Consider the following 209,701-nt stretch of genomic DNA (forward strand, 5'->3'; position numbering starts at 1 on the left):
TCTTCCCCCAGCTTTGTACAGGGGTTTGCACACTGTAAGAGTTAAAGAAATTCATTTAAATTATTAATGGTTTGAGCATCTATTGTATCCCAGGCTCCATGCTGGGTGTGGGGACACAGTTAGATCTGACCATGACAATACCATGTGACGTGTGCTACAATACGGGTGTGGAGCAGAGCTTTGAGCTGCACCTAAAAGGACAGAGAGTCTGTGAACAGGCAGAAAGGGGGTTTCGGGGAGAGAACAGCCTGGGAGGAGACAGCATGGACAAGACCTTGAAATACGCCAGCTTGTCCAGAGCCTGGGTCCAGGCATCAGAGAGAGTGGAGCTCACTGCGAAGAATATGAAGTTGGAGAGGCTGGCAAGGATCTGCTCAGAACCCTCTAGCGGCTAAGATTTAAATCATCATGCTCAGCTGCAAAGACAGGAATCAGACTACCTGGGTTCGAATCCCACCTCCACTACCTAACAGCTTAGTGATCTCAGGCAAATTCCTTAACCTTTCAGAATCTCAGTTTTCTCATTTGTAAATGGAGATAACAGGCCTCCCGTAAGCGGTGGCACTTAGAACAGTGCCACACCTGGCTCAGGGGAGGCACGTGAGCTGCAAAATCCTGGGGGCTGCCAAAACCCCTTAGTCATGGAGCTTTACATTTAAGGGGGGGGGGGCAAAAAACCTCTAAGTGATCAAGATACATAATATTTTAATGCAATACCTTAAAAATGTCAAAAACATATCCCCCAAAATCCACGATGAACAAAAATACCAAAATTGTAAATAAACGCAGGATCTCCCTAGTGCAAGGGATGCAGCTCAAAATACATCAACGATTATCGGACTGGGAGTTCGCAGCCTTCAAGAGCCGTGGGCTTCTGAAAACCTGGAGAACCGGTGGCCCCTCTCCCCCAGAAGAACGCACAAACAGGCACAATTTGTGCAGATTTTCGGGTGTTCCTGCACTTCTGGGGCTCGGCCAGGTGGAGGTTAAGAGCGCAGCTTCAACGTGGACGTGCCGGGGTGGTTCCATGCGCCGTCCAGCTGCCTGCGGGTTCCCCAGCACCGCGCTGGGCCTCCCTCCTGGCAGTCACCGGTGCTCTGCCCCCTGCAGGAAGCAGCGCGCGGCTACGCGGCTTCTTTTTCTGGCTTGCTTGGCTCGAGCGTCGGCCCTCCCACCCCCTTCGGCTTGGGACTTTTCCTAAAGTTGCTGAAACCAGACACCTTGCTCGACCGAGCCCGCGTGCAGCTACGGTTTAAAAGGCCGCCTTCAGCGCCCCCTCCCCGCCCCCAGCGAAGACTTCAAAAGGCCCGGCGGGCGCCGCGGCCCCTGCACCTATGAACCGCCCCCCGCGCCCGGAGCCCGTGCCAGAGTCCGAGGACGCAGAGCGGCTGAAGTTCGAGCGCAGGCGGACCGGGCGGGTGGCGCAGCCCGGCGCGCCCATGCCCCTCCCGGTGCCGCTGCGCTCCGAGCGCCCGCGCCCAGTTTAGGGAAGGGGACCCCGCCCCCCCGCCCCCGCTCCTGCGCCCGCGCCCGGGGCTGCGGGGACCCATGAATACAAATGCCGTTAGGCGCCCGAGGAAGGACCGACCGTCCAGCCTCGCATCTAGGGACCCAGTAAGTGGCCCGGGGCTCCTGGAGCGCTGGGGGTACGGGTGTGTGTATGCGTAAAGGTGCGCGCGTGTGGGGAGGGGGTGCACGTGCGAGGAGTGAGTGTGTTTGTGCCCGCGTGCGATGGGCACTAGCGGAAACCTGTGTGCAAGTGGGGGTAGCGCGCGTGAGTGTGTGCACTTGGGCTGTTACGTGTGCACGTGAAGATGTGTATGAGAGGTGTGCACGCGGGTGTGTGCGCTGGGAGGATCTGGCTAGGCTAAACTAGTATGCATTTGTGCGCGTGTAAGCACTCATGTGCATGCGTCTGCGTGTGTGGAGTCCGGGTGTGCGCCAGAGTCCAGACACCCCAGGGTGTGTTTGTGTGAGCCCAGGAGGAGTGCGTGGCTGTGCCTGCATGTGAGTGAGTGTGAGTGTGTGTCTGAGTTTGGAGCAAGTGTAGATATGTGTGGGAATGTGTGTATGCACCAGGGAACAAGTCGTGGAAGTGGAGGCGGAGGGGGATTCTGATGCCAGGGCTCGAACTGGGGTTGTGGGTGTGCGAATTTGCCAGGTGTTTGTGGCGGCATCAAGGTGTGCAGTTCTGCGCTCCCTAGTGGGATCTGAGGGAGCCTTTGGTCTACTCTGGGGTGAGGAGGTAGGTTAAGCTCCCATTTCTTACTGCGTGGAGAGGAGGGAGAGAGGTGACCAACATTGAACAAACGCACCCACTACGTGCCCAGGAAAGTCTGTCCTCCAGGGCGCCCTGAATCTGGGAGGAAAATAGGTGTGTGTATGTGTGTGGTAGAACACTGGTTGTTGTTTTCATGAGAGTCTGGACACTAAGTCCTAGTCCCAGATCTGTCCCTGGAACTCCGGGTTCCTTTCAGCAATAGTATCTGTCCCTTTCCCCCTCTATCTTTGCCCCCAGCTCGGGGACCCCCAGTCTCACGATCTAGAGGTCCCGAATCTCCGAACTGTGGTCATCCTGCTGTACAGTCTTGGCCAACTCTTTCCTCTCTGTGAATCTCAGTTTCCCCATCTTTACAGGGGGGGCTGGGGGCGTGGAGTGTCTCAGCGGGACAGTCGTGGGCCCGCGGAGGCTGTGTCCCCGGCTGCGGCCGGCAGGGGGCAGCAGGGGGCAGCAGAGGGCGGCCCGGCGCGGGGAGGAGAGAAGGTGGAGAGCCACCGCGGGCCGAGACTTTAAATCGCCTTCATTTCCCCCAAATCCTTCCTTTTCCTCTCCTCCCCCAGGCCGGCGGGGAGGCAGCTTCCACCGCCCTCCGCGCGCCCTCGCCCGGCCTTGCTCTGCCTCCGGGGACCGCCAGCAGCCCGCCTCCAAAAGTTTGAATTTTGTTTTTTTTCCCCTGCTTCTTCTTCCTTTTCGGTGGAAGCAGAGAAGAGCGAGGCAGGGGCGAGCGCGGCGCCGGGACTCCTGGGACCATGGGCCTGGCGCGGGCGCCCGCGGAGCCCCGGCCGCGCTGCCTGCCTGCTCGGGCGCCCCTGGGAGCGGGGCTGCGCTGGGGGCGTGGGGGCCGAGCGCTCTGAGCCCGCCTGGCGCGGCGGGGCGGGGGGCTGGCGGCCCCATGGGGCGCGCCCACACTTGCCCCCCGGGCTCGGGAGCATGAAGTAGGGGCCCGCCATGGGAGCGGGATCGGCGCGGGGGGCCCGAGGCACAGCGGCGGCGGCGGCGGCGCGCGGGAGGTGAGTACCGGCTCGGGGACGCCCCCTCCCCAGCTTCTTGCGGCTCCGGAGGCGGGGGTTCCCCGCCGCGCGGGACGCTTCCAGCGGAACGTCAGCTTCCTGCTCCTTCCTTCACCCCTGCGAGGCGGGCCGCCAAGGGTTAAAGCGGGCAGCGCCCCCGGCCCGGCGAGGGTTGGCGAGAGCGCTGCCCGCCCTTCCCTGCCTGGCGCGGCTGCCCGATCGCCTTGGGTCGGGGGCCGAGCTGGGGAGGGTCCCATGCAGAGCCAGCCCCGGGAATCGGGATTGGGGGGTGGGGGTGGCGCCTGGAGCGGCGGGCGGGCGCGGGGGGGGCGGAAGGGGGCTTTTTGGATGCTTGGGGGAGGGGGGGATCTCCATTTCTGACTGTCTCGGTGTGTTCCAGTGTCCGTGTCCACAGGTCCCGAGCCTGTAAGTCTCCGTTTCTGTCGGTTCTCGGGAAACTTGTCTGCAAATTTCTAGGGCTGCGGGTCTCGGCTTCTGCTGCTGTCTCAGTGTCTGTGTGTCTTTGCACGTCCCCTGTTTCTGGAAATCTCCGCATGTGTGTCAGTCTGTTTGGGTCTGTGTGTCTCAGTGCTTCCCTGCTTGGGGAGGGGCGGGCGGTGGTCCTCAATGCCTGTCCTGCGTGTGAGAGAGGAAAAAGTGAGAGCCAGCATGTCAGGGCATAAAGGGCCCTGGGAGATGACTAATTCGAACCCCTCGTTGCACAGATGTGAGACTCAGGGCCAGAGAGGGGCAGGGAATCTCCAAGGAGGGGCTGGGACCCAGAGGCTCTGATTCCCAGCCTGTGGAGTAGGAGTTGTAAAGGAGTGAGCATGTGCCGGAGGGAGTCACCGCGTGTGGGTGTGTGTGGCAGTGGGCAGGATGGGAGCAGCCCCTCAGGGCCCTGTGGACTGTGGCTCCTGCTTACGGCCCAGAGAAGCGCAGAACTTGCTCCCTGTCCGTCCTGCCCCCAGGACCGGAGGACATTCCCAAGACGCTGGTCAGGGCTGTAGCTCCGCCCTTGGCCACCATGCCCTGCCCCCTCTGCGCTGGAATCAGGGGGGTGATGCCTCCCCCTCTCTTTCCCATGTCTTGGAAAAAGTGGGCTGGCTGAGATTCCCCCGCCCCTCACCGCCACACACACACACACACACACACACACACACACACACACACACACACACACAGCACCAGTAAGCACACTGCTGACTCATTTTCTCCAGAAGACCCTGTGCCAGGGCAGATGCCAGCGGTTGGGTAGAAAAGTGGTACCAGGCAAGCGCCCCACAGTGGGGCCCAAGCTTTAGGCAAGTGGGCAGTGACACTGCGGCCCAGCCCCTGCCTCCCCAACCACTGCAGTGCCCCAAACCCTGCGCCCTCTGGCCCGCTGCGTGCCTCCTAGCTTTGCTCCCAGCCCAGCTTCCATGACACCGTTAGGGAGCATCCCTGGCCTCTCTTTCCTTCCCCTTCCTCCCTGTACTCAGAACACTCCTCCTCCCTCGTGCTTCCATAAGCCTGCCATCCGCAAGGCTCAGCTCAACAGCCATCAGCAGCCCTGATGCCGCACTGGAGGGGGCTTGCCTTCCAAATGTGACCCACGGTCTGTCCCTCCCCGAGCACACTCCGCCCATTACTTTATTGGCATAGGCTCTTCCTCCCTCTCTGTGTTCAGGGACCCTCTGGATACCCCACAACCTGCCTGGCACACGAAAATGCCATTTCAGTTGATGGCGGAAATGGAAGCAAAACATAAACTCACACCCACGGGCAGAGAGGGTACTTCAGTCAAGCCGTGCGAATCCTGCCTCTGCCCTGTGAGCTGGGGCAGGCACCTTGTCTTTCTGCTTCTCCTTTTTCTCATCCCCCCAAACGGGCATCCTCATTCCCAGCCAGAAGGGTGTTTGTGAGTATTAGTGGGCCTGTGCTTGTAAAAGGCTTTTAGGACGGGGCCTGGCATGTAGTAAGTGCTCAATAAATGGCAGCTGTTACTTATATATCATTATTCACTTCATCTTGAATGGATGTGGGAAACAACTGGAAAATTCTGGGCCGCATCCTATCCAGACAGATGCCCTGTCTGTGTTCCCATGGACGAGGTGTAAGGTGTGAAGAAAGCCTGGGCGTGGCTGTCTGGGCACGTGGGGCCTGGCCAATCCATGGAGGCAGGTGGGACAGGTTTGTCCCCCTTCTGTTTCCTGTGGTCCTCTGGCTGCATCCTTCCCAGCTTACTCCATGGGGTAACAGCTAAGCCCAGAGACCACGGGGCTGCTTTCCTTGTGTTTCTGTGCCCTGGGTCTCAGCTCTGAGCTCACAGTGGATGTTCAAATTGTGTGGGTCTCTGAGCGCCTGTATGTTCTCAGGTAACAAGGAAAGAGGAAAAACCATGCACACCAGCTGCAGGCTCTGGCTGGCCTCGTGGTCCAGGAGTAACCACGCTAGGTGCATTGGCAGAGGGCTTTTTGCAGGAGAAAGGGACACCTGGGTTCCCTTCTTGGAGGGCCGTGTGGCCAGGCTGTGTCCTCAAGGTCAGGCTCCCTAACTCGTGGCTCCCGTTTCGGCCGCCTTCTGCCGTCTCTGGCCGCTGAGCTCTGGTCTTCCCGACATTCTGGAGCCCTGGCTTCGCCCAGCCAAGGCCCACGAGTCAGCGGTGAAAACAGAAGTCTGGAAGAACAAAGCTCTGAGCCAGTGCAGGCACTAAACGTTATTAGCAGTAGCCTAAACAGGATTGGAACGGGAGCAAATGAATCGGCAGGGCCTCCCTCTGGGAGCCAACTTTCCAGGCCTGGAGCTTACTTAGATGGCTGTTGGCTCCCCAGGCTGCATCTCTGTTCCTGTTGGTGAAGGCTGGGACTCTGGTGTCTGGCAAGTAGGAAGTCCCTGTAAGTCTCCGATTTCTTCTCCACGGGAGACGAGTCAAGCGAAAAGGACTGTCTTCTAGGTGGTGGAGTCAGATGATGTGGGTCACTGACATTGCTGTGTGGCTTTGGGCAAGTCACTTCCCCTCTCTGGGCCTCAGTGGCCCATCTCTATAAAGAGGGGCTGGGACTAGAGTCTGGCCTCTATACTCCCGTGCTATACTTCGGCAGTTTCTGGGTCAGGTGCACACAGAATCCAGGTCTGAGAGGGTCAGTTGCATTTGTTGAGGTGAATGAAAGGGAGACAAATATTTTTGTAATAGGCCTTTTCAGGGCCGAAATTCTCGAGTCAGAAACCGCGGTGTTAGGAAGCTTAATTGAAGAGAAGATTCCGATCCCATCTCCCCTGTGAGTCTTCTTTCTCCCGACCTTTAGGGATGACAGATATTGCCCCCAATACGTCCTCTTATTCTCTAGAGGGTGGTCACCTTGGCATAACCCCAGCAGGAAAAACTGACCGAGAAGGATGTGCGTCGTTCTTGCACCTTCTCCTCTCCACCTGGCCTCTCTTCATCAGCTTGGGGAGCGTCCTAAGAAGGGTGGATGTGACGACACAGGGAGAGACTCAAGGAGTGAGAGCTGGTGCCTGGAAAGGGCTGGGAAGAGAGGAGACCGGAAGGAAATGGAACAGAGACTAGTAAGGTTGCAGGAACACTGGAGAGCTAGGGGCGGTGTCTTCTGAGGAGGCGTTCTCAGGAAAAATGAGTTCCCTGGTCCTCAAGTTCAGGCACTGCTGATCGACGGAAAGTGCAGTGAATTTCCTTATCGCAGACTTCTCCGAGCCTTTGCTATGCAGCTGTGCTTTGGAACTACCAAGACTGGGATGTAGGAGATGGCTCTTCCCCACTACATCTGGCCCCAGTTTCCTGAGTAGCTACTTGGCGGGTGTGGGAAATAGTACTGAAGAGCTGTGTCCCCAGAGTCTTCCCATGGTGACCTTGAGGAAGCACCTACCGTCCCTAGGCCTCAGTTTTTGTCAAATCAAACAAAGCTGCCTATTACTGTTCATCACAGCTGATGTGTCTGCCAATTTGCTTCAAGCGGGCAGGTCATGCCAGAAGGGTCAGCCTCTACCCTTCTCCCGAGACAAGACCAGGGCCGCTAGGCACTGACCTTTAGTGATTGCTAGTGATGCGCTGGAGGTGAGGCCCATGGAGGCAGGGAGGACAGGCCTTGTGTAAAAGGCATTCTCACAGCAGTGGCAGCAGATTGGAGAGGATGAGGAGGGAGCAAGGATTATCTAGAAGCATCCCTGGAAAATGTCAGAGGTGGGGTGGGCCTGCTGGAGTTAAAGCTTTGGGAAGATACTTTGTGAAGTCCAGAGTCCTGTAATACCAGGTAACATTCATTCCTTCTGCAAAAATACTCTGAACACTTACTACATGCCTGCCAGGTGCTGGGAAAACAAGAGTGAACAAGACAGATGTGGTCCCTGCCCTGCAGGGACTTGGGCTAGAAAGGGAAACAGAGAAATAGACAATGACCATACATGGGATACCTGGTGACGTATGTGCGGCAGGTTCTGGGAAATGACACCAAGGCTAGAATCTAACACATGAGTGGAAACTGACCAGGCAAAAGAGTAGTGTCTAGAGCACTTCAGATTAGCATGTGCAAAGGCCCAGAAGCGGGAGAAGGCTTTCAAGGGACCGTCAGCGTCTGAGTGCTGTTTGAGCTAGTTCACCTTACGCTCTAACTCTCAATTGAACAACGCTTAAACAATGAGGGGAGTTATTACCTCCCATATCAAGAGGCCCAAAGGAAAAGCAGTAATAGGGTTGGCCAATTCAGCATCTCAAGTGTCATCAGACACCCACTGTTTTTCCATGCTGTCGTCCTCACATGCTCGTGCGCCTTGTTACCCCATGTGCACAAAATGGCTGCAGCAGCAGGTCCTCACTCAACAACATGCACAGGCCAGAGGAAAACCTTTTCCATGTCCCTTTGAAATTCTTTCTTAGAGGCCCTGACAGGCATCCCTCACACCTCATTGGCCACATTTGGGTCACATATGCACGCCTAAGCCAGTCATTAGCATGGCAGATTCCCAGAGTGGGCTTAGACGTATCCAGATTCATCCAGTATCCTCTGAAGTTCAGGTCTCCCTGAACTAGCAGAAAGGGGGGTGGCTGTGGGAACCATCAGTGTCTTCCACAGTGTCCAGGTCAGGATTACCATCGATCCTAATTGCAATTAAATTGGAGTACTTGGTATTAAATCAGAGGGTGTTTTCCAAGGCTCCCAGGGAGCTGGGAAGAACCCGGGACTCCAGACATCCACCCTGGCAGATGGGTTTCCTGGATTACGTGATTCCCCAGAAGCACATCATCCTAGGCTTTCTCTTGGAAATGGATCCTGGGCCCACGTGTCCCAGCCTTTGCCCTCACCACCCGCCTGTCGGGGCTCTCTCTGCCTGCATCCTAGCTGGCCGACTCTGGCCACGTGCCGCCCTCCCCTTTGCCTGCCTCGGGATCAGATGCCCTGGTGGCTTCGGGTGTCGCCAGTGGCTGCTCCCACAGGAAGGTGAGATCGGATCACTGCCTCTGCCCATCTTGGCAGGATCCCCTGAGCAGAGCATTAACCCTTCCGGGCCCCAGAGTGCAGGGACAGCAGGGTTGGTCTAAGAATAAGAAGCACTTTGGTGGCTGGCAACAGGCCGAGCCCTTGACATGCATGAGCTCATTTAATCCTCACGCCTGACTTGCGAGATAGGGAGTGTCAGCCGAGTTGCAGAGGAGGAGACAGGCTCAGGGAGGCGGAGGGACTCATCCAGGGTCATACAGCTGGTAAGCAATGGGGCCAGGTCTGCACCCGTGGGGGCCTGACTCCCCGTCGTCTCCCCTTCTCTCCTTCACTCTCTCCCATTTCCTATCAGCATGAAGCCAGGAGGCAGATTCCTTAGCACACACTGGTCCTGGCTAAGGGGTCTTCTCCCGCCCTCCGCCGTGAGTCGAGATTGACTTCTCATCTTTCCTGCCCTTTGCAAAGTTTACCCGTCATCTAAGCAGAGCAGCCTGGTCTTCCCACTGACCTTTCAGCCCTGGCTCTGCTGCCCGCTGGGCCTCAAGATCTTGAGGCCACAGGACAGATGGAGAGACTGAGGCCCAGAGACGGGGTGCGGCAGGGGCTGTTCCCTCATTGCCCAGTGAGTCAGCGGCAGATTTTGAGCTGGACCCTGGGTCTCCTGACGGCCCAGGGCAGGGCTTCCTGCCTACTAGTTTCCGCCCGGTGACCTTGGTTTATTGATCTGTGGAAAGCGAGGTTGTATTCGTACTGTGTAAGCAGGTCCTACCCCAAGAGGCTGTGCCTGGACCCCCGGGAGCGTGGGCTGGTCCGACAGAGCCCTGAAGCCTGTGCCTCGCTTCCTGCCTCCCCTGGGCGGGACTGGGGTGGGACTGGGGCTGGGTGATCCACTCCCAACTCCCTGGCTGGACCTGGACCTGGACGTGAGAGGTGGAAGCTGATGTCACATCTGCTTGTGTCTCCTGGTCTCTAGGGGGTTTCTCTTCACCTGGATCTTAGTCTCCCTTGCCTGTCACCTGGCTTCCACCCAAGGAGCTCCTGAAGGTAATTCTCTCTTCTCTTTGTCCAGGGGGAGACAAAGGAGGACAGAAGGGATCTGAGAACGCAGGGGTAGGAGACATCAGTTCCCCTAATTGGAACTCAGTGCCTCGACTTTCTCATCAGTAGAATGGAGCCAGTCATTGGCAAATTTCTCTCTGGGCTTGAGAGAATCATGTTGGATGTTTTGTGAAGGGTAGAAAGGGCTCAGTGCAGAAATGTGGACAGGTGATGCTTTTGTTCCTCTCCAGGGCAGAATGTAAGTTACTTTGGGTCAGTAAGCTGCAGTTGTCCCTCTGTCCAATGGGTACCCCCAAGAAGTGCTGACCAGAGGCACGAAGGCCACCGCCATCACTGCCCACGCCTGTGATCCGCCCTCCCCTTCCCGTGAGATGCCGGCCGCTCTTTCCAGCTGTCCCTGAGGAGCTGTCCAGAGGGCCCAGGCAGCGGGAGGCTGGCTACACCACTGCCCACGGAAACTGACGTCTCCCACATCTGTTTGTCAAGCGGCCACAATGCCACTTAAAATAGCAGCCCCTCCCCCTCCTCCACGCCCGCCCAGCACGGGCAGGCGGCCGGGCACTCCCAGAGCCCCTGTGGCCTGACCTGGCCACCGGGCAGGGATTGGGCCCCTGGAAGGGGAGGGCTGTGCCCGGAAGAGACTCCTGCTGCCCAGCAACATTTTGTGCAAATGTCATATTTTCCGAGCTTGCTCTTTCCCCCACAGAGTAGGTGAACAGCTGTCCAGAGTCCTGAGTCAGGCACTAGGGGGGTGGTGAGGAGAGGCTGGAGCAGTGTGGAGCCCGGTTTACGTAATAAAGGGATCTTGCTGTGGCCAGCTGGCCGGGTCCCTCCATCTTGGTTTTGGGCTGAATTCATTCCCCTGTGCCCCAGCTCCTCTCCCCTGATGGGATTCTGGATGTGTCTCCACCCTGCCTTCCAACCAGTCTAGGGGCTCCAGCGCAGGATAGGATAGCGTAGTGACGAAGGAAGGACAAAGACCCGGGGGCCAGCTGGGCCTTTTATTATAAGCTGTGTGACCTTGGGCAAGTTACTATCGCTCAGTTTTCTGACCCTCCTCTGTAAAATGGGGATAATCAACAGTACCCGCTGTATAAATGATTGAGAGAATAGAGAGAGAGAACCCATGTAAAGCACATAGTAAGTGCTCAATAAATGTTAGTTCTTCTTCTTATTGTTAATTATATACTACCTGACAAGTTTGGGCAAGAGCGGCCCTTCTCTATCCCCGTGGAGCCCACAGTGGTCAGAGGCTCCCAGAGGCTTAGCAGTGACCACCTCTGTCAGTTCCAGGTAGCAGAGTTGGGGACTTGGCCCCTGAGCTGCAGGTAGTGTGCAGGGGAGGCCTGGAGACTGCCTGGTGTCAGCTTAAAAACCCACGTGGAGGGCTTCCCTGGTGGCGCAGTGGTTAAGAATCCTCCTGCCAATGCAGGGGACACGTGTTTGAGCCCTGGTCCGGGAAGATCCCACATGCCGCGGAGCGACTAAGCCCTTGCGCCACAGCTACTGAGCCTGCGCTCTAGAGCCCGTGAGCCACAACTACTGAGCCCATGCGCCACAGCTACTGAAGCCCGCGTGCCCTAGAGCCCATGCTCCGCAGCAAGAGAAGCCACCGCAATGAGAAGCCCGCGCACCACAACTAAGAGTAGCCCCCGCTCGCCACAACTAGAGAAAGCCCGTGTGCAGCAACGAAGACCCAATGCAGCAAAAAAAAACAAAAACAAAAACAAAACCCATCTGGAGAGGATGATAAGGGAAACCTCCTCGGTGCCACCTGGCCCGGCCGGTTGTCATCTTCCCTGAGGGAGCGCAAGCGGCTGTAAGTTGCAGGGTGCAGGGAGAGATGTGTGCAGGCCTGAGAGCCTCTCAGGGGCTGCCGAGGTGGGACAGGGAGCAGTGACTTTCTGTCATTACAAGTGGCTCCTCCCTTTTAAGTTGTTTATAGTGAGAAGTATCTTACGATAGTAAGAGGCTTTCAGTGATTAAACGTATAAAGTATGCTACTACTCACAGTCCTTAAACAGTGTGGTTTATTTTACCTTAGGACTTGGGGACAGACAGGTGGGAGAAAGGAGAAATTTGAAGGGAAGTGAAGGCCCTCGGGTCCTAGGGAAGAATAAGAGTCTTCAAGCCAACGTGAAACAGCAGCCCACAGCTACGGAGTTCTTAGAACATTCTTAGCACTTTGTGGCCACCTCCAGGTCTGGTTTCCCTTGTCTTTCAGGCAGGGGAACTGAGGCCTGGGGGGCAGGAATAGACTTGGCCAGAGGTACCTGATGCAGGGGTGGGTGAGGATAGATAATAAGGAAGACCTCCGTTTCATCTCCCAACACCTCGATGAGGTAGGCACTCTTTGCAGCCTCGTTTTACAGCAGAGAGAACTGAGGCTCAGGGTCTGGACTCACAGGTGGTCTTGTCTGGCTCTGAAGTCCAGCCTTCTGACTCCAGAGCCTGCTACCATTATGCTGCCATGTTACCAGCACTCGGGTTCTCAGCTTTTTCCAGCCCATTTCTCTCTCTGTCCATCCACCTGTCCATCTCACAGTGGTTGACCTAGGGTCTACTAAGAGCTGGTTGCATTCAGCCCCGTGCACCCCCCTCTTGCTCCAGGCGATGAGGGAGAGAGCATTCCACACTCAGGGGTTAGGATGCTGAGCTCAGAGGTGGGGGCCTGAGGACCTTTCCCAGAACCCAGTTCCGGAGGCAGCCTCTCCTTTCCTGCTGAGATGGAGCTCCTGAGCAGGCTTCTGCAGACCCTGGCAGCTCAGCCAACTGGGGGAGGTCGAATGACCCGACGAGAGGCAAGGTCAGGAAACCTTTCCTGGAAGCCCTCCTTTTGCTCTGGCAAGCCCAGTCGGCATAATTACCAGGCGGATGTGACCTGGCCAGACCACGGTCCCATGTCCAGACGCTTCGCCAGAGGACAGAGTTTGCAGGGATGCCTTGATTACTTCCTCTGCTCTGTCCAAGGCCACACAGGGAGGAAGGGAGTCATTGGAAATGTCCTCTGCCTTCTGTGTAGACAGCAGCTCCCCCAGTCTGCTCCAGCCTGAGGAGACTTCGGGGGTGGGAAGGAGACTGGGTGAAAACGATGGTGAAACTAGTCAGGTCCCCTGGACAGCCTTCCCAAGCTCTGGTGACATGAACATTCCTGTCGTTCCCTCACTTATGGGCCAGCTTCCTGGAGGATATGGCTTTCAAGGAAGAGAGAAGGGGAAACAAACCATGGTGGGCAGGCTCTTATACCCTTAGTTCTAGCATTTGGTGATTATCATGATGTTTAATATTAATAGCTCCCCTTCAAAAGTGCTTATTTTGTGCCAGGCATTTTTTTCCAAGTGCATTCTCATTTAATCTTCACAACGTCCTTCTGAGTTTGGTATTACTATTACCCCATTTAAAAGATGGGAAAACCGAGGCACTGAAGTCACAAGGCTAGTAAGTCATGGGATTTGAACTCAGGAAGTTTGGCTCCAGAGTCTGTGTTTTTAGCCGCTACAGATGGTCCCTAACTTACGATGTTTCGATTTTATGATTTTTTGAGTTGATGATGGTACAAAAGTGAAACCGTACTTCGAGTTTTTGATTTTGATCCTTCCCCAGGCCAGCGATATGCAGTATGATACTCTCTCTTGTGATGCTGGGCAGCGGCAGCCACAGCTCGCAATCAGCCACGAGACCACGAGGGGAAACAACCAATACACTTAAACCATTCTGAACCAGTACAACCATTCTGTTTCTCGCTTCTAGTATTCAATAAATTATGTGAGATATTCAGCACTTTGTTATAAAGCAGGCTTTGTGTGAGATGATTTAGCCCAACTGTAGGCTAATGTAAGTGTTCCGAGCCTGTTTAAGGTAGGCTGGGCTAAGCCGTGATGTTCCGTAGGTTAGGTGTATTAAATGCATTTTTGACTTAGGATGTTTTCAACTTACCTTGGCTTTATCGGGACGTAACTGTATCATAAGTGGAGGACGGTCTGCATATGCAGGATCACGTAGCCAGACGAGGGATTGCTTCCAACTCTGTGCTGTCAGCCACAGCCATGGGGCAGCAGGTAGCAGTGGGTGGACTGTCCTCACCGTCTGTGCAGCCGGAAGCAGGCCCTGACTGTGTCCTCTCCCCCTCTGCCCTCCCTCTCCAGATGTGGACGTCCTCCAAAAGCTGGGCCTCAGCTGGACGAAGGCAGCGGGCGGCCGGAGCCCCCCGCCCCCAGGGGTCATTCCGTTCCAGTCAGGATTCATCTTTACGCAGCGGGCCCGGCTCCAGGCCCCCACGGCTGCCGTCGTCCCTGCCGCCCTGGGCACAGAGTTGGCACTGGTGCTGAGCCTCTGCTCCCACCGGGTGAACCATGCCTTCCTCTTCGCCGTCCGCAGCCGGAAGCACAAGCTGCAGCTGGGCCTGCAGTTCCTCCCCGGCAAGACAGTCGTCCACCTGGGGCCCCGGCGCTCCGTGGCCTTCGACCTCGACGTGCACGACGGGCACTGGCATCACCTGGCCCTGGAGCTCCGCGGCCGCACCGTCACCCTGGTGACGGCCTGCGGGCAGCACCGGGTGCCTGTCCCGCTGCCGTTCCACAGGGACCCAGCACTTGACCCTGAGGGCGTGTTCCTTTTTGGGAAGATGAGCCCACACGCAGTCCAGTTTGAAGGTGCCCTGTGTCAGTTCAGTATCTACCCCGTGACGCAGGTCGCTCACAATTACTGTACCCACCTGAGAAAGCAGTGTGGACAGGCTGACACGTACCGGCCCCAGCTGGGACCCTTCCTCCCCCGAGGCTCTGGCACACCCCTCACCTTCCAGACCGACCTTGCCCTGCTGGGCCTGGAGAACCTGACCACTGCCACGCCAGCCTGGGCGTCACGGCCAGCAGGCAGGGGGCCCAGGGTGACTGTGATGCCTGCCGTGCCCGCCAAGCCCCTAAGGACTAACAGCACAGGCCCGCACCAGCCCTTCAGGGGTAGAGGCCCAGCCCGGACCCTCCGGCCACCTGCCAGGCTGTCAGCCAGTGAAGGGCTGTCTCCCGTGCCCCCAGCCTCTCCCGCCAGCTCCACCAGGCCTGTCCAGCTACTGCAGAAGAGCACAGCCACCAAAATCCCCAAAAGTCACCCCACCAAGCCTTCGGCCCCTTCTCCTTCGATGGCCCCTGTCAAAAGTCCCCGCCCCACCCGGAAGGCAGCTCCGCCTTCCTTCACAAAGGCAGCGCCCCCAACCAAGAAGCCGGTGCTACCCACCTCCCACCCAGCTCCTGACAGGGTCTCCTGTCCCACAGTGAAGCCTATCCAGAGGAACCCTGTGACGCCCAGACAGCCAGCACCCAGCACCCGGCCCCTACCTCCTGCTGCCAGCTCCTCTAAGAGGTCTTTTCCCCCAGTGGTCCAGGCGGAGGCCAAGACGAGCAGTCATGTCAGTGAGCTAGCCCCTGCCCGCACCAACACGCACACACCTCCCCGACCCCCCGGCCTGCCCCCATCACCTGCCCCCAGTCCTAGGGCTTCCAGGACTGCTCGGCCCCAGGCCACAGCGATGCCTCCCACCCTCGCTCCTGGTTCAGCCCCCACTGGAAGCAAGAAACCCACTGGACCAGAAGCCGCAAAGAAAGTCAGATCCAAGAGCAGCCCCTGGAAGGCCGTCCCTCTCAGACCTGGGAAGGCAGCCAGGGATGTCCCAGTTAACCATCCGACAACTGGGCCGAGCCCCAGGCAGCTGCGGCCCAGCCAGCAGACCACCCCGGCCCCGGTGCTGGCCCCGGCGCCATTCCTGTCCTCCAGCCCCCAGCCCATGAGCACTGGCTCTTCGTTCTTCCACCTGGTGGGACCCACACCTTTCCTGCTGCTGATGGGACCTCCGGGGCCCAAGGGAGACTGTGGTTTACCGGTAAGACTGGGTGGGGTGTGCCTGCTGCCTGGAGCTTGAGCGGGTGACTGGGGCAGGTAGGCAGTTGCTCCTGTTCAGGGCAGAGGAAGTGAAGCAGCTTAGAGCAGGGAGCTGCTTACAGGCAGGGCCTTGACTCCAACCCGGGTCCCCCATGCCTCCACCTCGGCTGTATTCATGACTGCACATCCTGCCCCAGATGTGTGATCCCCTGGGGTGGACTTGGGTCGGGTGGCCCTCTCCAGGTAAGAGCAAACCCTGGGCTTTGGTTAACCCAGGCCCCAAGTCCCTCTTTGCTAGCCTCACTGTAAAGGTTGAGCGGCTTAAGGAAAACCACGAACTGACTGGCCCCAGGTTACGCAGTCCCCAAAGGCCTGAGCCCTGGAACAGGGTTCCTCCAGCTCACCAGCTTGTCTGCGAGTTTCAGGCGAAGGTCGCACACGGGTAGGGCTGAGTGTGTTTTCTTTTGCACGTGCAGCATTATTTAAAAATGTTTAATAAGTTATTAATATTTTTTTAAATGTGAGAGATTTCTTCTAAAAGACTGGGTGACCGGCTTTTCTTGGAAGAGGGAGAGATGCAGTGGCCCGTGGGCTGCGGCTGTGTCAGGGCTGCTGCTTTAGACAGGACAGGCCCCCTCCTGTGTGTGCCTGTCCACACGTCTCCCGCTTGGCCTTCAAATCCAGTCCTTTCATCTTGTTTCTGTTACCTGCCTGGCTCCTGTAGACATTTGATGTGTGGCCCCTGGTAGAGGAGTTCGGGGTGAGGAGGGTCAAGGAAGAGAGAAAGAACCTTCCACGTGCAGGAAACGGTCTCAGGGTCGATGCCTCCGGCATGCCTGGGACTGTCTCCAGGGGCAGCGACCTTTCTGCAGCTGGAGGCCAATTCCTCCGGGTGGGGAATGATAAGATGGAGTTTCCAGAAAGCTCGGGCCTCTGCTCTGTTCTCCTTCCTTGGAGATGACCACCGTGTGGGTTCCTCCTTCCCGGGGCCGGATCGCCCACCAGGCTCCGTGCTTGGGGTTAGGCTCCCCACAATGTGGAGACAGTGGCAGATACTGGGAATTCCCAGGCCTTACAAACACACTTAATGAGTTTTAATAATCATTAGGAATAATATTTATTCAGCCTGTCTCCAAGGGGACCGAGAGCCCGTTTTTATTATAACCATATTGTAGAACTTACGGAAATTGTATGCATTGCTTTGCAATTATGTCAACATTCTGCTCAAGTCCCGTGCTCTGAACTTGGCAGGGTATGGAGTGGGGAGCTGAGCGAAGCAGGAGAAACCCTTTTCACCCCTCCAGGCTACCCAGTCGTACTCGGGCACCAGGTACCTTTGGCCTGTGATAGCTCAGCTTCCCAAGCTGTGGAGGGGTTGGCCTCACTGGCTGTGAGGTCAAAGGGGGTGAAAGGTCCCCCCGCCGAGTGGAGGAGGCCAACCCTGTCCCCCAAGGCTGTGTGTGACGTGGAATGAGGGAGGCCGTGTCCAAGCCAGCAGAACTGGAGCAGCAGCAGGCTTTCAGGGTGTAGACTCTGCCACTGGGCCTTTCGGGTGCCTGAGCCTCCTGGGCTTTGGTGATGTGGGTCAGCAGGAAGTGAGGCCTCCCGCCAGATCTGGTCTTGAACTTCGCCCCTTATCAAAGAAGGTGCTGGAGTTGACCTGTTCAGGGGATGGGTGCTCAGGGACCATTCAGTTCACCCTCATCATTGGGCGGGTAAGGAGCCTAGGCACTGTGTCCAGAAAGGGCCAGGATTCGCTCAGAAGCCACACAGCACGTGGGAGGCAGAGCTGAAGTGTACGCCCCAGCTCCAGACTCCAAGATCAGCAGATTCCAGTCCCCGCCGCCCCCCCCCCCCACCCCAAGTGTCTGCTCTGAGACCCTAGGACTCAGGGCTGAGAGGCTGAGGGCTTCAGCGCTGTGTCAGGCCCTGTCCTTGGTCTCAAGTGAAGAGTTCAATGTCTAAAAAATCTTCTGTTTCTGTACCTATCACGTTCATGAGTTACTTCCACACACGTGGCATCTCCCTTTAGGACCTTGTAGAAACTGATCCAGACGGGTAGGATGTGTGCACTAACCCCTCCTCTACAGATAAGAGGACCAGGGTTGGGGAGACAAAAGACTTGGCCAAGGGCACGCAGCATGTTCTTGCAGGAGGAGCTGGGATGCAGCTTCAGTGAGGACCATGGCTCTTCCTCCTTCTCCAGCCCAGAACAGATGAGGGCAAGAGGGAAGACATCAGTGTGCCCGGGTGCCATGCTGCCTCATGTCCCGTGCTGTCCCCTAATCCCACCCTCCCCCCGGCTCGGAACCTAGTCTCACTCCAGTAGGAACCAAGAAGCTTCTAGAAGCTTTGTCCAGTCCGCTGTGGCAAACTGGTGGCGAACTGGTCATTTATATTTCACCAGATATCAGAAATTATTCATTGAGGTGGCATCTTTGAACAGCAGTGACAAGAACTCGTGTTTCTTCTGTTTTCTCTTATCCCCGCCCCAAACCCTCAGATACATTCAGGATCTAACCCCAGCAGAGCAGAAGCTGTGCTGCCCGGGACATGGGGCTTAATTGTCCCCAGTCTGGGCACACGCAGACCTGGGTTTAAATCCTGGCTCCACTCCTTACTAGCTCTGCGGTCCCGACCCACTCTAAGCTTTGGTTTCTGCAGACGGTAATAGCTCCCAACTCCTGTGAGGAAGCCGGTTGAGGAATCTCCAGGGCTGCCTTGGAGTTTTCGATTTGCTGGGTGATTTGGGGAACTTCTTTCCTCTCCCTGGGGCTGTCTCCCCGCTATGACCCAGTGTTGGGAGAGCTCCCTTCTTAGAAATGACTGCAGGACCTTTCAGAGCCTGAGAGGGTTGTTCAAGGCTGTGTCTGGCCAGTTCTGCATGGTTCTCGAGGGGCACGGGACAGACTGGCAGAGGCTGAGACAGAGCTGTGGGCCCAGGCCTGCCAGGAGTTGTAGCACTGCGGGAGGGAGCTCTGTGGGAGCCCCAGGAGCAGGGGGAACATGGAAAAGCTGAGCTTGGCCCCGGGTGACTAGGGGCGGGGAAGCTGTGGTTCACAGAGGCTGCACAGAAGCTGCACAGAAGCCCCACGCCCAGGAGGAGGCGAGTCAAGGCCTTATTTATTCACGATCAGGCTGCTGGCATTTGCACACCCTTGCACTTTTTCCAAGCGTTACCTCGGGGAGACCCGGCCGAGCGCCTGGCCCACAGCAGATGCTCCATGACTATCTGGGAGATGAATGAAGGAATTTGATCCTTACGGAAAACAGGTTGTCCTGACACGCAGGCCAGGCTCTTTGAGGTTACACAGATCTTTGCTGCCGGTGCAGTAAGGAGGCGCTTGTAGTGCAAGAGCACACAGACTTTGGATTTGGAATGACCTGGGTTTGAACCATTCCCTTATCCAGCCATCTTTTCATTCTTTCAACAAATGTTGAATGAGTGCCTTCTAGGTGCTAGGTGCTGTGTGACCTTTGGTAAGTCACTTAACCTCTCTGAACCTCAGTTTTTGGCCTCTGTAAAACAAGGGTATGGTACCACCTACCTTTCCAAAGTTGTGTGGGTTGTCTGAGATGAGAGGCGTAAAGCACCCAGCTTTAGAATATGGGTTCCAGTGGATGTGTGTGGCTGATTGTTGATGTGCAAATGGTTGAGGTAGGGGCATTGTTGCCCTAAGAGAACCAAGAGGTTCTGGCACAGGAGGGCCTTCATGCCGTTGGCAGTTAGGAATCAGGGCTAGATCTTGAGCAATTCACCCCTTACACTGGTATCATCTAGAATCCAAGAGAACGGAGGGGCATTTTGCTTTGTCTTTGCATATGATTTTTGAGCTCCTGCTGCGTGCCAGGCTCTGTGCTAAGCAGTTTGTGTGCTGTGTCCTGTGACCCCAGGCAGAGAACAGGGTAATCGAGGAGAGTTTAAGGAAGGCATTATTTACAGAGGTGTTGGCATCATCAAAGGAATCAACAGGGGCTGGAGAAGCACATGGGGTCCAACGTGAATTACAAGGGGAGGGGAAGGTGTTGCTAGAAGCCAGTGAGAGTTAAAGCATGAACAGGGGTCTCGAACAGGAGCTGGGACCAAACTATAGCACAGCAAGGAGGGAGCAGGGAGAGAAATAGCCCACCCGCCCTCTCCTTCTACTGGAAGAAGAAGTTTCTTGCTGGGGTCTCCCGTTGACCAAACTCAGCCAGAAGCAGAGAGCGGGAAAGCCTGGCAGTGCAGCCTGTAGAGGTCAGCTTCCCAGGGCACAGAATGGATCTGGGGAGCAAATGGAGAATAACCAGCACGCGCATACATTATCTTGGGGAAAAAAAAAAGGGGGTATTGTATTCCTATTTTACAGCTGGGAAAACTGAGACCCAGAGGCATAGGGAGATGAAGTAATCTGCTCAAGGCCTGTCCCAGTAGGCCCTTCCCTAGGACAGAGACTGGGGAAAGCTCAGTGCCCTTTGGGCTAACCTTGGGAATAATCGTGAGCTCAGATGGTTAGAGATGGGAGGGCCTTTTGAGATCTCCTGCCTCCCCCACCAGGCAGCAGGCACTGAGCAGAGACCCAGAGAATGAAAGGTCATTGCTCAGGGTCACCTGGCTGTTAGCAGCTCACTCAGGACTGGACTCAGGTCTCCCAGATCCCAGGCCTGCGAAACCTCTCCTTGCCTGCTGCCAGGGGCCATGCCAGCCAGGACTTACTTCCTTCTGCAAGGCTTGGCAGGCGGGCTATTGCAGCTGGACACAAGGGTGGACTTGTTCCGGGGGATGGGGTTCCCCTAGGCCTGACTGTTGGAGGCCAGGACCCTTGGGGGAAGCCCAGAGCGGCTGCCTGGTTGTTTCCATGGCTCTGTTTGCGTGAGCCCCGAGCCCAGGCCTCGTCCACCTCCCCCAGACAGGCCTGCAGCCCCCGCTCCCCTCCCCCTCAGCTCCAGGCCCTCTCAGAGGCCCCGTTGTTTGCAGCGTGGAGTGGAAAAATCCCACCCTGGCCTTGTGAATCATCCCGGAGTCACCCGCTCAGGCTTCGGGCCCTGGAAAGAAATGGCAGCGTTTTTCCACTGCACGGTGAGCAGGCAGGGTCTCGGATCAAGCGAGAAGGGCAGGGGGCACCCAGCCTCACTGCGTGTGGGAGGGTCAGGCCTGCCTGGGGCCGCAGCTGGGCTGCTGGGCTGCCATGTCAAGGAGTCCAGCTGTGAACTGACATCACCAGGCGGGGCCGTGGGTCCTGCCTGGCACTTAGAGTCTGTTTTGCAGATATCAAGGATGAGGTCAGAATCCAGGCTGGATGCCAAGAGGGTGTGTCCAGGCCACTGCAGTGGTGGCTGTCCCAGGGCCCACCGGGGAGCTACACCCCACGGAGACTGCCTCTCCCTGGAGCCCTGCACCATCTTTCACCCCTCCGGGCCTTGGCCACCTTCTCTGGGAGACGGACGTGATCTCACCGTTTCTCTCCCACTGGAAAACCTAGAGGAGGACATCACCACAGAAATTCAGGGAACGCCAGTGTTGGGAAGGTTCTGGGATGGTCATTTCACAGATGCCCACACAGGGGAAGGGACTTACCCAAGGTTGCGCACCTGGTCACGACGCACCTGGCCGAGATTGCCTGTGAGGAAGCTGCCCAGGATAAGAGAACCAGTCAAATGATCCTTGGTTGAATCCAGGCCCTACCTGTTAGCTGTGTGGCCTTGAGCAAATCACTTTGCCTCTCTGAGCCTCTCTGTGGTTTCTCATCCGTGAAGAGGGTTCAGTCATGATAAAGGTACCTGCAGTAACGCTTGGCCTCAGCACCCCGCACTTCCCCTTGATTCTGGGTCACCTGGAAGAATAGGGCCGAGGAGGACCTTCTAGGAGGGGAAACCTTTGCTCTCCCCCAAACAGATGCTGGGGAAGGTGACTTAAAATTTTGAGTTGGGGAGTTTCCAGCAGCTTGCTTAACAGAAACAGCACTAACTTTCTGGGCGTTAACTGTGTACCAGGCACTAGGATTTGCACTTTTTACAGATTACCTGTCAGCTAGGTGCTGGTACAGCCTCATTTTACAGTTAAGGAATGAAGCCTTGGAGGCTGGAGGGAGCTGGCCCAAAGCCACACAGCTAGTAAGTGAGGGCGCCCAGTGTGGACCCAGGCCCCTGTCTTATACTGCATTCTACTACTTCCCAGGGAGGAGCAGAGAGTAGGCTGGCCCTGAATCTCCAACCCCCAGAGGTAGATAAAAGACTAGAAACTGTCCACCCCGCCCCTGGGCTCTGGATGGAAGGAATGCTGCCTGCTGCCAGTTTGGCCAGAGGTACCTGGAGGCTCAGATGGCCAGGACTTGCACTAGGTCACGCAGAGCCTCCCTCCCTCCGGCCGGGGCTCTTTCCAGTGACCCCGGGGCCTTGGTACCCATATCTGCCTGTCTGGATCTCTCTTCTGATTTTTATTTATGGACAAGCAAGCACGTGGTGTTCACAGACCAGAACTGTGAATCAAGGCTGCCCAGCGTGAGATCTGGATTAATTACCAGCCAAATCATACTGGGTTTTCAACACTGATTTTAACTCTGGGCAGGAAACCTGGAATCTCGTTGATGGTTATTTGAAACAAATGAATTCCCCAGGCCTCACACATCCTTGAAAGCCTGGCTTCCTTTGAAGGCTGTGTTCAGTTCTTTACATCAGGCACTTAGTTAATCCTCATTCACTCCTTTGGGGTAGACAGGGCAGTAGCTGTGGTAAAGGAGAACTGTGGAGACTCAGGCTGAAGGCCTTGCACCAAGTCTCCAGCTATTAAGTGGCAGGACTAGGATTTGAACAAAGGTCAGACTGCGGTTTAGTAAGTCTGCTGGGCTGACTTGCTTCCTATGGGAAGGGAAGAGAGGTGAGGCCAGACAGGTGCTCCCTGAATGCCACGATGCGGGGTTAGGCCCGTCTTATGTGGGAAATGGGGAGCCATTGAATGTTGTTGAGCAGGGGAAATGCCTTGGGAAGGTGAACCAGGCTGTGTGGAGGAAGACTGGAGGGGGGAGAGGGCGGAGGCAGGGAGACAAGTGAGCGGGCTGTTACGCGTTCTCAGGGCGTGGTGATGAAGGTTGGACCCGGCTGTGACCACTGGAATAGGTGCAACATTTGACTGACGATTGCATACTAGGCATTGTGTTATATGTTTACCATCTCATTTCATCCTCGCGATAATCCAATGAGGAGGGCATTATTACTGCATTTTATAGGCACAGGCTGGTTAAGGAACTTGCCCAAACCCAGCTGGTAGGTGGTAGCACTGGGATTTGAACCCAGGCCTGTCTGATGTAGCAGTCTTTGCTTACACCCTTGATGCTACACTGCCGCTCCGTGGTGCAGAGATGCTGGTGTGACCTTGGACAAGTCCCTTCTCTGCTGAGGCTCTGCAGATAACTTGGCTGAACTCTGAGATCTCTTGCTGAGCCTTGGGGAGAGAGAGATGACTCATATCCCACTAGTTCCTTTGAGAAGACCATGGTCTAGTGGGAGCAACGGGCTTCTAAGCAGATAATTCCCCAAATATAGTACAGTGGCCTTTAAAGCAGAGGGAAAGAGAGGGCTTGGCCCAACTTAGGGGAGGGATCAGGGAAGGCTTCCTGGAGGAGGCGACACCCTAAGTTAGTTGAGTAATAAAAGATGAGCGCTTCAAAGACCAAGAAACAGCAGCTGCAACGGCCTGAAAACCCCAAAGAGCATGCATTCCTCAGGTAGGTACCTCAAGGGATCCCTCTTCTCAACCATAGGGTTTCCATGCCCAGAGCTCTGGATAGGTTTGTTGAATGACTACGTGATTCCATTCTCTTCTGCCACTGGGCACTGATGCTGTCTTCTTGCTTTTTATTCAGGGTCCCCCTGGGCTGCCTGGGCTCCCTGGACCTCCTGGTGCACGGGGTCCTCGGGTAAGTGATCACGCGCTGTCCTTTTGAGTTCTGGTAGGCTCTGTGTCCTGTACCCCATCGCCCCTGAAGTCTCAGCTTTGCTGTGTGTCCTTATGCTGCCTGGCACCCGTTTTCCACTTTGTCCATTGGAGTGGACGTAGGGCTCTTAGGGGGCACTGTGTAGCCAGACGTGGCATGGGACAGTGAGAACCTCTTGAAGAGTCTATGCTGTCTATTGTGGGTATCACCCTTGGCAGCCTGGAGTGGAGAAGGGGTTTCTGCCCATCCCCTCAGCTGATGGGCTTTAGTGTTTGTCCAGGAAAAAAGCTGACTTGGGAGAGCCTGACACTTGCATCCATCTTCCCATCTCTGCTGGGACAACCTGGGGTAGCGATGCTGACATAGGCAACCAGATGGGCCGTGCCAGGGATGGGGTGAGCTTCCCATGCTGAGAGGTTCAACCAGAGTCTGGAGAATGGCTTGGCAGGGCTTTGGTGGCTGGTAGGAGCTAGCCGGAACCTCGGAGTGAAAAGCAGCTCCGGTCTGTTATGCCTGGCATGTCACTTAATGCTGTCTTATTTTGATCCTCTCTCCTTCCAGGACCCCCATGGGCCAGTGTGACCACTCTCATTTTAGGGATGAGAAAACCGAATTACTAGGAAATGGAAGAGCTAGGACTGGAACCCAGGCTCTTAACCATATAATACTGGGACTCTTAGGGGTCCTCTTGGAGAGAAATCTGTCGTTTTCCCAAGAGGGCTCAGACCCATGGCGCCTGGCATCTGTGCCCAGGCTGAATCAGCCTTTCCCACGCTGGGGGCCTGGCGAGGCCCTGGCAGAGATAGCTGCCTGGGGCATATTTTTAGCTCTGAGCCCAGAGGATGGTTCTGGTTATGCAATTACTCGAGCCCTAGTTCCCTCCAGCCCTGGCCCTGTGCTCCCTGGGCCCAGGGCTCTGGAATCTGCTGTCTGAAGTGGCATTTCCTCCTGGCTTTGGAGTCTCCATGGGGCACTTGCCCAGAGCTGGGGACCACAGAGGTATCATGGACAATGCTGGCCAAGGGACCTTGTAGCCTGGGACCAGGATGAGGCCCCTGGACGTAGCAGTCTGCCTGAGCCTCCAAACTCCTCCTGAGCCCCTAGCCTCTGTGCCTTTGTTTGGACTGTCCTCTTGACCCGGCATGTCCTCCTTGGCAAATTCCTCCTCCATCCATAGCTCAGATCAGATGCCGCCTCCTTTTCTGATGATCACCTCCTTCCTGGCGCTCCTGCGGCACTTAACTGCCCCTCTGGCTGGCATGGGTCCCTTGTAAAAGCTCACACTGGCCACTGAACTCTGTCACCTGGGTGGCGTATGCAGGATCTCATCCCATCTTCCCAGCCTTCCCGATAAGTAAGTTCCAATACTATCCCCATTTTACAAGTGAGGAAACTGAGGCTCAGAAGTGTTCAGTTGCTTTCGATAAGTTCAAACACAGAGTAAATGCCAGAGCCAGGATGGAACCCGGACAGTCTGACTCCACAGCAGCAGACAGTCTGACTCTTAAACTACCTGTTGTGCTAATTTTTCCAGTCAACTCAACTGAGCCTCTCTGGGCCAGAGACAGGCGCTGTTGACTTTTCTTTTTCACCCAATGCCTAGCAGAGTACCCTGTGTGCAGAAGGTGCTGAGCAAATGGTTGCCGATGGGTTCTAGTCTGGGAGTCAAGAGCATTTCCCCCAAGAAGCTGTGTGACCTTAGGCAAGTCCCTTCCCTATTCTGGGCCTCAGTTTCCACATCTGTAAAACACTGGATCATGGTAAGGCATTTCCATCCAAAGTTCCTACCAGCTCTGAAATTCCACAAGTGAGGGAATGACTCTCCTGACATCCCTCTCAGGCTTTCGGAGTACTCCCCACTCCCTGCTGCCCGTCACCCTGTTTCTAGACTGGAAATTCCATAGATCATAAAATGCCAAAGATAATAGAATGCTGGGATTAAACAATCCCAGTTCCTCTGTACAGATGGTGGTTCTGGGGCTCAGGGAGGGTCAGGGCTTTATCTGAGGTCATCCAAAGCTCTGTGGCTGGCCCCTTTCCACCTCTGCATACTCCCTCGACCCATCGAGGGATGCTGGGGAATCCCTAGGCCCTCCCTCCACTCGGCTTTCTGGGCTGCAGCATTTGTAGAGTCGGTCTGCTTGGCTCCCAGTCAACTATGTGATTCATTTCTCTGCAAGGCAGTGGCTGGAGAGGAGTGGAGGAGTGGGGATGGGAAAGCAGGAAGCCCTCACCTTCACAAGCTGCAGATGGGGTAGCCGAGCGCTCTATCCCTCCATCTTTAGGGCAGCTGGGGGCACAACTGGGGAGAGGTAGTCAATCTTGACATTGCCCGGCACAGCCCATGCCTGGTTCTAGGATGCTAGATGTGAAGGTCCCCTCCTCAAACACCCCCGTCCAACCTTTTCCCAATTCAGGCTGAGCTCTAAAGTTAGAGCCCAGGAGCCCAGGCTGGGGTGAAGCTCTGAGGTCTTCCAGATTCCTTAGACACCATGAGTCCCTGTCATTCATGGAACTGATGGGGAGACTGAGGCTGGAGAGGGGGAAGGCTCAGAACTGGGACCATATTGCATCTAGGTGCCAGGAGACAGCGTTTGGTGAAATATTGGGAAGGGGCTGGTGGGTTGATTATTTTGGAGGTCACCCATGACACCGTTATAAATTCCCCAGACTGAGTGAGCCTCTCAACTCTGTTCCTCCTCCACATGGATGGAGAAGGGGAGGGTCCCAGCTCAGGCATGGAGGAAGAGGGAGGTGCCTTGGGCAGAATGTGACAGGCTGCAGCTGGGAAGTTGGCCTTGAAGAGAGAGGAAGGAAGCAAATTCATACACAGCCAGATGAGTCAAGAGGGGGCAGGGGCAAGGGCAGTGTATCTAGAGGCTGTTGTAGTAGGGGGCACCCCTCGAGGTCCCTGTCTCCATCCCCAATGCCTCAGATTATTCCTGTTGGACAAAAGACCTCCAGAAAGTACTCAACTCTTAGGACTCTGTTTATATTACTGGGCTGCAGGACGCTAGCCCAGGGCCTTTGCAGAGAAAGTGGACATAAGGCCGCAGCTGTTGTAAGGGAGATTCAAATATGGCCTGAGAAAATCCAGTGCCACGAATAAGCCTTGGACTTGAAGCCAAAAAAACTGGGTCCCGGCCCTCTCTTGGACGCTACTCTGCTGTGTGACCTTGGCCAAGACTCTGACTCTCTGAGTTCAGTCTTCCCAGCTGCTTCGTGGTCCCTGGGGGACCCTGTAAGCTCAGAGCATGTAGGAATCTAAGGGAGAGCTCTGACTACGTGTTGGGGCCACAGGAGGGATGCCCGTTTGTTCAGAGCAGCCAAGTGCTCCCTTGACTGGGCTCGCAACTCCAGAGGCTCATACAGAGTCCAGTTGGAGTCTGAAGTCTGGAGAGGTTCCCTTTAGCAGGAAGAGTCCCAGAAGGTTCCTTGGAGGAGGTGGCATTAAAGCCAGGCCTTGAAGAATGGGTTGGATTTCAGCTGGAGGGGATGGGTGGGAAAGGCATGCCAGATGATGGGACAGCATGACAAAATGATACACAGGGCTTCCCTGGCGGCGCAGTGGTTGAGAGTCCGCCTGCCGATGCAGGGGACACGGGTTCGTGCCCCGGTCTGGGAAGATCCCACGTGCCGCGGAGCGGCTGGGCCCGTGAGCCATGGCCGCTGAGCCTGCGCGTCTGGAGCCTGTGCTCCGCAGCGGGAGAGGCCACAACAGTGAGAGGCCCGCATACCGCAAAAAAAAAAAAAAAAAAAAAGTGTTACAGAGAGGAAGTATCCATACCAGGCATTGTCAGGGCAGCAAACAGCTAAGTGTGCTCTGAGCCTGAGGAAGCGAGTGTGGGAGGGGCTCATGGGGCCAGGTGGAGAGCGTACAGAAAGGTGGTCACATTCAGGGGTTAAGGGCTTGTGCTCTGAAGCCACGCATCTGAGGTTGAGATCTAGCTTTGCCCCTTAGCAGCTGGGTGACCTGAGAAAGTTATAAACCTCTCTGAGCAACAGCTTCCTCATCTTGAAAATAGGAATCGTGGTAGCACCTACCTTGTGGGTTAATAGGTTAAAGTGAGATAATGCGCGGAAAGTGCTTAGCACGGGGCCGGGCGTCAGGGGAGCCTCTCTGCAAGCAGCTGCTATGGCCAGACTGCTGAGACTTGACTAGGGAAGACCCAGCAGATGGGTGGGCGGAAGTGCCAGGCCCTGACCCCTATTTTCCCCTCATCTCTTTTTTCTTTTCCCTTTCAGGGTCCTCCTGGGCCTTATGGAAATCCAGGCCTCCCGGGCCCTCCTGGAGCCAAAGTGAGTGTTTGCTGTGGGGTCTGGAGGGAGAGCCGTGGGACGGATGCTGAGGTTAGGGCTGCATTGGGGGAGCTTCTCTTCTTAGAGGCTCCTGGTGGTTGGGCCTCAGGGTCACTGTGGAGGCCTCAAGCACTCCCTGGAGCCTCCCAGGTGCCAGGCCCTGTACCGGGCTGGAGACACAGTGAGGAGTTAAGAGTTTAGCTTCTGGTGGGGAGGGGTTGAGGGGGAGAAGGGCAGCTGGAACCTAAGGCCCTCAGAGGGAGTGGAAAGAAAGGTCATTTGCTGCTAAATAGGGAGGGCTGTGAAGGTCCAGCTCGAATGTACGTGTTACTGGGTCATAAGACACACCCTGGGGAGGCATGTCAAGTTTTGAGCTCGGGAGGGACGTGGAAAGATCATGTTTGAGAAAGACCCCGGATGCCATGTGGAAGATGGACTGGGGGGTGTGGAACCAGAGCAGAGGCAGGGAGACCTGGGGTGATACAGGCCAGCGTAGGGGTATGGGAGGAGGGGAGTGGGCACCTTGACAATGTGGAGGTGAGGTAGGGAGGACTCGGTGATGGGCGAGAGGAGAGAGATGGTGACTCCCTGGTGTTAGCCTAGGTGACCAAATTGAGGAGCCAGAAGAAGGAATGTTGCATCTGGGAATCTGTAGACCGGCCCGGTGGAGATGATTCGCAGACATTCTGAAACTCAGGAGACTCTGAGCTGCAGATAGAGCCCTGGGGGGTGGCCAGCACAGAGAGGCCACCTCTGGACTTTAGATGGGACCAGAAACCCACGTGACTGGCGCTCTGATGAGTGTCGGGGGCTCCAGCCCCGGGGTGCCTTGGTGCCTTCCAGGAGCACCTGCAGAGAACAGAGCTGTCCAGGGTGGCGCGTGGAGTGAGAAGCACGAGGAAAAGTACAGGGCCAGCATTATTTAGGTTACAGGGAGAAGGCTCGAGTGATGGCTGGAGAAATAGGAGGAGAGGAAGGAAGACACAGGCTCGGGGAAGCCAAGAGCACAGCAACCGTGCCGAGAGAGTGTGGGGCAGGCCAGGACAGGCAGAGGGTCTGCCCCGCTGTCAGCTGTGGGGTGGCCAGGTGAAGAGCACCCGTGGGCCCTGGTTGGCCTGGGCTCAGGGTCCTTCTTTGCTAACGCATTACAAAGGGCTAGTGGCTTGAGGAAGGCCATTAACCGACTGGCCCCAGCTCATGCAGCGATTGATGGTTGAACATCCTCCAAAGGCCAGGCTTGACTCCTAGGGCAGAGTTCCTCTGCCCACCGTGTCCGGAAGTTTGGGACAAATGTACGCAAGTGGCCCTGGATGTATGACGCTGTGGTACCAGAGCGCCAGCGCAGAGCCCTTGCGCACGGCGGCGGGAGCCCCTGCCTCCCCCCTGTAGGTGTGTGACTTCGGCCAGGGCTGGACTGGGGTCCTAACTTGGAAGGCGAGCACAGAGGCCTCAGCTGCCTAGGGGCCAGCAGCTGCCTGGAGGTGCTCTGGGTTTTAACAAGGCAAACACTGATGGTAGTAAGCACCGTATATTGGACCCTTACTGTGGGCTAGGCACTCTGCATGCACTTCATGTAGCCTGTCTCATTTGATCCCCACAAAGACCTAATGACCTCATTATCATCGGATGATAGGTGGAGATATTGCACCCATTTACAGATGGGGAAACTGAGGCTCAGGTGGATTAAGACACTGTGTAAGAAACGGCAGTGGCACCTGCCCCCATGGGTCAGGCAGAGAGGGGGGAGCTCCTTGGAAGACTTCTACTTTGCAGAGGCCTCCGGTCTCCAAGGCCGTGGCGTACATCGAGATGCTGAGGATTGGCCGCTGTTTTGATTGCCAGGTTTGCTCAGGAACACGCCTGTCTTGGCCTGCCCCGGGCCTGTCTGGTCCTCCCTCCCTGCCGCCCCCAAACGTGACCCCCTGCTTCTGGGGCAGATGCTCCATCAGCTTCTCCCCGGTCCAGGCTGCCCCACACTGCAGCGCCTCAGCTCCAGTCTGGCCTGCAGCCCACCCCCATCCTGCCAGCAGATGTGCAGAGGCCGGAGGAGGACCCACCAGCTGCTGTTCTCGCCACCTTCAGGAGCAGCTCTGGGTGTGGTGCGTGAGGTTCAGTAGTCCTGACACTCCTGCTGCCACATGGAGCTGGGACCTGTGGACTCAGGGCCTCACGGATAGGCTTCCAGCTTGCTTCTGTGTAAACGAGTAAGGGTGAGGGTTCCAGAAAGCACACTGGAATGGGCGTCTTCTTCTCCCATTAGAACTTGCATAACATGCCAAGGGGAAAAGTCATGCCCTTTGCCTGGACACTTGGTTGTGAGTCTAAGGAGTGAGCAGAGGTGGATCCAGGACAGATCAGTTGGATGGGAGGCCCAGTCTGCTGGGCTTTGGCCCTGGGCTGCTCTCAATCTGTGGCTTGACCAGGACAGGGTTAAAGAGAGGCTCTTCCCGGATGGAATTCCTGACTTATCCAAGATTGGAAGGGAATGTCGTGGATCTGCAGGAATAGATGTGATTCTGGGGAGAGGGTCCTCGCTGTTTACCAGATCCTTTCTGGGTCTGGGAGGAGACCCGGTGGGATTGTAGGCCTGGGCTCCTCCAGGCTCTGTGCTGGTTCCTCCTCTTCCGCACGGTGTTGGCTTCAAGAGCTGCCTCTGGGGCCCCCATCCATTCATCTTCCTTCAATCAACAAACATTTATCGAGCACCTACTATGTGCTTTTGTTGGAAAAATCAGCCAAACAAGCAGGGTCTGCGTGGTGGCAGGGAGCCTGCCCTTCGTCCGGCTGGGTCGCTGTGTGGTCGTTCCTGTGCTGTATTTATTGAGCCCTTGGGAGCTTATGGCCTTGTGGGTTAAAGATCCCCCTGCCAGACCAAGGATGGCAGAGATTGGTGGATTGAGGAATCAAAAAGGGGAGACAGAGCAAAGGTGAGGCACTTCATCCCTCTTGAGGTCACAGAGGAGCAAAGACCCAAAGGGCCAATGCCTTACTGGGGTCACTTGCAGTGACCAGCAGTGGCGGGGCTGTATTTCTGGTCCTTGGGTTTGCCAGTCAGAAGACACTTGTCAGGGCTGCACAGCTGGTACAGACCAGAGCCAGGCTTCAACCCCACGCGCCTGCTCCAGAGCCCAAGGCTTTCCCCATGTACCACATACCCATATGCCCCACGTTCAAATCAAGAAGAGGGTTTGTCAGGTCCCGCAGGGAGTCAAGATCAAGGACTTCGAGAATGAGGCAGAGAAGCCAGAACCCTGGGTGGATGGCATTAGCTGACCTTGGAGGCCCAGCGTTGAGTCATGTGTCCAACCGACCCATAGTTATTGCTGCGGGAAAGCACGGTGGTTAAGAGCACAGACTCTGGAGCCAGACGGTCGAAGTTCCCGTCCCAGCTCTGTCACCTTTTAGTTGTGTGACTGTGAGCAAATTATTTGAACTTCCCGTGCCTCAGTTTCCTTATCTGGAAAATGGGGTAATAAGAGTAGCTGCTCCCTTGGGTTGTCATGAGGTATAACTGAGTTAAGAGCAGTGCTGGCCTGTGGTAAGTGGTCAGCTGTCAGCACGTTCAAGGTGCCCGGCCTACAATGGGGCACAGACAGGGACGGTCGCTGCCGTTGTGGAAATAAGCTGACCACTCCCTGAAAAGGGCTCCACGTGAGAGGCACTGGGTGCTCAGAGACCCCACAGAATGGCGATTAACCTGGTCTGGGAGGTGAAGCCTGACTTCCCAGAGGGTGGGAAGGTTGAACCAAGGTCTGAAGAGCAGCAGGCGACCAGGCCAAGGGGCGGGAGGAGGCTGGGGAGGGCAGCAGTCCTGGTGGGTGTGCTAAGACTTTTGGACTTTATCCAAAGGGCAGCAGGAAGGCATGAGGTTTTTAGCAGACGTGACACGATCAGATGGGGTTTGTGAAGGCCACTCAGGCAGCTGGAGAAGCTTGGTCGGTGGCAGCAAGTTGAAGGGTGACCAATGGGGAGGCCTGGAGCTGCCCCGATGGTGATGCTGATGCTGAACCAGGTGAAGTCAGATGGGATGCAGGGCCCAGGTGGGGTAAGAAGCTCTGGACCAGAGGCGGGCAGGGCTCCAGCTGTGCCTGTGCTGGGCGACGAGGCACCTGGCCCCACTCTCCCTGGCAGCCGGCCTCCTCTTCCCTCCTCTGGCCTGCTCGGTTTGCAGTGAATTACCCTAGGATTACCCCTAGGATTACTAGGGGCCCTTGGGCACCCGGGGAGAATAGGTGGGCAAGAGGGGCCATGCTCAGTAACCCAAGTGACTGTTAGCAGAGCTGCTAGAAGCTGAGGTGGAGCCAGCCCTTACAGGATTCTCGGGCCTCGGGCCCCAGCCTCCCTTTCCCCTTCCTCTGATGACTGAGGTAGGGCATACTCATTAAAGAAAATGTGGAAAAGTCTAGAAAGTATCAAGAGGGAAGCAGGCCTCTTGCAGTGGCCTTGCCCAGTGATAGGCACTGACTGCATTTTGAACAGCCTGTGGTCCAGGGACTGGCCAACAGCTTTACCTGCTTTGCAGGGTGGATGTTATTACCCCCATTTTACAGATAAGAAAACTAAGGTCCAAAGTGGCTAAGTAACTAGCCTGTTTCTGATAAGTGTCAGAGACAAGATTTGAACCCTCTACCGTCTGACTCCAAAGTCCATAGTTTCAGCCACAAGTCTATTCGCTCCATAGCTCTTTAGCAATGTTGGTTAAGCAATATCTATCTATCTATCTATCTATCTATATATAGAGAGATATATCTATATATTTATCTATATATCAGTATATATACACACACATATATACACGCATACATATATATATGAATAATTTAAAATATGCCTTGCCCGTAAGTGCTATATAGTGTTTAGCTGTAATTTTATTAACAATTGCCTTCTAGAAAGATTGAACCAATCCATGCCACCGCTAGCATTAGAGGAGGTTGTTTGAAAAAGATAATTCATTATTGTTTTCAATTCACTTCACTGCATTGATCATCTTTGAGAAGAATGTTTTTCTTACATTTGTTTTCCATTTGCATTTCACCATTTATGAATTTGTTTATTTTTGGGGTTGGGATGTTATCTTTTTCCTAAAGATTAATTAATTAATTAAATTTATTTTTGGCCGTGTTGGGTCTTCGTTGCTGCCCACGGACCTTCTCTAGTTGCAGCGAGTGGGGCCTACTCTTTGTTGCGGTGCGTGGGCTTCTCATTGCAGTGGTTTCTCTTGTTGCGGAGCACAGGCTCTAGGCATGCGGGCTCCAGTAGTTGTGGTGCGTGGGCTCAGTAGTTGTGGCTCACAGGCTTAGTTGTTCCGTGGCATGTGGGATCTTCCTAGACCAGGGCTCGAACCCATGTCCCCTGCATTGGCAGGCAGATTCTTAACCACTGCACCACCAGGGAAGTCCCAGGATGTTATCTTTTGTTATTGACTTGTAAAAATTATTTGTGTTTATATATGAAGGTTTATTAAGCCTTCATCTACCTTACAAGTATTTTCAAATTTATTGTTTGCCTGTTAAGACTATTCATGATGATTTTCACAAGTGAGAGTGTTACCTATTTTTTTTTTTTTGGACTAACAATAATAACTAACACTTATTAGGAACTTACAATATGTCAGGTAGTATGAAGAGAGCTCTACCATATGTAGAATGTATGGTTCTTTACTTTAATACTTAGACATTTCTTTCCCATAGTAAGAGCAGAGAGGTATTCACTTATATTCCTAGTCATTTTATAATATCATTTGTACTCTTAAAATTTTAAACCATCTGGAATTAATCTTCATGGGAGTGGGTATAAGGTATAACTTTATTTTTCCCCCAGTAGTTCATCATTTATTAAATAACTTATCCTGCACTAACTATTATATGATAGACCAGGGTCTCTTCCAGGCCATTCAAATATGTTTCATTACTGCGTTTGTATATTGCTAGTAAAATACTGTTTTATGACATTTATTAGCTTTATGCTGTGCGTCTCCCTCGTCCACTTTAAAAAAATTGTTCTGGCTATTTAATATGTCAGATAAAATTTATGCCCATCTTAATAATCTCCTTAAAAAACTCCCTTGGGGTTTTTCTTGGAATTGTATTAAATGCGTTTATTAATTTGTGAAGAATTATCATCTTTAAAATATTAACTTTTCCTATCTAAAACCATGGCATATCTTCCCATTTGGCTGAGTTTTAAAAACATCTCATAATAAACTTCTATAGTTTTTATTGCATAAATCCTGCACCTTTCTTCCTAAGTTTGTTCTTAGAAATTTTATATTTTTCTTGCTGTTATGAATGGAATATTTCCCCCATTATATTTTCTAGCTGGCTCTCAGCTATTGAAAAGAACTATTGACTTTGTATATTTGGACTTTTGTGTTTATCTTATAACCATGCCCTTTACTGAATTATTTTATTAGTTCTAACAGTATTTCAGTTAGTTCTCCTGGGTTTTCTAGACAGGCACTCATATTACTTGCAAAAAAAGACATATTTTTGTCTCTTTTTCCTCAAATCTTAGTAATCTTATTTGTTTTTCTTGCCTTATTGCCATGGCCAGAACTTACAAACACATGAAATGGTAGTAGTGATGGTGAAAGAAAGACCTAGTGAATCTTCAGAGGACCTTCCAGGGCTGGGGACAGATCTGACCCAATCCCAGCCCTGGAGTTGTCTCTTGAGACTCCATTCATTCATTTTCTCACTTGAGAAATATTTGTATGATGCCTCCCCTGGCCTATGTACTTGGGATCTTGTGTCTTGCAAAAGATGACTTGCACAGAGGACTTCTGGCCCAGAATTTTCCAGTCCTTCATGATTTGTTCCTTCTTTGTCTCAGCCCCTCTCGAGGCCTCATCTACCCAAAGCCTTCTATTCTCTCCACCTTCCCAACCCTGCCTGCAGGAAAGGAGCTCATAGTTTCTATCCCTGCTATATTTTGTAGCATTTACGGTTTAGGATATACCTTCCCCACCATCTTCTAGTTCCTCAAGTCTCTGTTAACTACTCCAGGCAGAGTCTACTCTTCTGTACACAGAGAGGGAAAGGGGCTTGTCCAAGATCACACAGGCTCGTTGGCTGGAGAGCTGGGTCTGGCACCCAGGTTCTCATCCTCACCAATGTGTAAACAATTAATTAGGCCTTATTATTCCTTATATCTCTCACTGGAGAATTTGCAGGAGTCTGGCTGGGAAGACAGATAGTCTTCTCCATCTCAGAAGTCACACCTTCACTTGACCAAGGGTGCCTTGAGCATTTCTGGAGCCCAGACGTCATCTGGCTCCCTCCTTGTCTTCCTCCAGCCTTAGCGCGGCTGATTTACCCTCAGTCTGGGTCAGGTGCCCCCCTACTTCCTCCTGTACTCCACTTATCACTAGATCTTAGTTGTTCATCTGCAGTGTATTGAAATGTAAAGCTCTTAGGCTCTGGAAGCAGACCTCCTGAGTCTAAATGCCACTTACAAATTGTATGACCTTGGACCAATCACTTACCCTCTCTGTGCCTTAGTTTCCTCATCTGTGAAATGGGGAGAGTGATCATTGCTACCTCATAGATTTATGTGTTGAAGGCTTAGAAGAGCACTCAGGAAATGCTAGTGCAGATTATCATTACTGGTCTCTGGTTTCTCCCTTGATTGGTCCCCACAGGCATGAGCTGTGTCTTGATCCCCACCGTGGTATTCCTTGTGTGCACTGAAGATGTGACTCATCGTAGATGTTCAGTAAATACCTGTGCTTGTTGATGTTGTACTGGGGCAGGGATTACGTCCCAAGCACTGTGCTGACTGCCGAGAATGCAGAGAGCAGTGCATAGTAACTAAAATGCCTGGATACGGACTCTGGGCGAGGGAGCCACTCTGGCATCCCTTTGGGTCTCAGTTTCCCCTTTTGTAAAATGACAGAACAGGATGTAGACCGAGGTGGGCAAGGTCAGGGTGGGGAGAAGCTGCTGTCCTTTTTTAGCCATTGGAATCCTGGGTAGCCCTGGGCCTGACCTTGCACATGGACATAAAAGACATTGGAACTGGGTTTGTGAACAGCCGAGGGTGGGAGAGTGTCAGCAAGGGGCAGCTGTAGCGTGAGGCAGTAGATCACAGAGGCGAGTCCTGCAGAAGTGACCTGGAGGGACCCAGCTGGACAGAGAGTTGGGGTCCTAGCAAGGAGGGGCTGGCCTGCAGCCTGGGGCAGTGGGAGAGCGTATGGGAGAAGTATCTAGGCTTCCCATTTGTAAACGAGGGCTCTGGAGTCAGATAGACCGGGAACCTAGTCAGACCTAGTGAGACCTTGCCTCTTATCTGCACGTCACCCCGGGCTTTGACTGAGCCTCCCTGAACCCCGGTCTTGGTCCTACAGTTCCGTAAGTGGGTGTAAGACGACTGGTGAGGTGCTGCATTGAGTGGGCCTGGCACAGTGTTGGGTGCATGTTAGGTGAGCAGTGGAAGGCCGCCCTCCCTCTTTAAGGCTCTTTCCAGTTTGGAACGCAGTGATTTCTCATGGAGAGTGACTGAGTCAGGATTTGGAAGGTGTGGGTCCTGACGCAGAAAAGAAACAAATGGGAACTAAACTTGGCCAAAACAGCCTGCCTGCGTGTCACGTCCATGATCCCACTGGCTCCTTGCCAAGGAACCTGGATGCCAGCGGGTATGTGTGCTCGTGCCTGTGTATGTGTGTGTGTGTGCGCGTGCGTGTGTGTGCGCTTGCGTGTGCATGTGTGCATGCCTGTGTGTGTGTGTGTATGAGCATGTACCCATGTGCATGTGTGTGTGCGTGTGTGCGTGCGCGCTGTGCAGCCCACATTTTAATGGTGAGGAAACAGAGGCTCAGAGAAGTGAAGTCACTTGCCTGAGGTCCTACTGTGAGTCCGTGGCTTCACCCCAGGACTTCTGACTCAGGACCCAGATTGGGGAGGGAGCTTGGGAGTGAGGGTGAGGGACAGGGATCAGGGGCTCGTGGAAGTTGACAGCAGGGGGACTGACTTTCCAAGGGGCTGTCTCCTGAGTAATTTAATCAGATTGGTTCAAACGAGTGGGCCCACAGCCAGGAACCCTCTTCAGCCCTGTATGAGATGTGGTTGTTGGGCCCTTTCCTGAGCACGTGCTCTTAGGAGCCAGGATCCTTGTGATGGGGACGCCTCCCATAGGCTTGGCACAAAGAATGCTTATCTCTGACTGGGGACACCCTGCTTGTCGGTGTCTTCCCTACTCACTGCCTATTCTAACTTGTCGGGTCCCGGGACGTCCTGGAACGCAGAGCTGGGAGTCACAAATTCAGGGTCTTAGCTCTCGTCTTAGCTCTGCCGGTGCCTCAGCTTGGGGCTCTGGGCAGTCCCTTTCCTTCTCCCGGCCTCAGTTTCCCCGAATGTGTTCATGGGGTAATAACACTTCCGTTGCTCCCTTCATCGGGCTCTTCTGGGAACCTGGTGAAGTGAGGGTTATTGCAAACTGTGAAGGCCTGTACACAGATTAAACGACTGCTGATGCACTGGTCCTAGGTAATTAGAGATGGTGAGGTGAGCATCAGGGGACAGGAAAATCAGAAAGAATCAAGCTTGCCTCTGGGACACATGTCTCAGAAGGTCTCTGAGAGCCCCGGGGGAACACGTCACCTGTACGTTGGGCCCAGGGACCTACAGGTTGGTTGGGGGGGATGCAGTCAAGCTGTATCTTGAGAATGCTTATGGTTTGGCTAATGATGATTGAGAAGTGGTTTTCTAGTTGAGAGTGACTGCTTGAGCAAGGACCCGGCGGTAGGGATGTGCAAGGTCTGGCGAAGGAAGGACTGTGGTCTGGGGGTGGGGCAGAGGGACCCTGTCTGTGGGTTGGGCTGGTGGAAGGAGAGCAAAGTCTGGACAGGATGGCTGGGACCAGATGACGGAAGACTTGGGACACCCAAGGAGGAGTTTGGACTTTGTCAGTAGGCATGGTGGGGAGCTATGGGAGGTGCTGGAGCAAGGAAGGGATGGGATTGGAGAGGACCCTGTGGAGGAATGTGAGTGGGGTAGGCGGGGAGGGCATTTAAGCAGGGGACAGGGAGTTGAGCAGAGTTGGTGGGGAGACACCCTCTTTAGACAACATGGCGGCCAAAGTAGAATTGTTTTTGTTTCAGGGACAGAAAGGGGACCCCGGGCTCTCACCAGGAAAGGCTCACGACGGGGCAAAGGTAGGTTTCCAGGGACCCCAATGCTCAGGGAAGTGGGGCAGTGGACAGCAGGGAAATCACCGTGCTCTGGGGCGCACCCTCCCGACAGAGGTCACTGCGTGACAAACGCTGGAGGTGGGAAGTAGAAAAGGATGGGGTCTGTTTCTCCCTCAAAGCCCTTCAGCTCTCCCTACACCAAACCCAAAACCATTCCCTTCTGCCTTCTTCCGGTGTGCAACCAATAAAGCCGACAAAAAATGTTGCCTGTGGACATACCTTCGGTGAATGTCCTTTTGCCTAACGCCCTGAGTGGGTTTTCTGTAGGGCCTGTTAGGTGACCCTCGACATCCAGAAGCTTCTTGGTAGCACATGCCCAGGAAGCTTCCAACAGACATTCGAAGGCCCCTCTGAGGTTGTTAGTACGAGCAGACAGGTCTGTGAACTTCCAGGACGTGGGAAGGCAACGGGCTGGAGACTCAGGGCTCCCTAACTCTGAAGGGCTGAGACCAGAAGGATCTCCCATGGAAGAGAGAACGCTTAGGCCAAAGGACTTCATCCATCCCTGAAGCGTCCACCCTGTAAATTAAACAAGGGGCTTGGAGGGAGTGCAGGACCGGCCGGAGCAGGGGAACCCAAAACTCCAAGTAAGGTCATCCAATGTCCCGGACATCCGTACGCTGGAAGGAATCCTCGAGTCTGTCTGGCTTCCTTCTGGACGCAATCCAAGAGCCCTCCTGACAGGCAGAACACTGCTTCTCAGCCCAGCCTCCAGCGCGTGGGTCCTCAGAGGTGGCGGCTCCGGCTGATTCCTCTGAGGCACAGGTGGCTCGTTCACGCACATCTTCATGGGAAGTTCTTTCACTCAGCAAAGTCTTACTGGGCGTAAACATCCACATGCACCCCCATTGGATCCTCGCTGGAAGCTTCTAGGCCAGGCAGCTAGGCCTAGCTTGCCCAGGAGAAAGCAGAAGCTGCAGCTGCGGGCGGCTTGCTGGAGGCCACGCAGCTGCTCCGATGCAGAGCAGGCTCTGCAGCCGGGCCTGACGACATGCAGGGCCCGGGCTTCTCTCCTGCTCCTACGTTGTCTGCTTCTGGGTCTCATGGTGGTGGCAGGAATGCCCCCTACTGGGTAGCCGCCATGCCCAGCAAGGGTGAGAAGGAGGGTGTCAGGAATGCAGAGACGGATTCCTGATTGGAACGGGCTGCATGTCCTTCAGGGCTGCATGTCCTTCAGGGCGATGGTTTTCAAACATGGTTTTAACAGCGGAACCCATTCCCCAAATGGTACCTTTTGCCAAAGTCCAACATATAAAACAGATTAAATGGAGTGACTGAGTTAAGTGGGGAGGGGCTGGGTACCCTGCCCGCCCAGCTGCCCTCAGCCCGCTCAGAGGCCTTGAGTCTCCTCTGAGTCCTCTAAGCCTCCATGAATGCTGTTTGCAAACAACTGGCCGTGGGAGGCCACACTTGCAATTTAATGAGTGTCCGCTCCCGTTCCCCCACCTCACCCCCTTGTCTGTGTTTTTCAGGGCGACGAGGGCTTGCCTGGGCTCTCTGGGAATCCAGGACCTCTTGGACGAAAGGTATACCTTGTGTCGATGCTTTGCCTTGCCTGGTGGGCTTCCTAGCAAGCGGGGTCTTCATGCAGGAGTGCTGTGTGCCGCCCGCCTGCCCACCTGCCTCTCCCCAGCTCCCTCAGCAGGGGGCTGGTGGCCGGAGGTGAGAGAGGTTTCCGAGGGTCCGTGCTTGCCAGAGGGTGCGAAGCACCTTGGCTTGGAGGAGGTCCCGCCACCATGGTTAAGGAGGTGTGACAAGAAGTGACCCTTCCTCTCAGGGCCCAGCTGCTCCAGGGAGGCCATCCTAGGGGTGCTCGTGCTGGTGGAGGGAATACTGTCAGAGCCGGGAGCCCCCACTGGCCCAGCTCCTCCTCCCATGGGCGGGATGGCGGGGGCCCGACGCATCCCCTCTCTGAACCTGAGCCTCCTCCCATCTGGAATGACCATGAGCCCCCTGGGGCTGTAAACCAGGAGCCAGGCCTGGAGCGTGGACGTTCAGAGAGTGGGCTCTGGGGTCGGTTGAATCTGGAGTCTACCCGCGGCTCCACCATTTCCTCACTGTGTGACCTGGGGCAAGTCTGACCTCTCTGGGTCTAATATCATCCCTCTGATATACCGCAGGCCAGTGTTCTATAGAGGCAGTGAGTTCTCTGTACGTTCTGAGCTGTTGTCATCTGCCCCCACCCCATCACTGCTTCAGTCAGGCAGGGGGAGTTACCTCTAGTTGCCTTTGGGGGAAGGTCTGCCATTTTCCTAGGTGGTGGGTCTCTGGCTTGTAGTGCCCCTAGATTCCTCTCTGGCTTCCCAGCCAGGGTGTTCCATCCTTCAGACTCAACTCTAGTTGTGTCCAGGAAGCCCTCTTGGAACCCTGACCTTCGGTCTAGGAGACCCTACTCTGCTCAAGGACCCATAGGCTATCTTAGCTGAGTTATTTCAGCCCCGAGACCAGCTTCACCAACAAGGATGTGTGAATCTGGTTCATCACTCTCCCTACAGAGCCTAGCACAGGGCTTGCGCATAGTAGGTGTTCAGGAAACGGGGGAGGACAGTGCAGGGCCAGGGTCAATTGCTTTTTGCAGGAAAATACCCCATTGCTGATGGGTTTTCCGTAGATACATTGGCCTAGGGCCACGTCTTAAGCTTCTACCCTGACTCCCAGCTGTGGCCACAGCTGCCGTCTTTCTCGGCCATCTGGTCCTCATCTGGGCAGCTGTGGCTTCTCCTGGCTCCATCCTGCTTGTGCTCTGAGGGTCCCTGTGGCACAAGGGGACTTGGAACATCACTCCCCCCCTCCCCTTCCGCTTCTCTTCCACCCTCCGTGGCCAGAGCAGGCCACACTGCAGACCTGAAGAAGCGAGACCCAGACAGGAGTCCGTGGCTACCTGAGCTGGGGAAATGTGGTTTCTTCTGCCTCAGAGAACGCAGAGGGACTCCCTCTCCCCACTCACTTCCCCTCTGGGCTCCAGCATTTTCTGATGGATGAGGTGTGGAGGTGTGAGTGGAAAAGTCTCCTTCCAGTCATGGCTCATAAAGCAGCCAGTGGTGGTCTCTGTACCAGTGTACGGTGGTGGGCTGTGTACCAGTGTACGGTGGTGGGCTGTGTACGGGGGTAGCAGTCCAGCAGAGGAGGCGGGAGAGGGAAGAACAGACTGGACCAGCTCCTGCCTGGGGTTCCAGGCCTTCCTGCTCTCAGCAAATGTCCAGGGAGGCCGAGATCCCCCAACTCAGGGGAACCAGCTCACCTGAACAGGGAGAGACATCTTTTCTAAATTAAGGAAGAGCTTCCACGTGATAGGAAAGCTATCTGGCAAAGCCATTTCCACCAAGGCCCTCTGGCCCCGGCCTAGGCAAACATGGAGGAGTTTGGCGTGTGGCAGGCCAGTGTCACCTGCTCACAGAGGATGGTGGGCAGAGCATGGGGTGCTCAGGTCCTAAGGCAGGGACCCCTGACTAGAGGTGGGGGTCAGGGAGGAGGACCAATGGGGCGGCAGCCGGGCCTGGAGTTGTCACTGTTCGTCAGCAGTCTCTCCTCCCACAAGTGTCTTTGGTGACAACAGTAGCCACTTTGCCCTGATCCTGTTGGGTGGTTTTTCTGCCTCATCTCATGTGGGGGGGCCTTGAGCGAGAAGGAACATTGGTGGGTGAGAGGCGAGGTCTGTGTCCCCTTTGCTCATCAGCACATTGAATTTTGGTGTCACCTCAGAGTGACCCCAGTAACCCTATTCATTCATTTATTCAACATAACAGATTGAATGACTATTGTGTGTCAGGCACTGTGCAGACCTCTGAGCTGACACATAGACGAAAATCCCTGTCTCCTCAAAGCTTGCAGTCTCGTGTGGGGAGACAGACAATAAAAACAGTAAAAATACGAGGTGTGTTAGAAGATGAAAAGGGCCATGGAGAAAAGTAGGCAGAAGAAAGGGAGTTTGGGTTGGGAGTTTCCCATACTGACCAGCGTGATAGGAAGGTTTACTGTCCCTCATCACATTGTTTCCTAACAGTAACCTCTGGGAGTTAGGCAGTATTATGCCCATCTTACAGCTGAGAAAACTGAGGCCCAAATAGGTCTCATTCATTCATTCACTCTTCCAGTCATTTCACAAAGATATACCAAGGTACCTGGCCGTGTGCTGACACTGGTGTTAAACGCCAGTGAGATCACTGGGGGCTCACGGAGAGTGAAGTCTACAGCCCCAGTTCACAGCCCCGCTGTGCGTGAGAATCAGCGGGGGAGCTTGCCCACCTCCCCACAGGGGTTCTGGTTCAGTTGGTCTGAGTGGGACCCAGGCAGTAGATTCTCATGTGCAGCCAAGGCTGAGAGCCACTGGATTAATAGCTGTCGGGGTCACTAAATGGCAGAGCTGGGATTTGAACTCAGGTCTCCTGACCCTTCGTCCCTTTCCCTTTCCCCAACACTGATTGAAACAGCTTCTTAAATAAAGTGGGCCCATCAAGTGGAAAAGAGCCTCCCCGCCTGAGAAGGCTTCTTTCTCTGCATCTGCCTGCGATGCTTGCTAAGGGACTTTGCTGAGCTGATTCCAGATGGGGGAGCAGGTGCACAGACCAGGTCAGACACGCCTGGATGGAATCCCAGCTGTGTCCCTCTCCTGCTGTGTGAGCTTGGGCAAGTGGCCTCAGTTGCTTCATGCAGTGGTTGGGAGGGTTAAATAAGATGCTCTGTCCTCGGCACCCAGCACAGGGCTGGCACGGGGTAGATGCTGCGTACGTATTTGTTGAATGAATGAATGAATGAATGTGTGATCACGATGAACATGAAGAAGCAGTGCTGCAGAAGGTCTTGCCCGCCTGGTCCCATCACTCATCTTGCTTAGTTACCAGTTAACCACCCTCCACTAACCCAGAAGGCTACCAGAACCCTATTTGTACCTTGTGAGGGCAGAATCCCATGCTGCCCCTAATCTAACCCTCCTGCCTTCTCTCTATAGAGCAGCGCTTCTCAGCTGCCCCCCAGGGAAGAGTTAACAATGTCTGGACACATTTTTGGTCATCACAAATGAGAGGGGGCGCTACTAGCTTCCAATGGGTAAAGCTAGAAATGTTGTTAAAGACCTTACAATGCGTGGGACAGATGCTCCACCCAGAGCAGAACCTTATCCAGCCCAAGGTGTCAGCGGTGCCGAGGCCAAGAAACTCTGCTGTATAGAACCCCTCACTCCATCCAATCCTGTGTGCCCTGGGCCTTCCTGCCTCCCTGCATTTGCTCCCGCTGGGCCCTCTCCTGGCATGCTCAGACCACTCATCTTCATGGATCTGTCCCTTGATTCCATTCTCGAAGGCCATCTTTTCCAAGAGCATCTCCCCAGCACCTCCAGGCAGAATTCATACCTCCCTCCTCACACCAGCCCATTTTCTCAGCCTCTTTAGGACTCTGCACTTTCTGGCCAGCTGACAACTCACTGGTGTCCTTGGCACATTTGTCAGACGAGAGCAAGTGCACAGAGGAGGACCTCTTCTTTATTTCCTCATGCGGGGCTTAGCACAGTGCTGGCCACAGACATCTGCTCCGTCGTCCCTCACCTCCCTGCTTCCCCTGCCTCCTCAGACATCACTAATCGCTCTTTCTTGCCAAGCCTAATTCAGTCTCAGAATCTTTCTTATCACATTCTTAACACATAACACATTAGACATGACTAATGGAATGAAGTTGGTACTCAAGTTGAAACTTCCTCCTGGCTCCCTCCTGCAACCCTCACCCTGCCCACGAGCCCTCCACATGCCATCTGAGTTGGCCACTGTCTGTGAGATCTGTGCTAAAATGGGAGGGCAGAGGGGGTCATCTGGGAATTTTTGCAGGGAGTGTGATTGACGCTGCCTGAAGCGATCTCCTGCCTTTCTGCAGAACTGCCAGTTCTACCTGGATGTAGCGCCCCTACTGAGAACCTTCTCTGGGCTCCTCTGCTGAGCTGCTCTGGGTTTCTGGGGTCCATACCCTCTCCATTTCTGAGCTCCTCTGTCCCTCTGTTCTCCAACGTGGCTTCTCCTTCAAGCCTCAGCTCACCGTGCCGCCTCCCCTGCTTGGCGGTCTGCTCTCTCCTAGCACTCAGTGCTCCTTTGTTCCACTTCATATGTGTTTAATGGCCACATCCCGTTCTAGAAGGTAGGGAGTGAGTTTGCTTTGTTTATCAGTGTATTCTCAGTGCTCAGATAGGGTCTGGCTCATTGGTGGGGGCTCAGCAAACCTTCGAATGCATGAATAACCAGATGAATGAATGAGCCATACCGAAACTGTACCTTCCTGCCCTGACCTGTCTCAGGTACCCACTAAGTAGAGTTTGGCGTCAGATGCCTAGCTATACTGTGAAGGACCGTGCTTCTGGACAAGCCACACATCACATTTCAGAATCCTATAATTTTTGAGCCAACAGGATGCTTTGAGAGGCCAGCTGGGGAAACTGAGGTCCAGAGAGGAGCAGGGACTTGGCGAGTACGCCTCACTCTGTTTCTTGGTGTGTGTTTCTTCCTCCTGACCCTCTCTGTTGAATGGGGCTCTCGGTCCTGCTGACTGCCCAGTGTGGCCTAGGGGCTGCCAGGGTGGTAGAGAAGTCCAGTGGGAAGCCTCACGGAGTGCTGAGCGAGTCTGGTGAGCTCCATTCTGCTGCGAGAGAAGCCGGGACCTCGTGCAGGCCGAGGTGGAGCCTGCAAGAGCAGCTTGCAGGGGGGATCAGCTGAGGTCTAGGTGTACGTTGGTCCTCAGGACCCCCAGGCAAGGACAGGACCCCCCTCCTCTCCCTGCCCAAGGCCCAAATAGCATCTCAGCCGATGGGGAGACTGTCTGCAGCAACAGTGAGGTGATGTCTGGTTTCGCCTTGTGCGTTGTAAGCAGTGATTAATCTGGCTCCCAAACCAAAATACAGCCCGAGTTCTATTATAAACATGGGTGCTGTGGGGACCCGCCTGCCCGGCAGCCAGAGGCCCCTCGCAGATTGCGTGGTCCCTGGAGCTCCCCTGAAGCATCTGCTCTCCCCTAGTCCCAGTCAGGCACTTATCACCCACGGGGAAATCACTGCCCGTGGGTCTGTCTACCTTGTGGTCAGTGTCCGCCCCGTAATTACCCAGGGCCCTGTAGAAGGTGATGGTTTAGATTCTTCCAAGTCCTGTCATTTGAAGCTACTTGGCTATAGCCCCAGCTTGGTAAACACTGTTAAGGTGCCTCCAGGGAACATATGAACCTCCCCCCACCGCCCCATGCCTTGGCTGTGCTCAGTCTCAGCGGCTCCCAGTCTGCTAAGAGGAACAGGGGTTCAAGGCAGTGTTCAAGGCCCTTCAGGGTTCATGGTTTGGGAAGGACCTAGGAATCGTGGCCTTCTAGACAAAGCACAGTCCAATGGGTCTGGAGTCGTGCGGGACGGTCTGGGCTTGGCCATAACTTGCTAAGTAGCCGTGGGTAAGTCCCTTCCCTTCTCTGAGCCGCAGTTTCTCATTCTATCCAGTGAGAAAGGAGGTTGTCAAATTGACAGCTTAGGCTCCTTCCAAGTCAGGTAGATACTCCGGAGTTCACGATGCTGCTGTGATCCATAAGCTGAGACCTGGTGGCGTGTGGTCTGTAAGGTGGTCCTCGCCTAGGTGGCCCTGTGGCTCTTCTAGGGGGGCCTTGGGCCTCAACAGTGTGTCTCATCCACGATTTGGTGGTTGAGGACACGAGGATTCACAGCTGGCTTCCTCTGGGAAGCTGTGTGGCCTCAGGGGAGTCTCCGCCTCTCTGAGCCTCAGTTTCCTCATCTGGCAAATGGGCATGGCAATTCCTACCTCTCGGGTGATTGCAAGTTGTTGACGAGTTGATGTATTTAAGGCTTTAGTGCCGGGCCAGGCACAGGGCAGGTCACTGTCCATGTCCCCGAAGGTCATTTGTTTCCTTTTAGCTATACCCTGAGTAAAGGATTTACTTGAAATCTCCTTCTGGGATTTCACTGGCTAAAGCGCTGGTTTCTAGCAGGCTTCTTTGTGGCTGCACAGGAAGCCAAAGGAGCAGGTGATGCTCAAGGGCTCCCCGGACCCCTTTCACGCTTCTCTTGGGATCCTTGCTCCATTATTGCATTGGCTCCATTATGGCACTGAGGCAGGCAGAGGATGGCAGAGAGAGGCTCAGAGAGGGCAGTCACCTGGGCTGAGTCACACAGCCTAGAGCTCAAGGCTCCGCCCAGCTCTTCATGGGAAAAGGCTTTGCTTGTTCTTCCTCATCTGCAGGCTTCAAGTGGAGAAAGGATAGTGATGGCCATTATATGCGTCCTGTCCATGACACATCCCTGCTCAAAACCCTCCTGTGGTTTCCTATCATCTTACTGCCTGGCATGCTCTGGCTTCCTGCTTCTTCTCTGACCACACCGCCCCTCTGCCCCTTACCGCTCACTCGTTCTGCTCTCGTCACACGGGTCTCATTATTCCTTGAGAGCATTCTTGCCTCAGGGCTTCTGCACCTGCTGTTCCCTCTGCCTGGAATGCTTTTCCCCGGAGAGTCCGCCCTGTGTCCAGCTCCCTCACACAGAGTAGCCTCCCCTGCCTGACCGCCTGCAGTCACCACCCTCCCCAACACTGTCATTCTCTGTCCTCCAACTCTGCTCACTTTTCTTTGTAGAGCTAGTCGTTGCCACACATTATCTCTTTTTAAAATTTTATTTTCAGTGATGGTAAAAAAACACATCACATGCAATTTACTATCTGAACCGTGTTCGTGTGCAGTTCATTAGTGTTAAGTATATTCACATTGTTGTGCAATCCATCTCCAGAACTTTTTCATCTTGCAAAACTGAAACTCTACACCCATGTAAGCAAATCCCTGAGACATTACCCTTTTATATTTATTTGTCTTTATATCTACTTAATTAGACTGTAAATTCTGTTAAGGCAAAGGATGTTGTCTTCTTGTTCATCCAATGCCTAGAATGGTGCTGGAGCATAAAATTTCAGTAAATGTTTGTTGAATGAATGAATGAAATATAAAGATCACGGTACCAACAGCAGCTAGCCTTTACGGGGCCTTGAATTCATTGCCAGATACGGTGCTAAGTGCTTCACACATTATACCATGTAATCTGTACACCGACCCTTAGAGCCCCATTTTACAAGCAGAAACCAAAGCTCAAAGAGGTGACATCAGTGGCCCCAGGTATACAGCCAGCCAGTAGTGAAGCAGGATAGGGATCCAGATTAATTTGAAACAAGAGATCTTAACCACTCTGCATGCTGGCTGCTGGCTGTGGCCTGTGCCTCCATTTGCCCACTGGGGAAAAGAACACGCCCCCGGGTAGAAGAGTCTCAGCCAGCCGTAATGCGTCAATCTCATGGGCCCCAGGTTTGAGATGCAATCATAATGCTGGGCTGTCTCGAGGCGTGAGTAGGTGCAGAAAGAATGCTTGTAAATTCCCCAAACCTCTTGGATCAGACCAGCGCTGCTGTTTATGATTAAGAGCGCTGCTTTCTGGGGGTTTGCGGGGGTGCCGAGTGTGTGTGCCTGTGGGTATCTGTGGACATGCATGAACTGTACATGCCTGAGGGCAGGGGACTGCAAGGCTCTCCATGTGGCCTCAGGTGTCAGAAGGACCCAATGGTGGGCGTAAGCCTGCTGCTCCTTAGCAATGGGATTTGGGGCAAGTGGCTTCCATTCTCCGAGACTCAGTTTTCTCCTCTGTAAAATGGAGATGATAACCCTTAACCCCCTTTCCCCACACCTGATCTGGCTGTTGTAAGGGCTAGAGGACGTCATAAAGGTGTAATCCCATGTTATTTATTTGTTTGTTTATTTATTTTTGGCTGCATTGGGTCTTCGTTGCTGCGTGCGGGCTTTCTCTAGTTGGGGCGAGCGGGGGCTACTCTTCATTGTCATGCGCAGGCTTCTCATCGTGGTGGCTTCTCTTGTTGCGGAGCACCGGCTCTAGGCATGCGGGCTTCAGTAGTTGCGGCGTGCAGGCTCAGTAGTTGTGGCTCACGGGCTTAGCTGCTCTGCGGCATGTGGGATCTTCCCAGACCAGGGATCGAACCCGAGTCCCCTGTATTGGCAGGCGGATTCTTAACCGCTTAACCACCAGGGAAGTCCCTGGTGTAATCCCATGTAAACAGCAGTGCGTAGAGGGGGCCCACAGGCATCGTGTGTGTGTGTGTGTGTGTGTGTGTGTGTGTGTGTGTGTGTGTGTGCGCGCGTGTGTGCGTGTGTGTGTGTGTGTGTGTGTAGTCTAGAGTCTCATTTATCAACTCCTGGAGGAGCCCTAGAACTCTTGAGTTCCAGAACACCAGAGCTGAAGGGGACTTGGAGTTCTAACTCCCTCATCTGAGGTCCAGAGAAGGACAGTAACCCATCCAGATTTGCACAGTAAGTCAGAGACCGTGTCTAGGTCAAGTGTAGGACTCCCCTTGAGAGGGGGTCTAACGGAGATCACCCCGTCTCCTCCACCCTGTCTGAAATGGAAGCCCCTGCTCCATCTTATTTCATAACAGCCCTAAGCTGATGGAAGCTTGAAGTCCAGGGTTTCCCTTCAGAGAGCTCCTAACTCCTATGAAATGGCCCAGGTGGTCATCCCAGCACCACCTGAAGGCACACACTCGTTCTGACTCTCTTGATCTGGAGACCTGGCTTTGGGGACCATGGGAATTGGACCAGGGTGACAGAGGGTCACGGTCAGTACTGGAATGTTGCCAGAGTCTTTCTCAACCATTGAGTGGCCTCTTTGCCCCTGGAATCCTTGCTGGGACCAGTGGGAAGAAGGAAGGCAGCTATTTTCATTCATACATTTGGTCGATGTGTGCGAGATCATTTCCGTTAGGGGGTTAATGAGGAGGTCCCGACAGAAGGTCCCAGCATCGCGTGGTGGTTGAGCATAACCCAGACCTTAAGGTCCTAATCAGTCTACCCATCCACTAAGACATCCCTCCACCCCTGCTTCAGACGTTCCCACCTTCGCTCTGGATTTGGAAAGAATGGTTTGATACAGCATCACCCTCTCGCAGTTGCCGTATCCTAATTTAGCTCCCAAACCCTGCCCAAGGAGTGATCAACCCCCAGCGTCTTCTGGTCTAAGAACCATTGGTGGCGGAGAGGGAACCACAGGGACCCCGATGTGCATATATCCGTTCTGGGAGTATTTATTGAACACGTCCCCGCCACAGTGCATGCAGTGCTGAAAAGGCAGGCGGGGAGGCTGGGCCTCTGCGATCCATGGGCCCAGATGTGTCTTCCCAGCCTGATTCAGTCTCTTCCCCCCGCAACAGGGACACAAGGGCTATCCTGGACCGGCGGGGCACCCCGGAGAACAGGTGAGGGCTGCAGCCTCTGCCCCACCCTGCTTGCCCTCCCTCACTCCAGCCCCTGCCTGTCCCTGGCCTCCTCCCTGGGCCCAGCTCCATGAGTGAGCTCCAGAGCCAGGAGGTTCTGCCTCCCATCCTGCTGGGGCCCCCACTCTACCCCACCTCTCAGCCAGCCACATCTGCCGCCTGAAAGGGCTGGAGTCCATGCCGGCCCGGTGTTGGCATGAGCCACTCGACTCCAGTTAGAGCCATGAATAGCTGGCCTGTTCCGGGCGATGTTAGGGGATATTATACACGCCGCCACGGGGTTTGCAGGAATTTTGGCTGCCCCGGCCCAAGTCAAGCAGCAGCTGCTGCCAGCATGGGAGAGCCAGCCAGCCAGGCCTCCTCTGGGCCTTATTCCTGGGCTTCGAGCACAGAAGGTTTTGTCCCTCCAAGCTGGTCTGACCGGTTTCTCAGAGGGGTGGGCTTGGGGGCCCAGCAGGCCGATGGCCTCCCCTTCCTCCCATTTCATCTCACATTCCTGCCCTTCTCTTTGTCCATTGTAAGCCCTGGTCCCCCCCAACCCCCCAGATCTGGAGCTGGGCAGGGTCTCTCCTTTCCTTACGTTTCTCTTGTTCCTTTGCAGGGGCAGCCGGGACCCGAGGGCAGCCCAGGGGCCAAAGGTTACCCTGGCAGGCAGGTGCAGTATATGGCTTCTGGAAGCTCTGTGGCCGTGGTGGTGTGGAGCTGGCCACGGGTGCCCCCAGGCAGAGGGAGGTGGCAGGCTGGGGGCCAAGCAGCTACACCTGCTGGGTGGGCCCTGAAGAAAGGGCTGTTCCAGGGGGCTGTACCGAGGAACCTTCTCTGAAGGCAACAGGGCAAGGATGCCAGGAAGAAACAGAAGAAAGAGGAGTTCTGGGGCTCTGGGGGTGGGGCTCCAGAGGCTCCCCCTGAGCCACCTCCCTGGGACCCTGGGGTAGCTGGGGGCTCAGTTTGAAGACCACGAATGTAACCCCACTCCCATTCTACAGAAGGGGCAGCTGAGGGCCAAAGGAGACAGGACTTGCCCTGGGTTGTTGGCAGCAGGTAGCACGTCTCCATATGTCCTTGCCCCTCTGTCTTTTGTGTTTCAGGGGTTACCTGGACCTGTAGGAAACCCTGGCCCCAAAGGCAGCCGGGTAAGTGGGACTTGGCAAGCGCTACCCGGCTGGAGCCCGGTGGGCATTAGCTGTCCCTCCAGTGGGCCTGGCGGGAGATCAGGGTTGCAAAGCCTCCACCCAGGGTCTGCTGGGGGGGTTGGGGTCGAGGCCTCCCACCTGAGCACTCCCTGGACCGCAGAGGGGCAGCAGGATGGCCATGTGGTAGGGAACCCTTAAGCCAGCTTGGTCCCCATGGCCAAGTAATTGGGCAGCAAAGGTCTGCTGGGGGCTCAGCCATGGTCTGGCTGCTATAATCAGGCATTTGCTTGCCGTGTCCCCCAGCACATCCCAAGCGCTAGGGAACTAAAGCCTGGGCCAGTTTGTCCGTCACTGGAAGCCTCAGAGGCCTCTCTCCTGCTCTCACCTGAGGACGGGGTGGACCACCCTTTTGGGAGGGCAGTGCTGCCCGATGGGTGAACATTGCCTGGGCCTGGAGGCTGAAGGAACATCTGCTCTCCCCCTCCATCAAGGCCCCTGGAACAAACCCTGAGTAGCTAGCAGCCTCAGTTTGCCCATCTTTTCAATGGGAGTGATGTCCATTCCAACCTCTGGCATGGTTATGGGGATACCAGGAATTTGGAAGCAAATAGTGCTGAGGAGGGGCCACCAGATGGGGCCTCCTGGGTGGGCTGTGGGGCAGCAGAGAAGGTTTGGGCGAAATGAATGGGGGTAAATGGAGTTTGGAAGACTAAGAAATGATCTGCTGGAATTCTCTCTTCTATATACAAGGAAACTGGGTTCACGGTGGGGATCCGACAGCCCCAGTTCCCACAGCACGCCTAAGGTGGGGATGGGATGAGGACCCAGGTACTTTGAGGGCTGGGCTCTCTGCCTCTCCAAGAACGCTCAGCAAGTGGGTCACACAGTCCTGCGTCAGGCCAGGTCAAGTGTGACGCGTCCTCCGCGCCTGAGCCAAAGCTATTTATGGCTGCAGTCTCCGCCCGAATCCCTGGAACTGATGGGCGGCTGTTAGGAAACCGACTGGGAGGTGGGGAAGTTCCCCAGGACATCATGATGGTGACGTTGATGATGATGATGATGATGATGATGATGGGGTGGGGTAGGGGTGGTGAAAGGCAGCGCCCGAGGAGGCTCCTGTCCTAGGATGCTGGGCCTGCCTCCTTTCCTTTATCCAGCTGTTCCCACAAGCTATGGCCCCAGAGGGGCCTCCTGAGCCCAGGGAGAAGGTCTTCCCAGTTCAGCCCCAGGTCTCTGATCTGCCAGGAGGACAGGAGGAGCGAGACAGGCTAATGACATCTGGGGCTGCTTGCAGTATGCCATGCTGTGGCATCCTGAGGCCACATGTGGGGAGATTGCTGGTCTGGCCCCAGCACACCCGTCTCCAGGGTCACAGGGTCCTGAGCAGCCTGGGTGAGCCGGGGCCACTCAGACTGCCCTCCCAACTGTGCCCCCACCGGCCTCATGTTTATGAAGTAGGCAGAGCGCAGACTTGGGGGCAGGGTGACTGCCTTTGAGACCTGCTCTGCCATTAACCCGTCATGGGAGCCTGGGCACATCACTGGACCTCTCCAAGTCTGTCACCTGCAAATCTGGGATATAAACCCTTCTTGGAAGGATCGGTAAATGTCACTTGTTAAGATGATGCTGAGAAGGAGGCCCTATGACCTCTTGAACTTCTAGAGAAGGAGAAATGGTTGTGAGCCTGCGATGGTTGCTTGTTTGTGGGAGATAATGTAGCAAAGTGGTTAGGAGCCGGACTGGGAGTCAGATCACTTGGATTCAAATACCACATTCTGCTGCATTCCAGCTGTGTGACCCTGGGCACATCACTTCACCTCTCTGGGCCTAAATGGTCTCACCTCTACAGGAGGCTAATAATTCCTACCTCCTGAGGGTGTGATGAGGGCGCAGTAAATGCACTAATGTTTGCAGAGCACTGAGAAGTGGGCCTGGCACATAGTTTGTGCTCAGTCAATGTTAGCTTTTGTTATAGCTCTGAGTAAGTCATTTCACAAACATCTAGAGAGTACGGTTAGGGATAGGCACCCTGGGCTAGGCCCCTGCTCTTGAGAAGCTCCCAGGCTAATGAGGCCATGAAATGTGGACACCACTAATGAAGAGACAGAACAGGAAGTGGTACATCTGTTAACTGAGGTGCAAATATGGCGCTGGGGTGGAGGGAGGAGGTGACTTCTGGTTTGGGGCGTCAGGGATGCTGGCCAGAGGAGAGAGCCTCAGAGCTGGGCTTGAAAGCGTTCGCTGTGCAGTCGTGGGGCTGAGAAGGGCCTGCCTGGCGGAGGGCACCGGGTGGATAAAGGCTGGAGGCGGAAAAGCTGGACTCCACTCCTCACTAGTTGTGCCGCTTTCTCTCCAGAGCCGTAGTTTCCCTTGCTTAGTGAGGGGGAGGGTGGGCAGTCGGCAGGGTCCTCGGGAGGGTTGAGTACAGTGGCACACATGCTTGCGGGATACCAGCATGCCTGGGTGACAGCTGCTGTCACCACCGGACGCACTCAGGGGCCCAAGGGTGGATTCGAGCCCCATGTCCATGGGGAGCCTTCGAGGCCTAGAAGGAGGCACTGCAGAAGCCGAGAGCGCCCGCCAGCGTCCCTGGGTGTGGGTAGGGCTTGGCGCCACCCTAGCATCTAACCCGGCAGAGAGCTTCCTTCCCGCAGGTCCCAGAGCCCCCGGCGCGGGGCGGGCCTCCCCCTGCGAGCGCCCGCGCCCTTCCCTGGCGTGAGGGTATGTGCCTTTGGACTACATCGTGGAAGCCAGCACCATGCAGTCCATGGGCATATACACTTGCCTCAAGGCCTATGTCATCGAGGAGCTGCCGGAGCCGCCAATGCCTCCAGCGAGGAAGAGGAGCCGGGCGCCAGAGGGCAGCGAGGGGGGCTGGGCCGGGCCGGGCCCGCCATACCCCGCCACTCGGCCCCTCTGACCTCCCCTCTGCTCTTTCCTAGGGCTACATTGGACTCCCAGGGCTCTTCGGCCTGCCAGGGTCCGATGGAGAGCGAGTGAGTATGCTTTCTTTGTTTACCTCCCACCCGGCCACCCCGTCTGCCAGGTGCCAGTCTGGAAAAGTCACGGAATGCCTCCTGGAGGAGGTGCCCCGGAGTTGGATAAAGGGACAAGTCAAGGCAAACGCCTTCCTGACACAGGGAACAGCATGTGCAAAGTCCAGGACATATGCTGACTTGGCGAGTTTAACAGCACGGTCAAAGCGCTGAGTGTGAGGCAGGAATGGGGCGAGACAGGCTGCGGGGGGCACCTGGGAGCAGTTATACGGCACTCAGGGGCCAAGGTCAGGAGAGGGACTCTGTTCTGAGACCGTGGGGAGCTTCTGAAGGGCTTTCAGAAAGTGAGAAACGGGCTCATTTCCTATTTCCGATCAAGTGCCTACAAGCTACGGCCCGTGGGCCAGATCCCGCCAGGCACCAGTTTTGTAGAGCTTTCCGGAACACACCACGCTCATCTGTTTATGTGTGTCTGTGGCTGCCTTTGCTCCCACAGGCCTCTGGACCTTCCTCTCTGTTCCCTCCCCGCCTGAGCCCGTATTTGGGAACTCAATAATCTCATCAACAAGCTGGGTAAAGAGGATCTTAGGGAAACAGAAGGAGCATTTATCGAGTGTCTGCTGAATACCAGGGCACTGGCTGCTTTCCTTAGGAATCCTCCCAGCTCACGTCCACGCGGGCCCCGACTCTATAGCCTCTGAGGACCGCCCATCTGGTGTGCAGATAACTGGAGCCTGCTGTGTTTGTGGACCAGACGCCAGGCCCTCTGTGACGTCCTCTTGTGGGTGAAAGAGGGGCTGGTTTGGGGCAACACTGCTTGTCTCCCGCTGGAATCCTGTCTTGACTTCTTCCCTGTTTCCCCCTACAGGGTCTACCCGGCATTCCTGGCAAGAGGGGCAAGATGGGTAGGCCGGTAAAGATTTTCCGTGTCTATTACGCAGATTCTATGGGTGAACCTGACCTCCCACTGGCCACGCGGCCCCGTCCACCCGCGGCCTGGGCATTCTTCGCTTCTCTCTGCTCTGCCCTTGCTCTGCTTTGAGTGTGTGGGTGTGCGTGGGGGGCTGTCTGGGCCTTGTGTCCTGCTGCCAGAACAGTGACTGGGGCTGGGGCTCCCGTGGACACTGGGCCGCTCTGGGATGCAGCCTCTCTGTGCATCCAGCAATTGCCCTGCAATGTAGTTCTGTCTGGGGGCGGGGGTCGTCTGGGCCATGAGTGTCCTTGCTGGGGGGCCTGCTCTAGACGGGGTCTAGACTGGGTATCTGCGCTCCTGTGTCAGAGAACACTCCGGCTCCGTGTTGTCCTGGTGTCACCTGTTTTACTCGTGTACACACAAGGTCAGAGAGCAGTGGGGTGTTGGGTAGACCCACAGGAGGCATGACCACAAGAGGGGCTGAGCAGGAACCCCGATCCACCAGGTCAGGCTGAAGGAGACCCAGGACTGTAACTGAGGCATCTTTCTTTCTGGCCCGGCCCATGCTGGTGGCTTAAGGCTCTCTGCTGCCGCCCTGCAGTTCAACTCCTAGGCTTGGAACCATCCTCAGCTCCGGGTCTGGGCGTCCCTTTGCTTGTGGTTGATGGAGAAGGGATGGCGAGGGAGGAGGTTAGACGGTGAGAGGCAGCTGGGAGGGAGCCAGGAGCACCCAGGGTGGCCCAGAGGGGGTTGTCTGTGATTCTAGGGTTGGCATGCGTGTTCATGGGCACCTTACCTGTTGTAGTCTAGGGATCTGGGTCCTCTGGGGGCCAAGTGGGGGATTCAGAGAAAAGCAAGATCCAGGTCCTGGCCTCAAGGAGCTGACAGAGGGGGTACCTAGGACAGTCCGTGGCTGACAGCCCCCCTGTGCCTGAGGGCTGATATCTGACACTTAGATGTAGACAAGGAGCAGCACCTGATGCTTCTGGCTTCAAGGCAAGGACTTGCCCAAGGTCACCCAGCAAATTGTGAGGGCTGGCTTGGCCTCTGGATCTCTTCCTCAAGCCAGGAGACCTTTGGCAAGGAAACTCATTCATTCATTCACTGAAGCTGAGTGTGTGCCATGGACCAGGCACTGTGCTCGGTGCTGAGCAGGGAACAAGACGAAATTCCCATTCTCAGGGGCAGACAGACAGACAGACAGTGACTGAATGGGGGAATGGAGGGTGAGTGGTTGAACGTCGGGTGGTGCTGAGTGTTAAGATGGAGTAGGGTAGGGGGACCGTGAGTACTTGGGGTATGGGATGTTGGATAAGTTGGCCCAGGAAGTCCTCCTCTCTTCTTGAGAAACCTGAAAAAGGTGAGAATGGGAGCCATGTGGCTCTCTGGGGAAGAGCATTCCAGGTTGAGGGAACAGTGGGTGCAAAGGCCCTGGGGTAGGAGCGTTGCTGGCTCTGAACTGCAGTTTTCCCATATGAAAAATGAGGATAATAGCTTCTAGCTCGTGGGGTCATTGTGCTTGGTAAGTAGTAAGAACTCAATATAATAGTGGCATTCACTGTTTCCATTCGTAGTTGTTTGGGTGGCCGAGGATCTCTCTGGTCTGTGTGACTTTGAGCCAGTGGCTTTACCTCTCTGGATCTGTTTTTCCAAAGTTTAAGTTGCAGAGTGGGAGCAGTTGACTTACTTAGAATATCTCAGTGGGGCCCTGTCCCATCACCCAGGCCTGCCTCCAATGCTACCCATGGGGGATTTGCTCAGACTCCATTCTGGGAGCCCCACAGAGGGCCTGGCATTGCCACTTTACAGATGAGGAGACTGAGGGTCAGGGGATGAATGACTTGGCCAAGGCCTTGTGCTTCTGAGAGTCAGAGCTGGGTTAGAATGCAGCAGCCCGAGCTGCTACCTCCTGTCCCAGGGTGTGGCACTAGGGACAGCACTACAGCCAAAACAGACCAGAAAAAAAAAAGGCAACACTTACTGAGGCCCTTTTACCTTCATGGTATTTGAACCACATGTGGTTCTCCCACTGATTCTTTGAGGTAAGATTGATTATACCTATTTTCCACACGAGGAAGCCGAGGCTTCAAAGCCATTTGCCCAGAGACCCTCTGAGGACTTGCCAGACTTCAACCCCCCTAACTTACAGCTCATTTCTGCTTCTTTGCTCCGTGCCTTGTGTCTTTAACTTCCTAAGATTCCACCCTGCCCTCCATGATGGGTGTTCCCTGGCAATGGGGTGTCAGGCGTGAGTGCGAGAAACCGACCCCATTCTGCCAAACAGCCCCATGGCCACGCAATACCCCTGAGGGCTGTGAAAGTCTCCTTGACTCTGGTCCAGCCGACATGGCCAGCAAATGGGCAAGGTCTGCGTCGGATGTGATTTAATTTGTATGGAATATACTTCATATCACTGAGTCCCTAGGGCTTCGTCTGTGCCTTTGCCTGGCCGCCTAGTCTGCTGTGCCCTTGGCCCACACGCTGCTTGAGCAGACTTTAGGGTCATCCCCCTGTTATGTGCTCCTGAGCCCTTGATCTGCCTGATGGGGTTGGGGGCTCCTTGTGAATGGGTTTTCCTGTTGTCGAAGCTTTGGGCCAGGCGATTTCTAGGCACTTATTAACAAGAGGAAATGGCAGGAGAATGAGCTGAATTCCCTCATGCCAGACCCCAGCTGGCCTCATTTCTGGCAGGCCTGGTGATGATTTTGCTGGAGTCCATTTCTCTCCAGCAAGCAAAACCTTAGGCCCATGCACACGGCCTGCTCAGTGTCAGGCTGGGAAGGAAGGTGTGTGGGAGTCTTTTGCTGATGGGAGCTGAGAAAGACAGCAGAGGTCAGAGCACATCAGAGCTGCAGGAACATTAGTGACGATGTGGCCCAACTTCCTCATCAGACAGACAAGCAGCCGTATCTTGGAGAGGCCAGTAACTTGCCCAAGGTCACACAGCACATGGGTGGCAGAATCAGGACTTGAACCGAGGACCCTTGCTTGTTCGTGCAGGGCGCTCTCCACATCACCCGTCTCCTCTCTGTGCTCACATCTTCAGCCTCTGAAGGAAAGCTTAGACCGCAGCTCTCATCTCACATCACCCGCTGGAAAGTGAAATGTGTTGTGGTTTCCTGAGGAGGGGACCAGATATAAGATGTTACACAGTTGGCTGGAGTTGAAGGGGTTTCTCCCGGGCTATCCCAGCTCGTCTGGGGCACAGTGCAGTGACACGCACAGCTGGGGACCGAGCCATGTCTTTCAGCCAAGGGTCTCTCGTGGGGCCTAGGAAGACGCCGCAGCAAATCCTCTTGTCCGGCACCCTGTGGCTTCACTATCAAGCCTGCTGGAATGCCTGGCAAGACCAGCCCCTGCTCACAGCTTCTCTCATGGCCTCTGGCCAGGCCTGCCAAGGCTGGTCTTGTGTAGTGAGTCAGGCGGGCAGACCCTAAAGCTTAGAGCTGGAAAGGTCCAGCCTTGGCTCCAGCTCCCTCGGTGTGTGGCTTCGGGATAACTGGGACTTGTCCGAGGCCACATGCCCATCCGGGTTGGGACAGGGCTTCTCACATGGTTCAGTTTTGACCTCAGGCTCTTTCCACTTCTCAGCCTATGGGGAACAGGGAGCAAAGTGGTTTTCAAATGGGGAAACTGAGGACAAAGCAGATGAAGGTTCTTCTTGGTGGTGATGCTGTGAGCTAGGGCTGTGATCCCCACGGTCCCAGACTTGAGCCGGAGCTGCCCCAGGTCTGCCGGCAACCCTGGAATCCTGCTCTCCCTGCCTCCGTCCTCCTTGCCCGCCGAGGTGACTATTTGTGGGTGGATTCCCAGGTGAATATCAGAAGGCAGGGTGAGAAGATGCTCAGCCTCATGAGAAGAGGGTGTTGGATCTCAAGGGGTCTTTCCCTGTTGGCACACTCCGAGAGCACGCATCTTCTAGAAAAGAATACAGGCTGTTGTCAAGTGCAGTAGGAAGGATGCAGGTCAAACCTGTGCAGGAACCTCCTGACTTTGGAGAAGGTAAACCCTGTAAAGAGGCCTCCAAGGTCCTTCTGCAGACTCTTCCTAGAGGTTGTTATGGATTCCCACTGTTGGTACCGAACCAGCGTGTGATGACGCATTCGAGTTTACCAGAGGCTGGATTACAAATACCTCACCTCTTCCTCAGCCCAGGGGGAGCTGGGCAGGTGGGTTGTCAGGTGGGTGGGACAGGGCTGACCATCTTGCAGGCCGGGGGGCTGAGTCTTCAAGATGTAGCAGGACTTCTGGTCCTGGAGGCTGCATGCATCCCTGCCCCTACATCCCACCTTCCGGAGCAGACCGTTGGGTAGACATTGGCTGCAGGCAGGGGTTAGATGAGAGGGCTCTCAGAGGCCCACTCAGCCTCCGGCATCCTGCTGCAGATGTGGTTATGAGGACCATTCCTTTTTTCCTCATCTATTCCTCTGAATTGCTGTAGCCAAGAGAGAATGTGGAGTCTCGCCCTGGATCCTGGTTCTGTCTCCTCCTGGGCCTTGTTCTGCTCAAAGTACGAGGCATTCAGTTCCCCAGGGGGGCCCGACCTGGCAAAGTGGAGAAACCACGTGGCTGGGGCCCGGCAGGACGCCGAGCCCGTTCCTTGGGCCTCGGGCCAGCCTGCTGCAGCCAGGAGCTCAGGCCTGCACAGGAAGGTCCTGCTGCCGGCTGGGCCGGGAGTACACGCCACGCACAGGCGGGCACGGCCAGACAGAGAGAAGCAGGCCGGGTGGAAGTGGTGGTGCATGTTCATCTCGGCGGCTGCCTCTCTGGGATCCAGAGGAGCAAGCGTCAGGGCCGAGGGCAAGTGTCAGAAGTGGGATGTGTTGCTCAGGGGTGGAAGGATGCAGCAAGCTAGCAGCCTGGTGGGGCCTTGGGCAGGTTCTGCGCCTCCAGAAGGAGGTGCCGAATGTCAGGAACACCTAGGGTCTTTCCATCCTAGACCATCTATGATTATTCCAATCATAGATCTGTTCCAGCTCTTTTAAAGCCCTTTTTTCCAACTAGTGTGTTCTTAATTACCCTAGAGGTCATCTGCTTGGCTTCTCCGAAGGAAGGGAGACAAGGTGGAGACGGGGATGAGGCCACTGAGCACGTACAAGCAGAGCCGGTCCTGAGCCTCAGTAATGCCGTTCCCTCGAGAGACCACAAGCTTGCTCTAGTCTGGTTGTGTATTCATGGTCCATTCGTAGCTAAGAGATTGGGCTCTGGAGTCAGACTGCCTGGGTTCAGATCCCAGTTCTGCTATTCCATAGCTGTGTGACTTCAGACAAGTTCCCTAACGTCTCTGGACCTCAGTTTCCTCATCTCTAAGATGGGACCAATAATAAGCCCTCTCTCATTGGGCTGTTAGAGTTTGCAGTTTCTGTCATTGCTGTCACCCCCCACCCCCACCCCGTCGTCCCCTACTGGCTATACTCAGGCTGCATTTTGTCCACATAAGTGCCTCTCTTGGGGGTTTTGACCATTCTGATGGTCTCTCCCTTGCTTATGCCTCAGAGATGTGCCCTCACCTTGCTGCTGCCTCCATGTGCTGCCAGGGACTTGCCCGGCATCCAGCATCTTGGTTCATTGTCTCAGTGCCCCAGTTGTACAGCAGAGAAAACCGAGGCTTGGAGAGGCCTGTGGGTGGTAGAGCCAGGATTGTCACTGGGTTGCACTGGTTCTAAAGCCTCACAGGGGAAGCTGGGCCGGCAGCTGAGTCTGAGAGGAGTCCTTGAGCCAACCTGGAGTGGCCCTGACTGCAGACCTGTGGGTTTGAACCTGCCTGGTGGCTGCTAGGTATGATTATATTGGGCATCGCAGCCAGGATTGGTGCCTGGGGCATGCCGTCAGGATCTCTCTCTTCCTGGTGGCAGCGGGGCCGGGGGGCGGGCATTCCTGCACCTCAGGGAGCAGGCTCCTCCCTCCCAGGCCTTGTCCAGGGATTGGGCCAAGCTGAAGGATTCTTAGAGATCACACCCCCCCAGCCTGAGCAGGACAGAGGCCCAAGTGAGGGTCTGCCCGCAGTCACACAGTCAACCTGGAGGCGAGCCCGGGCGAGTCTCCAGACATTGAACTTGGAGAGCAGAGCATGGACTCCCCAAATTCTGCTGCTCGTGGGCCACGTGGAGTCAGCCAGGTGCCCGGCTAGACAGCATCCCCCTTGTCCCCTGAAGGATTGTCCTCTCGTGCCAAGCCCCCAAAGGCAGAGGCAGTAGCTCAATGCCTTCAGAAGCCTTCCCTGCCCACTGCTCACCCAGCTGATGTCTCCTGCCGCAGGAGGTGAGAGGGCTCTCTACCTTACAGTATGCCTGAGAGGGGCTGGATTGGAATTTGCCAGGGGGACTCCAAGGATGTGGGAAGAGGCATCTTAGATACAGTCAGATGTGGCCCCACAAAAACTTGATCTGAAGGTGCATGCAATTGCACACGCACACACACACACACACACACACACCCCTACCTCTGCCACTCTCTAAACCCAGTCAGGCACACACTGGAGCAGCTTCTGCGTGCCAGGATTTGCCCATGCCCAGCTCTGCCACAGACTTGCTTTTTGTCCTTGGTCAAGTGACATTTCTCTCTGTGAGCCTCAATTTCCCCATCTGTTAAATGGGACCAATAAATAACCTTTCCCTCAAGGGTGAATGTCAAAGGCAAGTAAAGTTTTGCATACAAAGTCACTGGCTTGGCCCAAATCTCTTTAATATGTCCTCGTTTCCTCCTTTGGGTGTCTGAATGAAGCCACGCCTCCTATACGATCCATATCAATGCCTGCCCTTCCGGTCCGTGAGGGCTTCCTGGCAGAGGTGGGATTTGAGGGGAATAGAATTCTGGCCAGGGCAAGACAAAGGCCTAGATGCACACACAGTTCAAGGTCTCTTTGCTCAGCCAATGTAGACTTTGTAATTGGTTTGGGTTTTGTTTTTAGCTTTGGTCTTTTTAGTTTAATCTACTTACTGGATTCCCCCAGTAGCGGTAGCGTTAGAAACCAGAAACAAATTATGCTCCATGAAGAATCTTTTCTGTTTGAACAGCTCAGGCATCCACTTGGTCAGAAAAACATGTGCTTTGTTTTTCATTAAATTTCCCTGGAAAAACAGTGATTTGAATTCAAGGAGGGGAGAACAGATTTCCCTGAATTCCAAGCTCGAGGACTTGCTTTTCCTTTTGAAGTAGAATGGAGTTGTTCCCCCTCCTCGGCCACCAGAAGCTTCCCCACAGCTGATGTTTTTCCAGCTGCCTGTGTCCCCAGAGAGCGTGGAGTGGGGTCACGGAGGGGGCGAGAGGGCCAGATCTGTCCGGGCCAGGCCTCCGGGCTTCTCTCAGCTGCCGAACCTCACCTGTGGCCGCGGTGCTGATGTCCCCCATCCGTGTGACTCTGTATGACCTCGACACATACCCTTTCAGAGCCTCATCTTCTTTATCTGTAAAATGAGGATTGTGGGTCCACAGGGTAGCTTTTAAAGAGCACGTCACAAAAATGGCAGAAGGTCTGAGCTGGGAAATGCTGCGGAGGGCTTTCCTGCTTCGACCAATGGGGAAACTGAGGCCCACAGGGGAAGGAGTGACTCTTAAAACTCTCAGCAAGTCAGTGACTGGTCCAGGCCTAGACCCAGCTTCCTGACCCCAGACTCCATCAGGACGGGGTCTCAGCATGGGCGCTGGCATTTCCATGCCGGAGAGCTGGGTACTGTTTTCTTTTCTGAGACTCCGAGGCCATGGGAAGAGGGCTCCCTGGCCATGGGCTCCTCCACAGTAGCTGGTCCTTGGGATGTTCTTTACGGGGAAAGTTTGTTGAGGGCCCGAGGTGACTCGGGACTCCACAGCCTGCCCAGATCCTGGAACCAGGGAGTGAGATGAGACTGCATGGATGTGTCCTGTGTCCCCTGGGAGTCTGGATCAAAGCCACCCGCTGGTATAAACACTAATCTGCAGATGTTTGCTCTCTCTCATGCCCTCAGGGGTTTCCTGGAGACTTTGGGGAAAGAGGCCCTCCGGGACTGGATGGAAACCCCGTAAGTATTTCATGTCTTTGGGTACAGGAGAGAGATTTGGAGCAAACACATAGCAGGTTTTAGGAACCTAAGCTTTTAGGTCAGCCAGCCGGGCCACCCATGAGCTGGGCGCTCCTGGACAAACTGCATGATTTCTCTGAACCCCAGGGTCCTGTCTGCCACGGATGCCCTGTGTACCCCCTGCCACCAGGAGAGCCTTCCAGCCCACTGAGCCCCGGGTCCCAAAGTCCTGGGCTATGTCCCATCCTCAGGGACTCAGGAAGGTTCATGGGTCACTCTCCACGGGGGAAGCCAGAGCTGCTGCCATCTTACAAAGCACCAGAAATGTTTATGGGATGGGGCCTGGGAAGCAGATGGTTTGCAGGCCCTGTATGGAGGGAAGAACCTAGTTCTAAAGAAATCTCCAGCATAGGCATGTTTATAGCGTTTGTAAATAATCGAGGCCCATGAAGGAACCAGGTCAGCCTGCCCTGGAGAGCTGAGCCCGCCTCTCCCTTCCCGTCCCAGGCCCCAGCTCCTGCGGGGGGAAGATTGTTCTCTGCCTCGGGGTGCAGACCATGTCCAGAGCTCTTTGGAACACCTGCCATGTCCCCCCAGTTCTCCTGGGGTTTCCAGCCTGCACAGCTGTGCCCGGAGGTGGCTGCTAGATCCATACACAGCACGTGATTATGTGCTCGTGTCAATTCCACAAATGCTCCCTGAGCCTCACCCAGCTGGGGCTGACCTCTGGGCTCCCTGCGGGGCTGAAGCCCTGGCCTCGGAGCCACATGGACCTGGGTTTGAATCCTGCTGCACCGCTTGCCAGGCGTGGAAGCTTGGACAAATCAGTTCACGCATCTGGATCTCGGTTTCCTTATCTGTAAATCACGGGGTCCGATGCCGGCCTCAGAGGACTGTTGCGAGAATGAAATGAGAGAGGGCAGGGAGGTGTTGGGCCTATGAAAAGCATTCACTGGATGGAGGGGTTGTAAATATTAGGTAATAATGGGGCACGTCTCCTGCCCTGGAGGAGCTCATGGCCATCTCCCTAGTCCATTGCACGAGGTGAAGTTGAGATGGGTGGGATCAGAGAGGTCCCAGGTGCTAAGGAGGAGGGAGAGAGAAGCAGGGAAGACTCCTGGAGAAGATGGCGTTGGAATTGGGATGAGGAAAGAGGTGGGAGGACACTCCAGGTGGAGGAAAGAGCACTGGCAATGGTACCGAGGTGAGAAACCAGAGTCTTTCCCTCAGTGTATCAGTTACTGGATTAACCACTATAACATGTGACGTCATCCTGGAAGTGCCCTTGGGGAGGGGCAGGGATGTCTTTGTTCTCCTGGCCCAGAGGAGCAGAAAGAGGACCTGATGAGTGACCTTGAACAGGTCCCTTCGCTTTCCTGAGCCTCGGGTCCTTCATTTTAAAGCCAAGGCTGCTTCCCCTCCTCCTCTTCTCGTGGCTGTAGTAATGACCTCCCGTCTGGGATTGCACCGATGAAGGAAGACGAACGCTCTGGAGGATGTTGGTTATTACTAATCACCATTTCTAGAGACACCTTTGCATTTTGAGCTTGCTCTAGACCCCTCTACCTGTCTTTACTGGTGCAAGCCATTGAAGGTCCACTTTTTCTTTTTTTTTTGCGGTACACGGGCCTCTCACTGCTGTGGCCTCTCCTGTTGCGGAGCACAGGCTCCAGACGCGCAGACTCAGCGGCCATGGCTCACGAGCCCAGCCCCTCCGCGGCATGTGGGATCCCCCCGGACCGGGGCATGAACCCGCGTCCCCTGCATCAGCAGGCGGCCTCTCAACCACTGCGCCACCAGGGAAGCCCTGAATGTCCATTTTTAGAGATTTGAGAAACAGAAACTTGCACACTGCCACACACGGCCACATCTCCTGACTCCCAGGCAAGAGCTGTGCAGCCTCTCAGAGGCCCTGGGAGGTGGGAACCGGAGAGCCTCCTTCTGGTGGGAGGTTGGGGTGGGGAGGTTCTCTGAGGGCCCCCAGCACCTCCTGGCTGAGAGAGACGGAGGCCAGCCTGGTGGCTCTCAGCTTGGTGCCCTCACCACTGTGTTACTTCCTTGAACGTGACCTTGGGAAATTGCTTAACCTTTGGAGCCTCAGTTTTGCCGTCTGTAAAGTGAGAGCGAAATGAGATCTGGGTCAGGCATCCCACGCGTCTTTATCGCCACGATCAGGATTCTGCCCATTCTCACACCTACGATTGGAAGGTACTGGATTTGGAAATCCAACCTCCGCATTTTACAGATGTGGAAAGCTGATGGCAGAGGCGGGGAGGGTCTCGTTCAAACTCCAGGCCAGGCTCAGTAGAGTCAGGAAAAAGGAGTGGTCAGCTCCAAAGGATTCCACCAGGTGCCCACGTGGAGGATGGTGTGGAGGGCGTGGCCTGGAGAGAGACAGAGCAAGTAACCACCTTTGTCTCTCTTTCTTTGCAGGGAGAACTGGGCTTACCAGGGCCCCTAGGAGTCCCTGGCCTCATCGTAAGTACACAGATGCCTGGGGACGGGGAGGGCCAGGATGCCGGGTGTGGGGGACAAGCCACAAGTCCCCTCAGAGGAGCTGGGACAGACAAGTCTAGGAAGGGGGCTCAGGGAAGAAAGGCCTGCTGTGTGGCTTCAGATGGATCACCTGCCTTCTCCCAGCCCCTTTCTTCAGTAGTTAAATGAGTATGGGCGCTTGGAGCATGGCACTGCCATGTACTTTCACACCTGCCGCCTGTCCATCGCTCTGCAGCAAGGTCTAGGCAGGTGGTAGTGTGCCCATTTGACAGGTGAGGTGCTTCAGGTCCAGACAAAGGAAGTGACTGGCAGAGGAGCTGAGGCTCTGGGCCATGCTGGACAGTCTTCTCCATCCTTTTCAGAACACTGACTTTGGAGCCAGACCACCTGAGTTCAAGTCACAGTTCTGCCACATCCCGGCTGTGTGACCTGGACCAATTCACTTACCCTCTCTGAGCCTTAGTTCCTCATCTGTAAAATGGGTATGGTGGTGGAATCCTCTTGGGGTGCCTGTGAGGATTAAATGAGGCATTGCTCGTACTGTCTTTGGCACAAGGTCTAGCACTCAGTAAATATTCATTTATTATAATATTGTTAAATATTCTTTATTGTTACTGCCTCCTGGTGTGCCCGGGACCGAGAGGCCTGTACGCGGGGAGGTCAGAGGCAATCTGACCTCTAACTCCATCCGGTTGGGGTAGCCTTGTGGAGTGGTGCTATTAGCCAAAACGATGGCTCCCTGCTGGGCCTTCAGAGACTTAGTCTTGACCTTGGGCCCGGCCCCAAGAGCCAGTGACAGGCCCGAGCCTGGAAAATGAGTCTAGGAGCTTCCCTGAGGGTCTGATGCCCCCTCTCCTCTGTCCTTGGGGTCATACCTCATGGGGTGTGAGTCTGAGGGGCTTACACAAGTAGACCGTTCCCTAGTTTCACAAATGGGCTGCCAGCTTTGGCTACTCCAGCAACTGTGCCAAGAGATTCTATTGAGAAGGAGGCTGGAGAAGGCCCTGGAGAGTTGGGGGGCCCCATTGTTCAGGGGTGACCAGTCCTGGCAAGAGGGCCCAGAGGTTCCCATGGGCAATGTGCTTCTGCTCAGGTGGGTGGGAGCAGAACCAGGGCAGGGTCGGGGTGGAGGTCAGATCAATCCTGGCCTCTCCTCCTCTGGGCTCTGTGGTCTTCAGTTACGGCCTCACTTCCCTGAGCCTCAGGGATCCACCCTGTAAGATGGGATCTTCGCTCCTGCTCTTGTTAGGATCACAAACACACCCGGTCCAGTCCAGTCAAGTGGTTAAGAAGGTAGTCCCTAGACCCAGATCACCTGGGTTCAAATCCTAGCTCTATCGCTCATTTAATTGCAATTCTGAGCAATTACCCCTTCCCCCCCACTCCCGTGCCTCAATTTCTTCATCTTTAAAATGGGAATAATATTAGTACCTCACTTGGGAGAATGTTGTGAGGATTTAAGGAAACTAGTACATATATAGTGCCTAGTACATAGTAAGCACTCAAGAAGCACTAGTTGTAATAATAATAAATTTAATAATAATCATAATATGAATGATTTTACTATTACTTGTTAATAATAAAGGACTGTTAACATGTAGTGATTCAGTAGTGGTAGTAGTACTAGTAGTAGTGTTTTACACACACACATAATGTATTTTATGCCTGGTAGCAGCCATCTGGAGTGCTGCATTGAGAGAGATTTCAAAGTCACATTGGAAATTAGTGGGAGAGGGTGCTGCAAATTGGTGATGTCTGCCTTGGCTTGGGGTGAGGAAGTGTCAACACACGAGTCATACGTTTGTCATCCCTGATGTCCTTTGCTGAGCACCTTCTTTGGCACAAGGCACTGACCTGAATGCTTTGGAAAAAGAAATATCTGCGATGAGTGTTAGAGAACCTGACGTTAATGAGGATCTCAGAAGTCTACCGGTCCAACCTTCTCTAAGCTCAGCAGGACTCCCTTCTGGAGCATTTTGGTCATACGGTCATTAAACTCCAACTTGAACACCCTGGTGTTGGAAGCTCCCTCCTGTGAAAGCCCGTCCGCGTTCACAGAGCTCTCATTGTGCAGGGTTTTCCTGTGTTTTGAGCCCAGCTCATCTCCCTGCCCCTGGGAGACGCTGTTCAAGACGTAAAGCTGGTTGTTGTCTGTGCTTCCCAAGGCCCCTTCTTCAGGCTATATGATCCCCGTCCCCAAAACGTTTCTGAAGGGATGTTTACGTACCTTGGCTGTCATCCTTGGCACGTGTGCCTGTCTGTCATTGTTGGCGCCCACTAGGTTGGATGCTGAGAGGGGCAAGAATATTGCTTGGCCAAATGTGCAGATGCTGGAGACTGTGCCGTCATAGCCCTTGGCCTTCCTGACTCTACAAAGCTCTTTCCCACCGATGCTCCCCTTTGCTCTCCACAGTTAGGGCTGCCAGATAAAATATAAGACGCCCAGTGAAATTTGAATTTCAGATACAATATTTAGAACACATTTATACTAAAATATCATTCATTTGTTTGATTGTTTATCTGACACTCAGATTTTAACTGGGCATCCTGTATTTTTATTCACTCAATCTGGCAACCCTGTGCTCAGTATCTCTTAGGAGAGTCCCATTGGGCAGATGGGCAGACTGAGGCCCTAGGTCAAGGTCACACACAGGGCAGGAGAAGATGGAGGCATGATCAGAGGCCATGTCCCCCAACTCCTAGTTCAGGGCACTTCTCTTCCTGCCCCCCTTCTGAGGGGCCTGAGCTAGGGGTGAGCCCTGGGTGTCCCTGCATTTCTCAGGCCCTGCACCCCCTCATGATCCCCTTTCCAAAGAGCTGCTGTCCACCCCCCACACCTCCAGCCCGCCTTTGCCTTATGTCTTTGGCCACTTTCAGTCTCGCTTCCTGTTTTTAAATCCCCTTTGTTGCCAAGGTGACATTCCTTTCTCCTTGTGCCTGGGGGTGCCACAGGGCTAGACCTGCACCCACCAAATCACCACCACTCTCCTCCAAGCCAGTGCCCTCTCCCACCCAAGGCACCCACTCCTGACCTGGATTTTGGGGGACAGCAGCTTCTGTGCTTGGGGGAAAAATTGCTTCCCCAGAGAGTTGGAGAGGAAAGGAATTTTCTAAAGGGAAGAGGGATCGTGAGTCACCTACGATTTTCCAGAGGATGTGGGTTTTTAGCTGAGCAAATGGGAATTCCACACAGTGACAATCATGTTAGCGGGGATTCAGATTTATACAATGCCTTCTGTCTAGTCAGCTGAAGCGATTTGCATGCAGACTGAAGTCGAAACTTCCACTGTCCCCCGGGTCCTTGCAGGCGGGAGGAAGGGTGACGGAGGACAGATTAGCATGTATGGAGCTTCTGTCTGCTCTGTGTGTGCTTGACACGCCTTAGGCTGGGAGCCTCGAGCTGCCTGAGGCGGCGGCAGCAGCCTGGTCACCCTCGTGAGGAGGCTGAGTGGAGCCTGAGGTCGCCAGCGAGGGACGGTGTGACCCCAGTCTCATAAGCCGCTGGTGGCCCTCTGCAGAGACAGCCTGGAAACAGCCCCCTTTGAGTAACTGAAACCCTTTGGCCGGGCTTCAAGCAAAGTGTGCCTGTTTCCAGAATCTGCTCAACAGAGAAAATTTCTGTCTTTTTTTCTTCCGAGCGACACAAAGGGAATTTTGGCTTCTCCATTTAATGAGACCCAAAGAATATGTGATCTGGCCAAATGCCAGCATGTGGGATATCGTGGACAAGTCTACCATACTCTGTTACTAAATGATCTTCTGGCTTTATTTCTTTGTCTGGAAATCAAGGTCAGGAACCCCACTAGCTGGCATTTACCAACCCCTCGTGTGCTGGGTCCTGTGCTAGGTATTTAATTATCATAGCAGGCCTCTGAGTGGGAAGTGGGATTACAATCGTACAGTCAAGGAAACCGAGGCTCAGAGAGGCTTAAGCACCTGCCCGAGGTCACCCAGCTGTTAAGCTGGAGCTCGGTCTGTGTTCACAGCTCGTGAACTTCACCGCTGCGTCTAGTTCCACACAACTTCTGGGCTGAATGGAGAGAGTATGTTAGAGTGTGGACTGGGCAGCGCCAGCGGCTGTTGTGTGTGAGAGATGGTGCTTATTAAGACCACACAGGAGCCGGGACTGGCCACAGCTCCCAGGTCCTGTCCTCAGGCTGCTGACCCCCTATCAGAGTTTCTGGAAAGAGGCCTCGTTGCTTTAAAAGGCAGTTCCAGGCAACGCTGTGGCCAGATTTTAACCTAGAGGGTTTGTAAATGAGAGTAGTGTGCAGGTTTCTTTTTCACCCACTGATTTAGCCACTTTTAGTGAGGGCTTCCTCTGGGGCACGGAACAGGCAGTGGCCACATAGGCACCCGCGTCAATGGTCATGGGTATGGAACAGGCCATGAGCGAAAGCCAGGTCAGGCTCAGACATGATGGCAGGGGCCTGACCTGGCCTGTGGGCTCAGGGAAGTGATGCTGGGGGTGAGGGCAGAGGACAATGTGAACTCAGGGCGGAGCGCTCAGTATAGGAAGCAGTGGCCAAGGATGGCCCGGCTGCAGAGGGACAGCAGGGCAGGAAGGTAAGGCATGTGCGAGAGAGGGAGGGAGGGAGCTCTGCCAGCACCCGTGAGGGTGGGTGATGGCAGCCCCCTAGGTTTTCTTTCAGGGGTCCTGGGCAAACGCCAGCCTGGATGCCTGCCGGCACATGGGACGCCGAAGTGGGACTCTTGCCTGTTTTTGAATCTCAAGCCTGTCCTCACACCCTGTCACTTATGAGTGAGCGCAATGAGGAAAGGCATCCTTGGGTCCTTTACTGGAGTAAACAGAGTCAATCCCAGGCTTGTGAGCATGGTCTGTGGGCCAAGACGGACAGACAGACCTGTTCTGGCCCTGCCTGTGTCCCCTGCTTGTTGCATGGTCTTGGGTTAGTTGCTTCACCTCACTCTGAGCCTCGGTTTTCTCATCTGTGAAATGGAATGGCACTAATGATGGTGCTGACCTCATGGGGTTACTGTGAGCAGTTGGTGAGCGTCTGAACAGAGCTGATGAGACTGGGAAGTGTCTGGCGTGGTGCCTGGCACACAGTAGGAACTCCTTCGGTGGTCACAGATGTGGTTGGTTGCTTGTGTTCTTGCTGGGAGTCAACGAGCTGAAGGGCAAAGTGTGTGGAGCAGGGTCTGGGAGTTTAGGCGAACGTGGGAACAGGTTCCAGATTACAGGCATTACTCGCTGTTCTTTCTCGTGGGACGTGATATTGTGTGTCACTTGGCCAAGCTGCCCAACGACAGTATCGAGCGCGGAGCAGACTGGTATCTGCAGGCTGAACTGGGGGGAATGTGGCCTGAGGTTTTCTCTGTTCTCCCCCACATGCTTTTATAGTCCAACGTGGGGATCCTGCCCACATGAAGAAGACCTGCCCTGAGCAAGCGGCCACCTTCTCCCTGTGTGCCCTCCAGCCAGAGCCCCTTTTCCATGGGTTCTTGGGTGGGATGCCTCCACCACACACAGACCCCCTTGGAGAGGCTCACAGGGGTGGCACGCACAGGCCGGGCTGTGTGATACCTACGTGGGCATCAGTCGGGCCTGTACCGAATTCACCCTCCACACAACAAGCCGCCGTCAGGTCTGGAGCGGGGAAGAGAGAGCCTGTGTTCCCGGAGCTGCTGGCTGGTCTTCTCTGCTCGAGGCCCCGGCCCCCATTGGAGCCAACTGCGCTAGCAGGGCCTAGTCTGTTTATTTGTGCACCACGGGGAACGCTGGGTGGCCACCCCTTGCTCCCTTCCTCCAGGAAGAGAGAGGGCGCGGGGAGCCGCAGCCAAAGCCTCCCGCTGAAATGCTCTTCTCTAAGGGGCTGGCTTTCCTTCAGTCCAGCCTCTCCCTGGCCAGCGATCCTGGCTTCTCCTCTCCGAAGATTACTTCAGAATTGCTTAGAAGCTCTGGGGACAGACTGCCTGGTGTGAATCCCAGCTCTGCCCAGCCCTGTGATTTGCTGAAGCCCTCGCCTCTCAGAGCCTCAGTTTCCTCATCTGTAAAATGGGGAGAGTAGCAGACGGATCATGAAGGGCTGTCGTGAGGAGTAACGGAGTTGAGGCATGTGAAGTGCGTAACACAGTGCTTACCAGCCAGTGTCGTTTGTATCGCTATTATCACCTGTTAAACTGAGAGCCCGCTTTCTTAATAAGATTACTTGATGGGAACTGAAAGCAGAGTTCCTTGGCAAAGGCTCAGCTAGGTTTGGTTTGACCCAATCAGGTGGGTTCAGGGGGGCGGGGGGTGAGAATCCGCATTGCCTCAGCCAGGCCTTGCCGTTGCCGTCTGTGCACTCCACGTGTTTCCCTCTGAGAGTCTCTCTCCCGGGCACATTCCAGTGCACAGGCTACGCAGGAGTCAGCAGGAATGTGATGTTTCATTCTCTGCCGGCCTCCCTCTGAGCTGTCTCCAGGCAGCTCCCACAGGAACCGGTTCTTGAACCTGGGCACCTGGAGCAGCCTTTGTTCCTCAATGCTTCAGAGCATTTGTCAGGGGCCTCTGTGGAGCCTGATTCAGGGATGTGGGAAACTGAGGCCCAGAGAGGTGAAGCCCATTGACTGGGCTCACACAGCAGCCAGACACTCAGATCGGCCACAGAGGATGGACGAGGGAGAGAAGAGGTTATTTCAGGGGCTCCCTTTCTCTGGGGGAGGGCTGACTGTGATGGCTGTGGCCGAGGGCAGTGGTGATGGGGGAGGGCAGGAAGTGAGCACGAGGCTTCAGGGAAAGAGGGTGGGCTTGTTTAGAGAAAATCCATTCACCCCTTCCCTTTAGACCAGGGTTTCTCACCTCAACGCTATTGGCGTTTGAGCTAATTCTTTGCTGTGGGGCCTCGACGGAGATGCCAGCGGCACCTCTTCGGTTGTAACCACCAAAAATGCCTCCAGGCAGTGCCAGGTACTTTCTACATGTAAGTCAATTACTTCTCCAAACAACTCTAGGAAGCGCAGAGTATTAGTCCCTGTTTTAGATGAGGGAACTGAGGCACGGAGAGGTTAACCCTCGAAATCGCACAGTGAGTGAGCAGCAGAGGAGAGGTGGGACAGGTGGTCTGGCCTCGACATACCCTCACTGCCTCCCGGCCTTTCCCCAGCCCTCAGTGAAGGGCCCCCCATGAAGGGAACGTGACTCTCCAGGGTCTAGGAACTCCTCTGCTCCCGCCTTGAACAGTCTGATCTGATCCGACGCTGGGTCTCCAGCCTGTGGTCCAGGACCTACCCGCTGATCTTAGTGTCCTACGGGGCCCATCTGCACCTCGGGTGTCTGTGATTGACAGCCCCACTCCTTCCTTGCTGCTGTCCCAAGGAGGTGCCCAGCTTCTGGAAGCAGAAAGCTCCTGCCCCTCACGAAGCTAGAGGAGTCGAAGCCTCTGTGTGTGCTCACAACAGCTTTCAGGGCGAGGGATCGTTATCCCCATTTTATAGATCAGGAGATCGGGGTCCACAGAAGCCCAGTGAAATGCCCTGAGTCCCTTAACTAGTATGGGATGTAAAGAATCTAATAGGAGGTGGAAAGGAGTGGTGAAAGGGGCAGCGATCAAGAAGTGAACTTGGGAGAGGTCCTCTGTGAAATTCACTCCAGTACTTCAGTGGAGATGACCGTGCCTAATTACAAGATCAACCCAGGGGGATTGCGTCCTCGAAATCCTCCCCAGGCCAGCCTCCTGTGAGCCGCCTCTCATGGCGTCCTCTTCTCTTTCTCTTCCCAGGGCGACATGGGAGCATTGGGTCCAATTGGCTACCCAGGACCCAAGGGCATGAAGGTAAACAAGACCTGTCCCTTAATTCGAGTCTCATCACAGCTGGGCACCCCCTGACTCATTTCAGCCCGGAAGGAAGGCTACCCTGATACGGTGTTGGGGGGCACTCAGAGGGGGGCTGGGGTGGAACGTGGCAGATCAGGGGCTCCGTGCTTCTCAGTCCTGAGAGCCGGTCATCGTCCGCATGTCATGTATGCCAGACATCTTCATTGGACAGCAGTCCTCCAGCTGAGCATGAGTCAGACTTGGTTCTGGACTTCAGGGCACTGAAAGTCCAGTGGGGGCCGTTACCAGGAGCACAGAAACTCTATATAATGGCAAGCCAGTGAGTTCAGGACATCCCTGAGTGGGATGGGCGTGCAGGAGAAAGGTGGGCTCAAATTGCCCGGACCACGTTCCAGGGATGATTCCATTTGGCCAGCAGGCGTGTGACACGGCTCATGAAGCCCGTCTCTCCCCATCGGCACCCTTCTCCCCTGGATGTGTCCAGAGCACTGCGATTCGCCAGTCAACTGCCCCTTCTCGTGGTCCTTCAATCCGCACCACTGCCCTCTGGGCTGGGCCCTCCAGCACGGGGGCTCGCAGCAAGCCAGTGGGTTTATGCCAGGGCTCTTGACTTGTGGGGTTTTGAACGTCCCTCACAGCTGAACCCTGGCCTCTGTCTTGCAGGGACTGATGGGAAACGTGGGGGAACCCGGACTGAAAGGTGATAAGGTGATCTGAATACTCCCTTATTGCACTGTGTTTTGTCTGCATGCGAACCCCCTCAGCCTCGACGCTGCTGCTGATTTCTTGCCAGGTCCACTCCCCTGCGCTCTTACTGCCTCCCCTCTGGCCCCGCTAAATCTGCGCTCCCCAGCTTCTTCCTTGTTAAGTCTGGGTGGGACCCAGGCTGATGGCTCTGGAGGCACACAGACCTTGGCAGACAGAGTGTGGGGGGCTCTCGAGATCCGGGTCGGGGGTAGAGTAAGGCAGGTCTCCGAATTTGGGGAGCAAAGCTGAGGCCAAAGCCACAGAACACGGGGTGGGCGGGGAGGAGCGGTGCTGAGATGATGGGCCCCAGGGCAGGGCTGGTGGGGGGTCCAGAGACCCCTCCCAGGCATAGGAGGAGACAGATACGCATCAGCCCCCCAGAGGAGAAGAGGGAGCCCCATCCCAGAGTCTGAAAATGCAACGGAAAAACCAGGACGGGCCCCTGAGCTCCCACCTGCCTTCCTGCCAGCTGCCACGTGCCCTCCGCAGCCCTGCTGCTGAACTGACCCCGGGCCAAACCAAAGCTGGAGGTGGGTAGGTGGGACCCCGGGGCCCAGCATGGAGCAGCACCTGGCCTGGGTCCTGCAGCATCTGAGCCAAGAGACATGGAGGGCAGGGAGTGGTGCCCCTGTGCTCTGCCCTGTGGCCATCTCCCTGCCCTCCCCTCTGCCTCAGGGAGTGTGGGAGAGTTTCTGGCAATATCCCAGGTTCCAGAAACCTGAGCCAATAAGAGCTGCTCAGCTGCTCCCAGGGCCAGGCTGCCTCTGCACCTGTCTTCAGGTGACTCTGCTCCTCCTAAGTCCGAGGAACAGGAACAGGTACCGGCGCTGGGCCCGCTCTGAGTGCTCTGTGGGGCTTAGCCCGGGCATCCTCCACCCCTCTGTGAGATAGGAAGCTTGCCGAGCACAGACAGCTGGTAAGTAGTGTCAGGATTTGAACCCAGGCACTGCCGACAGAGACCTCCACCACGAAGCAAGACAGGTCGGAAGGGCAGAGCCAGTGAGGCCCTTAGAAGTCACCTCCTCCAGCGCCTACATTTCACAGCCAGGGAAGCAGACCCAAAGAGGAGAAGAGACGCAGCGAAGGAAACTCAGTGATCTGTTGGAGCCAGCCCAGACCCTGGACTCAGAAAGTTAGAGCTGCTGGGCAGAAATGGGCACCCCAGATTGTCTCACCCACTCCCACCCCTAGGTACCTAGCCGTGCGGTGCTCAGTCTTCTCATCTGTTTCCCCCTTTCCCATCTCCTCCCGTCACGCCCAAGCCTCCAGCTGCAGCTCCCTCAGCCTCGCGGACTCAGCTCTGCCCCCTGGCCGTGCCCTGCTGCCTTTGCTAAGCCCCCTCTTCCACGGCCCTCGCTCTGGAGGTGCAGGGTCTTTCTGCTGGAGGTGGGGCTTCCCCACAGCTACCTGTTTACCCTGCGGTGTGAGTCGTCAGCACTCTGGAAATGTTGAAGTCATGGAGGAGGGGAAGGAAGTGGGGGAAATAGGAGTGTAGGCAGGGAGCTTTTTATAGGCCCTTTGCAGAGCTGGCCTCCAGCTCACTGTTTCTTCAGGAACATGGCAATCAATGTGTTACGTAGAACTCGGCTGGCTTGCTGACCGCTGGTGCCTGGGACATCGAGAGAGGTGAAAGCACTGGAAAAAAAAAAAAAAAAGAGGAGAAAATTATTTTCCTGCTCGTAGATCTCAAAAAGAAAAATAAGAAAAGCAAACGAAATCTCTTTTCTGCCCCTGTGGCTGGGGCAGGGTCTTAATATTTCAGGGGGCAGGGTTCGGATCATCCCCTCTTCACTCCCACCCTACCCCCTGGCCCTCCCCTGGGGTGATAGAGACACCCCTTCATGTTCCATGGTCATCCTGCCCAGAATCCCAGATTGTCCGTGACCCAGCCTGGCCTCAGTCCCACTTACAACAACCTGGCTCCGTCTCCCCCCATAGCAGCACATTCTGGAACCCAGGCTTCTGCGCCAGGCCCAGCCTTCTCCAAATCCATTGTGTTGATTTCTTAGGTGCCTTCGAAACTTTTTTTTTAAAACCATCTTACTCCTCCTTTGGACATTTAAAAAAAACGTTCCTTGGTTCCTAAAATTCTGGGATATTGTACAAGATTTTCCAAACTGGAAAAACCAAAGTAAGTTAACATTTTTTTTTTATTTAAAAAAAAATTCTGGCTTTTGTTCTACCAAGGGAGTTCTGCTGGATCGTGGCCTTAGGGCACGACATGAGTTCTCTAAGATTCTCCATTCTTCCTGGGTTTTTCTCCCCATTCCTCCAACTGCTCCCGGGGCTGTGAATGTTTTCTGAGTCCTGGGGCCAATGTACCAACATGGGAAGCTGGAAATGATGAGGGCTGTGTGAGACACGTCCAGCTCCAAGGAGAAACATCTCCCAATCTGGTTCTGCGACAGCTCATTTACCAGGACGTGGCTGAATACAGGCACGGACTAGAAGAGGCCTCCGACAGCCAGAATCAGTGTCACCAAGCCCACGCGGTGTGTCATCTTAGCAAAGAAACACCCAGACCTAACTCGAGGCCAGTTGACTCGTCGTTTACGCATAGTCTTAACTAGCCAGGTGCTCCGGTTTCTCATGCTATAGCTGATTAAAAGCAGCTAATTAGCAGTAGACCGAAGCAGATTGCTGGCATAGAAACTCCCACGGAAGGACGAAATGACAGTTCACAGCCTGGTGGTGAAAAATATCAAGCCACAGATGCAAGCGCTCAGAACCTTCAGCGGCGCAGGGCCGCAAGCGCTCAGAACCTTCAGCGGCACAGGGCCACTGTCCAGGCTGCGCGCTCCTCTGTGTGACACCAGCTGATGAGGAGGTTGAAAGATCGTGGGACAGCCCCTTTGACCCTCAAGTGTCTGTTCTCCTGACAAGGCCAGCTGACACTGGGCAGTTTAGTTTTCTGTTAGTGGAATGTTCAGCCACCTGAGCAACCCCAGGCAGACCTGCACGTAAGCTGGCTCTGTCCCCGCAGGGCCTAGCTTCCCTACCGGGGGCAGGGCAGGGCTGGGAGCTGCCCTTTGCTCTAACAAGGCTGCTGCTGGGCAGATCGACTTTGGGAACAGCCTCAGCAGAGCTGTACCCTCCCAGTGGGTCTGGACGTCGGGGAGACTTCCAGAACCCACCGTGGTCTCCATCGTAACCTTCTTTGCTGGTGTGTATTTAGGGTGAACAAGGGGTTCCGGGTGTGTCAGGAGATACCGGATTCCAAGGAGACAAGGTAATTGCAGCAGATTTGCCCCCTGCCCCCTGCCCTGCCCTTCTCTGCTCTGGCTTCCTTCCCAGGGCCCGTCAAGGGCCAGGACCCGCCTGTAGGATGGCTTCCTTTCACACAATCCTGTCTTCTCCATCCTCCGTCTACCCTCTCACTGTCTTTTCCCTGGACTTCACAATGGCCTCCTGACTTAGTCCCAGGCCCCAGCCTCTTCCCTCCCAGGCTGCCTTCCTCACCACCACAAAACTGTCCTGAGGGCCCAGCTCTGCTCTGTGCTCGCAGCCCATCCATGGCCCCCTACTGCCCCCAGAGTGGTGTCCCGGCTTCTCGCCCCGGCACCCAGCCCCCCGGCGCACAGGACACTCTGACACTTTCCTGCCCCTCGCCCTTCTAGCCCTGTGCTCCAGCCCCACTGACCTGCCCGCTGCACCTCAAGTTTGCACACACTGCTGCCTAGCCGGGCACACCCTCCGTCCCGCCTGTGCACGGCCCAGCCCCGCCGCAGAACCCCGCGTGGGTGCCGTCTTCTCTACCTGCTCGGGAAGTGACCGTTCCCTTCTCTGCCATTCTCATTCCCTGCCCATCACCTGCGGTAGCACATTTCTCCCCTGGCTGATGGGGATTTGTGCTCAGCCCCCTGCCAGACAGCAGGTTCCCAAGGATAGGGCCCCCGGCTGGCCTGGAGGAGCTCAGCTGAGGGTCCTGCACAGACTGGTGAACACTTAAGACACGTCTGAGTGAGTAGCTGGCCTGACTGGCTGAGGAACCCAGGCAGCCTGCCGAGGCCGGCTCCTCTTTGCCTGTGTCCGGCACCATGTGGCCACATCTGGACCTCACCCAGCCAGTCAACGAGACCCAGATGTTGGCCAGCTCTGCCTCTTCCTCTCCCCTCCCTCCTGGCTGGCCTGTCCTGACCCAGCCTCAGTGTCTCCGGGTTGCGAGGCACGCAGGCCTGGCTGCCTCTCCAGCTGGGCCCCAGGCATCAACGGTTCTTCAGTGCTTGCTTGGAGGCCCAGGGTCCGGGGTTCCAGGATGACCTGGTGAGGACAGGAGCTGCTGTTTCACCTTTGCATCCCCAGGTCCCAGCCTATAGGGCTGCCAAGCTGGAACTTGCAAGCAGGGAAAAGGACTAGGGAGCTCATCCTCCCCCTAAATGTGGATGTTCTCCAAGCCTCAGGCCGGCAAGGATGACCAAGCAGCCGTTCATCTGGCCATTTCCGGTCCTAACTAACCACAGTTTGCTCTGCATCTCTTTCAGGGGAGCCAGGGATTACCAGGGTTCCCAGGCGCACGGGGGAAGCCAGGGCCTGTGGTAAGTACCTTCTGCTCTGAGATCTCCAACCTCACACTCTCCAAATGGTCATGGAATATGTCCAGAGATGCTTTCACATCCAGGATCTCCTTTCCTCTCGCAGCAGCTCTGGGAGGCGAATAGAGCAGAGCAGAAATGGAGATTCACCCATTTTACAGATGAGGACACTGAGGCCCAGAGGGGCAGGAGTACACCCAGCACCATAGATAGGCATCAGTCACTGGCAGACCTCTGGTGAGAATCAGGGCTCCCAATGTCTCATAACTAATAGTAACATTATTAATAATAGCAGTGGGTGTCGTTGATTTATTGAATGTTACTGTGCATCAGATCCTTCCTGTGCTATACCTCTCTGAAGTCTGCCAACAACCCCAGGAGTTAGAGACTTATTATTGCTCCCATTTTGCAGATGGGGAAAGTGAGGTTCCAAGGTGAAGTGACTTGCCCTGGATCCTGTGGCTAGCAAGTGTAGGAGATGGGGTTTGAACCGTAGCTCCTTGCAGGTACCTAGGCAGATTTCACTCCTATTCTCCTGAGTTTTCCAACCACCCCCAGCCAGCGGGCTAATACAGGAGATCCAGGGAAGGTAGACCCTCACTTAGCCCTGCCTCCTCCACAATCTCTTCTCTTCCATAGGGCAAAGTTGGAGACAAAGGATCCGTTGGGTTTCCTGGGCCCCCTGGACCCGAGGTATGCAATACCCTATTTCTCTGTGTCTGGCTGCTACTGGGACTGGGTGTTGTGCTTGGGAAACCAAGGCTCAGAGACAGGGAGAGACTTGCCTGGGGTCACACAGCAGATGAGAGATGGGGCTGAGAATAGAAATTCCTTTTCTGCCTCTGTGCCTCCCGGCTTCCGTAGAGGCTCTCAAAGGCAGTGGCACAGAAGCTGGCCTCAGACAGCCTCCCCGGCTTCGTAGCCACCTTTACAGTTTCCAGAACAAACGTCAGGAAAACCCTCTGAGCTCTACTGCCTCGACCCTTCACGGGAGCTCCCCACATTCTCTACACTGAGGTTTGAGGCATCCAACCCTTCTGAGCCCTGGAACTTTTCTAACTGCCAGCAGCCACCCTGGAGAAGTGCAGGGCTCACGGCTCACACGGGGGAGCAGGGGACAAGTGTAAAACTCTGGTGTTCAATGGAGAAGGAGAAATAGTGAAGGATGGATAAAGCAATTAACATAACAACTCTAGTTGAGTCAGTAGAACCTGAGAGTTTCTGATACATGTGATAACCAGCACAGGTACGTTAAACGTTCATCCCCTGGCATTTATGTACAAAGGAGCGAGGCAGCTAGTCGAGCCCCTTTTGCTCTCCCCCCACCCCACCCCAAACCCCAGTACAGGGACCAGCTCTGGAGAACAGGGTGGACAGTGCTAGGGCTACTGTCTGTCTCAGGGGGTCTAGCTCAGCCCTAGCCGCCACCCCACCTCTACACACCTCCCTGGCCTGGGGCCTTGCACATTCGTAAGGTCTCAGAGACAGAAGTCTAGTTCTGCCGGGTTCTCCAGATCCTTCCAAAGATCACTCCTGGTATCCCCCGGATGGAAGAGAGAGTGTTTCCTGAAAGCTACAAGTTCTACTTTCTCTGTTGACTTTGGCCATGACACAGTCCTATCTTTAGACGAGTGGACTTGGCCTCTCTTCCATGGACCTGCTTCCTTCCCCTGGTCACTGGAAAAAGACTTCTCTGAGAGTCCGCGTTTCCCAGCAGTCTGGCCAGGGCGGGTGGAAAGCCTGCTGCCTCACATCAGGCACCTCCTCATGCCAGGAGGCCGCGTAGTATCTTCCGGATGAGAACTGATCGAATGGTCACCACAACCAGGGAGGGAGATATTGCTACCACCGTTTACAGATGAGGGAACTGAGTCACAGAGCAGCGGAGTGACCTCCTCAGGGTCACTCTGCTACTTGTAGCAAAGAAGGTCTTTATTTGCTCTTTGGCTCCCTCCTGGGGCCCTGGACAGACGGGGGTGGGGTCTTCCTCCCCCATCTTTGCGTTCTGTTTGGATTGGCGGACTCAGTATCCAGAAGATGGCTCGGCGCAGCTGAAGACACAGAAGCTGACGAGCATGTCAGCGCCTTCCCGGGACTTTGCCTCTTTTCAGCCACCGACCGTGGGTGCAGCTCCAGCTCCCTAGCCCCCGTGTGAATTAGCTCTTGCACTCATCAGTCGGTCCGAGCTGTGTGAGTGCTAGGATTTGATCGGGATCCTGACCTTCAAGTTCTCCCTGGAGACAGGCCCACCCCAGGCAGACTTGTTTTGTTTTCCCAGGACACAGGACCCAAAACCCTTTGGAATGCAGATTTTTATTGAGTGCATACCAGGTGCCAAATACTGAACTAAGCGCTGCACTCACCTTATTCTCTTTAAGCCTCGGAACAGCCCTGTTAGATGATTTTATGGTCGCCATTTTAGAGGTGAGGAAGCCGAGGCCCAGAGAGGCTTAGAAACCTGTCCGGGGTCACACAGTGAGTCGGGGCAGAATGGGACTTAGAGTCTTTCAATTTGAAGAAAAAGACATGGGGCTTTAGCTCCATGTGTGTTCGCTCCAAATTCAGGACCGTTCTTGCCTTTGCTAATGAGAAGCGTGAGAGAAGGCTTGAGCTGGAACTTAATGGGAGTTACCAAAAGCTCAAAAGAGGAAGGGGAAAAAGCCACTTACAAAGGCGGAGTGGGGGAGCGTTCTGATCTCAGGGATTCATATAAGAAGGCTTGGTTTCTGGCTGGCAGAAACCAAAGGGAGTAGTGGGTCTGCCCTGAAAGCAAATGGGGTTCTAGGCTGAATTAACAGAGGTATTACAACCAGAACAAGGAAGGGGATGTTCTTATACTGGCCTGTGCTGGTCAGTTCACACCCAGAGAAGCATGGGTGTCCTAGGGATCAGCAACATTGGAAGCTGGGCAGTTGGAGGAAGCCAGACTGAGGGGCCCTGGGCCCCTGACTAGAAGGGACAGAGAAGGGCAGGCCTTTTCTGTTGGGGAAGGGAGGAGATTCTGCTCCGTGTCAGGAAGAAGCTTCCATTGTAAATGGATGTACTAGTCATCCACCTAGTAAATCTCAGTGGGAATTTCAGCTTCCGACATGAGCTGAGGTTTACTAGATCCGTCCTTTTCGAGCCTTTCAAAGTCACAACAAACCCAGAACACAGAGGATCTCTGCAGTAAAGGATGGCATTTCTCAGAGCAGAGGACGGCTGGCTCTGGGGCCCTGGCTGCCCCGGGCTTAGGACTTGGGAAAGTCTGGATTGGACGAACGTGTATGTGCTTGTTCCCGTGCTGAGACCTTCCTGCCTTGTCTTCCTTAATTTTCTCAGCACCTCTCTGAAGTGTAGGGACTGATTCTTTGTTTTAGAACTGTGATAACTGACGGCCCAGCGTCACATCCCCTGCAGGATGAGATGGAAATCCAGGTCGGTCCCCCTGTAAGACCTGTGGCCTTGGCATTTCCCTTCATAGTCCCCCTGGGTGACTTCTACCCTCTGCTTCCGTTCAGGGATTTCCCGGAGACATTGGCCCCCCTGGGGACAACGGCCAGGAAGGCATGAAGGTGAGTCCCTGCCCCGGGGAGCTCCGGCTGACGAGGATGACAGCTCTTTGGAAACCGTGGGCCTGCTTGCAAGCCAGCAGGAGTCTTGCCAGCCTGTGATGGAGATGGAGGTGCTGCCTCTGAGACCCCTTTTTGTTCCCTTCTCACCAGGGTAAGCCTGGAGCTCGAGGCCTGCCGGGACCCCGTGGGCAGCTGGGGCCAGAGGTGAGACCGTCTGGCCCTGCCCCCTGCCCATCCCTCCCAGCTCCCAGCCTGCTCTCTCCTGGGTCCTGGAGGCCTTAGATGAGGGCCAGGGCCCCTCAGTCAGGAGACACAGGGCCCAGGGCCGCCTCAGGCTTGCCCTCCAGCTCACCCTTTACAGCCCTGCCCCGTGACCTTTCCAGGGTCCTTCTCTGCCCCGGCCTGACTGGCGGGTCACTCCCACCACGGCAACCCCATTGCCCTGGGGTTTTCTCTCTGGGAGCCACCGCCACTGCTTCTGCTCACAGCAGCACAGTTTATTGGGGTATTGATATGGGAGGGAAGGAATCGTCAGCTCACGTGAGGTCCTGAATCTCAGGGGAATAAAGACACTACATCGGGTTCCATGGTTAGTGGCAGACAGCATTAGGATTCCAACCCGGGTCTGCTGGACCCAAAGCCCATGGCATAGACCCTGTAACTTCTGGGCTCCTGGGGGCCGCCTCCGGCCTCCCCAGAGAATGACAAGACTCGTGCAGCTAGTAAGTGGCAGAGTGAAGATGTGCTGATTGACTCATTCATGATGAAGGGGATTGACAAGTTCTCTGGGCCTGTTACAGCATCAGGTGAAGGGCTGTTGGATGCCTCAGGGGCTGGTCCCAGGTTTTTCCCGTGCACGAGGCCCTCCACTGCACACCTTGGCCTCAGGCCTCAGGCCTCAGGTCCCCCATGACACACAGCCCTGGGTGAGGGTGCAGGAGGCCCAGACTCACCACGACCACAGGCAGGCATCTGGCTGACATGGGTGCCTTCTCAGGCTGGTTCTGGGTCTGGCATGCCATACGGGCCAGTCTGGAGGCTGCCTGAGCCTGTGGGAAGGCCTGAGGCATCTCCACAGGCGGGAAGCTGGAAGGAGGGTAGGAGGGGAAGACGGCACCAGCCCCGTGCTTCTGTCTACACTCACGTTACCACGTTACCACTCATATGCCTGCCACTTGCTCATGTCTTCATTGATTCACCTGTCCACTCATACATTCATTCGGTCCTCCATCTCTTCCCTCTCTTGTGCCCGCCTCCCAGCCTTCATGCACCATACACCCACTAGACCCTGGGCACACTCATCCTGAGTGATGTCGGGGGCATGGCTTCAAAAAAGAATGAGACATCGTGGCTCTCCTCCAGGAACTCAACTTAGGCTACTCATCAGAGTTTAGTATGATCCTCTCTGCCCTGCACCCTTTTACAGGTGGGGAAACTGAGGCACAGTGAGGGTAAGTTCTTTCACCGAGTAAATGGCAGAGCTCAGAATAGAGCCCGTATCTTTGAGCTGCCGTCTGGGCTCTACTCCCACGGCATATGGTAGGGTTTGGCTCTCCTGCCCAGCACGACCACCAGCCCGAGCGAACCACATTCACGGGGCAGCTGGAGCCCCATTCACACAGAAGCCCCCATGTGGCCTGGCCTCTAGGCCTCTGCCCTGGGTGGGGCTAGGCAGGGGCCCAGGTGCACCATTTCTAGGTCCAGGAGAGCTCTCCTGTGCCCACCCCTTCCCCTCCTAACAGGTCAAGTTCTCCAAGGCAACCGCTGGGTTAACTTTCTCCTTTTTGTTCCTCTCTCGTGTCTCCCGACTCTAGGGAGATGAGGGACCCATGGGGCCACCGGGGGCCCCTGGCTTGGAGGTGAGTGTTGCTGGCTCGGGGGAGGTGGGATTTGTCAGTGCTGAGCCAGCTGTGTGCAGGTGGGCAACATCTGGGTGGTGCACTGGAGAGAAGTTGTCAGTGAGGGCCTTGGCCCCCCCCAGGGATGGAGCTAGGACAGACCCCAGAGGAGAGAGACAAGGGGCAGGAAACTGTTCTTGCGCACCTACTGTGTGCTGGTGCTTTGCGCATCCATTTCCGTTCATTTGATTCTCCTGTGAGAGAGACAGTGCCTTTCTTAGTTTCATTCAAGGCCCTCAAGGCTCAAAGAGCGAAGGGCCTAGCCCAGTATCTCATAGCCAGGAAGCGAGGAAGCCCTGCCTGGAAACTGACTCTGCATTCTATCCTCTGCTCCAAGTGGGCTTCCAGAAAGAAGGTGTATGTCCTGCCGCACCTTCAGTCGCGATTGCATGAATTGGCAGGTTGTGGATTTTTTTGGTCTCAGGACCTCTTTACATTCTTAAAAATGATTGAGGACCCAAAATGCTTTTCTTTGTGTAGGTTACATCGATATGAGTACTTAAAACTGAGAAACTTTGGATCAATTCATTCAAAACTAATAACAAACCCGTTTCATGTTAACAAAAATCATCGTTTTTTTAAAAAAATAGCTGTATTTTCCAAAGCAAAATCATCTAATGAAAAGAGTGGCATTGTTTTACATATTTTGCAAATCTCTTTCACGTCTGGCTTAATAGGAGTCAGCTGGATTCTCCAGTCTGCCTCTGCGTTCCATCTGTGGTTGATACCACGTGTCGTGTAGCCTCTGGAAAACTCCACTTACATTCATGAAAATGAGTGACACGGGCAAATGACAGCTTAATATTCTTATGAAAATAGTTTTGACCTCCAGTGAAATCTCCAGGGAAAGGGTCTCAGGGACCCCCAGAGGCCCCGGACCGCACCTTGAGGACCACTGGTGTGAACTTTCCATTCCCCCTGTGTCCTTTATCTTCTGTTCCAGTCCCTTCCTTTTCCTCACTCCTTGAAATCAGGTTTCATCATCCCCATTAGCAAACAGGACCAGCGGGGGAAGGGGGACTTCCCAAGGTCACACAGCTGTAGACCCTCCCTGCCTCCCCAAGGACAGTTGGCAGCCTAGAGACATAGGGGCTCTGCATCCCTGCCTCCTCCTGGCTTCTCTCACTCACCTCTCCCTGTTGCAGGGTCAACCCGGCAGAAAGGGGTTTCCTGGAAGACCTGGCCCGGATGGCTTGAAGGTGAGGGGACCTAGAAGTGACTGGGCAGGGAGGAGAGAACGCCTGGGGAAGAGAGGAGAGAGGGGGAGCCAACCTGTGAGGCCCCAGGATGACCCCTGAATGCCTGGCCTGTTGTGAAAAAGGGAGGAAATGGTCCCCGTTTATCACAAAGTATGTATGGCTAACGGAGAGGAAACAATGGACACAACCTCAGTGTCTCCCAGTGGGGCAGCGTTCAAGCAATGGGGTACAAGGTAGCCACCAAAGATGGCGCGCTGGAAGATTTTACAAGACGGGAAAATGCCTGTGCATTGCGGGGGGCGACGGCGGGGGTGTAGGAAGCAGGTCACATAGCGGAAGAGTGCATTATGAGCCTGTGGCGGGGGCTGGTTACACTTGTTCCCGAAGGCTCAGAGCAAAGGCTGGAATGTGGACGGGGGTTATCTCTGGGTGGCGGGATTACAGGAGATCTCCATTTTCTTCTCTGGGCTTCTGTATTTTCCCCATCACGTACCATAAGCATGCATTTCATTTATTAACAGTTCTTTTAAAGTTATCAAAAAAGAACTGGCCCCAGTAGGAGAGTGTGACCCTCAACACAGGGGCAGCTTAATGCCCTTCCAGGCACTCCCTCTGAAGAGGCTGGATTTCCCCAGCCGTCCTGGGCAGGGATCACTGGGCCAAGTTTACAGCTGGGCCAAGCGCACAGAGGGTGAGGGCAGAGCTGGGGGACCCAGGCTGTCCATGTCCCCTCCCCTCAGGGGAAATGGCTCCCGTGTCTGTGTCTGTCTGGCCCCTCTGCGGGTCCCAAGTGTGAGGTCTCGGGGAGGAGTTGGGGTGGAGGCTGAGGCTCGAGCCGGGATCACAATGTACCACATGCATTTGTAAACCAAACTCCTGGCTGGTCCAAGCTCACGTCCTGCCCTCTGAGGTCTCGGCCTTTCTCCCTCAGACACCCGCTGTCTTTCTGTAGTGGGAGCAGTGACATAGCCTGGGTGGATTTATCCCGTGGGTCTGCTCACCAGTGTGGCTACGGCTGCAGAAGAAGCAGGAGCCGTCCCAGCAGACGGACGAGGCTGCGAATGGCCACCTGGTATGAGAGCTGGAAATAGCCTCGGAGACAAGAGTCTGATTTTCCTTATTTGTAGCTGGGGACGCCGAGCCCAGAGCAGAGACGAGACCCACCAGAGTCACTTGTGAGCTGGTGGCAGAGCTCTGGTGGGTTAGGTCCAGTACTCAGGCGCCCTGACTCCCCAGTTCCCTGCGCGTCCTGCGGTGGGGCAGCCTGGTGCAGTAGGAATGGGGATTTCCATCAGTCAGACCAAAGTTCCAATTCTAGCCCTGCTTCCAGCTCACTGTGTGACCTCCAGAAGGTCACTTCACCTCTCTGAGCTTCAGTTTCTATCTCCACAAAATGGGTTGATGAAGGGCCCAAATGAGATACAGATCTCGTGCCAAGTAATCTGCCCAGGGCCACTCTGAGGGAATGGTGACTGGGGTCATCCCTGGGGCCAGAGGTTCTGTCCCAGTATCCCTTGACCCTGCCACTTGTTTGGAGTCTCCAAGGCCGGACTCTGGAGTTGAGTTTCCTGGTCCATCCCCACCGGTGGGGACTAAGGCCACTCAACTGGGGTGTCCCCCAGGAGGCCTAGACTCCTGTCACCCATGCCAAGTGACCCTCCTCTGTGTCTCTGCAGGGAGAACCAGGCAATCCTGGACGGCCGGGGCCCGTGGGTGAGCAGGTGAGTCGCCACTGTCTTGGAGCATATCGGCTCCCTTTACTGAGCGCTTACACTGTGGGAAGCACACACACGCACCTCATTCATTCCCCATCCCAGCTGGAGAGGTAGGTTCGCTCATCTTCCCCTTTCATTGACACGGACAGACTCTGGCTCTGAGGGAGGTGAGGTCACTGAATGAGAAAGCCATGAATCTCAGTCACAGCGGTCACGCCCCACGCCCTGATTCTGCAGATGCTCTGGGGGCATTCGCCCAAAGACATTACGTGACTTTGCTCCCGGAACGTGAAAAGTGGAAAAGCCCTCCACGGTCGCTGTTCGTGCTCAATTTAACGGGGAAGCTTGAAGACCAGAGAAGCAGAGCCACTTGCCAGGGACTCTTGGTCCAGGCATCCCTAAATTATAAAGAAGATGAAATTCAAACCAGTGGGTCTGGATAGTTGGGAAGTCGGGTCAGGGTCTGAAGAGCAGAGGAGGTGACAAGTGGTCATTGAGAAGGAGGTCCAGGGCCCTCGGTGCTGGAGGCTGCTGGGTGGATGGCCGGCCTCCGTCCCCCCTCTGCAGCCCCGTGCCTCCTGAAAGCATCACCTCTGGGCTTGTAGGCCGGATTGGAAGGTAGCAGTCTCCTCCACTCCTTTAAAGGAGGACCCCACCTTCTGAACCCTGTGAGGAGCTGCCTCAGGCTGGAAGGAGCAATGAGGCTGGGGACCCAGAAGAATTTGTCTCCACCGAGAAACACCATCAATGGCGTGAGAGTCACACGCACGATGAGCTTCCTCACCAGGCCTGCAACATCTGTTGGGGGGAAGAAAGGAACTAAAGCAGGGGGAGGACTGGATTTTTGAAACCTTTCCAGTGTTATTCGAGTGTATTCTGTGGGAAGCCTGGGAGATTGGAAGGGCGGCCGTGGCCTGGATGTATTTCCTCATTGGAAAAAAACAGGCAATACGTTCAGCAAATTTAATTTCATAGTTATGCTCATGGTAGGGCCCTCGGGAAATAGATACTCGGAATCCTAAGATGGCAGGACACGAAGAGTCCTTAGAAATCACTCTATCCTTTTTTGTGCCTTGGACCCCTTTGGCAGGCTGGTGAAGGCCATGGACTCCTTCTCAGAATAGAGAACTTTTAAATGCATAAAATGCAAAACAAAGGACTACAAAGGAAATCAATTATATTGAAATACAAATGTGACAGTACGTTAAAATGTGATCTCCGCAAAGATCTGTTTCTTTGTTCTTGCATTAAATAACGAGATCTAACGGCGGGGTCCAGTCATGACCTCAATTTTGAAGTGGTGACAAGCCTTGCCGATACATTTTGAACTCCCTGCAGCAGTGACGGTAACGTGACACGTAAATATCTGTGACCATTACAGGTGCTGTGGGTGTGTTGCCTACACTCATATTTGCTAAATTTCAACTAGGTTAGTGAAAATAAAAGTTGTAGTTTTTCCCATTCAAGTTTATGGACCACCTCCGCCCCCCACCTCCTGAAATCCATCCGTGGAGCCTTACGGGGACCCTAGGTGAAGAACCCCTGGATCCTGGTCCACGTTGGCAGGCTGGGATTCATGGAGGAGAATGGGCTTGACTTAGATGACCAAGTAAGGTGGTGGCAAAGCTGGGGCAGGAGGAGTGGCAACCTGGCCCGGGCAGCCCCGGGCTCACTCGTTCAGTAGAGCCCTCAGCTAGCTGCCCGGCTGGCTGAGCAGGAAAGAGAGACCTGTCTGAGCCATGAGGCAGGAGCCCAGTGGCTGCCATTAGGCACGCGGGGTACCATGCCTGCTGTTCCCTCGGCCCCTCCCGAGGTGGGAAGGAGCAGGCATTTCCTGTTCATGGCAGAATCAGAGGATCCCCAGGAAAGAGTATAAGGACCTCCTTATAACCACAGTGTCTGCTGCATTTATCAGGTACCTGTTAGGTGCCAGGCTCTGTGCCAAACACTTTCCTTACCATCCCCAGCAGTTCCTCCAGCAACCCTATGACAGTCGGTAGTATTGGCCCCGTTTTGCAGATGAGGAAACCAAGGCCCTGAGAAGTTAAATAACTTGCCCGAGATCTCCCAGGCGGTAACATAACCGTCAGAGCCCAAGTTGACACTCAGGCCTGCTGGATTCCCATGACCTGCCCCGAAGAGTCTAGAAAACCCTTGACCTGAGCTCTTGCGGTTTTCCAACAGCTAGTTAGAGTACAGCCAGCCTGCTGGGCCCTGTCCCAGGTGCTGGGTGCACAAAGATAATTACAAGGCATGAGCGTTGCCTTTAAGAAGCTCTGTCCAGGGGGAAACCAGCCCTCTCAACACCTAACCCTGAGATGTCTAGTCCAGCAGAGGACCCACGACTGTCTTGTTCCCAATTGCATCCCCGGCACCCAGCAGAGAGTCATATGAGAGCAGGGAGGGAGGGAGAAAACCCCCATAGTCGACAACAGGCCTTTATCTGTAGACTGCATAAGGACCGGGCCAGCCTCCCCCCCACACACCGGGGACTCAGATCCTGTCTGTGCCATGCCCACTGTAGGTGACGATGTTGCCTCCCCCTCCGCATGCCCTCTTGCCAGCTGAGAGGAGCCAACTGTGCCCACAGCTGTCAGAGCTGGTTCTGCACCAGCCCTGCCAGGTGGAAGCCCTGGGCCTTGGGGGCGAGCTTCCCTGGACCAGCCTCAGCTCCACCCGCGGGACAGGGTGCCAGGATGTTCCGGGACAGTGCCCCAGTGGGGACAGGGTGTCCTGGGATGGGGGCGGGGAATGGGCTGTATGGCCCTTATTCATGAGGATCCCATTTGGTTTCTTCATTGAAGTTTATGACCTGCCTGCCTTCCAGGACCCAACAACTCATAAATTTAAAGTAGCTATGAAATTTCTGTTTCTCTGGGCCAGCTGGGCAGGGGCCTCTTAACAGAGCAGCTTTTATTCCCTTTACTCGGCATCCTCTAAATGTCTGACTGCTCCCTTGTTGGGAGCGCAGGCCTCTGTCTTAACCCCGTGCCCTTTTAAAATAAATTAGAATAGGATGGGAGGGATACTCGGTTATTTTCTGTGACCTATTAGCCATGATCTCATACCTTGAACCTCACCCCTCTCACCTCATACTTCAACCCCGAAGGGTCTGTGAACTCAGGGAACTAGGCCCCCGTGTATGGTGATAGTGTCGGAGTGCCAGGCAGATCTGTGCCCTGCTCATGGCCACACGTGTTGGAGTGACTGACAGGTGCATGGGCTTTGGAGCCACACAGACCAGAGTTGAATCCTAGGCTGCAGCTACGAGACACACACAGTCCCGGTCTGAGCTGCCACTTTAAAACTGTCTCTGAGCCCCGCAGAGCCGACCCTTTGGAACCGGATGCTTTTTCCTCACTCTGGTTGCCTGGGTGGGCCAGCTTCACTGCCTGAGTGTACAACTTCGGGCTTGTTTCTGATCAGGTTCAAGGTCTCATTTCTTTCTGGATACAGTTTGGGGACAGGGAGCACGTTTTATGGGGCAAAGCCACTCGTCCCTCAGTCTTCCCGAATTCTCCCAGAAACCCTTGGCTACAAACCTGGGCTCTTCCAAAGCCACTTTTGCAGCCCTGAACCACACTAGACCCCCATCTGCTGGAATTCTCCTTAGCAGAGAAGAGAGTGGGGTCTGGGCTGGGAATCGCCTGCCTTCCGGGGTTACTCCTCTAACTAAGCCCTTCACCCTCACTGAGGATGAGCCAGTCACCTGCTCCTGGCGCAGCGAGGCCTGCAGCCACCTAGGAGAATCCTGGAACACAGAGGCCAGTTATCACCCAGTGGAGTTAAACAGGAACCACAGTGTGTGTGCGTGTGTGTGTGTGTGTGTGTGTGTGTGTGTGCGCTCTTTCAGAAAGGAGAGGAAGCCTTTCACAAGACAGTAAAAAGGCCTTCACTTCCCAGATTTCAATCAAGTCTTTTTGGCAAGGGCTGTTAGGGTGTTTCTTCTATCCCCGCCAACAGGTTTGTTTCTCTCTTTGAAACAGCCCCAGAGCCCCGAAAGATGGGGACAGATTTCTCATAGGCAGGCCTCTTCCCAGCACCGCTGAAGGACCTTCCCCTGCCCCGCCCCGCTACTCCCCTATCCCACCCCCTCCCCAAAGGTGGCTGCCTCCCAGCTTCTGGCGCGGGAAGAATGTGTGGCTCTCCCAGGGATGCTGGCAGCAGCCCCACCGCTTGGCTCCAAAATCAGAACCATCTGGTGGAGCGGAGGAAGTCAGGACAGTGCCCAGAGAGAGGCAACTCTCTCCTCGGTGGCAGCCCCACGCCGGCTGGGTTACCCGGCACGGGGCAGGAGACACGGGGAGACAGCTCCGGTGGAAGAGAGATGTGGGCGAGTGGCCTTTGAAACTCAGCACATCTCTGAATTCACGTTGCTTCCTTCTTTCTCTTGCTTTTATACACATTTCTTATAGGGACTTCTGGGATTCATTGGTCTGGTCGGGGAGCCAGGAATCATGGGAGAAAAGGTAAGTCGTGTTGGTGGGCATATCTAAGCAAATAGAGCTTGTGTTTTGAAATTTTTAAAAGGTGAAGGGGCCGGTTGCCCTGGGGGTGTCAGACCTCCCTCCCTGGCCTCTCCTCGCTTCCCTGGCCTTCCAGACCCTCAAAGAGCCATTGTTCCGTGTCCCAGCATCCCCTGGGGCTTCCGCCATGTCCTCCTGCCAGCATCCTCAAACACAGTTAGATGTCTGTGTGACAGCCATCTACGTGGTCTGGGCCGCTCACAGCTGCGCGCTGGCACTGCGTGGGGCTGGCAACAGAAGGAGGCAGAGTCATCTTTCAAAAAAGGAGCCCAGTTCTTTAGTTGGCCTTGTTAATGCCAGCAGCTTTGTTTTACAGACCAGATAACCAAGGCTCCAATAGGGGAGGTGACTTGCTCAAGGTGACCCAGATAGGAAGTGGCAGAGCTGGGATTTGAACCACATTCAGTTTCCATGGCCACACTTTGCCCCACGTTGGCTCCCAGCCCATAGCTTGTGGCTTCCCATTTCCCATGGGCCCTTGAGGGGAAGGTTTATCTGATTCCCCAGGAAGGCGACCTACGGGAGTTGATATTATTCCCATTGGATAGATGGAAAGACTGAGGTCCTAATCTGGCCTCACCTAGCTTCCCAGGCTCATCCCGTGCCTCCCTCTTACCATTCCCTGTGTCCCAGACCTTCTGGTCACCTTCTCCTCCTCCTTCTCTTTCTCCTCTTCTTCCTCTTATTTTTTTAAATTTAACATCTTTCTGAAGTAATTATATTCACAGGAAGTTGCAAAAAATAGCACAGAAAGGCCCTGTGTAACCTCCACCCTGTTGCCTCCATGGTAACATCTTTGATAACTTCAGTGCGGTATCAAAGCCATCTCTGGCCTTCTTTTGTTGCTCGAATGTTCCATGTCCCTCCTCACCTGCAAACCATTACCCATGCCGTTCCCCTGGCCAGGTACACCCTTCCCATCCCCCTATCTTTGCCTAGATGACTCTCGGTTATCCTTCAGCATTCTGAGGGAAGCCTTCCCCACCACACCCCTGCACTCGGGGGGTCAAATCCCCTAGTGAAACACCTGAGCACCAAGACCCCCTCCCTCCCTTCACTCACCCCAGTTTGCATCTGTTTTGGTGATTTGTGTCAGTCTCCTCGTAACACTCTGTCTCACTCCGTGTGAGCAAGGTCTGTCTGTTTCTACCCACCATCGTGTCTTCAGGGTCTAGCATATCATGCCAGGCACATAGTAGATGCTCAAGAAATGTTTGCTGGCTGTGCGGATACAAGAAAGAGGGCTTCACACAAATAGAGGCAGGATCCAAACCCAGAGCCGCTGCCTTCCGGCCATAGCTCCGTCTGCTACACCTGCCATCCCTGCCCGATCTGTCTGGATTGGTCAAGAGAGACTAAGTTGCCTCTCTGATGCTCCAGCATCTCATCTGGGTTGGAGCAGGGGGTGGGGAGAATAAAAGAAATGCCCTATATTGCCATCCCTGCCTTAGCAAGCCCAGCCCAGGGGATGCCAGGCCTAATGAGGACCACAGAACGTGGGCCAGGATCAAAGGGGATGACGTGTTCAGCACATCCTTGATCTGGACCAGCCCTGCCCAGGGGAGGCCCACCGTGTGTGTGGCACACCACAGTGGGTGCTGAGGCCTCCTAGGACTTGCTGGGGTTCTTGGCTTCCGCTGACTGAAATCTCAGGACTCCCCCCTCCCCCTGTCACCACCCTGGGTGATGTGGCTATAGACTTGGACAAGTCCCTGCACCTACCTAGTCTCTGGAGTGCCCTCTGCACCCTGCCCCCATAGAGCCACCCCACTGCCGTGACCTCCCTGAATTGCTGTCTCCATCACAGGGTGACCGGGGCATGATGGGACCCCCAGGCGCGCCCGGACCCAAGGGGTCGATGGTAAGGAGCAAGTCTGCATCCCCTTGCCCTCTCCTGTCACAGCCGCGGTGACAGCTCTGCTCTCCTCTGCCTGCGTCCGCGTACCCAAGGCGTTCACGACGACCGGCTCCTTTACATTCCAGGAGGCCCTGGGCTGGGGCTGAGCCGCGGCCGAGGCAGTACTGCAGAAGGAAGAGGCACTTTCCAGAGCTGATTCCTTCTTTTTCATCTCTTTCTTGGTAGGGTCATCCTGGAACTCCAGGTGGTGTTGGGACCCCCGGAGAGCCTGGACCTATGGTAAGCAAAGCCCTCATGTTCCCTGAGCTCAAACCCACTGTCGAGTCATGGTGAAGAGTCCAGGTCTCAAAGTCAGACAGACCGGGAATCCCAGCTCCCCAACTCCCCGGCTGTATTGTCAGGGCAGATCATTGAACTCTGCACCTAAATTTTGCTCATATGAAAAATAGATGAAATAATCATGGTCATGATAGTGTGACTGCACGGGCGAAACGAAACCAGGCGGCTAATGTTCATTACACAGGGATGGTCATTGCAAGGGAGTGTCATGGTCATCGGCACCTCTGTTGCTTTGTTCATGCACTCAGGAAATACTGTGTCCCATGTGCCGCTCCAGGAGCTGCCGTCAGCAAGGCAGAACACTGTCCCTGCCCTTTAGGAGCTCGTATTCTGGTGTGGCGGAGAGAGAAGCCAGTAAATACGTGACAGCTGCTATGGAGAAAGCAGGGAAGAAAGTGGGAACTGAAGGGCCAAGGATACGGGGCTCCTGGGCTTCTCATGATGACAGGCACCAGGGATATCCCTGAGGATCCCAAGGCGGGGAGGTGGGAGAGGCGGGGGGCTGGGGGGGGTGTGGCCAGGAGCACCCAGATTCAGGGGTCCCTCCTACTCCCCCGAGGGTGAGGTAGGGTTGGGGGCTGGGTGGCTCTCACCCTGAGCACATGGAGCTTCTGGTCCCTCCACCTCTGCTGGTGGAGGACGGAGGGAATTGGGGCAGGGCACTCACTTGGGCCAAGTCTGAGGCTCAAGGCTGGGAGCCCACTCTGGGGCGAGGGGATGGGGGGGTGGGCTTCAGGCAGGTGGAAAGGGTATGGTGGGAGGGGGACCGGAACAGGCAGGATCCCGGGGCAAGCCTGGAGGGTGATGAGTTCAGGTGCCTTCACAGGCTAGACTGAGGGGCTCCCTGGGGTCTGAGGAAGGAAGAAACGGGAACCTTCAATGGTTTGAATCCAAGGGAAGTGCGTCCACACCAGTTCTCTGAGCCACTTAGGGAAGCAAGGCCAACTCAGTTCCCAAACTTTTCTGTGCACCTGCCGCGTGCTGTGCCCATGCTCAGTCCTGGAGTTGCAAAAATGATACAAAATAGATCCTGCTCTTAAGATTCTCACTGTCTAGTCCTCTCACTCACTAACAGACTTTTACTGAGCACCTACTATGTGCCAGACAGTGCTAGGTGCCCAGGGTAGGGCCGAAGCCAGAGAACAAGGATGCTAGGGGTCTATCATCCAATTCTAGCTGTGCCCCCGGACCTCAGCCTCCCTGAGCCTCCCTCTAGGCTTTCTTCCTCCCATGTCCAACCTCCTCCCCATTCCATTTCCTCAGTGCTTCCATCTGTTCAATGGTTTGGCTCCGACTTAGTGAAATCAAACAGTGAGCTGCCGTTTTCAGATCCCAAGGTTGCCATTGACCCTCCTCTGTTGCACTGTGGGGCTGGGCCCTTGGATCTCTTGGGGCTCCTTTCGGACAGCCAGCTGCCCCCAGTGCCACTGGGGAAGCAGGATAGCATGGAGGTCCAGAAAGCTTCAGAATCAGACACATGTGAGTCAAATTTTGGCTCTCCCTTTACTAGCTGTGTGATGGTTGGCAACATTTATAGCATCTCTGAGCCTCAGTTTCCCCATCTGAGTCAGCATAATACCCCCTTCATCATGAGATTGTTGTGAGAAATGAATGATACCGTGCATGATGTAATGCTTAGCAAACTACCTGCATATACTAAGTGCTTAATGAATGGTAACGATAATAATTACTATTACTATTTGTTAGATATGATAATTACCACTATTATTAGTAAGACTGTTACTATGAAAGTGACGTTTCTGATGATACCGTTCACGTCTGATTGGCATTTTCCACTTTTCCAATCACTTTAACATCCATGTTCTCCTACAGTCCACTGAGGTCAGCCAAGGTTATTATCTCCATTATTTGGAGGGGAACAGTCAGGTCCTGGGACCACCAGTTTCTGACCTCCTCTCCCTTTGAGAGAGCTGAGAGCAACCCTTTACTGAGGACCTTCCAGGTCATTTCATCTTCCTAGCAACTCTAGGAGTCAGGGACTCTTCTTATACCCATTTTATAGATGATGAAACTGAGGCCCGAAGAGTTTAAGTCACTTGCCAAAGGTCACAGAATTAGTAGGTGGCAGAGTCAGGGTTTGAACCTAGTTCTCTGGTGGAACAGTGTGCTCTTTTAAGCACTCTACGCTGCTGCCTCTGAGTTGAGACTTGGCTCCTGAAATTTCCCAGTGACGCATTGCATGCCTTCTGCAGTCTGAGATCCCTCTATAAAATGGTGCATTCTCACCCAGTCGTCATGTTCTCCCTCACCCGGGAGTCAGATCTGTCTTTTTAGGGGGCCAAGCCCGGGTCCACACCCTGCTTGCTCTGCTGACAAGGGGTCAGGTTGGGACCCAGCGCCTCACATCAGCCCTTTAGCAGTTGAAAGGTCTGTGCCCCCTGAGGCCCTGGGAAGAGAGAAATGGGAGCAGAAAGAGGAGTTTTTCCTGAGGCCCCAAACTGAGCTGGGCCTCTCCCTGGTATTCGGAGGGGGGGATGAGGCCGTCTTTTCTTGTAAAAGGAGCACGCCCAGTCTGAGAATCCCGCGGAGCTGGGAGGCTCCTGCAGCTGTTGGAGGGGTCCTTGGCCAGCCATGCGGCTAAGACGCAGCTTGACGTGTGTAGCTGGGGGCTGGAACCTGGGGAGAGAAACCAGGCAGCGAGGCGGCCTGCTTCCTCTCTTCACCTTCTTTCTCTCCTTTCCTAGCCTCTGTCCTCTTCAGTCCTTCCCTTAATTCCTGTCATCGGCCCGCCCTGGACCAGGTGCTGGGAATTCAAAGAACAAAACCAGCCCTGTTTTTTCTTTCCCTCCCTCCCTGTCTCTTCTTGTCATTCCTTCACCAAACTGAGATAACCCTGGCGGGGGGCGTCTTCCCCGGGCCAGGCCCTGCTCCCTTCTCTTTGCCTCCCCCACCGACTTCTCCACCCAACCTCTCCCCCTCCCGCCTCCACACGTGCTTCCTGCTCCCCCCACCCCACTTCAGGGCTCTGGTCTGGTTCTGCCCTCTCTTACCCTCCCTGGCTCTTCCTGCCCTGGGCAGACCCTTCTGGATGCTTGCAGGTAATATTCAAGGTCAGGGTCGGGGGACAGAACTTGGGACCCCATATTCTCCTTGCTGATGGAGAGAGAAAAGGGGAAGTGGGAGTTGGAGATTTTGGTCAGGAATGTCCTCATAGCTGCCGGTTGTTGATTTTGAGATAAAGAAGGAAGCGGCTTATCCGTCCAGGATGCCTTCTCTCTGCTGCCGGATCCCCAGGCGCTGACTCCTGCTCAAGGTGGCAGCACGTCCGCTGCTTCTCCTGGGGGACAGATCTTCCCACTAGGCCCAGTCCTTCCATCTGGAGCTGCTGGGCTCGGGAGTGGCCGCTTGTGAACAGCGCCTGTTTGAGGCTGCAGGCCTAGCCGTCGGTGTTGTACCTGCTTCCTAAAAGGGGCCTTCTCCAGACTCTTTCTCCTCCCCACAGGGTCCTCCAGGATCTCGAGGCCCGCTGGGCATGAGGGGAGCAAAGGGACGCCGGGTAAGTGTGGCCCAGCCCCCGGGGGCAGACATCTGCTGGAGAGACCCCTCTTGGTCCTTGCCCTCCGCCCAGCCCTGAGATCTGTGACTTTCACAGCGACAGCCTCCTCCCAGACCTGGCTCTCCGTGTGGGACCCCCACCCATCTTTCCCAGCCCATTGCTGAGCACCACGCCTTGCCGTCCAGCAGGAACAGAGGGGCTCTGTGGTGCCGATGCTTTGACCATTCATGTGTTTGCTCATGCATTCATTCACCTACAATTTAGCACCTGCTCTGGGCCGGCCACTGTTGGAGGCTCTGTAGATATCACAAGAACAGGACAGGCAGGACCCTTGCCCGGCTTCATGGCTCAATCGAGTAGGTCAAACAGACAGTACAGGGTCATTAGCACGTCGACGGTGGAACCACACGCAGCTTGGGAGCCTGGAGGAGGCACCTCGCCTGACCAGGGTACAAGGGAAGGCTTCAAGGAGAGGGTGATGCTTGAGCTGATGCCCGGTTCCAGGCAGAGGGAAAGCCTTAAGGTGAGAAGGAACGGCATGTTTAGGGATTCCCCACTGGTTCAACAGAGGGGCAGGAGAGAGGGATAAGACCAAGAATTAGCAGGTGTCAAGCCAAGCAGGGCCTCAAACACCACAGCTAAGCCTATGGGCTATGTTCCCAGGGTAGTGGGGAGCCGCAGAGGGTTTTATGAAGGGCTGGCCCTGAGCACGGTAGCTAGAGGTAATCACTAGTACTTACTCTGTGCCAAGCACTATCACGTACATTGACTCAGCTACTCTTCAGCACTACCCTATAATGTAGGTGCTATTCTTAATTCCCATCTTACAGATAAGGAAACTTAAGGCACAGAGAGGTTAAGTCACCTGCCTCAGGTTGCACAGCTAGAAAGTGGCAGAACTGTGATTTGAACCCAGGGGATCTGACCCTTTTGCATACTGAAGGCGGGGAGGGCAGATGGAGTGGTTTCCTGCCCCCAGTGGGTGTCCAGGTGCCAGGCCAGGCAGCCTTGTGAGAAGAAAACAAGGTGGCACAGTGGCCCAGGCAGCCCAGGCCTGATATTCAAGCTCATACCAGGGGATCCGAGATGATTATTCTCTTCTTGGCTGAATTTCAAGTAGTTTAAAAATTTCCCCTGAACGGGGTGCTCTGAGCAGTCTGCCTCGGAGAGGCGAGCCTTAAAGGCATTCCCCTGGCCTGGCAGGACCCCTCCCAGTGCCATGTCCTGGTCTCTGCGAGTAGCCGAGACCCTTTGGCAGCCGGGTTGCACCCTGACCCTCTGCACATTCCCTCCTGCCCGGGAAGCCAGGTTGGCTGGAGGCGGAGCTGTGCTGGCCCAGGCCCTGCCCCGCACAGCCTGCCAGATGCAGAGGCTCAGGCCTCCGTCAACTCACTGAGCCCCTCACAACCGTCGGACCTCCCTTCCCGGTGGTGGCTTGAAGAATGTATCTCCTGCTTGAGGAAACCCAGGCTCCCAACCACATCAAAGTCTCCGGGGCTGGAAGGGGAGCTTCAGGAACATGAGCCCCGCCCCCTGCTGGGTTTGGCAGGAATGCAAAACCTGTGGGACCCACCCCCTGGGTCCCCTGCCTGACAGGCCACCTTTGGCCACTTCACAGATGGGGTCACTGAGCGGGGCGGTGTTGGGGGGACTAGAGAGGCACCCGCTGAGCCTGTGAAAGACCTCAGTTCTGGGCAGGCCCCCTGTGCAGCTCCTGGCTTGCCCTGGGACCATAGCAAGGCCTTGTTGATCTCCAGGCCTCAGTTTCCCCGAGTGTGCTGTGGGAAATGAGCTTGGAGGTCTGCAAGGCCCTGCCTGCTTTTCTGCCCATGTGCAGGACGGGCCCTGCTGCCCAGCCCACTGCCCCCAGCCCCCTGCCCTGGGAAGAACGAGCACTAAGGGGTCGAGGCCAGGGCCAGGATGGGGCCCCAGACCCTCAGCTCTTGGTAGAGCTGTTGACCAAGGTCTGGGTCCATGGGCCACGAAGAGCTGGGGCTATGGGGTCACACAGGCATAGCAGCAAGTCTCAGCCTTCCCAGTTACCAGCTCTGGGACCTCAGGCCAGTTTCTTAACCTCTGTAAGGCTTGGTGGATGACATTAGGAGCAAGTTGGAAGGAACCAGACTTTGAACCCAAGTCAGCTGAATGCCCAGTTTTTCCACCACTACCTGTCATTGTTTATCAGTGTGGGAGTGAGCTCCCTGTCACGGGGGGTGTGCAGATTAGAGCCCGGGGCAGGGTGTTGGAGGAGACAATGTCTAAAAGCCCTCTTACCCGGGAGACTCCGCTATCTCCCTCCAAAACCCACTTTGAGGGAGTCGTGAGGATTCTGTGATCCAGGTGCCTGACACTGAACTCTGCTCCTGTGAGTGGGACTTAAGAGCTCGGCAGACCTGGCCTTGAATCCCAGCTCCTCCCCTGACCTCGGGCAGTCGATTCGCCCTCTCTGAGGCCCCAGGGTTTCCTCTATAAGATGGGTCGGCAACAGAACCGACCTCTTTGGATGGCTGTGGGGATAGAATCCCTTTGACAGCACCTCGAGTGGTAAGCACCTGGAAGGGCAGCGGTGTGTAGCAAGGGCTGGGCACACGTTCACTCCCTTTCCATCCCTTTTTCACAAGAGCTGCGATTGGCCAGATTTTCTGTCCCCTGGGGCTCCTCCCAGCCAAGCCAGATGCCCAACCTGGCTGGGAGGCAGCCCCGCTGTGACTGCAAACATCTTCCCGGGGAGTGGCTACAAGAGAACAGATCTGTGGCTCTGACAGAAACCCAGACCTGCCTCCAGCAGGGTGGGCTGGCCCGTGTTCATTTGGGGAAGGAGGGGGCAGGACTGAGGCACCCACAGGACAGAGGACGAGCTGCAGAGTGGCCCAGAGCAAGGGTTAGGCTGTGCACTGCCTTCGTGCCTCTCCCTGCACAGCGGAGCTGGGGAGGGAGAGTGGCTGGGGCCCCTTTGCCTCCTCCTCCTTCCAGGGAGGAAAGGTTAACCCTGTTTCCCCCCAGCCAGCCCCAGCTTCTACCTGAGCTCTCTGGTGGTCCAGGGGATAGCAGAGTCTCCCAGGTAAGAGGGATTTTAGATATTGTCTCCTCTAACACCATGTCCTGGCCCTGACCTGCATACCCCCTGTGACAGGGAGCTCACTCCCACACTGATAAATAGTGACAGGTAGTGGTGGAAAAAAAATGGGCCTCTGGCTGACTTGCATTCAAATTCTGGCTTCTCCACATACTAGTAGGGCAACCACAGGCTATTTCCTTATTTGTTAAATGAGGAAAATAGCTTTCACTATTACTGCTACTGCTGCTGTTGTCGATGTTATTACTATTATTATAGATCTCATAACGTTCCTCCCAGCGAGGCTTTGATTCCCAGGAGAAACAGGGTGCCATGTGATTCAGGCCAAGCCCTTGACACCTCTGGGCCTCCGCTCCACTCCCAGAGCTGTCCCTTTCCAGGAAGGTTAATGCCTCAGGTAGAGACAGAGGTCAGGGGCCAGAAGCCATCTCTCAGGAGGGCCCGGATGCCCACCATCAGCTCAGCTTCTGTCCCGGCTCTCGTGACCTGGGATGCCCTACATCCTAACCTGTGTCTGTCTCCACAAGGCCCCTGTCCATGAGTCAGGGGCGGTAAGTCTAACACGTGGTCTGACAGGGTCCATCTGAGACTGAGGCCCAGATAGAGGAAGGGGCTTTCCTGGGGTCACACAGCAAGTCGGTAGCAAAACCAGGACTTGCACCCACACCCTCTAATCAAACCTCATCTTGAACCCGTGAAAATTCTGAGCCTCGTATAAGCTGCCTCTTATGAGGAAGGGAATGAATCCAGGTTTGCCAGGCCGTTGCTCTGCGCCCCTGCCCCTGGGGAGCCTGCAGCCCCCTCTGGAGGAACCAGATATTCTGAGCACTTACTACATGCCAGGTGCTGAGCTGCCCATGTGCATTATCTCCTCCTGCCTTGAGGGGGTGGTTTCTCGTCCCCATTTCAGAGATGGGATAACTGAGGCTCAGCCAGGAGCAGCCACTTGTCCCTGAGACACAGCATTTCCTGAGCAGCACTGTGCCTAGTGCTGGACCCCTAATAGATTCTGGGCCAGGGCCTGAGAAACTGGGCACAAAGACTCCCAGCCCGTGGTCTCCTGGCCCAGGGTGATTTCATCAGTGTGGTGCTATTTACGGCCGCAGCGTCGAGCGGAAGCAGCTGACAAGAGGAATTGTCACTTTTTCTGGTTCAACTATTAATTGAAAGTTTCCTTGTTCAATATTTAAATGATTTCTCCATGTTGCTTTTTCTCATCCCTCATATCCCCTATGCCCAGACGCTTCCCTGGCCCCCTTGTGTGCCTGGTCCCCTCGCTCCCAGGCTGGGGCGGGTCAGCCTCCTTCACAGGATCCTCTTTGTCTCCCCAACACGGCCTCTCTGGCCCCCTGCAGAACAAACACCACACTGTTCTCCATGGTGGACCCCAGGGGACCCCATCCCATCTGTGTCTCTCTGGGAGGCCCATGGAGGGGACACAGGGGGCAGTGGGTAGAACCCTGGAGGGAATACCAGCTGCTAATGTGCTAAGGGACCTTGGACAAATCACTTCCCTTGCAGGGCCTCAGTGTTCCCATCTGTGCAGTGTGGGGAGGAGGGGATTCTGCCTGCCCCAGGGGCCTCTGAGTTCTCAAAAGACCAAGAATCCTGTCTCAGAGGTCAGACCTGAACCCAGAACTCCAGGGAACAGCTGCCCTGTCCTTCCCCCCTCCTCATGTGAGCTGGGCCAGATTAGCTGCACATCTGGCTGGAGAGGGGGCTGTTCCACATATCTGGCCACGTGTAGACCCTCCCCAGGTCGTCCGTCCTCTGCCAGTTTCCCCTAAGGGCTGTGGTCCACAAACTGCTTCTGCCCCACGTGTGCTCTGGGAAGAGCAGGCGACAGCAGTCTGAAGACCTGGCTGTGGGGACTTGGCCTCGTGTCTCTTGGCTCTGCCCTCAGTTTCTGCATCCGTGGAATGGGTTGGCTGGCTGAGCCCCAAGGTTTCTTTAAACAGGGGTTAAATGCACCACCAGCCCCACTCCAGGATGGCAGGGCCCCTAGCCAAGTCCACCCACGCTACGCCCTGCGCAGAGCCATCTCAGCAGGCACACTGCACTGGGTGACCCACCTGAGGGTGGGGGTGCACAGGAAGTGCGAGGTGGAGGGAGCCCCCCGCTTGTGCAGGGCTCTGGGCAGCCCCGCCCTCCTGGTTCCCAGCCCGAGGGAGACCCCTACTGTCCACTGTGCTAGTCCCTTTTTCCTATTCCAGGGACCCCGAGGACCAGATGGACCAGCTGGGGAGCAGGGGTCCAAGGGTCTGAAGGTACCGACCCCCGTGGCTTTCCCTTCCTCTCACCTCCCGTGCTGGGTCAGGAACCCAGGAACCCCGGCTCACAGCCTCCTCAGTGACAGACCCCTTTGGGACAGCAGGGCATCCCAGAGAGGCTGCAGGGCACGTTCCTGAGAGCTCATCCGGCCACTCTTCCTGATGCTGGCAAGCCCCCAGCATGGGGGCAGGGAAGGGAGAATGAGCGATCAGACTGAGAGAGAAAAAGCACATGAATGAGACAGAGTGAGGAGGAATCACGCATGGCCTCTGACCCCCAAGCCCCTCGCGGGCCCTGAGAGCCGAGACTGCTTCTGACCCCTTCAGGACCCGGGGGTCCTTGGTTCTCGGCCCAGAGCACCTGGTGACTATGGCGAGCCCCTCCCCTGAGTTCTCCCGTCTGCACACTGGGGAGGGGGTGGTTGCCACGACCCCATGGGTTCCTTAGATCTCCTGTGGGAGCGGGCGTCCCTTCTCCGTGAAGGGTCCTCCCCAGCACCCTCTCCCAACCTCATGCTTTGCTTCCTGCAGGGCCCCGCAGGACCACAGGGCAGACCAGGCCAGCCTGGGCAGCAGGTATGTCAGGCCGAGGCTGCCAGCCCCTCTCCCCACTGCCTGCTTTGTCATACATGCTTCTAACAAACCCAAATGTGCTTCCAGGGCGTGGCTGGCGAGCGAGGGCACCTGGGCACACGAGGCTTTCCTGTAAGTAGCACCGGTTCATGAAGTTCTCTCCGTGGGACTTCGCGGGGAGAAAATAACCACTTTAGCCAAGTTCCCATCCTGCTGTGGAAATCCCGAAGGTTCTAGCTGCCCACTCCTGCCCTGAGGACTCTCCAGTATGTCTCCTCCCCTCTGGAACTCAGTCTCCCGTCTGTCACAGGGCAGAGGGTGGGGTCGGACCCTCATTTGCTACGACAGCTTGACTGAGACCCAGGGGACAGGCAGGGTAGAGAAGGCCATGGAGGGACTAAGGTCACCTTTGTTTGTCCCTGCAGGGCATCCCGGGTCCCTCCGGCCCCCCAGGTACCAAGGGCCTCCCAGGAGAACCGGTAAGTGCCCTTGCCCTCTCTCTTTGCATCTTTGCCCCTGGCAGGCTGGTCTCAGCTGGGTCACCCACCCGGGGGTGTGGGTCCTGCAGTCAGACAAGGAGAGGGGCTGGAGAGGGACAGTGCCGGGGCTCTACCGCCCCGGGGGCGGGTCAGGGAGAGAGCACTGGCCAGGGAGGTCAGGAGCTCTGCGTTGAGTCTAAGCTCCCTTGCTTTCCAGCCTCAGTTTTCATGCCAGTAAGATGGGAATAATTGTTCCTACCTTTACACCCTGTTGTGAGGATGAAATAAGAAGATGTGTGTAGAGTGCTTGGCACAGGGAGAAGCGGAGGGAACGGAGTCCTTCAGGTCTCCGAAGGAGGGAGGGCAACATGAGAATAAACTAACACGCTGAGCGGGCACTGCGGAGTCCAGCGTGCCCAGAGTGGAGAGAGCTGGACCTCAGGGAAGGCAGGAAGAGGTCGCAGGGGCCAGTCACCCGAAGCTGCGGACAGAGTTTGCTGTTTGTCCCAACGGCAATAGTGAGCTATTGAGAGGTTTGAAACAGAGGAGAGCCCTGCAGAAGATCTCGCGGGAAGGGTGGGTTTGGGAGGACATCCCGTGTGTTGGGGAGCCCTGCGAGGAGGCTGTGGAGGGTGCTTCTAGTGGTGGAGAGGAGAGCACAGTCTCGGGGCCCAGGAGGAGGAATCTGGGTAGGGCAGGGGGAGGACTGGAGGCCGCGCTATAGCTCCACGTCTGGAAGCTCAGGTAGACGCCCTTTTGAACAATGGACTGACCAAGACTGAGTGGGTGAAAGGTCATTCCAGGCAGAGGGGACAGAGTGAGCAAAGCTTGGGAGCCCGAAGGCTTCTGAGTAGGGGAGGCCGCCCTGGGTCTTAGGTAGGTGACTAGGAGAAGAGGCGGAGGGGTTGGTGCGAGTGCACTGGACAGGGGCTGCGGGGAGAGCTGCAGGCACCAGGACCCTCAGCGAGGGGTGGGTGAGGGCATGGGCTGCAGAGTCCTGGATTCTACGGGTTCTCTCCCTCACCCGCCTCTCCAGACTGCATTATTGAGCCTTAGACCCCAAAGAGGGCCCAGGCTGGCTTCTCCCAACTGTCTGTCTATCTTCCAGGGCCCTCAGGGACCCCAGGGGCCAATTGGCCCTCCAGGAGAGATGGGACCCAAGGTGAGTGCGGAGGACCCTTGTTCGTCCCGTGGTGCTGCTGGGGAGGTAATCAGCCCGTCCCGGCCGTCCTCCTCCAGGGCCCCTGTCCTGTGTACTGCAGAGACTGATGGGGAGAGGCCCTGGCAGAGAGGGCAGATCCACCATGATGCCGTAGGCGGAGGGGCTGGGCTCCCAATCCCGGGGGCAGCGGGTGGGATGCAGCTGTGCCAGGACCAGCATGGGGGTTGGCGGTGCCTCTTTTTCGGCACCATGGAGAGCAGCAATGCCCCCTGCCCTGACCCTGCTGGGATTTCACCCCGACACAGAGGTTTGACTGCAGAAGCAGTCCCCTTAAGATCATGCAGCGAGGAGCTTGGAAGGGGCCTCAGACACCCGTGCCTCACCCAGAGGAGAAAACAGCCCCAGGGTTTATGCAGGGGCTGCAGCCATGCCAATGGTGGTAACTCAGGATCCCTCCCGCCCTTGTCATCCTGGCCCAGCTGCAGAGAGAAGGGCAGGAATCCCTCGGCCCTGAATGCAGCATCCGTTGGCTTCCTCCTCTGTTGTTACGTGAATCATGAAATTTTCCTCCGCATGCTTGCCAATGGGCTCCTCCTGGGCAAACCACACTCATGGGGCTCCAGCAGTCCCTGGGCAGCCCCGGCGCTCAGCAGCCTGAGCCCAGTCACCCCCATCTGACTTGTCCCAACTCTAAGCTCCCAGAAGGCTGCAGCCTGCTCCCAGCTCTGTGTCTCTCACGCTGAGTGACCTCGGGCATGTCCCTTGCCGTCTCTGGGCCTGCCTCAGTTATCTCCTCCCTTACAACCAGGGCCCAGCCCTTGCTCTAGGAAGGACCAATGGCATTTTCTTGCAGGGGCTACCAGGTGCAGTGGGAGAACCAGGCCTTCCCGGGGAAGCTGGAATGAAGGTAAGGTGGGATGAAAGAAGAGAAAAATGGCTTGTTGAAACCAGCTCCCAGCTGGCGGCCCCATCGTCTCCGTGGAGGAGAAACAGGCCTTTCTTGTGCCCGGGATAATGGGTTCTCTGTGCTCCCGGCTGGGGAGCAGGGCCTGGCCATGGCCACGGCGGATGGCCCAGCCAGCCCGGAGCCCCCATCCCTGCCCCCTGTCTGGCAGTGTTTTCTCTGGCACCTGCCCCACGCTGGGACGGCCATACCTCCTGGCCTCCTGCGATACCATCTGCATTTCAGCACTGGTGCCCCTCATTACCTGCAGGGAAACAGGAGCCCATGGATCCCTGGGCTCTGGGGAGAGACCCCTCCCCGCACTGCTGTTGGAAGAGGACCTGCTCCCTGTGCAGGCCCCGGAGGCCTGGGACTGTCAGTCTTGACGTAGTTCCAGAATCCTTTGCTTGAATAGTGCAGGAAACCAGCCCATATATAAACCAGGTAGTAATGGGACGGTTCTGGCCGCGGCAGGGCTGGGGGCCCGGAGCTCCGCCTCCTCTCTGTGCCCTCAGACACAGCAGGGAGAGAGTGTAGCTTGGAAATCCCCACGTGAGAAGGACCCTTCTGGGGTCTTTTGGAGGAGCTGGGTGACATTGATTCTGGTTCATTTAGGGCCTCTTCCTTCTTTGGGTTTCTCTCCAAGGCTCTCAGGGAGGGAGAGAAAAGAAGGTGGTCAGCCTCAGAGTTGCCATCTCTGCATCCGATATTCCCTGGAGCCAAACTACCCAGCTTTGGATCCTGAATCTGTCACTTACTAGCCTCGTGAGCTCGGGCTGGTTACTTAAGCTGCAGTCCCCCTGTCTCTTCCTTTGTAAAAGAAGATATCTCTCCTGGCAGGGTTGTTGTGACAGTTAAATGTGTGAAATGAAAAGGCACTTAGAACAGCACTATGTAAGTGTGAGCTGAGCTGTGATGGTGGTGGTGATGCTGGCGGTCGTGATCCTGACCTGTCCAGGGCTTCTTGGGAACCGGGGCTCTGGTTGGCATTTTACAATTTCTCTCTGGTCCTGGGGAGAAAGAGCTTCCTCAGCTCCACTCCCCGCTCCTCCCACGTCAGAACCAGTGAGAACAAGAAGGTGAGGGCTGGGGCTGGTCCCATCCCCCCACCCATGGACTTGTGTTTGGCTTCTCCTAGGGTGACCTTGGGCCTCTGGGCACCACTGGGGAGCCGGGCCTCATCGGGCAGCGGGTAAGTCGAAGCAAATTCATTCTCCCTGGAAAGTCCCACCCCTCCCTGGCTGTCTGGAGGGGGGGAGGGCTTTACTCAGCTTCCCTGAGCCTCAGTTTCCTCAGCTGCAGAAACAGACTGAATCTCTGCAGCCTTATCCGGTCTCCCTCGGCGGGCCAGCATCTCCACAATGCAGAGGCGCTCCTCAGAGAAAAGCATTCTGTGGTCAAAATGTTTGAGATTCTGTGTGCTCGGTGTTCCCCCTTACACGTTAGCAGTAGCGTTTTCAAGGCTCTGAGAAGGCCTGCAACCAAGAAATTGGCGTTTGGGGAGGGTTAATCCACAGTCTCCAAACTTATTTGACCTCCAAGTGCTTTTATTGAAAAACACCTCTTACCATCCCTAAAACTGTTCCATGGAAGGTTATCTGAAAGGTTATCTTCCCCTTTACCAAAAGAAACCCACAGAGTTTGGCTTCCTCTGAGAAGGTTTGGGATGCCTCTGTGTCCACCTGTCTATGCTCTGTGCCTGATTTATAAGATCCCTGTCTGAATGGAGACCCCAGGGTGCTGTGAGAGATACAGAGCAGGCATCCTCTAGCATCTTTCAGATGGGGAAGGTGCAGCCCAGGAGTGAGGGGGAGTTAGTGTGGGGGGGCTTGGCTCATGGAGACACCAGGCCCCCAGTCCGACTTCTCATTTTTCCCTTTTTCCAATGCCTCATGTTACTCCCTGCCCGAAGTTAAGAGGCTCCTCAAATTGAGTTAAGACATAGAATGAGAGGAGAGGGCCACAGGGCAAGAGAGGATGAGCATGGAGCTTGAAGTCTTCAGATGGCAATCTTGTCTGTCAAGGAAGATTGAGCAGTACAGTTTCTTGGAGAGCCATGTTAAGAAGGATCCTGAGGCTCACTAGGAAAGAGAATGACGTGCAGTCACGTGATGCCACTGTGTGCCAGGCACGTCACAGCAGTGAGTAACAGAAGGCCCTGTCCTCATGGAGCCACGTTCTAGTAGATAGATTAGTGATGTCTGCCATGGGCACAAGAGGGGTGGAATCTACACACCTGTCCTCCCATCTTTGCCATTCCTGCATCTGATGACTTCTGAGGCCCCTTCCAGCTCAGATGCTGAACAGCTGTGAAAAAGCAGAGAGAGACACAAACTTAACTTGACAGCCGTTTAGATAACTGAGGCATCCGAGGGCATCTTTGGAGCTAGAAAGGCAAGCAGGGAACCTGGCTTAAGGTCAGATGGGATTCAGGGTCTTGGTATCATTCCCACACTTGCTGGCAAGAAAGTCTGAGGGATGGCCTCACTTTCCTCGTCTGAGAACTGAGATTCCACCAAGGCACTCCATGAGGGCTCACTCCAGATTCCAGGAAGAGTATATCTAATGGCTACTATCTGTGGGGTGCTTATACTGTGTCTCATAGGAACCCTTAAAAGAAGGGTTCTCATTTTCAGATGAGAAAATAGACACCCATAGGGGCTAAGGACCTCCCAGGTCCTTGTGCTTGTGGCCAGACTACCAGTGAATGGGAAGCCCAGTGGAGGCATCGAGATCTGTCTGACGTCAAAACCTTTTCAACCAGTAGGCTGCTCTACCTGCCCATTCCAACCAGCCCACCTAGACACAGGACCAGCACCTTCTAACTCGTGCAGCCCCTACCTCACCCCACCCTGCACACAGAACAGGCTGTGGCTTGGGGGTCTGCTCCACTGTTTACTGGCCGTGCCAGGCCTTCCAGGCCCCTCCTACCAGGAGATCAGGGGTTGGGGTCTTGTCCCAAGGAGGAGGAGGACGTAAAACACACTGGGACCCCCTCCCCAGTAATGTCTCCTCATCTTTCCCCACTACCCTTTCCAGGGAGAGCCAGGCCTCGAGGGTGACAGTGGCCCCGCAGGGCCCGATGGGCTGAAGGTAAGCGTCCTTCTGGTGCAGAGTCTGGGGGGAGAGAATGTTCTGGAACTGCCTTCTCCCTCTGCCCCCACTGTCCTCCCATCCAAGTCTTAAGTTTTCCCCCAGAAGCACCATGTTCCCATAAGCTCTGAGGTCAGCCCTCCTACTCCCAGGGAGGGCAGGATGGGTGGGGGTGAGCCCTGTCCAGCACCCGCCCTCTACCCTGCTCAGGCAAGACCAGGGGCCAGCCCCACCTTCCACTCCTCACTGCCACCCTTCTCCTTGAAACTGCAGCTTCTCTTGGCTCAGAGAATCCCTGCTGAATCCCTGCTCTGTGCCAGGCCCAGAGCCAGCAGCTTTGATATCTGTTATCCTCCAAACATCCTAAAAGATCAGGAGAACAAAAATAATCACCACCCATGACCCGTAGCCACTATTTACGGAGAACAAGGCACATGTGTACCAGGGACTGTGCTAAGCCCTTTGTAGGTATCATCTCAATTAGTGCTATGGGGTAAAATCTGTCTTTGGATGAGGAAACTGAGACTCGGAGAGGTTAAACCGCTTGTCCAAGGACACACTGCTAGTAATTGGCACAGGCAAGACCCAAGCCTCGGCTACCTCTCTGCACCATGCGCCCATTCTAAAGGTGAAGAAACTGAGGCTCAGGCCGAGGTGTATTCATCTACAGTCTAGCGCTGTGAGTGGAAAATCCAAAATTCAAACCCAGGGCTCACTGGCACCAAAGCATGTGGGCCTGACTCAGCCCTGCTACATTCCATAGATTCATCTGTCAGCCACAGGTGCTGGGGCCTTAAGGAGGCGCCAGGGCTCCCCTGAACCCCTGGGCAGGTTCACTCTCTGACTTACCCACCCTGGCCTAGTCCTGGACCATTAGGTGGGTTTTCCCCAGGGCTGACCTGTCAGCTGCCCAGCTCAGGATCCCAAGTGCCACATCCCAGCATTCCCTTGGTTAGCTATTGACTCTCCATGTGACCTCAGATAAGCACCCCTCTTATCTGAGCCTCTCTTGCCCCATCCCCAGACCTCCATCCACATAATTGCCCTGGGTCTGGGGCTTCCCCACCTCCCAGGATGCCTCTGTGACAAGCTCCTGTCTGGCTTCCCATCAACCTGTGTTTTGCTTGCAAGGTCGAGAGCGCCCCCTGTCTGCCATCTGTCAACCTTCTCTCACCTCCAGCCCTGCTGTATCCCAGGGTGTAACTGGGTCTGGTTCCGGAGACCCAGAGCACTTGATGGCTTCTCCACACCCTTTGCCAAATGTCTGCGTGAGTCGTGATGAATGCTGACGAACATTCTGGCTAAAATGCTTGGTGTACTCACCATCCTTGCATCACCTGCCTTAAGAGCTTTACATGAATTGACCCATTTCATCCTCCCAGTAATCCTCCGAGCTGGATTCATTACCATCCCCACTCGACAGATGAGGAAACCGAGGCACAGTGCGGGGACCTCCTTCGCTTCTGGGCAGCCACCTTTCTTCTCCTTGGAATCTTTGCTGAGGTGGGATGGGAGGGGGTCTTCCAGACTTGGGTGTCTCACACAGTCTTTCCTGCTCACTTGTCATGGCTCCTCAGCCCTGGCTGCTTCTCTCACTCCCTCCGAAGCCAGTGCCACCCTAGACCTTGGGCCGGAGTAGTCCGGCAGATGTACGGCATCCTCCCAGGTCCTTGTGTGAATCCAGGAGAGAATCTGTTTCCTTTATGATGTTTGTCCAAGCATCAGCTTCATGGTGAAACAACCTCTCGGACATGCACAGCACTTTATAGTTGATGCTGATGATGTCTTTTGAGATAACCAGCTGATGGTGGCAACAGTGGTGGTGATTCCTAGTAATAAGTAATGTTTACCCAGCGCTCGTGCACTGGATGCTAAGCTATCATTTACATGGATTAGCTCTTTCACTCCCCACAGTAACCCTTTGGTGCTTATTTTGCAAATGGGGAAACTTGCCCAAGTCACACAGCTATTGAGAGGTGGCAGCAAGATTTGAATCCACGGGTGAGGAAGGTATTGTCCCCTGAGCAGAGAACCTTGGAATTAGAAGGAACCAGAACCCAAGGTCTCATCCATGCTCTGCCGTGGACTCACATGTGGTACTAGGAAGTCTGTACCTCTCTCTGGGCCTCAGTTTCCCCATCCGTAAGTAGGAGGGTTGAGCTAGGCAACTTGTAAGGCTCCTCTGAGCACTGACAGATGTCCTGGGTTCTGGGATTCCCTAGCCCTCCACCCCCCAGACCCCATTCTGCATGGGATCCACAGGGTCGCCCACCCCAGCTGTGTGGGAGCCCAGGCTCTGGGGGTCTGGGTAGTCTCTGGAGCCTGTGCCCCTGCAGGGCCCAGGCTAGGGCCCCTCACAGAAATCCAGCCCAGCCACCTGGAATGGGCTGCCTGCCTCTGAGAGCTAGGAGAGCAGGTGGCCAGGTTGACAGGCCAGAAGGAGAATCCTGGAGCCAAGAGAGTCTGCAAGTGGGGCATCAGGGCCGGCCCCGTCTCCCTGCCAGGCTGAGTTTGGAATCTGAGAATCTCCGTGCGAAGGGACCTCAGACACCAACCTGTCCGACCCTTTCCTGGTGCCCAGATCTGCTCTGCACTGGCCCACACCTCAGCTTGGAGCTTCCCTCCCTCATCTGTGTCATCTCTGGACACCTCTCATTGGACGTCCTCCTGGACCAGAGCTAGAAACTATCCCGGCCATCCTGCGCCCCAGCTGTTCACGCCCAGAACCTGGGACCCCAGCAAGACCAGCCTGTGGGCTGTGCTCTCCGCGGTCTGGTTCCCAGGCTCCAGCTGCTTGCCCTGTGCACCGTACTCTTTCTCCTGGACGCACACCAGTTTATCAGCGTCCCTCATAAAGTGTGGCACCGGAAAACAAAAATGGCAAAGACGCTCTCTGCCTCTCTGAACCTCTCCTCTGCCCACCCCTTCCTCCTACCCTTTCCTGGGGGCCTCTCTGTACCGTCACAGCTCAGCCACCTGCAGACTGGCCACAAGCCCCAGTGGAGGTGGCCTTGTGATGGGCGCTGCCCCGCTCCTCCCCCCCCCCACTGCCCCTGCTGCACCCCCTGCTCTGCTCATGGGGCCGAGGGCAACAGCCCATGCCCCAACCTGGCACAGCCTAGCCTTCCAGAACACGGCCTGGAACGGCAAGTGCTATGTAAGCGTTCGCTGCCACCCACTCAACAGGGGGAATGTACCGCAGCCAGTGAGAATGCGAAGGATGCGGGGCAGACAGCAAAGGGAGCGCGTACTCACAGTAAACAGAGTAAGACGTTAAAAAAAAAAAATAGGTGGAAACATGCAGTGCAGTTGGATTATGCCTTTAAAGCTAAATTTACTAACTTCGTTGCTGTGGAACAGTTGTTCCACTGCTCTGAGCCTGGTATGTAGCAATCGAGACGGTTACCTTCTACTTATTATTGTAAACTGTTTGTGTAAGTGAGGGTTGAAAATACAACTCAGAAGCATGGAAAGAGTTTGTTCCAAGAGGTAGAATCGGGTGAATTTTTTCCTTTATAAAAATTTCCTTCAGCTTCTTGGGACATCCCTGGCGGTCCAGGGGTTAGGACTCCATGCTTCCACCGCAGGGGGCGTGGGTTTGATCCCTGGTCGGAGAAATAAGATCCCACATGCTGCGCGTGGGGCAGCCAAAAAGAAAAAAGAGAAGGAAAAAAAAGTTTAAAAAAATTTCCTTCGGCTTCTTAAGACTCTTGTCCTCCCAGTGTGTCTACAGCATTGGGGAGAAATCGTCCTACGCTCCCAACCTGTTTCTTTCCTGTAAACTCCACGGGGTGGGCGTGGTCAGGGTCGTCTCTTCTCTCTGAGCAGCTCCCTCCATGGCCCAGGCATGGACACTAGAAACTGTCACGTGCTGCGTGCTGTCTCTACCAGGCTGACCCTTTGGGCAGAACCATCGGGGGAATCCAGGGGCAGGTCTGCCGTGGACATCCAAATGGAGCCCTGAGGTTTGGCGCCTCTGATGGACTTGGTGACACTTATTCTCTCTTTCTCTCTCTCCCCTCCTCATGCCTTTTCAACCCAGGGGGACAGGGGTGACCCTGGGCCCGACGGTGAACGTGGCGAGAAGGGCCAGGAGGGACTGAAGGGTGAGGACGGGCCGCCTGGCCCCCCTGGCATCACTGGCGTCCGGGTGAGTGTGCACAGCTGTGTGCCAGCACTTGGGACTCCTGGGTGAGAATAACACTTGGGCCTGTTCAGGCAGTTGGGTGGGAGGTCTTTTGACTGCTGCTGCCAGAGGGTCTTGTGCTGTGATCCTTCCTTCACATGAGAGTTTCACGGAGAACCAACCTGACTGTGTCCCTCCCCGGCCTAACCTTCCCACGCCTCCCGAGTGCCCACAGGAATAACATCGGTCTCCTTAGCCTGGTTGCCATGCCCTGCACAAACCTGGCCCCTGCTGACCTCGTCCTGCCCACCCCCACATTCAGCCACACTAAACTTAGCAGGAGAGGCACTGGCCCACTTCTCCATCAGCAGCTTGCTGTGTGACCTTTCACTTGCCCTTGCCCTCTCTGGGCCGCACCCTTGGTATGATGAAGGATTTGGAAGAATGTGCACTGAGATCATTTTGAGGTCCAGTGTTGCAGGGGCTCTTTCTCAGTGAACTTTTGAGCATCATGACTGTGGAATGGGCAGCAACATGTGGCAGAAATAGCCCTGACCCAGAGTCCAAAGGCTGGGTTCTTGCTCGAGCACCCACTGTCAACGTGACTTTGAGCACATCACTGCCTCTCTCTGAGCCTTGTTTTTTTTTCATCTGAAGAGTTGATGAAACTTTGGATAGGAAAGCACTTTATAAAATGCACCAGAAATATAAAAAATTATCTTTATGAATTTGGAGGAGCAAGTGACTGGAAGCCGGTGGTGGCGGTGATGGTGATGGTGGCGATAGAAGTGATGATGGTGGTGTTAGGGTGGTAGTGACGGTGGTGGTATTATTGTTGGTGATGGTGGTGGCAGTGGCAGTGCTGTGACAGTGGCTCTGGTGATGGGGATGGTGCTGGCGGTGGTGGTAGCAGTGTTTACGTCTGTATTTTGCTGTCACTGCCAGTCCTCATACACTGGAACTGGAAAGAGGTTCGCTGGGGCCAGACTGAGTGTGTGCCAGGTGACAGAGGTGATGAGAGGCCTGTATTTGAGTCTCTTTGGCATCAGGGCTGCAGAACAAGAATCTCCCACTCTGTGGCCTGGAAACAGTGAAGGATTTAAAAATAGAATTTTATGAGCCATCAAAGCCTTTCCAGAAATACATCTGTATGGATGGGGGCCCAGCAAAGGTCTTCATTCTGGCCGCACAGCCTCACCCAACTGGGTGCTCTAGCCCTTATTCAGGGTTTCCCTCACCATCGGGGATGCTCTCAGCTGGAGAGGAGCTGTCAGAACAAGCGGCCAGCCGGCTGCCCGGTCCTGGGGGAGACTTCTGTCTCCCTGACCCTGTACTGAATTCTTGGTCACTGACTTGCTTCTCCTTCTGACAAGGGATCAGCCATTGCAATCACCTCATTCTGCTGGTAAATGCCACCAGCTCCTGTAATCATGATTCACAACTGCCCAAACAGGACCAGCCTAGGAAAAGGGGTGTCCCAGAAAGTAAGAATCCACATTTCATTCTACCTAGCTGGGTGACCCGTTGACAGGGTCTTCATCCCCCTGAGCCTGTTTCTTTAGCTCTAACATAAATAATCCCTTCCTCCCAGCCCTGTGGCCAGAATTGGATGAGATATGATACGGAGTTCGGACATCGTGTCTGGCTCATCGTTGGGGCCATGATGATTAGTTAGCATTTAATTACTGGAGGAGCAAAAGACCTTGAGATTGTCAAGTCCAATGCTGTCTGGTAGAAACAGAATAGGAGTTGCATGTGTAATTTAAAATCTTCTAATAGTTATATTTTTAAAAAGTAAAAAGAAATAGGTAAAATTCATTTTAATAATATATTTAGCACAATCTATCCAAAATACTAACATATCAACGTGTGATCAATGTAAAAAATCATTAATAAGCTATTTTGCGTACTTTTTTTTTGTAAGTCTTTGAAATCCAGTGTGTCACTTACACTTAGAGCACATCTCAATTCAGATGCTATATTTTCACTGGAAATACTTGAGCTGTATTTAGATTTCATAAAACATACAATTGAAAATGTAGATGCATATCCCAAGTTGTTCCAAAAATGTTAGAAGTTTTCCAGTCATTGAATTACCAGTTTTAAAATTTAAAGTTAATTAAAATTTAATTGATTAAAAATCCAGTTCCTCAGTCACAATAGCCACATTTCAAGTGCCCAGCAGCCACGTGTGGCTAGGGGCTACCATATTGGACAGTGCAAGGTTAGTTCAAGACCTTCATATTAGAGGTGGGGAAACTGAGGCACAGAGAAAGGGAGGGACTTGTCCGGGGTCACGTGAAGACTTAAGCACCAGGATGCAGGGCACTCTGTGCTTGGTCCTTTCAGGGTCACTGTTCTTCCTACCCCTCCTCCATCACAATTAGTCAGTACTTCCTCTTAGAGTGCAATGCCTATTCCAAGGTGAGATTATCACCTCCCTCATCCTATAGCATGTGCCTCTGTTAATGAAGCCAAAGGGATTAAATCAAACCAGCTCTTTAGTGCTTACCAAGAACATAGATATTTTTCCCAGCTCCCTTTGAGGTTTAGGCTTTGAGGGGACTGTCCTCTGCAGGCAGTCTGGATGTCCCTTCAGGTCAGAAACACTGCCTGCCCTACCCACTACATCCCAGCCCAGTGGGGCCTGGGGTAAGGACTCTCTTCTCTCGCTCTTGCGCTCTCATCTCTCTTGCACTCCCTCGCGCACACTTACACTCACTCAGCCCCAGTGAACTGAGTTTCCCTGACAACTGTGGAGACAGTTGGGCCCCCTGGGGCAAGGCAGGGGAGAGCAGCACTTTGGGATGCCTTTGGGGGAGGGAGCAGAGTGGCCTCTCAGAGGGAGTGGCCTGGGTGCCCCAGTGGGAGAGTAGGGAAGGCTGGCTGACCTTCCTGTCACAACGAGCCACTTTGAGGAACCCCTCCAGCCTCAACCCCTGAGGGAGGGGGCCCTGTCAGTGGGACATGGCCTCAGGGATTGTCAGAAGTGACACACAACATCTCAGAGATAAGGGCATACCTAGGAAACCCCTCCTGCCTGCCTGTCATCAGTGGGCACCCTGGACACAGAATCAGACAGATCTGCAGTTGAATCAGGGATCTGCCTTGGACCAGCAGGACCCTGGGCAAGTCGATTCACCTTTAGGAACCTAGGCTGTCACCATATACAGGAGGGGCTCCGAATGGGGCCTGAGGCTCAGGGTGGCTAGAAGGGTGGGACAGTGCCTGGCACATGGAGAGGGCTCAGTGCAGAGAGCTGCTCCCATTGGGACAGCCTGGGCACCAGCAGGAACCATGACAACAGTGATTTATCGAGCACTTATTTACCATGGACCAGGCACCTTGCAAGCATGATACTGTATCACCAGGTTGAATCCTCAGCTCTGTGAGGCCAGTACAACCACTGCCCCCACTTTGCAAAGACATAGACCACAGGGGGTGTGGTCATGCTCAAGTTCACACGGGTATTGAGTGCAGAATCAGTCTGAACCCAGGCGGTCTGCTTCCAGAGCGAGCGCTCCGATACACTGTGGATCTGCCTCCGTATTCTCTCAGTTCTCATCTTTCTCTCTCTTTCCCTCCTTTTCCTTCCAGGGTCCTGAAGGAAAACCAGGGAAGCAAGGCGAGAAGGGCCGCATGGGAGCCAAGGTAGGATTCCCCCGCCTCCTGCTTGAGTCCACCATGTCCCTGCCCTGCAGCCCCCACCCTTCCCTCCCCTCTGCTGGGGCCTGCTGACAGCCTGTCTCTCCTCTACTGCAGGGTGCCAAGGGCTACCAAGGACAGCTGGGTGAGATGGGCGTCCCTGGAGACCCCGGACCCCCTGGCACCCCAGGCCCTAAAGGGTCCCGGGGCAGCCTGGGACCAACGGTGAGAACTCTCTGGGTGGATGGGGTAGGGGTCGGGCATGGAGCAGAGGGGGCCGAGGGCAGAGAGGAAAGCATCGCCCGCCTCAGCTCTCAGCCAGACGCCTGTGTCCACAGTCCCAGCCACTTCTTTGGAATCACGGATCCCTCTGGGACCTACAGAAGCTATAGCCCCTCTCCCTGGAAAAGTACACACAACACAGTATTTCTGGCGATTTGAAGGGGTCTTTGGGTCTTCTGAAGCCCTTTATAACCCCCTATTATCAAGCCCTGCTACTGGGGTGTAGAGAGGGGACCAGACCCTTGGGAGGATTTTTATTGAACAAGGAGTTTTCCCACTGGAAAGAGGTTCATGGGGGTCACGGTGAAGCTGCTGCAGATCCCTGGGTGGCTCTGAGGGGGGCCCGGCCCGTTGCCGGCCTGCCCTGAAGGGAGGGTCCCTGAGGGGTTTTACTGCTGCAGGGAGAGGAGGGCCCCAACAGGAAGCAAGGGAGGGGGCAGACGCGGCTGATGCAGTGTCTCTGAGCTGCCAGTGCGTACCAGTTAACAGCTGTGCTGGTCTGTGGCACTTGTAAGATTCCGTGGTGTAAATGTTCCTACGGTGGCTGATGTCAAGCTGCCAATGCGATGTTTTTTGTTTTTTGGGGTTTTTTTTGCGGTACGCGGGCCTCTCACTGCTGTGGCCTCTCCCGTTGCGGAGCACAGGCTCCGGACGCGCAGGCCCAGCGGCCATGGCTCTCGGGCCCAGCCGCTCCGCGGCACGTGGGATCTTCCCGGACCGCGGCACGAACCCGTGTCCCCTGCATTGGCAGGCGGACTCTCAACCACTGCGCCACCAGGGAAGCCCCAATGCGACGTTATTGAACGCAGACTTGGGAGGGGATGGGTAAGAGGGCTCCATGATCTGGTATAGTCGGCCCCCGAATCCGCGGGTTCCCATCGGCAGAGGGGCCTGGAACCGATCCCCTGCAGATTCTGGACACCCAGGGACGACTGTGTTTCCGCCACACAGATTCAACAAACGGAAATAACCTCATGAGCATAGATAACAGTAAAGTGTAGGAAAATAACTAGGAAGGGATGAGTTTTGAACATTTGTCGTCTATGTTTTTAATATAATTAATTGATTTATCTGTAAGTTCATGTAATTTAATTTTTCACCATGGTTTTGTTTAATAATTGGCTCACAAAATTGGGGAAAATTTAGCAATTGGCTCTCATGAACCACTGGAGCTGGAAGAAGGAAGGGCTGGGGGGGGAGGAATGCTCCGGAGAGGAGGGGACAGATGCCACTTGCTCTCCACCTGACTCTCCGGCCTGGGTTCTGGGCAGAGTGGATGTGCCAGGCTGCTGGGCTGAACTGGGCTGGAGCCTGCGGGAGAGAGTGCCCGCGTTCCTGCCGTGAGAGCGGCGCTCTGTACCAACGTGGGTCTTCTCCTCTCGTAGGGTGCTCCAGGACGGATGGGGGCCCAAGGAGAACCGGGACTGGCTGGTTACGATGTAAGGAAATGTCACCTCCCCCTCTCCGGAACTCTGCCCTGCAGGCCTGGACTCAGGCCACCTCGGCTGCCGCGCCCACCTCCTCCTAGCTGAGGGCTGGCCCTCGGGCCACTGCAGGCAGATTCACGGTCCCCTTCGCCCCAGGGAACACCTGGGCCCACAGACCGGGGTGGGGTCGAGAACCACCTGTGGGCCAGGCAGGGGTGGGGTGGACAGAGGAGGACCTCCCCGCCAATCCCCGGCCTCGCCGAGTCCTTCCTTCCCGCGGTGGGTGCCGCGCACACCTCGTGTCTGAGCTTCACCGCTGCTCTCTGTGGAAGGGGTGGGTCTTAGCCCATTTTCACATCCAAGTTGGCAACTCCCCCCTTAGAGGCTGCTGAGCCAAAGCCATGTTACACGTCTGGGAGCCTAGGCCTCAGCGAGGCACGGGGCTTGCTCAGAGAAGGAAACAGGCTCGGGGAGGCTAAGGAATGTGTGTGCGAGGCCTGACAGCTTAAGTTTGAAGGTGAGATCCAGTGTCTGAAAGAGATACTGCAGGGAGGGGAGGAGAAGCAGAGGGCAAAGGAGAGGGAGACTGGAGAGTGGGTGCGGGAGCCCAAGGGAGAAGTCTGCATGGGCAGTTCTCACCCCGGCCTGGGGAAGCCCTCTGAGGCAAGCATTTTGCCCCCTGCCTCTGCCGCATCCCAGAAGACACAGCTGGTTCTCGCGAGATCTGGTCCCAGGTCTGCCCCAAGATGGCGTGGGCAGAGCCTTCAGCCACTCAGGCGGACACCCCTTAGGGTGTGTCTGGGACCGACATGGCATGTCTGGGAGGCCAGGGCTCAGAGAGGCACACGGCCTGCTCAGATTCACACGGCGAGGTGGGACAGAGCCGGGACCTGATCGCACAGCCCAGGGTGTTTCCATCTTTGAGTTCTTGTCCTTCATCACCTCTCCCTCCCGACTCCTCCCTCCCCCATGCTCTCACCTCCTGCCGTCTTGTTTCCTGCAGGGACACAAAGGCATCATGGGACCCCTCGGACCTCCTGGACCAAAGGGCGAAAAGGTGGGTGTCTGGTCCTGGGCGGCAGCTGCTTCCTCATATCCGGGGTTGGCAGGGGCAAGCCCCTGGGCCACTGCGGCTGGGCTAGCGTGGGTTCACGGCAGGCTCATCCCTGCTCACGCCTTGGCCAGCTAGGAGGCCAGTGTCACCCCAGCTGTGGCCGGCAGGCAGGAGCCATTAGACCTACATTCAGCACAGGTATATTGGGTGCCTGGCACCAGAACAAACATGGACGCAGTTCCTGCCTTCCTGGAGCTTCTGGTTGAGCCAGGGGAGATGGACGTCAGTCATGTAACAATGCCATGCCATCATCTGTGTGAACATGGGCATTGAAGCCTCACTTGTGAACGAGATCACCCAGTGAGAGCCAGGAGGGAGCTTACGATGGAGAGTGAGAAGTACCTGCATTTCGAGGCCAGGAACCGCCCAGGCGGAGGGAAGACGTGTCCAGGTGCCATGCCTTGGCTCCAGATTCGGTAGAGGACAGGAACTGGTAGAAGGAACCTTGCTGATCACCGTGGCCCGCCTCACTATGCAGGTGGGAATGCGGGGGCCCAGAAGTTTGAGGGTCACATTGCAAGGCAGCACCAAGCTGGCCCAGGACCCAAGTCTCTGATTCCTACATTAGTGGCTCTGAGCCCCTCCTTCCTTCCCTCCCCCTTCCCCTGATGGGTCAGCTGGAACGGGCTCCTAGCAGGCGCCCCACTGCTGTCTCTTCGCCCCCCTGCTCACCAACCCGCCTTTCTTTTGCTGAGTCAGCTCCCCACTAACTACATCTCGCTGTTGGGTGAATCACCCTGGCCTGGTTTGCCGTCCAGCTGGCCCCTTCCTCCTGCTTGGAGAACAGATCTGCAATCAGAGTTGGCCACAGGCTCTGACACATCCCACAGGAAGCTGCAGAAAGTGTCTCTCAGAACCCCGAGTCCCTCCTCGGCCCTCACGGTCTGCCGGGGCTGGTGTAGGAGGGATTAACAGGGAGCCTGAAACAAGAGGGTGCCTGCACTCTGGGTCGTCTGCATCCCCAGAAGCAGTTCTTGTGGCTGCTGAGAACTGGACACTAACCCCAGATCTGCCCTGATTCTGGGCCTTGGGCAGGGCCCCAGCGTTCCCCGAGCCTTGGTTGCCTCATCTGTTAAGTGGATGGGTACCTCGGGAACACGAGGCTAAGGAGGACATCACATACATGTCAGCCAGATGCACTTTCTGACATAAGTATTATTATGAGTGAGAGCATCATTCATCTGCTAACCAACAGGTATTTATGGATTTATAATGATTTATTTAGTATGTTCTCGGCCCTGAGCTAGGGGCTGTGGAATGATGCCCTAAAGAGCTCAAAAGTAAAAATACTCACAGGACTGAATAACGACAGCTGGATGGAGCTTGGCGGCAGGTGTGGGGGGTGGGGAGAGAGCAGGTTCCTGGGGAAGACCCCCGAAGCAAAGCTCTCCAGCCAGGATTTCTCCATAACCATTACCATGACCCTGGCACAGAAGTGTAAGGGTCCCGCTTGACAGGTGGGGAAACTGAGTCTCCACGACGCTTCAGGACTAGCTCAGGATCACTGGGCGGTGTGGCAGGACCAGATCCAGACTCTGTCCGATGCCAGGCCTTGCTTTTCCAGCCAGAAACAGACACTTAGATGAGCCAATATATTGTTCAACTTGGAATTTCCCTGTGGGGCATGTGTCTGTCTCCAAAGGTGGCGGCCAGAGGGACTGGGGAAATGGGATAAGACTCTGAGAACAAGGAGAAAGATGGGGAATGGGGGGACCCCGCCAGCTTTCAGGTGCTGAAAAATGCATCCCCAAACTTCAGCCACATGTGGGGGAGGGGGGAGATCTGTAGAGCTGGCTTTTGGCCTAGACATCCCCTTGAGTCTTGTGTGGCCTTGGTTAAGACCCTTCCTTCCCTGGGCCTCATTTTCTCCATCTGTAAAATGGGACCAGTGGTCACAGCAGCATAGAGGTGCTATATGGAGTTCATGAAACCATGTATGAAACATACTTCATGAAGTACCTGGCACATGGAACACACTAGGTAAACACTGCCCCCTTCCCCGACACCCCCCAGCCCAGCTATCTCCCTCCACCGTGGGATGGAGCCCCGGGACAAAGAGCCATAGAGAGTGGTCAGGGAGGAAAGGGAATCCCCACTCCTTGGGCCACCCACCCCCCCTTCCCGGGTACGACTGGTTCTAGGCCTCGGGCCAAGTCCCTCATGCCTTCGATCTCTGCCCACAAGAGCCACAGAGGCCCTGGGCCAAGGCGTACAGCCACCAGCCCTCTGGACTGATTCGGGCCTGGGACAGGCTCCAGTCCCAGGGATGGCTCTCCTCTCCCCTGCCTCTCAGGCCTCCCCTTCAATCCCTGCCAACAGCGAGGGGGCTCGGAGGTGCCCTGGCTTGAGCCCCCTGCCCAGAATGCACCCCCATGGGAGGTGACACTAATTGTCTGGGGCTGGAACGTTCTGGGCCCTGAGGTTCTGCCACTTGCTGTCCTGCTTACACCTTCCTTGTAGCTGACACGTGGTGTCCAGCCACCTGTCCTGTGGGTAGCCCAGGGCCCGGCGTGGCCTGCCGCAGCCCAAGGACCTCGGCTCTAAGCTCTGCTCCTCCGGCGGTCTTCCTGACCACCTCCATGCCACACAGCCTCCCTGCTGTTATTATTGTCAACAACAGCAATTTCTACTGAGCCCCTACTCTGTGTGCAGCAGCACGCCTTTGCTCACTGGGTCCTCGGAGCAGTGCTGCGAGGCATGACAATCCCGTTTTGCAGATAGGAAACTGTCATATGAACAAGACCTGCAAGTTAGCCGACTGCTGAGTGCCGTCTGGGGCAGCCCAGGGCATTCTCTGGGGCTCCCATCAAGGGTTGGACGTTTGTCCTGAAGCTGGTTCTCAGCCCACTTTCTCCCAGCAAGGGTCAGAGAAAGGGAACTGTGTCATTGGGGGCTGAATGACTGAGCAGCTCACACCATCTCTTTGTGCCTCAGTGTCCTCATCTGTAAAATGGGGAGAATGATATCACTTACTTTGTAGCGTTGTTGGGAGGATTCAGTGAGTGCCTGTGTGCGGCCGTGGCAGTGCCCATGCCTGCCAGCTGTTGGAATTATTGTCACTGCTGAGGACCATGCAGGGACTTCTGCGTCATTTCATGGAATTCCCCTCCACTCCACATGGGTATTGCCATTGTCCCCTTCACCCCTCCTCACTCTGATTCCGCAGCTGAGAAAAAGCTCTGAGATGGGAACAGACCTGTTGAAGGTCTAGGCAGCTGGTCCCCTGCAAAGCTGGGTGTGACCGAGGTCTCTGCTTAGCTACCCCGTCTGACAGCCGCAGGGCATCGGCCTGGCGGTGTCCAGCAGCGGGGAGGGTAAAGAGCCCTGTTCTGTGTTCTGCATTCCTGGTTCCATGCCCAGGTCTGCCTTTGACCCCACATCTTCCCCTTCCCTCTCTGGCCTCAGTCTTTCTGTCTGTAACCCTAAGTCGGCTGGACCTCATCTCTGATGAAGGCCCTTTTGGCCTCAGTGCAGAGTGTCTGGAATTCCCAGAATTCACCAGGAGCAGGAGGTTTGTCCTAAAGCTAGTTTTGTGTCCACAGGGGGAGCAGGGTGAGGATGGCACGGCCGAGGGGCACCCCGGGCCACCTGGAGATCGGGTAAGACCCCCATCCCCACTGTCCATCCCGTGGACCAATGCCAGGGTGGAGCCCCAACCTGGGAGGGGGCGGGGAAACTGAGCAGGGGTGAGGCTGCTGCGAGCTTCACGAGGTTGTGGCCTAGGAGGCCCAGGTGTGGCATCCCCTGCACCCAGTGGCCCATTTTTCATTGTTGTCCTTGTCGTTTAGGGCCCTGTGGGTGATCGAGGAGACCGCGGGGAGCCAGGGGACTCTGGATACCCGGTAAGTATCGGAGCTCCTACCTGCTGGCAGCACCGGGAGTGTTATAAGAGGGCCTTCCTTGGCCTCTGTTTCCTGCAACCTAGAATTAGAACAGCCTTTGCCAGGAAACAGGCCCGTCCTTCCACCATTAGTGCCCAGGCTTTAAGCACAACCCTCCCCCTCCCTGCAAGGGCTCAGGGCGTAGTTCATGCTGAAAGGGGAAGGGTCTGAGATCTTTCCTGAGGGAGGGAGAGGATGGGCGGGGGAGGGAGACCTCTCCCCTCCAAGAACCTCAGTGTCCCCATCTGTGGCCGAGAACAGCTCTCCCAACAGAAGCAGTGTGAACAAGCCACTGAATGAGCACCAGAACCCCCCCCCAAGCTCCGCCCACCTGCCAGCCCCCTAGGCTCTTCACCGCCCCACCCTCATCCTCCCTGGCAGGGTCATTATTTCACCCATTTTGCAGATGAGGGTGCTGAGACTCGGGGACAATGACACATGGCTAGGAAGAACAAGGGCTTTCTGGGGTCCTCCCCCCCCCCCCCAGAATGAGCCCCCTCACCTGTCTCTCCTTGACTTCCAGGGACAGGAGGGTGTACAAGGCCTCCGGGGAAATCCAGGCCAGCAGGGCCAACCCGTGAGTGGTGCTTGCTGTCCCATCCCCCTCCTGCCCTGAGGGGGGCGGTAGAGGAGCAGCGGGGTGATTAAAGAACTGGGCCTTTTAAAGCTTAAAGGGACCCTCCCTGCAGGAGCGCCTGGGGCAGCCCATTCTGGTTTCTCCTGCCCTGACCCTGGGGGCACCCCCAGAGCCTGCACCCCCAAACCCCTCCCCACACCTCCCCCCTCCAGGCGGAGACTGGCCACCCTCCCCAGGAGAGAATCCTGGGGCTGCCTTGCGTCATCTCACCTTGGTTTGCAGGGGCATCCGGGACCCCGGGGACGGCCGGGCCCCAAAGGATCGAAAGGGGACGAGGTAAGAGGCCCTGCCGTCCACAGGGAAGGGAAAGAGACTGGCCCAGGCACACAGCACACGGGAGGGAGGGCTGGGGGTGCTGTGAGAAAGAGAGGGAACCACAGGGAGGGGCCCTGCAGGGTGTGGCCTGGCCAAGATCCCTTAAAACAGCCTGAGGGAGGGGGGATGACCAGCCCCATTTATAGGGCCTCCCGGAGGGAGACCACCTGTCAGGTCAGCCAGCGGTATTTGAACCCAGGGCTGTCAAGATCCAAAGCTGGCCTCTCTTTCCACGGTGCCACACTGTAGAAAGAGAAAACTGGGAGAAGTGAAGTGAGGGGGTGTGGAGGAAGACACGGGGCTGGTGATGCCCGTGGAAGAGTTCAGAGGCGGTGGAGAGGAGTTTCATGCCTTGTACCCAGGGCTCCTGCATCTGCCTCCACTGAGGCTGGGCCAAGGCTGCCTTAATGCCCTCAACTTCCCCCCAGGGGTGCACCCCTCCACCCGCAGAGCCACCCCTCACCCCTCAGGGATAGCCAAACCCATGGGGATTAAATAGACCAGCCAGCCGTGGGCTTCGCTCCCACCAGGAAGTTGCCAGGGTCCGGAGCCTCTGCAGCAGGGCTGCCAGTGAGGGCCCAGGACCCAGGGTTAGTGACAGCCTCGACCTTGGGCTTCTGAGTCAGGCTGCTTGGGCGCATTTGCAGATTCAGATGCCAAGGCCCAAGAAGTGGAGGGGCAGGGCCCGGCCACAGAAGGGCCCCCTTCCAGAGCGCCTAGTGTTCTGCACCTCCTCCAGGAAGCCCTCATCACGTGCCCCTTGATTTTTCAGGGACCAAAGGGAAAGCAAGGCAAGGCTGGGGGACCAGGACGGAGGGGTATCCAGGTGAGTGACTCCCAGCTTCTCCTCTCCCACCCTCCTCCCTGCCCTCCCCAGAAGCCCTCACCAGCTTCTCATTTACCGCCAGGGCCTGCAGGGGCTGCCGGGGCCTCGGGGCGTGGTGGGGAGACAGGGCCCCGAGGGTGTCGCTGGACCAGATGGGCTTCCTGGCCGGGACGGTCAAGCAGGACAGCAGGTGAGCAGGACTTGGGGTTAAGAGACAGTGTCTCCATTTGAGATGAGGTGTGTGCGTGGTGGGGTGCCGTAGGCCATGGGCCAGGAGGAGCGCATTTGGAAACTTGGATGGGCAGAACCAGCATATCCAGAAGCCTCCTGCATGGGCAATGGCCTCATCCCTTGGGACCTGGGACCTGGGACTATGGCCCATCTCACTGTCTCTCCTCCATGCCAGTACCCAGAGGGTCATGCCCTGTCCAGCAAATAGAGCTTCCGGTTTTTAAGACCCTTCCCTTCCCCACCCATTTGTCCCGCTGGTCCAGCCATCCTCACACACAGGCAGTATGACCTCCATCCCTCAGTTTAACCTCCAGCTTCACCCAGGGTTCACCCAGGTTTTTGTTTTGTTTCGTTTTGCTTTGTTTTTTCTTTGGCTACGTTGGGTCTTCGTTGTTGCACGCGGGCTTTCTCTAGTTGCAGAGAGCGGGGTCTACTCTTGGTTGTAGTGCGCGGGCTTCTCATTGCGGTGGCTTCTCTTGTTGTGGAGCACGGGCTCTAGGCGCACGGGCTCAGTAGTTGTGGCACATGGGCTTAGTTGCTCCGTGGCATGTGGGATCTTCCCGGACCAGGGCTCGAACCCATGTCCCCTGCACTGGCAGGCAGATTCTTAACCACTGTGCCACCAGGGAAGCCCTTCACCCAGGTTTTGAGTCATCCTGCCTCCTTGGCTGCCTATTTCCTGAAACATGAAAAATCCTCCTCTGCCCTCTTTCTTCACAGGGGGAGCAGGGAGACGATGGGGACCCTGGCCCCATGGGCCCTGCTGGGAAGAGAGGAAATCCAGGTGTGGCTGGCTTGCCTGGAGCACAGGGGCCCCCAGGATTCAAGGTCAGACACTTGTTAATCCCCTTACCCGCCCTCCACCCTTTCTGCCTTGGTACTAACTATAATGACACCGACTGCAGTGCTGATGTGAGCGCCCATGTCCCAGGGCCTGTGTGAAAATGGAGTCGTCTTTCTCAGGGGTCCCTCCCCAAGCTTAAACTTGACTTAAAGGATAGTTTATCCAGGGAGCTTGACACTGTCAACTATTTGTTGAGTTGTCCATGGGCGCCCTCTTGTGGGTCTTTGTGGAACAGTGCATGTTGCTGGCTCTGAGACCCTCCAAAGGCATCTTTTTAGAAAGTTTCCTTGAGTGGTGGCGGAGGCAGCCAGGAGTCAGTCTGAGCCCAGGGCTAGACACTGAAGGGAAGATTGAAACGAATGAATCAAACGGGGCTCTCGCCCTCTCTGAGCTTGAGGTTTAGTTGGAGAGAGGTTGGAACCCTCCATAAAGACAGCTGGCAGAGGGAGAGATGGCCTTGGCCCGTGGAGGATTTAAATGAGCAAGGAGGGCCAGCGTGAATGGAAGTGTGGAGGTGGGGACTGCATGGTCTGTTGGGAAGAAACAATGAAGAGGAGAGGCGTGTGGGAGAGTGGACGGAAAGTGGCCCTTGAATGCCAGAGTAAGAAAAGAGACTTTCCCCTTAAGGAGGATGAAGTTTTGAGCACCCCTCCGCCACCCCCCAGGCCTATGCCTGTTGCCCCAGCACCCGGAGATGTTAACTGACCCTGTGGAATGGTTGTTCAGCGCCTCCCCTCTCCTCGAGCCATTTTCTCCTTTTGATTGGTCATCTTGGTGTATTTCTTTAAGGGTGAAAGTGGGTTACCCGGGCAGCTGGGTCCCCCTGGCAAACGAGGGACGGAAGGCGGAACGGGGCTTCCTGGGAACCAGGGGGAGCCTGGATCCAAAGGCCAGCCGGTGAGTGAGCCCCAGGGAACACACGTGTTCACACACACAGACCCAGAAGCCACCTTCCTGCTCTGTGACGAGGGCAGACCAATACCCTCTGTGGGCACAGATACCATTCTGCCTCCCCTGCGTGCAGGCTTGGGGGTGGAAAAAAGCTGAGAAATGAGATATGAGCGGTCCCTTCAGAATGAGGAGAGGTGATTCCAACCAGAAGTCTAAATAGCCTTCAACAGCCTTGTATCTATTAGAGAAATTGCATCTGTAGTTTAAAAACTTCCCACAAAGGCTCAGATGACTTCACTGGTAAATGCTAGTAATTGTTTATGGAAGAAAAAAATACCAGTTCTGCATAAACTCTTCCAGAAAATTGAAGAGGAGGAATATTTCCCAACACATTCTATGAGGTTAGCATTACCTTGATGTCAATGCCAGATGAGGACATTACAAGAAAAGAAAACTACAGACCAATATACCTCATAACTATAGATACAAAAATTGTCAATACAATTTTAGAAAAATGAATCTAAGAATACATTAAAAGGATTGTACATCAAGATCAAGTGAGGTTTATCCCAGGAATGCAAGGATGGTATAACATTTGAAAGTAAATCAATGTAATTCAGCATATTAGCAAGTGAAAAAAGAAAACCCAGTTAATCATCTCAGTAGGTACAAGAAAAGTAATGGATAAAATCCAACTCCATTTCTGATAAAATTTCTCAACAAACTTGGTAGACCAAGGAACTCTCTCAACTTGATAAAGGGCATCCATGAAAAATCTATATTTAACATCATACTTAATAGTGAATGACTGGGACTTCCCTGGTGGTGTAGTGGATAAGACTCCACACTCCCAATGCAGGGGGCCCGGGTTTGATCCCTGGTCAGGGAGCTAGATCCCACATGCATGCCGCAGCTAAGAGTACACATGCTACAACTAAGGAGCCAGCGTGCCTCAACTAAGGAGCCGGCAAGCTGCAACTAAGGAGCCTGCCTGCCACAACTAAGACCTGACCCAACCGAAAAAAAAAAAAATAGTGAATGACTGAATTCTTTCTCCCAAAGAGCAGAAACGAGTCAAAGATATCTGTTCTCACTACTTCTATTCAACATTGTATTGGCAGTTCTAGCCAATGCAGTGAGGCAAGAAAAGTAAATAAAAACATTCATATCAAAAAGGAAGACATGAAACTTTTCATCTGTAGACAAAATGGTTGTCTACCTAGAAAACCCAATAGAATCTACAATAAAGCTGCTAGAATAAGGGAGTTTTAGCAAGATAGCAGGACACCAGCTCAATATACTCAAAGGACTTGTATGTGCTAGCAAGAAGCAATCAGAATTGGAAATCTAAAGAGCAATACTATTTACAATAGCATAAAAATATGAAATCCTTAGAGATACACATGACAATAGGTGTATAAGACATGTACACTGAAAAACTATAAAGCATTGTTGAGATAAATTGAGGAAGATCTAAATAAATGGAGATATTTACTATGTTTATTGGTCAAAAAACTCAATATTGTTAAGATGTCAATTTTCCTCATGTTGGTCTATAGATTCAACACAATCCCAATCAAAATCCCATCAGGTTTTTCTTGTAGAAAATAACAAGCTAATTCTAAAATTCATTTGGAAATGCAAAAGACCTAGAATAACCAAAACAACTTGGAAAAAGAAGAACAAAGTTGAAGGACTAACAGTAGTTGATTTCAAGACTTACAAAGCTACAGGAATCAAGAAGGTATGGTATTGCCATAAATATACTAACGGATCAAAGGAACAGAAAAAAGAGTCCAGAAATGTATTCATTCATATACAGACAACTGATCTTTGACATAGGTGCAAAAGTAATTCAGTGGATACGGAATAGTGTTTTCCAGCAATGGCTCCAGAACAATGCAGAACTTCATACTGTGTACAAAAATTAACTCAACATGGATCATACACCTAAAAATAAAACCAAAAGGGCTAAAACTTCTACAAGAAAGTGTACAAGAAAATCTTTGAGACCTTGGGTTATAAAAAGATTTCTTAGAAATGACACCAAAAGCATGATGCATAAAAGAAAATCTGATAAATTGGACATAATGAAATTTAAAACTTTTGCTTCTCAAAAGGACACTGTTAAGAGAATGAAAAGATAAGACACATACTAGGAGAAAGTGCAAAGCATATGTCTCGTAAAGAATTTATAGCCAGAATATATAAAGAACACTCAAAACTCAATAGTAAGAAAATAAGCAGCCCAATTTTAAAAATTAGACAAAAGGTTCGAGTAGACACTTCAAAGAAGCTATACAGATGGCAGATAAGCACATGAAAAGATCAATATCATGAATCATTAGGCAAATGCTCATTATAACCACAATGAGATGCTACTGCACACCTTTGAATTTGAATGGAGAAAATTTTTAAAGGCTGATCGTACTGATCCTTGGCAAGGATGTGGAGCAATGAGAAGTCTCGTACTCTGCTAATAGGAATGTAAAATTGTACAACCACTTCGGAAAACAGTTGAGCAGTTTCTTTAAAAGTTAAGCAACAGGGCTTCCCTGGTGGCGCAGTGGTTGAGAGTCCGCCTGCCGATGCCGGGGACATGGGTTCGTGCCCCGGTCTGGGAGGACCCCACATGCCGCAGAGCGGCTGGGCCCGTGAGCCATGGCCGCTGAGCCTGCGCGTCCGGAGCCTGTGCTCCGCAATGGGAGAGGCCACAACAGTGAGAAGCCCACGTACCGCGGGAAAAAAAAAAGTTAAGCAATATGGGCTTCCCTGGTGGTGCAGTGGTTGAGAATCCGCCTGCCAATGCAGGGGACACGAGTTCGATCCCCTGGTCTGGGAAGATCCCACATGCCATGGAGCAACAAAACCCGTGCGCCACAACTACTGAACCTGTGCTCTAGAGCCCGTGAGCCACAACTACTGAGCCCGCGCTCCATGAAGCCACACGCCTAGAGCCCTTGCTCCACAACGAGGGAAGCCACTGCAGTGAGAAGCCCGCGCGCCGCAACGAAGAGTAGCCCCCGCTCGCTACAACTAGAGAAAGCCCGCACACAGCAACGAAGACCCAACACAGTCAAAAATAAATTAAAAAAAAAAAAAAGTTAAGCAACAACGAACCATATAACGCAGGCCTCCGGAATTATAACCTTATCTGAATCTAGCACACTCCACAACATCTGTGTGACTTTGAGCAGGTTCCTGCCCTCTCTGAGTCTTTATTTCCTGGTCTGTGAATAGGCACATTGTGTCTCCCCAGGCTGATGTGGGAACACACATGCACGGTGGTGCATGCAAAGTGCCTGACACATGGCAGGCCCTCAGTTTTTAGGGGTTACTTTGAGGGGCCCATTCCTCAGTAGAGCCTTTGGGATGGGTTGGGAAGTCTACAGGTCCTTCCACTGTCTTCCTTGAAGACCTGGGACAGGAGATCCTGAGTGCTCTAGAGCATCCCCTGTGGAAGGCCTGAGCTGGCCTCCACTTTCCCATTTGACAGAGGGCACGGGCTCCTGCCCCGCTGGAGTCCAGGCTGACCTGGTGTCTGCTCTGTGAGCCATTCACACTCATCTGATCGCTTCGAGGTGGAGTGGCTGATATCCCTGCAAGAAGGCAGGCCCAGGGGTCCTGCATGACTGCCCAGGCACCCTTCTCATCCTGTTCTCCCCACAGGGTGACTCTGGTGAGATGGGATTCCCAGGAATGGCTGGCCTCTTCGGACCCAAGGTACAGATTCCCATTCTACACTGTTCCTCTTGGGGTCCCATCCATCCACCTCCTTGTTCATTTATTCATTTATTCACTCAACAAATATTTCTTGAGCATTAGCAGCGTGGGCTGCAACACAGCCAGGGTCTAGCATGAACACCTGTGTCTCCCAGCACTCACATTCCAGCAGACCTGGGTTCTAAACCCAGCTCCACAATTCAACTGCTCTGTGCCTCAAGCAAGTTACTCGGTCTCTCCAAGCCTCAGTTTTCTCATCTATAAAATGGGTATAATAACAGCAAAGGGTTGTTACAATTAAGACCAGAGACCCACACCATTTAGCACCGAGCCAGCTCTCTGGCACATTTGTTACTCTTCCTGGAGCCTCTCGGGTGAGGCGTCTCTTGACAAGGAGGGCAAAGGTTGGCCAGACCTCGGGTGGCAGAGCGCTGGAGCCCTCGCCCAGTGGCCGCCCAGACACAGCAGCCCTTCCTCTGCCTTCTGCAGGGCCCCCCAGGAGACATTGGCTTCAAAGGCATCCAGGGCCCTCGGGGGCCTCCTGGCTTGATGGTGAGTCGTCTCCCTGTCTATCCCAGCAGGGACAGTTATCCGAGGCCCAAGGCTGGCCAGCCATCAGCCGGGGGGCCGCCACTCCTCCTGTTCCTTCGGCATCGAGCCCCTCTGCCCACAATCTTCACTCCTGTTTCCATACCTTTGCTCATGCCGTTCCTGCCAGCTGGGCTGCCATCCTTTCCCCTTTCACTGCTCCCCCCGTCCACTGGTGGCCCCCCCCACAAGGCACATAGGACGGGCTCAGGAGACGCATGGCCTGGCCCCCTTGAGGACGTCTCCCTTCCATCCCCTTGGGACACTCAGGCTGCCCTCTACCCTCCTGTCCCTGTGACTGTATTCCCCAGGCTCTGGGACAAGGACACACAAGCCTTTCTCTCTCCTTTAGGGGAAGGAAGGCATCATTGGGCCCCTAGGATTCCTGGGACCTTCAGGACGCCAGGTATGTGCAGGGGGCTGGCCAGGAACACCGCTGGGGCGAGACTGTCTCTGTGACCCAGGGCCAGTCTGAGCCTCAGTTTCCCCATCTGGGACGTGGGGCTTCCCCTCTGAGCCCCCTCTCACTGGGCCATGGTTTATTGCAGGGTCCGAAGGGTGACAAAGGCAGGCGAGGGGACTTGGTGAGTGGATGGGCTGGGGACAGTATGGCAGGGGGTACGGCAGGGTTGGGCTGGGGCAGAGGGCGGGCATGGCTCAGCCTGGTCCTCTGACTCTTTCTCCCTGCTTCTGTCCCCCCTCTAGGGATTGCAAGGTCCGAGGGTGAGTGGGCTGCGGTATGAGGGCTGGGGGGACAGGGGAGTGGGAGGGACGGGCCCTCTGGTTTCCCCTGCCCATGACCAGGCGTGTCCTTGGGCACGTTTTTCCCTGTGGGCCTCACTCTGCACCTGGGCCACCATCGTGCCCGGGTCTCAGGTCTGCTGGAGGAGGCCCGGGCTGGGTGGGGGGATGAGAGGCCTTTGACCAGGGCCTCATTGTTCTCCTCTTCCTCCAGGGTCCTCCCGGTCCCAGAGGGCAGCCCGGCCCACCGGTAGGTAGCTGTGTGCCCGGTACCCCTTGAACTGCAGGGCAGCAGGTGGGATTCCTTTGAGTGAAACCCAAGGCTGTGCTGGCAGCCTTCGCAGGACTGGCCCTGACTTCACAGGCCAGGCCAGGCCTCCGGGACAGTGTGACACAGCCCTGGTAGGGCCAGGCAGAGACCAGCGTGGTGGGTTCTCTCACGCCCCGACAGCCCCCGGGACTGCAGCACCAGGTCCCCGTCAGATACAGACCCAGCCTCTTCTTTTGCAGGGTCCTCCAGGGAGCCCTATTCACTTTGTAAGTTGGAGAACATTCTCTGTTGCCTGCGTGGGGTAAGGCCTGGGGGGTGGTGTCGGGGGCAGGTGGCGGCAGTGGACCCCTCTCTGGCCAAGGTGGCCCTAAACTGCCCACGTCCTCTTGCCGCTCCATACTGGATCCTGGACCCTGAAGCAGCAGAAAGAGCCCCGGGCTGAGCGGCAGGATACCCAGCTTTTAGTCAGAATGCACCCCTGACTATGAACCCAGGAAGACCTCCCACCGCTGGCTCCGGGGTCCCGTCGGTACACTGTACAGATCCGTTGACAGCTCTTTAAGGTTCTGGTACCGATTCCAACCTGTGTGCGTTGGGAAGGGGGGTTCCCCGCACCAACAAGCAATGTTGGGGACACACCAGCTGGCTGTCCTGCAATTCAACTCAATCCTGACACTACTTGGAGTTAGCATCAGATTCCACAGGTTGAGGGCTCAGTCCTACAAGATTGCTGCTGGCCCCCCCATCCCCCAATCCCCATGTCCCTCACCATCCCCCCCTCGCCGCCCCCCTTCAGATTTGCCAGTGGCAAATCCAGGTGTCACCTGTGCCTCTGGCCAACTGGCTGTAAACCAGAGGTTCCCACCATGCCCTCCTGGGGTTCCGTTAATTTGCTAGAGCGGCTCACAGAACTCATGGAAACACTTTACGTATTAGATTGTTGGTTTATTATAAAAGGCTGTCACTGAGGAGCAGCCAGATGGAAGATGTGCATAGGGCAAGGCACGGGGAAGGGGCACGAGCTCCCCTGTTCTCCCCGAATCTCCGTGTGTTCACCAACCTGAAAGCCCACTGAACCCAGTCCTTTTGGGATTTTATGCAGGCTTCATTACACAGACATGATTGATTAAATCATTGGCCACTGGTGATTGACTCGACCTCCAGCCCCCTCTCCCCTCCCTGGAGACTGTGGGCCGTAACTGCAAGTTCCAACCCTCTGATCACACGGTTGGTTCCACCAACCACAAGCCCCCATCCTTAGGTTACTTACTGAGCAGTCCAAAAGTCACCTCATTAATATAGCAAAAGAGACCCTATTCCAGGAGATTCCAGGGCTTTTAGGAGCTCTGTGCCAGGAACGGGATTGGAGACCAAATATATATTTCTTATTATAAATCATAATATCGCAGAGTCCTTCCAGCTCAGATTCTGAGTCCAAAGAGGGCCGGCGGGCAAGGTTGCAGGGGGTGCCCCTGTGTTCCTCCCTGGTGGGTACCCTGGCCTGTATGAAAGCATGGCCCCCTCCCAAGCCCTCTGACAATTCCGTCTCCATTTCACCACGGTGATGATTGACTGTTAGAAGCAGGCCCTGACAGCGTCCGGGGAGCGGCCAAGGGGAAGGGCTGAATGGGGGAGGAGCCCTCGGGCCGTGAGCTGCTCAGAGCCCCTGTTCTTCTCCCCTCTCTGCTGCTCGCTGCCCATCCCTCTGCCTCGCCCATAGAAATGGAATGACAGCCCTGGCCTCTCCCTCTACACTTTTCCTTCTTCATTCAGTAAGGAAGCCAGCTAGGGGGAAGTGAAGAGATGTAAGAAAAACCTTCTCCCTCTGAAAAAATGGGAAATGAGAGGGTTTTGAGTTTTTTCGAATAATAACTAATATATTCAGTGCTTGTTACATGCCAGACAGCATTAGAAGTACTTTTCACGTATTAACTCATTTATTCCTCTCAACAGTTCTGAGAGAGTTTTATTGTCATGCCCATTATCAGGATGAGACAACTGAGGCAAAGAGAGGTTAAGCAACTTGCCCAGATTGTGCAGTTAGTAAGTAGCAAGGCTGGGATTTGAGCTGGAGAAGTACCTCCAGAGTCCTCGCCCCAGACCCCAATCCTGCGCTTTACTCACTGTCAGATTCTCCCCCTCACTATTTTCATGGCAAGACCATGGCTATGTTTCTGGCAAGCCCAGTGCCAGGGATGGAGCTACAAGTGTACGTGAGACAATTACAGTGCAAGCCAAAGGGGAGACACGGGGACTGTAGAGGAAGGGGTCCACACCCAGCCTGGGGGCAGAGACGTCAGGAAAGAGTTCCCATGGCAGCTGGCGTCTATAGGATGAGCGTAGGGCAGGGTTTCTCAGCTGCAGCGCTGTTGACATTCGGAACCAGATGATTCTTTGCTGTGAGTGATTGTCCTGTGCGTGGTAGGATGTTCAGCAACATCCTCCACCCACTACACGCCAGTAGCATCCCCTCCTCCAGCTGTGACAGCCCCCGAAGTCTCGAGATATTGCCCAACGTCCACTGGGGGCAGCATCTCCCCTGGATGAGTACCACTGGGATAGTAAATGGAATGGTGGAGGGAGGGAAGAGGCAACGGGAGCAGCATGTGCAAAGGCCCAGTGGCTAGACAGAGCATGGTACTTAGGAACTTAGAAGTACAATAGTGTGTCTGGTGCACGGAGCACATGTGGGAGAGAGAAGAGAGGCGGGGCCAGAGACCACAGCACTCAGTCCAGGTCTTAGAGCCATGCTGAGGAGTTTGGACTTAATCCTGAGGGTGTTGGAGCACTATGGAAGTGCCTGGAGGAAGGGAGCAGAAGGGCCTGTTTGCAAGGGGAAGAAGGACAGAGTTGCACCAAAGGCATGCTGTTGGCCACGATCCCACCGGGGAAGCGGGGGTGGGAGGGCTCTCGCTCAGACCCTGGAGCACCCGCTTGGTGAGTGTGTGGAGACCAGGAGGTACACCCTGTCTTCTCCCCGCACAGCAACAAGATGACCTTGGGGCAGCTTTCCAGACGTGGATGGACGCTAGTGGAGCACTGAGAGCAGAGGTACCACCAGGGGCCTTGCCCACATGGGGTCCCTTCCTGGGGGAAACGGAAGTGATGGCCCATGTGTGGTCAGTGCCCTCCACGTGGCCTGCACTGAGTGATTCATGGCCAGAGCAGGGGCCAGAAACAGGCCTGAGCCCTTTCTCTTTCCTCCAGAGCCCTTTCCTCCTGAGTCAGGAAGAGATGCTCAGCTGGGTCCAGAGCCCACAGCAGCTTCCGTGGTTCAGTCCCACAGCCCGCCAGGAGCAGGAAGTTCGTTGTCAGTCCACAGGCTCTGCTAAGACCCTGGCCGGTGATCAAGTCAGCCCCAGGATATGAGGCTGAGCAGGGCCTCAGGTGTCCTCTAGTCAAGCCCTGTCAGGAGTGCCCTTTGCTTCTTTGCCTCCTTCCCGCGATGGGGAGCTCACTATCTCCCAGCTCAGACCTTCAGACATTTCCATTTGTGCCCTGAGCAGCATGCTGGGGAGAGGTGATGCCGAGGTGACTCTCTCAGGGCTCATGACCCAGGGGGAAGACAGATGGAAAGGCCCGTTATCTTCCTTCCATTCTGGGGGTCAGTGGAAAGTCCTTCACCAACCCCTTCCCGAGGGATTTGGGACCGCTCCCTTGACTCCTCGCTCACGGGGACCTTGCTGTTCTGCACAGGAACCAGGCTGACCCTCTACTCCTCTCAAGCCTCCAGGCCCTCCTGGCAGATCTGCCCCCACCTGTCCCTGGTCCCCAGTCTCTTTATTTGTTCAGTGGAGGGAGACCCAAGTGTGCCCCCTGCTGGGAACTCAGATGTCTCCTCAGTAGCAAGAACCTGGGGCTGTGGAGGCTCGGACCTCCGGCCAGGCCAGGACCTCAAGAGGCCGATGGCCACCCTCTCTCCCCACGACAGGGTTACAGCCATCCGGACCGGCTGGTGCTGGACCAGGGAGGGGAGATCTTTAAAACCTTACACTACCTCAGCAGCCTCATCCAGAGCATTAAGACGCCCCTGGGCACCAAAGAGAACCCCGCCCGGGTCTGCCGGGACCTCATGGACTGTGAACAGAAGATGGTGGATGGTACGAGGGCCTGTGGGTCTCAAGCGAGGGCCTCCTGCCCCAGGGGTGGGCAGGGCGGGGCAGGGGGTTCCGGGAGGAGCCGGGGGGATAGTGCATTAGAGCCTCCACTCCACTGGGCCAAGTTTCTGTCCTTGGGGAGGCAGTCATTTATTCACTCAACAGACAGTCACGGAGCCCCACGATGTGCCAAGTGCTTGTGCTTCCTGGGGTGTGGGGATATAGTGGGAAACACAGAGGAGTGGTCCCACCCTTCCGGAGCCCACAGATCCGCAAGCTGTCCCATTTCCGTGCAATGGGACAAGAGCTGTGGCAGAAAAAGCCCCCAGGGCCAGGAGGGGACCCCATCATAGCTTCCCTGCAGAGCCAGGATTCCCCCTTTCTGTCCGCACCTCATCCAAGTCTCTTCTCTCTCCGTGAGCTGATGTGGTGCTGTGGAAGGACCACAGTTTTAGAGGCAGAGAGACCGGAGTTTGAAGGTCAGCCCTGCCTCTGACCAGCTCTGTGAGCTGGGCAAGCCACCCTTCTCTCCGCTGATCAAGAAGGTGGACGAGTGGCCGGCTGTCCTACTCTTTCAGCTCTGGGGTCTTTGGCTCCCTTGGAAACCCAAAGGGGAAACCAAGTGCCGGCAGAAGTGCCTGGTTGATGGGGTAGAAGCCCTGACTCCCACCAAGCTCTAGGAGGATCCCTAGCCTTGGCGGCGAAACCGTTCAATTCAACGATCCCTAAATCCCTTGGGCAAGTGACTCAGCCTCTCTCAGCCTCAGTTGTCCCCTCTGTAAAATGGACGCTACCCAAGAGCGGCATAGGCAAGGGCTCCACCACGTGGCCCCTCCGGGGCCTCTGCCACCTGTGAGCTCTGCCCAGAGGGTTTCCTTCCACCTCTGCGGCTCATAGAATCCCTTTTCTGCTCACCCTCCCCGACTTCATGTCCAGCTGGGGCTCAGCGGGTCCCAGGGTGTGGGGTCCACCTGCAGAACCAAGCCCCGGGTTCCTCCCCACATATATATGCCACCCCCGTCCCATGCTGCCTGCAGGTACCTACTGGGTGGATCCAAACCTTGGCTGCTCGTCCGACACCATCGAAGTCTCCTGCAACTTCACACATGGTGGACAGACGTGTCTCAAGCCCATCACAGCCTCCAAGGTACCCATCTGCTCCCCAGTCCCCACTGGATGGCCCTCTCTACACGCCCCTGCCCCCTGCCCTGGACCACAGCCCACCCAGGTTTGGGACTGAGCCTTGACTATCTTGCTACATGGCCTTGAGAAAGTCATCTCCTCTTTCTGAATCCCAGTTCCTCATCTGTACACTGGGGATGAATTGTTCAAAATCCATGGTTTCCAAACCCTTCTGAGTTATGTGATGCCAATGGTTCTTTCTTCAAATAGAACGTTCTGCCTAATATCTAAAATGGCGGAGTTAGCCAAGCTGGCCTGGCTTGGACAGCCGTGACCATCAGCACAAAATAAATCAGTGCGATGCTCAGCTGGGATATGTGTTCCGGGGTTGTATACGCAAATATGTGACTCATGTTTGGTGCCCACTTACCACGTGCCAGTCTCCGGGCTGAGAATTTTCTCTGTACCGTCACCCCCATTTCTATTAACGACAACCATAGAAAAACTAATTTGTGTGCAAATTAAGTCTAGTTTCAATAAATTTGATTATTTACATAAGTGCAGCAGGAAGAGTGATTGACAGCATAGGCTCCTTGCTGCTTTGCTGGAACCTTTCATAACGAGTCTCAGATTGAACTTTTAAAAGCCTCTCCAGGCCAGGAAGCGGAGCCAAGAACTTACCATCAGACTTTGCCTGGAATACTTATAGACTTGGGTGAATTCCTCTCTTCTTAAAGTCCTCAAAATATCCTGAGATTCCTGTACCTGCCAGGAAGTGACCTTCCTTACTCACCTGGTAAGGCTGCTGGGAACCCTGTAATCAAGGTAACAGACTGATTTTTCTAAGGGGCTTTATTGGCTCCATAAAGTCAACCTTAGTTCCTTAAGTGATCTGGTCATATCTGAGTCTCTTTATGTCTCTCTCAAATATGACATTCCATTCATAGCCTTGGTGATAACCAAGTATTTCCAATTGTGTCCTGTTACAAGGAGAATAGATTCTCATTGAACTTATGCAAATAATTATACTGCCATGAGAATACTCACCAAGAGCTTCTGAATTCTAGAAGGATCAGGCGGGAGAAACAGCAATTGTTTCATCTTTGTTCACAAAGGTGTACTTCACCAAATGGCTGAAATGCATTGCTAGCTTAAGAGAAAAGTTTTCCTTAAATGTGGAAACAGAGATTAAAAGAACTGCCAGTGTTTCCAAAAAAGCATAAAAAGTTATAATCATCCCCATCAGTTCGTTCAGTCCTATGTAATTGATCCTCGATCTTGATCTTTTGTTAGTTTCATGAATCCAGTTTTTCCTTAGAGTTCTATAAATTCTTACCCATTCAATGGTATGATTTAAAAGTTATCAGAAACCTGTACTTGTCAGAGTCCTTTCCATGAATCTCCTTGAAGATGAAGCACTTTTGCAAAGGAATAAAACAATAATTATAAATGATAAAAGAGGAAAACAATAATTATAAATGATAAAAGACTGACAAAAGAATGACATTTTAAAATGCCTATGGTTAAAGATCTGATGGGAGTTCATTATGATGCAGTTGACAAGGAAATTTGGTTATTTCTGTGACACACAACATTTTAAGATGATAGCTGGGGTTATAGATGGATAACATAACATATCAGACTTTTAGGAATTTCATATTATTTCTGGAACACCATATTAATAACATATACCCATTCAAGGATATCCATAAAGAGAAGGTGTATTTCTTATTTGACAATGTTTCCCATGTGATTTAATATATCAAATAAGCCTAATTAGTTTAATGTTTCTCTTTTTATAAGGAAAGAGATGGATCTTTTGACATGTTCCAACGATCCTCTGGAAAACCCCAGTTACTTCCAAGTCAAAAAGTCTTCATTTAGAACTTGATTTTGGGAAGTCTGTCAAAAATATCAAAGGTTTTGGACACTTGACTAAATAGAATCACAGATCATTATGAAAAAGTGCTTAATTATCTACTTAGCCAAAGTGACAAAAGATTTTAAAAGCAAATACAGATGGTTACATCGTTGTGAGAAAACTTAGCTCTTTTGATATTGAGAAGACTGTGTCTTCTAGGTAACTAAAGACCTCATTAAGGCAACATGAAGCACAGGAAATTATTTTGATAAAACACAAAATCTTTGCTTTCTAGCCAGATTACTTAAAAGGTAAAGAAAAACTTTACATAATCTCTTAACAGGAGCAGACCAGTGCTCCAAGAAAACTTTGTCCTTATAGCAGATGAAGAAAATTACATAAGCACATTATTGATATTAAAGCTTATGTAAAAAAAAAAAACTCTAATAGTAACAGTCCAATTTTAGCCAACTTGACCACACAAGGTAAAATTCTTTTTCTGTCTCCTGACAATATGCTTAAACTACCTCCAAAATCTTCATTAGACAGTAGACAAAGTCAGCCATCATCCCAAGCTAATTTTCTTTTGTAATAGAGATAACATGGATTTATTTGACTAGTAAACCCTGTAAAGTTATTTATCTGCAGTATATTTAATGCTGATAACTATAAAGACATACCTATTTTAATTAAAACAAACTTAGACTGGCTTTTATTTACCAAAGATTATCCCAGATCATGTGAACTTGAAAAACATTTGGATTAGTTTCTATATTTCTGAGTTTTAGGAATACCTAATTCATAAGTGCTTTTTTTTTTTTTTTTTGGTACGCGGGCCTCACACTGTTGTGGCCTCTCCCGTTGCGGAGCACAGGCTCCGGATGCACAGGCCCAGCGGCCGTGGCTCACGGGCCCAGCCGCTCCGCGGCATGTGGGATCTTCCCGGACCGGGGCACGAACCCGTGTCCCCTGCATCGGCAGGCAGACTCTCAACCACTGCGCCACCAGGGAAACCCATAAGTGCTTATTTTTAAGCCGGTTAAACGGAGCTCTTTTACAAATTAACTTTGGCAATACCATTCAGAGGTAGAGAGAAAGAAAAAGTCACATATACATCCAGAGACTTACATAAACACACAGAGACACTGAGATGCTATAGCTTCCACTCCAAAATTTTAGCCATGAATCAGGTACAACAATATAAAACTTACTAGTCTGTAAATAACGTTTGACTCCAAATTGTGTCTGACAGGCAGAACAAAGTTACCTGCTCCAGTGGCTAATGCTTTTTACTAGTATTTGTGGAGATGACTTTTAAGATGTGTATTTGTTCTTGACAAGTAATATTAAGGAGGCTGTGGACTAGCTTTTGAGTAAGAGAGCTTTTATAGCAGTTTGTATTTTAAGAGGCCTCTTCCCCCTCATTTTTTTTCTTCAGCCTCAGGCAATTGTGGGTAGAGTTTTAGTTACCTCCTGGGGTGTTTCCATTTCAAGGGACAGAGAAAAAAATGTAAATTTTCTTCCAGGAGTTTTAGTGCCTTTTGTATGGTTTTGGCAGTTCCAATAAAATGTTGTAGTACCACCCTATAATTAGGGGAGTGTGCTCTAAAAATAATTCTCTGCCCATCAACAGGACTAGCATCTTGGCAGTCATGGTAACAAAAAAATAATAATAATAATTCTTTGGGTCAAATGGGGCCTCTTCAGAGTTGAAAATGAAGAGGGGTCATTTAGATCGCCACGACCATGGAAATGGTAAACCCACTGGACCGTGCCAATTTTGTGCAGCAGGAGATGGGCCTCATCTTAATGTTTTCCTTTCACTGTGAGCCTTAGCAGTGATCACTGTGATGGAAGGATGCAACCATGCCAGGAGTAAACATCCAAAAAGAGTAAGGGCCCTGGTAGGATACCAGTGGCTCTAGGGGCCTTTGCCTTCCCTGATCCCTCTTCCTCATCCTAGATGCCTGGATGACCCCGTCAACTTTTCCCTCGGCAGCAGGGACGCCTTATAAGGTGTGTTTCTTAGTTCTGCCGAGGCGAAAGCCGAGGGGGCTGAGGAAACAAGCATATAGCCCAGATGGATCTTTAAGAAAACTATGGATTTTAGGGTCTTTGGAGGTACTGGCCAGTCGTTGAATTTTGGCAGCCTTGAGTAACGATTGAGAGCCTGTAACACACAAACAAACAAAAATACCAAAATAGCCAATTAGTTCCCCTCTCTCCTTCCTGCTACATAAAATATTTAAGAAAAATTTGAATTTCAGTTCAAGTATAGTTTTTTATCTCAGTTTCTACTTCCCGATTTTCTCCTGTTATCTTAAACTGACGTGTTGTTACTGGACAATTTTGGATGGCATCACTGTGAACCGTCTTCATAGCTCGCTGCTTTCCTTCCCAGGGTGTTCCAAGAGACCTCTCTGGGACTGAGGTCTGCTTCCACGAGCATGATACGCACGGGGTCTTTGGGAAAAGCCCTTAGGCCTCTAGTGTCATACCAGAGCCTTGGCTTGTTGGTATATCCCCAGGATGCTTCCATGGGGTTTTGCGTTTATCAAGGAGCCGGTGCACCTCCTCAGGGTTCTTAGGAGGTGCTGGCATCCGATTTTTAGGCCATTTATGTTTGCCCAATAATTTTTTTTAACATCTTTTTTGGAGTATAATTGCTTTACAATGGTGTGTTAGTTTCTGCTGTATAGCAAAGCGAATCAGTTATACATATACATATATCCCCATATCTCCTCGCTCGTGTGTCACCCTACCACCCTCCCTATCCCACCCCTGTAGGTGGTCACTGCCCATTAATTTTTTTAGGAACATCACACCAGGGATGGGACCCATAATATCCCATTGGGTCAGGGATGAAGAATGACAGTAATGAGTGACGTTTTGACACAGAAACCATAGATCTCTTGTGCCTTCCTTCTGGAGGTCCACTGGTTTCCAGTTGCAAGGCTATTTCACTCTTCTGGATTACGACATGTGGTCCAGGCACAACCGCCAACTCAGTGGTCCTAGGTGGAGGTCTCCTGTCCTCACCTACAGGAATATTTCCCTCCTGCCTTCAGCCGAGAGCCTTTCCTTGGGCAGTGACTTAGCCTTGTGCTCCAGTCCACTTTCCTTAACTCTCCCCTTGCGTCATGGAGGACCCTTAATTAATCACATTAATAGTCAATTAAGGCCTTTATAATGAGTGGTCCCAGTGGCTAGTCAGAGCCTATGGCCTTGATCACACTGCTCTGGGGGGATCATTGGATTCTCATGGCAGCCATGACTTTTTGGATTGGATACCATAGCAACATGCAAAAGCACTTAGCAGTGAGACAGACCCCCAGCAAGCAGTGCTCCTTCTGCAGATGGTGATACCCACCTGAGTTAGGTGGTTAGTAAGCAAGTTGCAGGTAAAGCGCATCCCATCCATTGATTGCAAGGGCGGTCGTGCAGTCCTGCCAACCACACCAATCGTTGTGTGCTGGTCTCAGCCTATAAATAACCAGTGCTGTGGCTGGACCAGCCCTCGCAGTTCTTATTACGATTGCAAGATGCCTTTCAGCAATAACCACCAGGAAACTTTGCAAAACTAAAGTTTTATTATTTACAGGACCTGGAAATTGCACAGCCCACCTGGGGCCACACTACGGGGTCATGGAGAGAGAGAGAGAGAGAGAGAGCGCGTGCGTGGGCCTGGGGTTCTGCTTTTATTGGGGTGGGGGGGTGTTAGGGTTTTGCAGGCTCATTCTTTAGTGGTGAATTTAAAATATAAGGGCCAGAATTTAAAGCATGGGGAGAGAAAAAACAAGTAGCCCAAACGGTCAGTTATTGAAATCAATCCAGAGCTTTAAAACAAAGGCGCCTCAGTGCCTGGAGGTGGCCTGACTCTTTATCTGGTCCTGTGGCTGGCAAGGTATTTATTTGAGATAGTCTGTCTTTGAAGTGGATGCCTCTTTGAATGGATGCCTCAGCAATCAAAGCTTAAGTCAGGCACTTGCACCAGAAAAAAAGAGAAAACCCAACTGTCAGGACTTACCGTACAGCCACTTAAGCCCGAAACCCCGTCCTGTTGTTTGTTGTCAGGTCTGCCCTTGCCAGCTGCCTCACCCTACCCAGCCTGCAGCTTGGGACTTAGAAACGTGGGGAAAGCACTTCTCATTTCCACTGCCCACTAAGAGCCTCTCACTCTCGGGCAAGATCCTCTTCCTCTGTGAGCCTCGGTATCCCAGCTCAGCTCCAGAGACCCCTCCCATACGGTGCATCAGGACCCTCGCATTTCTGGCTGGAATCAGGCAGACCTCAGTTCTTTCCCTTCCTTGTTACTCCTTGGCTGTGGGACTGGCTCACACAGACCTCAGTTTTTCTGTCTTGCGAGTGAGTACAGCTCTGGGAGCATGGCTGGGAATTGCTTACCAGGAAAGGGCTTAGCCCTGGACCTTCCAGAGGAAGGTAAGGAATTCTGAGAGCTGTGGGCAGCCCAGCCCGACCCTGCCTCACTGCCGTATCTCCTCCACAGGTGGAGTTTGCCATTAGCCGGGTCCAGATGAATTTCCTGCACCTGCTAAGCTCTGAGGTGACACAGCAAATCACCATCCACTGCCTTAACATGACCGTGTGGCAGGAGGGCACCAGGCAGACCCCAGCTAAGCAGGCTGTGCGCTTCCGGGCCTGGAACGGGCAGATCTTTGAAGCCGGGGGTCAGTTCAGGCCGGAAGTGTCAATGGATGGCTGCAAGGTAAGTCTTGGGGCCCCTTACAGGCCCCTCATGCATAGACAGGTAGAAAAACGTGTTCTTCTATAGTAACAATTTTACACTATAGTATATTAGTATGATACATATAATGTTTACCTTTGAGTTTTATAAAATTGCTTTTATTCACTTTTCTCCCCGGGAAGCTTCTGAGGGAAGGTCTGGGCTGGTAAAAATTCTACCAGCCGGTAGATGCTCTGCTTACTTACAAGGCTGCTTATAGAAGGATGCATCTGTACTCTTCTCTCTGCCCCTGCCCTGCCAGGCTAATTTCTTCCCTTAACATTCTGGTTGTCTTCAAAGGCCTAAAACAGGGTGGGTTGTAGGGGAAGAGGGAGACAGAAAGTCATCCAAAAAACCAGTTTCACAAAATTAGACAAAACCAGTAATGCACAGTGTTACTGAGGATGAGGGGAAACCAACACTCTCACACAAAGCTATTTGGAAAAATTAAAACTAAATGGGCAGGGGCTTCCGGAACAGCAGCTGCATGTATATTTCCAATATATATCCAAAGCCTTACAAGTGTACCTATCCTTTGATCCCGCAAATCTTACTTCTAGAGTTTGTTCTAGGGAAATAATTAAGAATGTGCACAAAAGTTTAGCTACAGTGATACTCGTGACCGCTTTTCTTTTAAGAATCAAAATGGCGGAAGCAATCTAAATGGACACATACAGGTCACTGAAACAGTGAACTGCCACGTGGACATTAAAAATTGTGAAGAAAGATGAGGGAGAAACGCACTTGATATATGATGAGAACTATGATGGATGTACATGTCCCCGTTTCCCTCTACCTGCAGGTCCAGGATGGCCGCTGGCATCAGACACTCTTCACCTTCCGGACCCAGGACCCCCAGCAGCTGCCCATTGTCAGCGTGGACAACCTCCCTCCTGCCTCATCAGGGAAGCAGTACCGCCTCGAAGTTGGACCTGCGTGCTTCCTCTGACCTCTGACCTCCTGACTCCTCTGGGCCTCGAGGGGGAGGGAAGAGGAGGGTACCTAGGGGCAGGTGGGCCCCTAGGAGAGGCAGCTCACCTGCCCAAGGATCCTTGAGCAGACCCCAGCTGTTGTCTGCCCAGTAGAAGAGGCTGAGGGGTAGCAGGGCACGGGGTATCCTTGGGAACGACTCATCCCAGCTCAGCCCCAAAGACCAACCAAAGAGCCAGACAGAGCAAGCCGGGTCCGCAACCCGCCTGAGCCCCGCGGCCTGTCTCCCAGCTCTGCGGCCACCCCCTTCCCTGCTCAGCTTCCTTCCCAAAGAGCCCCACGTTCCAGCCAGCTTGAGGGAAGGGGGCATCTCGTCAGCTGGCCCCTGCCAGGGAGCTTTGATGTGCAATATTAGAGAGGAGACATGAAAAAAGGAGAAAAGGAAAGAAAGAAGTATATATATTTTATTTAAACAAACGCAAAGAAGGTGCGGTACTATTTTTTTTTCACCTGGGAAAGAGGTGAGAAGGTGAGAGAGAGCAGCCAGGGGGTGGGAAGTGATGGATGCCGAGAGGGAGAGGTGAGATCCTCGGGGCTGGGGGTGCCCACGTCTGCTACCTCCCACTGTGAAATCGCTGGTGCTCACAATTTTCTCGTAGTGTATGTGATTTTTTTAAGGAAAAAAAAAAACCTATTTAAGATTCTGAAGGTGCTACCAGTTTTGCCACAGACTTTGAAGAAACATTTGGATGTGGGGTATCATCCACGTTTTTCTCTCTCCTCCAAATGACAAAGTTTGGGGAATTCTTAAAATTTTCCTAGCATCACCCTTGTGCTCATTGCATAATCTGTTAAGGAGGGCGGGGGGAAGAAGGTAAAAGGAAAAAAAAACAAAAAGCAAAGCATAAAAACAAAAAGAAAAAACAACCAGAAACAGAAGTAGAAAAGATTTACCTTTTAACTTATGGACTTTGAAATGCTTGTCCTCTTAAGGCAGGGGGAGGCCTGAGGATGAAGGATTTTAGTTTGGCCTTTCTTGGTCCTGGAGGGAAGTTAGGCTTGTCTTGGAGGGTATGATCTAGACTGGAGAGTCCTGACCTTGCAGATTTGACCTTGAAGAAACCAATTAGGAGAACGGCACTGGGTCAGGGCTGGCCTTGGAGGTGGCATGTAAATATGGACCCATCTCATGATGCAGCCACAGACCATCCCCTAAGGTCCTCCCTTCCTGGAGCTTGTCCTTCCAAGATGCAGTCGTCACTCTTGCTTTTTCATCGTCATTCAGTTCTGCAGAAACCCAGCGCCATTAGCTCCAAGTATAAATGTGGGCTGAGGAGAAAGGCTTATTACGGGAATCTCCGGGTTCAGCGTGGCAGGGCTCTTCAGGGCAATCTGAACTGTCCTGCCTCAGCGAACCAGTCAGCGTCCAGGCTGGATTTTGCAGTCATTTTAACTATGGAATTATTTTTGTAGAAGGGGAAATTTTATGTGAACGTCTATTTGTGTCTTTTTTTTTTTTCTAAAGTGTCTCTTTGGGAATTGGATTCGATTTTCATTATTTAATACCTCACTCTGGCCCTCCCTCCCCTCCCCCCCACTTCCTGTCTCCCTCTCCCACCCCGCCCGCCTCCACGCTCCCTGGAAGTGTGTTTTTGTAGCAGCTCGGGCCTCATCTCAGTGCTCGGTCTCCCCAGCCGCCAGTCTCCACCTGGCCTCTGTCCTGGCGTCTGTCTTGTTCTTGGGTTTCTCTGCTGTCCTTGTTCATGTCTTTGTCCACGTGTCAATGTGTTAAAACCCAAGTGGGTTCCGTTTCTCCTTTTCCCTTCTGGATTTTAAATAAATATTTAAAACTGAGGCAATGGAATGACACATCTGTGGCCGTGTGCTTCTTTGAAAAGGCCGGAGGGAAGTTTCTGGCAGAGCTGAGGGGGTCAGGGGAAGAGGCTTAGAGGATGCCCTGTTTATGCTTCTCCCCCCGAAGGAGGGGGGAGGGAGAGATACAGCGCCTTGTGGGGGGGGGCCTAAAAGTGAGGGAGTGGGTCCTGTAGGGTCCCATTGGCCGCTTAAAACATCAGAAGGGCCTTCTCTTGCAGTTCCGGAGGCTGGAAGTGTGCTGTAGACCAGAAATCCAAATGTTGGCAGGGCCACGATCCCACCGAGGCTTCTAGGAGAGGTTCCTTACTCTGTCCTGAGGCGCCAGGCGGTCCCTGGCTAGCAGGGCAGCACCTCAGTCTCGGCCACTGTAGTCACATGACGCTCTCCCTGTGTGTCTCTAATCCCACCTATTTTTAAGGACACCAGTCCTATTGGATGAGGGCCCACCCTAATGACCTCATCTTAACTTGATTACATCTGCAGAGACCCTATTTCCAAATAAGGCTGCCTTCACAGGTAACGGGGAAGCGTATCTTTTGGGGGGACACAATTCAACCAATAACACGCAGGGAGGAGGTATACTGAGGTTAACAGGAGAGCCTCTTTTTTTTTTTTTAACTTGGTAAAATCCACATAACATAAAACTGACCGTTAATGACGTTTAGTACCTTCGCGACATTGGGCAACCATCACCAGTGTCTACTTGCAGAACATTTTCATCATTTCAAAAGGAAACTCCATACCCGAGAAGCCATCACTCCCTGTTTCCGCCTGCTCTCACCCCTGGAAAACCACTAACCTGCTTCCTGTCGATGGCTTTGCCTACTAAGGATATTTCATATAAATGGAATCATACAATATACGACCTTTAGTGAATGACTGCTTTCATTTAGCATAGTGTTTTCAAGGTTCATCCTTATAGCATAGATCAATACTGCATTCTTTTTTATGACTGAGTAGTATTTCATTGTATGGGTAAACCAGATCTTGTTTATTCATTCTTCCATCGATGACATGTGGGTTGTTTCCATCTTTTGGTGATTAAGGATAGTGCTTCAACAGGAACAATTCTTACCCGTGAGATTCTTGAAAGAGGCCCCAACGATACCTGCTTTGGAAGAAGTGAGTGAGAATCTGGGAGACAGAGTTAACCAGAGTTAGTGAATAAATATACAAGACGCCCAGATAACTTTGCATTTCAGATAAACAATAAATATGTTTTTAGCATAAGTATGTCCCGTTCAATATTTGGGACATACTTATACCTGCTGGGCCTGAAACCCCTATCTCCTAACTCTTGGTTCAGAGTACTTTCTTCCTTAGCTTGTTCCTCCTCCCCTGGGACACTGGAGAAATCAGAACTTTTCTGCCCTTCTCATCTAAGAGAAAGAAGAAATCACGAGCAGTTGCGCCACATTTTAAAAACATGTTGTTGGGCCTCCCTGGTGGCGCAGTGGTTAAGAATCCGCCTGCCAGTGCAGGAGACACGGGTTTGAGCCCTGATCTGGGAAGATCCCACATGCCGTGGAGCAACTAAGCCCGTGCGCCACAACTACTGAGCCTGTGCTCTAGAGCCCGCAAGCCACAACTACTGAAGCCCGCGCGCCTAGAGCCAGTGCTCCGCAGCAAGAGAAGCCACCGCAATGAGAAGCCCGCGCACCACAACGAAGAGTAGCCCCCGCTCGCCGCAACTAGAGAAAGCCCGTGCGCAGCAACGAAGACCCAATGCGGCCAAAAAATAAATTAATTAATTTTAAAAAAAAAGCTAGCTGTAAGTTTCTAGGTCATCAGTCCACAGGCAGCTGGGTCTTCTCTACCCTCCCCACCCTGACACCTACCCCAGACAGTGAGCCCTGGGAGCCGCTGCCCTGCGGTGTCTCCAAACTTCCACCCGTGGAGCCCAGTGTTCATGGTCTGGAAGAGCTTGGAGATTCCCATGCCTCCAAGTCCACCCTCCTGTTTGACAAAGGTAGCAACTGAAGTCCGCCGAAGTACCCGAGGTCACCTGGTGAGGCCAAGGCAAAGCTGTGATTCAGCCCCAAGACGGCTGACGGCAGTGTTATGTGCGTGAGGCCGGTGGTCCTCAGTGTGGCGCCCTGGGATTACCAGCACAAGCAGCACCGGGGGCCGGTGACCAGCACAAAATTTTCGATCCCTTCCCAAACCGACTGAATCACAAACCCCGAGGGGCCCTGCAATCTGCGTTTTAACAAGCCTCCCTGAAGACTCTAGTACAAGTACCAAGATTCAAGTACCAAGAATCATGACCCTGCACTATTTCCTTAATCTGGAAAATGACTTTCCGACACTGAAGAAAAAAAACAACAACTTGGAAATGAGATGAGAATGTTCTTTTCATTTCTTTGACTGACAGTTAATCAAAAATGAAATTGAGGCAGCATGGCCCATTTCCTGAATCATTTCCTGAGGTCTGCCGGATATCACCACAGCCAAAGAGTTTGCCCAGCTGTCCCATCATGCTTCCCGTTTTGCAGAGGGGAAAAGGTCAATCACTGTAATGTCTGTCTTCCCCATAGGAAGCTCTGTGAGGGAAGGAGATGTAGCTTGTTCTCTGCTGTAGCCGCAGAGCACAGCGTGTCGAAGGCACTCGATCTTGTGGAAGGACTTCCCGCAAGAACTACCATTTTTATTTCCTTGACATGTGTTTCTCAGCGGCGCCTTCCTTTTGTCCAGCCGTGTGTGGGCACTGGGGTTATGATGGATCTGAGAGCTTGTCTGAGGGGCTCTGAGTCTGACAGAGGCAGCTGGAGAGGCTGGACCCTGTGTGGTTAAGGGTTAGGAAACCAGGGAGCAGGAGACCAAGTGTGGGGTTAGGGAAGCACAAAGGGGGCACCACAGAGCCCAGTGTCAGCTTGGGGAGGATAGTCAGGAGGTGACGCTATAATCAAGGTCCCAGAGAAACAGAACCAATGCGCTGTGTGTGTGTGTGAGCATGTGTGCGTGCACGCCCGTCTGTGTGTGTGTGTGTGTGTGTAAGCGATTTCTTATAAGGAGTTGGCTCACATGATTATGATGGCTGATGAGTTCCAAGATTTGCAGGGTGAGCTGGCCAGCTCCAGACCCAGGAGAGCGGATGGTGTAGTTCCCTTCCGAAGGCTGGCAGGCTCAGGACCCAGCAATGACCAAAGGCAGGAGAAGACGGATACCCATCTCAAGCAGTCAGGCCAGAGGAATTCTCACTTACTTGGCCTTTTGATTCTATTCAGGCCCTCAGTAGATTAGATGCGGCTCGCCCACAGGCGAGAGGGCTATCTGCTTTGCTCAGTCTACCCATTCAAATGTTAATCTCCTCCAAAACACCCTCACTGACACAGCCAGAACGTTGAGCCAAATATCTGGGTACCCCGTGGCTCAGTTAAGTCAACATAAAATTAACCATCAGGGGCTTCCCTGGTGGCGCAGTGGTTGGGAGTCCGCCTGCCGATGCAGGGGACGCGGGTTCGTGCCCCGGTCCGGGAAGATCCCACATGCCGCGGAGCGGCTGCGCCCGTGAGCCATGGCCGCTGGGCCTGCGCGTCCGGAGCCTGTGCTCCGCAATGGGAGAGGCCACAACAGTGAGAGGCCCACCGTACTGCAGGGGAAGGGTCAGGGGAAGCCTGGAGTACTAGGCTGGGAATAGGACAAGCACAGGTTTGCACAGAAGAGCAGGGTTTGCACTCAGGTTACGTTTGCACTCAGGTTACGTTTGTGCTGTGCACTGGAGTGGAGCTGTCCAGGGGCAGCTGGCTGAGCTGGGAGGACAGGAAAGAGGTCTGTGCACCATTCGGGGCTCTGGAGAGTCAGCAGCTTTGACGACATGGAAGGTGAGAGAGTCAGGAAGAAGGGCCAGAGGGGAAGGAGAAGAGGGGCTATGTTAGAACCATGCTGCTCAGCAGTCTCGGTCCGGTCTCCGTTCCAGGAGGCCTCTGTGACCTGGCTGGGGAAGCCCCTGAAGCTGGGCCAGCTCATTCCCAGCAAGGGTAAGTAGGAATTTATCAGGGACACAAGGCAGCTCTTCCCCAGCTGGCAGCCCCACGGTTCCCAATCTCCCGTTGCACAACCCAGTGTCCAGAAACAGCCACGGTGGACTTCCAGGGGGAACCCCAGGCCTGTGTTCGCTCTGTCCACAGTGAGGCAAGCCCCAGGGACAGTCACATCCCATGATGACCGGCAGCCTGGTGCTGGGAAAGTGAGAGTGGGACGGGCAAGAAGGGGAGAGGCTGGCAGGTGGATTCTGGTCTCAGCTTCCTGACTGTGACATGGCCTTGAGTGGGTCATTCTCTCTCTCTGGGCCTCAGTTTTTCTCCCAGGAAAATGGGAGTGACATGTCCTTCCCTGCTTTCCAACCACAGACCAGGCCATTGTTCCATAATAGTTGGACGAACCGGGTGAAATTGAATGATACTCAACTGCTTTCTGACCTATAAAATCCACAGTTTCACAGACTCATAGACATGGAGAACAGACTTCTGGCTGCCAAGGGGTCGGAGGGAGGGAGAGGGATGGACCGGGAATTTGGGGTTGGTAGATGCAAACTATTACATTTAGAAGGGATAAACAACAAGGTCCTAATATATAGCACAGGGAACTATAGTCAATATCCTGTGATAAACCATAATGGAAAAGAATATATAAAAAGAATGTCTGTACATGTATACCTGAGTCTCTTTGCTGCACAGCAGAGATGGGCACAACTTGTAAATCAACTTCAATGAAAATAAATAAATGAATAATTTAAAATCCACAGTTTCATATGGTTCAATCCTTAATAGCACCTTTCAAAATAACAGTGGCTGCAATTTCTTGCACGCTTTCCATGAACCAGGAGCCGTGTTGAGTGTAATCCGTCTTCATCTCACGCACAACCCTCAGGGGCAAGTTTTATCACCCTGGCTCTTCCGATGGGGGAACTAAAGTCCAAAGAGGTTACATAAGTTGCCCAAGATCACAAAACAGGATGTGAATTTGAACAAATATTTTTTGGTATTTCCTCAGCCCAGACACAAAGTTCCTAATTTGGACTGTTTGCTCTGCCCGTGTATTTTTGTGGTAGCTCACGTAGATAAGATCACGAATTAGTTGTCAGACACAGAGCTTAGCCCTGGCCTTGTATAAAATGGCCAGAAATCTGTATAAAGTGGTTTTCTCAGAAAGTGAATCATTTCAAAATGGTGCATTTCCCTATTTATAGAAACCTCATCTTTTCACCCTGTTACCTTACCCTCCTGGGCCACTGGTTTTCTCAAGTATCTAATGGGGAAAATATCCTATTTTCCTGAATCTAATATAGACATAATTTTGCATTTTGATGTCTTTAGAAGTAGGATGTAACCTGCAATCACTGAAGTATTTATATAATGCAGGAATCTGTCTTTCCTTCCTCACCACCCCAGCTTGTCATTAAACAGATGATGATGGTTATTATAATAGAAGGACCCTTAGAAGCAAATTTGTTTCATCTGATATTTAGTTCGTCTAAATGTGAACTGATTGACTATGCATAACAATCCAATGAAGTGGAGTTTATTATTATTATCCACACTTTACAAGTAGGGAAATTGAGGCACAGAGAAGTTAGGTAACTTGCCCAAGGTCACACAGTTAGCAAGTGGTAGAACCAGGACAACTCTTTACCAGCATCGTACACTGCCCTGATTGCTTTTCTGTCTCTTTCCTGCCAAACTTCTCTTGACATTGTGCCAGGGACAGATAGGCAGGCTGGGGAGGGCTGCCCAAGACTTCAATTCATGGAGGTACTAAAGCATCCTTAAAATGTAAGAAGATAGAGGAAATTGTACTGTGTCAGGGTGAGTGCGGGGTGTGCTTGGAGAAGCTACTTGGCTAGTCTCTTGGGAGGAGAGTGAGAAGCCCCTCAAGGGGCAGCCTGAGGCTGAGGACGGTGAGGACCACTCCCTGCTTCCCAGGAGAGGCACTCCGCTTACTCACTGTAAGGGAAAACTTTCATTTCTCTCTCCTCTGCTCACTAGACTTCTGGCCACCAAACCTGTGGATTTTCTCCAACACCAAGTGGTTCTCTGACTCTCCAGACACCAACTGAGTGTCCTACGCTTCAGTTCAGTTCTGACGCTGTTACTGAGCCAGACTTGGGTCTACTTGCCCCACATGCAGCAAAGCCAATCTACTGACACCGGGCTGTGGTGAAGCAAAGTCCAGCGTTTACTGCAGGTGCCAAGCAAGGAGAATGGGCAGCTCATGCTCAAAAGACTGGAACTTCCCAATGGCTTTCAGGCAAGGGTTTTAAAAGAAAGTGTTAGGGGAGAGGATCTTAGGATGTATGATCAGCTCGTGGACCTTCTTCTGATTGGTTGATGGTGAGGTAACAGGGGGATGTTTCAGGAATCTCTATCATCAGCCTTCTGGTTCCAACTGGTTTGGGGTCTACATGCTTGTGGTCAGCATGTAGTCTCCATCCTCCACCTGGGTGCAGGCCTTAGTTTCTGCAGAACCACTCAAAGATATGTATCCGATTGTTATCTACATCCCTTCAGGAGGACTGCTTGAGCCTCCTCTTTGGAACTCGGGGAAGGCTTAGGAAGGTCCTTCATTTCAGCAAGCAAGAAACAGGGGACAGGGCTTCCCTGATGGTGCACTGGTTAAGAATCCGCCTGCCAATGCAGGGGACATGGGTTCGAGCCCTGGTCCGGGAAGATCCCACATGACGCGGAGCAACTAAGCCCATGTGCCACAACTACTGAGCCTGCGCTCTAGAGCCCGCGAGCCACAACTATTGAGCCCAAGTGCTGCAACTGCTGAAGCCTTGCCCCTAGAGCCCGTGTTCTGCAACAAGAGAAGCCACTGTAATGAGAAGCCTGTGCACCGCAGCGAAGAGTAACCCCTGCTCGCCACAACTAGAGAAAGCCCGCGCACAGCAACGAAGATCCAGTGCAGCCAAAAATAAACAAACAAACAAACAAATAAATAAATAAATATTAAAGGAAAAAAAGAAACAGGGGCCATGAAGAGGCTTTTGTACCGAGCAAGACCCTGCAGGGTCCTGCTCAGTTTCAGTCTCCCCTTTTCTTTGTTACTCCTCAATCCCAAGGGGAACAGGGGCTGCACAGAGAGGAAATAAAATTTTGGATAGAGAGATTAATCATAAACTCAGTAAAGAAACTCGGTTTTAGGGGCACACGGTTTCAGCGCTAACCAGAGTTGAGTTAGCATCAGATCCTGCAGATTAAGGGCTCAGTCCCACAAGACTGTCCCCATTTCAGATGCCAATCACAAATCCAGGTTGTCACCTGTGCTTCTGATTGACCAGCTGTAAATCAGAGGTTCCTACGACCCTCTCTCTTTGGGTTTGGCCGTTTACTAGAACAGCTCACAGAACTCAGGAGAATCGTTTACTTACTAGATTCCCAGTTTAGTATAAAAGGATACAACTCAGGAACAGTCAGATAGCAGAGATGCATAGGGCAAGGTATGTGGGAAAGGGTATGGAGCTTCCAGGCCCTCTTTGGATTGCAGCTAAAATAGAAATGAAGTTTTTCTTCTCCTGAGAACAAGGAAAGTAAAGGGAACAGAGAAGAAACATAAACGGGCCTGAAAGAGTTAATCACTCCTAGCTTTACTTTAACTGTTACTAATCTCTAGTATCTGTAACTAGATCTGTCCTTCACAAAGCTAGCCTCTATGGGAATTACATCCTTCACAAATCACTTCCTAACTCTCTGTGTGAATTATGTCCTGCATAAATCACTGCCTAACTCTCTCTGTGAATTCTAGTGTTTATTCTCCCTACACACTCTTGTAGCAAATCACCCCTTGTAGCTGTTTGCATTTCAGAAAGAAGGTCCCAGGCTGATAACCCAGGGTTATCGGATTGCCTGACGCCAGCGGTGATTGTTTTGAAATAATGCAAGAAGAAGAATGCAAGACCTTCACCATTTTGATCCTTATCACTCACTTCGGACTGTGAACTCCACCTGTAAGAACCCCTGTAATTCCCCAGGAGCGGGGCACAGTTCTTGAGGCTGTGTTTTCCCCCTTTGCCTGGCAAAGGAATAAAGCCACCTCTCTTATCTTCCAAAATCTCTGTCTCTGTAATTCTGTTCGGCATCGCGCACAGAGAGTTGAGATTTTGGCAACAGGATTGGCCACCTATTCAGCACCTCCACATGTTCCCCAACCTGGAAGCTCTCCAAATCCCATCATTTAGCACTTTACTGAAAGCATCACTACGTGAGCATGGTTGATTAAATCACTGGTCATCATTAGTGACCAAGTCAATCTCCAGCACCAGTTCCTTTCCCAGAGGTGAGGGGGTGGGGCTGAAAGTTCCACCCCTCTAATCACAGAGTTGGTTCCCCTGATAACCAGCTCCCATCCTGAGTCTATCCAGGAGCCCCCACCCAAGAGACATCTTATTAGCATACAAAAAGACAAGTATCACTTCGGAGAGCCCAAGAGTTTTATGAGCTGTGTGCCAGGAAAGGGAGGTAGAGACCAAGTATGTATTTTGTATTACAGTAAGTCCCCTACATATAAATGAGTTCCGTTCCGAGAGCATGTTCGTTAAGTTCCATTTGTTCGTAAGTCCACAAAGTTAGCCTAGGTACCCAACTAACACAATCGGCTATATAGTACTGTACTGTAATCGGTTTATAATACTTTTCACACAAATAATACATAAAAAACAAACAAAAAATAAAGAAAACACTTTTCATCTTACAGTATGGTACCTTGAAAAGTACAGTAGTACAGTACAACAGCTGGCACCCAGGGGCTGACATCGAGTGAACAGGCAAGAAGAGTTACTGACTGGAGGAGGGAGAGGGGGTGGGAGATGGTAGAGCTGAAGGATCTTCAGCAACAGGAGACAGAGGGCAAGCTGCAATGTCACTCACGCCTGACATGGATGGAACGCACGTTCGCATCTTTGAAAATTCGCAACTTGAAGGTTCATATGTAGGGGACTTAGACTTACTGTATATCGCACTCACTGTCTGCGGTTTTGCTTCAAGAGGCATGCAGGTTAGGCCAGAGCTGAATGCTCTGGGTAAAAGCAAGACGGAGTCCTGCTCCTTACTGACCCTCCCTGTTCACCCTTCCCCCACATAGGCAACCCTAGCCTTTCTTCGCACGAACAAAGGAAGGCCCAAAGACCATTGGTCTAAATACCTAAACGTTATAAATCAAAAGTTTTAAAATAAAGCTGACTCTTTACAATTTAAGTTTTGGAAATTTAATCAATGGATTAAGTCTTGTTCAAAAATTTTATAAAGCTGTAAATTATTCACAATGCTAGCATTCAACCTCTAGCTGCTGATTTCAAGAATCAGATTCACGCCTAATGTGTGTTCCATCTACTTACACATGAATTTAACAGGAATACGAATGATTTCATATTGCAAAGTATCTCTCAGCTACCATGTGCAACTCTTGCAAATACTGCCTATTTCTAAATCAGGAGGGCCTCCCCAAATACACGTTGCAAAAAACCAAAAAATGGATTCTCAGTACTATTGGGAAGCAAGAGCTAATGTGGCAAGAACTTCCTGCCTTTATGCTGAGAGGGAAGAATGAGAAAGTTTACTGTCTTTTCTCTTTCTGTTGTTGAACCCAAGTTCGTACGCCCCACGCACAGTGAGGCCAGACTGAAATGTCAGAGTCTGGAGCAGGGAAAGGTTTACTAATCGAGGAGGTGTCAACACAGAAGATGGGAGACCTAGACTTGTCTCAAATCCATCTCGTTAGCTGGCTGGGGCACAAGGTTTTTAAAGGCAAGGAGGGTAAATGGGAGAGGGTTGTTGTTTTTTTTTTCTTACATCTTTATTGGAGTATAATTGCTTTACAATGGTGTATTAGTTTCTGCTTTATAACAAAGTGAATCAGTTATCCATATACATATGTTCCCATAACTCTTCCCTCTTGCATCTCCCTCCCTCCCACCCTCCCTATCCCACCCCTCTAGGTGGTCACAAAGCACGGAGCTGATCTCCCTGTGCTATGCGGCTGCTTCCCACTAGCTATCTACCTTACGTTTGGTAGTGTATATATGTCCATGCCTCTCTCTCGCTTTGTCACAGCTTACCCTTCCCCCTCCCCATATCCTCAAGTCCATTCTCTAGGAGGTCTGTGTCTTTATTCCTGTCTTATTCCTGTGTCTTTTTTCCTAGGTTCTTCATGACATTTTTTTTTCTTAAATTCCATATATATGTGTTAGCGGTTGTCGGATGCGTGATCAGCTCGTGGACCTTCTTCTGATTGGTTGGTAGTGAGGTAACAAGCGGATGTTTCAGAAATCTTTATCATCAACCTTCTGGTTCCAACTAGTTTGGGGTCTATGTGCTTGTGGTCAGGATGTAGTCACCATCCTCCACCTGGGTTGGAGTCTTAGTTTCTGCAAAACAGATCAAAGATGTGCATCAGATTGTTACCAACATCCCTTCAGGAGGGACGAGGAGTCCTGTGTCTCTACAGCCCTAATGATTAACTGCTTGAGCTAGCTCTTTGGGACTCAGAGAAGGCCTAGGAGACTAAAGCCTCCCCTCCCCCATTTTGTTTTCTTTCTATAAAGAAGAAACTTGTTTTGTTTTTTTTCGTTTTTAACCCAGGAGGGCCCCCGCAGGGTCCTGCCCAGTTTCATTACCTCTAAGTCCACTCAAATCCTCCCTGAATTCTGAAGCGCTGTCTGTCTACTTTATCAGCAGTAGCATCACCCGCAAAGCCACAGGACCTTTGGATATAATGTCCAAATGCCTGATATTTCAAGGACAGAGTACAAGATGGGAAGAATGTTTCCCCTGGGGTCTGAACACGGTTGGTTGTGACGAGGGATGTTTCGGGTTATGGGTCACCCTGTGCCAATACCAGGTACCAGACCCCAAGTGACAGAGGTGCTTGTGCGTTGCTGAATGAACTTTGCATGTGTGTGTCCATGTGTGTGTGTGTCCGTGTGTGTGTGGTATGTGAGGGCCTCTGAAGCTCTGGGTTGCAGGTAGGAGCCCCAGTGGCCCAGGTCTAAAGTGGCACCGTCCCCACATGGTGTTCAGCATCTCCATAAAATAGTGTCTTGAATCTGTGCCCAGTCCCATCATCTCACACCTGGACCATGCCACTGCCCAACTGCTCTGCCAAGTTCTCCTGCTCTTGCCCTCCCCATCCCCTGACTAGTCTGACTAGTCAACCCCCCTCCACCTCACTTAAAATTTTTCCGTTTCTCCCCAACACCCCCAGACTCCACTGCAAACTCCTCGGCCTGGCTTCCGCGCTCTGCAGCTCGGGTTCCCATCAACGTCCCCGAGCATCAGCCCCCATCTCTCCGACCCCATCACAGGCTCCAGCCACACAGAGCATATCCTGGTCCTTCACATACCACACTCTCCCTCACCCGCACTCTTCCCTCTTGAAGAGCTCCAGTCATTTTGCAAGACTCCAATTAGAGCAATGCAAAGTCAGAACACTAACTGAGCTGGCAAAAAAAAAAAAAAAAGAAGAAAAGAAAAGAAAAAGAAGGGAAATTCCAATTCTGACAAGGATGTAGAGAAAGAATCATTTCTGCATTGCTAGACTGGTGCAGCATTAAAAATCGTTAGTGTTCTTTGGTTTATCACGTTTTTGTTTTCTCTCTTTTGGGGGAGAGGTTTTTGAAAATCAACTTAATTGAGGTATAATTGGCTTACAGTAAAATGCACACATTTTTGGTTTCCAGTTCAAAGAGTTTCACAAATATACATACGTGTGTAAACACCACCACAATGAAAATACAGAACATGGTCATCTACTTCAGAAAGTTCTCTCATGCCCCTTGGCGGTCAGATGACAAGGCAACCACGGATCTGATGTCTACCATTATAATTCGTTTTGGCTGTTCTAGAACTTTGTATAAATGGAATCATACAGTCCGTGCACTATTGAGTCTGGCTTCTTTGGTTCAGCGTAATGTTTTTGAGATGCATTCATGCTGTTACATGTACCCGTAGTTCATTCCTTTTTGTTGCTAAGTAATATTCCATTGTATGAAAACGCCACCGTTTGTTTTTCCGTTTTCCTGTTGGCGGATATCTGAATTGTTTCTAGTTTGGGGGCTATTTTATTTATTTATGTATGTATCTGGGGGGCAATTTTAAATATTGCTAAAGTCTTGCATTTTAAAGACATATGTTTTTCTTTCTCTTGAAAGAAATTTGGATGCTCTCTGACACATATCATCAGAGGAAAAAATCACAATATAAAATGCTATAGACAGCTATATTTCAATAAACCTGGAAAAAATAAAATAAAGTGCTATAAATATAAAGGGAGGACATGCTCAAGGAAGTTGGAATCCAAGAAGTGAATGAAAGGTTATGCATCCATTCAAATTACAACTGCTGACTATACTGGTACATGAAAACGTATTCAAAATACATGAAATGAATAAGAATACAAAATTGTAAGCTTATCATAATAGTACTTTTGGAAAGTATTTATTTATTCGAATACAGATTTGACCCCGTCATGTAGAAATGCAAATGGACAATGGAATTATTTATGCCATGGTATATACTGAGCGTCCGCTACTTGCTGGGCACTGTCCCAGGGCTGGGAATATATGGGTGAAAAGAGAGGCGAGCTCATATAGCAGGGGGTGGGGATATCGCAGAGATAATTTCCTGTTTTAGATACTGAGAGGTGATTCAAGTAAAACATTTACTGGAAATAGGCGTTCAACTTAGAAGCCCCTTTCTTCTGGAAAGGTCCCTGCCTCCAGGACCGGGTTGGGGGCCTCTGGACTTTTGCTCTTTCACAGGTGTCACCACACTCAGTTGGAACTGATCCCACGTTTGCCCTCACCTCCCACCCCTCAACCCCTCCCCCGCTCATTCCCCCCTCCCCTAGCTCACCTGGGAACTCTCTAAGTTGCCTTCAGCCCTTGATGTATGGCTGGGTCCTTCTCAAGTCTTGGCGCTTAGTAGGACAGGAATTGAATGAAAACAGGAGAGTTTGCCGACAGGCCCCTCTATCAATATCTAAACACATTAACTAATATCAGGCCGGCCCACATTCACCTTGCTTTTGAACAGCCAGACCTTTGGACCCTTGTAACTCCTCCAGGTCAGGGACCCAAATTAGACTTGCGGGCTTTACCTATAGCTGGCTTTGTGGGATGGAGGGAAGGTTTTGTGTAAGACCTTTTCCAAGAGCTCACCAGATTGTGTCATAGCTTGCCTCCAGGGCCCCGCCCACAGCTACTTTAAAGGTCACTGGCACCCTCCAGCCACCAGTCTTCCTGGCGGCAGGTGCCTTGTGGTTTCAGCATGGTGCTGCCCTGGGCCCTCGCCGTCCTGAGCCTCATTCCTCTGCTGGACGCCCAGAGTCCGGCATGCGCCAACTTGACGGCGGTGGTGCCCATCACCAATGCCACCCTGGACAGGGTGAGTGCCCAAGTCCCTGAGTGCCATGGGCAGCTGCTTCCATCTCTGGGCTTCCCTTTGCCCTCCTGATGCCATCCTTTTCTATCCTGGGTCCTGGGGTGAAATTCTGACCAGCCTCTGGAGGCATTTCTTTGCCTCCAAACTCCAACGCCTCTTTGCAAGGTTCCTCAACAGGGAACAATTCTGCACTGGGCAAGGAGGGGCTGCCCAGGGGTGAGGGTGGGGTGAGGGGAGATGTCTGGTCCTCCAAGTGAGCTCTTGCACGTCCACTCCTCATCTGGGGTCCCAGTCTCCTTGTTTGTAAAATGAGGAGAGAGATCTGCTGATTCTCATCCCAGCTGACTCTCAAGGATTCAGCTCCAGCCTCCATCACCAGTTCCTGGCTTCTCCCCAGCTCTCTGGCAAGTGGTTTTATATCGGCTCAGCCTTCCGAAACCCCGAGTACAACGAGTCGGCTAGATCGATCCAGGCAACTTTCTTTTACTTTGAGCCCAAGCACGCGGAGGACAAGATAATTCTCAGAGAGTACCAGACCACGTGAGACCCCACACACCAATTCACCCTCAGCCTCAGCTTCCGGCTTCCACTCCCAGCTGCAGAAAAACCTTGAGCGAGTCCATCTTCCCTCCCGGCCTCAGCCTTCCCGTTGATGGACTAGGCGGGGGGGGGGGGGGATGGGGGGCATTGACTCCAACTGCCACCTGACTCTTGGCCCTCAATGACTGAGATGGGTGACCGTCCACTTCTTGACCATCTTACTGCTTTTCTCCCCTCTCCTGTCTGACTGTAGTGGGAACAAGTGCGTCTACAACTCCAGCTCCGTGACGGTCTATCGCAAGAATGGGACCTTGTCTATATACGGTGAGGCCCAGCCCTCAGGTGGAGGGCTGCTGTGTGGAGTGGGGAGATGGTGGGTTGTCCAGCCTAAAGACGGGGGCCTGGACTAAGGCCCTGGGGGCTTTGAACACAGAGAACACGGGACAGGCCCACCTTTTATATCTCTGCGGCCCCAGTGCCTGCACACAGCAAATAATCAGTAATAACTGCCAACATTGTTGAGCTCTTACTATGTGCCAGGCACTGTTTGAAGTGCTTTATATGGATTAATCCCCTTAGTACTCACAAACAACCCTAGGAGGACATTACAGTGACCAGATGAGGAAACAGAGAAGTCAAGTAGTTTCCCCGAGGTCACACAGCTTATAATTAGAAATAGGATCTAAACCCCAGACTGGCTCCAGTCCTACCTCTCTGTCTACTACTCCTTATCTTCGGGGAAAACTCCTTATCTTCGGGGAGCTAAGGGTGGGAGCCTGCATTGGGCAGGCAGTGACTTCGCCCATTTCCCCACCATCACTGCAGAAAGGGCTCCTAGTAGGAGCACACAAATGCTGACGGAATTGAACGGACACCACTTTGCAGCCCCAAGCCTCCTGTCTGGGCTTGATTTCCTCATCTGTAAAATGGGGAGAAAGGCTCTGACAGCCATGGTCCATGTGAGGCTCCTATGATTCCACACATAGAGAGTGCTCAGTGCAGAGCCTGGCACACAGGAGGAGTGAGTGACCAGTGGCCTAAGACAACCCCTGGTCTTCACTGGTTGGCTGTGTGGCCCTGGGCACACCCAGGTTCCTCCCCCGTGAGACAGGAACTGTTGTGCCGCCCCTGTGGTCTCATCAGAGGCTCTCTCCTCCAGAGTCGGGTAAAGAACACTTTGCTGACCTGCTGCTCACCAAGCACCCCAAGACCTTCATTCTTTCTGCCTCCTGGAACGGCAAGAAGAACGTGGGCATGTCCTTCTATGGTAAACACCTCAAACTCCCACTCCACCCAAGCCTCACCCCAGGACCACCACTACTCGGGCGGGACCCCCAGCACCCCAGCCCTCCCTGGCCTCCCACTTAGGTCCCCCATCATCCTCACCCGGCCCCCTTGCTCCATCCTGTAGCCGACAAGCCAGAGGTGACCCAGGAGCAGAAGAAAGAGTTCCTTGATACCATCAAGTGCATAGGCATTCACGAGTCAGAAATCACATACAGCGATGAGAAAAAGGTAAGTGCAAGGAGGACCGGGCAGTGGCCCCCCTGAGGGTGGTCCCACCTTGGGCAGCCTCAGAGGCCCAGAGAGGGAAGCTGTCAGTCAAAGCTGCACAGCGAGGCAGGATATCCTGTTTAAGCACCTGCCTCACTGCAGGGCCCCCGGGTGATGGATGAGTGCCCAGGAGGGAAAAGTCACTGGGAATCAGGGAGGACGCCTGGAGCAGGTGGGGAGGATTGTAAAGGCTAACAGGAGGGGAAGAGCATAGCCAAGGTGTGGTGAACTTGGGAAAGAGACACGCACACGGGGAATGATCACTTACAGCTGCCTGCCACACCCCCAGGCGGCTTCTAATGTCCGTGTGATGGGGAATCAGTCTTGTGGTTTTAGGTGTCACCCAAACTGCAAGTCCAGGGCCACCGTCCCAATTTTTGCTGGAACTGAGCATTATCTGTATAATCTTCTTAATACTTTCTTTTAAACCTGTGTTAAATGCAAGGCTTTACATGGTCTCGTCCTGTGTAATCATATCTGAAATCACAGAGCTGATTTAAACTGGTTACAAAAACCAAAAACTGGTTACACGTTTGTGGATACATGTGAAATACTTTCATGATTATTAAAATAAAAACGTCTCCATCTAGACAGATTTGTGCCACCAGAGGTCATTTCCCGTGACCACCGGTGGCACAAATCATCCCCTGCTTTCGGGAACCCCGGGAAAAGGCGTATGAACACAGACACTGGAGTTGGTCCCGTGGCCAGCAGCCTGCTGCCCCCGTCCACTGGCCGGGGGACCTCGGACAGGCCGCAGGTCACCATGAGCCTCACTCCCGTCATCTTCAAAATGGTGTGAGGGGGCTTCCCTGGTGGCACAGTGGTTGAGAGTCCGCCTGCCGATGCAGGGGACACGGGTTCGTGCCCCGGTCCAGGAGGATCCCACATGCCGCAGAGCGGCTAGGCCCGTGAGCCATGGCCACTGAGCCTGCACGTCTGGAGCCTATGCTCCGCAACGGGAGAGGCCACAACAGTGAGAGGCCCGCATACCGCAAAAAAATAAAAGAAAAAAAAATGGTGTGAGGAATCCAGGAGATCAACAGAAGGGCATGGCAAGTCATAAGTGCTCAGACATGCCAGGTGTTAAGGGTTTGAGCCTCCATTTCAGAGGTGAGTAAGCTGAGACTCAGAGAGAGAGAATGACTTGCCCAGGGTCACCCAGCTGAAGCCCTGCTTGGGCTGGAACTACAGTCCAGAGCTTACTTCCCTCTTCCCCCAGAAGACCCCCCCGCCCTCCCCGGATCATGTGTTGTCTTCTCCCACCAGGATCTGTGCGGACCACTGCATATGCAGCACGAGGAGGAAAGGAAGAAGGAAGAGGAAGGGTCCTAGCATTGGGTTAGGACCTTGGGGACTCTGCGGGCCCATCCTCAGCCTCCGGCTCACCCTTCGTATCTCAGCTCTTTCCCTCAGTTGCATCAATAAAGCGTCTGTTGTGGTACAGTCAGGTTGTCATTTGCTTGTTCGTTTGTTCATTCGTTCATTCATGTTGTGCCCGCCTCAGTTGAGCCGCGGCCGACCACTGCCCTGAGTTGATCCTTGGTTGGAAGGGCCTTTGCTATCATTCCCAGCACCTGTGCCAGGATGGATGACTATATGCACTGAGTGCTGTGGGAGCCCAGCACGGGGAAGCTTCCTTCTCCAGTGGGGAAGTCTGGGAAGGCTACCTGGAAGGAGCATCTGAACCACTCTAGAAAGATTAGGAGCTTGATAACACCTGCTGTTCCCGCTGCAAGCCAATGATCTGTTTAAGGAACATCGAAGCGGAGGACCCTGAAGAGGAGTTCAGGTAGATAGAGGGTGGTGAGGACCCAGGAGTGTGGTGCTGAACACAAGGGCCCTTACTTTATTATTTATCTATTTATTTATTTTTAAAAGATGAATCAGTTTGGTTTTATTTTCGCTCAATTCATGAGATATCGTCAAAATTTCACCATTCATATCAAAATTTCTCCCAGGTGTCACCAAGAAACTGATGATCAATATTTTTTAAAAGAGTTTTCAAGAATCTTATCAGATCATATCGCGTTTCCTAAAGTAAATCCTTTCAGGAATGAAGGAAAGTTTCTCCTCTTAAGTACATGAAATAGAGTCCCTGTCACTTGATTATGAAGGTCACAGGGGTGCCCTGTTACCAAGTCAGGAAGCAGGCTGGCCCACGCACGGCAGCATCCCCAAGTAGCTGGGTCTGGAGGGAGAAGGAAAAGGAAACCAAACCTTCATCCTGAACCAATTAGGGTGCTTTCCACAGAGCACAAAATTCCACAGTTTTCTGCTTCTCATCTTCATTTTGGTCTTGCTTACATACAAAACAACCACGCTCGCCTGCCTAGTCTTCATCTGTAAGTAGATCCTCATCCGTCCTTAAATCAGGCGAAGTGAATTGCGGACACGTCCGAGCGTATGGCTTGTGCTCACCCACAGAATTACCTACCTAGAGCCCAGGGCTCCATCAGAGAAGGGAGTCTGCCTCAGCAAACAGTGGATACAAAAAGACAGCAGTCTGAGCAGAAGGAAAACACTGAGCTTATTCTACCTCAAAACATCACTGGGGGGGCTTCCCTGGTGGCGCAGTGGTTGAGAGGCCGCCTGCCGATGCGGGGGACACGGGTTCGTGCCCCGGTCCGGGAAGATCCCACATGCCGCGGAGCGGCTGGGCTCGTGAGCCATGGCCGCTGAGCCTGCGCGTCCGGAGCCTGTGCTCCACAACGGGAGGGGCCACAACAGTGAGAGGCCCGCATACCGCAAAAAAAAAAAACAAAAACAAAAACAAAAAACATCACCAGGAGTTAAAATAAAAGACGCGTTGTTAGTCAGAAGTCCATGCAGGTGAGACAGGAGGGAGACTCGTGTAAACACGAGCACGTTTGGACCACCGTTCATTTCTTTCAGACTCAGCTGTATGTTTTCAGTTTTTCACCCAGCAAGGCTTGCCCAGTTTGGACACTGTTGAGGAGGAAACTGGTTTTAACGTCAGCACGTCACAGACAACCTCCCTTCCTGACGCCCCCTACTCCCCACGTGTCCCCACGTGTCTTCTTCAGCTCTGATCTAAGCCTGGGCCCCTGGGAAGGGCATGGGGCTCGTTCACACTCGGGAACAAAATGGAAAGATCAGTCTTTCACTTTGCGAGGGAGCTGGGACGATCCTGACGAGAGTGGACATGGTGGGATAAAGGCATGGACAGGGCAGGAGTGAGGAGACCGCAGTTGGGGAGCAGCTACCCTGAGGGCACCTGGTGAGCCAGTGAATTGCAGCAGAGGCCGCAGGCCCTGTGGAGCGGCTCTGGAGGTCCTGGTATGAGATTGCAGGGGGACTCTCATCCGAGCTCCCTTTACTGTGTAGGGCCCTTATTTAGATGTCAGCCTGGCCATCTGGGGAGGCGAGTTAGGAGGGCCCAGACCGGAGGCAGGAAGACCTACACGGAGGCTGCTGTGAGCATCCTGGAAGAGGCGGGTGTCTGGGCCAGGGCAGGGGCAGGATGGGGGAGACTCGGAGGACTTGGGGCCAGGCCAGAGGGGCTGTGTCTCCATGAGGTGTCCCCAGAGTGCCCACCTGACACCCAGGAGGAAGGTAGGATACCTAGGGTAAGGTTGGTCCCTCGAATCCAGCCATCTTGCAAATGTGCTTGGAGCCCTCGCCATGGGGCCACGTCTGAGGCTGGCCCACTTAGAGGCATAAAGAGGACTGAGCGTCTGAAGCCAGGATTCCAACAAGGAAGGATGGTCTCCTTCCAGACACAAGGGCTTTGTGACGGTCATGTGAGGGAAGCAGCACCACACAGGTGGCAGAGAAATTGGGCTGAACGATTGGAGTCATTCTATGTGCAAGCGTCCTAAGCCATTTGGAGTGACAGGACCATAACCCTGGCTCCTGACACCCAGTCCCGTGGCTCACGGGCCAGTGTCCTCCAAAGAGCCACAGAACCAAGACCTCAGCATCCTTTGTTCAGAGCTGCAGCCATGCTGTGCCCAGGGCACTGAGGCTGGAGACACTGCTCTGCACCCCCCCTCGGGCTCCCCCTTCCCATCCACCTTCCCATGAGGTTGTGGATCTGGAGGCTCAGAACCAACAAGAAATCTCCCATCTCGGCAAGATGCTGTTTTCAACTCTCCTGAGAAGGATCAGCTGGAAAATGAAATAGAAATGAGTCCTGGAGGGCCGGGAGAAGCAAGTGAGATGAGAGGTGGGGAAGACTGAAGAAAAGGCCAAGGGAAGGGGAAGCAGGAGCTGGGGAGGAAAAAGTCATGGAGGTTTAAGGAGGAAAAAACAGTGACAAAGTATATGGACTTTGGAGTCAGACCATCGTGAGTTCGCCCATTCGGAACCTCGGTCTCCTCATCAATAAAATGGGCGCACAGTGGGTCACTTAGCTAAGGATTGGCATCTAGGAGGCGCTCAGTAAATGGCAGCTGTTGTTGCTGTTTGCTGCCAAAAGGAGCACTGGAAAGAGAGTCCAGGCTCGTGCTCTTGCAGACACCAATTTGCTGTGTGTCACATAAAAGAAGCTTGGTCTGACGGCCTCTCCTCGCAGGCCCCTCCAGTGGAAAGCTTTATGGTTCTGAGGGGGAAAGCTGGAGAGACAGAAGGCACTGAAGGGAGGTAGGCAGGCAGTCTGGAGATGTGCACCCAACCGGTCCCTCGGGGGAGGGCTCCACTTGACACCAAATCTTTCACCCCACAAACTTGACTTTAGAAACCACAAGTGGATGACACACACCACAGATGTGGGCGGCTTTGGGAATGTTTTTGGTTTTGGCTTTCATTTCTTAAGATCAATATTCACTCTTCTTTATTTGCTCTCATAACGAAAATAGATTTTTTAATGTCCCAAATATACAAATATCACTGACGCACACACATACCAGAAAAGCTGAAGTCTGAGCTGCTACAAGGTCAGGGAGCAGGAGATGGCCTGGCCTCATGGCCACAGACAAGGACCTGGCAGGAAGCTGGCCGCTGGCTCAATTCCACGGGGGTCCCAGGGTAGAGCCGGGGGTCTCGGGATGAGGTACTGAGGGGGACCATGGTGGATGGCTTTCTGGGCCCTCCGGGGGGTGTCTCCATCCCAGCAGACCCACGGGAAAGGCCTCTCAACTATGGAGAAGCTGGGTGTGTGTCATCCTGAGATATCCCAATGGCCTCAAAGTGCCCCACTGACCACCAGTCACCAGGAGAAAGGTCCCCACCACGTCCTTCCCAGAGACACCTACTCTGGAGTGGCTGGTCACAGGTGGTGGACAAGTTTTCGCCAGAGACCCTGGCCCTGTCCCTTCTTATCTGGCCTCCTAAGAAGAATCCAAGACCAGGAAAATGCTTCAGTTTGAAAAACAGGAATCTGTCCATCCATATATAAAATACATATTGTTAGCCAGAGATGGACACATGCAGGACCAGGAGCCTCCCAGAGATGGCATCTGGACAGATGGTGGCCTCAGTCCCAGCACCTCCTTCAGGGCTGGTCCCTAGGAAGTGACTTCTCTGGAGGACCAGCTGACACCCTTTCCGTTCTGGAAACACGGAGGCTGAGCAGGCAGGGCCGGTGCGGAGGGAGCCCTCCTCACGAGGGTCTGCGGGGCTTCCAGGGCGACAGGGACTGCCCAGCCCTGCCCCCCGTGCGTCTCTGAGCCTTGAGCGCAGTCAGAAGAGGCAGGAGCCCCGCAGGCCGCGGGCCTGGCGCAGGTCGGCCGACAGGGAGCGACTCATGAGCTTGGTGGTGGAGCGGACGCTCTCGGCAGCCTGGACCGCTCGGCTCAGGGCCTTGTTGAGCTCCTCCAGGTCCAGCTGGATGGAGTGGCGGGGTCTCCCGGCCGGCCGAGCGGAGCCTGCGGGGGTCCACTCAGCAGCTGCTCGGGCTGAGGTAGGTGCTGCAGGCGCGTAGTACCTGGGGAGAGACGCGAGCGCGTTCACTGACCGCGGAGAGGGCTGGGGGCTTCTCAGCCCCAGCTCGGCCCCTGCATTCTGAGTCTCAGTTTCTTCACCTCTAAAATGGGAAAAAGGAGCCCCGCTGAGGGATGTGTTAGAGGGGTGAAGCAAGGTAAACGGGAGTGCCTGAACCAGAACAGTCCCCCAAAAATGGTCTGTTTCATCTACCCGTTCATTGAACAAATGCTAATGGAACATATATGTGCCAGCCAGTGCACTAGGGCCTGAGGTCATCACGGTGAATGAGCAACACGGACCCCGTCCGCCGCCTTCTTGGAGCTTCTAGTCTGAGAGCCTGGGAGAGCAGGCTCACCCCAGGCTCTGGAGCAAAGCCCCTTCATCAGAGAGGTCATGTATGGAGCCCTATTTGTCAGGTGTGGAGCGCTGGAGAAACGTGATAATAATAATTAGGATTCTGCAGGAGTGAGAGGGTCTGGCTCCACTCATCCCCCCCAGCCTGGTCCTGCAGGAATGTATGGTGTTGTTTAAAAGTTCTGGGGGGCTTCCCTGGTGGCGCAGTGGTTGAGAGTCCGCCTGCCGATGCAGGGGACGCGGGTTTGTGCCCCGGTCCGGGAAGATCCCACATGCTGCAGAGCGGCTGGGCCCGTGAGCCATGGCCGCTGAGCCTGCGCGTCCGGAGCCTGTGCTCCGCAACGGGAGAGGCCACAACAGTGAGAGGCCCGCGTACAGCAAAAAAAAAAAAAAAAGTTCTGGGGAAAACCGGCTGAGGAGCCATGAGCTGAAGCACAGGTTTCTCCAAGAAATGACAACTGCATTCCTCCAAGGATGCCAAGTTTAGGGTTCAAAGAAACCGATGCTGGGCAGGAAGAGGGCGTGGCACCTGTGGAGTAAAGTGTGTAGGAGAGAGAGGGACAAAGAAGCATGTTCCCTAAATAGAGCACGAATGGGTTTAGGAGAACTTGGCCGGAGACATTCACTGGTGTTTTGCTTGGCATGCTGTAAACTCTGGTCTTATTCCTGACCCTTCACTTTCTAAATTGCATTATTGCACAGTGTGAAAAAAGGGCTTTGCTAGGATCTGAACAGATGTCTCTCCAAACAAGATGTACAAATGGCCAACAAGCACATGAAAAGATGCTCAACATCATTAGCCAGCAGGGAAGTGCAAATCAAAACCACATGAGATGCCACTTCACACACTCCCCACCCACTGGGTGTCCTCAGAGACACTCGCTGCTAAAAGCAAAAAGATGGCCATGAGCGTCTGTGAGGATGTGGGGAGACAGGAACCCCCAAACACTGCTGGTGGGAGTGTAAGATGGTGCCACTACTTGGGAAAGCGGTTTGGCGGTTCCTCAGTTAAACACGGCGCCTGGCCTGGGGCTGGCAGCCTCATCCTCAGGACCCGTTTGCCAGGCTCTGAGATAAGCCCTTTACCAGCACTGTCTTGATTACTCGGTAGGTACTTTTATACTTATCTTACAGATGAGCAAAGTGAAGCTCGGAGAAGCTAAGTGATGCAGGAAGCTCCCCAAATCCTGGCCACCCGCACGACCATGAACAAGCTACATCATTCTCAAGGGGTCCGTTTCTCCATGGAAAACAGCCATATTTGGCTACCTCCCAGGGTAGATCCAATAGGAAAATTCAGGTTAAAAGCTCTGTATGCCCAGCGCGCTGTCAATGTCAGCTACTGAGGACTCTGCCAGAGTCAAAGAGCTGGAAGGAGCAGTGCTGGATTTAAACCCAGAGCTAATTAGCTCCCAGGAGATGCTGGTACGTATCATCTGAACTGAATGAATGGGCTTCTTGAATCCAGTTCCCTCCTTAAGGGCAGACTAGCTGGTGTAAGTACTGGGTTCCCACACACCCCTGCCTTCTGATAATTCTGACGACCAGCTTGGCCTGAAAGTTACCCCAAACTCCCCCTAGGGGAGAAGCTACAAAACAGAACAAACAACAACCAAGAAACCCCCCAAAACCAAAAAACTGGCTAGAAAGCCTCTGGTGCAGAGGCTATAAGGTGGCTGGCCAGCAGGCGGCAGCACAGGCCCATTCAGCTTTCTAAGGGTTCCTGGCCTCAGCCACTGAGCATGCTCGGTCCTGCTGATGGGCAGCTGGAGAAACTTCAGGGTGGCATCAGCCCCAATTCCAGTAGCATTAGAAGCACTGTGGTTACTGGCCACCTTCTATGTACTATGGGCTTGCTATGCATCATTTCATTTAATCCTCACCACAACCCATTTCACAGACGGAAAAACTGAGGCACAGGAGCAAAGTGACCTGCTGGCCTGGTCTGTTGGGCACTAAAGCTCAGGGTCTTTCCCCTTCCCCACGGCCTGTCCAGGCCTGAGGACACCAACCTGGCTAGTTCTGCCCACAGGTCTGAGCCTGGAAGGATCTGGAATGACCTCAGAAGTAGAGACCCATGGCTACCGTGGACGCTCAGAGCTTTCTCCTGGGCCACCAAATTCCAGGCAAACCCTTTCCTGTCCAACGAATCAGAGGCCTGAGCATGCAGTATGGCCTCTCTTAACTGCTGGAGCAGAGGGTTCCTTAACGACCCACCCCGTCTCAGCTGAGAGGAAAGCAAGAAACCGCGCTGTACGCAGGACTCCTCATGGAGCTGGATGGAGCCTGGGCCTCTGCTCCTGCCAAGCGCCAGCCCTGATGGAAACTCTGGCCTCTTGCTGCTCACAGACACAGGCTTCTGACAACACACCACTGAAGAGGACCCCCGACCCAGTCATTTTACAGTGAGGGAAACTGAGGCATTGAACTAGCTGATGACAGTCAGGAGAAGGAGAAAGATCTCCTAATTCCAGGGTCCAGGCCTTTTTTTTCCTGCACAGTCCCGTCATGTGGAAGCCACCTTTCCTCATTTTTTCCTCTTACTAATGACACTATTAACAGCAGCAGCATTTGCTGTGATGACAAAAGCTGCCGTTTATTCAGCAAAGAGCATTTGCTGGTACCGCACTACGAACCCCACAAACAGCTCGTGGGGCTCTCGCCACCTGCCTCATTCAATCCTCATACAACTGTACGTGACTGAGACTCTGACCCCATTTAACAGATGGGAAAAGCGAGGCTCAGAGAGGAAGTAGCTTTACCAAGGCCACACCACTAATAAGCGGCAGACCGGATGCCAGTACAGCTCTGACTCTAAAACCTGGACCATTTCCGCCTCAACTGCTGTGCTTTTTCTGTCTTGACTGATGGTACATCCAAATCCATGTGAAAAGTGATTGCTCCTCTGGCCGTGGACCTGACCCGTATGCCTATAAACTGTCAAGGCCATCGGGAACAAGGAGCGTCTGAGAAACTGTCTCAGCCAGGAGGAGCCTGAGAGATGTGACAACTAAATGCATGAGGTAACTTTTGGGGTGGGGGGGATCCTGGAACAGAAAAAGCACTTCGGGTAAAAACTAAGAAACCTGAACGAACTGTGGACTTTAGTTAATAACAATGTATTAATCATGGTTCACTAACTGCACTATACCATATCAAGGTGAGAAGTTTATAACAGAAGAAACTGTGTTTGGGGGGTGGTATAGGTGAACTCCCTGTGTTATCTGTTCCATTTCTCTATAAATCTAAAACTGTTCTAAAAATAAAGCCTAGTTTTTGAAAAAGTATTGCTTGCTCTCTGAGAAGTCCCACAAGGAGATGGAAGATGGTTAAGGTCCTAGGTCCCCCTGAGGCCCTCTGCCAGCCTCCTTCACTGCTGGGTCCCCAGGGCCAAGCACTCTCACTGGTGCCCAGGGAGCATTCAGGGTTTGTTGAGTGACTGCATGAGTGTTGGCGGGGGGAAACACAGGACTACTCAGTGCCCGAGTTCTCAGCTACCCAACTCAGGTCTGAATGCCAATTGTTAAGCGATTCAGACCGAAAGGCTAGGAGGGTGGGAACGGAAGGTTCTTACACAGTGGCTGATGGATAAGGCACGAGGGGAACCGAGGAGACGTAGGTAAAGGCAGGAGGGGCTGGCGCTGAGGGCGCGGCAGCCAGATACCACAGTGCAGGAGGCGGCGCGGGCGACGACCCTGTCCGCTTGCTCCTTTGTTTGGGGCTGGAGGTAGAAGATGCGTTTCTCCTGGTGGCGGCCATTTCCGGTGCTGTCAGGGAGGGACACCAGAGAGACACAGTCTCACCACTTGGGAAGATCCAACAGAGAACAGAGGGTCCTCCCAGCCCCACCAGCCCCATTAGAGCTGGACACGGGGCCGGCCATGCGGGAGTGCCTCGCTTTGGGGAAGCCAACTGTCATCCAGTTTGCTCCATCCCAGGCTGCGCAAGCTGCCACCCCGGCTAAGGGCCCCCTCCCAGGGGCCCACGCCGGAATCCAGGGGAGCTGGGGGAAGAGACGGAGCATCTGTCCCTACCAGAGCCGGCTGAGTCTGGGCCCTCCCCCTTGGAGGAGGACCCAACTCGACCACACAGCGGACATCGCTGGGTCTCAGTGTGAGATGGTCCCAGTGGGTCCTTGGTGACAGCATCACCTGGAAGAGGAGGCAGAGACGTCAGAAGAGGCTCATGTCTAAGTCACTGGGCCCCCACAAGCCTCCCGCAGCACTGAGCTTCCCTCAGGGACCACTGCAGAGGAGACAAGCGGCCCCCACTGGGTGACAGCAATATTGATGGTAACCATGACACTGAGAGGCATCTCCTGAGCCAGGCCCTCTGCTCAGGGTCTTCATGCATTAGTTGATCAAATCCAACAAGCCACTGGTCTAGCTACCATCATCACTCCCCCATTTTACAGATGGGCAAACTGAGGCTGCAGAAGGTTGAATAATTTGCCAAGTCTCAGAGCTGGGAAGCAGTGGTCCTCTGTCTGATCTCAAGCCTGGTTCTCCCGACTGGAGCCCTTGTACCTACGGGTCATCCTCCACAGTGACACAGGCCCATTCTCCAGGTGGGACCAGCCCACAACGGCCCCTGGGCACCAGGGCGAGTCAGTGGAGACCTAGTGAGCAGAAGGAGAGTGGGCATCCTGGTTCTCTTCCTGTACAAATCCTCAGCGCCACAACTGGGAGAATTCCAGGGTCCATCTGCTTCTCCTTCAGGCCTCAGCTCAGCGTCACTCCCTCTGGGAAGTCCCACCACCCACCGGGCTGAGCTATGTGCTCCCCCACCCCAGTTCTGACCATTCAGTTTCGTCTGCTTAGCTGAAGAGTTTGTTAGGGACAAGGCCCAGGGCCCAGTATGGGAAGGTGCTGAATAATGAATGAGTGGTAGGCTTGTTGGGACTCTAGCAAAGGCGCAGCCATCTAGTGGTGAAGAGCCAGGGCTTTAGAGTCACAAAGACCTGGGTTCAAATCCTGCCTCTACCACTCGTAAGTTGTGTGCCCTTGGGCAAGTTACTTAACTTCTCGGAGCCTCAGTTTCTTCACTCATATAATGGACATAGTCATAAAATGTGCAAAACCTACTTCATAGGGTTGTGAGGATTAATGTTAGTACAACCCTTAGCATGTTGCCCTGTATATAGTAACGGCTTGATAAACGACAGCTCCATCATGATCATCATTATTGCTTGAAAGGGCCTCAGAGACCATCTCCAAACCTTTCATTATGGATGTGGACCTGAGGCTCAGAGACGTTAAGGAACTTGCCTAATGTCACATAGCGTGTCGGTGGCAGAACTGGGACTAGAACCTGGTGTCCATATTCTCAGGCCACTTCTCTCCCCACTACTCTTCCCCTAAACTCTTGGGTTTGGGGGAAAGAGTGAGGAGTGGAGGGAGGACAGAGGGGAGATAAGACAATCAATGCTGCCAGCCCCCCTGCTGCTTGCACCCCTCCCCGCATCAGGACCTTCTGGAATCATGTTCATGTCTTCTCTATGTCAAGGTGAAGGAGAGTGGCTTCAGGCAAAGCACCTGGAGGAATAGATGTGAGGGCAGGACTCCCTGGGAGGGCTAAGAAGACCAGAAAAAAAATCTCTTTCCCTTGTCTGGATCTTGACCCGCGCACAGCTCAGGGTGGCCCATGTCTGGCCCAGCTGCACCCCCAAGGCCAAGGGCAAGAAGCTGCAGCCTCGTAGCCTTGGCCGCTTCTTCAGGTACCATCCCCTACCTGGATCCTCTGTCCTAGCGGGTCGGCAGTGGGGACAGGAGACTGGGCCGCTGCCTCTTGGGACAGTCTTGGGGGTCAGAACATGGTACTCCTGGCCTGGGGAAGAAACCATGACAGTCAGTGTCAGTTGGGCGTGGATGCAGCATGGGGGACGATTTAGAAGGATCTCTCTCCTCTTCCTCCAAATGGTTTAACAGTCTCCCTCTCAATCTTTTTCTCATGCACACACACACACGTGCACACACATGTGATATATGTGCATAAATATGTAGCTGTGTAATTGGGCATGTACATATACACATATACATAGAAACACTTTTATTTGTCTGTTTATTATAAGCTCTCATCTCAGATCCTATTTGGGGACCAGCTGCCTAGTTCTCGATATACAGAAGCAACCAACAAATGCAAGCTCAGTCAGGGTTGGAGAGCAGGCCAGGAAGACAGGACAAGCAATGACACAGTGCGACGCTAGTCCCGCATACCCCGGCTTGCTGGTGAGGATTAGAATGGCTTGGGCATGGAGTCAGTGGTGTTTTCTCTGTGCTCCAAGCAGCTGGAAAATAGGGATAGTCATACTGTGGGTTTCATAGCCTTGTTGGGAGGACTGAATGGGGTCATATCCGTGAGGTATCCTGCCCCGCGCCTGGCAGATGTCAAGTGCTCAAGGTTATCAGAAGGTTGGACAGGGTCTTGGGACTGCACCCAGCCCTGCCATCCCGTGCCTCGTCCATCCCTGAGTCTCAAATAGGACCTTCAGAATGTTGCCTGATTAATTACTTTTTTCTCTCCCCTCTGCCGTGCAGGGTCCCCACTTTATACTCTGTGTGTGTTGCATTGGGGCCCCTGGACGCGCTGCTGCTTTCACTTCTAACCCTCGGCTTCTATCTGCTCGGCTGGGAGACATTGTATCTCATTTCCTGCCTTCTCTGCATCGTATCTGAGGTTAACAGCCCTCCCTCCCAGTGAGGTATGGGTGAGAGCCACGTCTATAATTTACTTACTATAATTCACACATTTACTCTAATTGCTTATTTGTTACTGGTCTTCTCTGCTATGCAGTCAGATTCATGAAAGTAGGAGCCGTATCCGTATTTGTTTTAATGTTAAGCACTCTGAAATCCTACTATGTGTCACCTCAAGCCTTACTACGTGCCGGGTACCCAGTCGGTGAGACACGGGGCCCCCTGGGGAATCAGAACCTTAAGGCGGTCCAGGAGTGATTCCGTGTTCACCCTGTCACCCAGGTCCTGCAAACATCAAGCTCTCCTTAAACTGCTTCATGAATGACCAGCTGAACGGGCTTCCCCAGAACCAAGCATGGGCCCCGACAAAGGGGAGGCCTCAGAAACCGTTTGCTGAGTGAATGAATGAACAAACACACCCAGATTCAATGAGACAATACTCCCCGATGTTTCTGTATCACACAACTCATAAAAAATGATAGTATTTCAGTGGCCCACTGGCTAAACGGAAGAGCCTTCTCAGGACAGAGACCAACCTGGGGACCATGCCCACCCAGCGCCCCCTCCTGGCCCACCTGTGTATTGGCCCCGGAAGGTGACCCTCTCTGGCCGACCGGTGCTACCCACTCCTCTCCTTCTATTCCGAGCTGCCTGTGGACTGTCCTCGGTGGTCTTGCCCCTCTCAGAGAACAGCCTGGGGGAGGCTGGCTCAGATTCGGAACCTGAGGTGGAAAGAGGGGCATCAGAGGGGGAGGGGGTGGGGAGGTCACATAGTTTAGGGAGTGGGTGGATCACGAGTTCAGGCTCTGGGGCAGGCTTAGATTTTAAACCCAGCTCTGCCCCTTAGTAATCACAGCTGACACATCTGGACCCCTGGCCTTGTGCTAAGTGCTTGGCATGCTTCACGTCACGCACCCTCACAGCAACCCCAGGAGCGGACGCTATTATCACTGCACTGTTAGCTGTCCGTTTAACTGTGCAGGGCAGGTGAACAACCTGGCCAAGGCCACACAGCTAGAAAGGAGTGAGCTGGGGCCACTGATTCCAGAGCCATATTCCTTCAGGCAAGTCCCTTGTGCTTCCGGGCTTTGGTGTCCTGATCTGCAGAACGTGGATAATACGACCCCTCTTGCAGTGACGATTAAGCAAGATGATACACATACACAAAGCCCTTACGGAAACCGCAGCTCACAGTACGTGCATAGCATACTGCTGCTGTCATTAGAAGTACGTGGTATTTCAGAGCACTGCAACTACCTAAAAAAGACACCCGAAACCTTCTGCAAGTTTCCTCTAGGGCTGTTGCTGTAGTCCCTGACCACTGAGCCAGCATGCCCAGACTGTGGCCTCCAAAAATCAGTCCAGGCGGGTGGTCACTTACTCAGGGACAATCGAGGCACCTCCCGAGGCACCAAGGAGGACCTGGCTTGCCTCCGTCCTGCGGGGACTGCTTGCTCTGCGCCCCCAGGCTCACCAGACAATCTCTCTGTGGATTTACTAGCAAAAGGGAGAGAGAGAGAGATGACGTCACTGGATGAGGTCTCATGCAGCCTTTAAAGATGATCAGTGAGAAGCCCAACCCAGAGAAACGCTTATAACATAAGGAAAGAGGAGAATACGAAAGTCAAAACCGAAGACTCTGGAGTCAGACTCATAGAAAATGGCTCTGAGCCTCTCTGCCCCTCAGTTTCCTCATCTGTCAAATGGGGATAATAGGAGCAATGACTTCAGAGGGTTGTTGGAAGGACTGATGAGACAATGTCCGTTAAAAATGTTAACGTAGTGCCCTCCAATAGAAATACTCAGAAGTTAGTTAGTTAAAGATGATTTTATAAGTCATCATAAGTGAATAGCTGCTGAGTGAGTGGGTGAGAGGGTGAGCATCCTGAAAATGTTCTAGCTCTTCACTTGGGTGATGAGTTCAGGGATATTCCCTGTATCATGCTTTATTATTAACACATATGTTTAATATATTCTTCTATGTATCAAATATCACATGGTAAAAAAAAAAATGTAAGAGTGAATGAATGAGTGAATAAGCGAGAGAGGGATGTGGCTGTGCCTGAGTCCACATGTCTGGGGAGAGCCAGAGGTTGGCCAGCTTGACCCTCTGCAGCTCCCACCAGGGCATAGGGGCGGGAGTTTGGGGTTCACCCACCTGCCATAATGGGACCCCCAAGTGGCTGAGGAATCAGATGGCTGGTCCCGGACCCGGGTGGGGTGGTCAAAGTTGGACGCTGGGCGCTTCGGGCTGCCCTGGAGGTGCTGGTGCAGGCTGTCCTCCAGCCGGAGCCGGAGCCGGGAGACCTCTTCTTGCAGCTCACGGATGGCCTGGCTGGGGTGGGGGGGTGGCGACAGGAGAAAGAACAGATGCACAGTGAACATAGCTGCAGCCGCCGCCTGAGTGCTGCCCGGATGCCAGGTCTTCGTCCTTTTCCAGCAGGCACCGTCCGACTCTGCTGTCGGTGGATTCTCCAACTTCCCTGTGTGTCCGCTTTTCTTGCTACACATCGTGACACCCCTCTGAGTTCGTGTCCCTCCCTGCGCATTTGGTGAGCAAAGCAGAACCTTCTTTGAGGTTTACCCAACCTAGCATGCAGGGCCTCTGAGTAACTATTCTGAAACACCAGTGACAAATTCTCAAGATAGAGATGAGGATGCAGAGAAGAGAGGGCATTGGCTCAAGGTACACTTTAAAATTTCAATTCGGACCTGCCTCGGCCCCCGGGCTGCCCTCCCCTTCCTCAGCCTCTGTCTGTAGAAACCCTAACTATCTATGCAGGCCTGGTTCCTTCCCGCCCTTGCTCAGCCACCCCTCCTGGGTTCCCCCAAACATTTCCTACATTGTTCAAGCCCATCTCCCTGCTCCTGGCGGAAGATGCTTGTTTATCTGTCTCCTCCACCAGACACTGAGCCCCTGGCAGGCAAGGAGTGGGCCTCCCCATCTCACAACCGCTGAGACCTCATAGATGCTCAGAGAATGGCACTGAGCTGGGCTCCAGGCTCCCAGAGGGAACAGAGTAAATGTGTGTGTGTGGAGAAGGGACAAAGACACACGGTGCTTCCCATCGCCCACTGAACGTGAGCAGGCTGGAAGCTGCAGGGGTGCCAGAGGCAAGGCTGCTGTCATGCTGGGGAAGCCCCCAAACACAGCCCAACCTGGGATTGGCGTGGTATCTCACGAGCCACTAGCATCTTGGGAGTAAATCCTGTTTGCATTTCTCCCCGATCGGTCCCTGAATCTCTAGGGTCTCATTCTGAGGGTGTCGCTGGCACTGCAGCAGCCAATTCTACCCAGACACTGCTACACACAAACCCCCCTACACACGGGGCATCAGAGCCCGGGCTGGGCACGGCCGTCCTCCAGGCTGAGGCAAGCTCTACGTCTACTGTTCGGACCAGCTTCCGGGGTGAGGGCTCCCCTCAGGTTTAGTTCTTGCCTGGTGGCCCCTGGACTCTTGGGGGAGTGTCTCCTGGTGCCGGCTTCAGCAGACATCAGCCTTCAGATGGGTGCACAGAGGAGGCAGGAGACCTCCCTCTGGCTGTGGCCTGGCGCTGTGTGCGTCTAAGGGCAGTTGGTTCCCCTGGCAATTCCCAGGGCAACGCTTGTTGGGGTTTCCAAGGCAAACCATGAGGGTAGCGGCTGCAGGAGAGTGAGAACTCCGGTCACCAGTTAACCCCTGAAAGGCAGGGCTGACGCCCCGTGATGGGTGCAGGACTGGGGCGGCCCTGGCTCCCTGTCCAGGCCAAAGGCCGCTGAACGAGAGCCTGGGATTTGGAATACCCCGTTAGGCGTCACTTGTCCTCTCTGGCTTGTTTCTACCAGGATCTCGGTCTTCCTGACCTAATCCTTTAGTGACTGAGTGCCAGCTGGCACCTATAAGTCATCTTTCCCTGCAATTTTACTCCCCCTTCCTAGGTTCCCCATCTCCGCATCAGCATCCAACTGGTTGGCCAGCCAACAATCTGAGTCATTCTAAACCTTTCTCTTTCCCTGAACACCCCAAAAGTTAACCAACTCCCAAGTCCTGTGGGCCCAATGCCTAATTATCTCTTTTCAAATGCACCTCCCTTCCCTCCCCACTGGCCCCATAACCTCTCTCCTGGGTGCGGCAGGCTTCTCAGCAATCCCCTGGCCTCTATTCTCACCCTCACAGTGGTCAGAGAATTCTTTCTAAAACGTAAACCCAACCACGCCTCTCCCTGGCTTAAAGCCTCCCTCATTGTCCTTAGGTGAGACTTTCTACATTCATGAATATTCAGTGAGCACCTTTCCTGAGCAGAGCCATCATCCAAACTTCTAACCACATGTGTCTGAGGCCCTCCAAGGTCTCCCCCAGGTCTCCCTGTCTTCCTCTCTGCTTTTGTTGTTTCACAGCCCACCTCATACTTGAGGATCCGGCTATAATAAACATCTGGTTCCTAAAAGGTGGCAGGCACTCTCTCACCTCTAGGCCTTTGCACATGCTGTTCCCTCTGCTGGGATATTCTTCCATCTCTCTTCCTTCCGGTCTCAGCTGAGATACCACTTCCTCCAGGAAGCCCTCCCTGAAGCCTCTGACTGGGCTAGATGCCCCTTCTCTGTGCTCCCACAGTCCTTCAGCCCTGTGCCATCATACTGGGGGTGCAACCACCTGTTTCTTGGTCCGTCCTACAAGATGGTGAGCCTTACGAGCTCAAGGACTGTCTTGCCCACTATTGTATTCCCAGGGGCTGGCATACTGTAAGTAAATAAGCCTCTCATTCCCCTGTAGATATCAGAGGAGACTGCAGGAGTGAACTTACTCAACTCAGGCCTGGAAGCCAACACCCCACCCCAACAAAGGCCTGTGATTGATTATTGGCCAAAAGCTACTCAGAGGAGAAGTAAGAGGACTGACTAATCTCTTTTCCCATTTCTGTTTAATGAAGCAAGGAGAAAACTTTCTCAGTAGAAAAACTGCACTTGGATTAAAAATTAAAAATTGAAAAAATTGTCCCTTCTCAGTTCATACGATGAATGCGTAAACTGCAGAAAACACACCCCTGGGAAGTGCAGACCTGTCTTGGAAGGGAAATGTTGAGGGACAGGCAGAGGGGTCTTAGCACCAGCAAGGTGAACCTCTAGGTCATTTCCCACCAGCTGGAGAAGTGTCCTCAGAATCTAGATCAATGACATCCCACAGGAGCAGCCCTGAGCTGGGAGGCAGGATGCCTGGGTCCGTCTGGCCTCAGCACAGCCACCACTGGATGGAGACCCTAGAAAGCCCGTGCTTCCTGGCTCTACAATGAGCTTGAACCCGCAGCGCCCAAGTATGCAACTTACTCTCGCCCCGTCCTGGTGAGGAGGAAGGTGGAGGTGGTCTCTGCGGGCCCATGGGGTGGAGCGGCGGCTGCAGGGGCCAGGGTCGGGGGTGGGCTGATTGTCGCGCCATGGGGGAGCTGCTCAGAAAGCTGCTTTCGGCCCTTGAACTCTGAGCCAGGGACCACTAGGGAGGCAGAAAGGGGTCAGAGTGAGTTCACACAGAGAGGACCCTTGAAGTGAGAACCTGTGCGGGTGGAAGGGTGCTGGGGGTGAAGAGATGGGGCCCGGCTGAGGTCATGAATGAGGCTCCTATCGAGGTCGATGACCCTCAAAACAGGAAGAAGATGTGGTTTTTGCTGGGAGCAAAGCGGACCTGCAGAGCTGTTTATAACTAGATTTCCCTCCACCATCCACCATTTCGGCATCAGATCCAAGTCTCCAGGGCCTTCCCCCTACAAAGAGGCCCCTGCTCCTCCACGAGGGCCCCCAGACTCTGCATCACCAGGCTGCTCTGGGACTGGCTTCGGAGCCTCACCTCCCTCTGCAATTAGTCACACCTTTGCCTGTGTGCATGTTTCCTGGGGGAGCATTCAAAACTTTAACTAGCCTCTCAAAGGGATGGGTGACCAGAGGTTACAAACCACTCATCTGGCCCATGCATTAAAACAATGAGCCCTTGGAAGACTAATCAGCAATATATAAAGGAACAAACTATCAATTCATGGAGCAATCTAGATGAGTCTCCAGGAAAGTATGCTGAGTGAAAAAGAAGCCAATCCCAAAAGGTTACATATTATACGATTCCATTTCTATAACGTTCTTGAAACGACAAAATTACAGAAATGGAGAACAGATTAGTGGTTACCAGGAGTTAAGGAGGGGGTGACTGTGTCTATAAAAGGGCAACATGAGGGACCCTGAGATGGTGGAAATGTTCTGTGTCTTGACTGAATCCATGTCAATATCTGGTTGTGACATTGCTCTATGGTTTTGCAAGATATTATTATTGGGAAAAACTGGGGGAAGGATCTCTGTGTATTATTTCCTACAACTGCATGTGACTAATTAATTAAACTTTTAACTAAAGTTAAATTTCAAATTTTTAAATGGTGAACCTTAAGATGCAGAGCTAATCTGAGAACAGTGGTTACCTTTGGGAGGTGTGGGAGTGACTGGGAAGGGCTTGAGGGGGGTCTGGGCTTCTAATCGTGTTGAGTTTCTTGGTCTGTGGTCACTTCGAGAAAATTCTTCAATTTATATTCTTTCCTGTATGTTTTATTTCAATAAAAAGTTCACAAGCATTTTTTAAAGGTAAAAAATGAAATCACAGATTTTATAGACACAGTGTTCATGACACGGTGTTTAGTGAAAAAAAGGAGGTTACTGGGACTTCCCTGGTGGTCCAGTGGTAAAGAATCCACCTTCCAGTGCAGGGACGTGGGTTCGATCCCTGGTCGGGGAACTAAGATCCCCACATGCCGGGGGGCAACTAAGCCTGCGCGCCACAACTACTGAGTTCGTGCGCCTCAATGAGAGAGCCCGCGTGCCGCAAACTACAGAGGTCACATGCTCTGGAACCCGCGCACCACAACTAGAGAGAGAAAACCCGCACGTCACAACTAGAGAGAAGCCCACGCCACAACGAAGACGCTGTGTGCTGCAACTAAGATCCGATGCAGCCAAAAAAAAAAAAAAAAGGAGGTTATTAAACATTCACGTATAATATCCCATTTCCGTTTTAAGTATTTGTAAATAAACACACACACACTGACAAAGAAAACAGCTCACAGGTTCTACACCAAAATGTCAGCAGTGACGGTTTTTAGCTTATTATTTTTTCTTTTGTTCCCTTTTGTCCACCTTACCTGCAATTTCAAATTTTCCTACAATGAACCTGTACGATATTTTGCATCTAAAGGGTAATGCAAGTTTTCTTACGGATTTGATTTTTTTAACCCATGCAATCCAGCCACCCCCAGGTTCTGGCCAACCCAGATGCATCCACTCACCCATCTCAGCCGCCAGTGCCCGCTCCAGGCAGAAGCTGGGTGCCCTCTGCCCGAGAGGACCGTCCTGGCCAGGTGGGAGCCTCTGGGCTCGGCTCCTGGGTATGATGGGCTCGGAGGCTCTTCTGGGTACCGGAAGACCCCTGGTCTGGCGGTGGGAGGTTGCATCTCGGGGCACAGACGGAGTGAAAGACTGGGCTAATGTCCCTCGGGTGCTGGGAGACCATGGAGGGAGAGACACGCTGAGGTCACACAGAAGGAGGTCACAGCCGCTGAGACCCTCCACATGCTAAACCATGAACTCCTGACCTTTGCGACTTGGCACCCCTGGCAGTACAGTATTTCTGAGGATGCACCCCCATTATACATGCATTTTCTTTATAAACTGCAGAAGTGTACATCTGCCTACTCACACAAAATTATAAAGCTCAACTTGGTTTTCAGATAATATACAAAGAAACAAAATTTGTAACCCTTCCTTCCCAGGCAGCCCTGGGTAGCCCGAGGGGCCTGCATCCAGCTTTGGAGACCATCACTCTACCTGGTGGCTCTGTCACGCCACCCTCCCTACAGACCTTATTCATTCACCATTTCATCATTCATTTGCTCAACAAATATTTATTTCCCAGTCTGTCGATGATTGGCGGAGTGACACTGGGCAAGTCGCTTTCCCTTTCTGAACCTTAGTTCCCCTCTATCAATAAGATAGGGGAAATGAACCATCCTTGGGGGGATGAAGTGTGGGCTCTGAGAACGCCCAGGCCATCTGTCCCTGTTCTGAGCTCACAGGCACTCTGATTCTCAGGCTATCTCAGGTGTGTACACTGATGGGGTCCCCAGGATACCTGATCTGGGAGAACCGGTGCTCTGGGGTCTGAGTGAGGGGCGACACTCTGCTGGTTTCTGAGCCCACAAAGCCACTGTCTGTCTCCGGGGATGCCATCCAGGGCTCCTGAAAGAGACAGCGTCCCTTCAAGTTGGAGAAATGTGCTTGAGGCACACTGCGAAACCCTTCCCAAGTCCTGGCCTGGGCCTTACATTCCAGAGGCTCACAGACAGGGAGGCTGGCCCAGATCCCAGCAGCCGGGCCCAGGGGGTGAGGGTCCTGCAGCACGAGCACCCAGCCAACCTCAGGGACTCCACGCCCCGAGAAGACCCTGAGTAAGTCCCGCTTCCCTGAGAAGTGGGAGCCAGGGCCCTTGGGAGAGATACTGAGATATCCTGAGTTGAGAACAGAAAGAGGAGCAGAAACGTCCCGTGGCGGGAATGGGATTCTCATGTCCACACGGCTTCCGGGCTGGGCCTGGAACACCTTGGTCCTACCTGACTGCAGAAATGCCCGGGCCTGATGAATTGGGAAAATAAACTTGATCAAATACGCACACCTCCAACACACTGCATCTAATGCAAGGTGCAAAGATGGCCAACAGAGAGACACGTGCGCCTGCCCTCAGTGAGTTCATGGTCGAGTACAGACTCCTTACCATGGGCTCATTAGGACTACAGGTGTGTGTGTGTGCGCGCACGCGCGCGTGTGTGTGTGTGTGTGTGTGTGTACACATGCATACGCATGTGTTTTTCTACGGGAGGATCCATCACATAAGTCACATTTCCACAGTGATTTGTGATTCCTGCAAATCGCAAGCTCTCAGAGGAGAAAGGGGAGCTCCTGGCGGAGGGATGGGGGTGTGGGGAGCTATGGCACAAGCCCTGAATGTTGGCCAGGACTGTGACTGGCAAGGGCAGGAGGAGCAGGCATTCTGAGCAAAGGCCTGGAGGCAGGAGGCTCCAGGAGATGCAGGGAATGGCCCTGAGGCTCAGCCCATGCCCCGTGCAGACGCATACCTCCAGGTGGGGCCCGCCAGCTTGGCACGGAGACTTCGGGGGAAGGCGCTCAGAGATGCCACTTCCCTCTAGGCTGGTCAGACTGCTCTGGTGGGACTCCGCAGACTTGGTGCCCTGAGGTGGGGGGGGCCTGCTTGGGCCTGAAGGAGCTGCCTCAGCTTTGTCCAGGCCCTGTCCAGGCCTGTCTCTGCCCACGGATGCGTGGAAGTCTGCTGGCTTCACAGACGCCATCTGCTCCACGGTTTCCCTGGCAGGGAAGGAGAGGCACACTGGCCCTGAGCCATGGCATGGGCTGGGCAGCCCTGTCCTGGTAGCCACACAGTCTAGGGCACAAGCTCTGGAGTCAGGAACCCCTGCGTGCCCACGCTGGTTCTGCCACCCTCTCGCTGTGTGACCTTGGGCAAGGCACCTCCCCTCTCTGAACCTCATTTTTCTCAACTGTAAAATGGGGATGCCTACAAAACCCACCCTATACAGTGCAGCAGAAACAGTGTGGAAAGAGATGCGCTAAAGCACCCTTTCCCAGGCTTCTGGAATTGTCTTCCGTCTTCGCCCTTCCAGACACTTCCATCAACTTTTTCAATCTACTCAAAAAGACTTTATGTCACTGTTATAAACAGAAGACTGGTATTTTGTGTTACAAATAGAAACTAACTTTGCAAATAAATACAAGGAACATGAAAACAATATTATCATAGTCCAGATAGATCCTGTTGCTTAGTAAAGGCTCTGGGCCTGAGGCCTGCTTGTTTTCTCTCTCTTTCTCTCTTTTTAAAGGAAGATCAAGAGAGGCACTGAAGACATAATGGCCCTAACTGAGATTCCTCCTTGATGTCCATGGAATGTCTGAGACTGACAAGGGGAGTAATGTTATTTAATGCTGCATCTGTCCTACCAGAAACCTCGTCCCACAACACCCAATCATTTCAAATGCTATCAGTGGTGTATGTTGCGCGTTTTAGAGAGACACTGAGCTACAGGCCAGGAAGGCCGTTTCTGAACTGTCTAGCTCACTATGACAATTTCCACCCCTGCGGTTTCTGAGCTGGTGTGGGACAAGCGGGGAAGGCTCATTGACATACTCGACGGGGCCCCCGTGACTTCTCTCAGCCTGTGCTGGGGGCTGTCTGGTGGGGAGCCTGGTGGCCGCTGCTTTTCCTGGAGCTGAAGCTGGCCCCTCAACTTCCAGGGTGTGGCCCTGCCCCTCCCCCTCCTCCTCCAGCCTCAGGGCTTCTGGGAGAGACTTCACACTGAGGTACCTGCAGAAGAACACAGAGGGGCGTGACTTCTGCCCAGCAGGGCCAGCAAGGTCCCACCACTGGACCCACCACCCTCGCCTCACTCCTGGTGGGCACTCACCGCTCTAGGAGGCCGTGGAAATCGTGCTCCACCCGCAGCTCCTTGTGCCCGAGCGGGGTCGGGAGGCCCAGCAGCCTGTCCTCTACTTCATTGCTGGTAGCGCTCAGATCCAAGTTCACGTGCAATGGGTGGAGGCCAGCGCTGATGGCGTCGAGCTGGGGCCAGAAAGGAGGAGGGGCAGAGATTCAGCAGACATCTGAGACCACCTTTTAAGGACCCACCTTATGCCAGGCTCATGCTGGGTGCCAAAGAGTAAGAAATAGGTTAGGTTCACTAACCTATCATCCTTTTACGTGTGCACAAGTAGGGACTGGGTCATGCGACCTTTGACACTGACTGCCACTGATGGAGCCCCTGCTACGTGCCAGGCGCTGTACAGACATCACTTCACAACAATCCCACCAGTACCTAGGTTATTACAACCCATTTCACAGACAGGTAACTGAGGCTCAAATGATTTGCCTAAAGTCACACAGAAGTGAGGGGCAGAGCCTAGATTTGAACCCAGATTTCCATTCCAACATGGACACCCAGCCCCTCAAAACACCTTCACCATGGGAGCAGGGGAGCCCCTCAAGATGACGCACTCGAGATGATTGCCTCTCATGGGGTTGCGACGTGGGCTAGAGAGAATTCTACAAAGCCTCTTCCATGTACAGCCCTTCTCTAGTGTCGCCACCTCTGTGAATAGTCCCCGTATTCACCCAGGACTAAAAGTTAGAAGCTTGGAGGTCATCGTTTGCTCCTTTCCTCTCATCACCAATCCAAGTCCAGTCAAATGTACCTTCTAAACCTCTCTCAAGTCCATGCACGTCTCTCCATCTGCCCCACCACCTCCCCGCTTCTGACCTACCTGCAAATCCTCTGGTATCTTCTCCTGCTGAAAAACCCAGCAGAGTTTAAGACCATCCCCTTGATGTGACCCACACATGTACATCCTGAGGCCCCTGCCTGCCTCCCCAGCCTCCTCCCCTCTCTTGCCTGTCTCCCCTGCCTCTTAGACCCCTCCTCAGGGTCCATACTCTAACCACAGGGCCTTTGCACAGGCTGTTTTTCCTGCTAGATGGCTTTTCTGCACCTAGTAATTCCTACTCACCCTCAGATCGCATTTAAACATTACTTCCTCAAGGAAAGTTTCTCTGACCCCCTAAACTCAGATATGTTACCCTGTTATCTACTCTCATAGAACCTCATAATTCTCCTTCAGAGCACTGATCAAAATTATAGTTAAGTAACCGGGTAACTAGTTCAACTAGACAGAAAACTCCATGAGGGTACAGGCCACCTATTATTTCAGTTGTTTTCTACTGAATTCCCACCATGTGTCATGAGTCTTGGCACATGGTACAAACTTCTCAGATATGTCATGAAGAAGTTAATGAATGGAGAAAACAGTGAATGAATGAAGGAACAGTCCAATACGGTTGGGCAAAGAGGTACCTCAGGGCAGAGGGTCTGGATGGCGGGCGTGGGGGCTTGCTCCAAAGGAGGGGGCAGGCCCGTTGGCTGGAGGGGGGAGGGCACAGCTGGGGAGCTGTCCAGAGCCAAGTCTGACCCGGCTGGCTCAGGTTCCTGCTGGTTCTGGTCTATGTGGTCCTTCAGCTCATCCAGGCGAACTCCCAGCTGGAATATCTCTGCCTCCAGCTCCCTGGAACGAGGAAACATCAGGCAGGTCTGGGAGGCTGTGCTTCAGAGCAGAGGCCCCAGAGATGCCCGTGGAGAGTGCATCTGACATCATAATCTAGATTATGTGGAGAGCAAAATCAACAAGGTGAAAGTGGACGCCGCTGGGAATAAGGAGGCCTCAGCCTGAGTCCCCTTCTGCCACCATCTGGCTGCAGGAGCTTGAGTAAATCCCTGCCCCCTCTGGCCTCAGTTTCCCCATTGTCCAATGAGGGGCTTTATAACTCTTATCTCCAAGGTCACTTCTCATTGAAGGGAGTTCCAAAAGGACACAAATCTCAGCCTTCAAGTATCCCCCATCTGGACATGTTGTTAATTGGGATAGGACTTCTCCCTGTTCCCCTAGTGTGTGAATTATGAGGACAAACTGTCCCCCTCCTGGTGGGAACCCAGGGCCTGACCCTTCTGTCCTTGGAGGCCTCTCTCCCCAGAATGTACCTGCCGGGATCAAATCTCCCGGGCGTCCCCGTGGAGCCGGCAAGCTGCTGGCCCAGGTGTTGCTCCCTGCAGGCCTTCAGATATTCCTCCTCCAAGGCCGCGTGGACAGCCTTTAGCTGCTGGAAGACCTGAAACCAGACAGGCCAGGAAGACTTGAGTGCCCAGCCCCCGTGGGCTCCATCCTTGCAGACACAGTGGACGAGACAGCTCTTTGGGGGAGGGGAGGGGCGTGGGACTCCGGGACTGTGGAGGCCTCCAGGCCCCGGAATATCTGGAAGGCTGGGGTTGGTACCCTCTGGAGGCTGCTCACTCTGGTCAATCTCCCTGCCATCAGACTGGTATGGCAGAGGCATGGCTTAGAGCACTGGCACCAGCCCTGGCACCAGCCCCGGAGGGTACCAGTCCTTCCTGGGTAGACCTACAAGAACCCAATGTTCCATGATGGTCATAGTGTCAAATGTGCTGTCACTATACCCCCATAAGGACCTAGTACCTGAGACACCTTAGATCCTCATCCTCGACTCTCAGAACAGTGGATTTTGGAACATTAGTCGTTCTTTTCCCAAATCCTTATAGATTATCACAACAGATGGTATTATCATCACCATCATACTGTTGATAATGATAACTAACATTTATGAGCACTGAGCTCTGTCTAAAGCCCTTTGCATTATGCATTTAATCCTCAACATAACCCTAATGAGAGGGGTAATTTATCATCTTCATTTAAACAGGATGAAACTACAGCACAGAGAGATTAATTAAGTCAGTGAAGGTCACACAGTGGGTGAGAAAGTTGTAGAGTCGGGATATGAACCCAGGCCCTCTAGCTCCAGAGCTCATGGTCCCAACGATTATGCTAGGTCCCCACGGTAAACATGATCGTAGCTAACTCATGGGAGGTTAAAACTATGGGAGGTGGGCTCACTATCCCTGGCTTTTTATCATCCTCATCTCACTCACCCTATGCTGACAACAGACTGAGGCCAAGGACAACCTAGAGTCTAGCCCCCAGTCAAACTTTATCTTCCAACAGCTCTCAATCTCCCTGCATATGGGGGAATCAGGAGAGGGGGAAGAAAAAGAATGGTTTTGATTTTCAAGGTCCTTGATCATCCACTCAGTGAGATAATACAGTCCATATCACATTTTGTAATTGGAGAACGTGTGTAACGTCTATATAGTAACATAATGCTTAGTAACATAACATTAACAGTAAAAACTATCAAACCAACTGCGTTGCATTTGCCCTACTCACCCTCCCTCAGCTCCTCTCCCCACCCGGCTCTGCGCCTGGGGCATCAGCTGGTTTCCCCTGCGGCCTGTCTAGGGAGGCATCTATTAGAGGTCACAGGGTGGGAGGAAAGGGACCTGGGAGGGAACTGCTCCGGGCAGGCGTTAGTCCCTGGGCTTCGCTGTCCCTGGTCGGGCTCCCTGAGGCTGCTGCCCACACCCCAGCTAATAGTCCCTTCACGGATCCCTACACCCGCAGCTTTGAGAGCTCCATCTTCTTGGGACCCTGGCTGATGCATCAGAAATCTAAATTTTATATATGACCACAGTTATCTAGAAATACGAGAGCCCAGAAGGAAATAAGCCAATAATGGTTAGATTAGGGGTTTCTTTCCCTTTTCCCCCCGGTTTTCATTTTAGCAATTACTTTTATAATAAGGAAAATTATAAAAAGAAAAGGCCTTTTCCTGGTTGCCGACAGGCAATATAATCCGTGGGAAGCTGTGCAGGGCAACGATTAAGACCCTGGACTTGGGAATCAGACAGACCTGGGTCTGGGCTGTGCCGTCTACTGGCTGTGTGGCCTTCCAGCTGCCTCTCTGGGCTCCAGCTCATCCCAGTTAAATGGGGGTGAGGACTGTGACTGCCTTGCCGGGTTTTTATGGTGATAAAATGAAATAATGTACATCAAGGGCTTACCACAGTGCCTGGCACACCAGCATCTTTGCTTAATAAATGGTGACTATTGTGATATAATGATCATTATCATGGAAAGCTAATCAGGGGCTGTTTGTTCTAAAAGGAGACACGATGTCTGGGATTCTCTGGTCTGTCTTACAGCAAACGAGGCTTCAGAGCCTGTGCCATGGGAGACAGAGCAGCTGTCTTGGCAGCTCCAAGGGCATCTCTTGAAGTGGGCAGTACCTTGAGCTGGTCCTGGGGTGTCAGCTGTCCTGCTTGCAGCAGTTCTACAAAGGACTCCACCTGGGAATTGGAAAGGGAAGGAAACACGCTCCATTAATCCAGACTCAGAAGTTAAGTCCTACAGACTCCCACACTTAGCCACAGTCACGCTTTGGTGCGGAGAGCTGGGCCCTGCCTTGGGATGTGGGTTTTCTGACAAGCACGGAGAGGCGGGTGCCAGAAAATTTCCACCACTGGCCTGAGCCACGGCAGCCTTGGGAAGAATCAAAGTGGAACCTCCAGGAATTTATTGACAGCAAAGCGCACTTACTCCTGTGCATGAAACCTACGGCAGCGTGGTGGGCATGGGGCAACAGGAAACAGTCTGAATGCCTATCTGTGGAACGGTATGCAGCCATCCAGAAGATGAGGGCACGTGTGTGTATTCTCATGTGTAAATGCCTCCAAGACCTACTTTTCAGCATCAAATCAAGGTACAGGACAGTGCTTATGGTAGGCTACCATCTGTATAAGATACGGAGAGAACAAAGAAGGAAAAATACAAACACAGTTGCTTATGTATTATAAACTATCTCTAGAAGGTATACTATAAACTGTCTCTAGAAGGATGCAAGAGACTAAAATATTAATTGCTTCTAGGGAGGAGAACTGGGTGGTGGGCGGGTACAAAGATGGGAGGAAGGTTTTCTACTATATGTATCCTCTGAACTTTGAACAAAGTGAATTTACTGCCTACCCAGAAATATTCAAATTTGGGACATTAAAAAAGTCAGGCTAGGGCTTCCCTGGTGGCGCAGTGGTTGAGAGTCTGCCTGCCGATGCAGGGGACGCGGGTTCGTGCCCCGGTCCGGGAGGATCCCACATGCCACGGAGCGGCTGGCCCTGTGAGCCATGGCCGCTGAGCCTGCGCGTCCGGAGCCTGTGCTCCGCAACGGGAGAGGCCACAATAGTGAGAGGCCCGCGTACCGCAAAAAAAAAAAAATTTGCAAGCAAAGTTATTAAGTTTATATTCAATTACTGCAAAATTTGAGTCAGGACATTCTCCCTGACACCACATTTGAAAATAAATTAAAAAAAAAAAAAGTCAAGGTACATTATAGTGTACATACTCATGTGACCATTTCTATAAATGCATGTGTGTGCATTAAACATTTTGCATGAAGCAGAAGGGCAAGAGGGGAAGAAAAGATTTCACTGAATATATTCTTTGTCCTGTGTGAGGGTCTTTACCATGGGTATCTATTACTGTTACAAAAATTTTTTTAATTAGAAAAAAATGGCAAAGACAATTTGGAGATTTTTAGCAATTCTAGGAAAGCTCTAGATCAGTGCCAAAATATAACCTAGAAATTTACCTAATATAATTACATTATATAATTTATATAACATAAAATAGAAATGTAATGCAAGCTGCATATGTAATTTAAAAGTTTCCAGGAGCCATACTAAAAATGTGAAAAGACACAAGTGAATCAATTTTAATAATATATTTTATAAACCTAAAATATTATTTTGACATGTAACCAATGTAAAAAAATATATTGAAAATTTTATAATCTTTTTGTTGCACAGAGTCTTTGAAAGCCGGTATGGGTTTTACACTTACAGAACGTCTCAATTTGGAGTGGCCACATGTCCAGTACTCACTAGCCACCTGACCAGTGGCTCCTGTATGGACAGGGCAGCCTGGATCATTAGGGGTCAGCTGATGCCCCAGCTGGTGCTCAATGTGGTGACCTTGGCTTTGCTTTACTTTAGAGCACACAGGACAAGGAGGAGAAACATCTCTCCAGTTACAGGACCCAGAATGGCGGTGATTGGCGGTGATAAAAAGGAATAAAGTTCATGCTGCTACAACGTGGATGAGCCTTGAAAACATTATGCTAAGTGAAAGAAGCCAGACACAAAAGGACAAATGCTACATGAATCCATTTATAGGAAACGTCCAAAACAGGTAAACCCAAAGAGACAGAAAGTAGATGCGCAGCTGCCGGGACCTGGGGGGAAGGGGATGGGGGGGTGACTGCTCAATGCATACGCAGTTCCTTAGTGGGCGATGAAAATGTTCTAAACTTGATGGTGTTGATGGCTGCACAGCTGTGAATATACTAAAAGCCACTGAAGCATTAACTTTAAATGACTGAATTGTATGTTATGCGAATTATATCTCAATAAAGATGTTACAAACAAGAAAGAAGGAAAGGAAGGAAGGAAGGGAAGAAAGAACGGTGGTGTTTCTTTGAAAGAATTTGTTTTATGGACATGGTGATGTGTGTATCGCATTTCCCTTTCTGCATTGACAACTAGGAAGCTCAAAACCAAATGTGAATCTGATAAAGCATTCAGGGTCCAGCAGAGCATTTTGTTTCTTCACTTCTCCCTAAGTTCCTTTTATTTTTTTCCTATCTTTACTTCCCCTTTGCCCCAGTTTCCTCACTTCCATTTTCAGAATGTGGTTACAATGCATGTATTTTCTAAGCTGCTTTAAAGTACTTTTGGAATAAGGCCAAGTGTATAGTTATAAACAGACCTGCAAACAATTCATAGTTATTTGGATGAAAATATAAAGGCCCCTTGAGAAGTGACTGAGGATTGATTTCCATAACGAAAGGAACTAGGGAAGTGAGGTGATCGATCCTAAAGAGGAGAAGGTAGAGTGGAGGTTCCATAACCCTTCCAGAATCCTGAAGAAGCAGGGAGTCTCCCCCAGAAGTGAAACCGGAGGTAGTTTCAAGCACAATTGGAGAGACTTTGATGAGACACAACGCCAAAAAGGGAGTTAAACCTAGCACTGGGTGAGAAGGAGGAGGCTGGAGCTAGGAGGTCCCTAAAACCAGGGTCAGGGAGGCTCTGTTCCTAGTTAGCTCCATTAGGGGAATAACGAGTGAGCCTCGTAGACAGCCCCTCATCCAAGCGGGCAGAGGCTCCGCTTTCTCCAGGTGAGTTCCATCTCTCGTGGGCAAAGCTGGGGTTCCACTCACCTTGGCCAGGAACCGACTGGCCCGAGAAGTCAGTTCCTGGGCCTGCTCCGCTGAGGGCTGGTCCTGGGCGATGCCCGGGTCGTCCGGAAGCCACCCTAGGGCGGGTGTGCTGGGGGGCGAGGAGGGGTTCAGGTCTCCTTCAGCTGATGGCCACCCTGGAATATACAACCACTAAATGCTGGGGCCAAGAACAGTCCTTCCTGGGGCTGAGGGACAGTTGCTGAACCTCGAATCCACCACCTCCATCCTCGAATGAAAACTCAGCCATCTCACGATCGTGCCGTCTTCACAGCGACCTGAGGGAGGGGCCTGGGCAGTGTTGTCTCCATTTATTTATATAGGAGAGAACAAGGTGTGGGTCAGCCCCGGGTGACACAGCTAGAGCCAAGCCAGGTCTCTGGGTTTCCAGTCAATAGTGTGGGCTCCAACTCAGAAAGATGTGGGTTCAAATGCCGACCCTCCCCCATAGCAGTGTGACCTTTTACATGTCCTCACCTCTCTGAGCCTCGGTCTCCTTGACTGTCAGTGGGGTAACACCAGTGGGGACCTCACCGGGTGAGGGCTCTACAGTGACGATGCTCTTTGTCATACAACTCGTCCGAGATCACACAGCTGCTAGGTGGCAGAGCTAGGGCTTCGCCCAGGCTGCTCTGGCTCAAAGCAGACACTTTCTACATCTCCATTTGACCTCTTCAAGTCACAGGGCCCAGAGAGGGGCCTCACCTCCCTCCCTCCCCTGGCCTGAAGCCAGTGCCACCCCAGGGTGAACCAAGTGTCCCTAGAGCAGGGTTACAACAGAGGAGCCCTTCAGCCACATCTCCTCTCCCAGACTCACCTGAAGCCTCAGAGGTCTGCAGGCCCTTGGCGGGGCCTGGCCACCGCTCTACAGAGTGGGGCTGTGGGATGGTGAAGGACAAGACCTTGGTCCCCTGGGGCATCGTCCCCGTGTGGATGCTGTGGCTGGGCTGGGGCGGGTCCAAGTACAGGTTCACCTTTAAGGGAGGAGAGGCACAGCAGAGCCAAGGGTTGGAGCCAACCCACCCAAAAGGCCTCACCTTCATTCATGCCATCATTCAGGCGCTCAACAAACATGCCTTTGTATAATAAATAATACCTTTTAGTGGAACCCTTGGGTGGGGGCCAAACACTGGGCCAAGGGCTTACATATCCTTTCATGCTCTCTTTATGGCAGTCCTGAGAAGGAGGGACCATAGGCCTATCTTACAGAAGAGGGAACTGAGACTCAGAGAGGTTGAGTCACTTACTCAAAATCTCCAGCTGAAAAATCCTTGGGCTGGGATTATAACTCTGCTTTGACCCCAAAGTCTATGGTTTTCCATATTAATGATTTTATTAATAATATTTGTTATAATATACCATAATAATATTGTAATCAATCTAATATTTAACACAGAACAAGTATAATTATATTACAGTAATATAATTAATATTTGTTATTAATAAAAATATTTCCAATAATTATCATTACATTGATAATAACTGCAATTAATGACTGCGTGAATGAGTCAATCAACAAGCAAAGGAATTATCTCTCAGTTGTAGCACATCTCCAACATTTGAGGATGGATTTCATATGGTAAATAGTCTAGTGTTTGGGAGAGAAGTAGAGAGTCAGGGAGATGGCCAAGGAAGACCTTCTGAAGTTAAAGACCAAGTGGTTTAAAGCAGGGGTTGGCAACTATGGTCTGTTTGAGGGAACAAGGTTTTAGTGAACACAGCCGTGCTCGCTTGCTTTTGTATCGTCTGTGGTTGCTTTCATCCTGTAACAGCCGAGATGAGTTGCTACCATGGAGAATAGATGGCCCACAAAGCTGAAAATATTCACTATCTGGCCCTCTACAGAGAAAGTTTGCTGATCTCTGGCTTAGCGCGTGAGCTCTGCAGTGCCTGGGTTCACACTGAAGCTCTACCACCACCCTCCTCTGAGTGCTAGAGCAGCTGACTGAACTCACCTGTCTGCACAAAGTGAGGGCTCATTAAATAGCAGCCACCACCCCCACATTCATCATCATCCACATTATAACTATTACCATCACCATCATCATCACGACCACCATCATCACCACCATCACCATCACCATCATCATCACCATCATCATCACCACCACCATCATCACCACCATCACCATCATCACCACCATCACCATCACCATCACCATCATCATCACCATCACCATCATCACCACCATCACCATCATCACCATCACCATCATCATCATCATCACCATCATCATCACTATTACCATCATCACCACCATCACCATCACCATCATCATCACCATCACTATCACCATCACCACCACCATCACCATCACCATCACCATCATCACCATCATCACCATCACCATCACCATCATCACCACCATCACCATCACCATCATCATCACCATCACCATCATCACCATCACCATCATCATCACCATTGTCATGTATGTGGCCATCATGCAGGCAGGTCCCTAAAAAAGCTACTCTCCTATGTTGCCTCAGTGTCCCCTGGTCCTCATGACGTCAGGCTGCTTATCTTACTGCCCTCTGCTACCCTAAGGTCAGGAGTGGGCAGCTCAGGGTGGGCTCCCAGGCCCACAGAAGGCAGCCTCTCCCTGCTTAAGCTGCTCTTCACGTCCTGGCTGTGGCAGAAAAATCTATTCCAAAGTGAGGGACAATGGCTCAGCCGTGGCTGGGCCCCTGCTGCCTCCCCGCCTCTTTCAGGCCCAGCCTCTGATGAGAACAAAGCTGGATTTTAATAATCCCCTTGGCCATCTGCTCAGGCCCGCCTGTGGGGACTTGCCCACCAGCACCCCTCTCCTCCCAAGGTGACCCAAATCTGGGGGAGGCCCGGTCCTCATGCGTTCTCCCCCTGCCCCACCCATCGGCCAGCCCCAGCCCGGGTCCACCAAAGGCCCAACCTGGGGGAGCAACAGGAACAAACTGCTCTCAGCACCTCTGTTTGCACAGAGGGACCAAAGGCCCGTGCAGAGGCCCGGGAAGCGGGGAGCTGGGGTGAGTGTGGGTTTGCCGAGCTGCTCAGACTTGTCCCTCCTGGACCCGTCTCTGGTGGGCAGGACTCACCCCCAGGGCCCCCGTTTAAGCCAGGGTGTCCCACGGTGCTCGCTGAGGCTGGATTGGCTCCCTCAGGGGCGTTAAGCAGGGAAGGGTAGATGAGTGCGGGAAACACTGGGTTAAATAACTGACTAATCTCAGCACAGATGGGTTCCTCACAGCCTTTAAAATGCTAATGGGCTTTATGAATGGGGCGGGGAGTGGAGAGACTAGGAAATGCTTCCCCAACTCCTCCAAACACACAAACCTCCCTGGCGCCTCCCCTCCCTCCCCCCGCCCTCCCCCCCCCCCCCCCCCCGCGCCTCTCCTCCCTCCCCCACATCCTTACCCTCCCCTCCCCCTCCCTCTCCCACTCCCACCCTCACCTCCACCAGGCGGCCATCAGAACACACACTTTAGGAAAGGCAGTTTTATGTCATCCCCCCTGATTCTTTCTGGGGTAATTTCCGGTCTCAGCCCCTCCAGATCCCCCTACAGCTGAGGTGGGGGACAGCAGCTGGAGGGAGGTGGCAACACAGCTGCGAATGCAGGACACCCCCATAAATTCTGGCCCTAAGCTAGTCACCGAGCAGTGACTCCTGACCAGCCCTGGCTCCCTGCCCATACCCCAGACGGGATCCAGTAGTGCCCCCCGGCCCGGCCCTGGAACTCCCTGGTCAGCTTCCCCAGTGGCAGAGCTCACAATCGTTTAGTCTGGATCTGTTAAACCTAAAAAAATAAATAAGCTGTTAAACCTAAAAAAAAAAAAAAAAAAAAGGGTGGGCTGTGGGCTACTGGGCTCAAACCCCAGCTCTGGTACCTACTTGTTGAGTGATCTCTCTGTGCCTCAGTTTCCCCCATGGTAAATGACTGAGGACAGTGGTCCGTACACATCATGTTTTACTATTGATATTATCACTGTAACATCATCATTCTGCCTTGTCATGCCTCTGCCACATACCCATTGCCAGGGCCCGAGCTGGGCACATCCAGGCACGGGGAAAATAGTGCCCACTCTGGAACCAGGCAAACATAGTTTAATCCCTCACTTGTAATCCCTCACAAGCCGTGGTATGTTGAGCAAACCACTCCACCTGGCTGAGCCTCAGTTTCTCTTGTGAAGAGGGTCAAATGAGATGACTCTGGCAGTGTGCTCAGCCTGGGGCCTGGTATCTTTTCACTGCTCAGCAAATGCCAGTCTCCTTCCCCTGGTCCCCACCCACTGCTGCTGCCCTAGAGCCAGGCCTGGCCTGGGTGTTTAGGGCCACATCCCCAGCCTGGGGTCCAGCCCGCCCCCTGGGGGCTCTGAGCAGAATGCAGTGGACCCCGGGGAGGTCACATCAGCCAGCTCAGCCTGGGGGAGCAGTACCGCTTCCATCTCTGTGGACTGGGCTCCCTGGCAAGGGCTCTGAGTAGGAAGCTGCTCTGGGGTTTCCCGAACCTTCGGGGGTAGAGTCTACAGAGCTCCGGACACAGTGAGAAGCCCGGCTGGAATCTTGGCCCCCTCGGGCTCCGTGGAGCCCGGCAAGGCCCCTCCCCACTCAGGCTGCACGTCCTCCTCAGCCCCGCCTGTACTGCTTCCCAGGGCGGGGAGAGGATCGTCCTGCTTCCGGAAGAGTCCAGCTTACCTGTGCTCACCCTTCTCTTGAGGAGAACCCTCAGGCCAAGGAATCATTTTTCCAGAAAGCAAGACCAGGTGAGCTAGTGCTGAACCATTCCTGGCCTCTCCAACCTCTCCTCCTCTGCCCCCTCACACACGCAGGGGTCTGGGTCACCAGCCAGGCTGGCGTAGGTGCACGTGGTGAGTCCCCACTGGGACAGGGGAGTGTCCGGGAGACGCACACAGCTGTGCCCCCATGGTGTCCCCTGCCTGGCACACATGGGCACCCAGTGAACATCTTCATATTAATACTATTAATCATAATAATATTCCCTAACTCTTAGGAGGTACCTGCCAGATGCCAGGTACATACGTTCCATACACGAACTCATTCTTTTAAATAAGTAAAGCGGGAAGGAAGGAAAGGAGGGAGGGAGGAGATATTCCCAGCCTCTGACCCTGACCTTGACCTTTGGCAACCTATGCCCCTCCTGGGGCCCTGATTCTCCGATCTGTGAGACAGGGGAGCTGAGGCTTTGGACCCCATGACCAGTTCCTTTCTCCTCGGACCTTCTAGGAGCCTGCGGCCATGAAAATGTGGTTTCCCCAGAGAGGATGCCTCACCAAGCCCTCTACTACCCCCATCCCTTCGGCCCCTGAAACTGCCTCAGAGATGTGGAAGAAGCCTTAAGACATGGGGAGGGGGGGAGGAAGGGGAGCCCGTTGGCTCCTAGGAGGCCCGATGAACCCCCTTTTACAGTTGTGCCCAAGGAGGCCAGGATGGAAAGGAGCTGCCTGGGTCAGGAGGTGCGTATGGGGACGCGGAAGTCCTGCTCCTAGAACAGGGCCCCTTCTTTCGTTTCCTCATCGTGGCTGCCTCGGCGACACTTCACAAAAGAAGCGTCGCTAGACGGTGGAGAGCAGCGGCCTGGCAGGAGCAGGGGTCTCGGAGTGTGATGGGGACAGCCCGGGTTGAGGGGGGCGTCGTGAGAGGGAGGGTCTGCGTCTCTGCACCCCACCTCCCACCCCTCCTCCGCTGCTGCCTGATGGGGCAAGAGGTGGGGAGAGGTAAGCAGGAAACCAGGAGGGGCTGTGAGAGCCCCACTTCCTGCCTCACCTCAGAAAAGGGGAAGGGCCCAAGTGCAGAATTCACAGCTTCCCCTAGGCGGGGTGGAGCCTGGGCAGGATGGGGGTGGTGGATTTCCCCTCTCCCCCCTCCCCCGGCCCCACACTAGACATTCAGTGAGGAGAGAAGCTGTGGGTGAGAAGTTGGGGCAGGAGAAAAGGCAAAGGTGTGATCTGGCAAGTATCAGCCTCAGGGGTTGAGCAGAAATTCTGTGCTACTCCCTTGGGGCTCGAGAGCCCAAGTAACTTCCTTAAGGTCACACAGCTAGTCAGTAATGGAACCAGGAGTTGTGCCCAGGAGGTCTCACTCCAGAGCTCATCTAGAAGCAGAGAGCTTGCGGTGAAAACTCCTGGGCACCCTGGATTCCAGCATTCAAGGACTCAAAGTTCATCAACAGTAAAGGAGATTGAGCCTGGAGAGGGCAAGGTCACTGCCCCAGGTCACAGAGTGACCTTGTGGTAGAACAAGGAAGGCCCGGGTTCCTCTATCCCCAGGGTCTCCCGAGCGGCCCCCTCCACCCCACCGGGCCCAGTACCTTGGCTCCAAGGCGCAGCTGGTCGATGGTGTTCTCAGCCTCAGCGTACTTGGTGAGGAGCCTGTGGTAGTCCTCCTGCAGGAGATGGGGGTGTGCAGTGAGGTCACGCACCAGGCCCCTCACTGTGAGACCCGTCGCAGGGAACCCACTCCCCAAAGGGGGCCTCTGGGTGCCTCGGAGTGAAAGAGCTCTGTAGTGGTAGATCAGCAGACCGCTTCAGGCTCACGTGCAATACGGACCCCCACGGCCACATTCCGGGGGGTCGGGGGTGGCAGGACAACTCCTCCACCATCCCTTCTTCTACATCCCTGACAGTGAGTCACGGATGGGGGCCTTTGGGCTGGTCCGCCTCGATGCATAACCGTAGCTACTTGCTTATTTGTCCGAATTCCCTGCCCTCATCTGTCTTCCCCACTGCTCTGTTCCCAGGAATTAAGTAGTATGTGCTTAATAAGTATTTTTTAATGGCTGATTGAATCATCGAAGCGTCCGGAAGTAGAAAAGTAGAAGACTTGAAAATCACGGTTGCCTTTACTCAGAGTCACGATTTGCCATACACAAAACTGAAGAGCTTCTTAAAACAAGTCATTACGGGGGGAAAAGCAAGAACAAGTGTCACTGGTCGCCTTTGAAGGAGGCCAGGGAACTGATGCGTTGTTCTGAACACTGGTAATTAGAAGGGCAGAATCAAGCATTTCTCCTGTCTTTCCCATGTGAACGAGGCCTTGGTAACCAAATAGTTGATGAGGGCAAGTTTCACTTCATAGAAGATTTCCCGCAAATAAATGCAGAAGGAATGCTAGCATTAGGATACTACCACTCTGTCCCCCCCAGTGAAAGCCTGGATCAAGGCAACGACCATCAGGGGTCCTTAACACCACAAACGAGACACCAGCAAGCAGTTTACACCCCCTGAAGGCACCACCTGTGATGGGCTCTTGCCAAAAAAATCCCTACCGGCACAGAGCTCCTGATCTGGGGAGAAATAAACAGACGACGACAACTCGAAAACGCCTCTGCCTCTAACTGGGCAAAACACAGGACACAGAGAAGACAACGCGACACGTGAAGAAACATCAGAGAGTGTATCAGCAAACCGCAAAGTGTGGGAGACTCTACAGGACAGAAACCCGTTTCCTTAACAAATAAATTACAAGGAAGAAGGAGATTTGACAAAGAATGCAAACAGAAAGGCAGGGTGGGGGGGTGGTGCGCAGAGACTTGAAAAGGCACATCGACCGCGTGCAATATCTGAGCCGTGTTTGGATCCTGATTCGAACCAACCAAAATAAACAAGCCATTTATGAGACAGAGTGGGAGACGCGAACACTGACTGGACGTTGGTTGATATTAAGGAATTGGTGTTAAGTTTCAGGTATGCTGAGAGTAGGTTATCTTTAAGAGCGATTCCTTATCTTTAGACACACACTGAAATATTTGGGGGTAAATGATTTGAAGCCTGAACATTGCTTCAGAATACTCCAGTAGGGTGAGAGGAGGAACAGGTGAGGCCATAGATGAAAAAGGTTGCCAGGCGCTGGGCGATGGGTCCATGGGGGTTCGTCATACTATTTTCTCTCTTGTATATGTCTTGAGTTTTTCATAGCACGAGTTAAAAGCAAACAAACACGGTCTACCCTCGCAGCATGAGTGCAATCACTGCTTTTTTGAGCCAAGGGCTTGGGACTGTCCTCATCGCGGGGGACCCCTGGCTGAGCCCCAAGGCCCCCCACCCCGACCAGCCTCCAACCCAGACCAACAGGTGCCTTGGTGTAGAAATGAGTCGGGCTTACCTGGAGCTGATGGACCAGCTTGGTGGCCTGTTCGGGTGTCTGAAATTCTTGGGGTAACCTGGTGGTGGGGTGAGTAGGAGGGGGGTCCTCTCCCGGGCAGACTTCTCCGCTGTTTAACAGCAACTCCCGCACAATCTCGGCAGGTGACTTGAAGATCAGTGGCCTGGCAGGGCCCTCAGGCAGCCTGCTGTGGCTCCTGGCTTTGGGGGGGCGGTAAGTCTCATCTTTGGGGAACTTCACCCGGGGTCCCACCTTGGAGAAATCAGGGAGCGGGTAGTTCAGCCGCCCCCGGCCGTACTTGGGGGTGTCAGAAGATGAGTGACCAGCCAGAGTGGCTCCCGGCCTGGGCGGCGGCCTGCCCTGTCGAGCTGGCCTAGGTGGAGGCTTCAGGGCACTGATGGAGCCCGTGAATCGGGAAGGGAGCGGCTTAGGTGATATGCGTGTCCGCTTCCAGGATTGGTCCCCGGGTTGAGGGCAGGAGAGGCTGGTGGTTTCTCTCCTCCATCTATCTGCAGGACACTGGACGCTCTGGGCTGGAGGGGCTGAGGACTCCTGGAATTCCGTGGCCGTCGCCAGAGTAACGCTTCCTCCAGTTCTATCGTTTGGGTTTAGGAGGTGGTGGCTGGAGCTCTGGGGTGACGTTTCTGCCAGGGCAGCGGGCCGGGGGACATCAGTCTCTCCTTCCCAGGTAGAATCCAGACTGCCACTGGGCTTGAGGTTCACAGTTCCACTGCTCCAGGACCTGGCAGACTCAGAATGTTCTCGAAGTTTGTCTCCACTGGCTTGTTCGTCAGAAGCCACCCAGCCTGTGGGTTGACCCCAGCCCAGAGCCATGGGGCTGGTGTTCCCATTGCCCCCCGAGCTGAGATCAGTGTCATACCCCAACCTTGGGGAGCTCTCTCCAGCTTCCTGGACCTCAGGACCACCCAGGGCCTCATCTGGCTCCTCTTCAGTCATGTCCAGTTGAGGATACTGCTGCGGGGGCCAGTTGAGTGGCAAGTTGGAACTCTCTGGGCTGTCCACATCCTCTGCTTCAAGCTCTGGAAAGAAGGTCATTGCTTCGTATACGCCAGGTCTGGACTCACTGTGTCACACTACCTAGGCCATCTCACCCCTCTGGGCTTTCATTTCCTCATCACATGGCGACGGCAAGAAGCCCAGCGATCCCCCCATAGGGCCAAATACTTTTCGAACACCTCCTCTAGTTGTCTCAAAGGTCCTCCAAACTCAATCCTCAACCTGGTTGTCCCCCTAGCGTTTCCTGTCTCAGCAAATGGAAACATCATCCACCCAACTACACAAACCAGAAACCTGGGAGGCATCTTTGCCATCTCCCTCCCCCATCCCCCCGCCATCCAACCTGTCACCTGGTCCTGTCCTGATTACCTCCTATGGTGCTCTCGAACTCACCTGCTGCTCTAGAGTCTAGAACCACCAGGTTTGCCCAAGTCTACATCCTCTCTTGCCTGGACCACTGTAGCAGCCACCTAATCATCTCAATCCTCACTCTTATTCTCCATATGAAAACTCTTCACTGTCTTCCTGTTGTTCCCAGGAGAGAGCTGAACCTTTAATATGGTCCTAAGGTCCCTGTCTCCACCCCGCATTAGCTCCGTGGTTCCCCTCAGTCTCTCCCTGCTCTAGCCGTGTCACATCCTCTCCTACCACAGGGCCTTTGTACATGCTGATCCCTCTGCTAGGGTCCTCTCTCCCTCCCTTTGTCTAGTTAACTCCTATTTGTCCTTCATACATTAACTCAACCTTGACCGCATCAAGGAAGTCTTCTCTGATCTCTCTAACTTAGGTCAAAAGCTCTCTTTTATAGGGTTTCATATGACTGAATACCTCTACTTTGAAATATTTATTACAGCTGCAGTTTTCCATTTATTTATGTGATTCTTTCATTAATATTTTCCTCCCTCACTACACCGTAGGCTTCATGAGGGCAAGGATGCTCTCTGTTTTTATTTATTATTGTATTTGCAGAGGAGGTGCTCAATATTTGTTGACTGAAAAGAAGGAAAGAAGAAAGGAGGACAGTAAGGTATGCAAAGCTCCCAGAAAACGGATAGTTGTTATAATTATTAGACAGTAAGTGCTCAAGAAATATCCATTCATCCATCCCACTCACCCATCCACCCACTCACCCATCCAACACCCACTCACCCATTGATCCAACCATCCAACCTTTCAATTGTCCATCCATCCACCCACTCACCCATCCATCACCCACTCACCTACCTATCCATCCAGCTATCACTTATCCATCCATCTATCCATCCACCTATCTTAAAAAAATTTTAAATTGTAGACTTCGTAGATTTTAACTTAAAAAATTTTTGAAACTCTCTCTATTCCTGCCTCCCGCCAGAAGGGGGGAATGTTTGGGGGACACCACTGTGGGATTGCAGGGGAGTCGGTCTCACCCTCTTCTGCAGACTCTCCTGATTCAGGATCTGGGTGCCCATCAGGCTGTGAGTCCGGGCCCCTCCACTCCAGTGGCTGCAGGCACTGCTGGGCCAGGCGGAAGTCCTCCAGGAGCTCAGGGCTGGTGGCACTGGGAAAGGGCGCCTCTTCTACCAAGCTGCACGTGCCGCTCCCATCAGCATCCTTTCCCTTTTCGGCCCAGGCCCAGCGCCTCCGCCGGGGCCCCTTTCCCAGGCCTGACTCGGCCCAGTGGACCTCCGTCCCGGAGCTGGTCATTGGGCCTGGCCTGAGTTTCACCTGGGCCCCTTCATCTTCAGGAGACGGAGCTGCCCCTATGGGCACCAGGGTTCCCGCCGGCTCCTCTCAGCACAATCCATCCTGCCTGTGGCCTGTCGGGGACACAATCAAATGGAGAGCGTTAATCCTTGAATCCCCTCCTTTCTTCAGAAGCAGAAATTACCAGCAGGAACTCTGGAGTCAGAAGCCCTGCATGGCCTTGGCCAAATCACTCCACCTTGGATTTCTTCATCAGTAAAACTGGGGTCATAATTCCTCTCTCTCTCTAGAGTTTTATAAAATTACCTGAGATATGGGATAAGGAGGCCAGCGGCCAGCACACAGCAGGTGTCCCATGTGTGCTGGTGCCTGTTACCACGTGCCAGCCTCCACACATGGGCGCCGGGGCACAGGCCCTGCTCACATGAGAACTGAGGGCCCAGGAGGAAGCAGACAAACAACGTGGCACCTAGAGATCAACGTGAGAGCGATGGGAAAGCACGGGGAGGGCCCCTGGGGGTGCAGGGCAGGCCCAGGAAGTCAGGATAGGTCCCATTTAGGGGCCACGCGCTCTGGGAACCTTCGTGAGTGGGGGACCGGTGAAAAGAGCATTCCATTATCCAAAATAATTGAAAACAGGTACTCAGACGAATACGTGTACACGCACTTTCCTAGCAGCACTATTTGTGATCGCCGAAAGGTGGCAACAGCCCAGATGTCTCTCAGTGGATGGATGGACAAACAAGTTGTGGTCTATCCGCACGGTGGAATATCGTCCAGCCACTAAAAGGAGTGAAGCACTGACACGTGCTACGAGGATGAATCTCAAAACCGTGATGCTAAGTGAAAGAGGCCAGACACAAAAGGTCACGTACTGTATGATTCTAACCGTACGGAATATCCGTAACAGGTAAATCCCATTGCTGACTAGTGCTTTAGCTGGGGGAGTGGGGAGAGGGGAGTGACTGCTTGAATGGGCACAGGCGTCCTTTCGGGGTGATGAAAACGTTTTGGAACTAGATAGAGGTGGTGCTTGCACAACTCTGTAAGTATACTAAATGTCACTGAACTGTTCATTTTAAAATGGTTAAATTTTACGTTATGTGAATTTCACCTCAATGAAAAACATTTTTCAGGCAGGGGTTCCATCAAGTACCAAGGCCTGGAGGCAGGAGGGGGCGGCATGTAAGTGGTTTCCCCATGGCTGTGCTAGTGGGGGCAGGAGCTGGGGCTCTGATGGCAGAGAGTGTGGGCATGCAGACCACGAGAGAGCACGTCGAGGTGCAGTTAGAAGTTTCTCTCTGGCTGCCTGGGGAGAATGAACCAGAGGGAGAGCCTGGTTGCACAGGGACCTGTGGCACAGGAAGGATGGCTGCAGAAGGGCTCCTCCCCGCCTGTCTTCTATCCTCTCCTCCTTTCCCTCTCTCCCTTCTCTCCCTCCCATCTCCTCTCCCCTCCCGCTATGGCCAACACCCCCAAGCGCTTCCTCTGATCCCTGGAAACACAAGGCTGACAGAGCAGCGGCATGGTCCCACCCAAGGAGCTCATGCAAAGCACCCACTCTACGGGCAGGAAAACTGAGGCCCAGAGAGCAGAGGGGCCTTGGCTGAAGCCACACATGGGTCGGGACAAGGCTGGCATGAGAGGTTACCTTGCAGCTCGCGTCCCGGCTCTTCCCTCCGTGCCGTGGAGACAATAACTCCAGGCCTCCCAGGACAGACACGCCCTGTGTTTGTCCCTGCAGCCTCGTGTGCGATTGGGTCTTGGTCAGAGCCTTGGTTCATACCGTTGGGAAAAGTCAGCAGGCAACTATTTCTGGATAGAGAGTCCCCCAGGGATTGGCTGGCGCCTTTTCAAAGGCTGGGGTAGGAACGGGGACTAACATTGTCCCCACTCTGGTCTCAGGGGCCTCACCCTCTTCCCCCGACACAATCTTCCTCCCTCCTCCCTGAATTTCCCCCAGATCACCCTGTAAGCCTCCACATGACCCCCGCCACATACGCTGGGCCCTCGCTGGGCCCACCCAGGCTAGAAGCTTTACTGCCTGTTCTCGATCTGCCCTCACCCCAAACAGGTAAGTAGGTCATAGGAAAACTATTCTTCAAATGAGAAAACCAGAACTCAGCATGGAATAGTTACTTGACCAAGTTCACCCAGCTGGTTAGTGCCAGCAAGATTTGGACCTGTCGATTTTGGCCCAGTGAGTGGTCTCCAGTGTTTTTTTTTTTTTAATCACACAACTCATCATTAAAAATATATTTGCTCATACACCTAACATGTATTTCTTATAACATCATCTGCATGCATTCTCACACGAATATATTACGTGTTAGAAAAAATATATCTAAAATTGAATTTTTAAAAAGATCCAATAGAAAATAAATATTTTAAAAGGAAGTTCTGATCCTTGCTTTCCACACCCTCTCGGGGCGCCTGTACCCCTCTTGGAAATCCCTGCCAGCTTGAGTGCTTTTAAGAATCCTCTAAGAATGCAGATCCCTAAGGTCAACCCGAAGAGAGCGGGACTCCATGGCCCTGGGATGAGGCCCAGGAGTCCGCATTTTAAAGCAGCGCCCCGGGCAAGGCCCACCCTTTGACCTTGACTAGGCCTTTTGGACCCTGCCACAATGGCAGGTGTGCAAGGTGCTAAAAGTCTTGCTTTTCTCTTTCTGAAACCTCTGCCAAGGAAGTGGCTGGGGGAGGCGTGTGGGGGCTTTTTGACTTCTAAAGGACTTTTTTTCTAGCCGTGCCACAGAGCAGCCCGTCCAATCACAGAGGCCTCGGGTGCACAAAGAGGAACATCCTGTCTCCTGGGATGACTCAGTCATTGCAGAAATCTCACTGTGACCAGGGAAAGCCTCTGGTTGGAGGCAGCTGCGGTCACTGGCTGGAGTTTTGCACATGTTCCCCAGGCCCCCAAACCTGTGAGCCTCTCATGAGCAAAAGCTCTGCATTTCACGCACGCCACAGCCCTGGGTGCCATGGAGTCCAGGACAGGTCGGTCAGCCAGTCAGTCAACAAACACACACGAGTGCCAAGCACGTGCTGAGCTCACGCTGGGACAAGGACACCTGCTCACTGGGCTGCTGTGAAAGAGAAGCAGGCAGGGTGTCTGGAGACCAGCTTCTGGCCCCGGTGCTGCTCATCCACCGTGAACTGCTGGGCTTAGGTTTTCCTCACTGTAAGATGGAGAAAACGCCACCCGCTCTCGCAACCATGGGGAGTGGCGCCCTGTTAGGGTGGGCTGGGAGGTAGGGGCGGGGCTAAGTGAACTTTGAGGTTCCTGGTTGACTTGTTGGCTTCTGAGGACCATAGACTCCAAACAGTTAACCCCCTCCTCCTGCCTGAGGTCCCAATTCAGAGTAACAAAGATATATATTGAGCACCCAGTGGGTGCAAATTAAGAAAACCTATGACCTCCTACTGTGTGCCAAGCACCACAAGACACGAGGAGTACAGACCTGAGTAAAAGTGTTCCAAAATTTCAGATGGGGGGTGGGTACAGGATTACTGTCGAAGGGAGCATTAAGCCGGGCCTGAGAGACAAAGAGGATTTGGGGGAGAAGAATGAGGAAGGGCATTCCAGGCAGAGGGAACAGCACAGGCAAAGGCACAGAGGTCTGAAAGTATGAACAGAACTAGACAGAGAGCTATGGCAGGGGTCCCTGAATGGCGGCCAAAGACAGGGTGGTTCTGGACAGCCTTCTCGAGAGCACAGGGGCTGCTCCCGAGGGGCAGTGGGGTTGGGAGGCTGAGCCCAGGAGAGCCCCGTGAGCACTAAGGTCCTTCAAGGGCTGGGCTGTCCTTGTGGGACTGCTTTCTCCAGGGCTCAGGGGCCCTGCCAGCCCTGGAGAAACCAACCCCACAAGGAGGCACCACCCATTCCCCGTCCTTTTGTACGTCTCCTCCCTCCATCACACCACCTCTGTCGCTGGCTCTCTCGAGGGTCTGCGAGACCCTTGTGGTCTCTTTGTCCCCTTCCCGAGTGGCTCAGCCACCGCCAGGGGGCTTCGCTGCCCCCAGGTCCAAAAGTGGAGACCCTTCCCTTTATGGCTCAATCCCCAGTTCTCCTCTGCCAACTTCAGCCACGCAGCCCACTTCTGCTCCCTCATGCCCTCCCCAGCCCCTTACCATCCAGCAGAGCTCTCCGAGGCACCAGCCGCCTTGCTCTCACCCAGTCCCTGACATCTCTCAGATGTGGAAACTGAGCCGCAGAGAGGTGGCCGCCTTTCACAAGACCTCGCAGTCCGGAAGCGTGGCTAGGGATTGAAATCCACGGCTTGTGACTCTGAAACCAAGTCCATCAGACTTGGTGGGGCGGCGAGAGGAAGGGGAAGGAAGACCCCCTTACCAAGTGGCTGGGCCCCTCCAGAAAAGCTGGGCCTTTGAGCTCAGAGCCCCATACTCGGCAGCCCTCCCTGAGCAGCTGGTAGGGCACAGACCTACTGTTCTCAAGGGGTTCCCGCCAGCCGTGTAGAAACCAGTTCCCGCCAGCCATGCAGCACAGCCACTTCCCCCTCTGGACGTACCCTGCCCCCAGCTCTCTCCGGTGGAGGCAGCAGAGGCCGAGGAGAAAGAGGAAAGGTGCCCCTTGCTGCTGCGGACTCTTGCCCCGCCAGCCTGAAGGGCTTGGCCGGGTCTGCCGGCCCATCCCTGGCTCCTCTCCTTGTCCTTACTCGGCAGAAGGGGCCACTCTTTAGTGGGGACCCCCTGCTGCCTCCTGGCTGCCGCACACCCGTGCATCATGTCTGAAGCCCCTTAGCAGCCCCTGGGGCTAACGCGCCATGTGCAGATGAGGACACCCCGGGCACAGAGAGGGACCAGCACTTGCCCGAGTTCACAGAGATCAGAATCAGAGCTCTGGCTGGGATCCAGCATCCTGAGGCTTGAGAAAATCCCCCCAAAATCCACCCTTGCCCTGGGGGCCGGGCTCCCCTAAGCCAGAGAGAAGTAATACAGCTGCCACAGCTGCAACTTCCTGGCTGGGCTGGTCCAGCCGCCCGGACTGTCCCAGAGAGCCTGTGACTGGCCCTTCCAGGGGGAAGGCGGCTCCCCCAACCCCCGCCCTCCTCGGCTCCCTCACCTCTCTCGGGCTCCACCACCATCCTGCTGGCCCAGGCTCAGGGGACCTGCATGTGGAGTCTTTGTTCCAAACCTGGGGAGCCCCCTGCCTCCATGGCGCCCTGGCCCGCCTCCAGGCCGCTCTGCCAGCCCCAGTCGCTGCTCACAGACTAGCATCACTCCCCACCTCTCCCCGCCCCTGCTGCGGCTGAGGCCGCCTCGCCTCGGCAGGAAGCGCCCAGCCTGATTTCCTACAAGTGTTTGTCAGAAGGAGGGGGTTCGTCTGCATGCAGAGTGAGGGGGAGCAGAAGAAGCTTAACCCCTTGCAGGCCCTCTGCAGGTCGGCACCGCTCAGGAAAGGACTCATAGAAACTTCCAGTGTCCGAACTTGGGACCATCTCAGCCAAAGTACAGAGCGGGGACAATAAAGTCCAGAGAAGGTCAGAGGCTTGGCCAAGGTCACACAGCGTGCTGAGCCTAGAAGGAGGTCTCCAGCAGCCTCAACCCTTTGAGGGTCTTCTCCGTAGCCCCTACCATCCAGGGCGTGAACTCGATCGAGGATCCCTCTCTCACCAGGGCAGTGCCCATCTGTACAATGGGAGCCCAGACTGGATGCTTGCCTGGCACCCTTCCAGCTCTGACTCTGTCCTGTCTGCCAATATGCGACTAGACACCTCAGGAAGGCTGCAATGATTCCTGCCATCCCACCCACTGTCCTCGCCCCAAACTGGGCCTGTAGTTAGAGTGGGATTTTCCAGGCGGCATGGAGGTGGGGGATTGGCTGACTGAACTGAATTTCAGTGGCAGGGCACAAGACAGGCCAAGCCCTGGCTCCACTCGAGTGGAGACACAGACAATAAACAAACAAACACGGAGAGAAACAGAGTGGGTGAGATGGGCTGCTTTCGGTAATACTGAGGCCTACGTTCACCCAGACTCATAGACTCAGTCTTTGGGCATCAGCGATTTTTTTTTTCTTTCGGCCCCGCCATACGGCATGAGGGATCTTAGTTCCCCGACCAGGGATCGAACCCCTGCCCCCTGCATTGGGAGCACAGAGTCTTAACCACCGGACCACAAGGGAAGTCCCCATCGGCGATTTTAAAGTGTCCCAGGTGACTGGGATGTGTGGCCCTGGTAGACAATCTGTGGGTCAGAGAGTAAAATGGGTTGGGGCAAAGAGTTTGGGGATGGCCAGGAAGATCTCTGTGAGAAGGTGGCATTCAAACAAGGGACCAGACGGAAGAGATGGGCAGGAACAGGCCACAGGAAGGGCAAGTGCTAAGGGCAAGGTGGGAACCAGCGGGGCTTTCCCTGAGAACAGCAAGTGTGTGTGCCCCGAGCAGAGCGAG

At 53.7% G+C, this 209,701-nt stretch overlaps 3 protein-coding genes across 6 annotated transcripts; 2 read left to right on the forward strand and 1 right to left on the reverse strand.

Annotated features, from left to right (window-relative positions):
• Positions 1-2,585: 2,585 nt before the first annotated feature.
• Positions 2,586-146,341, forward strand: COL27A1 (collagen type XXVII alpha 1 chain). Of its 3 annotated transcripts, XM_079926902.1 has the most exons (61): positions 2,586-3,291; positions 9,700-9,770; positions 13,931-15,663; positions 23,504-23,557; positions 27,821-27,874; positions 37,971-38,024; positions 39,533-39,586; positions 49,283-49,327; positions 49,947-50,000; positions 50,434-50,478; positions 53,421-53,474; positions 54,343-54,387; positions 62,331-62,384; positions 64,818-64,862; positions 72,605-72,658; positions 73,325-73,369; positions 76,584-76,637; positions 77,890-77,943; positions 78,580-78,633; positions 81,441-81,494; positions 81,645-81,698; positions 83,309-83,353; positions 84,538-84,591; positions 86,268-86,312; positions 90,722-90,775; positions 92,640-92,693; positions 92,916-92,969; positions 96,493-96,546; positions 101,836-101,889; positions 102,424-102,468; positions 102,553-102,597; positions 102,891-102,944; positions 104,053-104,106; positions 104,960-105,013; positions 106,188-106,241; positions 108,089-108,142; positions 112,185-112,292; positions 115,866-115,919; positions 116,031-116,138; positions 117,581-117,634; positions 118,626-118,679; positions 122,279-122,335; positions 122,525-122,578; positions 123,141-123,194; positions 123,477-123,530; positions 124,342-124,395; positions 124,478-124,585; positions 125,347-125,454; positions 126,260-126,367; positions 130,031-130,084; positions 130,574-130,636; positions 131,025-131,078; positions 131,221-131,256; positions 131,378-131,395; positions 131,628-131,663; positions 131,924-131,950; positions 134,670-134,735; positions 135,616-135,784; positions 136,819-136,928; positions 143,272-143,490; positions 144,311-146,341. In XM_079926902.1, the coding sequence occupies exons 1-61, from the start codon at positions 3,230-3,232 to the stop codon at positions 144,455-144,457; spliced, it is 5,541 nt and encodes a 1,846-aa protein (XP_079783028.1). In that variant the 5' UTR covers positions 2,586-3,229; the 3' UTR covers positions 144,458-146,341. The 3 variants fall into 3 exon arrangements, with proteins under 3 accessions (XP_079783028.1, XP_079783030.1, XP_079783029.1); XM_079926904.1 differs by lacking the exon at positions 130,574-130,636; XM_079926903.1 differs by lacking the exon at positions 73,325-73,369.
• Positions 146,342-159,374: 13,033 nt separating this feature from the next.
• On the forward strand, positions 159,375-163,118 carry LOC307189421 (alpha-1-acid glycoprotein-like; the record flags this gene model as incomplete). The annotated part of the gene is made up of 6 exons (XM_079927481.1): positions 159,375-159,692; positions 160,087-160,229; positions 160,483-160,553; positions 161,389-161,496; positions 161,641-161,744; positions 163,053-163,118. Exons 1-6 carry the CDS (start codon positions 159,576-159,578, stop codon positions 163,116-163,118), a joined length of 609 nt encoding a protein of 202 aa, XP_079783607.1. The 5' UTR covers positions 159,375-159,575.
• A 3,459-nt stretch (positions 163,119-166,577) lies between these two features.
• Positions 166,578-208,482, reverse strand: AKNA (AT-hook transcription factor). Of its 2 annotated transcripts, XM_079926010.1 has the most exons (23): positions 203,956-204,156; positions 203,012-203,401; positions 200,586-201,625; positions 198,793-198,867; positions 193,307-193,463; positions 192,967-193,035; positions 192,472-192,626; positions 189,491-189,550; positions 187,334-187,461; positions 186,653-186,860; positions 185,213-185,367; positions 184,936-185,112; positions 183,854-184,100; positions 182,854-182,960; positions 182,012-182,223; positions 180,024-180,186; positions 176,877-177,053; positions 176,100-176,215; positions 175,294-175,440; positions 173,754-173,849; positions 172,058-172,174; positions 171,598-171,790; positions 166,578-167,670 (listed from the first exon to the last, which is right to left on the reverse strand). In XM_079926010.1, exons 2-23 carry the CDS (start codon positions 203,286-203,288, stop codon positions 167,427-167,429), a joined length of 4,320 nt encoding a protein of 1,439 aa, XP_079782136.1. In that variant the 5' UTR covers positions 203,289-203,401; positions 203,956-204,156; the 3' UTR covers positions 166,578-167,426. The 2 variants fall into 2 exon arrangements, with proteins under 2 accessions (XP_079782136.1, XP_079782137.1); XM_079926011.1 differs by lacking the exons at positions 192,967-193,035; positions 203,956-204,156 and adding an exon at positions 208,372-208,482.
• Positions 208,483-209,701: the final 1,219 nt, after the last annotated feature.

Source organism: Stenella coeruleoalba (assembly GCF_951394435.1).
Source record: "Stenella coeruleoalba genome assembly, chromosome: 7".
Lineage (NCBI taxonomy): Eukaryota > Metazoa > Chordata > Mammalia > Artiodactyla > Delphinidae > Stenella > Stenella coeruleoalba.

Bases quoted from the DNA above. Each gene is read 5' to 3' on its own strand.
- COL27A1 (XM_079926902.1), top strand. From the start codon at position 3,230: ATGGGAGCGGGATCGGCGCGGGGGGCCCGAGGCACAGCGGCGGCGGCG. The intron at 53,475-54,342 runs GTGAGTATGCTT...TTCCCCCTACAG, and splicing joins CAGGGTCCGATGGAGAGCGA to GGTCTACCCGGCATTCCTGG. The intron at 136,929-143,271 runs GTACCCATCTGC...TCTCCTCCACAG, and splicing joins AGCCCATCACAGCCTCCAAG to GTGGAGTTTGCCATTAGCCG.
- AKNA (XM_079926010.1), bottom strand. From the start codon at position 203,288: ATGACCAGCTCCGGGACGGAGGTCCACTGGGCCGAGTCAGGCCTGGGA. The intron at 182,961-183,853 runs GTATGCGTCTGC...TGTCTCTTTCAG, and splicing joins CTGGCGGGCCCCACCTGGAG to GAGCCCTGGATGGCATCCCC. The intron at 180,187-182,011 runs GTGAGTGGATGC...CTGCCTCCCTAG, and splicing joins GGCACTGGCGGCTGAGATGG to TGGTCCCTGGCTCAGAGTTC.